The 288,358-nt window shown below is 43.0% G+C and overlaps 5 protein-coding genes and 1 long non-coding RNA gene across 7 annotated transcripts; 2 read left to right on the forward strand and 4 right to left on the reverse strand.

The window, feature by feature from the left end:
• Nucleotides 1-451: 451 nt before the first annotated feature.
• LOC110518696 (R-spondin-2) lies at nt 452-83,439 on the reverse strand. The gene is made up of 6 exons (XM_021596144.3): nt 82,802-83,439; nt 82,208-82,506; nt 44,496-44,684; nt 31,159-31,302; nt 30,582-30,770; nt 452-1,738 (listed from the first exon to the last, which is right to left on the reverse strand). Exons 2-6 carry the CDS (start codon nt 82,305-82,307, stop codon nt 1,620-1,622), a joined length of 741 nt encoding a protein of 246 aa, XP_021451819.2. The 5' UTR covers nt 82,308-82,506; nt 82,802-83,439; the 3' UTR covers nt 452-1,619.
• A 2,248-nt stretch (nt 83,440-85,687) lies between these two features.
• On the reverse strand, nt 85,688-127,207 carry if36 (Eukaryotic translation initiation factor 3 subunit 6). Of its 2 annotated transcripts, NM_001246326.1 has the most exon segments (14): nt 85,696-85,738; nt 85,740-85,890; nt 87,017-87,151; nt 87,684-87,786; nt 93,060-93,169; nt 104,090-104,191; nt 104,960-105,086; nt 107,464-107,588; nt 108,193-108,318; nt 113,986-114,090; nt 116,118-116,160; nt 121,402-121,519; nt 121,817-121,934; nt 127,102-127,207. In NM_001246326.1, coding segments are annotated over 14 exon segments (1,485 nt in total). In that variant the 5' UTR covers nt 127,192-127,207; the 3' UTR covers nt 85,696-85,706.
• Nucleotides 127,208-137,347: 10,140 nt separating this feature from the next.
• Nucleotides 137,348-200,624, forward strand: LOC110518706 (ER membrane protein complex subunit 2). The gene is made up of 11 exons (XM_036973882.2): nt 137,348-137,706; nt 141,697-141,810; nt 156,322-156,386; nt 162,769-162,854; nt 173,070-173,127; nt 182,254-182,339; nt 182,712-182,771; nt 185,720-185,801; nt 186,067-186,177; nt 189,159-189,263; nt 200,083-200,624. Exons 1-11 carry the CDS (start codon nt 137,541-137,543, stop codon nt 200,167-200,169), a joined length of 1,020 nt encoding a protein of 339 aa, XP_036829777.2. The 5' UTR covers nt 137,348-137,540; the 3' UTR covers nt 200,170-200,624.
• A 24,959-nt stretch (nt 200,625-225,583) lies between these two features.
• LOC149984556 (uncharacterized) lies at nt 225,584-227,130 on the reverse strand. The gene is made up of 2 exons (XR_016494905.1): nt 226,580-227,130; nt 225,584-226,170 (listed from the first exon to the last, which is right to left on the reverse strand). It is a non-coding gene; the product is annotated as an uncharacterized LOC149984556 (long non-coding RNA).
• A 19,605-nt stretch (nt 227,131-246,735) lies between these two features.
• Nucleotides 246,736-249,877, reverse strand: LOC110518723 (transmembrane protein 74). Its single transcript, XM_021596165.3, has 2 exons — nt 249,768-249,877; nt 246,736-249,110 (listed from the first exon to the last, which is right to left on the reverse strand). The coding sequence occupies exon 2, from the start codon at nt 249,046-249,048 to the stop codon at nt 248,200-248,202; it is 849 nt and encodes a 282-aa protein (XP_021451840.1). The 5' UTR covers nt 249,049-249,110; nt 249,768-249,877; the 3' UTR covers nt 246,736-248,199.
• A 10,207-nt stretch (nt 249,878-260,084) lies between these two features.
• On the forward strand, nt 260,085-269,771 carry LOC110518733 (thyrotropin-releasing hormone receptor-like). Its single transcript, XM_021596172.3, has 2 exons — nt 260,085-261,306; nt 264,683-269,771. Exons 1-2 carry the CDS (start codon nt 260,524-260,526, stop codon nt 265,118-265,120), a joined length of 1,221 nt encoding a protein of 406 aa, XP_021451847.1. The 5' UTR covers nt 260,085-260,523; the 3' UTR covers nt 265,121-269,771.
• Nucleotides 269,772-288,358: the final 18,587 nt, after the last annotated feature.

The raw sequence follows: 288,358 nt of genomic DNA on the forward strand, positions 1-288,358 counted from the left end.
TTGCACCCTCCGTGAGGTCACGTCAAGTCAAGATGACTTACAGGCCGTTCACAGTGACGTCATGGTCAATTGACCATATCGAATCTCCCTGGCTCGAAGGCAGCTTGTGTCATTGCAGCGCACAGTGCATGAGTGGTATCACAAATGTTTTACAAAATGACACTATCGTACACTAACGCGGGAGGGGCAAGCTAAAGCTAGCGCTCTTAGCTATTCATGAACAATAATACTGAAAAGCTACAACGACAGTCAGATGAAATGTATTTTAATAAAACAAATGCACACGTCGTCCTATGACCATATATTTGTTGAATCCTGAATATCAAACCTAAAAGAATGTCAAACGAAGTCCGCATTTTATTTTGCCGTTTTTGAAACATTGAAATCGGTAGATGAGACCAAATGAACGCGATGCAACACTCAAACTGTTTCGCATGACCAGACACAAACAAGATTTTAAAGATATCTGTATTGTGGGATTCAAATCATATTTCAGCACAGAGTAGTAACAGTATGAGACAAAATTGTCACCGAACACAAACGTACAAAATAGAATCAATAAATAAATCAAATATATACCATATAAATGTGATAGCTGTGTGTTGGCTATGTTTATTACTTTGTTTTCAATCTTTTTGAAACTGTGGCTTGATATTACAACCTTTTCACTAAAACATTTAGAACGCTGAAGGAGAGTCAATACCGAAAACACAGTAATAGGTTTTATAATTGGATAAACTCATCAACTATGTACACATGAGTTTTTTTTTTGCCATGCTAAGTCAAACAACTACATTTATTTATCCACACCATACAGTTAGAGAGCTGAAGCGGTTCTGGACGTAAACATTTTGTGCTGAGAATAAAATACATTGCAACTATGCACGGTATTTCTTAACATGACTCTCAAAAAATGTACATAGTGAACAAACAGGCAGTACATGGAACACACCGCCTCCAATGGGGGGAAAATAAGAGTTGGCTTTGAAATAAATACAGAAAAGTCTAAATGATTTAAAGATGTCACTTAGAGCCGTCACCCTCGTTGCTTCTGCCAAATCTCCCGATCATCCTCTCATTCCATCTCTTTGCACGCTCTTCCTCTCTCCGTCGGAATCGTCGTCTCGACGTCTTCCATTGCCCCCTTAGCTGGACCGTCATCACTATTATCAACATCCATCTCATTCCTCATTCTCCTTCTGCTCCTTCGCGTCCTCAGTCCGTCAGTCTGTGTGTGTCGGTCGCCCCTCGTTTGGTTTGTTCTAACCTGACGTACATGACGGGTGAGCAAAGGGAACAAATGTTTCTATGAGTTCTATGATGTCACAGTGGGCTCAAAGGGGGAAGCTGATTGGCTGATCTGCCAGCGGTACACTACGATGCGGTACTCTACGGTACGAGGGAAGCAGCAGAAGGCAGAGAGAGACAGGGACAGAGGGCATGTGTGTACTTTACTACAACCATAGACATGTGTAGGGTCATTAATAGGGTGTAGTGTGACTGTGTGCTGGGGTAGGGGGGTGGGTTGACGGGGGGGGGGGGGGGGGATTTGTGGAGCAGCAGCTAGCAGCTTTGTGTTGTTTAGGTTCCAAGGGGAGGGGGGGGGGGGTTCCAGTCCTCTACTGGCTGGAGCTCATGGAGGCCAGGTGGTCACTGTGCTGGTTCTGGGCCTGGAACCGGAGCCTCTGCTTGTTGGACTTCTTCTTTGGTTCTTTGGGTCGGTGCTTCCCTGATTCTCCTGAAACAGAAAGACAAGAAGGAAAAGAGAGCCTATTAGAAAAGCATTGCATCCATGTAAAAAGGGAACACGTCCCTTTGGTGTCTCTAAAACCTGCTAATGTATTTACACTACCGTTCAAAAGTTAGGGGTCCTTGTTTTTGAAAGAAAAGCATTTTTTTTTGTCCGTTAAAATAACATCAAATTGATCAGAAATACAGTGTAGACATTGTTAATGTTGTAAATTACTAATGTAGCTGGAAACAGCAGAATTTTATGGAATATCTACATAGGCGTACAGAGTCCCATTATCAGCAACCATCACTCCTGTGTTCCAATGGCACGTTGTGTAAGCTAATCCAGTTGATAATTTTAAAAAGCTAATTGATCATTACAAAACCCTTTTGCAATTATATTAGCACAGCTGAAAACTGTTGTCTGATTAAAGAAGCAATAAAACTGGCCTGCTTTAGACTAGTTGAGTGTCTGGAACATCAGCATTTGTGGGTTTGATTACAGGCTCAAAATGGCCAGAAACAAAGCCCTTTCTTCTGAAACTCGTCAGTCTATTCTTGTTCTGAGAAATGAAGACTATTCCATGCGAGAAATTGCCAAGAAACTGAAAATCTTGTACAATGCAAACTGGCTCTAACCAGAATAGAAAGAGGAGTGGGAGGCCCCGGTGCACAACTGAGCAAGAGGACAAGTTCATTAGAGTGTCTAGTTTGAGAAACAGACGCCTCACAAGTCCTCAACTGGCAGCTTCATTAAATAGTACCTGTAAAACACCAGTCTCAACGTCAACAGTGAAGAGGCGACTTCGGGATGCTGGCCTTCGAGGCAGAGGAGCAAAGAAAAAGCAATTTCTCAAACTGGCCAATAGAAAATATTGAGATGGGGAAAAGAACACAGACACTGGACAGAGGAACTCTGTTCATTTCTCAGAACAAGAATAGACTGACGAGTTTCAGAAGAAAGTACTTTGTTTCTGGCCATTTTGAGCCTGTAATCGAACACACAAATGCACAGATACTCAACTAGTCTAAATCAGGCCAGTTTTATTGCTTCTTTAATCAGACAACAGTTTTCAGCTGATAATCGGCCTCTGTACGCCTATGAAGATATTCCAATAAAAATCAGCCGTTTCCAGCTACAATAGTCATTTACAACATTAACAATGTCTACACTGTATTTCTAATCAATTTGATGTTATTTTAAATGGACAAAAAAAAAGTTGCTTTTCTTTCAAAAACAAGGACATTTCTAAGTGACCCCAAACTTTTGAATGGTAGTGTATATACCATATATCTTGGTTCCCTCCTTACCCACTCACAACCAGCAGAGCTATGCCACTGGGCAGAGGGACTGGCAGGAGGATTCTGCCTTTTTTCAGACCCATCGCTCTCTCTCTCTCTCTCTCTCTCTCTCTCTCTCTCTCTCTCTCCCCATCACTTCCACTCACTCTGCTAGGGTACACAGGGGGGAGAGAAACTGGGGAAATTGCATAACACTCTTTCCGAACTGGAAAGGTCCTCGTTCGCAAGCCCCGGGTTAATGTAACTTAATGTATCCCAGGTGTCATTGGTGTGGGGCAAAGCATGTTGGCAATCTGTGCTATTGGAACCGTGTGCGGTGATACCTCGGTACCCATGGTTTGCTATGACAGAGGCGACTGCACCAAAAGGCAACAGTTTGTCTGCCAAAGGACACAAATGATATAACGAGGTGTGTGTGTGTGTGAGTGAGTGTAAGTGTGTGAGAAAGACGGAGAGAGAGAAGTAAAGAGGGGGAGAAGTGATGGGGCTGGATAAAGGTTGGCTTTGGGTGGTGGTGGGGGGGGAACAATCCTCCTGCCAACCCCTCTGCCCAGTGGCATAGCTCTGCTGGTTTTGAGTGGGTAAGTGATCTGAGGAAAAATACAATCTGATAGGGGAGGGGGGGGGGGGGGGTAAACTAGAGTCAGGCTTGGATGATGAGATGCTATCTGGATCCTGATTTGGCACAGCACAAAACAAGGCATGCTATGGTTCGCCGAGGAAGGAAAATACTGAAAAATGCTACATAAATGGATGTCTCAATGGTAGATTTGCAAAACTTGGCTCCGTGTCCTATTATTGCACTTGCTCATGCCATTTCACTCAGGGAAATAAGGCTAAAGTGTGTCATATGTGGCAGAATTACCTCTAATTACCTTCTCATATGGCCTGGCCAAACGCCGGCCATTTCAAGCCGCCCCAAAAAAGTCTGGTTCAATTGAACATCTCAATATACACTGTAAAATATATTTGAAAATATTATTTCCAAGAAATGGGGACGTATAAAATTTGAAAAAAATATCTGTTTTCGCTCTGTTAACGAGAGTAATTTTACAGTTGCACAAATGTCAAACAATGTCACGTCCACATTTCACAGCCATTTCCTGCAATTAATTCAATCTAGCTAGCTATTGTTGGTCACATCGGCCATTGGTTTCTCAAATGATTGCCTCGCCTGGTTCACCAACTACTTCTCTGATAGAGTTCAGTGTGTCAAATCGGAGGGTCTGTTGTCCGGACCTCTGGCAGTCTCTATGGGGGTGCCACAGGGTTCAATTCTTGGACTGACTCTCTTCTCTGTATACATCAATGAGGTCGCTCTTGCTGCTGGTGAGTCTCTGATCCACCTCTACGCAGACGACACCATTCTGTATACTTCCGGCCCTTCTTTGGACACTGTGTTAACAACCCTCCAGGCAAGCTTCAATGCCATACAACTCTCCTTCCGTGGCCTCCAATTGCTCTTAAATACAAGTAAAACTAAATGCATGCTCTTCAACCGATCGCTACCTGCACCTACCCGCCTGTCCAACATCACTACTCTGGACGGCTCTGACTTAGAATATGTGGACAACTACAAATACTTAGGTGTCTGGTTAGATTGTAAACTCTCCTTCCAGACCCATATCAAACATCTCCAATCCAAAGTTAAATCTAGAATTGGCTTCCTATTTCGCAACAAAGCATCCTTCACTCATGCTGCCAAACATACCCTTGTAAAACTGACCATCCTACCAATCCTCGACTTTGGCAATGTCATTTACAAAATAGCCTCCAATACCCTACTCAACAAATTGGATGCAGTCTATCACAGTGCAATCCGTTTTGTCACCAAAGCCCCATATACTACCCACCATTGCGACCTGTACGCTCTCGTTGGCTGGCCCTCGCTTCATACTCGTCGCCAAACCCACTGGCTCCATGTCATCTACAAGACCCTGCTAGGTAAAGTCCCCCCTTATCTTAGCTCGCTGGTCACCATAGCATCTCCCACCTGTAGCACACTCTCCAGCAGGTATATCTCTCTAGTCACCCCCAAAACCATTTATTTCTTTGGCCGCCTCTCTTTCCAGTTCTCTGCTGCCAATGACTGGAACGAACTACAAAAATCTCTGAAACTGGAAACACTTATCTCCCTCACTAGCTTTAAGCACCAACTGTCAGAGCAGCTCACAGATTACTGCACCTGTACATAGCCCACCTATAATTTAGCCCAAACAACTACCTCTTTCCCAACTGTATTTAATTAATTAATTTATTTTGCTCCTTTGCACCCCATTATTTTTATTTCTACTTTGCACATTCTTCCATTGCAAAACTACCATTCCAGTGTTTTACTTGCTATATTGTATTTACCTTGCCACCATGGCCTTTTTTGCCTTTACCTCCCTTCTCATCTCATTTGCTCACATTGTATATAGACTTGTTTATATTGTATTATTGACTGTATGTTTGTTTTACTCCATGTGTAACTCTGTGTCGTTGTATCTGTCGAACTGCTTTGCTTTATCTTGGCCAGGTCACAATTGTAAATGAGAACTTGTTCTCAACTTGCCTACCTGGTTAAATAAAGGTGAAATAAAAAATAAAATAAAAATAAATTCCGAGGGCAAACAATAATGTTGCCTGTACGCAATATCTTAAAAAAATCCCCTCTACAGAGCATAAAGGCTTTAAAATAACATCTTGTGAGGAAAACAAACATCTTGCTCTGAACTTTCCGTGACCTCCAACTGAAAAACATTAACAGCAAAGTTGCTATGCTCGTTTAGTAAATGTCGCTTTCGATTCTTTGGGTAAGCTACTGTATGGTTATGACTGCTAGTGCAGGCATAACGCTCAAGTCAATTCCGGACCACAGCCTTCAATTACGATCAACTCAAGACGAATTACATTTTGGTGGCTATAAAGCACACCTTGCTGTATTAAAAATACAGCAGGCCCACGTGGGGCATTTCTTGGAGCCATTAGGCTGTTTGTGTGTAGCGCAAATAAATGCGTGAGAGCTCACGCTTAACAGTATAGATTTCCTGGATAGTCGGGAACACAGAAAGGATATAATCCACACGGCTTTAAGATGTTTGTGAACTGCATAACACGTGTCTTACACCACACACAAACAGGACTACAGCATGTTCATGGAAAAACAAGGCGTTTTACACATCTCCATGGCATTGCATAGACCGTGATCCCATGTCACAGTACTGCTCATCTCATAAGATGTAAGTAAGTAAGTTGTGTAAGTAAGTCAACGCTGCCTCCAGACCTGGGTCAAAATATACACACTTTGTCAAACCCTTTCAAAAGGTTGAGCCGTGCTTCATTTGGTTTTCCCCCCAGTCCAACGTAACCAATGGATACATTTAAAAAAAAAAAAATACATATTACCTTGACATGTTAAGTATTTGTCCCAGGTCCGAGGTCTGTTTGCCTCGCGTCATTATTACGTTTCTCATATCTCAAAATATCTCATTTATTCCAGGACAATGTGAAGTGTAAAAACCAAACGTCCGGGAATGTCATCAGAGCTGTCCAAGTGAGCTGATGAACTCTTCTGTGTCTGTTTGACCACCGTGTCCATGAAAGCATGGACCACGCTGGGTTATATTTCATAACCAGACAAGAGTTCTCTAGGCTGACAGCTAGAGGGCAACCAATACCAAGAGAACTTAGATCTTCCGCCCTCCTGTGCATCTGATATAAGGCTCGTGAGATGGCACATCATCTCAGGGTCTGTCTCTTTCACTTTTAGCATTTACCAGGGCGTATCACAGAGTGAATACACAACGCTTTTATGATGTCATCTTTACAACCAATGTAATCACTTAAGATGATTATGCAAGCTAGAGTTTCCATCAGGAAAAAAAAGAAGTTTAATTTACCAGGAAATAAATGATTAAGAAGTCAACTCGATTACTTTCCAAACAAGGAACAAATTCATAAATCTTAGAGCGAGTACAGATAATTTGCCTTGGAAGGAAAATAAATCTTCAAATCATTTTTGCTATTTTTGTTTTACCCCACACTGACCCAGAATTTAAACTTGCTGCCAAAATTGAAGAATGGCTTTCGATTCATTAAATACTTGTACAATTTTTTCCCCCCATTTTCTTTCCAGTTTTGGCCACAATCGTTAATTGCATAATGTTTGTTTGTTTTTTGTAGATACAATCTGCCAACTAAAGCTTTGCATGTGGACAGGTTCGTAGTCAGAGTAAATTGAACAAACAAACAAAACATTTATAAGCAAATCTAAATGTTTTGTAGTTTTGAATGAAAAGCAGAAGCTGTTGTGGTAGCAGAGGATGACCCCACCATTATCACTGTGTGTGTGTATTATATACGTGGTGTGTGTGTGTACATTAGTATTTGTACCTGTGTGTGAGTAAGCTCAATCTTGGTCTCACTGCATGAGCCAGGTCTGGTTCTGGTAAAGTTCTCTCTCTCTCTGTGTGTGTGTGTGTGTGTGTGTGTGTGTGTGTGTGTGTGTGTGTGTGTGTGTGTGTGTGTGTGTGTGTGTGTAATTGAGACATAGCCAGATATCCCAACAGGAATGCTGTTCTGTAGGCTTGCTGTATAGTAATAACACTATGCTACCTCTCAGGAGATATGGCACTGAGTTGCGGTCCATTCAACTTATCTAATTTAATCACAATAACATTTTATACAGGGGAGAAAGACGGAGCCAAAACTCCCTTCATCTATCTCCAAATCCAATAACTTTGTTTTGGAGAACCAATTATGTATTTTGAATTATGTAAAAAAAAGTACGTATTTTTTGTTGTTGCATCATTAGGTCAATGTTGTGTTCTTCACGCTGCCAAAGAATGGGCTCAGTTCAATGAGGACATTGACAAAAACAGACCTCGATAGAGACAGAAAAGGAAAGGGATGATTACTTTGATACGGACCTGGTGGCTGCCACTGTGGGAGTGTGTACCTGCATGCAAATCTATAATCACTGAGGCCATGACCACCGTGTGTGTGTGTGTGTACTGACTGACGGCACGGCCAAGTGACTTCATCCACCCAGTGCTCGGGCTCCAGCAGGCAATGCACCAATCAAAGGCCTAACCTTATCTGCTCCGCTTGCGGTTGGAGGAAATCGATGGGACCAACCTTGAGAAGGCATTAAGACAAACGGTAAATGGGTTCCTCCTCTGAAGTAAACCCTCTCCTCTCCTGTTTGTTACCTCATCCCGCCAGTAAACGCCGCAATCATCCTGAGACCATCAATTAATATGTTTCTTAAGAGAAGGGGGGTTGAGTGTCAAAACAATTCCGAAGGAGATTCTGTTGGATTTAGTACGGTAAAAGCTAGAATTTTTGGGGCGGCTCATCTTCTTCATAAACATGCCAAAGCGAAAGCCATTATTTGTGAGGGAAGGAGGGGACTACTGGCGCCAGCGAGATTTGATTTCAGTGGCAGAAATTGGATTAGCAGCCATTAAAGGCCTCCTCACACATACATTTATAATGCCGTGAAGGGGAACGTATCGGTAGCCAGCTCCTCTCACTCACACCGATGAGCTCTACTGTCTGGAATAAGATACACTGCATGGACAGTGTGTGTGTGTGTGTGTGTGTGTGTGTGTGTGTGTGTGTGTGTGTGTGTGTGTGTGTGTGTGTGTAAAATGGTAAGGACATATGGTGAGCCAAGGTCTACAGATGTTCACATGAAAAGATATGATCTAAAAGTGACAGAGAGTTTAGAGAGTGAGTACTAGGGAAGAGGGGGGGAGGATGAGGATGAAGAAAAGGAAGAAATGTAGGGGGGGGGGGGGGGCTTTTGAGTGACAGTGTATGAGAGAGAGAAAGGTAGGAAAGAGGGCGAGAGAGGGGAGAGAGAGAGACAGAGATGGAGGGAAATTGGAAGGGGAAAAAAGGGGAAATAGTTGAGAACAGGGAAAGATACACAGAGATATGCCGGCAAAAAACCACACCCTCTTTGTCCAGAGAGGACAATATTTTATGAGAAAGTCCGTCTTGCCAACAGGATGACAAGAGCCTCTCTGCACAGCATCATTTAGCCTAACAAGATTACTCTGAATCGTACTTTCTCTTCTCTCTCTCTCTCTTCTCTTTTCTCATTCTCTTTCCCCCAGTGCTCTGCTTACAATCACCCATCCTGCTTAGCAGGAATGATTTAAAACATCTGCATTCCGATTTAAAAAGCTAATGTTGGGATTAGGTGGGTCATTATTTTCTCATCTATGCGACGGAGGCTCTGTCGGGAGATTAAGCAGCAGGTTAGTCCACCGGTCCTGCCTTTGAAGCTCTTTTTTTGCTGAGAATAAGTCAAATCGAAAACCCAACTCGGAGATTAACGTCTTTAGCAGGGAGAAGCCCCGGCAAATAATGCATGACTGACACCGTGATTAATCTGCCCGGTGGGTAATATGGAGTTGGGGTTCTTCTCCTTGGAGCTGCTGAGTGACTGTGACAAAGACAATGGAACGTTCCCCTGGAACGGTATCCAGGACTGGTCCGGTATCCAGGACTGGTCCGTTATCGAGGACTGGTCCGGTTTCGAGGACTGGTCCGGTATCGAGGACTGGTCCGGTTTCGAGGACTGGTCCGTTATCGAGGACTGGTCCGGTATCGAGGACTGGTCCGGTATCGAGGACTGGTCCGTTATCGAGGACTGGTCCGGTATCGAGGACTGGTCCGGTATCGAGGAATGGTCCAGCATTGAGGGAAGGACACTGTCTGACGATGAAACCACATTCAACTTTCAGTCGACGCTCGGTCCGTTTCTGATCTGTCAACACTGAGTCTGTATGCTTAGACTTTGCTAATGAGAGAGCTACCTGTAAATATTTGGTCAATATTTGGCTAACCGCTAACATCACACCGCTAACAACCTTAACATAGGCAAGCCAGCAGACCAGGCCCCAATTGTGGAAAACAAAACTGAAACCTCTGCAGAGTCACTCACAACTCTGCTCCCCTGAACGGTACCCCTCTCCGGGTTAAAATCGGTGCTTTCTCACCGCCTCTGGCTCTACTTTACGGATGGTGTCACCACGGCAACGGCAGAGGGCCACGCAGAGTGCAGGCATGATGACTAGGCCACCGTGTCTGATACGCCTGAAACTCAAATTCATCTGCAGTCTGCTATCGCTCCCCCCGACTGACACACACACACATCTGGGCCTAAATACACGGAGCTGCTGACAAGGAGGAATAATTAGCTTTAGTTAACTATAATGAATGGATAAATGTTGCGTTTCATTTCTGACGGGCAAAATAGCTCTGTCGTTATGTGTGTGTGTGTCTGTGGACATGCTTGCTTGCATGCACGCGTGCGGATGTGTTCGCGTGCTTCAGTGTGTGTGTGGCTCAGCTAGTGTGTGTGCTGGTTGCGAGCGGGTGTGTGTAGGTATGTGTGTGTGTGAGTGTCAGCGAGCTGTGGATAGCTGTAGCAAACCAGGGGGTGGTGTAAAAGTGGGCCAGGGGTCCAATTAAAAGATCAAGGGGACTATGGGTAGAATATTACACATTTATCATCGTGGCTGGAATAATAGGGGAGATGTCAATTATGTTCCACTTCAGTCACATAGCAGAGGAGAGGGTGGGGCTCTCATTCTCATGCTGTCATTGTGGGGCGTCTTCCATTTCCAGGTCACAATAAATGATTTGATCTCACTCATTCATTTAATTGAATCTATTTTATGTAAATATTTACCGCATGCCGTAGAAACAGAATCATTGATCTTCGTTCCATCGCACCGTTACATGGCAATTGATAGACGCGGGGTAATTCCCTAACGAAACGAACCATTTTAAAACAGGGAAACATGGCGCTGACTTGGTCGCATTCTTGACTCTCCCTTTGTTTGGAGTAGAAGTACAATGATTGCCTCTGCGATTCATTATCTTACGCCATGCCATTAAACAGTAAAAGCTCATAAAAACAGGACTTGGCAGTGCACTTTTACACACTCTGCTGTTGCCTTTTAAAACCAACTAAAGAGAATGAGGAACTCACACTCCAGAGCACCCTGACCTACCCAGTCTTAACTGTATACTTTGAAAAGCATGCTCGCTAGCACCGAGATGGCAAAACGTGCGTAGTCCTGCCAAGGAGGTGACCTCCTCACACCAAGGATTAAACATTGGATGGAACATTTGTTTTTCATTTCAAGGTGGTGAAGATTCATTTCCTGTTGCCTGCTGGGGGTGTTGAGTGGGCCTGGGTCGGGGGTCAGGGGCCCAAAGTGGGCAGCAGAACAGGGAGAGAGGGCAGGCAATACGTGGTCTGGGTGGTGGGATGTTCTCTGAATCTCTGGACCCTTTTTGTGGGGCCACAAGGCGGAGGGTTCTTCTGCTAACGCTCACGGTGCCATCTGGAAGACCCTTCCTTACACGCACACGCAAATAAATGGTGTCAGATATACTGTACTTACACCATCATGAGCCCTGCTGAGTACGTATGTATTATAGTGCAGACACACACAAGCACGCACGCACGCACGCACCCACACACGATGGAGTGTGTTCTCTTCCAGACAGAGGGGCTCACATTCACTGAAATATCAAGGCTGTGTCAACAGTGCATCATACATCCATAAAGAACATCGTGTCTGCCTTGTGAGGACACCAAGGGGGCATAAGGGGCGACTCAGAGTCTGTCACACAGGCTGTCGGCTGTCTGGGGCATGTGTGTGTGCTCTCCTCTCCCTGGCCTGCAACAGCCCCTCTGGTCTACTCCCCCCACCTACCATACACACACACACACAACAACATCCCCCCTTGGCCTGGGGGGCTTGGGGGGATCTAGGAGGAAATTGTCCAGCATGATTCACTGCTTTATACCTAATTTCTCCGAAGAGGAACTAGGCCCTAACGAAGAGGGAGCCATGCTAAATCAGACGGCTTAGACGCTGAACCTGTGGAAATGGTGGCACAATCCCCGTGCTCTAGCGGATGACAAAGGACTCAAGGATATAACCTTGTTTTTGTGTTTTTATCTTCTTGGATTGTTTGGGTAACTCTGGACGCTTTTCACCCCATCTCCTTGCACTCACAAAGTGAGTGAAAACACTACAAACCATTTTGTAAAAATAGTTAATTTCGACTAGACAAAGCCTAATTTGAGCCTTGAAGTCTCAGTCTGTTTGATGTCCTAGCAGAGCTCCTGTTGTGTGTGTGTGTGTGTTTTCGTTAGAGACCCAGAGCAGTCCGCTCTCAGTAGTCCCTGATCCTCACTAAGGCCTGAGCTCTATCAAAAGCCTGTCACGCGCCAGTCGAGCAGACAGCTGAGTGAAGCTGACAGATCTCACAGATCCCGTATGGTCCAGCTATAGGCCGCTGGTGTAGCCTCCTCTCCTCTCCTACCCAGGCACCAGCCGTCTCGCTGTCTGTCAATAATACTCCCAATTACCCCTCCACTCGGTCAAACACAAACAGGGGCTATCCTGACATCTTGACATGTGGAAAACATTTGATGGGTTTGTTCTTTAGCCTCCTTTGATTACAGCGCCATGTCCATTTCGACGTCCGTTTCAGGGTCTCACTGAGAATGAGAGAGAGGGTTGTGTATTTCAGGCAACAACATCCTCCCAGAGAGGTATGACGGTATGATGCTCATCGAGTGATTCCATTCAACGGCAATACCCAGCCTCGAGGCCTATTGGGGTGGGGTTATAATCCCAAAGCCTGCCACCAACGAAGCAAACTAGGTGCACTTTACAGGGGATTTAAAACATCAACGATAGGGCACCTGGGATTGGTCAAACTCCCTTTTGAGTAATTCACATAGAGGTCTGAGAGGTCGGATGAGCCATGGGAGGATCTATGGTTTCTCAGGTTTTCCCTTGTGTATATACACAATCACATTTCAAATCAAATCAAATGTTATTTGTCACATGCGCCGAATACAACAGGTACTACGGTGAAATGCTTACTTACAAGCCCTTAACCAGCGATCCAGTTTTAAGAAAACAAGAGTTAAGAAAATATTTACTAAATAAACTAAAGTTGAAAAAAGTAACTAAATGACATAACAATAACGAGGCTGAAACATTTTGTACAAAATGACACACAAAATAGCACAATTGGTTAGGAGCCTGTAAACGACAGCCATCCCCTCACCTCAGCCGTGTAATAAAACACGTAGTACAGTTACAGACAGCCCAAACGGTTGCCGTCTCCTCAGAGCCCATGGAGCATTGCCTTCGTGTGCTGAGCTGAGTACAACCTTTATGAGCGGGCCTCGACTTAAGTGCTCTGCTTCTCCTTCCCTGTATTTGTCTGTGTTCACAAACACCGACGCACACACGCACGTATGCTCGCTCGCTCGCACGCGCGCGCGCACACACACACACACACACACACACACACACACACACACACACACACACACACAGCAGCAGCTGGTAGGCCTGTACTTGTTGCTTTGTTGTGTCTGTGTGTCTGTTCCCTGGGTCCAAGCTCCTGGACATGAGTGGGTCAAAAGCCGCAGCCTCTCTCTGTGAATCATCAGGCTCTAATTAAAAGCTGTGATGTCTCTATGAAGACCAGGCCCGCCAGAGGTGGATGGAGAGGGAGAGGGGGGAAGAGAGAGATAGAGGGGGAGTGAGAGAGTGAGAGAGAGAGAAAGAGGGGAGGGGGGAAGAGAGAGATAGAGGGGGGGAGTGAGAGAGAGAGAGAGAGAGAGAGAGAGAGAGAGAGAGAGGGGAGAGAGTGGGAGGGGGAGAGAGAGCTAGAGAGGGGAGTAAGAGAGAGAGAGAGAAAGAGGGGAGAGAGTGGGAGGGGGAGGTAGAGGGGCTTCTGGTGGCTGAGCCGGTGCAACTGTGCACCAGATGTTCCCAGCCGGCCCCCTTCCCTTCTCCTTACAGCCAGCACACTCAAGGGGGCGGACGCGGGCATGCCAATGTTCCCCTAGAAAATGTGCACAACTACCACCACACTAAAATGTTCTCCTGTGTTGTGTGCACTGTACATTATCTGTCATTCCGACTGTCTTTGTCATATACTGCTTGCATGTCTGAAATGTGTGTATGTTTGAGTGTAAGAGAGAGAGAGAAAGAGAAGACAAGAGTAGAGTAGAGTAGATAAACATAAGCTACACTATGTCCTTTTCTGCTTGAGGTCTGTTTGTCTGATTGTGTCTGTGTACGTCGGCAAGTGTGTGTGTTTGTGTGTGTGTGTTTGCACGTGTGTGTGTACGTGTGTGTGCTAATACGTGTGTGTGTGTTGGTATGCTATGTGTGGTCTGTATGTGGTGATGGAAGCGTGTGCGGGCCACAGTCAGAGAGCTGGAGGTCTGGCAGATAGAGATGCATCCCGAGCAGGGGCCACACTGGGGGCTTTAGATCCCTCACAGGGGCCATGGAGAAGGTTACTTACATTTGAACACATCCCCTCAATGCGAGTCTGTTGAAGCACCGAAGACTGCCTCCGACCTCATCTCTAGATGCAGAAACCACTGACAAAACATCAACGCCCTAAAACTTCCAATGAACCCTCAGCAGAGAACCTGGCTTTTACAGCCCTAACGATGTCATGGACAACATCACACTGTGACAGTACGTGTCTCCCACTTGTGAAACATGCTGATGGGGACTTGAAACGTTTTCCTTCTGCTCTGCTCCCCCTTCCAGTGTGCTGCCACTTTGTTTGTTTGTGTACGTTCTGTTTTTGATGGGGCTGTCGCTGTTTAGGCATGTGCCGCCTCATTTCCTCCCAGCCAGAACCTCAGACAGGGAGGCTTTCCTGATCCGTGCTATTTCGCTCTACGCACACTGCCATGGACAGACACGCATACTCGCTTACATACACACGGTCCAAAACAGACAAGCAGTCAGGCACCTGGACGGGCTACTCCGTGACACACAAATCATCTGGCTTAAACCCATTCATAGTGCGTTGTTCTGTGGATGTTTCATCATTCAACGTGTCAGATTTCGTCGTAACGCGCCCCCTAAACGTCCTCGCCTCACGTCAGAAAACCAAAGCAATAATTCATATGGTCATCGCCGTTAAAATGAACGAGAGAAATGCCTGGGATTTCCATGCTGTAATGTGACTACATGCGCCTAGCGAGTCCGTTCGGTAAAACGACTAGTTTGTTGGGCCAATGAGTGGGAGAAAAAAAGCCCCCCCCCCCCCCCCGTTCTTCCTGCTTGGAACCGACCAGATGACAATAACGTGGAGTATGGAGCCCCAGTGAGCACTAATGCACCCCCTCCTCCTCCACCCCCCTGGTCTTTGAAAGGCCTCCACATGTTTATGGCTCATGCCTGTGGTATGACGATGGATTCTCCATATAAAAGCCAGCAAGGATCATGGGGTGTTTCAAATATTGCTCTCCGAAGACAGTTGCTGACAAAATGACAGCGGCCATATTTATTTTGGTCAGGGAGCAGGGCACTTTGTGGGGAGTTAATCAGAGACTCCCTCCTCCGAAGCCTCCTTTGAGGAATGCAACCACGGCAGAGAAGGACCGGAGACTACTGGTAATGACTTTCTCCTCCTGTGGAAGATTTAACACCGCGAAAAACGCTCGAGAGGCAGAAAAATAAACCCAAAGTTTGGTCAGGGAACCGTCAGTATAAATCAAGTGTTGATTGGCTGTGCGCTTGGATAATCAATTCCCATCCGGTTAGGAGACGCAAAAAATAATATAATAAGTGCTTATAGGAAAAGGAATGATCTACGGCAGCGACTGGTGGGGACTGAGGATGACTGAAAGCAGAACTTGTGTGTTAATTTGTGAGTGCGACCTCAGCGTTTGGCTATAACTGCCATTGGCCCAGGGCTGCAGGCCAATCCAATGGCAGGTTGATGTCTTTCCTTCTGACCCGTGATCCTCTATCTGAGTCTCAGAAACACGGCAGTAAACACTCTCTAACCTCTCTACCTCGCCATTCCAATATATCTCAAATCTCAAGCTCAGAGGTGAAATGAATATCACACAGCGCTCAACGACGGCCTCATTATCACCGAGAGCTACCTGTTCCCTGAATATCCTGACTCGTCACATCTTAATGAATAACCTTAATGAATCATTTCAGATACATTACATAGTTAATGCATGTCACCGTGTCACCAGCTCTGGAGAACAACGGCGAATGGTAGATGTCAGAGGGGGACAGAGCTGCCCCTGTGGCCGCGAGGAGAGGGCGAGGCATGGAAGCGTCAGGGTGCGGCACTTCTGAAGGCCCCACTTAGTGGCTACCGTGTCGGCCGTGCCGTGCGGGCTAATTAAATGAAGATTAGGCCATGGCTCTCGCAGTCGCAACAGGCTGCCGCGTGGGGCGAGCATAATCACTCTGACAGGCCAGCAGCCAATTAGTGCTCTCCATCTGCCCTGGGAAAGCACTTGGCGGCTCACATTTATCTGGCTTTTCCGTGATATTGCCCGGGCCGGAGTTTGCCTGTTAATCATCGGCCCCATTCCGGATTTGCCACGGAATCATCAGGACTCAGGAATCATCATCTACAAATCATCTCCTTTTTGTTTCGCGAGAGCATTCAAGAGGTTTGGTCGAGTGTGGTGGCAGAGGCAAATCACTTGCTGTTCGGTTTGGACGAGGCCTGTCCCGTGAACTTCTCTGGGGAGGAGAAGGAGCGCGCTCCATAAGAGAGGAGTTAGCTCTTCTGTAAAAGTCTGTCAGCCTGTGTTCCGCAAACTGGCGTGATGATGGCAGCAGGAGAGGGAGCAGGGTATGTCTGACAGGCACACAAACATCCAGAAATTTGTTGGGGGATATTGGTTTTCCAAACCAACAAACACGGGCCAGAGTCAGATGTGATCAGCGGATAGCCTTTGCCAGCACCTAAATCTCTTGGCTTTCTGACCGTAAACAGGCAAATTCTGTCTGACACAGTACACATACAAGCTCTAGTGTGTGTGTGTGTGTGTGTGTGTGTGTGTGTGTGTGTGTGTGTGTGTGTGTGTGTGTGTGTAAGTAAGAACTTGAATATAAGCATTTCACTGTATGGCTTACACCCGTTGTATTCTGTCATGTGAATCAACTTTGATTTGACACACACACACACACATCAAGCGAATCCTAGCTTGAGCTTGTTGGTGTCACGGACGGTGTGTGTTACAGACAGGCGGCCGCGCTTCCTCCCAAACGGATTTGGGGCAGTCACACTTCTCAGTGCATCGTTTTACAGGAGGACCAAACCGACCGCCACACATGGTTCCCAGACGGAGACGGCCAGGAGGTCCACAGAGCTGTGTGTTCCCTACAGAACCACACTGCAGAACCACACTGGGGTAGACAAAATCTACAGACCCACACTTAAGGGTTAGACAGAACCTGGTCCACAGCCCTGTGTGTTCACTTCACAACCACACTGGGTTAGACAGAACCTGTGGACACACACTGAGGTGGCTGCTGAGCACAAAGCTGCTGCCTATCATAGCTCTTTAATGGCTGACGAAGACCTCACAGGCCTTGTAGCTTTCATCTAGCCATGTTACTTTATATGGACACTGAAATACTGAAATACTACTAATACTGAAATACTAATACTGTATAACAAGTCGGAACTTTTTTCATAGGCTGAAAAAAGGTACCGTATGCATTGCACAATTGTACAGACACGGAAACAGACACACACACAAGTGGTTTTCCAATGAGAAGCATTTGCAGCCTGGCTAAGGCAAGGCAAGTGCTCGGGGCCTGTTCTGAGACGTTTAGCTAAGTGTATGATTGATGATAGTGCGATGGAGGGCTTGGCCTCAGATGAGCTCTACAGCAGAGAAGGTTTCTCCTCTTTCACACAGGGGAGATCATTAGCCCCCACCACACTGGCCTACTACTTCTGCTCCTCTCCGCTTCCAGCACAGGTACCTAACCCAATGACCATAGACAATCATTATGGGGTCCCTCTTTCACAGGTACCTAACCCAATGACCGTAGACAATCATTATGGGGTCTCTCTTTCACAGGTACCTAACCCAATGACCGTAGACAATCATTATGGGGTCTCTCTTTCTCTAACAGTCTACCTTACACTCTCCAAATCCACGCTGTCGCCATGGTGCCTGGGAGTCTTGGCTCATCTCATGTCTCCGTCTTTCTGTGGCTAGAAATGATCCCACTCTGGGCTGGCTAGTCATTTTTTTTTTGTTGCATATTTACACAGAAAACGCAAACAAGAGTTACCCAAATGTCACGCTTTTCAATGACAACTGGTGACTTCGGAGCCGTCTGTGAATCTGAGAGCGGATTTGCAGAGCAGTAGAAAATTAGCCAATGAGGTTCAATGGTGTGTTTGTGTAAGACCTGACTACTCAGCCTAAATCCAAAAACCAGGGATCACAGAAAGATTAAGTAGGCGTTTTTAGAGCTTAAACATTTTAAGTTGTTACACAGCATCTAATACTATTAAAATGGAATAACCCATCACTTGGAGGTTAGGAGAAGGGTGTGGGGGGGGCTGTCTGCAATGAATTTAAGCAGAAAGAGGAAGTTACAGTGTAAAAGAGAGAGAGACAGACAGAGAGACAGAGAGAGAGACAGAGGGAGAGAGACAGAGGGAGAGACAGAGAGAGAGAGAGAGAGAGAGAGAGAGAGAGACAGAGACAGAGAGACAGAGGTAGAGACAGAGAGGTAGAGAGAGAGAGCGAGAGAGAGAGACAGAGAGGTAGAGAGAGATAGAGGGAGAGAGTGGGAGAGAGAGAGGGATATGGAGAGATGTACATGTTATATCTCTGTTTGTAAACCAGAGTCTGATGACAGGATTCATGTTTCTATATTTTTAGGATTGCGGTGAAATCTCCTGAGGGAGAATCCTAATTGCGTCAACACTGAGCAGCTTAAGACTCCAGAGAGAGAGAGAGAGAGGCCCCAAGAGCAGAATTGAGACAGCTGGAGGTGAATAATAAGAACACATACATTGACTATTGCAGTCCCCCCCCCCCCCCCCCCCCCCGACATCATTGCAAGAGCACAATATGTACTGCAGTTGTTTTGACTATGCTGCACGACGTCTCTTCAGCTTGGCAACAAAAACAATAACAACGGTGGTGGGGTGGACGCTGCGCTGTTTCCACCTAATGCAGATTTAATCTTTAACTAAATACATAATTAGTAATCGTAGCCTGGCAATTGAAACAGGACGCCACAACAAAAACATGGCTGGCCAGAGCGACTATGCCATTACAGTGGGTCGGGAGAAATAGAAATTGAAGTACACTTTCTAATCTTTTGGCCCATACATATTGGTTCGAGATTCCTTCTTCCCCAAATGAAAAATGTAAATGTTCCCATTCACAGAACGATCAAACAAAGAGACACTTATACTCTATACTTTTGGGGGAAAGGTCTGATGTGTATTAGTGTGCAGCACAATATGTCACAGCTTGCCACAAGCTAAGGGAAGAAAGTACTTCAAACAAAACAAATTATCCATGTACTGAATTAGATTTCTGAACGTTCACCATTATTACATTTTTTGTATTGGATATACAGTGCCTTGAGAAAGTATTCGGCCCCCTTGAACTTTGCGACCTTTTGCCACATTTCAGGCTTCAAACATAAAGATATAAAACTGTATTTTTTTTGTGAAGAATCAACAACAAGTGGGACACAATCATGAAGTGGAACGACATTTATTGGATATTTCAAACTTTTTTAACAAATCAAAAACTGAAAAATTGGGCGTGCAAAATTATTCAGCCCCTTTACTTTCAGTGCAGCAAACTTTCTCCAGAAGTTCAGTGAGGATCTCTGAATGATCCAATGTTGACCTAAATGACTAATGATGATAAATACAATCCACCTGTGTGTAATCAAGTCTCCGTATAAATGCACCTGCACTGTGATAGTCTCAGAGGTCCGTTAAAAGCGCAGAGAGCATCATGAAGAACAAGGAACACACCAGGCAGGTCCGAGATACTGTTGTGAAGAAGTTTAAAGCCGGATTTGGATACAAAAAGATTTCCCAAGCTTTAAACATCCCAAGGAGCACTGTGCAAGCGATAATATTGAAATGGAAGGAGTATCAGACCACTGCAAATCTACCAAGACCTGGCCGTCCCTCTAAACTTTCAGCTCATACAAGGAGAAGACTGATCAGAGATGCAGCCAAGAGGCCCATGATCACTCTGGATGAACTGCAGAGATCTACAGCTGAGGTGGGAGACTCTGTCCATAGGACAAAAATCAGTCCGTATATTGCACAAATCTGGCCTTTATGGAAGAGTGGCAAGAAGAAAGCCATTTCTTAAAGATATCCATAAAAAGTGTTGTTTAAAGTTTGCCACAAGCCACCTGGGAGACACACCAAACATGTGGAAGAAGGTGCTCTGGTCAGATGAAACCAAAATTGAACTTTTTGGCAACAATGCAAAACGTTATGTTTGGCGTAAAAGCAACACAGCTGAACACACCATCCCCACTGTCAAACATGGTGGTGGCAGCATCATGGTTTGGGCCTGCTTTTCTTCAGCAGGGACAGGGAAGATGGTTCAAATTGATGGGAAGATGGATGGAGCCAAATACAGGACCATTCTGGAAGAAAACCTGATGGAGTCTGCAAAAGACCTGAGACTGGGACGGAGATTTGTCTTCCAACAAGACAATGATCCAAAACATAAAACAAAATCTACAATGGAATGGTTCAAAAATAAACATATCCAGGTGTTAGAAAGGGCAAGTCAAAGTCCAGACCTGAATCCAATCGAGAATCTGTGGAAAGAACTGAAAACTGCTGTTCACAAATGCTCTCCATCCAACCTCACTGAGCTCGAGCTGTTTTGCAAGGAGGAATGGGAAAAAATTTCAGTCTCTCGATGTGCAAAACTGATAGAGACATACCCCAAGCGACTTACAGCTGTAATCGCAGCAAAAGGTGGCGCTACAAAGTATTAACTTAAGGGGGCTGAATAATTTTGCACGCCCAATTTTTCAGTTTTTGATTTATTCAAAAAGTTTGAAATATCCAATAAATGTCGTTCCACTTCATGATTGTGTCCCACTTGTTGTTGATTCTTCACAAAAAAATACAGTTTTATATCTTTATGTTTGAAGCCTGAAATGTGGCAAAAGGTTGCAAAGTTCAAGGGGGCCGAATAATTTCGCAAGGCACTGTATATATATATAATTTTTTTTTCAATTCTTATTGAATTGTTGCTGTTACTTTCCTAATTGTTATGTATCACTTTGCTTTGTCAACATTGACCTTGTTATCATGCAATTAAATGCATATTGAAGTTGGAGAGAGAGAGAGAGAGAGAGAGTCACCGTGTCATTGCAGAGGCCAATGGAACAGCTACTGATAAGGCATGTTTATGGCCCTTTCAGCAGACCACCCTGGGGAGAGAGGAGAGGATGGAAGCAACAGAACAGCAGTCTGAGGGAGGGAAGCGGTAAGGAGAAGAAGACTGGCACCAAACAGCAGTCTGAGGGAGGGAAGCGGTAAGGAGAAGGAGACTGGCACCAAACAGCAGTCTGAGGGAGGGAAGCGGTGAGGAGAAGAAGACTGGCACCAAACAGCAGTCTGAGGGAGGGAAGCGGTGAGGAGAAGAAGACTGGCACCAAACTGCAGTCTGAGGGAGGGAAGCGGTAAGGAGAAGAAGACTGGCACCAAACAGCAGTCTGAGGGAGGGAAGCGGTGAGGAGAAGAAGACTGGCACCAAACAGCAGTCTGAGGGAGGGAAGCGGTGAGGAGAAGAAGACTGGCACCAAACAGCAGTCTGAGGGAGGGAAGCGGTAAGGAGAAGAAGACTGGCACCAAACAGCAGTCTGAGGGAGGGAAGCGGTAAGGAGAAGAAGACTGGCACCAAACAGCAGTCTGAGGGAGGGAAGCGGTGAGGAGAAGAAGACTGGCACCAAACAGCAGTCTGAGGGAGGGAAGCGGTAAGGAGAAGAAGACTGGCACCAAACAGCAGTCTGAGGGAGGGAAGCGGTAAGGAGAAGAAGACTGGCACCAAACAGCAGTCTGAGGGAGGGAAGCGGTAAGGAGAAGAAGACTGGCACCAAACAGCAGTCTGAGGGAGGGAAGCGGTAAGGAGAAGAAGACTGGCACCCAACAGCAGTCTGAGGGAGGGAAGCGGTAAGGAGAAGAAGACTGGCACCAAACAGCAGTCTGAGGGAGGGAAGCGGTAAGGAGAAGAAGACTGGCACCCAACAGCAGTCTGAGGGAGGGAAGCGGTGAGGAGAAGAAGACTGGCACCAAACAGCAGTCTGAGGGAGGGAAGCGGTGAGGAGAAGAAGACTGGCACCAAACAGCAGTCTGAGGGAGGGAAGCGGTGAGGAGAAGAAGACTGGCACCAAACAGCAGTCTGAGGGAGGGAAGCGGTGAGGAGAAGAAGACTGGCACCAAACAGCAGTCTGAGGGAGGGAAGCGGTGAGGAGAAGAAGACTGGCACCAAACAGCAGTCTGAGGGAGGGAAGCGGTGAGGAGAAGAAGACTGGCACCCAACAGCAGTCTGAGGGAGGGAATCGGTAAGGAGAAGAAGACTGGCACCCAACAGCAGTCTGAGGGAGGGAAGCGGTGAGGAGAAGAAGACTGGCACCCAACAGCAGTCTGAGGGAGGGAAGCGGTGAGGAGAAGAAGACTGGCACCAAACAGCAGTCTGAGGGAGGGAAGCGGTGAGGAGAAGAAGACTGGCACCCAACAGCAGTGGTGGAAAAGGTAAAGTTAGTCAAAATAAAGGTACCTTAATAGAAAATGACTCAAGTAAAAGTCACCCAGTGAAATACTACTCGAGTAAGTCTAAAAGTATTTGGTTTTAAATATACTTAAGTATCAACAGTAAACGGAATTGCTAAAATATCCTTAAAATATCAAAAGTATAAATAATTTAAAAACTCTTTATAATAAGCAAACCAGACGCCACAATTTTTGTGATTTTTTTTGTGTGAATCCAGGACACTCAAATGAGTATGATATGTTATGTTTGGTATGGTTCCATAAGACACAATGTTACAGGAGGTTGTTACATCTACCCCTGAGTCCAGGTTACAGAGACGCCATGCGAGCGGAGTCAGAATATACCCACTCATATCAACGTGGATAATTGGCTAATATCTGTTTGACATTGATCAATGAGATTACAACCTGTTAACCCACTCAAAGACAGCCAAAAGTTAGTTGAATTTCCAATATCATATTACTATGATTTCAACCATCTAAAAGCACAACCAAATTCCAATAATAAGAATAATTCACCCAATGTTTATCACAGTGCTTTCAATCATTTTAAAAGCATGGCAAGGTTCAAATAGGAATACAATGTCAGATATTATGTTTATTTATACCACATATTAATGTGTAATCACTGTGCTTCATCTAATAGCACAACCAAATGACCTGGATTGCAGATTCTGCACAGATTATTACAGTGATTGTGAAGATCTCACAAACCTGCGACAACCGATTTATGCCATCTTGAACATGCACACTTGATGATTACATGTGACGACAAGTGTGGTTACAGTAACCTCAAAATGTGGCCATGGATGTGTAACTACTTTTGAGGTTGAACGTTACATTAGTTTGTAAGATAGCCTTAACTTTAGGCTATTTACTGTAAAAGTAATATTGAATTGTGTTTGGTTGACAATGCAACAAAATATCTACGTTTAAAAGAGCAGTATCTACAGTACTACTGGAAAAGTTCCATTTGAGCCTTTGGCTTAAACCCATTTTTCAACTTTCATTTTTGGTTGAGTTGGAGACGTGAATCCAACATGTCATTTGTTAACTGTCGTCAAGTTAACAGGCTATTTATTTGACTTCAAAAGTGATATTGAATTGTTTGGTTGTCAACGCAACCAAATATCAACATTTGAAGGAGATGTATCTTCTGTTTGGATAGTTCCATCTGTGCACTGACTTGGTCTGGCTTTAATTCCAGTTGGTCTACAAATGAATAATTGTCATGTTGGATTCACGTCTCTATCTCAAAACAAAACAAAAATCTAAGTTAAAGAATAAGTTATAGGACTAAATCAAATCCAACTTTAAATGTACTTTAATCAAATTAAGTTTGATTTGATTCACTCCTATTCTTTTGGTAAACAAACATACATACTGTACTCAACCAGACACGACACTACAGGTTTCTTCATGGTTCCCAAACCAAAAACAGATTTAATGCGTTGATCAGTTATGTATAGAGCCGTGTCATCGTGGGATGCTCTGCCACCAGAGGTTACTCGTGCAAAATGTAAGTTTAGCTTGAAAAAACAGATTAAAAATAATATTGTATCACAGCACCTCCTCTTTCTAAAAATCTCATTTAACTGTGCTGGATATAAGAATATGAATATGTGAATAGTGCGTAAATAGTATTTTTTTTGTCTCTTGGTGTCGTGAATATATCAGACACCCTTCAGACGCATCTTCGCATTTCGTTGAGAAATGCTTTGTTTCTTGACGTCTTTGACATTATCTGGGCTTTGACTATCTCTCTCCATGTACATTTTCTTGATGAGGGATTATGTCTCTCAGAAGACACTGAGGAAGAAAGATCCTTGACTTGAGCTGGGCCATGTGCGTCAGAGTTAAGATGGGTGACATGAATCTGTAAATGACTTCCAGTGTTATTTAAGTGCATGGAAATGCAAGCTGGAGGCGATCAGATAAACATTAGCATAAATAATGTATACCTACATACACGTAATATATACATATATATATATATATATATATATATATATATATATACATATATATATATACACACATATATATATATATATATATATACACATACATACATATACATACATACATACATACATACATACATACATACATACATACATACATACATACATATATATATATATTAGGTCAGTTAGGATCACCACTTTATTTCAAGAATGTGAAATATCAGAATAATAGCAGAGAGAATGATTTCAGCTTTTATTTCTTTCATCATATACCCGGTGGGTCAGAAGTTTGCATACACTCAATTAGTATTTGCTGGCGTTGCCTTTAAATTGCTTAACTTGGGTCAAACGCTTCGGGTAGCCTTCCACAAGCTTCCCACAATAAGTTGGGTTAATTTTGGCCCATTCCTCCTGACAGAGCTGGATAACTGAGTCAGGTTTGTAGGCCTCTTTGCTCGCACACACTTTTTCAGTTCTGCCCACAAATGTTCTATAGGATTGAGGTCAGGGCTTTGTGATGGCCACTCCAATACCTTGACTTTGTTGTCCTTAAGCCATTTTGCCACAACTTTGGAAGTATGCTTGGGGTCATTGTCCATTTTGAAGACCAAGCTTTAACTTCCTGACTGATGTCTTGAGATGTTGCTTCAATATATCCACGCAATTTTCCTACCTCATGATGCCATCTATTTTGTGAAGTGCACCAGTCCCTCCTGCCGCAAAGCACCCCCACAACAATGTGCTGCCACCCCCGTGCTTCACAGTTGGGATGGTGTTCTTTGGCTTGCAAGACCCCCCCCCTTTACCCTCCAAACATAACGATGGTCATTATGGTCAAACGGTTCTATTTTTTTCTCATCAGACCAGAGGACATTTCTCCAAAAAGTACCATCTTTGTCCCGATGTGCAGTTTCAAACCGTAGTCTGGCTTTTTTTATGGCGGTTTTGGAACAGTGGCTTCTTCCTTGCTGAGCGGCCTTTCAGGTTATGTCGATATAGGACTCGTTTTACTGTGGCTATAGATACTTTTGTACCCGTTTCTTCCAGCATCTTCACAAGGTCCTTTGCTGTTGTTCTGGGATTGATTTGCACGTTTCACACCAAAGAACGTTCATCTCTAGGAGACAGAACACATCTCCCTCCTGAGCGGTATGATGGCTGCGTGGTCCCATGGTGTTTATACTTGCGTACTATTGTTTGTACAGATGGACGTGATACATTCAGACGTTTGGAAATTGCTCCCAAGGATGAACCAGACTTGTGGAGGTCTACAATGTTTTTTCCGAGGTCTTGGCTGATTTCTTTTGATTTTCCCATGACGTCAAGCAAAGAGGCACTGAGTTTGAAAGTAGGCCTTGAAATATATCCACAGGTACACCTCCTATTGACTCAAATTATGTCAATTAGCCTATCAGAAGCTTCTAAAGTCATGACATCATTTTCTGGAATTTTCCAAGCTGTTTAAAGGCTTAGTGTATGTAAACCTCTGACCCACTGGAATTGTGATACAGTGAATAATAAGTGAAATAATCTGTCTGTAAACAATGTTTGTAAAAATGACATGTGTCATGCACGTAGTAAATGTCCTAACCAACTTGCAAAAACTAGAGTTTGTTGATAAGAAAAAATAGTTTTAATGACTCCAACATAAGTGTATGTAAACTTCTGACTTCAACTGTCGTTGCCAAAAGTTGAGAATGACACAAATATACATTTTCACAAAGTCTGCTGCCTCAATTTGTATGATGGCAATTTGCATATATTCCAGAATGTTATGAAGAGTGATCAGATGAATTGCAATTAATTGCAAAGTCCCCCTTTGCCATGCAAATGAACTGAATCCCCCAAAAACATTTCCACTGCATTTCAGCCCTGCCACAAAAGGACCAGCTGACATCATGTCAGTGATTCTCTCGTTAACACAGGTGTGAGTGTTGACGAGGACAAGGCTGGAGATCACTCAGTAATACTGATTGAGTTTGAATAACAGATTGGAATCTTCAAAAGGAGGGTGGTGCTTCGAATCATTGTTCTTCCTCTGTCAACCATGGTTAACTGCAAGGAAACACGTGCCGTCATCATTGCTTTGCACAAAAAGAGCTTCACAGGCAAGGATATTGCTGCCAGTAAGATTGCACCTAAATCAACCATTTATCGGATCATCAAGAACTTCAAGGAGAGCGGTTCAATTGTTGTGAAGAAGGTTTCAGGGCACCCAAGAAAGTCCAGCAAGCTCCAGGACCGTCTCCTAAAGTTGATTCAGTTGCGGGATCGGGGCACCACCAGTACAGAGCTTGCTCAGGAATGGCAGCAGGCAGGTGCGAGTGCATCTGCACGCACAGTGAGGCATAGACTTTTGGAGGATGGCCTGGTGTCAAGAAGGGCAGCGAAGAAGCCACTTCTCTCCAGGAAAAACATCAGGGACAGACTGATATTCTGCAAAAGGTACAGGGATTGGACTGCTGAGGACTGGGGTAAAGTAATTTTCTCTGATGTATCCCCTTTCCGATTGTTTGGGGCATCTGGAAAAAAAGCTTGTCTGGAGAAGACAAGGTGAGCGCTACCATCAGTCCTGTGTCATCCCAACAGTAAAGCATCTTGAGACCATTCATTTATGGGGTTGCTTGTCAGCCAAGGGAGTGGGCTCACTCACAATTTTGCCTAAGAACACAGCCATGAATAAAGAATGGTACCAGCACATCCTCTGAGAGCAACTTCTCCCAACCATCCAGGAACAGTTTGGTGATGAACAATGCCTTTTCCAGCATGATGGAGCACCTTGCCATAAGGCAAAAATGATAACTAAGTGGCTTGGGTAACAAAACATCTATATTTTGGGTCCATGGCCAGGAAACTCCCCAGACCCTAATCCCATTGAGAACTTGTGGTCAATGCTTAAGAAGTGGGTGGACAAACAAAAACCTACACATTCTGACAAACTCCAAGCATTGATTATGCAAGAATGGCCTGCCATCAGTCAGGATGTGGTCCAGAAGTTAATTGACAGCATGCCAGGGTGGATTGCAGAGGTCTTGAAAAAGAAGCGTCAACATCGCAAATATTGACTCTTTGCATCAACTTCATGTAATTGTCAATAAAAGCCTTTGACACTTATGAAATGCTTGTAAATATACTTCAGTATTCCATAGTAACATGTGACAAAAATATCTAAAGACACTGAAGCAGCAAACGTTGTGGAAATTAATATTTGTGTCATTCTCAAAACTTTTGGCCACGACTATATACTGTATATATTTCCTGTCTCATTTGAATCCATAGCAATCTAACCCAATACGTATCCCAAATACTGGTGTTCAGTGGGAAGAAATTATATTTTCTTAACCCAGCCTTTCCTCCGTGTCACTCGGGATTCTACTCTAGTTCACACTCTAACTGATTTTCTTGTTGGTTTGTATTGTTGTAAAGGTATATTTAGAAGAAAAAAAACATACATTGTGGTTATAGCTTGGGAAAAATCCTATTTACATCTTGAGACGTAATTTGTTATATTGCGGAGCAAAGCCATGGTGTATTAGATTGCATTGGAGGGACTTACTGACCAAAGTCCCTTGAATATGTTGCAATTTAAAAGGTCAACTGGGAGGTATTTAATAATGAACCCGGGCGTAATGAGGCCTTTCCATGAACCTCTTGATCTTCATCCACCGGCTTGGACCACTTCCTGGTCACCTGCACACCAAAGGGAAAAACAGACATTCCTCCCATTGGATTACTCTTCACTATCACTTATGTGAAGTGATTATTTTACAATGTCAGTCGGTCTGGAACTGGGACTGGGTCCATGCTGCCTGCCTGAAATGAATCTCTGTGCTGTGTGGAACCCTGAGGATTTCTTGTTCTTTTCTTTCTTGGCATTCCCTTATCCCGCTCGACTTAAATGGCTTCCATTTTACATAGTATTTATTTAAACAGCTTGACATGGACGAGTCTTTCGTTTCACAGGCTTAGTTTTGGGGGATAGGATTTTTCACTACCACTTGAGCGGCTTGAGGGTCGGGGAGTTAACAGTTTTGTTTAAGTACAAAACTCAACTTTATGATACGAGCCACCTCTGCCATTCTTGTAACCAAAAAGAGCACACAGCAACGACTACAGACAACTTTAACTACACAACTCAATTGAAGACATGGACCATTCCCAGAAACATTGAATGGGGTGAAGACACTAATAGGTGACCGTATCAACCATGAGACAGGAGTGATAAGCAAGGTTGACGTTAGAGGCCCCCATCACTTGGTTTCTACAGGCTAGCAGAAAAATAGCTTTGCTATGCATTCAATTGAGACTTTTCACAATAACTCCCCATCACTGACCTCATACTAGATAATTGATGCCAGTAACACAGGCCCAACAATGGCAGGTTTTAATTAAAGACGACCATAAAATACTTTGGAAAAGGTCAAGCAAGCAGTGCTAAATTAGGGGGAGAGAAATTCCTAAAGAAAAAAACAGAACAGGGGATAGGAACACATAATCACCCCAATGGGCACACATTATTTGAATCAATGTTGTTTATGCATCATTTCAATGTTTCCACGCCAGTTTCACTGGGCACAGTTAATTCAACGTAATTTCAACGTTGGTTCCATGCACATGGCCCAGCTAGAGTCAAAAAACTGCCAAGTGGGACAGTTTCCAAGCCAGAAAGCACTGCCTGCTTCAATATTGCTCAATCATGATTTATTTCAAGTTTATTTACTCTCTCACCACCTCACTAAATGGTACTCGGATTTAACATGCAATACCAAAAATGGAGGAAGATCCTGGAGAGAGTAGGATATTTTCCTGCTTTTTTTGAACAATGTTCTCTTTCATCATTTTCCGGGAGGCTTGAACCCAATCTGCCGTTCTGTCCCTATAACTCCTTTATCTCCTTGTTTTGCCTAAGGAAGCGTATACACAGCACATCCTAATCCGAAATCACATTGACTGGAGTTAGGGACATATTTGAGTGAGGGGCAACTTTTCTGTCATCACCTCGTCAATAAGCACACTTGAACGAGGCCACCGCTCTAAATGGTGTGTTTGGATCATCTGTGAAGAACTGAATACCTTCAGAAAAAATATTTTCCTAGCTGTATTTACACAAAAAATATTTCCAGATCTGACTTCTCATTTAATGGTCAACGTACATGCTGTGCGTACCCGCAAATAACTTTCAAATGGACGGGAGAAAACAGAGAGTGCCATTGAGGAAACCTGCAGTTCATACTTTGAAGAATTCCACTGAAAAGAGAGAGAGAAATATACCCAGAAAAACCTGGTGAGCTGGCTTGAATGGGGCGGCCATGGAAAAATACTGATATTTCGTGCATGAAAACGCCACTGTGCACCTAAAAACCAAAAGGTTAAAAAAAAGGCAGAACGTGGTGGGTTTGTGTTTGAGGGACACACAGGGTTAATGTGGGCTAGAGCAGCAGACATACCTGGTGGGACTCTGAGACCAGAGAGGGGAAATGGTTTCTCCCAAGAGGGAGTTCTGGCCCCTTACCCTAGATACAAGTCTCTAAAACACAGGTGTCAAACTCATTCCACGGAGGGTCGAGTGTCTGCAGGTTTTCGCTCCTCCCGTGTACTTGATTGATGAATTAAGGTCACTAATTAGTAAAGAACTCCCCATACCTGGTTATCTAGGCCTTAAATGAAAGGGAAAAAAGAAAATCCCTGCAGACACTAGGCCCTCCACGGAATGAGTTTGACACCGCTGCTCTAAAGCACTATGATCCTTGAGGAGAGGCTAGACTTGCACATGACAGACACACCACAGACCAAAAACACCCTAAAGATAGAGATGGATGACACAGACGCGAACACACACACACGCACGCACGCACGCACACACACACACACACACACACACACACACACACACACACACACACACACATTATCCATCTACCCACCCAAACAGCTGTCTGCCCATATGGCGTTATGTCTTACCTCTCCTGCAGTGCCTAATGGCCATTTTGCATCTCTTGGACTCGGCGATAGTGGGGCAGGGTATAGTGTCCTTGGGCGGCTTCTTCACGATGTGCCGCGTCCGGGTTTCCAGACCCCACTTGAAGCCGCAGGTTTTGTTTCTCCTGGTGCAGGACCCCCACTCGCTCCACTGGCCCACCTCGCAGCCTTCTGCGTGGGGAGAGACATGAGTCACTAAAGGGTAGCGCCAGGGAGACTCGATGGAGGGTCCAAATCAAGGTTCCCTACAGTACATAGTGAAAAGACTAGGAAGGCCATTACCTCCTGGTGTGTGGTCCTTTCCATCCTTCTACTGTTTCATTCAAAAACATATACTAGAGGTTACAAGGTAAAAGACTGTTGGGTAAAACCATAAGTTCTAGGAGATCCTGCCTCAATGTGATCCACATTGTCGACTTTCCACATTTCAACAGAGTATGAATTACTCCAAAAAGACACCCTATTCCCTATATAGTGCACTACTTTGGACCCGAGCCCAGTAGTGCACTACATAGGGAATACGGAGACACACACATGTCTTTGCTGTTTCCCGTCTTACCTCCACACTCCATGGTGTCCTCCAGGGGCGCAAAGCCCTCGGGGCACTTCTCGGAGCAGCGCCCTTTGTGCAGGTAAAACTCTGCCTTGCACTTGGTGCAGAAGTCTTTACTGAAGCAGGACTCACAGTTATCTATCCTGCACCCTGTGGGGAGGGAAGAGGAGAAGAGATGAGGCGACGCGGGGAGAGGAGGGGAAGTGAAGAGAGGAGAGAAGAGGTCTCGGCAAGGCCAGGACTAGGCAGCGGTACAGTACAGTATACACTCATACCATCTGGAGTTGATAGAAGACTAAGGGGGTTTGGGGAAGGAGATGGAGTTCTTGAAAGGATTACTGCCCCCCTCCAAAAGAAAGCCTCTGTGTTGATGTCCTGTGAATCATATAATCATATATCTCCAGGGCTGTGCTGTATTTCAGCACACTCGGTTTTCAGTGTGAGCGGGTGAAGAGTGCGAACTGTGAAATAACAACAGCAAAGTTAGTGAAACATTACCTCACTGTGACCCCTTTCAACACAGGCAGGAAAACAGATCACTAGCCTGACATCCGACAGTCTGGAGACAACACAGAGGTCTGGGCCTGGTTCTCTTGTCCTAGCCATGAATGGGTTTGAGGGAATCCATTTTGTTTTGGTGGGTGGATTCTATTTCGTTTTGGTTTTAAATATGTTTTTAAAGCAAGTTAGTGTTACCCATGCTTCCAATGTATGTTTGATATGGCTTATTCTAAGCTTAGTGTTATCAGACATTGCGTCATTGGTGGGGGTAAGAATGAACTTTTGGTGATTAGGAAGATGGCATACAGCTGCGATAGAATCCTCGGTTTTGTGTTAGTTTGGGTTGGGGAACAAAAAGATTGCCAGCCCCTGCCAAACGAACTAACCAACACTGATGTCTTTGGTGAGAAACACAACGCCACACTTATCGTCCCACGCCCCACCCTGCCGGGCTGAAACGCAGCACTGTGCGGTGAGTCATCAAGCCTTTTACTCTGCAATTAGCACGTTCAGGCAGGGGCCCAAATTACACGAGCCGCACCGATGGGGCGACGCACTGGGCTGCATGATTAAAAGGAAGCCCTCACCCGAGCTGTCTAATTTATGACACTCCTCAGAATCCCTAAGTCGTCTGATTGGTTGGCTAACCCCAATCTATATCAGAGGAGGCCGGTGGGAGGACCTATAGGAGGATGGGCTTATTGTCATGGCTGGAATGGAATAAATGGAATGTATCAAGCATATCAAACTTATAGAAACCACATGTTTGACTCTGTTCCACTAATTCCATTTCAGCCATGACAATGAGCCCATCCTCCTCCTCCCACCAGCCTCCACTGACCTATAGGCTAGCGAACTAGCAGCAGTCATCTCTATCACTCGCTCTACTAGACTTTCTCAGGTATGGTGGTGACATCTGGTCTTCTCTGTGTCTCCCGGAGAGTCACCATGTGTGCATGTGAGTGTGTGATTGTGTGTCGAAGTAATTATCCACATGTAACAGATATAGAGTACAAGGCCCAAAACTCTTATCTAGGACCCTATTGCGGGCCCGGAGAAGGTTCTCACAATCACGCCCCTTAATTACACCATCTCCAGCTAACCATCGGGCCTCCTCTGCATTCCTCCGCAACGACAGAGGTCCCTCCCCTTTTCACTTTGAACCCCTAAGTATGGCCTCTACCCACTCACTCTGACTCTCACGCTTTTCCAACCCTGACCAGCCTAAACAAACCCGCCGCAAACACACACATAAGTACACAAGTACGCACATATACACACGTCACGTCATGTACACACACAAACATACACACGTATACACACACATAATTGAAACACACAACCATACACACACACGCACATAATTATATACACACACACACACACACACACACATCAGAGTTGGTTGGGGACACACCCATCGCGCTGTCGCCCCTGTTGCCTACCTTCTGAAAAGATGACAGGAGGACAAGATGTTCGAATACCAGCCTCCACACCGTTCTTGATTCTTTACCTAGATACAGCTGGTTCTCTGGCTGGTCATTGGCATAATGCTTGATTATCACCCTCATCAAAGTTTAATGGATGATGTTCCTGACGCGATATGTATAGGCCTGCTGTAGGCCTATCTTGAGTTTCAATGTTTTTTTATATATATACACACACAGTTGAAGTTGGAAGTTTACATACACCTTTATCAAATACATTTAAAGTCAATTTTTTACAATTCCCAACATTTAATCAGAGTAAAAATTCCCTTTATTTTTAAGAATTTGAAATGTCAGAATAATCGTAGAGAAAATTATTTATTTCAGCTTTTATTTCTTTCATCACATTCCCAGTGGGTCAGAGGTTTACATACACTCAATTAGTACTTGGTAGCATTGCCATTCAATTGTTTAACTTGGGTCAAACATTTAGGGTGGCCTTCCACAAGCTTCCCAGAAAAAGTTGGGTGAAATTTTGGTTTGTAGGCCTCCTTACTCGCACACGTTTTTTCAGTTCTGCCCACAAATTTTCTATAGGATTGAGGTCAGGGCTTTGTGATGGCCACTCCAATACCGACTTTGTTGTCCTTAAGCCATTTTGCCACAACTTTGGAAGTATGCTTGGGGTCATTGTCCATTTGGAAGACCCATTTGCGAGCAAGCTTCAACTTCCTGACTGATGTCTTAAGATGTTGCTTCAATATATCCACATAATTTTCCTCACTCATAATGCCATCTATTTTGTGAAGTGCACCAGTCCCTCCTGCAGCAAAGCACCCCCACAACATGATGCTGCCACCCCCATGCTTCATGGTTGGGATGGTGTTCTTCGGCTTGCAAGCCTCCCCCTTTATCCTCCAAACATAACAATGATCATTATGGCCAAACAGTTCTATTTTTGTTTCATCAAACCAGAGGACATTTCTTCAAAAAGTACCATCTTTGTCCCCATGTGCAGTTGCAAACCATAGTCTGGCTTTCTTATGGCAGTTTTGGAGCAGTGGCGTCTTCCTTGCTGAGCAGCTTTTCAGGTTATGTCGATATAGGACTCGTTTTACTGTGGATATAGATACCTTTGTGCCTGTTTCCTCCAGCATCTTCACAAGGTCCTTTGCTGTTGTTCTGGGATTGATTGCACTTTTCGCACCAAAGTACATTCATCTCTAGGAGACAGAATGCGTCTCCTTCCTGAGCGGTATGAGGGCTCGTGGTCCAATGGTGTTAATACTTGCGTACTATTGTTTGTACAGATGGTCGTGGTACCGTCAGGCGTTTGGAAATTGCTCCCAAGGATGAACCAGACTTGTGGAGGTCTACAATTTTTTTTCTGAGGTCTTGGCTGACTTCTTTGGATTTCCCCATGATGTCAAGCAATGAGGTACTGAGTTTGAAGGTAGGCCTTGAAATATAGCCATAGGTACACCTCCAATTGTCAATTAGCCTATCAGAAGCTTCTAAAGCTAATTTTCTGGAATTTTCCAAGCTGTTTAAAGGCACAGTCAACTTAGTGTATGTAAACTGCTGACCCACTGGAATTGTGATACAGTGAATTATAAGTGAAATAATCGGTCTGTAAACAATAGTTGGGAAAAATTACTTGTGTTATGCACAAAGGAGATGTCCTAACCAACTTGCCAAAACTATAGTTTGTTAGCAAGAAATTTGTGGAGTGGTTGAAAAAAAGAGTTTTAATGACTCCAACCTAAGTGTATGTAAACTTCAACTGACTTCAACTGTATATATACACATACATATGTGTGTGTGTATGTATCCATGCATGTATGTATATATTTTTTTTACCTTTTATTTAACTAGGAACAGTGGGTTAACTGCCTGTTCAGGGGCAGAACGACAGATTTGTATCTTGTCAGCTCGGGGATTTGAACTTGCAACCTTTCAGTTACTAGTCCAACGCTCTAACCACTAGGCTACCCTGCCGCCACATATATGTACTGTATGTATACATACATACGTATACATATACATATACGTACCATGTCTGTAGTATGTAATATGTCAAATGTATGTACGTGAAGAGAAAAAAATGGGGGAAAAAGTTACAAAAAAAATGTTTCATATTTGGGACATGAATAAAATCAGCTACAGCCTAAATTATCTAATGGTAAAAGCACCCTAGGGCAATATAATGGCATTTAATATAAGCTTTTATCCAAAGGAAAAGAGAGAAACTCTCCGGAGGTGACAACCATATGTGACAACCAGCTGGGATTTGCAGAAACGGGATGTTGGGGTAGGAACCGTGTAAATCCAGTGCTACTGGAACGGATGTGGCATATGGAGGCATACAACAGTCACTCTCCAATTCAAGAGGTGGTCTGAGGCAGCCTGTAAGACCTCACTGCACCCCTGGATCTTGTTCATTAGGGCACACTGTAAGGCAATTCCGCAGTAACAGAGTGATAGTGAGACTCTGTTTTTTTTTACTTTAAAAATGCATATCCAACAAAAACCAATGAATGAAAAGTTATACAGACAATAGAACTCTATGCCTAAGGGACAACGATTAGAACCTTCCACTGAACATTTTGCAAAAACACATTTACTTGAAGAACAGCGCTGATGCAAAGTTTGGTAACAGAACGGAGCCACAAACAGCACAAACCGTCATTCTGTGTGTTTAACTTGGCAATCATTGTTTTTTTGTTGGATATACTGTACATCATAAAGTGAAAAATCTGAGTCTCGGCATCACTCTGTTACAGTGGAATTGCCCTACACTGGACAAGTACAAATAGTTTTATTCCGTTTGGTACCAATTGAAGACAACCTAGACAGAACAAAACAAACGACACATCGAAGGCAGCCAACATTTACAATATAGACATTTCTGCCTTCTCACCATCTCATCCATGGTCCAACATATCACACACACACTTGCTTATCCCTTGCTTGATAAACACACTGAGCCAACAGAGTTCCGCAGTGCTGTAGAGATTTTGGCATGGAATGAGTGAAACAGAGGAGGTAAAGCAGAGGCCCACACAAATGCAGGATGCACTCGCTCTCCTTTCCCTCCTCCCTACTTTTTAAACATTTTTTTATAGCTCTCATCCCTCTCTCCTCTCCTCTTCGTTCCCGCTGAAATTAGATATTGGTGGGGCTCGGTGTCAATACACGTCAGGCCCAAGACAGGGACCCAACAGCCAATAAATCAAAGGAGCAAATTGGAAAGCAGCGCTCCTCTTTACCCCTCAAACACAAGCCTTCCCAGGCCTGTCATCACCGAAGTCTTTTTCTTTCTGAAGAAGAAGAAGTAAAAGAAAAAAATAACATCTGGCACTACTACACTCTCAAGCACCGGCATGTTGCGCAACCTGCTGTTACTGACAACAAACAGGAATGGAGACGCTGGTACACCGAAACACACACGACTAACGAGTGCCACAACATTGAAGTTCATCTTACAATATAGAAGTCAAAAAACAAGCTTATAGTGAAATTTATTAGCAAACACCGGTGGTAGCGATTCCTGTCCTACTCCTTATCAGATATAATCAAATAAGATACAGCATTCCTTTACAGATATATGACATATGCATAATACAGTGGAAATCGGAAGTTTACATACACTTAGGCTGGAGTCATTAAAACTTGTTTTTCAACCACTCCACAAATTTCTTGCTAACAAACAATAGTTTTGGCAAGTCGGTTAGGACATCTATTTTGTGCATTACACAAGTCATTTTTCCAACAATTGTTTACAGACAGATGATTTCACTTATAACTCACTGTATCACAATTGCAGTGGGTCAGAAGTTAACATACACTAAGTTGACTATGCCTTTAAATGGCTTGGAAAATTCCAGAAAATGATGTCATGGCTTTAGAAGCTTCTGATAGGCTAATTGACATCATGAGTCAATTGGAGGTGTACCTGTGGATGTATTTCAAGGCCTACCTTCAAGCTCAGTGCCTCTTTGCTTGACATCATGGGAAAATCAAAAGAAATCAAACAAGTCTGGTTCATCCTTGGGAGCAATTTCCAAACGCCTGGAGGTACCACATTCATCTGTACAAACAATAGTACACAAGTATAAAAACCATGGGACCACGCAGCCGTCATACCACTCAGGAAGGAGACGCGTTCTGTCTCCTAGAGATGAGCGTACTTTAGTGCAAAAAGTGCAAATCGATCCCAGAACAACAGCAAAGGACCTTGTGAAGATGCAGGGGGAAAATAGGTACAAAAGTATCTATATCCACAGTAAAACGAGTCCTATATCGACATAACCTGAAAGGCCGCTCAGCAAGGAAGAAGCCACTGCTCAAAAAACGTTTACAACTCCACATTGGGACAAAGATGTTACTTTTTGGAGAAATGTCCTCTGGTCTGATGAAACAAAAATAGAACGGTTTGGCTATAATGACCATCGTTATGTTTGGAGGTAAAAGGGGGAGGCTTGCAAGCCAAAGAACACCATCCCAACCGTGAAGCACGGGGGTGGCAGCATCATGTTGTGGGGGTGCTTTGCTGCAGGAGCGACTGGTGCACTTCCCAAAATAGATGGCATCATGAGGCAGGAAAATTATGTGGATATATTGAAGCAACATCTCAAGACATCAGTCAGGAAGTTAAAGCTTGCTCAAAAATGGGTCTTCCAAATGGACAATGACCCCAAGCATACTTCCAAAGTTGTGGCAAAATGGCTTAAGAACAACAAAGTCAAGGTATTGTAGTGGCCATCACAAAGCCCTGACCTCAATTCCATAGAAAATATGTGGGCAGAACTGAAAAAGCATGTGCGAGCAAGGAGGCCTACAAACCCGACTCAGTTACACCAGCTCTGTCAGGAGGAATGGGACAAAATTAACCCAACTTATTGTGGGAAGCTTGTGGACGGCTACCCGAAACATTTGACCCAAGTTAAACAATTTTAAAGGCAATGCTACCAAATACTAATTGAGTGTATGTAAACGTCTGACCCACTGGGATGTGATGAAAGAAATAAAAGCTTAAATAAATCATTCTCTACTATTATTCTGACATTTCACATTCTTAAAATAAGTATGTATGTATGTATGTATGTATGTATGTATGTCTGGGGTCAGAGTTGGGTGGATATGAGGGACGTTCCCACAGTGAGCTGCATCTGCCCGGCTGCTTGTCTGCCTCTGCGGTGGCCAGGGGCCCAAAGGAGAGCGCCAGACAAGGCCCCCAGGGGCCTATGGCCCTCAGATGCATAGGAGCAGGTTATAGTCCTCTTTGGGATTAACCTCTGTGCCACCTCCAATGTCTCGTCTAGGTGCCTCTGGGAGACTAATAAGAAATAATGAGGTGATCAGATCTGGCAGGAATCTGATGAAAGGAAGGCTCAATGTTCTTATTGAGGCTTAAAACACATGATCTCCTCTTAGCCTTGTTTCTCAGTTTTTAACTCAATATCAAATCATTTCTGGGTAACAATTAAGTACTGTACTGTGATTGTTTTCAATTAAAAATGGTCAAAAGGAAAAATAAATAGCTTCTTAGTAATGCAATTTCTCAAGCAAGAATTGCAGTAGGGCTGTCTGGGAGTGGGGAAGGGAAACTGAAAAGTAGTTGTTATTGGCAGAGAGGTTTGGAACTCTCTTTCTTATTGTTCTATTATGCCAAAACGCCAACCTGCCAAAACAGGCTGAAATTTCAGGTGGTCAACATCTTTTAAGGGAAAGTCATGGTTGCACTTGTATGAATGTGACTGTTTCCATTTTTTTTGTTTTTTCAGTTTGTGGTTTTCATGTCAACTACATTTGGAGTTGAATCATGGAGCTTTAAAAGCGTGATCTAACCCTGTGAGTCTAGCTGGCAGCGACTCTCCCCTCTCTCTCTCTGCTGTGGTCTGGATTGAAAATCAGCAAATTTGATCAGGGACACTCAAAGCAATTGTCAATTTCAGAGGTGTTCTGCCTGAGATTGGGTTGACATGGGACATATGCCATCACTTGATTTATTTCTAAGAATATTCATGTTAAAAACTGTAAATCATTTTTCATAAGATGGAGAATCTGTTGGGAGCCCAGAGAGGGCCTTTCTTGTAAGCTATGGGGGTTAGGTTGTCAAGCCAATCATCAGTCTAATGAAAAGTCACAAAGTCTTCCAGGATGCTAACCAGGACTGCTGTTGAACAAGCAGGCAGCGGCAGTGTCCATGTCCATGATCAGACAGAAAGAAGCTCTGGCACTCAAGCGGGGGAAAACAAACCCCATTTTTCCAGCCTTCCTCTCCAAGCGAGTCTGAGTGAAGCAGCTAGCCTTGTGCTAGCCTAATAGTGCTTTGACCTACTCTCTAAATCAGACGGTTTGGCTGGCATTTAACCCTGGGCTTGCTAGCTGCCACCCGGCCATGTCATGGTGGATTGATGGATGGCAGGAGTTCATGTCACAGGGAAAGGCTGCATGTTCTCCCCTCTGACATCCTCTTGTCTTTCCACGTGGATGCTCTCCAACACACTGGCGTGGGGCCGCTGGGCGAGACAGAGCCGGTGTTCCTGTCAGTCAGAATGGGCCAGTGGAGAGGAGACACGACAGGCATGTCAGTTGGTTGTGTCCATTGTGTTGTCTGGCAGTGTGTCTAAACTGTGGTTTGTAAAAGCTGTGATGATTAACTGTCCCTTGGTAAGGCGCAAAGGCCAAAAGCAACTGGTATTTTTCTGGTTAAAATGTGCAATGGAAATACCCACAGGAAGACAGAGATGCAGAGTAGCCCGTTTCTGCCTGTGCTGCCAACGTAGCTCATGGTATTATGAGTTAGTTCCTTTACAGAGCTTCATACTTCGGTACTCATTTGGCCCGGAGAACTGACGTGTGGCTACTGTCCACCTCATAATCCACCAAACTCCCACGATGCACTTTAAAAATGAACTATCTTACAAAGGTGTAACCAGTCATCCAAAACGGCACAAACCAGAAACAAAATGCAACAATGATATTCAGTTACCAATTTGTAGTACAAGAGAGGCAATAAAAATAAAATCAGAAATGGAGTTTTAAAAATCACCTCGGACAAGGGGAGTCTCGAGTGGCATATATATTGGCACGGGACGAGCTGTGATATTTGAACCACACTTCCAGAATATTGGCCATATCTATGAGCTCAGCTCGACATGGTTTCCATCCTGGCAGAGGGGTGATCGTTGCTGGGGTTTCTGTGAGCATTACAGCTGTGTGTGTGTGTGTGTTTGTTAAATGGGGTGCATATAGGAACAATCTATCCCAGACTTAAAGCCTTGTCCACCAGGACTCCCCCCCCCCCCCCCCCCCCACCCCCCACCCCCACCTCAGCAGTGTTTAAAACCATTATTACAGCCCCTGGGAGGAAGTTTTGCTCAGAGTATTACTCTCATGCTGTCCCTGTCAACACTTTCCCTACCGTTAAACTTCGCACACTGTTATCCACCATCCACCCCCTCTTCCTAATATTTTAAACCCATATGAAAATACAGTTGATGCCTGATACAGTCTATGCCATAGCTTGGAAATTAAATAATGTCATAAAGCCTGCGTTAAACCTAAATCATGCAGATAGATGTCCCAGACAAGTGGAATGATTCGTTTGCATTAGCACTGGTGCAAATGCAACAACCTTACACATAGTTTGCTAACTTACACATCACTTACTGTACATATGTGCACTTATCAGGACTGGGCTGTATATAAAGCATATGTGAATCTCTATCCTTAGAAATGTCCCTGGTAGAGGAGGTTGACATAGAGACAGATGAGCATAGAGCAGTATTAGCCTGTTGAGCTGATAAGTGCCTCCATGACTGCAACTGGACTTACAGATCACATCAAACTCTTCACCATTAGCTGCTGAAAGGCGTGTGTGTGTGTGTGTGTGTGAGTGCGAGTGAGAGAGAGAGATGCGCAAAACGCGAACGGAATCGCGTATGCCAGACATTAAAACTGAATTCAGCAATATTCAATCATTTATTGAACTTAGTAGGAAATTAACTAGATATTGAAAATCCATGAACGGCCTCCCGGGTGGCGCAGTGGTTAAGGGCGCTGTACTGCAGTGCCAGCTGTGCCATCAGAGTCCCTGGGTTCACGCTCTGTCGTAACCGGCCGCGACCGGGAGGTCCGTGGGGCGACGCACAATTGGCCTAGCGTCGTCCGGGTTAGGGAGGGATTGGTCGGTAGGGATGTCCTTGTCTCATCGCGCACCAGCGGCTCCTGTGGCGGGCCGGGCGCAGTGCGCGCTAGCCAAGGTTGCCGGGTGCACAGTGTAGCCTCCGACACATTGGTGCGGCTGGCTTCCGGGTTGGATGCGCGCTGTGTTAAGAAGCAGTGCGGCTGGTTGGGTTGTGTATCGGAGGACGCATGACATTCAACCTTCGTCTCTCCCGAGCCCGTACGGGAGTTGTAGCGATAAGACAAGATAGTAGCTACTACAACAATTGGATACCACGAAATTGGGGAGAAAAAGGGGTAAAAAAAAAATAAATAAAAAATCCATGAACAAAATGCATCAGTGATTTGTATTTTCCTGCAACTTTCTCAAAAGGCACAGGAATGCCCTTGTCTGTGCTGTGTACAGTGCGCTTTTATCTAGTCTACACTTTGTGTAGCCATTAGCATGAATGCTAATGATAATCATCTGCTGGTACTGCAGATGGAAAGGCTTTCACCAAAACCTTCTTAACTAAATGTTAACTACAAAGTACCTACCTGGCAGAATGATATCATGATGATTTGCATCAATCCAGTAGCCATTTGTTTAGCTAACTCTGCAATCCCATGAGTGCTACAGAAACACTGCTAACCAAACAAACGTCTCTGGCTGGTGCACACTTGCATTAAAGGGTAACTACACCAATATTTCTTAGATTTTTCCCAGACCTTAAAAGTGTTCTCCTGGTGGGGTAAAACACTGTTGTGGACTTAGAACATACAGTTGAGTGTGTTTTCTATTTTTTTTTTTTTAAGTGTGATTAAGAGACCGAAAACGTAAATAAATAAATGAAACCTGGAAAAACTACACGGAGAAAAATGAATTTGAGAAAAAACTACGCTGAATCAGGCATCTTCCTCCCCTCACATTTCCCAACCTTTAACTTTCCCCCTCTCTCTTCTAAATTCAGCCACTGGCTGGTTCAGTTGCCTGGTTAGCTTCAGTCACCTAGTCTTACTGCACATTGGCACACAGGTTAAAGTGTGTGGCTACACTCTTTCTTCTCCTAATGCCAAGCTGTCAAGTGGCGGCTGAAAGAGAGTGAGGAACTTAGCCATGGGGTTCCAGCCTCATCACGGCTGGGCCTGGGAGTGAGTGTGTAAACCTCTCTCTCTATCGTGTGGCTTTGGTTTTCCTTTACCCAGGCAGTCCACAAAACATTCTTGAATGAGATAAGATCACACAGGCAAACTCTGGTGTAATAATAAGCAGCTGCTCCTTAAGTGATTTCAGAGGCTGTTTTGAAAGACCATGATAACAGAGACGTAATGCCACGTTCCCGGGCCTCTTAGAGAACAGGGGCAGGCACTGGCTCTGGGTCTGGGGCAATGGTGGCGGGGAGGAACCCCGGTGTCTTTGAGCTCAGAGGAGAATCCAGCTGCCTTGTCAGCCCACAAATCGTTCCCAGTGACCCGACAATTAGCTTCGTAGAGCCGAGCTGATAGAATGTCCCGTTATGGCCGACAGACCCAAACTGTTTAGTGGAAATTACATGAAGAGTGCAACTTAAGGAGGAAGGTCAAATGCGAAGAGGGATTACAAAGTTACGGCTCCAATTGCGATCACATCAAAGAAGACCTGGCCGCCGAGAATTGATGCTACTTGACAATGGTAAGATTTTGGTTCTGGGAGCAGTTTGCTCTGAAAAGGACTCAGATTAATTTGCCACACATTGGTGCCGCACGTCAGTACCGCTTAAAATCAAACTTCGCGCAGGACAGAGAGACGGTGTGGGGAGGGATGGGGAAGAATTACTATCCGCTGAAGAACAAAATGTCTTTCTCCTCTGATTTTCCCTGACTTGTAAAGAGAGGGTGAAATGACTGCAGGCCCTTCCTTCTCCTCTTTTATTGTGGGGAATGGAGAGATGAGCATGTGTGTGCAGGGGGAGACCGGGTGTCTCGGGGAGGGGGGAAATCCAATTGATACCAGCAGTTTACGACAAGCCAGGCATTTCAGTCGTCAATCTGCTCTATTTTTCTGACTGACAAAACCAGCGGACGTATTTGCATGGAGGTTTGGAGAGAGCGAGCGAGCGAGCGAGCGAGCGAGTAAGCAGCAAAATGGTTTCTCCTCCGGTGTCTGCTGCGCGTCTGGATTATTGGGCCTAGAGGTCCTGACACGCTCCTCTGGGGCCTCATTTCAGCATGTCTGTCAGGAGTTTGGCTAACAGAACCCAATGGGTTCAAGTTCTTTCCCAGTTTTCACATGAAACACTCAGCCAACGCCTCGGGCTCTCTATAAACCTATAAAGCCTGCCTCTCTCAAGCCAGACTCCATGTTAAAATAAGGTTATGAGATGGGGGCGCAGCCTGGTCCAATAGGAGTGGAGAGGGATACATTTAATTAATTTGATATTGTATTATTATTATTTATTTATTTTTTAGCCCATTGTTGGGTTTTAGTTTTTCCCCTTTCGGTTTTTAATATAGACAACATAATTAACAAGATCTGCGTCTAAAGGTGTCTGTTTAAGTTTGTCATGAGACCAAAACAATCCTGATATCAAAAACAGCTGACTACACACAGAAAACACGTTGAACACACGAGTACATAAATCCCACAAAAAAAATGACATACATTTATACTATTGACATGGATGAATAGAAATATCTAATATGCTTGATGTTTTTTCATCATCATCATCGGGATAGTTTTCCCTCAGAATGACATCCCCCGGCCCTCTGCGAGTGCCTTAACCTATTCCGCTCGCTTTAATCTGCACATGGCAGCGTTCCGTTTGTGCAAAGTCTACAAACTATTGGTAAGCGTTACTAATCTTCCATTAAATCGAAACACCGAGATATGCCTGGAACTTGAATAACAGCCCGTTTAAGTACGTCTGAATAGCCTTCGTTCTGAAGCCCATCCACAACACCCTCTAACGAGCCTCTAAAATGTTCACCAAGTGGGACTGTTGGTTGAGAAGCCTGGATTAACCAGACATCTCCAGCCTCAGATCCCACATCCGGGCCTATACTGGTCGCCCCTGGAGGAAAGGCCCTTCTTAATAAAGTCTCTGCACTAACATCCACCTGTGTTAAAAGTTCAGCCGTTCAAAACGTGAAGCATGTGTGTCTCCCTCTTCCCTGCGTAAGGAGCGTGTGAACGTGACAATAGATCATGTGACGAGAGAGGAGATAGATGGAGGGGACGGAGGGGATGAAGGAGGGAGGCCTTACGGGAGCACGTGTTGATCTCCGGAGCTCGAATGCCATAGTATCCCGTCGGACATGCGTGGAGACACTCGCCGTACTGCCTCATCCTCTCCCTCCGCAGGAACAAGAAGAGCTTGGGCTGGCAGTTCACGCAGCCATTGTCCTTGGAGCACACCGAGCAGCCCTTGCAGATGGGGTACACGCCATAGCTAGCTGCAGGAGAGAGACGAGAGACAGAGGGCACAAACAGAAAGTGTGATTAGTTTCGACTACATGTAAGGCAATTCAATCAAGCAATCAGTCGATCAAATGTACTTACAAAGTGCCGTACAGTAACTCAGTTTAGACCCCAAAAAGCACAGTGGCAAGGGAAAAAAAAACCTGGAACAATGCTTGAGTTTGAGAGTGTGGAATACAGGCACCGTCAGTATGAATGATAACTGCCTTTTATAGTATATTCCGCTGTAACTACTGTAACTAACATGTGATAGTGCAGCTGAGTTCACTGGGCCTAACAACAACATTGTCCTGTCACGGTGGTAAGACAAAACTGCGGATGGCCTCAGAGCTGAGGACAACAGTTGAGGAAACAGACTACACCAGAGGAAAAAGTCAGCCGTTGAAAAGTCCATCACACAGTATAAAGCCAAACAATAGTAACAGATATGTAACAAAGACATTTTCAAATTTGTAGGAAATCCGTCTAATTCAGCAATTTGTCATTCATGCAAACTTTGGTTGCCCCCTGCAACTTTGAATACTGATTGGTTTTGAATGTGAACATTGCCTTCATTCTGGTCAGAACTGGCCCTCCCGAGCGCTGTGTTGACGCTGTGTTGAGACAGCCGATGAACGCCCCAAACCACATTGACTCTGGGCCCGGATCGAGTTGCCGGCGGAGGACAAAGGAGCCAGTAACAGCCAGTCCATTCCACAATAAGCGTATCTTAATGTAAACTCCGTAGCGATCCCGTTTACAAGAAAATGTCCTTGGGCGAACACAATAGCTGCAAACGAGAGACACTGCTATCGATCGGAGCCAAGTTTTAAATATCACAGGCAGATATAGGGTAACAGCTTCCACCAAATAGGCTATTTACCACAGTGCTTAATAAAAAAATCATAGAGGAGAAGTCAACTGACTGAACAGAGCATGTTTCTCCATTGGCCATGAATTTGCCTATTACATATCTCAAACCCGTTTAAAGATGACAATAAATTGCTAAGTGGAACTATAAACAGCAGTGTGTAATCATGTGAGAAGCAGCACGAAGGAGATGTCAGTGTTTGACATGGGGTTCACTCTTCCCCCGCAGTGTTGAAGACTGAAGCAGAGTACTGAGGATTTACAGAGAAGACCCGCCTGGCAGACTACACACCAAATCTGTGTTGGGGAGAGATGAGATGGAGAGAGAGCAGAGACACTGAGCTTCAGTGTTAATCAGAGTGTGTCTGTGATCGTCTCCAGGGATTAAGTTCACCCCGACACCTCGTCGATCACGTTCAGATTAGCACTCACTGTACTCCGTGGCCTATTCATCACTGATTGCTCATCTCCACACTGCACGACTACTCACTCAGCAACGAGCAGAGACCTCAATACGTCAGACAGATAACACATTTCAAGATATTCCCGAACTGTAGTCAAAAATGTAGTATTTGGTCCCATATTCCTAGCAAGCAATGATTACATCAAGCTCGTGTCTCCACAAGCTTGTTGGATGCATTTTCTGTTAGTTTTTTTGGTTGTGCTTCAGATTATTTTGTATCCAATAGAAATGAATGATAAATCATGTAGTGTCATTTTGGAGACACTTTTATTGTAAATAAGAATATAGTATGTTTTTAAACACTTCTACATTAATGTGGATGCTACCATGATTACGGATAGTCCTGAATGAATCGTGAATAATGATGAGTGAGGTGCTGTAGATACAGAAGCACAACCTCTCGCCAACACACGCTAACCTCTCGCCAAAACACGCTAACCTCTCGCCAACACACGCTAACCTCTCGCCAACACACGCTAACCTCTCGCCAACACACGCTAACCTCTCGCCACCATTAGGTTAGCATTAGGTTAGCATTTTTGGGAGGTAGGATATTTATGCCTCTGTAACCTTCATAATTATTCACAATCCACAATCATGGCAGCATCCATGTAAAAGTGTTTAGAAACATATTCTATTCACGATAAAAGTTACCCCAAAATGACACAATATATTACTTGCCATTATTTTTTTATTTTATTTTTTTACCCCTTTTTCTCCCCAATTTCATAGTATCCAATTGTTGTAGTAGCTACTATCTTGTCTCATCGCTACAACTCCCGTACGGGCTCGGGAGAGACGAAGGTTGAAAGTCATGCGTCCTCCGATACACAACCAACCAAGCCGCTGCTTCTTTAACACAGCGCACATCCAACCCGGAAGCCAGCCGCACCAATGCGCCGGAGGAAACACCGTGCACCTGGCCACCTTGGCTAGCATACACTGCGCCCAGCCCGCCACAGGAGTCGCTGGTGCGCGATGAGACAAGGACACCCCTACCGACCAAGCCCTCCCTAACCCTGGCGCTAGGCCAATTGTGCGTCGCCCCACGGACCTCCCGGTCGCGGCCGGTTACGACAGAGCCTGGGCGCGAACCCAGGACTCTGATGGCACAGACTGCGCCACCCGGGAGGCCCTTTGCCACCCGGGAGGCCCTTTGCCATTATTTTCTATTAGGCACAAAATAATCTGAAACACACACAACAACAAAAAAAATGCATCCAACAAGTTTGTAGAGTCACAAGCTTGATGTAATCTTTGCGTGCTAGAAATATGGAACCAAATACAAAACTTTTGACCTACTTTAATACACATATAAGTGAATTTGTCCCAATACTTTTGGTCACCTAAAATGGGGGGGGGGGGGGGGGTACTACGTGCTAAAAGTGCTGTCATTTCTAAACGGTTCACCCGATATGGATGAAAAATACCGTTAAATTAAAGTTGACAGGCTGCACTTTGACCTCATAGTCATTGTATAATTTCAAATCCAATGTGCTGAAGTACAGAGACAAAAAAATATATACAGTCGAAGTCAGACGTTTACGTACACTTAGGTTGGAGTCATTAAAACTTGTTTTTCAACCACTCCACAAATTTCTTGATAACAAACTATAGTTTTGGCAAGTTGGTTAGGACATCTACTTTTTGCAGGACACAAGTAATTTTTCCAAGTGTTTACAGAGATTATTTCACTTGTAATTCACTGTATCACATATCCAGTGGGTCAGAAGTTAACAATACACTAAGTTGACTGTGCCTTTAAACAGCTTGGAAAATTCCAGAAAATTATGTGATAGCTTTAGAAGCTTCTGATAGGCTAATTGATATAATTTGACATAATTTGACTCACTTGGAGGTGTACCTGTGGATATATTTCAAGGCCTACCTTCAAACTCAGTGCCTCTTTGCTTGACATCATGTGGAAATCAAAAGAAGTCAGCCAAGACCTCAGAAAAACCATTGTGGACCTCCACAAGTCTGGTTCATCCTTGGGAGCAATTTCCAAACGCCTGAAGGTACCACGTTCATCTGTACAAACAATAGTACGTAAGTATAAACACCATGGGACCACGCAGCCGTCATAACGCTCAGGAAGGAGACTCGTTCTGTCTCCTAGAGATTAATGTACTTTAGTGCGAAACGTGCAAATCAATCCCAGAACAACAGCAAAGGACCTTGTGAAGATGCTGGAGGAAACAGGTACAAAAGTATCCACAGTAAAACGAGTCCTATATCGAAAGGCCCATCAGCAAGGAAGAAGCAACTGCTCCAAAACCGCCATAAAAAACAAAGATTGTAAATGGGTCTTCCAAATGGACAATGACCCCAACCATCCTTTGAAGGTTGTGGCAAAATGGCTTAAGGACCACAAAGTCAAGGTATTGGAGTGGCCATCACAAAGCCCTGACCTCAATCCTATAGAAATTTGTGGGCAGAACTGAAAAAGAGTGTGCGAGCAAGGAGGCCTACAAACCTGACTCAGTTACACCAGCTGTCAGGAGGAATGGGCCAAAATTCACCCAACTTATTGTGGGAAGCATGTTGAAGGCTACCCAAAATGTTTGACCCAAGTTAAACAATTTAAAGGCAATGCTACCAAATACTATTTGAGTGTATGTAAACCTCTGACCCACTGGGAATGTGATGAAGGAAATAAAAGCTGAAATAAATCATTCTCTCTACTATTATTCTGACATTTCACATTCTTAAAATAAAGCGGTGATCCTAACTGACCTAAGACAAGGAATTTTTACAAGGATTCAAATGTCAGGAATTGTGAAAACACTGAGTTTAAATGTATTTGGCTAAGGTGTATGTAAACGTCCGACTTCCAACTGTATGTGTCACTGTCCCAATACCTTTGAAGCTCACTGTATATCTGGCTTCATGGTGTCAATCTCTATATGGAGAGAAAATAAACGGGAGTATTTTTCTTCCTCATCGCCTCACACAGCCATACATTAACGTAGAATATACACTCTGGGCATGTTTACATTGACCTGACATCCACTGTAAATTGGCCAAATGTACTCCCCTTTCCCAAACCCCATCCACAAATGATTGCTAACACACAACGTTGAGAGCAGGGGAAACCGGGCATGGAATGAAAATGGAAACTGTGAGAAGTTAGCGAGTTCATTTCCCACCCGTTGGGAGAGAAGGGGTTCTGGGTTCTAACAGCTCCGAAGGCGGGTCACTACTATCCCAAAGCATGTCCCTTTCTTTCGTCATCTGGGCGGGTTAGTTACTCATTTGATCTGACCAGCGGCGCCTCTGGCTCACCTCTTTTTAGTGGTTGAAGGCCTACCGCCTTCTATTAGCAGCCATTTAACTGTGTGTTCATTATGCCTGATCACCTCAGCCCACTGGTCAATCAATCAGCGAGAAAGTTGGGCTCACACTCCATGCCTTTCCTCTTTGATCCTGTTGAAAAAAAAATGTTTTGCTCGTTGCTAATCTTGCAACACATGCTGATTAAGGATAACAACAACCATGCATGCACTGTTTGGATCCGATGCCGATCCCACATCCTACAGTTAGAAATGGAAAGAAGGAAGGAAACACTCTGCAGGCGAGCGAGATTTTTTTGTTGTTGGTAACTGTTCTTTGGAGACTTCTTTGGATCAGGTCGAAGTCTGGAGTGCATTCGAAGCACAGCCCGCAGGTATGTCAGAGGGGAGTCAAGGATTAAGTCTATCCGTCTGTCTGTCTGTCCGTCTGCCTGTTTGGAGTGGCCCTGTCCAACTCAACTCGACCTACTGGAACGGTGTCAAGCGCATTCAAACATCAACATTGCCAGCTGGTTTCAGTCATTCATCAGTTCTCAGACACGTCGATGTCAACCAAACATGAAACAAGCTCAAAAAAGGACGACAAGGTGTCCAAACGAGTTCTCTCCAATTTCATGCCTTCATAAGACATGGATATTTAGCAGGAACATATGTTCAAGATACAAACCTCTCACAATATTCGTGCAGAAAACCAACAATATCCTTGAAAAATCCCAATAAACAAAGTTTAGAAAATCAACAATTTGGGGTTTTTCTAGAGGAATATGGCATCCACCACCGGCAGCCCAGTGCATTGTAGAGAGAGACATCGTGCCAATGGGGAGATAGATCCATGGCGAAGCGATCAGATAGATATCAAAAGAGAAGCTTCTACTCCCTTAGCTCGCATAATACAGGGCCTCCAACCCGAAACAGTGAATGCCATTGGGCTCTGATGTGTAAACAGCATCTATAGCCATGTTTTCAAGTCACACTAGAGAGGAGACGATCAAAGTGTGTCGGTCTGGAGGAATTTCGGGCTCGCTGAAAATGACAGCATCGTAACCTAATTTGGCGCCCATGTGAGCTTTAAAATGCACAGCGATGGTATGTTGTGTGAACATGCAACGCACATCGTACATAAATAGTTTTCCGAACAGCAGATAGATTTGAAACCAGCCAATCAACTATGCAAAACATATTTTGACATGTTCACATTCTAGACTTTTTCAAGGCGTCTGTAGTAGCTTTCATGTCATCTTTCATCACCAGAACATAGACCTAGCCGAAATGGTCATCGTGAGATTATGGATGCCATGGAACAGCCTGTTTTTTGTAACTGTGGAGAGAGAGAATGTAAGCAGTGAACACACCATTACAAATGCCACTCCCTCTCCATGATCAACCAACATAGTTTGCAGTTTCAACCACAGAATAAATAGGACTTAAAACAAAACATCTCTGCAGTCCCCACTTCTGATGGTTATCTAACGATCCCTCTGTGCCTCAAGTATTGCATTTACAAAAACTAGGGCCTCTTTGAACATCGCTGGAGAAGACACTACCACGATGGTTCCTTAGCACAGCAAGCCAACCGAGCAGACAAGACAAATATTACAAATCATTTGGAGTGTGACGGTTCTACAGTGAAATGGGACTGACATATAGCTGCTAGTTAATACTGGTCTTCTACTGGCACCACATACAGTAGATAATGTGAGAAACCCCTCCCCTGCCACAGACATCTAACTGTTTGCTGTGGTGGGTTTGAGGGTTCTCCTTGTATGTGCCTGTGTGAGAAATGCAGGGAGCAATTGTACATATACCTGAAGTCCTCCACTCTATTGGCAGCCTCAATTCTACTACACTACAGTTTCTCAACTGAACCAACGTGTGTTGTGTTTTTGTGTTGCTGGGAAGTCCTGATAAGTTTCTACGATTCAACTGCCTGGGTTGAGTAATAATCATTCTTCATCTGACTCGCTCTTTGGGCTTCAATGAGACTCCATTTAACAAGCAGTTCTGGTAGATCAAACTGTGCAATTTGATCTATGAATGAGAGCAATATCTACGACATTCAACAATGATTTCAGGCTCCAGACTATGAAATCAAATCTAATTTAAACTGAGAGGCACCATGTTCCTCCAACAGAGTTCCAGATGCACTGCCCAGTTTGGAGAGAGACATTCTAGTTCATTCAGGTGAACAAAGTTTTGGTCCTCCATTCATGCAAAACACAGGCCCATAATGTGAGTTATGATGACAACATGTTTGGAGGGTAGTGGTTTCATTCAGCAGGGCAGCGGTGCTGTTGCTGGGAGGTTTGTTTTGAACGCAGCTCAGGAGCAATTAGGCCCACTGTGAGATCCAGAAGGAACACAGTCTGTCTCAGGTACGTTTAACGACTCTGAAACAAGCGTAATGGGCATCACCGGCAGTTGCCAAAGCCCCACATGCAGGCAGGGGAGTTAGCCGGGCCTGGTCTGAGCCAACCACCTCCTGCCTCTCACGCACCTACCGCTCTCCATGACATCATCAACCACACTGACTCATTATAACGTTCTGCAACTTATGAACCATAAAAAGGCAAATTGCAGATCCGTTTTTGGTGTTTCTTTTATGTGAGAACTTTGATTGTTCCCTGTAGGAATCACACACTGACTCACCCCTCGATCCATCCACCGCCCGGAATGGAAATGTAAAAGGGAGCATCCCACCCACATTAATAAGGCTAATTTACTGTTGATCCCATTTGTTGAAGTTGTGTGAGGCAGGGATAGATGGGAGAGGGCAGAGGAAGAGGGGTGCCGGGGCCAGGGATCCATTCTCTCTCATCATTGGGCTTTCCCTAAGTGAGTAACTAAAGCTGCTATGCATCAAAACCCACTCAGGGTCTGATTAATGACTAATGTTCATCTGTAGAGGGGGAAAACTCTTACTCAAACTGTTGTGACTGGGAAACTTGTGCTAATGATACAGTACAGGGGATTCAGGGTCAAACGCACCAAACACAACAGGTCACATCAGCTGTCCTTATATGTCTCCTTAGCTACTCAGGAGGGCACTGGTATGTCAGTCTAATATCACTAGGATAGCTATATCCCTAGTAGCTAACCAGGGTTTTGGAAGAGTTCTACTCTAGATTAATGTATGGATCCAATCATATTGGATGCAAACGGCGAGGGAGGACACGGTGCAGGGAAACCTCAGGCCTCATATGTCACAAAGCCGCAGCCTGGTTAGGAGGTTCACTCTTCTTATGTGGTGAGAAGAACATTTCGCCAACAGAACTAAATATGTGGACTTTTCTTCATAGCATCTAGGCGATTATTGTATTTTTTTATATATTTTTTTACCCGCCATGATGGTATAAGCCTACTGTTATTCAGTCAAAAAGAGAGAAGCCGTATCCCTCTCATTTCAGTGGGTCTGGATGTGCTACCCCTGGGCGAGAGACGTGCGGGACACCATCACAACCACCAACAGGCTGGCCTCGTATCGAACTTGGAGACGCGACCGCTCGCTGTATCCCTCTTCAAACCACGTAACCCTCGAGGCTTACACGCTGAGGCAGCGAGAGGCTGAACAGCCAATTCTACAGGGTAAAACTCACAGACCATCCACCCAACGTTAACCAGCCCCCGGAACGGCTACACATTGTTCTAGCTTGTTAAAGTCGGTACATGGAAAAGGACATCAAACCACCCACATTTTAAGCATATGACTTTATTTGTCACGGTTCTGGAAATCACACTTCGCTCAAAATTAGGGGGAACATCTGAAAGGTGGGGGGGGAACACCAGCCCTATGCGCTGAAGGCACTTTTCTGTTCCAATTTAGCAGAAAATATGTTGGACTCAGCTCCGACTCCTTTCCAGCTGGAAACAGTCAGGATTTAGGATCTATGTTTTTTTTTCAGAGTTTACTTTAACAGATCGTACAGTATGCACATGTTTATAATTTAGGACAATTCTGCTGCTTATAATGATTTTGCAGCATGTGTCTGAGCAAACACATTTGTTTTCAGACGTATTATTATAGCCAAAGTGTTCCTGTGACACAGACCCACCAGGCAAGGCAGGCAAGGAGAGATTTGATCACATCACTTGAAAGGAGCTAGAGATCTCCAAAGCAATGGGGAAAACACCTGCAGCTTATAATAGGGAATAGGGTGGGCATAAAGAGTTGTGGCACAGCCTGTACCTAGCATGTGTTCTCATTTCCATGCAGAGAAAAATGACCCTGATAGAATCACTGACTCAATGTCAGGTGGATACACATCCTTGGCAGGCCACATTAAATTGACTTGTGGGGCAGATTTGGCCTGCAGGCCACAAGATGAAGACTCCTGGCCTACAGTAGGCCTCAGCATAGCTTATTTCTGGCTTTGGCCTCCCTCAATCAATCAATCAATTACTCAAACAAACCATGACTGATTCATATACTCTCCTCTCCCTTAACCAAGTCCAATCAGTCCTTATAAGCCCTTTCCCTTTTAGAATTCAAACTGTGTCACAACACAACTGTCAAGATTTTATTCACATACTCTTTATAAAAGAGGCCCTTGGTATTCCTTAACGAAAAGCATATTTTACTCAAGGCCTGACTTATTTTTATTTCATTATTTAAACTTTCGTATACAGGTAAGTCATTGAACAACAGATTGTTATTTGCAATGACGACCTGTCAAGAGTCGAGCATAGCAGAGATATGGTAAAAACGGACTGCTCAGTTACACGTGCAGTTGGTTTCTCCGATTGAAGACGCGTTCCGAGGCCTCTCCACGAAGGGTTGACACTTTTATGTTTGAACCTTTTACCTATCAAAACGAGAACACACTTTGCACACCTACTGGCTCTAGCAACATTTGGGTGGCATTATTGGATATGTCTGCAACCCGGGAAAACGATACGAAACGGTAAACAAGAAGACATGATGAAAACTAGCAACACGACGTTATGGAGACGCTTGTCACCATCCGCGCAGAAATGGCTAGACCACGCTCTGATTTCATGACCGAGCTTTGTTCCTCTGTGTCAAGTCTATGAGCTGAGATTATGACATACAACTATCGCGACACAAACCCCCAAAAATAAAGGATATGGAAACGTTGTTGACCGACATCAATAAGCGGTTTACCGAATTGGAGACCAAAAACGACGAGCTTACCTCCGAGAACGTGACGCTAAAGGTTAGTCTGGGTGAACAGGAAAACCATTCTCAGAGAAAGAACATACGTGTGGTAGGAATCCCAGAAGGGATGGAAGGGCATAATCTTACTGAGTTCATGGCCTCTTTCCTGCAAGGCGTCCTCGGCAGAGAGACGTTTGACAGAAAAACCACAGCCCGGTCGCCCTCCCAGAGCAATGCTAGTCCGCCTATATTACCTCCAAATCTTTGGATCTCTCGCGAAAGAGGGCAGCTGAACTACAATGGCAAGCGGATCCATATCTCAACAGATTACTCCGCAGATCTGGCAAGACGCCAAACTGCATACAAAGATGCGAAAGCCCACCTTCACAAGGCAGGAGTCAGATTTGGCCTGATACACTCGGCTAAATTGAGGATTATTTTCCAGGGGGCTAGCCACACATTTGACGACCCCCAGTCTGCGCTCACCTTCTACCGGGACAATATCCACTCAACAGCAGCACAGAACCCAGATCTGTGAAGGCTGCTAGTTATGTTATTAAGGGTGCCCTATTTGGTCTAGCTCAGGATGGAACAGTCTACCATGGTATACAGCTAATAAGCGTTATGGTGTAATGTAACTAAGCTTTTCATTTATAGAACTGAGGTTCTTTTTCATTTTTTCATGAATGAATAAGGCAAAGCCCTATGACGTAACTGTTAATTTGCTACTATAGTTGGGCCTCACGGTAGGGAAAGGGGTGTAATTACTAGGCTATGTTCATTTACTTCAGGCTTGCAATTTGTATTTTTTTAAAAATTTAATATATAGGCTAGGCTACATGTGATATGGTGTGTGTGTTCGTGCATGTGAATACAATAGCGTTAATGCTTAGGACAATTTAAACAACTAGGCTATTCATTTTTCATCCACATGTCCATAGAACAATGTTAATTACCCTTTATTCAACATAGGACAGGGTGAAACATGTCATTTTTTTTTTGCAATGTGACAGAAAACATTTTCGGGGTCTGTCGTTTCATTTGGGGACTCGGCATCTGGGTTTTTCTAAATTGTATTTTTATGTTTAAATTTAGTTTAGGGTTACACAAATGTTCTATTAATTGTTTTGTTTTTGTGATACACTATTTAGTCTGGTTTAAGTTATTATTTAATACTACTGAAAACATAAACGGTTCACTTAAACCAGTCTCCTGGAATGTTCAGGGCAGTGAGCATGTGGTCAAGAGGAAGAAAATTCTTACATTCTTGAAAAAGGAAAGGGTTTCAATTGCTATGCTACAGGAGACCCATTTTTCTTCAACATAACATGCTGAAGTGGGACTGGGTGGGCCAGGTGCACTTTTCTTCTTTAGTTCAAACAAAAATATCCCATTTATATTTGAGCACCAAGATACAGACCCTGAAGGACGGTTTGTTTTGATTACAGGTAATATACTTGGTCAACATATTACTATACTAAACGTATATGGCCCGAAACACAGACTCCCCCAAATGTAAACTCAGCAAAAAAAGAAGCGTCCTCTCACTGTCAACTGCGTTGATTTTCAGCAAACTTAAACATGTGTAAATATTTGTATGAACATAAGATTCAACAACTGAGACATAAACTGAACAAGTTCCACAGACATGTGACTAACAGAAATAGAATAATGTGTCCCTGAACAAACCCTCCGATCCAACAGGTCCCAGACGTACTCAATGGCATTGAGATCTGGGCTCTTCGCTGGCCATGGCAGAACACCGACATTCCTGTCTTGCAGGAAATCACGCACAGAATGAGCAGTATGGCTGGTGGCATTGTCATGCTGGAGGGCCATGTCAGGATAAGCTTGCAGGAAGGGTACCACATGAGGGAGGAGGATGTCTTCCCTGTAACGCACAGCATTGAGATTGCCTGCAATGACAACACGCTCAGTCCGATGATGCTGTGACACACCGCCCCAGATCATGACGGACCCTCCACTTCCAAATTGATCCCGCTCCAGAGTACGGGCCTTGGTGTAATGCTCATTCCTTTGACAATAAACGTGAATCCGACCATCACCCCTGGTGGGACAAAACCGCGACTCGTCAATCAAGAGCACTTTTTGCCAGTCCTGTCTAGTCAAGCGACGGTGGGTTTGTGTCCATAGGCAACGTTGTTGCCGGTGATGTCTGGTGAGGACCTGCCTTACAACAGGCCTACAAGCCCTCAGTCCAGGCTCTCTCAGACTATTGAGGACAGTCTGAGTACTGATGGAGGGATTGTACGTTCCTGGTCCCGCAGGTGTGATGTTCGGATATACCGATCCTGTGCAGGTGTTGTTACACGTGGTCTGTAACTGCGAGGACGATCAGCTGTCTGTCCTGTAGCGCTGTCTTAGGCATCTCACAGTACGGACATTGCCATGTATTGCCCTGGCCACATCTGCAGTCCTCATGCCTCCTTGCAGCATGCCTAAGGGCACGTTCACGCAGATGAGCAGGGACCCTGGGCATCTTTCTTTTTGGTATTTTTCAGAGTCAGTTAATTGCCTACTGTCTGTAAACTGTTAGTGTCAGGTGCATGTTCATTAATTGTTTATGGTTCATTGAACAAGCATGGGAAACAGTGTTTAAACCTTTTTACAATGAAGATCTGTGAAGTTATTTGGATTTTGCCGAATTATCTTTGAAAGACAGGGTCCTGAAAAAGGGCCTTCTTTTTTTGCTGACTTTATGTTTGACATCATTTTGTTATTTAATCAACACTGCAAGGGACTTGGGTTTATTTCAGGAGATTTTAATTGTACTTTGGGTAAATTTGATAAATCATCAACTGTTCCAGTCTGAAATCATAGAGCCTCAAATGCTCTCAGAAGCGTTTGTGATTAATCTGGTTTAGTAGATGTATGGAGAGAGCTAAATTCTAATGTCAGAGACTATACTTTTACTCAAGACCCCATTATTCATATTCTAGATTGGACTATTTTTTGGTTTAATTGGTTCTATAGTAAGTTCTGACTATGTCCCAGTGTATATAGATATTCAAATTGGCAACAAACAAAAAAAATCCCAAAACGAGATATTGGAAAGCAACCATAAGGGTTATATCATTTCCCAAGCCTCTCTGATCAAGAAGCTTAGAATTGGTTGGAAAATAGGGAAAAATTGGAGGCTGAAGCAAAGCATTTAGAATTTTTTCATAAACAACAACCAACCCAGGCGAACTGGAATTCACTAACTTGTGCTAAGGCCAAACTCAATTTAGATCATACAAAGCACGTAAGCATTTTCACCAAGCAAACATACTATGAGTTCAGTAACAATCCAAGTCGTCTACTTGCACACCAACTTAACAAATAACAGAATGAAATATCGATTAAGTCTATAAGGATGGCAGATGGCTCCACTTCTTATGATCCATTGCTTGTCTATAATATGTTTTGCGGCTTCTATAAATCTCTTTATACTTATACAATGTACAAGATCGAACGACAAAATGACTAAATATCCGAATAATATCATCTTGCCCATTTATATCAGATGAGCAAAGACATAGACTAAATGCTCCCCCCTCCCTCTACTCCTAAAGAGGTTTGAGAAACTATGAAAAAAAAATGTTCACCTTTATTTAACTAGGCAAGTCAGTTAAGAACAAATAATTTTTTACAATCACGGCCTACCGGGGAACAGTGGGTTAACTGCCTTGCCACACCCTGATCTGTTTCACCTGTCTTGTGTTCGTCTCTACACCCCTCCATGTGTCTCCCATTTCTCCCCATTATCTCCTGCGTTTTCTGTTTGCCTGTTGCCAGTTCGTCTTGTCAAGTCCTACCAGCGTGTTTTCCCGTTTTTGAGTTTCTATAGTTGCTGTTTTCTATTCCTCCTGGTTTTGACCATTCTGCCCTGAGCCTACCTGCCGTTCTGTACCTTTCTGACACTGCCCTGGATTACTGACCTCTGCCTGCCCTGACCCTGAGCCTGCCTGCCGTTCTGTACCTTACTGACACTGCCCTGGATTACTGACCTCTGCCTGCCCTGACCCTGAGCCTGCCTGCCGTTCTGTACCTTACTGACACTGCCCTGGATTACTGACCTCTGCTTGCCCTGACCCTGAGTCTGCCTGCCGTTCTGTACCTTACTGACACTGCCCTGGATTACTGACCTCTGCCTGCCCTGACCCTGAGCCTGCCTGCCGTTCTGTACCTTACTGACACTGCCCTGGATTACTGACCTCTGCTTGCCCTGACCCTGAGTCTGCCTGCCGTTCTGTACCTTACTGACACTGCCCTGGATTACTGACCTCTGCCTGCCCTGACCCTGAGCCTGCCTGCCGTTCTGTACCTTACTGACACTGCCCTGGATTACTGACCTCTGCCTGCCCTGACCCTGAGTCTGCCTGCCGTTCTGTACCTTACTGACACTGCCCTGGATTACTGACCTCTGCCTGCCCTGACCCTGAGTCTGCCTGCCGTTCTGTACCTTACTGACACTGCCCTGGATTACTGACCTCTGCCGGCCCTGACCCTGAGTCTGCCTGCCGTTCTGTACCTTACTGACACTGCCCTGGATTACTGACCTCTGCCTGCCCTGACCCTGAGTCTGCCTGCCGTTCTGTACCTTACTGACACTGCCCTGGATTACTGACCTCTGCCTGCCCTGACCCTGAGTCTGCCTGCCGTTCTGTACCTGTTCCAGTCTGAAATCATAGAGCCTCAAATGCTCTCAGAAGCGTTTGTGATTAATCTGGTTTAGTAGATGTATGGAGAGAGCTAAATTCTAATGTCAGAGACTATACTTTTACTCAAGACCCCATTATTCATATTCTAGATTGGACTATTTTTTGGTTTAATTGGTTCTATAGTAAGTTCTGACTATGTCCCAGTGTATATAGATATTCAAATTGGCAACAAACAAAAAAAATCCCAAAACGAGATATTGGAAAGCAACCATAAGGGTTATATCATTTCCCAAGCCTCTCTGATCAAGAAGCTTAGAATTGGTTGGAAAATAGGGAAAAATTGGAGGCTGAAGCAAAGCATTTAGAATTTTTTCATAAACAACAACCAACCCAGGCGAACTGGAATTCACTAACTTGTGCTAAGGCCAAACTCAATTTAGATCATACAAAGCACGTAAGCATTTTCACCAAGCAAACATACTATGAGTTCAGTAACAATCCAAGTCGTCTACTTGCACACCAACTTAACAAATAACAGAATGAAATATCGATTAAGTCTATAAGGATGGCAGATGGCTCCACTTCTTATGATCCATTGCTTGTCTATAATATGTTTTGCGGCTTCTATAAATCTCTTTATACTTATACAATGTACAAGATCGAACGACAAAATGACTAAATATCCGAATAATATCATCTTGCCCATTTATATCAGATGAGCAAAGACATAGACTAAATGCTCCCCCCTCCCTCTACTCCTAAAGAGGTTTGAGAAACTATGAAAAAAAAATGTTCACCTTTATTTAACTAGGCAAGTCAGTTAAGAACAAATAATTTTTTACAATCACGGCCTACCGGGGAACAGTGGGTTAACTGCCTTGCCACACCCTGATCTGTTTCACCTGTCTTGTGTTCGTCTCTACACCCCTCCATGTGTCTCCCATTTCTCCCCATTATCTCCTGCGTTTTCTGTTTGCCTGTTGCCAGTTCGTCTTGTCAAGTCCTACCAGCGTGTTTTCCCGTTTTTGAGTTTCTATAGTTGCTGTTTTCTATTCCTCCTGGTTTTGACCATTCTGCCCTGAGCCTACCTGCCGTTCTGTACCTTTCTGACACTGCCCTGGATTACTGACCTCTGCCTGCCCTGACCCTGAGCCTGCCTGCCGTTCTGTACCTTACTGACACTGCCCTGGATTACTGACCTCTGCCTGCCCTGACCCTGAGCCTGCCTGCCGTTCTGTACCTTACTGACACTGCCCTGGATTACTGACCTCTGCTTGCCCTGACCCTGAGTCTGCCTGCCGTTCTGTACCTTACTGACACTGCCCTGGATTACTGACCTCTGCCTGCCCTGACCCTGAGCCTGCCTGCCGTTCTGTACCTTACTGACACTGCCCTGGATTACTGACCTCTGCTTGCCCTGACCCTGAGTCTGCCTGCCGTTCTGTACCTTACTGACACTGCCCTGGATTACTGACCTCTGCCTGCCCTGACCCTGAGCCTGCCTGCCGTTCTGTACCTTACTGACACTGCCCTGGATTACTGACCTCTGCTTGCCCTGACCCTGAGTCTGCCTGCCGTTCTGTACCTTACTGACACTGCCCTGGATTACTGACCTCTGCCTGCCCTGACCCTGAGTCTGCCTGCCGTTCTGTACCTTACTGACACTGCCCTGGATTACTGACCTCTGCCGGCCCTGACCCTGAGTCTGCCTGCCGTTCTGTACCTTACTGACACTGCCCTGGATTACTGACCTCTGCCTGCCCTGCCCCTGAGTCTGCCTGCCGTTCTGTACCTTACTGACACTGCCCTGGATTACTGACCTCTGCCTGCCCTGACCCTGAGTCTGCCTGCCGTTCTGTACCTTACTGACACTGCCCTGGATTACTGACCTCTGCCTGCCCTGACCCTGAGTCTGCCTGCCGTTCTGTACCTTACTGACAATGCCCTGGATTACTGACCTCTGCCTGCCCTGACCCTGCCTGCCGTTCTGTATCTTACTGACACTTCCCTGGATTACTGACCTCTGCCTGCCCTGACCCTGAGTCTGCCTGCCGTTCTGTACCTTACTGACAATGCCCTGGATTACTGACCTCTGCCTCCCCTGACCCTGTCTGCCGTTCGGTACCTTTCTGACACTTCCTAGGATTACTGATCTCTGCCTGCCCTGACCCTGAGTCTGCCGTTCTGTACCTTACTGACCTCTGCCTGCCCTGACCCTGCCTGCCGTTCGGTACCTTTCTGACACTTCCCTGGATTACTGACCTCTGCCTGCCCTGACCCTGAGTCTGCCGTTCTGTACCTTACTGACACTGCCCTGGATTACTGACCTCTGCCTGCCCTGACCCTGCCTGCCGTTCTGTACCTTTCTGACACTTCCCTGGATTACTGACCTCTGCCTGCCCTGACCCTGCCTGCCGTTCTGTACCTTACTGACACTGCCCTGGACTACTGACCTCTGCCTGCCCTGACCCTGCCTGCCGTTCGGTACCTTTCTGACACTTCCCTGGATTACTGACCTCTGCCTGCCCTGACCCTGAGTCTGCCGTTCTGTACCTTACTGACACTGCCCTGGATTACTGACCTCTGCCTGCCCTGACCCTGCCTGCCGTTCTGTACCTTACTGACACTGCCCTGGATTACTGACTGACCTCTTGTAAATAAACATGTGATTTGAACTGTCTGCATATTATTCTACAATGTAGAAAATAGTGAAAATCAAGAAAAACCCTTGAATGAGTAGGTGTGTCCACACTTTTGACTGGCACTGTATATCTGGAACAATAAGAAACCTGGAACCAAATTTACCAAACAAATTAGGCCTAAGGATTTAGGAGTCTCTTTGACAAATCTGCAATTATAATACTGGTATGCTCAGATCAAGCACATGATTAGTTGGTGCCTCGACAGACGCCACTCACTTTCGGTTGAGATGGAATCAATAGCATGTCATCCAAGCGCATTGGCTTCCTTACCATTTATTAATAGCCTTGAAAAGATCCTGGCCTTATCTGACAATTTTGCACAACATAATACACTCTTAGCTTGGAAAGATGCAAGGAGGTATTTGCAGATTCCAGACCATATATCACTCTGGTCACGGATTGCCCTTAATCCACATTTTCCCCCCAAAATAAGGAGTATTGGACTTCTGGACTGGAAGACGAAGGGTATTGCTGACCTTAACGCCTTTATTTACTCAGGACACTCAATCGTTTCAACAGATAAAAATGGAGTTTGACTTACCCAACAAAGATTTTTTTTTAAGTACCTACAACTTAGACACTTCATAGAGGGTCAGAAGAAAGTCGATAAACTATGTTTTCAAATGACTGAAGTTGAAAAACTATTTAGAAATACTACTGTTTGGTGAGTTTTAATCTCAAACATAGATTCTATTTTATTGAACAGAAGTGCCTCAGCCTATGATGTGTTGAGACATGTTTGGGAGAGAGACATTGGACATGCATTTGTGAGGAAGAATGGGCTTCTATCTGCGAAAGGGTCTACCCCAAATTAACCTCCATAAGCATACAATAACTACATTTCAAATGTTTTCATAGAACCTACTTTACACCTCTCCGCCTTCCCTAAATGTTTCCCAATGCATCACATGTATGTTTCAAATGTAAACAGGACACTGGCACCTTCATACGCGTTTGTTGGTACTGTAGCAGAATCCAGTCTTATTGGAATGATATTCATTTACACATCCAGAAGATCTTAGGTAGATTATTTGGTAGACAACTTATATTTGCTCTGCTTTGACTGTAAAGTTGTGTTAGACCCTGCCTGACTGAATGTCTGTTCAATACCCTTGTTTTGCTTAGCCCCCCCCCCCAAAAAAAAATGCATATCATTATTATGGTCCACACCTGAAGTACCATCTGCAAGAATGCGGCTTTCTTAAGCTTCTGCTATTCTACCCCTAGAGAAACTTACCATTCATCAGACGTCTGATACATTTTGAAAAATCTGGTCTCCATTGTGGTCCTATGTTGAAAACCTCCCATAAATGACCCACATTATAATTGTGATGTTTGTATATGATTTTTTTTTTCTCTGATTTAGGACTGCCTTTTTTGGTGTAATATTTTTTGCTGTCTCCTTATTCCTTTTATTGTACTTAGTCTGTATGGAGCACTTTGTTTTGTTGTCTATGGAAACCTTGTTAAAATAAAATTACATTCTAATAAAAATATCCTAGATTCAATACAAAAAAAATAACTCCTCACCTGGAAATTAGAACCCAGTCAGTCTACGACCATAATACCAAGTCTCTCTCTCTCTCTCTCTCTGTCTTTCTCTCTCTGTCTCTCTCTCTCAGTCTCTCTATCTCTGTCTCTCTCTCTATGTCTCTCTCTCTCTATGTCTCTCTCTCTCTATCTATCTATCTATCTATCTAATCCGGATCCATGTTATTGCATCAGGTCGTAGTGAAACGTAGTGCGTTTCAGACACAATCTGGAAACACTCTGAGAACCTTTCACCCATCTGTCTAACTCAGTGAGGGGCTCCTCTTAGCTCTCACCCTATGCATTCTTTCCACATCTTATATGAAGAATCCAGGTTGGTTCACATTCTTATTCATTTCTTTATGATGGATTCTGCCTAAAGTCCCATGTACCAGGGTGAGATCCGACATCTGGGTTTTCTCACGTGAAAGAAACCTCATTATTTTTGCTTTTATGAACATTGAAAAGGTGACTGACCCAATGGTATGGTAGTATGTGTTGCGGTCTGTTCCCACGTTTCATCCAAGTTGTGGAAAACCAAATGAGAATAACCTTGGCCATTAAAATATATATATATATATATATATATATATATATATATACACACACACGCACTAAATATATTTTCTATTGTGCACATTTGCAGCTAAAAAAGCCTACGAAATGGTAATGTCGGCGATGTGTGTTTCCCATTTTAGGTTGGCTTGGAATGTCACACCGAGCACTTTGGCACTGGACACCACCTCAAGTGTGTGGTCGGAGATGGATAACGGCAGAGGTGGGTCAGGATTATGGCTGGAACAGGTACACATGACTGTATTTTGTTGGGTTGAGCATCTTGTTTTGTTCTGAGCAGTCGGCTAGTTGGTTGAGATCCTGCTGTATGGTGGAAATGTCACATTAAAGGTACAATTTGCAATATCCTACAGCTGTGGTCATTTCAATTAATTAATAATATATACCTATTGATTCTATAAGAATCTTACTTATAAAGCCCCATGAACTTAGTGCAATTGTCTTACCCCAACATGTACTTGTTTTTTACTCAATAGTTAACAGTAGTCGTTGTAAACGCAACACGTATTGCCTCAAAATACCTCTAGCATAATACCTCTGGCATAATAAAGAAAATGAATGAAGGATTGTGCCTTTAAAGAACTGAAAAGAACTGGAAAGACTCATAGCCCCATTTGAACTGAATTGCACAGGAAAAGCAGTGAGAACTGCCTTGATGTGCAGCTGACAAGTCAGTGTCATCTCTACATGAGGTCCCATCAAATACTTTATCGTGCAATCAGGAGAGGAAAGTAGAAACAACAGCAATACTATTTAACGTCATTAATCACATTACTTAAACATCCCATTAAAAAGCATGACTATTTTGATAGCATCACTTACTAACGCGACTAAACTAATTTCATTACATGATGCATTTTTAACCGTGTATAGTTGTCCCTCTGTGGCACATCTCTATAGAATTCTCTGTGATCTACTCCTACTGTCACTCTGAATGATCTTCCAGCTACTGACTGGCACGGTGCTCTTGTCTATACAGCATCTGCCTCTGGTTTTCATGTTGCTATGCTGTTTAGATGCCCGTATGGCCAATAGGTCTGTGCAGGTGCTACAGGGTTTACTAATCTCCAGAGGAGAATAACAGAAAGAGTTAATGGGTGACTCAACACAATGGATCTTATCACTCTCTGGCCATGCTCGAAGACACAAACATGTGGTTTATGTTTCTGCCCTGTGGTTTATGTTTCTCTCTCTTTTCACCCTTCTTTTTTGGGGGGAATTTTTTTATATTTGGTATTTTCCACTCCCCGAATTCCTCTCAAGCTGCGAGAGTGAAATGTGTTTTCCTCTCTCTGAAAAGGGTTTGAAATAGAGAAGGGGTGGGTGGAGGTGAAGTGGCTTAAATTAGCACACCTGTTGGTAATTTATCACACATAAACCTCGCACCTAATTTTCACACCTGTACCGCAATGTGCTGCGAGTCCCAGTAATTCACTCCCACGTGGTGTTTGAGTCCTGGGTTTCCCCGCAACGCCTGGCTCGGAATGAGAGGAGAGTGGACATGACAGCCTATGAAGAGTGGACATGCATGCTTGGCATTTTTGCACCACATGTAGCATGGAACAGTCTGGCCTCTTCTATCCTATCCCCTCCCCACCCCTTCCTTTGCTCATACTGCTTTTACTCTACCAGCCATTGATACTTCAGGTTCTTCACATCTGAAGGAAAAGGTGGATGGATACCAAGCTTCTCCCTGCTGTGTAGCACGAAAACAAACAACCCTGAGGGCTCGGTTCTATTTGAGACATCCCAAACAAACAAAAACATCCACACAAATTAACACACACCACACACACACACACACAGGGCTCTAAATTTAAAAGTTGACTTGGTAGCACTGATGCTTCCAACCTAAAAAAAATGTAGGATCACAACATAGAATTTAGGAGCACCAGAAAAGCAGACATTTTTTATTGATTGAGATAAAGCCTATATTGGGTCTATATGAATTATAGCTACTTCTGAGGCACAATGATGTGCCCTAGACACTAATAAAGACTGTTTATTATAAAAAGCTAAAACATTTATACAAATAGCTGTAAACCGAGATTTACTGCAGATTATTTTTTTAACAGAACAGCTTCAATGCACCTCAACATAGACTCTACAAGTGTCTGGAACTCTATTTGAGGGATGCCACATCATTCCTCCATGACAAATTCCATAATTTGGTGTTTTGTTGATGGTGCTAGAAAACGCTCCAGAATCTCCCAGAAGTTTTCAATTGGGTTGAGATCTGGTGACACACAAACTTGCGCACGCTCCTTTCAGACCCCTCCTTCAAAGTAACTGAGATCTCTTCTTCTAGCCATGGTAGCCAAAATAATCTCCAACTGTGCATTTTTATACATGACGTTAAGCAGGATGGGATGTTAATTGCTTAATTAACTCAGGAACCACACCTGTGTGGAAGAACCTGATTTCAATATTACATTGTATCCCTCAATTGGGCAGTTACCGTATAGGATCACACTGGCAATAGAGCAGGTGTTGTATTACTTGTGAGGCACAGCTGAGTGAGTCTACATTTAAATCATTTGTTTTTTAAATATTACTGGACTGATGTTGTCTGCATCTGATGGTCAGTTTCAGCAGAGGGAGGGAGGGAGCAGAGGGTCTGCCTCTCACCATCCCTCCGTCAGGACTGACCGTGACCAAAAAGGGGACGCCCACTGGGCACAAACTGATTGAATCAACGTTGTTTTTTTTTATGCCGGTTTTGGAGCAGTGGCTTCTTCCTTGCTGAGCGGCCTTTCAGGTTATGTCGATATAGGACTCGTTTTACTGTGGATATAGATACTTTTGTACCCGTTTCCTCCAGCATCTTCACAAGGTATTTTTTGCTGTTGTTCTGGGATTGATTTGCACTTTTCGCACCAAAGTATGTTCATCTCTAGGAGACAGAACGCTTCTCCTTCCTGAGCGGTATGACGGCTGCGTGGTCCCATGGTGTTTGTACAGATGAACGTGGTACCTTCAGGCGTTTGGAAATTGCTCCCAATGAAGAATCAGACTTGAGGAGTTCTACAACTTTTTTTTTCTGAGGTCTTAGCTGATTTCTTTTGATTTTCCCATGATGTCAAGCAAAGAGGCACTGAGTTTGAAGGTAGGCCTTGAAATACATTCACAGGTACACCTCCAATTGACTCAATTAGCCTATTCGAACTATAGTTTGTTAACAAGAAATTTGTGGAGTGGTTGAAAAACAAGTTTTAATGGCGAAATATTCACTTCCGTTTTACCGGTCAGGAAAAGTATGGCTTCGTTCCCAGAACCAATGGTAAACCAAAAACTTCAAAGGAACCTAATGTGCTAGCTGGGTCTCTAGTCATGGGTTTTAAAACTTTTGAAATGTCATAGTATCAGCGCTCGAGGAAGCTGCAGACATGGTAATCTCAGCAAATCGATTAGCCAACCGTAGGCCTATAGGTGCACTTGATTTGCTCTCCAGGCACGAGGGGTATGGCACTTGGAGGCAGTGGTACAGCAAAGCCTAATCATTACAACAATTATTCTGGTAGATTTTTTTGGTGCAAAACATTTAGGAGCATGAGACCAAAATGGTTGCACGTTAGAGCCCTGCACACACACTGTATACATAGTCACACTGACTACCACTACGGCCCTCCCTCTCTCCACTGGGTGAACATGAAACGTGCCACACTGTTCTACCTCATTAACCCTTTAACAAGATACAACCTCACACCCCTGCTCGGCCCTGCGGCCCGGAGGGAGATCTAAGGTGATCCACAGGGTCAAAAGTGGAGCGCTCCACAGGAGGGGCCGATGGCCGAGACACGGACTTACTTTCACACATGGTCCACGCCACAAAAAGACAACTTCAAAGCATCGTTCCCTGGCTCCAATATCTCCAATCCCACCACCTTTCACTTGAGAGTGAGAATTGAACTGCCATGGGTTTTCAAACTTCAGTAATTAAGGACTGTTTCTTACCTTTTACAGATAGACTTCATGGTATGTCGCCGGAAAAAAAAAATATCTACCCATTTTTTTTAGCCCAATTCATACAGTCCCATTTTAGCATATTCTTGTTGCAATAAGCCTTTTATATCTCCGTGCACATGAATTTGAGTAGCCTAGGCTACTAAGTGACTGCAAGTGAAGATCAACATTATCCACTTGTTAAGCTACAAAACATGCTGACAAATGTTCTGTTCACCAGTGCTTATACATGAGCCAACGAGACAAGATGATCGTGAGCAGCATTCAACTCGACTTAGCTAACGTTTTTCTACAGCCTAATTGTCACCAATATTCAAATGTGGATTCAGTGAAGAAGAAAAAAAATCTGACATTGATTGATTTATCAAGACGAGTCCCCACCCTTGTCTCAATGAAGCGTGAAACGGTGCTGAAATAGTTGACCACACGCGGGTAGGCTATTGCTTCAAATGTATCATAACTATTGGATGACTTTCATCCTGCGTGGGCTATGAGAAAGAAAAAAAGAGATGGGTGAAGTGACATGCCTCGCAAAGTTTAGAACTGGCAGGAGAATGGTAGTAACGGGCGCTGCCTAGCAACCATCAAGAGCTTAAGAGAGTAGTCCTTGTCAATGCCGCCTCAGCATTACGGCTACACTTCATACCATCGTCGGAAATTTACTGCAATCATGATTAGGACGGTTGGCTTTTAGCAAAAAGCTGGCGGGATGCTAAAGTTGGTGGAAAAAAACTTACTGGTTTGAAAGGTGTGTAAGTGTCACGCCTGCCCCCGCTCCCCCTCCCGGCGCTCGAAGGTGCCAGGCTTCCCAGCACTACGCACTCCTGCCACCATTATTACGCACACCTGTCTTACCCCCGTCACGCGCACCAGCGTATTATTGGACTCACATAGACTCAATCACCTGTTTATTACCTCCCCTATATGTCAGTTCCCCATCTCTGTTCCCTGCTGCTGCAGTGATTGTCGAATGCCGGTGTTTTGCCCGTGTGCTGACGCTGTGCCTGTCTTGATTCATGTCTGTTCCTTATTAAATGTTGACTCCCCGTACCTGCTTCTCATCTCCGGCGTCGGGCCGTATAGAATGCAGCAGCCATCTAACGAAGCATCGGGGAGTGCTGGTGTTCTGGTTGGTGGTGACGACGTGTCCGGGGGCCGCCGCTGATGGAACCGGGTGTGCCTAGGCCAGCTCGTCGGGCTTCCACGCACTAGCTAGCTCGAGAAGTTCTCGTCCCGGTTGGCTCGGTAGGCACCCATCCCACGTCAGGCCTCAGCCGGATCGCCAGGGTTTTACGCCTCAGCCGGCTTGCCAGGCATCAACGCTTCAGCCGGCTCATCAGGCTCCCACGTGCCAGCAGGATCGTCAGGGTCCCACGTCTCAACCCGGGTCGTCAGGCTCCCACGCTTCAGCAGGTTTGTCGGGATTTTACGCCTAGCCGGTTTGTCCAGTGCCCGTGCCTCGGCCAGCCCGTCAGGCTTGCCCAGGTGGGACACCGGGTGGTGCCCCTAGAGGGGGGGGGGGGGGTACAGTCACGACTGCTCCGCTCCCCCTCCCGGTGCTCGAAGGTGCCAGACCCCCCAGCATTACACTCTCCTGCCACCATCATTACGCACACCTGTCTTACCCCCGTCACGCGCATCAGCATATTATTGGACTCACATAGACTCAATCACCTGTTTATTACCTCCCCTATATGTCAGTTCCCCATCTCTGTTCCCTGCTGCTGCAGTGATTGTCAAATGTCATTGTTTTGCCCGTGTGCTGACGCTGTGCCTGTCTTGATTCATGTCTGTTCCTTATTAAATGTTGACTCCCCGTACCTGCTTCTCATCTCTGGCATCGGTCCATACAAAAAGAGTCCTATTAGAGAGCATTTCCCATAGAAGTAATGAAATCGGATGGCAAAGTACAGAAACATTTTTAAGCACTCCACACCTCTAGGGGCAGTATGGTATGTGCAATAGGTGTTCACATTAGGATGGTGAACTGTATGTCTAATTCACAGGGATGGTTGACATATTAGAGCTGTGATGGGCAACTTTGATGGGGGTAGGGGTCACAAAAAATCTGAAATCATCATGAGGGGCCGCAGTGGTTTGCGGTTCTGCGTTCCCACACATGCAGTCATGCCTTTTGAGGGCCCTAAGTGAAAAAATGTTCAAATGAAACATTTGAAGTTTTACAGCTAATTTCCTAAAATGTTTCACATTTTGCCATAGTTTGGATAAAAATATTTGCAGCTTTGAACATGACATCTGAGTGAGAGTGACTAACAAAACCAATGGGGGCCACTCGGTCAGTAATTCGACCATGATTAGTACAAGTTTAGATAAGTTAGTCTAGCCAACTATCAATCAATTTTTGTTGTTGCTGTCAGGCTAATTGAGTGACTGTCAGTGACTGACATAACAAGAATAAAACTGCTGATGCACAACCAAATTTCGAAATTGCACCTGGTGTATTCTACTATTCTAACTCAACAGTAAGTTGAGACTCCAACCGAGTTCCTAAAAATATATATTTTTTTTAAATTAAAAAATCAAGACGTGTTCGATAGGATAGATAACGCGATATGCGTGAATTAGGTGGTGGCTTCCATCCAAAGACATGGGTGGTAATGTCAGCCCTGAGTGTCTCATCACAAAGAGGTCATCAGCATAGAGTAGGCGAAGTCCCTACCTTGCAGGTGTCAACATACCACACTACTTACTGTTAAAAATGAGCAGCAAATTGTTTTTTTTATGCAAGAACCGCTGCTATTACTCAAGCCCCCCGAGGCACTGGTCGTGCTAAGGAGTTATGATAACTCAAACCACAGGAGTCTCTTCTCTTGTCTAAACAATCCTGCCTGATGGAATTCCTAGCCCTGCTGTGGTAGGGTTACCATACAGCATCAGAAAACTACACTCTTAAAAAGAAGGGTTCCAAAAGGGTTCTTCTGCTGGCCCCATAGGAGAACCCTTTATGGTTCCAGTTAGAACCCTGTATGGTTCCATATTTTCCTTGAGTTTCAAGTAGAAAGACCATGTGAACCCTCTGTATGGGGTCTACTTGGAACCCAACAGGGGTTCTACCTGGAACCAAAATGATTCTACATGGAATAGAGTTGCAAAGGTGGTTGCAAAGTTTACCAGTAAACTACTAGAATTTTGGTATCTTTCAAGGATTTTATGTACTTCAGATTATCACAGGTGTCTGTAATTATCTCTGTCCCACCGTGTGGCCTTATCACATGTAAAACGTATGAAATAATGAAATAAGAATTTTACAATAAAACACATGACAAAAATGAAAAAATATGATCCTAAATACAAACCATCAATTTAGTGAATACCATTGATGTTTAATATGAGGGTTTCAGCATGAAATACCCTTTACATTTTATTACATGTCTTTATTAACTATGTCAATATGTATTTGTTGTCAATGTTTTGGCATCAAACTGGTGGATTTTATATTTCGAAGTTAATTGAAAGTCATGTCATTTGATTAGATGCTTTTTTCATTCATTGGACTATTTTCTCTTGAACCATATGGCTCTATCTACTAGAAACTCATGGAAAATATGGGCACAGATATAATAAATGAATATGGTATGTGAAGACATTTTTATAAATTACCAAAGTTAATCAAGATTGCCATAGATTTTCTGTTAATTACCAAAATTACTCAAGATACCATTAACTTACTGGTAGGTTTGCAACCCTAACCTGGAACCAAAAAGGGATCTTCAAAGGGTTCTCCTTTGGGGACAGCCGAAGAACCCTTTTAGGTTCCGGATACACTCTTGCTATCCTCCTCTTCATCCTTTCTCTGCATCCTAAAAAAAGCTGATGGGTTTTTAGGTATAATCCTTCCTCTGGCTCTTACATTTAAATTGTGTTGTTTTCAACCAAACACTGCTTGCTAAAACCACACTGTACAGTGTGCGCGTGTGCGCGTGTACAAGCGACTGTGCTTAAATGATGATATCCAGCCCTAAATGTCCATTACGCTTCGCTACTGTCCATTACGGCATCATGGCCGTGTCATCTCGAAACCCATTAGTGCGTAAACATGTACACTACATGTGACCCCTGCCTACTTACACCTATTAGTTAGGGCTCCTGTCTGTGAAAGTTGTTTATACAGTGTGCTCATGAGACCTGGCTGCCGTTCAAAGAAATCATATTGAGTTCAGGAGAAGTCGGCCAAGATGTAATACAAATAGCTGTAAGAAAAAGAAAGAAAGGAATTTGAAAAATGTTAATGGGTTTTTTCTTTTTTCCCCCTCCTTTCACTTTTTCTTCACCAATCTTCCCTGCCGCAGTTTTGTTCCATTGTCTGGTCCCTAAACCAAGTTAGCAAAAAACATTTTTTTTCAATGAATTGAGTTCAGTACCGCAACAAAGAGTATTCAGTAACCAAACAAGCTGGAAATGTGGGGTAGCCACACGGGACATTAAAATCATAATGCAGCTTGTAAATTTCCCTACACTCTTTCTCATCTCTCTGTCTGTCTGTTCTGTGTGTCCTGGCTGTGTGGCATGCAGCCAGAGCAAAGCGCACAAACAAGCATGGCTTTGAGTCAACACAGACAACAACGAGACAAACAACAACAATGACCACAACCACGCACTGACCAAAACCCAACCAGCTATATTACAGACACTCTTATGTCTGGGCCCTTGTGGAATGACTTGGGATGCATTCCATCTCTGACAAGGTCTGACGAAGAGGAGAATGCTTGTTCTGATGAGCAGAAGCCCCAAGTACACAAGACTAGGAACCATGGTTTTAACGAGCTCTGCCTTCACTGTATTTGGGTCTTGCCGGGACAATCATCCAGAGAAAGTAACTTGGTGCAACTAAATGGGACATTTCATTTTCAGCACTTGGTGAGAATATCTCACTGTTCACTGTTCTCTATCTACAACTCTGTAACTACATACTGTATGTAATGCCAGTGCCACCCATATGGTTTGGTGCATGGCATGACTAGAGGGCTCTGTTCACTTCTGTTAGAGCAGAGTGACGGTGCTGTGTTGACAGTCCTTTCCAGTGTGGGACTATCAACTGTCCACATTGTTAATAGCAGCAACATAGTGAGCCTAATTAGATGATTGACGAGGCATCTCATTTGTTCGTCTTGACAATCTCTCTCGCTCTCTCTTTCTCTCTCTAAGCTCAGCATCAGGGCCCTGTAATGACTACCAGCACTTGGCCCCAGCCCGAGACCTAATCCTAGATCCAACCTTGTGCCCAGATCCTTAAAAAATACAAATACTGCCCCGGTTCCAGCCTCAGCCCCAGCTGAGTAGGCCCAGCCTAGTTCCAGACCCATACAGCACATGCCCAATATCCCATCCTAAGCTTCAGCCCAAGTCAAGCCCCTGTCCAATTCCAAGTCCTATAGCTCTAGCCTCAGATCGAACCCATGCCCTACCCCCAGCCCAGCACCAATCAGGCCGCAAGTCCAGCCCCAGCCCTACCCCCAGCCCAGCCTCAGTCAAGCCGCAAGTCCAGCCCCAGCCCTACCCCCAGGCCAGCCTCAGTCAAGCTGCAGGTCCAGCCCCAGCCCTACCCCCAGGCCAGCCTCAGTCATGCCGCAGGTCCAGCCCCAGCCCTACCCCCAGCCCAGCCTCAGTCAAGCCGCAAGTCCAGCCCCAGCCCAGCCTCAGTCAAGCCGCAAGTCCAGCCCCAGCCCCAGCCCTACCCCCAGCCCAGCCTCAGTCAAGCCGCAAGTCCAGCCACAGCCCTACCTCCAGCCCCAGTCAAGCCGCAAGTCCAGCCCCAGCCCTACCCCCAGCTGCACTCATAAATCCAGAAGCCTCACTCAGTGGGTAAGGTGGGTTCGGGAGCACCACCACCACCACCACCACCACCACCACCTCCTCCTCCAGTACAGTACATCCATGTCCGGCGGATTCCTAAATTACAGGCAAGTTCCACACAGTGAGACGGTTTATTGCATCTGACCAGCTCACTTCCTCCCCATACCGAAGGCATTGCATGCTGGGCCTTATTTTGATGTGGCATGTAAGCATAATTAGAGGTCCAATAAAAGCAGAGAGGGGGGAAAAAGGAGGCATGTCCATCTGTCGAGTGTTAAAGGGTGGGGAGGGGGTAGAGAGAGCCCTGCTCTGCACTCCGGATCACACAGCTCCACCACGCCTCCCTGTCTGTTGTTGTAGCAGCCATTAGAGCAGGCGTGGATGTAAATACTCTGCAGAGCCAAAGACCAACCCCACACACTTGTCTGTCTGTGTGTGTGTGTGTGTGTGTGTGTGTGTGTGTGTGTGTGTGTGTGTGTGTGTGTGTGTGTGTGTGTGTGTGTGTGTGTGTGTGTGTGTGTGTGTGTGTCTCTCTCTCAGAGGGAGGGGGGCTCCTGATCTCCAGTTACCAGGGCCTTGCAGAGATCGATCCAAAGTAGGTACTAGTCAGCACGCACACGGAGAAGAACACACACAGACATGGCAAACAAGAGTCAGATTTGGCTCACTGCAGTAGTACAACACTGGACCATCCCTATTCCCTCCCTGCCCTTGTGTCTCTAGCTATGTCCCTAGGAGCGGTGATGTTAATGCAGCCCAACGACTGCGACCCTGCTGGTCATCGAGTTCCAGCTTCCAACATATGCCCTCCTTTTTTATACTGCTCCCCATACTTACAGTATTCCTTAAGAATCACACCAGTTGTGACCATGTTATTGTCAATACACTGTTCTGAGTAAATGCTGAGTAAATGCTTGAGTGTTGTTCTTCACATGAGTATAGTGAGAGGTTAGTTGACGAGGGCCTCCCTCTCTCTGTCTCTGGTCCGCTCTCCTACCTCTGAAGCCCTCGCACAACTCGCTTCTGTGTTTAAATGCTTCTTTTGTGTTGTTGTTTTATGCCCGCCACTTAGAAACGATCCCCACATTATGACTTTTATGGCCTAATAAACTCAAGAGTATCGAACCAAACTGGCTGGCCATATTTAGTAGCTTTATGCAAAAACGTATTAAGGTGTAATTGCTGTAGGCAGGCGCGCTATTGAGGGAATAACATAGGTGAGGGCTACAAAATTTCCCCTCGCACTCGAAAGGGACACTGGACCTTTTGTCTCCAGCTCTGGAGTTTCCAATCACCACTGGGAAATATGGAGTGTATTATAAGATTTATATAATAAGTCCATTTTATTTCACATTTCCGAAAATGAACTTTTACAGTGTGGTAAAATGTAGCCGGAAAGAAAAACATCTGTTTGGCATTTAGCGTTGCCAACATAATGGAATCCTCTGATGACAATGATTGAGGGTGGAAGAGAAGATCCCCCTTGTGCATTGCCCTGAGAAAAAGAAAAAACAGGGGCCGAATCTACACACAGCGACTGTTTCTCTGCAGTGACGTGATAAATGGAAACGTGTAGAAGCGTTACAAAGCCAGCCTTCTCCTCTGTGTGAAATGGATCCTCCTCAGTCTTTGCTCAAGACACGAAACAGCGCACAGGGGGAAAAAAAGAGAGAAAGCGGGAAAAAAAAACGAAACCCTCTAGTTTGCGAACCTACTGCAAACGCCATCGAATCAGAAAGCTACGTGTTGGTGCCAATTTAAATGAATTAGGGCGAATTGAGTTTATCGGGTGAAGGGGGCTAGGCAGAGGGTGAATAGGCAGAGGGTGAATAGGCAGAGGGTGAACAGATTTGTTTATTTTTTTCTGGTGAGAGATAATGAAGACAGAACAGAAACAGATAACCCTCAGCTTGTCACGTGGGTCCTGAAGAATCTCTCCGAGCCTGACTACAAGTTCATGACACCTGTGTTGTATTTTTTATTTTTTTTTTTTACCTCAGGGGGAATTTCCACCAGTGTAGCATGGCATCGGTGCACTGAGGACTGAGAACCCTTTCACTGGCTTCATTTGATACGACTGTGACTGAGACCTAGTAGGTCTGCTACACTACAGACAGACAGGGTGGACATGCTTGGGTTAGTGGGTCCCACCAGACTGACCTCGCCGCAACAGGTACTGTCGTTCACAGATTTAGTTTTTGTGACTGAATTTATTTGTCAATGCAGCCGAAAACTTGAATTATCTGCCATGATTTTCCACAAAACTGTCCAGACGCAAAAACACACCTGCATAAAGACTTGCACGCACACACACACGCACGCACAAACATATCCACACACACACTCACATTAACGGCTTGGCTGATGGGGCCTGGAAAGAGAAAGGGAACACGGTTCCTCTTAGACGCTGCAGCCGGGGCTCAGGTCAGGACTTGGCGAGCAGTAAATCCCTCTCAGGTGATGCAGCTCACATTCAGCCACATCCAGCTGATCTGCTTAAATATGTTCGTCCCCGTCCCTCCACTCCCTCTCATCTTTAAAAAAGCCTCCTCGGCAAGGAGCAGAACTTGGGAGGATGGACGACACTGCTATTCCACACCACGAACCACGGATCGCTTTTCAGCGTTTCCGTAAAGTGATCGTTCCATGTGCTGCTTGGCGTGCTGACTCAATGCACAGGACTCCTTCATAACCAGCCAGGAGAAACGCACTGCTGCTGTGGAATAAAAAAAAAATCACACAGTCCTCCTGGCTTAGGAGAGAAACGCAGGATACAGGGCACCCATCCCATGGATTAGAGTGGCATTATGTGAAAAAGCCTTGTTAAAAGACATGCCATCTGCGGGCCCCTTTTCACTTTTTCCAAAGGCAGAGTGGCAAAGCTGGTTTAAGAGAGGCCCCGTGGAGCATTCCCTCGGGGGGGGGGGGGGGGGGGTAATCACTCAAACACACATTAATTCTCTCCAAATCATCTCCAACTTCAATTACAAACCTTCTGACTCACTCCTTCACATCTTTCTAACTCACTCACTCACTCACTCACTCACTCACTTACAGTCAGTTTAAAATGGCTTCATGTCCACCAAACAATAAGAGGGACAATAAGCTATTTAATAGACAGTCATAAACTATTAATATATAATAATATATGCCTTTTTGGCAGACGCTTTTACCCAAATTGACTTACAGTCATGCTATTTGTATCCATTTCTCTTACAGAAAATTCAGAGTATTAGCAAGTGCGGTCTCAGTGCGTTCAGGACGGCAGGTAGTCTAGCGATTAAGAGCGTTGGGCCAATACCCGGCTAGGTGGAAAATCTGCTGATGTGCCGTTGAGCAAGGCACTTAACCCTAATTGCTCCTGTAAGTAGCTCTGAATGAGTGTCTGTTAAATGACTAAAACGTAAATGTAAGGCATATCCTTCTAAGTATTACCCACACTGTACTGCCACGTCAAAGAGGTGCTCATGACTGTCCTCCCCCTTTGAATGTGTGTGTTCATACTACAAGCAACAGGAAACAGGGAAACAAAAATGAGTGTCTCTTATTGGTAGTCCCTCGCTGTTTCAGTTTGTTTCCTTCTGCTTGGTGACTAATGAATACAACTTCAGCAGGTACCGTACTAACACATCTGATGCTTGGTGACTAGTGAATACAACTTCAGCAGGTACCGTACTGACACATCTGATGCTTGGTGACTAATGAATACAACTTCAGCAGGTACCGTACTAACACATCTGATGCTTGGTGACTAATGAATACAACTTCAGCAGGTACCGTACTGACACATCTGATGCTTGGTGACTAATGAATACAACTTCAGCAGGTACCGTACTGACACATCTGATGCTTGGTGACTAATGAATACAACTTCAGCAGGTACCGTACTGACACATCTGATGCTTGGTGACTAATGAATACAACTTCAGCAGGTACCGTACTGACACATCTGATGCTTGGTGACTAATGAATACAACTTCAGCAGGTACCGTACTGACACATCTGATGCTTGGTGACTAATGAATACAACTTCAGCAGGTACCGTACTGACACATCTGATGCTTGGTGACTAATGAATACAACTTCAGCAGGTACCGTACTGACACATCTGATGCTTGGTGACTAATGAATACAACTTCAGCAGGTACCGTACTGACACATCTGATGCTTGGTGACTAATGAATACAACTTCAGCAGGTACCGTACTAACACATCTGATGCTTGGTGACTAATGAATACAACTTCAGCAGGTACCGTACTGACACATCTGATGCTTGGTGACTAATGAATACAACTTCAGCAGGTACCGTACTAACACATCTGATGCTTGGTGACTAGTGAATACAACTTCAGCAGGTACCGTACTGACACATCTGATGCTTGGTGACTAATGAATACAACTTCAGCAGGTACCGTACTAACACATCTGATGCTTGGTGACTAATGAATACAACTTCAGCAGGTACCGTACTAACACATCTGATGCTTGGTGACTAATGAATACAACTTCAGCAGGTACCGTACTGACACATCTGATGCTTGGTGACTAATGAATACAACTTCAGCAGGTACCGTACTGACACATCTGATGCTTGGTGACTAATGAATACAACTTCAGCAGGTACCGTACTGACACATCTGATGCTTGGTGACTAGTGAATACAACTTCAGCAGGTACCGTACTGACACATCTGATTCTTGGATGTTCTACATAACTTTTTCCATCAGATGTATCATCACTGTGTTTCATCTTCTCACATCAATTGAGTCCGTTTCCTCAAATAAGCCCAATCTCCATATTCAAGTAGACTTTGACACAATCGAGATAATTTATTATCACTTAGTGGTTACAAAGTTACTTAGAGATGCAATCTCGAAGTTTTGTATAATTTCAGCCAGTAGTTTTGAAAGTAGTGCCTGTTTTCTGTGTACTATGTCATCAAATGATGTACATTTTACATTCTCATTTTAGTCATTTAGCAGATGCTAAATCCAGAGCGATTTACAGGAGCAATTAGTGTTAAGTGCCTTGCTTAAGGGCACATCAACAGATTTTCACCTAGTCGACTTGGGGATTCGAACCAGTTACGCCCTGCAAATATTATTATAATGTTTTTTTTTTGTTGCATGAATGATACATTACGAATTTGTTCTGCTTAAGATCCTGGAGCACATCTGAGTATCTTCATCTCAAAATCTGTTTCATATCATTTTGAGAAAGAAGAAGAGTAGGCGGCCAGTACGTTGCAAATAACTTTAGTAAACTATTAACAGAATGTACTTGCAAAATACTACAGAGCAGTCAGCATTGTACATCACAACTGGACGCACAACTGGGAAACGCACTTTGACTACTAGACTTTTCCTCAGGCAACGTTGCAAAAATAGCTGAAGATTATTATTTGAACGAATCTGATTCGGATTCTTTTATTACTGTAAAAAAAAAAATCAGATTGTGGGGACATTCAAAACCGTATCATTTCTATGATCTTTTGAAACAGCTAACCTACAAAATTTAAATTCACCTTGGAGTGATTACAGAACACTAAGGGTAAATTTTTTCTTCAGTGCTGTACAGTCTTTCACTACTATAGCCATGTCCTAGGAGTGGATTTACAAACTCCCCTGACCCATGGTGCATCTCTTCCTCCAGGCAACATTGGTACTTGAGTCTGTTTTTATGTAGTCAGCAGGTGGCATCATTAGCCAGAGAATAAAAATGAAAACCAATATCCTTGAGTCTAGCAATGATATCATAGCAGGCTTCATTGGCATGATTTCCTCTTTTTTTAGTGGGCGGAGTGTGGGAGTAAGGAGGTGTAAATCATTGGTTTTATATGAAGAGAAAAAACAACTACTACAGTGTAACAGGGGATTGAGTCATGTAGTAGATTATGGGAGCTGCTTGCAAGACATGATCAAACCATGTACACCACAGATTCCCTTCATTTAGCCTTAGCCTGACTCACAGTTTGCCTTTGAACACAGACGGTTGCTGACTAGAACAGCCCTGCATCCTCTTACTATACACCCATCTCCTTCCCATACACTTCCCAAGCTAATCCAATTACATACTGTATGTCAACGGCAAAGGCTCTACTACTTATTTCAGCCAATTAATTTGAATTTATTTCAGCCTGAAAGGTAAAGGCATTTGTTCCTCCACACACGGGATATTTTTCTTTACGCATAAAATATATATGCCTGGGGAGCTTAACGTGACCAATTCCATATTCAGTTTTTAAAATGTGTCTGGGACTCAACACTCCAGACTGATTTGGAAACCTCACTACGTTACTGCTGCGTTCCAGAGCTGTCATGGTGAACCTTGAGGGCAAGGCACAAATATTCAGCCCTCTCAAAGCATATTGAACAGTGATCTCTCTCTCACATTCTTCTCTCAATAACCATAAAAAAATAAATGAAGGAAGTGAAAACCTAAAGCCTGGCTGCCTGCCAGTGTCTGCTAAATGTCGCTTTTGGCCTCAGTTGGACCATTCCAATCCAAAACAACAGGAACCAATCCTCCACCTTCCCTCAAAAAACAATCTGTACAAAAGCCATACATTGCTGAGGGCTGGGGCATCCAGTTTGAGATGTTCATAGGGTCAAATGTAAGAGCTAACATTTTGGTCTCATCCCCACCTCCAGCCTCCACCCCTCCCTCTCCCTCTCTCTCTCTCAGACACACACACACACACACACACACATACACACACACATGTACGTGTTATACCTCTCTAGCCTGTTAGCCAAAAGCATTTCAACCACTTCTATCAACAGCAAACACAGAAACACAGACAAACACACACATCTATGCCATTATCAATGTGCCTCTCTCCCTATAACATCTCAAACTTAACCACTTCCACTCTGTGCCAAAAAGTTTGATCCCATTTAAGAACATTATATTACGGCGCATCTGAGATCACCCCAATCCTAAGAGAAAAATAGAGGAGCAGAGAAAAGTGTGTCTGTGCAAGTACCCCACAGTGATTGCTTGATTATTTGCAGATGGGCAGTGGAAGGCTTGCAGCCAGGAGTGGAGGTTCCCCCTGGCATGCCTTGCATATGATTCAATCAGTGATTGCCTTACATTGACTTTACATTGACTTGCATTGAGAAGAGGACCATCCCACTGTACTCCACACCACACTGTATAGACCTAACATGTTCTGTTTAGGGTATTGGTGCTATAACCAGGCTACCATGGGATCAATAAGGAATAGCACATGCACTTCAGATTAAGCAGTGTTCCCTCTCTCCCTTGCCACCAACAGAGTAAGGACTTGCTTATGTCACAGATCGAGAGGGGTGCTGCTAACAGCAGACACACTGATGGTCACAGTCTGCTCATTCATTCCACATTGCTGTTTTTACCAATGGGCTAAATCCCCAGAGGCGATTGTTATGCATGTACCAACTGTTCAAAGATAACTCTGCGGTTATGAGATCAATTAAAACCAGCTTAGGAGGTTGGAGAGGTCGAATTCATATGACAAGGGAAGGGGGTTCCGCATCTATTCATTAAAACTCCCACAATACGCCCCCCTAAGCCGCTGCGCTCCACAATAGATAGAGCCGCACTACCAGCGTTTTACCGTCTCGTCGCTGTAGCCTACTAAGCAGTACCACATTTAATTAAAGACACAGACCTCTCTTTGTTGGCACGGACAGTCGGACAGGTAAGAGCACAGAGAGCCCGAAGCAATTTGGGGTAAACTAGGCTATTTGACCAAACGACTCACCAGCAGCAACTATGTAAGAAATATGAAGCAGATAATATCACAAATCTTATCAGGCATTTTATGGTTGGCAAACCATCACGATTATGTGTCCAAGACGCACATTTTGCGCATTTGCCAAAATGTCCCCAAAACTGAGCTTCATGAATGACCTGTAATCTAGTAATACAACTAACAATTTGTTCCAATTTAGAAAAATAGTTTCCACGTTGAACTCATGAAGTTCCGAACAGTTGCCTCGTAAAACATACCCACAGTCTGGACAGACTCGGCTACTGCTTTACATCGCTGTGGGACTTTTCGTTTTTGGCGGGATGGATATATTAGGTGGATCGAATAATGTTTTTCACTGCGCTTTTAATCTTAAACCGGCAGTCGGGTGATAATAGCAGAGTCCAGGAACTCACGAGCGCATTTACCAGATATGCATCACCTCAAATAGCCTTAGTCTACAGGATGCTGAACGGTCACTGATCAATATACCGTGCTCAGGGCGATGATAGTGTCAGTGTGTAGGAGACGTGCCAACGAGTTTTGTTTGAAAACATTGGCACGGTAATTATCTAATCATGGTTATGATGACATCATCATAAGCAGAACCGGATATACAATGGCAACAAATGTTGATTAAACTCTTGGTCTCTGAATGTTCAATATTATCTTTCCGACCATGTCGATTTTTCTTTTTCTAATGTTGCTGTCTCAGAAACTATCCAAAACTTCTCGCTTTCAACTGTCACATTGTCATTGATGCTATATGCAGAGGTGGACGATTTTTTCACGTACCTCTTTTGTTCCTCCTCCAGCGATTTGACTGCGTTTGACAGTTGCTGTACTCCATACAGTTCAACACGATTAAAGTCAATGAGAAAAGTCGAAACTGCATCTGGACGGCTGGTGTTCCGACTCGAATAAGAAGTGCCAATGGTGTTTGGGATGAATTATCTGGTTCGCTTCCTCCAGTTTCTTGAATGATTCCAATTTGTCACACATTAAACGAGCAGCGACAACATAGTATCTCACCGCGGGATAATATCATTTTATGAAGATCACCGTTCCTTCATTCACAAGTGTACCTTTGCGTGCTGTAAAAAAAAAAAAGGGTTATTGTGATAACACACGTGACGATATCCACATCTATCCAAACATGGGAAAAATACTTGATCTAAAGAGTTTAGGAGGCTAAGCCTACTGTATTTAAATACACTGCAAACATGAAACATTTTTTTATGCCACACGTGTTAATTTACTCTCCATTTTCGACAAAAAAAAAGAGCTTGGCATGAAATGAATTCTAACGCCTCTAAAAACAAGCAATAACCTTCCAATATAATGAGCGCAAGAAGCTGTGTTTAACAGTGAACACAGTATGAAACATACCTGCATATGTGACAGTCTAAATCCACTTCAGAAAGCCACAGCGGGTCTGGAGCATACAGCATCACCTCTTGTATGAAAAGTTATTCTGAAGAGAACAGAAGTCCGAGTGATCTCCCTTCTCCTTGAGACGCACGCGAGTTTTATTCCGGTAATACCTATTTCCCCGCGGAGAGCGTGTCCTTTTTCACTCCAACTTGTCTACACCATTCGGACGTCCCGTTTACGTTGGGTTTTTTAAAAGCAAAGGATGTGAAGCCAGTAGATTCTCCTCTAGATTGTCTGCATTTGCGCTTCGAGCAGATGGTGAAGTGGTAGGTTACTACTGGTCCTGATGCTTGGGCTGCTTTCTCATATAGCTGCTCCTGTCACGTGGAGATGTCTAGATCTTTGGGGCTGCTCAGAATTAGAAGCCCCTTGACCAGAGTGAAGTGTTTTTTTCTTATTATTTTAGATAATGAAGATGACACATGCTATTTAGCAGCCTAGGTCATCACGCTACACCGAGGCTCCCTCAAGGTCCTAGTGCATGAATCAACTCAATCGCAGCCGTTTTGATTCTCGCGTGAAATTACGTACAACCCGTGACGTTAGAGTGGGGTATTGTTGAAGGCTATCAACCCCTAGTTTGGACGTTGAATGACCGAAAGACTCTCTCAAATTTCAAATGATAAAAACAAATATTAGGGTACTTTACGTTTAAAAAAAAAAGAAAAGGGTTTCTATGGGGTTTGGAAACGGAGATTGTTTGGTCGTCCAAATTATTCACATTTGACCAATGAGAAGTGGTCTTGCTTGTACCTGCATGGTTAAACTGTTATTTCCACTACATGACAAATAGGCCTATTCATGTCTCGAAAAGCTAGTGAATTGCAGTGCAAGTTATTCTCATTTTAGGATTTCAAAGAAAACATAGTTGTATGGCTTTGGTCGATTTTTAATGGATAAATTGTTAAGACAATGATCATAACCATCAACATCAACGTTTTACCTTCATCGTTGCCATCATTCTTGTAATTTGCTCTCAAGGAACAAGAATGCATGCAACTTCAAACTTACTCTAGGAGAATGTAATGTGATTGTACAACTATTTACTCCCACGAATGGATGTGATATAAAGTTAGTAACTTTAACAGTTAAACAATCTACCTAATCAACTGACACAAAACTACGCATACTTGCATGACCTCAAAACTGAAAGGTAAGTCAAGTGATTACCAGAGAATAGGCCTACCGGTCCTGAAAAAAATACCAGAAAAACCCCAGGTTAGGCCCTACCTGAGATTTCCTGATACCCACCTAGGTCCATCATAGCATTCACCTCCAGTTCTGATAGAAATAGGCTGTAAATGCTGTACCCCCTTTGACCACTAGGTGTGGCACTTAATCTTTTATTTATTTTAGGAAATTAGTGTGTGTCAGGCACTTATCAGAACACAACTGTGTGCCCCCAATTGGGAAGCAATATTCTACTCAAAATAAACAGGAGGTAGAGTTTTAGGAAATGACTGAGGCCCAGTCGTTACAGATTGGTGTAATGCATATGGTACGCTCCAAACGTAGTCCTTGTATATAAAGCACACATCTAAACCTTGGATGTTTTCTTTTTGAAAAGCCAGAGGTCAATTCAGTCCGACCTGTCAAAAATAAAAACGGGGAGGGGGGGGGGGCTTTGTAGTGAAAACATTCAAATATAGCCATGGAACAGAGCATGATTAAACATGTTTGTAGATAATGGAAAGAGGAGCAGCATCATATAGGAATACCATTCCAGAGAAAACCAGAGACCTTCCATGACATTTTGTCACACTGGTTTTATACAAGACAAGCGTTCTAACCTCAAGCAATAAAAAGACAATGTAAGTCTTCCATTTCATCACTGGGACCGCTTGCAAACCTTTTGTGGGGGGGAAAACCTTGGGACAATATGTAAAAACAGAACCATGGAAGTTTCCCAGCCAAAACCGATAGTGACCTTTTGCCTGACTGTTTATTTCTTTATTCGAGTGCAGTGACAGACATTGTGGTCAAAGGGCTGTTTGCTGCAAGTCTGGTATTGGTCTGGACATCCTACTAAAACAATACAGGAGAGTGCACTGGTAAGGTGAATGATAATTAAGGGCTAGGATAACTTTTATTTTCATGATGCGTCATGGCAAAGGACCGGCAAACTAATCACTTTATCCTCCCTGCTGGCCTGGTCCAAGGTGACGTCAGTGTTTGAATCGTCTGGCTCCGAGCCCTGAGTGCCAATGGAAGCTGAAAGCACCTCTTCTTTGCTCCCCGGAGACGTAGCAGACGTTGCTCCCCGGAGACGTAGCAGCCCATGAAAGTTTGTCTACCAAAGCACCACTAGTCACTCACAAGAGTAGTCACCTACCTGAAACCATCTCCCCTTTTAGAACAAGGTCAAGTTGAGAGGTTAAGGGGAAAGAAAGTTAGGTGAGAAAGACAGAAGCTGAAGTAAGAGTTGGTGAGATAAAAGAGGGGGGGGGGTGAGGCGCAAGAGGCACATTAAACTGATTAGTCTGGCTAATGGAGGTTTACGAGTCCCTCATGTCCTCAGAGGGAAAGATGACTGGCAGAGAATATGACCACTATTAACTGTACATCACCTCTGTCTGCCCCCCCTCCTCCCACTTCCTCTGCTGTGTGACTGCCATGGTGAACCGGGCCACTAAAACACCATGAAACCCAATAGCCTAAACACTCATTCATCATTACAGTGCATACATGAGCCGCATCACCCAAAACAGTATTAACTGTCCCACTCAGTGACTTAATTCACACATTAAAACTTCCAAGTATTACCAATGCAAAAAAACTCTAACCACTTAAGCCTCAACCACCATCTGTAATGTCCAGAAATAAAGCGATCATTGGTGAAAATGGTTTTTGCACGTCTGTTTTATTGAATCACTGATGACTTGAACCAAGAGCAAAAAAATAAATAAATCCTCTGCTCCTTGAGAGACAAGCAGAAAAAAACAGGATGTTGTTGCTGGATGGGAATGCTGTGTAGGAACAGGAATAAAAATATTCTCAGTGGTGTCTTGCTAAAAGCCAGTCTCTTGACCTGCCCAGTTGGGTGTCTGGGGGGGAAAAAAGGAGGAGAGGTTAGACTACCAGTTGACTGACAGACATACAGTATTTTATTTCTGGGCTTTAATGAATTCTGTGATGAATTAGAAACAGAAATCCCCATGAGTGTATGTAGTCGAACACTAGAAGTTGACATCAAATGTGAGCAAGTGTGTGTCCGCCCGTGTGTATAGGCATGCGTAACAGACCCCCAACAACCCACCCAGATGGCAGGCAGTAAATGTATTAGAAGTGATTTGTAGCCCTGAGGATGTAATGACACTTGTTTGCAGCCTCTTATCTAATTAGAGAAATTCCTTAACGAGGGTCTCTGCTTTTACTAAACAGAGTTATAGCAGCTCTCTTCCTGCAGATATTCAAACAAGAGAGGTGGTAACTGAAAACATCAAAAGATACCTACTCAGAACTGGACAGTTAAAAGGGGACATTTAAAAGCACATTTGGCCCCGTTGTGATTAGACATACGTTTATAATAACTAATCTGAGGGGGTCCTGGAGGCGGTGGGCTGACTCTTTTGAAAGTTTAAGAATCCGTTTGATTTTGTTTTTTACAGACATGTCCTTCTCTCCCTAACTTCAAGGAGTACTGCTGGCATGGGGAGAGGGTGGGGCTCAGGGATGTGTGTGATCATTGAGGATTACCTTCGTGGATTAGTCTTACATACCACTCATACACGGTCAAGATCAAAACAGACCAACATTTGGACCCCAAGCCAAACATCTGTGGGGACCTGTACTAAGTGCAGGGAACTCCGTAGTTTGAGGCTAGTGTGAGAATCAACCTTATTTGCGCAGTGGTAGCTGAGTCACAGGGCACAGGCCCTGTTTTACGGCGGCATTGACATCTACCTTGTCATTAGGCCTATAAAGATCAATGGGATGATGAAAGTGCCTGCTAGCTCCGTTAAAACCTGCTCTTACTGGCTGATTCCATGTCAAGTGGAGCATTTTGTTGAAGCTGGTTCGTCGACATTCTTCTAGCCCTGTTCTCTGAGCTGATCATTTTGAGAGGTTTTTGAACTGTGTCCACCCACATAAGAGACAGTCAGTTGGAAAAGGGAATAGGTAGTCTTTGAAAATGGATGGGAGGGTGGGTAGTGGTGACAACTCGCTTACCTCGTTCCTGCTGGCGTGGGCCATCTTCTTCTCGATGTTCATGGCCAACATCTGGCTCCTGAAGGACAGGCTCTTTGTCTTCTCAATCACCTGCTGGTACGGCGACACAGCGTTGTTCCCCATCACCACGTGACCCTGGATAAGAACAGGACAGGGCGAGGGGCGCACAGTTAGGCCTAATCACACAGCGGGGAGAGCCAATCACATCTGGTCTCACAGACACGCCAACCGCCAGCCTCTCAGGACACATTTATGTAAATTTCAGTGCACATCTAGGTAATTCTATGTCATTCCAGGCAGAGTGGCTAGGGTATGATTTGCTGATTACAGAGAACTCTGTGCCGTGATGGGTACGCCAAAACATGCAAGACCCAATGTGGAGCTGTACAGAGGAGAACAAGGACTTAAAAAAGGGTAAGGTATTGTGGTTGCTTACTTCGTACTGTGTTATATACCCTCCTATTATGATAATGGCCCATCCCATGCCTTGTTATTCTCGTCAGTCATTCTACAGTTATGCACTTATATTGCATCTAGAGGTACACCGGAGAATAAGCTCCCCGATTACGAAGGAGAAAAAAAAAGAAAAAAAAACTACTGACTAATCAATTGCGTGGGAGCAGAGGTCATTGATTGTCGAGGCAGACAGACAGGGCGTCAGTCTTACCAGTTTGGAGTCTATCTTGGCATCCAGCCTGGCGTTGCGGATAAGGTTGACAATCCATCTCTCCGCCTCCTCGGGGGTCATGTTCAGCTTGTCTGCCAGCATGCTGAGGAGGAGCAGAGGAGAAACAGGATTTTTAGAAGGCGAGTGGAACAATACACATGTGTTCTCCGATTAAATAGGCGATACAGATGTGAAGTTGCTAATTGTTTAAAGAAATATGTGGCCTGAGTGTTGTCTATATAGTTCATACACACACACACACCACATTAATCAACTGGGGTGTGGGAAGGTGTACCCCTCTGTCAAATGAGGTCATTTCTGGACAATATTTGACCCTTCGGGGGGGACCCTTTTGGGGCCCATTTTTGCCCATGGGCCAAAGTTGGGTATAGCCTCTAACAAACTGAAGCAGACAGCAGAAAAGACCACACATCAAAAAAGCCAAGACCACACAGTGTACATAACATGCTCTTTCATTGTCAGGCTATGATCTCTTATTGAAGACACTTGTTAAATCCACTTCAACTCAGTGTAGATCGAGACGTGTTAAATATTATTCTATATTAAAATAAATATTTAAAAAATGGTAGCAGGCGTACCGGTTTGAGTACGTCACGTACTGCAACGCTGCTGGGTTTCACGCTCAACAGTTTCCCGTGAACATCAAGACATGTCCACCATCCAAAAGGAAATCCAGCCAACTGTGGGAAACATCGGAGTCAACATGGGCCAGCATCCCTGTGGAACACTTGACACCTAGTGGACTCCATGCCCTGATGAATTGAGGCTGTTCTGAAGGGCAAAGGGGAGTGCAAGCATATATTAGGAAGGTGTTCCTAATGTTTGGTACACTTCGCGTATATGACAATCCTTTTCAGTGGAGGTCTGATGCCGTACCTCTACATTTGCTACACTACTAAATATGATGAATGGGCTGCATTGACTGTAACAAAGTTAACAGGACAATGCTAATACATTACCAAGTCATACACATTCTTAGGCTAAAAAGGCCAATAAAGTAATATACAAGTGACATGTCAAAGAAACCAGATCAGGGGAACACGCGCAAATGATCTAACATGAACTAGAACAGAAGATTTCATGACTCCCCTGGCTAACGCAATTAGAGGAGTAAGTGGGAATCCCGTTTTCTCTCCCTAGCCAGTCACTCTACTCTTTGATGTCCTCTCCTGGACACACTTAGGTTCACCCCACCGGGCCCAGATCCTGCCGTGACAGAGCGGGACCTGCTACTGTCCCCAAATGAAAGCCAGGTTGCTGCCGTGGAGCTCTTTGATAGAGCAGTGGGACATGGATGTGTCACAGAGGGAGAGAGGGAGGTGGTGGGCGCCTGGCCACCTTTGATCCAAAGCCTTTTCCAGTGCAGCAGGCCTCCATTGCGGCTTTGAAAATAACTAAACCCCCTTGGTACTACTACCACTATCTAGACCCACTCCGTCCCGCCCGCCCCACATTTCCTGCTGGTCCTCAATTTCATAGTAGGGGCCTATAAATATACCCAATATACCCATCTCTTCCAGAAGTAGTATAGCTAGTTCCTTCTCATCCCACAGCCCAGGCAGGGTAGCCTAGTGGTTAGAGCATTGGGCTAGTAACCGGAAGGTTGCAAGTTCAAATCCCCGAGCTGACAAGGTACAAATCTGTCGTTCTGCCCCTGAACAGGCAGTTAACCCACTGTTCCTAGGCCGTCATTGAAAATAAGAATTTGTTCTTAATATCACACACCTTTGAACGAACCTCATTAATACACTCGTTCAACAACAGATACTAGTGTGCGTGTGGACCGTGGGGTTATGACGACTGTATGAAAAGTGCACCCCACTCATTACAATTTCCTTCTCCATTAATCAAGTTTCTTCTCCCCCACGGAGATCGGAGAGACAGACCTGCGAGTATGCCAGACCCTGGCCACCCCAAACCACCTCTCGCCATTGGATCAGACCCAGTCCACAATAGTTGCCAATACCAGCAGGACCGTTTCAGTCACTTCCCAAACGCTGACTTCTTTAAGACTTTCTCTCTCGTAAATTCCCATTTGGAAATAACCTCATTTGGGATAATGTTTGCCTTACCTCAAGGCCCGACAGCAAAAACACATTCTCGCTGCTCTGACCCAGCTTGGCATCTTTTTTGAAAGTAGCAGCAAAACTACGTACGGAGGGGGTTGAAATTACAGTGTCTGGAAGGGGCTCAACCCCCCCCCCAAAAAACAAATAATAAACAGCATTACCTCAGCATAAAGAGGCAGTGCCTCAGGGGATTCCAAGTAACAAGAGCATGATGATCCATCACCACTTTAACCACAGCACAGTGTTGTAGGTGGATACCAGAAGAGAAAAACACCAGTTAAGAATTGATTAACGTTGAATCCCCACAGGCTGGAGGAGTGGAAAGGGGCACGACCAACTTGTCACTCACACCCAAATGACTAAATTACGGCAAAATGCTGCCGAAAATAAAATTGCACTTACGGCTCATTATGAATTACCTGACAAGCATGGGGGGGGGGGGGGGGGGTCAGTTGTCCATTCACGTGAGTTCAGGTCATGATGGCTAACATGTGTCTGCCATCCATGAGTGACACAATCAACACTAAAAGGAGACACAGGTCACACCAGTTTGGGCAAAATGACTGGTGTAGGTCTATAAACACGGTTCAGTTTCAAAATGTAACCCAAGAGATGTGTGACTGCCGCAGAGGGGTACGCAGAGTGTGCTTGTTTGGTGATTCCATCAAGTGGAGGGCACATGTCAGTCAAACCAGACTCAGATCAGAGATCAAAACAAACATGACCCAGTTTCCTCATGGCGAGTTCACCTCAGCCCTAACCCCCTGCAGAATGTGATCTCCCCAGCATACCACAGTAACACGCAGTGCCCCAAAAGTATAAATGCATAAACCCAGGGCGACTTCGGTGATAACAACCTACTCTAATTAATTACGGGAAATCTGGCAATGCTTTCCTGTGGAAGCGCATTCATGTATCATATTTTACAAAGGACTCTGGTTTATCTTCCTTATAGACCAGGTCTCAACTTTTAACCTAGAACTTCAGAAAATGGGGAGGGGGGGGCTAGACCTAAAAACTAAACCATTGGCCCTTAAGCCAACTAGAACACCTTCACCTCCACTCAGGGAGGGAGGTCAGGATGACTGTTAGAGGGAAAACTCCCATAAGACACTTCTAAAAGTGGCTGGGCTCAGACGAAAGCATTGTTAAACACTACCATATGATAGCATTAAGAGATTCCAAGCCATTTGGAACGACTCCCGCTTTCGGCTTCTTGGTGTAAAATAGATTGTTCGGGAAAACGGAAAATGACCGCTTGGTCTTTCTAATGACTATTGTGAAGTGGAAAGATATTCCATTTTACATGCAAGTACACAACAATACTATTCCAACTATCAGAGAACTTAAGCGTTAGGAAAACATTTTGAGTGATGGGAAAAGATGTCCACTACATTTCCATGTGCCACATTTCAGTGTCGGCTGACCGGCTCGGTCTTATGTACGTACTGACAAAGTCACTGGACCGTGTACCATCGGAGGTCAATGTTAGAAATATGACTGGCTATCAACATTCAAAGAAAGTCAAATATGGTAATATTTAAGTTTGTGAATCCAGAAAATGAAATCAAAATTGTAAAAACATACCCAAGTCTAGACAAGAGGATATGTGGACGCAATTATGGAGCAAAACCTCAAGTCGCGGGGTCACATTTTCACAGCTTCCTTTTTTACATGAGCCTTTCTGCATAAAGTAACTCAATTACCCGCACTTCTAGTCTACTTTCGTCCCAAGTTGTGGGCAAAAAAAAGCAAGCTAAATATCTGTGAAACGTTCATAGCCAACAGCTGTAAAAATGTCCTCATTAAAAACAGGGATCAGATTCATTTGAGTCCATGCTTGGATGCAGAGGGCTTCTGGGTAGCAGACTAATGACATGGAATTTGAGCGTTTGTCAAAAAATAAACTACATGTTCTGTCCATCGTCATCGCAACAGCTTTAAATAAACACGGAAATCCCTGACACTCCCGAGGATCGCTCTGTTTAACCTTTCCTTTACAATCTCAGCTCACAAAAGACGTACAAACACAGGACAAAAATTTAGAAACATCACAATTCTACTTCCTACTGTTACCACTAACCTTTGTGGTCTTTAACAAGTAAATGTATCCAATTGCAGCAAGTCTGCCAAAAAAAAGAGCCGGGACTCCTAATCAATTCCAGACAATCTGCAACTGGAGATTTCGACAGAGCCCTATCGTGTTCCATGGTTCAACCTTGACTACAGACCTCCCCAGCTCTGTATAACAGGCAGTGCAATAATTTCTCTGTCAAAAGTTATAATTCATTCACCCTTTCCATTCAATGTCCATGACAGCATATTCTAAATATTCCATTCAAAGTTGTAGTATAACCATTTTTGCCTTAGTACAGTAACTATGTCTTGCTAAATGCATTCCCACAAGTACAAATGTTCAGTGTACACTAAAAGCTGTGAGGTAAAACTAAAGTAGTATATCAGTCTAGAGTAAAGAGTGAGCAAAGTCCACAGTAAGATGAGAACTAAATGGTATACTGGGTCCTAGATGCACCTAATCTGTATAACTATACATTTGTTATTTTCTAGAATTGATGCACAAGGGGCAGCAAATCCTTAATTGTGGACCATTACCCTCCCCTAATGCTCACCATAATTAGCACTGACTAAATGTATTGTTTTGGTGACTGTCTAAGGTACATTTATTGTAGTGGATGTAACTAGGCTTGGGAAAGAAAGCGAGAACTTCAGAACCCTCTGAACACTAGCCAGCCTGACCCAGGACGACTCAGAAGTGGAGCTACGCTGTTCCTCTCTCCCTCGCATCAGCAGCTGGCAAAATCTAAAGCCGTCAAAGCCCATCTAAACCCTGACCTCTTCCCGAGAGAAACCTGTCCCTGGTTTGGTCTCTCACGGAGGTGGTCTTTAAAAGTTTAGTGAGCAGAACAACCAGGAAGCAGTTAAAGCTCTCATTGCCTAATCCCTAAAATGTGTATGTGGAGATGTGAGTGTATTTGACTGGGGAAAGGGGCAATAAACGCTTATCTATGGGGGGGCATTCCTGTATTCACTGCACATATCCACCCTCTTCCTGCAGCTGGTCTGCTTAGCAAGCTCATTGGCTGGTGACAGACTTTCATGACCTTCCTGTGTACTTTAGCTAGTCTGAGCTGGCCACTGTAGTGCATGAAGCACATCTTAGCATTTGGACAGCGATGGCGAACAACGGTCTAGCAGAGACAGATCTCTTGCAAAGTCCTTCCTGTCAGTTCCCAAACTGGTGCTTTGCATCACTCCCTGGTCTCACCTGATGCTGATGCACTGGTGGATCCTGCAGAAAGTCTCAAAGATGAACAGACGGGCATTCTCAATGAAGTCCTCCAGGCAAGCCACCAGGAAGAAGTCATTCACAAGCACCTGGAAGAGATGGAGGGAAATAAAAGTTAGCAGTAATACAAATATTGCAGTGAGTATTTGCCTCGGTGTATGCATTTCTATAGAAGACCACTGCAGGGTTAAAGGAATGTAAAACAGTTAAATGAATGTTAAGCTTTTTAGTAAACTCATTAGGGCAATCAAGACTGGATTCTGACTGAGTGGCCCTGGAGAGCCATAAAAGTGCAGCAGTAACAGGTTTCCCTTGCAGTCCTTATTTGGGATTGAGGCCCGGATTAAATTGTGGGAAAACCCAATTCACTGTCAAATTAAAATAGAACAGAAGGATTATTTATATTTTTCTTCATACATGCAGAGTAAAGGGGGATGGGGGTCTTGCTCTAACCACATTTAAGTTACCAAGCGATTTACTTTGGCAAAAGCCTCAAAAGGAGAAAACCCCCCCATCTGCAAAAAAAGCACTCCCAGGCCACTCGGGGTGCTCCAAAATCGACCACAAATCTTTTAATTCAGCTGCCTCCACATGAAACGGGAGACAAGAATGGAGCCAGTCACTGACCACAGTGGCTGTGACTTATCCCTGTTCATCTGTGCAGGGCCAATTGTGCAGTGCGGGAGAAACCAATTTACACGCCACCACTCTCAGGGGTTCTACAGCCACCATAGGGGCAAGAACACCCTCTGCCCAGCATTAGAACACATGGGCTAGCTACACTGACAGATGGGCTACAGCAAAATTGAAATGTTTACGCCGCCATAAAAGAGCAGTAAGACAGCTCTACTTTAAGTGTTCACGACCCCAATGTGCACGCAAACGTTGGGTCAAAAGGCTTACATTCCTTTGTGGTTATTACTGCGTTCCTACTCTCGAGTACTAGGTTCACGTCACAGACCTCAGTTTTCAAAAGTTCGAAGAACTCACAACCCTTTGCATGCTTAGAGCTGTTTTCACCCTCCATTTCTGCTTGAAGAAAACCCAATTACATGGCGCTATCAGGCAACACCACATTTCAGCTGTGACAACGCTTATCTAGGCATGATAAACTTTGAACATCTAAGTGTCCTAATCAGTGTCATCTGGGATTCAGCCCAAGATCCTCAAACACATTTTGAAAGGGCTAGAAGTGGCCTTTCATGCACAATCTGATGAGCTAAACTTGGAGGTAGGCTTTCCCCCAACATGCAAAAGTTGCCAACATCTGACAGCGATTCCGGCTGGGGTGAAGAAAAAAAACTGCAAGGAGAAAAACACAGGCACTTTCTTACATGACAGGGGGTGCATTCAAAGCAGACTGGATTTCCCACTTCCTTTTAAATCAATTTCTACTCACTGTTGAAGGTTGCAGTGAAGACATGGAAGTTGGAAAACACCGATATCTGACATTTACAGCAATCAGTAAATAGTTGGGTATCACCCAGAGTAAATGTAACCCTTTTGTTCTCTCCTCAATGACTCCAAACTGATGTATTACACATGCTGATCAAGGCAAAGGCCCATCCCCAATGGAATATCTTTCTACCTCTCAACCATCACTACACAAAATTGAATGAGGTTATTTTTCGTGGAGTGTGTGTCTGCAAAATCCCCTTGCCTTTATTGCTTTCAAATGAGGCCATTTCGTGAAAATGTTTGCAGACCCATCACACTTAATGCACTTAAGGTGCAGCAGCTTAACTGTTGCACAACCACCCACCTCAACAGAGCACGCTCCGATTAACCCTTTGGCGTGTAAGATCATATATGTGATAATTGTTGAGGTCCCTGCAGCGAACCACGGCAAGAACGTGATTGGGACAGTAGCAACTGAACATATGATGCAACAAACACCTAAAGAGCATAGTCTGAAAAGCATCTAAACATTGTTTTTGCACTCATTGGAAATAAAGGTCTTCAACCTTATTCCTCAATTTCACCTTCATTGTAAAATATATATTTTTATTTAACCAGGCAAGTTAAAGATAAATTCTTATAAGAAAAACGCAAACTTCATCATCCAAACATCACATCCATAGCCAAACTCATTCCAAAATGTTTTTTTTAGCATTATTTAACTAGGCAAGTCAGTTAAGAATAAATTCTTATTTACAATGACGACCTAGGAACAATGGGTTAACTGCCTTGTTCAGGGGCAGAAGGACACATTTTTACATTGTCAGCTCAGGGATTCAAGCCAGCAACCTTTTGATTACTAGCCCAACGCTCTTACCACAAGGCTACCTGCCGCCCTATAAACCAGTCTAAATAACAGATTTCACTGACAAAAAAAACTAAAAGTTCGCAACCTAACAGTTACACTTCTTTAAAAATGTACCATATCTCTGGTGAGCACAAGGGAGAAATGTAATATGGCTTGGAAATGAGATGCGTGTCAGCTAGCTAAACAGCAGCTAAATACTTTGATGTCAAATATAAAACAGTCTCTCCGACTGGGAAACTGCATTCCGTTTCTTGCAGAACACATGATTTGTCACCAGTACATGAAAATGTGAACAAAACAGGAAACACATTAGACTCCATACAAAACAGTATGCTAGAAGAAACGACAACACGATATACAGAAAATAAGGCACTATGATAAGAATGCACATTTCCAAATTATTATTATTTGTAAGGAAAACAATGAAGGCAATTCATGGGCCAGCCAGAAAGCGTACCAGGGGGAAAGTTTGGCCTGTTTTTTTTTTTTACCCCTTCTCCCCAACTGATAGTCTTGTAACTGCAACTGCAACTCCCCTACAGACGAAGGTCGAGAGCCACGCGTCCTCCAAAACACGACCCTGCCAAGCCACACTGCTTCTTGACAAACTTCTCGCTTGACCCAGCCGCACCAATGTGTAGGGGGAAACGCTGTCAAGCTGGCAACCGTGTCATCTTGCAGGCGGCCTGTCCGCCACAAGAATGGGCCAGGGCGCGATTGGACAAGGAAAATCCGGCCGGGCCAAACCCTAGCCAAACGACGCTGGGCCAATTGTGCACCACCTCATGGGTCTCCCAGTCACGGCCCGGCTGAGACTGCCTGGAATTGAACCTGGGTCTGTAGTGATGCCTCAAGCACTGCGCTACTCGGGAGGCCATGCAAGGCTTGTTCTAACTAGAGATACGCAGTTTCTTCATCTGGGGAAAATACTGGGGAAGTGCTTGGACTCTAAGAGAAGTTGTCTGGCTCAGTAAAGCCTCAAACAAATTGTAACAGGGAAATGGGCTACTTATGTGAATTCATTAACACACTTCAACTCAAACTGTTAGAAAATAATTTGAAATTGACAAGTTGAAACACAGCCTATAGATAATTAGTAGGCAGCGCAGGTTAACTGTCCTGTTGCATAAGAAATCACACTTTGGTACAGTGAGTGCATTGACATGCGATGCGCATAACAAATAAAAAATATATATAAAAAAAATAAAAAAAACAGGGCGACCATTGGAGATATTTGGAACTCATGTGCGAAAAGAGTACGTGTATGCTGGGCCTGCTCTGAGAAGACTAACAGGACACGACTCCCAAGACAATGCTGCTAAAGCACAGAGGAGAACTGGTCTCCAACCTGAGTAGGAACACTGAGCAGCATCTGCTCCAACCACATGGAGTCTCTCTAAACAAGACCCCAAGCAGGGAAGTCGAAACCAACCTACAGGGCTCTTCAAAAGTGCACGCGTGTTCAACAAGCTTGGTGATTGAGAGCGCATAAGGTCTTTTCTGAAATGGGATTGTGTTACAATATTGTTGGTAGCATGTCATTTAGCGATTGCTGCCGCCCCCTGCTGAGGCATGTGCACAGGAAAGATTGCAAAAGATTGCAAAAAAATAAAAATGAATCTGTAAAATGAGTTTAGTTATAGGTTCCTCATTCGTTAAGAAAGACTGGGGGAGCTAGAGGCTCTTTATATTAGCTTAAAAATAGATTAGGATGAAATGGGAGCTTCAGTAAACCGCTGACATGATTTACTTCTGTGAGAGCCATTTGATCAGGCCAGATGTTTTTCATTCAGAGCATTTATTGTCAAGAAGCAAAGATGAAGGGGGCCAAATAGCCCAAAGTTCAGCCTTTTATTTCTCAGCAGGTCCAAATTATCAAATCATTTGGGAAATCTCAATTATACTCATGTATGCAAAGAATGAAGCTGGGAGATTGGGTTTCAGAGAATATACCCAGGGCACTGCACCAATTAGGACACCTGGTTAGTCTCTAAACCCGATTCCTGTCCAGTGATTGGGTCTCCAGAAACTGTCCAGCCCCTCTTCAGTAAATTAAAGAACCACATAAGTTACCCTAAATGACTGATGACAAATGTAGGTACAATTACAAACATCTGACCAATATTAGAAGTAGATGAAACAAACCACAAGTTTTAAATATGTTCACAGGGACATTGTCAACACTCAAACCTAGGAAATCTTAATACCAACGTTGTATTACTAGTTCATACTAGTGTTATTTTACAGCATTTCAAGCTGAGTGGATTAGTCTTCCACCTAAACTCTTGATGACTCTGAACTGAGTGATATTTTTGACAGAACTACTCCCAGATATTCCATGAAAGGGCAGCTAGCTTCTGATTCAAATAACCATGGATGCTTTTTCCTTATTTGGCCAGTTGTCCAACTCCGTCTCGTCTAGCTAAGAACAATCATATCTTAAGGATCAGCACCTTTAAAAAAAACAATTTGCCCAAAATATCATACCCAAATCTAACTGCCTGTAGCTCAGGCCCTGAAGCAAGGATATGCATTTTCTTGGTACCATTTGAAAGGAAACACTGAAGTTTGTGGAAATGTGAAAGTAATGTAGGAAAATATAACACATTAGATCTGGTAAAAGACAAGAGAAAAAAAACTATTTTTTGTACCATCTTTGAAATGAAAAGAAAAATACCATAATGTATTATTCCAGCCCAGGTGCAATTTAAATGTTGGCCACTAGATGGCAGTAGTGCATGTGCAAAGTTTCAGACTGATCCAATGAACCATTGCATTTTTGTTCAAAATGTATCAATATTGCCCAAATGTGCCTAATTTGTTTATTAAATAACTTTGCTCAAAACTGTGCACCCTTTTCAAACAATAGCATGGTATTCCTTCACTGTAATAGCTACTGTAAATTGGACAGTTCAGTAAGATTAACAAGAATTTAAGCTTTCTGCCAATATCAGATATATCTACATTCTGGAAAATTCTCTTGTTACTTACAACCTCATGCTAAATCGCATTTGCCTATGTTAGCTCAACCGTCCCACAGGGGACCCACCAATCCTGAAGTTAACTAACTTCTTATGGATCAAATCCCTTTAGCAGGATCGATTTTGACAACATCCGGTGAAATGCCAGAGCGCCAAATTCTAACTAAATTACTATAAATATTAAACTTTCATGAAATCACACATGCAACACACCAAATTAAAGCGGCACTTGTTGATAATCCAGCCGCTGTGTCAAATTTCAAAACCATGCTATTAATGGGGACAGCACCCCATCAAAGACGGACAATCGTAATGCAACCCGCCAGGCGTGACACAACTCAGAAATAAAGATATATTTCATGCCGTTCCTTTGACGAGCTATTTCTGTTGGCACTCATATGTCCCATAAACATCACAAATGGTCCTTTTTGTTTGATTAATTCCGTCATTATATAGCCAAAACGTCATTTTTATTTGGCGCGTTTGATCCAGAAAAACACCGGTTCCAACTTGCGCTACAAGACTACAAAATCTCATAAGTTGCCTGTAATCTTTGTCCAAACATTTCAAACAACTTTAGTTTTTTCGTTACGTAAATAATCGATCACATTTAAGACTGGATAAACTCCATTCAATTCCAGATGAAAACAAAGTGAAGCACGTTTCAGGTCGTGTGCACCTGGAGTGACACAGGAAAATGACAGGGCTGCTTCTTCATTTCTCAAAAGAAAAACCAACCAATTTCTAAAGGATATTGACATCAAGTGAAAGAGAAAGGAACTGCAAGCATATTTCTATTATGAATGGGTTGCCATAGAAAACCAATGGAAACAGATTGACCTCAAAAAAAAAAAAAACTTCCCTGGATGGATTGTGCTCGGGGTTTTGCCTGCCAAATCAGTTCTGTAATACTCAGACTTTAGTTTTAGAAACTTCAGAGTTTTCTATCCAAATCTACTAATAATATGCATATCCTAGCTTCTGTGCCTGAGTAGCAGGCAGTTTACTTTGGGAACGCTTTTCATCCGGATGTGAAAATACCGCCCCCTATCCCAGAGAGCTTAAACAATTTAATGGCAATACACTCAATTAGTATTTGGTAGCATGTAAACTTCTGACCCACTGGGAATGTGATGAAATAAATAAATGCTGAAATAAATCATTATCTCTCCTGACATTTCACATTCTTAAAACGGTGTTGATCCCAACTGACCTAAAACAGGGATTTTATTTTTTACATTAAATGTCAGGAATTAAATGGATTAAATGTCAGGAATTGTGAAACTAGAGTTTAAATGTCTTTGGCTAATGTGTATGTAAACTTCCGACTTCACTGTAGATACCAGGTGGTGTCAGAGGAAGGCCATAAAAATTCAATAAAAATTCAGACTCCAGCCACCCTAGTCATACACTATTCCCTCAGTGAACGCACGGAAAGCGGTACCAGAGCGCCAAGTCTAGGTCCAAGAGTCTCATAAAATAGCTTCTACCCCCAAGCCATGAGAATCCTGAGCAGCTAATCAAATGGCTACCCAGAATATTTTCTTTGCCCCCCCCCTTATCTATACATAGCCACTGAAATAACTCTACCTACATGTACATATTACCTCTCCACTGTTGCCCCCGCACATTGACATTGACTGTACCGGCACCCCCTGGTATATAGCCCCACTATTATTTACTGCTGCTCTTTAATTAGTTATTCTTCTTTTTTGGTGATATTTTCTTAACTGCTTTGTTGGTTAAGGGCTTGTAAGTATGCATTTCACTTTAAGGTCAACACCTGTTCAGCACGTGTCACAAATAAAATTGTATTTGACGCCAGCTGTTCGTCAGAGGTATTGGCTCGTGGTGGACTGCGAAGATGAAGCTTTCAAAACGTACAAAAAATGTTTTTCTGGCATATTCCAACCCACCACTTTGTGATAGGTCAAATTAAATGGTGGGCGGGTTACTGGTGGTTGCTGCCTTGGCTGCTTTTAGCAGAACTCTTCACTAGTGCAGACTAGTAGGTGGTGGGCTTATTTCATCTCTGCATACCAATCTCTGGTTTATGATCACACACACACAGTTTCCGGATTGATTGCGTTCTTTCATGTTACTGTAGCTGGTTATTTGCCACTAGGTATAGCTAGCTAGAAATGAACTGGATATAAGTTAGCTGCTGACCAGACCGCATGTGCCATCACGCACATGTTGATAAAAGGGGTAAACGGAGTTTGTTTCTAGTCATCTCTTCTTTGGACGTTATATGGCGGTTGGCAACCGACGTTGAGTAACATGTATGTGTACATTTATTTTGCAGCGCATGCGATTTGAGCGGTGTGGTCAGCATGTTAGCTTAACCAAACAAGTCTGGTCGCTTAAGTTGATTTGTTTATTTCAAGAAATTATTAAATACCATGTAGGTGAAAAGTTGGCTGGCTAGTAGTACTGTCAACTTCTGTCTCACCAACAGAAACGAATGCATAACACCAATTGTTCACAACCCCATCTACTGTGTTGGAGTGTCCCAGACACAAACTTAACTTCGAAGCTCTGTGTGTGCATATACTGGAAATAATATAAAAGCAACAATTTTACTGAGTTACATTCCATACAAGGCAATTGAAATGCGTTCATTGGGCCTTTATCTATGCCTTTCACATGACTGGGAAGGGGCGCATCCATTGGTGGGCCTGGGAAGGCATAGGCCCACCCACTTGCCCAGCCAATCAGAATGTGTTTTTCCACACAAAGGGCTTTATTACAGACAGACCTACTCCAGTTTCATCAGCTGTCTGGGTGACCAGTCTCAGACAATCCCACAGGTGGAGAAACCAGAAGTGGAGGTCCTGGGCTTGCGTGGTCTGCGGTTGTGAGGCTGGTTGGAGGGGCTTATGGTAGAGAAATGAACATTACATTCTCTGGCAACAGCTCTGGTGGACATTCCTGCAATCAGCATGCCAAGTGCGCACTTCCTCAACTTGAGACGTGCAGTTGTCTCAACACCACAGATATCTTAGTGGCTTTTTATTGTCCCCAGGACAAAGTGCATCTGTGTAATGATCATGCTGTTTAGTCATCTTCTTGAAATGCCACACCTGTCAGTTGAATGGATTATCTTGGCAAAAGTGAAATGTTCACTAACAGGGATGTAAACAAATATGTGCACATAATTTGAGAAGCTTTTGTTGTGTGGAGCATTTCTGGAAACTTTTTTCAGCTTATGAAACAGGACATTTTACACATTGGATTTTATTTCTGTTAAGTATAATTTGATTTGCAGTAAGGCTGTTTAATTTGTGCTAACTAGCCACAGACTTGAATGGAATTGAAGCCCACATTAAGAGTAGATTAGTTCTGCAAAATACTGTGATGTACAAGGGCAGGCTCTTTGGCAAGAGTAATTACTTCTCTAGTACATGTGGATGGCAAGGTTGAAACGCTCTACTTAATCTGTTCCCACCATGGCTGATTTTTAAGACCTTTGGCTCAAAATATTTCACTTTTATTTGATGTACGTTGTAGAACGCCAACAGAAAGATGGATCCTTGCATCTACAGACGGCTTCAGTTGTAGTGAAAGCAATTTTAGAAAGGATGCAGTTTGTAGACAAAAAGCTGTATGCAATGGAGTCTCTCCATTTGTAGCAAAACTCGACTACTATAAGTGTCCATGCTAACGCTTGAAGATATTACATTTAACTTGGGTCAAACATTTTGGGTATTCTTCCACAAGCTTCCCACAACAAGTTGGTGCATTTTGGCCCATTCCTCCTGACAGAGCTGGTGTAACTGAGTCAGGTTTGTAGGCCTCACACATGCTTTTTCAGTTCTGCCAACAAATCTTCTATAGGATTGAGGTCAAGGCTTTGTGATGGCCACTCCAATACCTTGACTTTGTTCACCTTAAGCCATTTTGCCACAACTTTGGAAGTATGCTTGGGGTCATTGTCCATTTGGATTACCCATTTGCGACCAAGCTGTAACTTCCTGACTGATGTCTTGAGATGTTGCTTCAATATAGCCACGCAATTTTCCTACCTCATGATGCCAGGGAGTACAGGAGGGGACTGAGCACACACCCCTGATGGGCCCGTGTTGAGGTTCAGCATGGCTGATGTGTTATCATATACCCTTACCACCTGGGGGTGGCCCATAAGGAAGTCCAGGATCCAGTTCAAGAGGGAGGGGTTTAGTCCCAGGGTCCTTAGTTTAGTGATGAGCTTTGAGGGCACTATGGTGTTGAATGCTGAGCTGTAGTCAATGAATAGCACTTACACATAGGTGTTCCTTTTGTGCAGGTGTGAAAGGGCAGTGTGGAGTGCAATAGAGATGGAGTCATCTGTGGATCTGTTTGGGCGGTATGCAAATTGGAGTGGGTCTAGGGTTTCTGGGATAATGGTTTTGATTTGAGCCATGACCAGCCTTTCAAAGCACTTCAGGGCTATAGATGGTCTGCTTGAAACATGTTGGTATTACAGACTGACAGGGAGAGGTTGAAAATGTCAGCGAAGACACTTGCCAATTGGTCAGCGTATGCTCGTAGTACACATCCTGATAATCCGTCTAGCCCTGCGACCTTGTGAATGTTTACCTGTTTAAAGCTCTTACATCGGCTGAGGAGAGCATGATCACAGTTGTAGGGAACAGCTGATGATCTCATGCAAGTTATTTAGCTCGTCTGGTCGGCTTGCGTCACTGGGCAGCTCTCGGCTGTGCTTCCCTTTGTAGTCAGTAATAGTTTTCAAGCCCTTCCACATTCGACAAGCGTTGGCGCCGGTGTAGTACCATTCGATCTTAGTCTTGTATTGATGCTTTGTCTGTTTGATGGTTTGACAGAGGGTAAAGCTTCTGGGATATAGTCCCTCTCCTTGAAAGCGGCCGCGCTACCCCTCATTGAGCCCAGTTTAGTGCCAGCATCGGTCTGTGGTGGTATGTAGACAGCTACGAAAAAGGCAGACATACTCTAGGTAGATAGAAAATCTCATAAGCTGCAGACCACACTACCTCAGGCGAGCAAAATCTCGAGACTTCCTTAGATATCGTGCATCAGCTGTTCACATATATGCATCAGGCTCCGCCCCGTGTCTTACCAGAGGCTGCTGTTCTGTCCTGCGAATGGAGTGTATAACCCGCCTGTTATTACCTCGTTTTGTCACTGAGAACTTGGCCGCGATGGACGAAGGCATTGCTGGAAGTGCAGCTTCTATTTTTAGCTGATGCACTACAGTTACTTCAATAGCAGTACACATCAAGCCATTACAAACCAAAATGGAAATAAATTATCCCAGCGGCTGTCTATGACACACATCTCTTAAATGAGTGTCTGAACGCCCCTGCAAAGACCTTTGCTTATAGAAGCTTTTACTGTTAACTACCAGGCTGATGGACAATTACAGGCCATCGTAAAAATCTGGCCAGACCAATGAGTCATAGGGTTTCCCAGAGAACTTCTGTATCACCCAAGTGACCTAATGCAATTCTACCATCGGCCATTATGTATGGACCCATGTATTTAAAAAAATAAAATAAAAATAGAAGTCCAGTCCAATGCTGTGAGAAAGGTTGGCCAATCTGGCATGATCCCTATTGGTGTTTACTTCTGTGCTAGCTACAAGGGAACGTTGGGAGGGCTGGTTGGCTAATCCAAATCCCTCTGTAAAGCAAGGAATACAGAGTTCAGTTAAACTTTTAAAACCGAGGTCTGAAAAGGAGAAATTATTCACAATCTATTGCAAATTGATGGGTGGGTGCAGGGGAGAGTCTGCTGGGACTTACCGACTCACACTCCCTCAGTTTCTTCTGAGCGCTGTCAAAGTCAAAGTTCACATACAGGCACTCCACAAACTCTGTGATGGGATCTTTGTAGGTGTAGGACTCCTGGAAACGGAAAAAAAACATGTAACAATTTGCACATGCCTGTGTGTGCTAGCTCTATTTTTCAGCAGTGGAAATAGCACAGGTTATCTCGACAGGCAAGGCGGCATGCCTCCAACCCATTACTAAAAATAAAATAGTCAAATGTGGAGAAACATGGCTAACCAAATACTAGAATTTACAAGGCAGTGAATAAAAGCAGATTCAAAAAGTCCCCTAAACAGTTTCAAACCATGGTAGCGGGGAGAGACCCAAGAAGACCCAAAAGACAGAACAAGCATCGAGCACATGTTTTAGTGATCACATAGAGCCCACCGAGACAGCGCTTATTTAGCTTTCAGAGCCATTGATCTCTGAAGAAGCTTCCGATGTTGGGCTGGGGAAGAAATCGGTACTCTACAATCAGACAGTCTGCTGCCATTTATCAAATGTAATGGGTTCAAGACCTCTCTAGACAGGACCAGATCTGATAGAGTATACTCTATCAGCCAACGCCTTGCATTGCTCATAGATGTGTGGTTTCTCTGGACTTTAATAGGGTTGGGTTAAATGCAGAAGACATTTCAGTTGAAGGAATTCAGCTGTACACCTGACTAGGTATCTCCACCACTTTTCCTAATTGTTGGTGACATCTTGTGTCAAAATGCCAAAACCTACACTGACAACCAAGGTTGGCTAACACGTTACTGTCCAGAAAGTGAGAGAAAATTAGTAGGAAATGTGTTCAGAGAAACTGGGGAAAGGAATGTGATCAGATACATTTTTTTTTACCTGCTGTATGACCTTGACCAGATCTTTCAGGACCTGCCGCCGCTTGCGAACGTCTTTGTTTGTGATGACAGCTGTGGTCAGGTAACGCAGAATGTGTGGGCACATGGTCTGAATGGCGTTGAGGTACCTGAAATGACAAAACAAGGGTCACGACAAGAACAAATAATCAGGGGTCTTAAAGGGACTGGAGGAACTACATGGCAAAAAAGCAATGGCCCATGATGTGAGTTGATATTTATGGCGGTGAAGGCTATACAAAGTCGATAAACCTATGCATATACCAACACAGTTTAAGGGCAGAAAGGTCTATTTATATACGCAAGTAACTTAGCAATTAGGCTCATGGCATTTAGGACGTCTGACCTTATCGACCAAACAGATATGTCCCTAACAGTGCATTCTCCGCATGACATAGGTTTAAGCACTCCCTTTCATTACCCCTGTATAAGCGGAGTGAAGGAAAGGAAACCCTGGCCTCTGCAGTAGACACAGATCACTGAGCAGGGGATCTGCCCAGTAGCTGAAACCCTATCCTTCAGGGCCTTGTTTTTCAGCCACAGGTCAACTTGCTAAGGGCTGAGCACGAGAGAGGGCCTTGTTAGAAGTCGATTAGAACCCTAGACAACATTATTTTTCTGCAGACAGTGTTTCAAGTCCTTTCCCAACAAGCTTCCGTGAAAAAAAAAACACCCCATTCCTTGTCAAAAGGAGTGGTCGACTTGAGTTAACTGTATAACTTCTTCATCCTTATCTGAACAGCTATCATTGACCCCCCCCCACAATCGTCCTCCACCGACCAAATTACATTTCAAAAGAGGAAGTGGGGTTTCCCTGCCACTTCCGACCCCTTCAGCTCTCAGATGAGGACGGAGGAACACATGTTGTTCAGAGCGAGGAGGGCATGCCACAGACAACAGTTTAATTAGTTGTAACAATTAAAGGGACAAGGGGGCCTTTGGCACTTGTGATGTTGCTGTCTAAAATCAGCAGCGAGCAGGCGGGCTCGTCAGTAAGCGATCATCAACCTGGTTAGAGAAGCCCTCTTTCCTCTCCCTTTGCAGTTGTCAGACTCAGTGGCAGACCACAACAAGCCATGCTCTGTTCCTGATTAACTTACACCTACTCTCTCTCCAGGGGGTCTCCAATAGCAAGCAACCCTGCATGAGTCATATCTGGGAATAGCTGTGAGGAGAAAAATAAATGTAACATTCGCACTACCCCACTTACGGGACCTAATAATTTTGGCATTTGAGGGAGCAACAACATCGCTTTACCGGTTGCAGAGGACGCTTCACAAGAATTGAACCAAGAATGAGTGTTAAAATCAAAACGATTTAGACCCAGGCACAAGCGAGTGTGTGAGTGAGAAGAGGATGGAGATGAAGGGTAGAGAGAGAGGTTACAATTTCATTGCCCATTTGAGAATGATTGAATAATGTAAAGCAAGTGAAACACTGAACCAACTGCAAGGGCTTGGATAGCATTACTAAAGTATTAATTTTCCCCCTTTGCACCTACATCATAGATCATTGCATGACAATATGCTCCCCATGAGTGCCCTTGAACTCAGTAGATGTTTTCAATAACACTAAATAGGAAGGCCTGGTGCAACTTGTGCTGACTGTGGGGTTAACAGAGGTTAAACATTAAACAAAGGCCTAGCCACTGGTCACCAACTTCGGCCAAAGGAAGTAATGGTCAAGGGGTGAGGGAATGAGGCCAAGCCTCACTGTGGAATAAGTGGTTTCTTGACTGGGTAATTGCAACGCACATAAAACTCCCTCAAGTTTGTCCAAAACAGATGCTTGTGAGAGCTTGACATGACTAATTATTGGGCAGCCTTTCCTTCATTATCTGAATTAGTTTTTAATTTAAGTAAAACTCAAGAGAACCAGACATCCCTATCTGCTATGGTGGCATGTCATACTTTCAGATGACTACAAAAATGTGTTCAATTACACCAACCAGCAATCATAACGGGGGGTGCATTGTGTACATTTTATGCAGTGTATAGTTTGCGATCTGCAATACATGTGGACTAACTTGCAGAGTAACTAGACCACACAAAAACAAATGGACTGAAAACACTTTAAAAAAAGTAACTAGAGTAGGTTTTTGAATCTGCCCCCTTCCCAAAGTTAAGAGTCTACTTTCTACACATCAAGCAGGACCTGACCTAGGCGGCTGCCAGCTGAACCACTTTTGGTCCCTCCTGGGCCAGCAGCAAACCCTGGGGCACAAGGTTCAGCCCTCTACTGTGCCTCTTCTTTAGGGATAATTTCCTTCCACCCCCCCAAGGATGCCAGCAGGCCACATTTTAACAATCACCTCTTGGGTCACTCAAGGGTTTAGTGTGGATCAGTGAGGATCAGTGAAGACACTGTGCCTTGGACTGTAGAGATGGCAGCTTCTACAGGCCAATATGTTCAGGGTTAGTCATCAGGTCTAAATAGGCCAACAGTGTTTTAATAAAGAACTCCAGTGTGTCAGAAGAAAATACTTACTGGGGTTGATACAGGAAGAGCTCAATGATGTTGTCTCTGCCTTTGGGGTGGTTAAAGAAGACGAATAGGGACCAGTGGATCAGCCAGGTCCTCTGCTGAAGAGACTGGAGGGGGGAGCTCACCGACTGGACAGGAGAGAGATGTCATTATTTACTAGTTCTGAGGTGACAGTATACTGTAAGACAATTAAAAAGTTCAGAGTACCCTAAGGGGCAGCAGGTAGCCTAGTGGTTAGAGCGTTGTGCCAGTAACTGAAAGGTTGCTTGATCGAATCCCCGAGTTGACAAGGTAAAAATCTGTCATTCTGCCCCTGAACAAGGCAGTCAGTTAAGAACAAATTCTTATTTACAATGACGGCCTAGGAACAGTGGAAGAATTTGTTCTTAACCTTTCATTTAACTAGGCAAGTCAGTAAAGTTTTTAATTTTTATATATTTTTTTTTTTTTTACTTAAGGTCTCTGTTCCCTTCCAAACGTTTTCCTTCCAAGCCAGAGCCCGCACCCCTGCACCCTTCCCAGCTATCTATCCAATAAATTAAAATAAAAAAAATCTAACTAGATCCACATAACCGCGCCATTTGCAGTTCCTCTGGAGTCAAGACTGAAGGGTGGGGGGGTGCATTAAGCCGCAACAGCGCTTTGCTGAAACCCAAAGCGGTCAATAAGGGAGTCGAATCTATGTAAGGGAATCCAAGTGCAGTGTCAAATTCTGAGAAGTGGGGCATTTACGTTGTTATCGATAGTCTCCCTAAGGCGGGTGAGGTCTTCCATCGCAGCCTCCCAGTTCTGCATCAGGATCTCAGAGGCCAGCTTCCCCCACAGGGAGTTCAGGGCGTTCCTGTCTGTGGCCGGGACCTGGGAAAAGACGTGTCATACTTGTTAGAACATGAAGCACACAGCATCACCTCACACTGCAGCATAACTCAACCCACCTGCAAAAATGACCAGGCACTGGCAGATCTAATCCTGATAAATGCCTCCGCCTACAAACAGTGTGCTCGCAAACAGGCACAGTCAGTGAAGGAGAGGCTGGTGCCACCGCCGCTTGGCTTTGGCAGGCAAAACTGTTCAGTGGAGTTACTTTTATTTATACTGGATAAACTGATTAAATTATGTCATCTTGAGGGAATGGGGCTTGACAGAAAGAGAAATGGATCATGAAAGAATGTTTAGCTTTTTATAAAAACCTAATTTGCTGCACTTCGTGATACGGCAACCGCTGCATTGCAGATGTTCTGCGATCCTTTCAGACTACCACCGTAATTAGGAGCACATTTGAAGCACATGTGAGCTTCTCTGTACAATGTGCTAGAGCTAAAACGTTTTGTTACTGTCATTTACTTAATGCTGCAACTCTTTAAAAAAAAATATAATTGCAGGGTGGCACACGGCCTTGGGAAGACAAAACACACATTACTAAGGATGCATTTCAGCTTCGGTCCTCCTCTCTAGAGTTAAGAATGGAATGTGTCACTTAATTTAGCTAAGCTGAGTTCAAGCTACCACCTTGATGTTGTTATGTTTCTGGGGCAGGGACAGCAGGTCAAAGGTCAGCTTGTCTGTGACATCACCATACCACAATTCTATCTAAAAAATAAATTGTTGAAGGTACCTTGAGTTCACAACTCCGGGTCCAGATATCACTCCTTTGAAATAACTTTGTCCTCGTTTGGATAATTAACTTAGCAGTAAAATAGTTGCAATTGGAAAGAACACTGAAGATATACCCGCATATGAGAGTAGATGAAGGGAAGGGCACATCTAGCATTGTTGAGGGAAACCCCCCCCCCCCATCGTTGTTCCTGACTCTGCATCGACCTTCGGTCAATCCCCTCTTACTGAAAAGTGTCTGGTCTTCTGCCCCTCTCTGAAGGGACTTTAACGAAGTGTGCATGCAGCTACTACTTCTGGTGGTGATTTTGCACAACGTCAGAGCATTGATCAACAAGGCTACAAGGAGAAGCATGCAGTAGTGTTCTCAAAATGTCTGTCAGAGTTCGCCAACAACTGATGTCCTGCTCCAGCCACAGAAACCTAGATGCACTGTGACCAGCAACAGCCTGGGTTTACTCAACACCATTTGGGAGGTGTTTATTTTCTCAGAGCCAGGGTAATCCGTCTAGTCTAGATGAATGCCTGTTTGGATGCTTTGATTGAAAAGGGGCATCAAAGACAAAATCTGTTAATGCCTTTAGGAAATGTCCCCGATTGGCTATCAAGCTTCTCAAAACCAGGTAAAAATGCTTTTTTGAAGTCTATGCCTGGTACATTGTCAGTAGGACACTTAATGTCAGTTTTGCAGTACAAACTGCATGTCTTTGAGAGGAATGTTTCAATAACTTCTACAGCTTATCAAGCCTGTTAAAATATAATTGTGATAATCTACCATTAACACAGAAGGAAAACATCCTGTAGAATCATGCGGGCTATAAAGTTTTAGTACAACTCTTCCATTACCACAAGCTAAATGCATTGGTATGATATGCAATTGATGGGATAGACATCAAAAGGTCAGGAGACACCATTTTTTTGATGTAATTAGGCAAGCCAGTTAAGGACAATGACTGCATATACCGGCCAAACCTGAACCAATTGCGCGCCGCCCTATGGCTGCTTAATCAAAGCTTGACCTCCACCCTACGGCTCATGGGAACCTCTGGCCCACAGTAGCTTATGAAAACACCAAACGCAGTCAGTGACAAGAGTCAACCTGGAAGTGAGGGCGGGTGTCTGCTGTAAGGCCAAGGAAACCTAGACGCAATCCACCACACCCCTTCTTTCGGACAGCCAGAGGAGTGGACTGAGATACAAATGATACATGGGTGGAGAAGGAAACCACATTTGTATTTCTATCAAATTTCAGCTGGGATCTCTTAGCAATTCAGAGCAGCAGATTCTACCTATAGATCTATCTCATATACAATGGAAAGGCGCAGTGAGTGTTGTTTTACAGGGTCAGCCATAGCAGTACAGCACCCCAGGAGCAAATTATGGTGCCTTGCTCAAGGGCACAGATTTTTCACCTTGTCAGCTCGCGTATTCGAACAAGCGACCTTCCGGTTACTGGCCCATCGCTCTAACCGCTAGGTTCCCTGCTAGGCTACATGAAGACTATTAGGCTACACATTAACTTTTAAATGAACTGCTACATAAAAGATGATAAATGGTGGAAAATTATTCTGGTAGGAAAAAAATAAGTGGGGAATGTCAGCAGCAAGATAGTCTTCTAGAGTAAAACACAAAGAGGAGCAGAAGGCCATCCATCCACTCACAACAGTAGAGTTCTTTGATCATAAAACTTGGGATTGCTTTAAACGTTAAAAATAAATAGACCTCATAAGATTAGCGTTATAACTTAAAGCCAACCATGCTGCCAATTTAAAGGTCGTAGTTTCATCTCTAAAGAGGTTTGTTGATTTTTCTGCATTGGAGGTCCCTTTCTGCTAGGTTTAGCAGACCTCCATGTCATTGTGGCAGCTTTCTACACACTGCCAGGCATTCACTAGTAGCCACGCAACAATAGTTTCACCTCATGGGTTTTTCCAGCAGTTACCTAGTTTCCGTTGGTTGGCGAAACGGGGCACATTCACTGACTGACCAGCAACAATAAATTTACTGTGCTGGAGAGCAGTCGGGACACTCAATCTTTATTCGCAACATCCAATACCTGCATTAACTGATGATATGAATAAGTTGCTCTTTTCGCGCTACGCCACACTGTAACAGAACCCGAGGACTGGATTTTACAAGCCTGGCTTCCTCTGTTTAATTGACTGGCTTTCCCACGTTCGATGACTTATGGAGCCTCACCTCTACCTTACGGGGGCAGTCTGAGAAAATGGGAGGTCCACAACAATAGGGGGGAGAAATAAGGGGGCTGGTATTAAGTATAAAGACAGACATTTAGGCATTTGTAAAGAGAAAAAGGAATGTGAGCCTTTGGATTGTCAAGAGTAGACAGCAGCTATCTGGTAAAAGTGCCTACCCTGGCTGGGGGGGACACAAAAAAACATAAGAGCAATTTGGGTTTATTGAGACTGAGCTAAAAACCATAAACAACTATGCGGAGAGGGAGCGCATCAATTGCATGCTTTTGATGTGGGTTTTGCTCATGTCCGATCAAGAGCCACCATCATCTGGTCTTCAATGTCTCTCGCTAGCATACTTAAATGTGAGTGCATCACATAGAATCAATCAAATGAAGAGCCCAACTGCTTTGGTTTAAGAGGCTGTTTACAGAGAATAGGGCTCGTTGCTAAGTCCCCGCAAAGCCTGTTTTTCAGGAGGCCACCAGCATCACCAACGAGCATGACTAGTCACAGACATCTTCACGACAGAGGGAGAGTATCAAATGTCAATTAAAATGGGATTCAATTGGTTGTAATGGGTGTCATTCTGATGAACATGTAAATGTAGATTTTATTCTTTCGAGACTGGCTTTGGCACAAGTCTTTGCTATACCGCAGAGCTCAAAAGAGGACATATGCTAACAAAACTAAAACAATTGAATAAGACTTGGGAAACACTGGTTGTGCTTGTTTGGTGGGAGGAATTACAGGAGACTGATAGTAGAGATGAAATAGTAAACAGTGGCTTTTGAGTAACAATGGCGAAATCTACCACCAAAAACATAGGCGCGTTTGTTAATCACATTTGCAAACAACTTTCCCAAAAAGAAACACAGGCTTCTGAAAGGAGGCACACAATAGTAGATGTGGTGCATGGTCAGACCATAGAAAAATAAACACACACCTCAAACCAAAAGCACTTACACTGCTACTACAGTACAAATTAAGCTCATTGGCCAACAGATGATTTTTGTTTGGAAATTAGGTTTGACGCCGAGGCTTTCTGAAGACTGAACTCGTTAAAGTCAACGATAGCACCAAAGGTCAGCCAAGCATTCAGACCCACCTTACAAGCCACTGGTCCTGGAGAGTGACTAACAACAAAAAAAAGGCAGCACTGAAGATCTGGTGGCACCTTCCGCTGAGGTCACAGGCTGTCCATTCCCAGGACTTATCTAGTGTTACACCACTATTGTGGCACAAAACACTTTTCTAGCCTTCCCTCTCAGTCAGGTTACCACCCCTCTAGGCCTAAGAGGCTTCCAACTCTATATACAGCAGTGCACACAGTCCAACTGCACCTTGGCCATTCTCTGTGTAGTTCATCTTTCACTGATTTCTGAGGGCAGCGGGAGAGAAGCCACAAACACAAGAGCAATGATCCCTTTGTTTATAGAGGAAATAAGAAGTACGCATGTGTAACGAGAATACTGCCAGTACTTTCAGTGAACTGTAATTACCCCCCGCCCCAACCCTCTTTGCTATTATCTGATTTCCAAAGTATTTCACTGCTGCTGAAAATGATTTAATCCAAGCCCTCCTCCATGACTCTCAAATGTTAGCCGTACAGGCCGAGAAACGCAATGGAATAATGTGCAACATTCAAAACTAGGGATGTTAATGGTAAACCGAAAATATATTTGAACGGTCAAGCTCAGTCTGTTAAATTGCATAATTTAGTGGAACTAAATTGGCAACAAAACTTATAACGTACATCCCTAATTTGATTAATTCAAACAAGATAGGAGTAAATGAGCGGACTTTGCAAATGTATAGCCTAAGTGGTTGGCTAGTTCTTTGTTTAGTAAACCTGTTCGCTCAGTGACAGTCGATTCTTTATTTGAGTGCATATGACTTTCTCTAAGACCACCAGAACATGTTACGTAACTCATTAGCACTGATGCCTGACGAGATATCTAGCTTCAAATCAATACGTCGTCCACCGCAGCAGCCCCCCCCCCCCCCCGAGATGACTAAAGACAGATTATAAAGTCTGCTGCTGAACACTTGGCACAGTAAAACATGTATTTATTTAATCCTACCCTTGTCCTTCAATATCAGCTCATCCTAATACTGAAGATGTGTGGAGAATTGAATGGAGCGAATGACGGAAGCTTTTCGCATGCAATTACTGAGGGTGTTCCTTCCTCTTGTGCTATCCCCTTGAAAAATTAAAGAACCCTGGCCAAACAACCAAGCAGTGAAGTAGGAAAATCCATTTTTCATAACAAAATGCATTGAGCCAAAAAAGTATACATCAACGAAGTGTCTAATTCTAAAAAATGCAATGTTAAGTGGATGTACACTGCTCATAATAGATGGGGTTTGGCACTGTGCAGTGCTGGAAAAATCACATAACGACAGTGATTAATGCACAAAATGGGAGTCGTTCGTCGTTCCTGAGAAACTAATACTTCTTAATGAAGCTTCAATCATCGTCTAACTGTTTGTCCTTAAAGAGCTTGCTAATATAAAGCACTGCCCAATAGTGTCAACTTTTGAGTGGTCAAGTTTTCATTCAGAAAACTACTGATGAAGTTGCAAGGGTACAAATCCATAATAATCAAAATAAAATAGTCTCTGGATCTATTAACTTGCTGTGAACATCTTGTATCCAAGGTTGCCAGTTTGATATTTGATAAGAGTACACTGAAATGAGGGCAACTTGACTTACCAGGACACGGAAGAAGTAGAGGTACTCGGCAGCCCCAGAGTAGTTTCCACACTCGTACTGGAACTTGGCATATCTGTACAGAGTGTCCAGGTACTCCTGACGGAACTGGAAGAGAAAAAGGCTGATCAATGGTTTCGCTCGATAACTATTCAGCGCATAGACACAAGCAATTGTTTATTTGATGACAATATTATCAGCTTTCTCGCACGCCTCGTGAGATTATGGTCCTCGATGAGAGCCATGATGTTATATCCAGTGAATGCCAGACCACGCCAGAATGGCTGGAGTAAGGAGGGCAATTCTAGAATAATCTATGATTTCAGAGCCCATTCTGTTTGATTACCATCACTGATCAATGGGGTCAGCAGGTAGCCTAGCAGTTTGTATCTGTATTTATTATGGATGCCCATTAGCTTCTGCCTAGACCAGTTACAGAAGTGGGAGGGTTGCCGGTTCGAATCCCTGCTCAGATGGGAAAATACGGTGAGGAGTGCACGGTCAACCAGAGGTTTACTGGTATCATCTTAGATACCGTTAACCTGCTGTTGTGCCCTTGAGCAATTTAAGTGTGGAATTGTATGTACAAGTAGCTCCATGTCAACATCCCATACAGAATGCTGCATTACCACATGTAGGCTTATTTACTTTGAAATGTAAGTTGTCACCTGTGGCTATTCGGGAAAAGCCTTCAACAGACCTGAGCCCTATACTACGAATAAGATGAGTCAACTTTGGTCTGACTTCCACTTGGGATAACTGGTACCACAAAAGTGGCTCACCTTTTAGCCAAGTAAATTTCTGAGTACAACACCTTCAGAACTAAACTGCTCCGTGGGGGAGGCTAACGCGAAGCCAACTCCATTTATCCTCAATCTAGTGTCTGAGCCACTAATTGAGGAACAATGAAATCAGATACACTCCCTCACAAAGAGTCATCAGCCCCATCATTTGAGGGACAAAACTGATTAAATGTGTTATTAAAAAATGCTTTGTGTCAAAAAAGTTACTACCTATCAATTTACACATTTAGTAATGGACAGCATTTGCTTTCCAAACTAAGTTTTTCGCATGATCGTATTTTGACAATTGCAAAATGCTGACTGACAACCACAATAGAAGGAAATTCCCATTCATGTCAAGACTGTGAGCCATTGCTAGTGTAACCATGACGTAAGTAAGCTTTTAACTAAGGTCTGCACCTGATGTATTCAGCGCATGTGACAAATTGATTTGATTCGTCAGGTCGTCCAACTGGCCTCAACCACAGACCACATGCATGGCGTAATGTGGGCGAGCGGTTTGCTGATGTCAACATTGTGCCCTATGTTTGCGGTGGGGTTATGGTATGGGCAGGGATAAGCTACGGACAACAATGGCATTCGATCAATTTATTTCAATGTACTTATTTCCTTATATGAACTAACTCAGTAAAATATTTTAAATTGTTGCATATTGTGTTTCTTTATGTTCAGTACACACAACTGTAGTAATGATAAATGACTTAGGTGGCAGGGGCAGGGGAACAGCATGTTGGGAAATGTCCATAGGGGGCACAGAAGGGGGGAGATTAGTGAATGAAACCATAAAAACAATAACTGTCCATTTTGGGGGTGGAATCTCTCTGAATGGAGCCCTAAACGGTACACTCCTGCTAACTCCTGACATATCACAACGCGCTGACGTCAGTTTGGGAACCGAGTTCAGTCTCACAGATGCAGTGTGGCTTTGACAGGCAGTGGTTGCTAGCCGCTGAGATGCGGAGGGAGACCGCCCTTTCCCACAGCCGAGTGGCCTACGGGCTGTGGAGGTGCACTGAGGACAGGGTGCAGGTCAGAGGGATGCCAGGGGAGGGGGGTGTATAAAGTGTCACACCAATTATAGACTCCCAGGCATTCTTGCGGCCAGACCCATGTGTCCCGAGCAGTTCCATCTATTCTTAACAATTCACCGCAGACTGTAAAATGTCCACAGAATTTTCTGCAAGCCGTAAAACCCCCAAAAATGAGTTACGGTTTTGGGAAGTCATTACGTCTCCCTGTTTGGGCCCCCCATTCCCGAAACAGCGGGTTCACACAGGAGTCATGGGAAATGCAGCTTAGAATTGAGACATAAGCAAAGTGGTCCAAACTTACGCTGTGTTTCTCCGCCAGATAGTTAAAAAGGGCCTGTCCATCCCTGAAAGAGAAAGAGAGTCACAGTTAGTGGCCTTGTTTCGTTAAAGTAACCAGTTGGCGGATGCAGGTTAAGTGTTGAGCCCCATTCAGGTATAATTAATCCATTTCTGGACTGTAGCAGTCCAGGCAAATCAAGGGACTTTCATTTTAAAAACAGTTTGAGCTGATCCCTGACAGGTAGCAAAAGTACTTTTATTGTGTGTGAATATTTACAGGCTGTTTACAACATTCATCTTCAACACTGATGCCATTAAACTGTCAAGGTCCAAAATTTAGGTGGTGGGAGGGGGATCAATCTCACTTAACAAAACTAGAATTGCAGCCTTAGATTAGTCGCTTGCCAAATAAATATATTTTTTTTACATTAAAATGAAAACGCCATTCATGTCGAAATAGAGGCATAAAAAAAAACACTACATGACCATAAGTAAGTGGACGCCTGATCGACGAACATCTCATTCCAAAGTCACAAGCATATATGGAGTTTGTCGCCCCTTTGCTGCTATAACAGCCACCACTCTTCTGGGCAGGCTTTCCACTAGATGTTGGAACATTGCTGCGGGGACTTGCTTCCATTCAGCCACGAGCATTAGTGAGGTCGGACACTGATGTTGGGCGAATAGGCCAGGTTCACAGTTGGCTTTCCAATTCATCCGAAAGGTTTGATGGGGTTAAGGTCCGTGCCCTGTGCAGGCCAGTCAAATTCTTCACACCAATCGACAAACCATTTCTGTGTGGGCCTAGCTTTGTTGTGCTCACAACAGGAAAGGGCCTTGCCCAAAGTTGGAAACACAGAATCTTCTAGAAAGCCATTATTTACTGTAGTGTTAAGATTTCCCTTCACTGGAACTAAGGGGCCTAAACCATGGGAGTATCAAATAAAATAAAACTACCTCCACTTAACTTTAGTTGGCACCAGTAGTAGTGTTCTGCTGGCTTCCGCCAAACGCAGATTCGTCCGTCAAACTGCCTAATGGTGAAGCGTGATTCATCACTCCAGAGAACACATTTCCACTGCTCCAGTCAGGATGATCAGCCATTGAAACCCCTCAAGAAGCTACCGACGAACAGTTATTGTATTGAATTCCAGAGGACGTTTGGAACTCGGTAGTGAGCGTTGCAACCGAGGACCAACGATATTTACATGCTTCAGCAATTGGCAGTCCTGTTCTGTGAGTTTCTGCAGCCTACCACTTTGCCACTGAGCAGTTGTTGCTCCTAGACATTCCCACTTCACAATAAAAGCACTTAGTTGACCAGGGCAGGTCCAGCAGGGCAGGAGTTTGACGAACTGACTTGTTGGAAAGGTGGCATCCTATGATGGTGCCACGTTGAAAGTCACGGAGCTCTTTTGTAAGGCCATTCTACTGCCAATGTTTGGCTATGGAGATTGCATGGGTGTGTGCTCGATATTATACACCTGTAAGCAACAGGTGTGGCTGAACTAACCAAATCCACTCAATTGAAGGGGTGCCCACATAGGTTTAGACATTTTTGCAAATATGTAAACAAGGCATTTGTTGCAATTTGAATACATTTGCAAACATGTCTAAACCGGTTTTCGCTGCGTCATTATGGGGCATGTTAGAATTAGGTTTAATGAAACAAAATGTGGAAAAAGTCAAGGGGTCTGAATACTTACGTAAATAAGATATTTTTGTTTTAATTTGAACACAAGTATTCAGAAACTTTACTATGAAACTAGGAATTGAGCTCAGGTGTATCCTGTTTCCACTGATCATCCTTGAGCTGTTTAAAAGACATGACAGCCCGCTTAGAGTTTGCCAAAAGGGACAAAAATGACTCTCAGACCATGAGAAACAAGATTCTCTGGTCTGATGAAACCAAGATTGAACACTGAGCATCATGTCTGGAGGAAACTTGGCACCATCCCAATCGGTCAGTCCAATCTGAATTTGTGATAAATCTGTTGTGATTTTGGCAGGCAATATAGCTTGCCTACAAACGTTTTACTTATATATCTTTTTTTTAATGAGACTGTCATTTCAGTAATCAAGAGCTTGTGTGCAAGGCATGCACACGTGTGTAGAGAGCCAGAATGGAAATGAGTGAGACGATATAACGATGGGAGAAGTTGAGAATTCTGTGATTACTGCAGATCTAATCACTTAGTTAATTTCTTGATGTGAGTTGCTAAGTTAAGATAAACACCTGAACTAGAGTCAATGTGAATGAATGGTGGACTCCGGGATAACATTTCACTTGCCTTTCTTTTCAGTTCATCAGGAAACAGTTAAATGTCTCCCTGTACGCTATATATGTAGTTTTGTCAGTTCTCACCATCTCCTGCCCAGAAACTAATGAAGGATAGTGACTTCGGTAGCTCCTGGGTGACCAGCTTCCCTGTAGAGGGGAATGTATCTCCGCTGAGCACTGCAGGATCACAGTCCTGACCTGTCCCCAGTGATTAATCCAAGTTCTATATCTCTCCATGTGGATTACATAGTCTTTAGTAGGGCTGCGGCGGTCACGAAATTGTCAGTCGGTAATTGTCAAGCAAGTAACTGCTGGTCTCACAGTAATTGACTGTTAATTAACATACACATTTAGCATCCTACAAGCCACTAATGCAGACCTTTGGAAGATCTACAATTTAAAAAGTAGAATAATTACATGTAATATAGCCTCCACTTTCACAATAAATATATTATTTAATTTATACAGGTCTAAAAAAAAAAAAAAAAAAATTAAAATGAGGTCTAATTCAGAAGAACAGAATAGCATACTCTGAGTTGTCCTTATGTTAGGTACAGATATGGCTATGCCATATGGTTGTGAATTCCACGGCATTATTTTATAGTATGAGGAATACAATTGAAAAAAAAATGGAAAATATATTTTCTGCAAACGATTTGAGGGAGTGCGCACATGCGGCTAGTCGGTGTTGAGCGGTTAACAAAGAAACAGAATCCTACATGCTTAAGAGTTATTTATGTAACTTTAGTTGTGATGCACACAGGGATTTTTAATACATTCTAAGGCTGCATGACGCGACTATTGATGACTTGAAAAAGTTGCATGACCGGTATGAGCTCCGTTTAGCGATAACCGCTAATGTTCCATTAACAACATTACCAAGTGACTAACTGCGATTACGCATGTAATGCTTTTATTTATTTTTTAAGTTAATTTTTAATGGTGAAAATGATCTCTCCCACCTTGAAACTCACTCGCTGCATAGTTAGGCTCTACATCTACATCTGTTGTAAAGCATATTAATGTGCTTAATTTTAAGTTATTTGGCCACTTTAGTTATGATAAAAACTTATCAAAACATAAGCCTACGGGCTAAGCTACATGAGGTGTGCGACCAGGATTTGAAAAAAGTCCAAAAGAAAGCATGCATTGTTTCATGCCTTATACTATTCTTGATTTAATTGTGTATTTACATGTAAATTACTTGCCTAGTTAAATAAAAAAATAAGGTGAAATTTGTTTTTACTTAGGTGGGTGATAATCATCCATTTTCTGGAAACGGGCAGGATAAAACAAAAAAAACACATCTCATCTATGTATTTCCCAGTCCCATCAGCTATAGAAAGCTGATGGGAATATTTTTATTTTAATTGAGCCCATCACTGTCCTCACGCAATTGCATAGCCTAAAGAAATGTTGCCAAACATGAGCTCTCATTAAGTGTTTGATTAGATTTGCATTGATGTAAGAGTGATTAGAAGGGCAATAGATTGCTGAGTACCGGGCAATTAGCAAGTTTGGTAGGCTACTAATGACCAATAGCAGAATCAGCACTTAGAGAAGCGTAACTACCGTGACTAAGCAGTCAGGTGGAATTTGACTGCCTTCACGACCACCGGTGTGGTGGTAATATGGTCACCTTAACAGCCATAGTCTTCACCAAGACCTGCCCCAGGTTCTCACATCCACAACTGCCTTTCAAGCAACAGTCCCCGCAGGAATAACGGCAAGAAAATCCACATATCCAAATGTAAAGGTCTACATTGCGCCTTGAATACCCCTTCAAAAAAGGTAGACAGGATTGCATTACTACCACCACCACCACCACCACCGTCTGCACCAAAAAGAGCAAAGAAGCTATGGAAGTTGAGAAACTCAAGATCAATAGAATTGTTTAATTTCCGCAACCTATGAACATGGATCAGAAACATTGCAAAAATAATCCAGAGAGTGAACGACAGTTTTAAGCATTTATTGGCTAGGCCTAAGCTATATTGGATTTGCTTCTTAGAGATATTAAGTTGAGGGCAGGCCTAAGGCATGATGGCATAAAATGCATCTAAATAGACAGTCTCTCTCCAACACAAAACATTATCACACAGTATTATCCCAAAAAGATAGGACTAGGGGATCTAAATATTGAACCTCTTTGCCAATTCCGGTCAGGCATGATCCACTATATAAATCCAAAATTACATCAAAAACACACTACCGCATCCAGAGTAACTTTAGCAGATATTTGCTCAGTACACTAAAAATGGTGTGGCTTGCCCTTTTGGTTTTGTGAAGAGTTTTTTGGTGATCCAGGACATGTCTTGTACTGTTTTACAAATCCAATGGTATCAAAACAAAACTCCGCATAACAAGAGAGAAACATGATCCTGCCCACGAAGAGAGATTACTCAAACGGAAATCTGAATAGAAAATACCAGTAAAACAGACTGCACTCCAAAAAGTTACGTCACATTCACAAGGCTTCAAAACTACCATTACAATGGCATAATGGTCAGTATAAAATGCCTGATTTGATAAAGGTTTGGGTTTAAAACATGTTTAACAAATAATTCTAGATTGGCAAGTGGATGAGAAGTGTCCTTTGATGAACTGAACTTACTCCTGCCAAGAAGCCAAGTAAAGAATGAGGACATGAGTTTAACCAAACTATTTTAATCACGGCAAAGTCAGCAGAGACCAAATGTTCTTAACATTCACCGCAGCATTGTGCATCGGTCTCCTCGTCTGCCGAGTGAGTTTAAGATGTAACCCTAAAGTCACTAGGGAAATACTTGTATGCAAACTGTAGGCATACCATTTTTGTTTTTTTATTACCATCATCTCAATTAAATGCCACTTGAACTTCATCCCTTAAGCCTGCAAAGTTAGAGAATCTTACGACAGAGAACACTACTCTGGGACCTCAAGAATTGCAACAACAAAAAATGGCAAAGATGGACCATCTATAAAAATGCAAATGACACCTAAACCATCCATCAGTCACATGGTGGGACAGGACGTTCTAACTCACCTGGTTGACTGCATCTGTTTAGTGGTCTCTGGGTCCTCAAACATCTTCACAATGGGCTCGGTCTCACCCTGCAGTTGCTTCAGCTGAGCCACCACAGTGATCCTCTTCTCTTTTAGGGCTTCACATGGACATAGAGCAACCATTAGAGGCTTTGACCAAGGCAATACCCAGGAAAATACCATTAAATGAAACATTAAAGATGACTGTTTATACTAGTTTTTGGGACAGTGAGGATTGTATTAGACATGACTGTAAAATGCGAGGGGGGGGAATGTGCAATCAGTTCTGCCACCATCTTGTGATTGTTCCATCAATAAGTGTAAACAATACTGAACCATGCATAACCCATATCACTGTACAGGTTTCTTTAACAAAAATTTTAGGCGGTAGACCAAGCAGTGTGCAGTCTACTTACTGGCGGGGATCTCTTTCTCAGGGAAGAGGTTTTTGTGTACATCCATGGCAAAGTCCACCATGTTGGTCTCGCTAAGGAGATCCAATTTTCCATGAAGCAATTCTTTCTCATTGTAGATCTGAAAGAGGAAATGGTTAAACAGGTGGGAAATAGGGTTATTTTGGAATATACAGTTTCAAATCCTTAACTTTGACGACCCAGTTTAAGAGAATTACTGACAATGACAGATGTAAGGAGTTAATCTTCTAACCTGACTAACGAAGTTAGAAAACATGTTTAGCTGTAATGGACGCCTGGTTGTTAACGTCGCCCAGCAGAGGGCAATGCCACCCTAATTTTGACAGAATTCCTGCCCTTAGAGCGTAAATGCTTGTTTTGGTTACACCGCCGAAGAATGATGCAAGCTACGTGTACATATTCACGAATTGGAGCTGGAAAAGAACATTGTGGTGATTTCCACGTGGAGTGGAGAAACATTAACTAATACAGAACTGACAACTGCTCTTGTAGCTAGCTAGCATGCTAACCTTAGCTAGACATCTTGCTAATCTTATCTAGCTAGCTAATGTTCTGTTGCTCATTTATTTAATATATCGTATTCAAAAGACTAGCCAGCTGGCTAGGCTGAAAACCTCATCACAGATGGAAACCAGTATCTTTGACTTCACCATCAATTGTTATTCTCTTCGCATCTTTCACAAGACACTTATTTATTTACATTATACTGCACATGGTGAGACTTTGGTTGGTTACGGTACAGCAAAGCAAAGTCTTCACATGGTTTCTCACAGGGGAAGTGAAATGATAGGCGACAATGACTTTTTTATTTTACCCCCTTTTTTCTCCCCAATTTCGTGGTATCCAATTGTTGTAGTAGCTTGTCTCATTGCTACAACTCCCGTACGGGCTCGGGAGAGACGAAGGCTGAATGTCATGCGTCCTCCAATACACAACCCAACCAGCCGTACTGCTTCTTAACACAGCGCGCATCCAACCCGGAAGCCAGCCGCACCAATGTGTCGGAGGCTACACCGTGCACCTGGCAACCTTGGCTAGCGCGCACTGCGCCCGGCCCGCCACAGGAGTCGCTGGTGCGCGATGAGACAAGGAGATCCCTACCGACCCATCCCTCCCTAACCCGGACGACGCTAGGCCAATTGCGCGTTGCCCCACGGACCTCCCGGTCGCGGCCGGTTACGACAGAGCCTGGGCGCGAACCCAAGGACTCTGATGGCACAGCTGGCGCTGCAGTACAGCGCCCTTAACCACTGCACCACCCGGGAGGCCCGACGACAATGACTTCTGATGCACGTCACAAATTACATCTAACACCTTGAGCGCATTGGACACGAAACACTGATACAAATGTAACAGCACAACAAAACAGATACACGTTCCTTGAATTTTATTTTCTGTTCATTAGAGAATAGACACTTGTGGTTAAGCTGCACCAATCAACGTGGTGAAGCATGCCATGAAGCAATACTTTAGCGGTAAAAAACATTAATCTTGGAAGCAGGGCTGTAAAATTCAATCATATCACATTTATAAAATGGTCATACATTTTTGGGGAATACAGACCAGCATAAATTACCCAACAAGTTTGCAAACCTTTTTAATTTGCTCCATCTCTTAGGCAGCCAAGTGTATGCTACTTCAAAATGCATTTTTGCTCAGTTGCAACTTGCGAAGAGTAAGAACTTTGTTTTTATTAATCAGAAACGCCTGCAATGTCATGCCGGTGGGTGGTAACATTCAAATAAATCCAAGGACGCGAAAAGAAAAAAAAGGACTGAAATTATAGCACGTCATATAGGGGAAACACAGAAAAAAAAAATCATAAAATAACCCGAGTTCGGATTTCCGACTTCCAAGTCCAAATACATCATACTTTGACTAAAAACGATAACTTAAGAGCCGTCCACACCAAGGACCATAATTATATAATTTTTTGTTATAATTCAAATTCACAGAAGAGTTTAACACAATAACAACAAAAAGAGCGGAGAATGATAAGAGCTATTGTTTGGATCACTTTCACAGCGATTTCCCCCAACGATAAAACAATGACAACAAATCAACAAAAAAAGTTCTATTGAAGTGTTCTTGGTTCTAGCTGCGCGAGGCTGCCCGGAGAATAGATAATGTACCTTTATTTAAGGCAAAGCACAGGATAAGCTTTCCTGAATATCTGAGCATGTGAGCATATTTGTGGCCACATTAATTGTAGTAAAACTTGGGAGAACGATGAGCCGCGACAAACAGAAGGCCATATTTTCCAAAGGCAATCCCATTTTTACTCCGATACATCCTGAAAAGCTAGACAACAAGCTATTGCAGTATACTTAATTTGAGCATTATATTTACTACAAGCCTATCTAGGAGTGATTCCAGCTTGCTCTTGCTTGCTGAATGTAGAATAGGGGAGTTTGAAAGGAGAAAGAGGGTGTGAGTGATGGCCTGCTGATGTACATTTCTGGACCTTTAAGTTCCAACTATGGGATTTTGGCTGGTGAAAACCATTGTCTGTGTCCAGTATGAAGGAACCATGCTAGCAGATACCCATAGACTTCATTCAATCCAAAAATGATATCCATGAGTTCATCTGACTCTATGGAAGTAGGTAAAGGACATCACTGCCAAAATCCTGAAGTATTCCTTTAAACTGTGGAGAACAAACCCATAACTGATCCAAATGGTTGCATAATCAGGCCTCGGCTGTAGGCAGTTATTGTGTAATTAACTATTCAAAACAGTATGTTTGAGCGGTTATTCATATTGGCCTACATCATTGCAGTTTACAGCCCTAGACAATTGTGCATTCACTTGATAATACATTCCACTGTGTTGTTGTAGCCTAAGTAGAATAATTGTATTTTCTAAAAAAGTAGGCCTAATCAATAGTGGAGCTTTGAGTGTCCGGGAATGAATGGTGGAGAGGCTTGAATAGCCTACTGCGCACGGAAACAGCTGGGAGAGAGGCTAGAGATGTGTGCCGAAGTAAGCTAGATATTAGCCCATTCGTTAGCTAAGTAAATAGGTTTAAAATATTTTCCCGTCAAAGTGCAAGGGAAATAAAGTTAACCGACTAGGAAATGGCAGATCTGTGCATTTAACCAGGCTGCGCCCGGGACTGGTTAAATGCACAGATCTGCCATTTCCTAGTCGGTCAACTTTATTTCCCTTGAGCTCTCTCTCTTCCTTGAGTGAAGGAGGCTTGCTCTTGCTAAATGTAAAACAGTCCTAGGCCAATTGAACTGTCGCACAGGTCAGACATGAGCACAGCGAAAATGAGCCAAACAAATTGACAACCATTAGAAAAATGGAATTCACTTGCAAACCACAAGTGGCTAAACAGCATTTATTTTTGAATTACTAAATTTAAAATATGAGTTTCTATATTGCATGTACATTGAAGTATTATGTGCAGTATTATGTGCAGAATGATAAACAATCTGCTGGTAGGCTGGATGAAATATTTTAACAATGCTTTTTTCTGATAAAAACTAGTTCATTGCATCCTCCGTGAAGCCCAGTTTCATAATATTAACAAATGTCATAGTTTTGAAGTAAACACAAAAAAAACAGGCCTTATTTTAGGGCATTTTTCACCCTGCCAATATTGAGCACCGTGGCACCGACTCGCCTTCCGAACGTTCTATTCCTAGCCTATTGTTCTACGTCACAAGGCCTGCTTTGCTATTGTTGGCAATGAGATCTGCCCACGTAGGTGTAGTGTAAATGTAAACAAAAAAGGACCCCTGGAACTCTGAGGTCATCCCATTGTTTCCTGAATGGAAATATAGGTATGTCTGTTTATTTAGCCAAATATCCCACAAAGTGTATATTTTGATTTTACAAATTGTACACCATTTTAAACATGAGAATCTCTCCTTTCTAATTATGTAAGGCTTGGCACCGTACTCTGCCGTCATTGATCGCTAGAACAGAAATAGCCATTTCGTTCTTACTTCCTCGTTATGTGTTGTGATCTCTACCTTCTTGCCCTTTGTGCTGTTGCCTGTGCCCAATAATGTTTGTACCGTATTTTGTGCCGCTACCATGTTGTGTTGTCATGTGTTGCTGCCTTGCCATGTTGTCATCTCAGGTCTCTCTATGGTGGTGTTGTCTCTTGTTGTGATGTGTTATATATATATATATATATTTATTTATTTGAATCCCAGACCCCGCAGGAGGCCTTTCGTCTTTGGTAGGCCATCATTTTAAATAAGATTATTTAATTAGGCAAGTCCAAAAAAAGGTTAAATAAAATAAACAATGCAGACATAATCACACTTGGCACCATCGAGGTGCTGATGTTCACTTTCTACACAAGTTCTTTTTCAGTTTAGTCCTAAGAACAGACTGGTGGTAAAATAAAAAGGGATACATTTTTTGGTGACATTTAGGCATAGGCTAAATGGAATTCTAAGCGTTACTCGAGTCAAAAACGTTCGATTCCATTTATTTGCTATGGACTCACGCTGGTGTTCCAGCTTAGCCAAAGTTATTTTGCCATTTTTCAGCCTTGGGTGAATTTTGACCTGCCTACCGCTGGTGTGGATGCTCGCCAAGGTTTCGAGTTCGAGTCATTTTTAGTTATGGACCTTGGTGTGGACGGCCCTTTATTAACTTCAATCGTTGTGCAACGTCACGGGTAAGCTCTGGGCATCGTGAATTTGTGTTATTGCCTTGTGGTAACGTTATTTTAAAATGCATACCTAGTGTTTATAGTTAACTAGTCATCAACCTTTCTAGCTAACTAACAACAATAACAGTTAACGCGTTACCTAGTTGACAAGGACACACTAGTATAGTTAAATACATCGAGACGAGGATCTCGCTAGCATCTAGGAGTCATGTTACCAAGATCTGCAGATAGTAATGTTGAAAAACAAAAGCTCGTAGCAAATGTTTGTTCACTCGGCTAGCCAGATAACTAACGTTAGCTTAATTAAATTAGCAGCAGCCGCCAGTGCCGGTTAACGTTAGTTAGCTAACTATCGTTAGCCTAGGTTTTAAAAAGTTAGCTAACGTTAGCAAGTGTGCTAAAGTTAAGGTTATACAATACGTTAATATACAGCAAACTGACACCAACATAGCGTTTACTAAATAACCAATATAGCTTGCGAACAGACGAAGCATGTGCTAGCTAGCAAGCGAGGCCCAAAATTCATGGGTGACTCTTTCACGCACGTGCCTTTACATTATTTACATGGGTTATTTACACACTTCTACCGAAAACTTAGATTGTGGGTACAACTTAACATAACACACGCATTTACCTCTTTGACAGAAAGGAATTCCAGCAAAGGAAAGACGAGATGTCGGTCCAAAAAATGGGCAATTTTGGTGGTGAGGTCGTACTCCGCCATTTTCACCGCGAGAGAGGAGGAAGTAGACGCGCGAACGTGTTACGTCATTTGACCAATCAGCGTCACTTTCAGCATCAGTACCTGCATGGATTGGCCATATTGATGATGAACTATTATTAACTACTATTTTAATGAGCATAACGACGATAATGACCATGTCTAATTATACTGTATATTATTTTAACTGGCTGTTCCAACAAAGCGAATTGGAGGCACATTGTAGCATTCAAGATTAATTATAGCGTTCAAGATTCATATTCAAAATGTTTTTTTTTCTTTGACAGTTTTGTTGACAAGATACAACAAATGAGTGGATTGAGTATCCTTCAACTAATAAACCAAATGTACAACACTGATAAAGTACCTTGCGTGTAAGTGCAAAAACTGTCTAACAATTTTCCAGTCCTAATTTAGTTTATTATTTGTAATTGTTCCTGATAATGGCATGTGCATGAAGACATTTTCTTCTAATTAGACTTTGCAATTAGAGTATTATTAAGTTATCCCTTTGGCAACCAATTAGTTAATATGGTTGAACTTGTGTTGTGAGTGTACAATTCCTTCTCTTGTGACTTGAAGGGCTGTCTCATGAAGATATTTTATAATGTGGTCTGTTCATATGGAAATGTGTATTCAGCTTTTCTCCTGCATAGGCCCACTCAAAAGGAAGCATGGCTATGTGGTAAACCTTTCAAGACTACCATCATTTCACTGTAGTGTTGATACAATGAAACATGTCATTTATGAAGAGGGAGTTCTTTGCCAAGTGAACTTGTTGAAATTGAAAACATTGGACCTCCCCAATATTTCTCCAACAAGAGAAGTGTCTAATAGAGTTCACCAAGCTCAAAGACTGACTCTTCACAATGAAATAAAGTACATGGGAAAACACAGAGATGTAAATAAACATAGACATGATTAAATAATAATAATAAGGCTGATTAAATAATAATAATAAGGCTAATTAAACATTTTGGTTTTCTGCCTGCCTACGCGGTTATTAGGGTCTTGACTACCCAGCAAAAGCAAACTCTTTTTTCCTCACTTCAGCAGATGCCTCATAAAAATGCCCATGTGTTGGCCATACCCAGCAGTGAAGAGCCAATATCAGATACTAAATGGTCCATCTCTAATAGGTTCCACTACTACCTTGTTTGCTTGACAACCACATGGCACTGTCCTATAGCACCAAACAATTGCCCCCTTGTTACAAGGAAGCTCTCTCTCTCTCTCTGCCCTCCGACTGCAGCTAGAAATTAGTCATAAACAGACACCACTCACCATGGCCGATGCTGTTTTACTGGGTGCTTCAGACACAGACAGCCCTGACTTAAAGTCAGTGATCTTTAAAACTTGAAGAAGAAGAAAAAGGTAAGTATAACACCAGCACTGCTCCTTTGTGTCCTCTGCCCAAGAGTTCTGAGTAAGGTTTTTTTGAGTAAAATATATTTCAGATCTTTTCATTGTCTTGTTAATGTTATTGTTTTTGCACAAATTTAACAAATGTCCCTGTAATTTGATCTCTAGATGCTCGCTAGTTTGTTATTTTTTTCAGGGAGTGATTGAAACCTTTCATTTCCCTCAACATTGCATGTTGAGTTCTCACAATCATCAATAACTGACACACTGATCATTTTGCATTATTTTGGCCAATGGTAAACTATATTTACCCAGCCAGTTCTGAGGTGGATAAAATATTTGCCAAAGAATAGACCCATCTTTCAGACATGCCTCCATTTGGCAGCCATACTTCCATTTGGCTCACACACTTGTAGGCCAAGCAGTGACTTCACTCTAAAAATAGCTTTTTTTGTTTTATGATATAGCCTAATGTTTTTTATCATTTGGATCACCACTGACTGAACAGCATTCCTTTTGTGAAAATGGTGCTTTGACAAATTCTGCATATTCACTTATTTGTCAGTTTTACTACTTGGGAGTCCAAGCAGTAAAAACTGGCAAATTATTCATGGTTTATTATGAAGAAATTACCAGCTATAACTAAGTGGTTTGGTTTTACTCAGAAGAAGTGCACTGTTTAGTCTTTTATATTTTTTATGTTAAGATTTGTCTTCCTCAGTTTTTTAAATCGTAAGATATAGGGATATATTTTTGCAAAGTGAAAGTGTAAATATTATGACAACCAACCCTGATACGATTGGTTCTTCTCTTCCAACTTTGATTGCAGCTTTTGTATTTGACCTATTTTATTAAACATACCCAACAAAACACACCATGGTACATACATTTACAAATTAATCTGGAGAAGGCAAAACCTAACATTTGCAAACAACAGCCAATAAATATGTTTCAACCATATGTTAAATAGCACAAGCTAAATTATAATTGACAACGAATATTGTGTTTGAAAGAGTGATTCAAACACTAAATTGTTTTGTTTTCTCTTATTTCAACCAGCCAGTGATTTTAATGAAGGTGCCCTGGGGAGTATGTTGGAAAAATTCAAGCAAGGGAATACTCTCTCTTAAGATGGAATCAGTTTTCTGTTGAAGGGAGCATTTTTTATTTCAGAAGCTATTCACATTTCCCCCTAGTAGGACACTAAGAGGATACTGTGCTGGATTTGAATTATGCGGCATGCAAATTTCATTTGATTGAAGTCATCACACAAACTACACAATTTACACCAAATAAACATCTATCAGGTTTAAAAAAAAAAAAGCTGTGATCACCTTCCCTTGCTGGATTTTTTCAGCGGGTTATTTCCTTACTCTGAAAAGCAGAATTAGGCCTATGTGTTTTACAGTGAATCATACCCAATTGTGGCTTGGTGGAAGTTTTAGGAAACTGTGAGAGCTAAGGTGATTAACACATCGAGGTTCCAACAAGAGGGAAACACTTACACAGCAAAAGGGGACCTGCCCGCGTTAGTCATTTGAGGTTACTGAACCTGAGCTTTTCTTGGACCTGAACACTGCTCTGAGGTCTATCGACTTCAGGGCAGACCACATTTTGAATGTTATTATTTTATAGGGCTACTGTACTTTACTGATGCGCTGAGTGAGCTCATAGCTCACAGCCCATGCTCGTGTGTGCACAGTTGACATCCAAAGATATATACCCTCACTGGCGGGCCGGCTGCGACAAAGGTTAAAAGTGCTGTACTACCCAAAACTAAGGTGGTCTAGCCTATCATATTGGAATCTTCTTAAATGTTGTGTTTACTCACTGTGTATGGAAATGGGCGGTAACGTGACTGCGGAAGGCAGAACTATTCTCAATAGTAGCCCTAGTAGTACCGAATGTTGCTACTTTTTTTACTACTTCTGTGTGGAATCTTTGTGATGCAGACTCCTCAGAATGTACTTGTGAATGCAGAATGCACGCCTACGCACTCTGCCCCCTTTTCACACTGAGAGGTGTTGGCATGCATTCTTTTTATTTTATTATACATTTTTTGCACCTTTATTTAACCAGGTAGGCCAGTTGAGAACAAGTTCTCATTTACAACTGCGACCTGGCCAAGATAAAGCAAAGCAGTGCGACAACAACAACAACACAGTGTTACACATAAACAAACGTGGTAAATAACACAAAGTAAAAGGAAAATAGACAAATCTATGTACAGTGTGTGCAAATGTAGAAGTGTAGGGAGGTTGGCAATAAATAGGCCCTAGAGGCAAAAATAATGACAATTTAGCATTAATACTGGAGTGATAGATGTGTAGATGATGATGTGCAAGTAGAGATACTGGGGTGCAAAAGAGCAAGAGGGTGAGTAATAATATGGGGATGAGGTAGTCGGGTGTGCTATTTACAGATTGGCTGTGTACTTGTACAGTGATTGGTAAGCTGCTCAGACAGCTGATGCTTAAAGTTAGAGAGGGAGATAAAAGACTCCAGTTTCAGTGATTTTTGCAATTTGTTCCAGTCATTGGCAGCAGCGAAGTGAAAGGAAAGGCGGCCAAAGGAAGTGTTGGCTTTGGGGATGACCAGTGCAATATACCTGCTGGAGCGCGTGCTACGGGTGGGTGTTGCTATGGTGACCAGTGAGCTGAGATAAAAGCTTTACCTAGCAAAGACTTATAGATGACCTGGAGCCAGTGGGTTTGGCAACAGATATGTAGTTAGGCCTGATACAGGTAAATTACATCGCCGAAGTCAAAGACTGGTAGGATAGTCAGTTTTACAAGGGTAAATTTGGCGGCATGAGTGAAGGAGGCTTTGATGCGAAATTGGAAGCCGATTCTAGATTTCATTTTGAATTGGAGATCCTTAATGTGAGTCTGGAAGGAGAGTTTATAGTCTAACCAGACACCTAGATATTTGTAATTCTCCACATATTCTAGGTCAGAACCATCCAGAGTAGGTATGCTCGTCGGGCGGCAGCAATCGGTTAAAGAGCATGCACTTAGTTTTACTAGCATTTAAAATAAACGTGCACACACAAGTATTTACCCCTCATTTATTTTGTTCTCTCATTAGATGGGTTCCAGTCTGGACCGTCCAGAACTGGAGGGCCTAGTCCAAGATCTTGACAGACTAGGATAGAAACTGGAACCTTGGAGCCAGACTCTGGAGACAGCACCAGGACGTTGGGGTCAACCCAAAGCAGACCTTTCCAGCTGGAGGGCCTGAGACCACACTCCCTCTCTGTGTTTTGCAAGGCTCCCCCTTGTTCTGCATCACACTCAATCTCTGTGAGGGAGGCAGGGTGGTCTCCAAATCAGCGATATAAGCTGGGCTATATTTCTGACTGTATCTTAGTCTAGTTGACCACTGCCAAGGTGCTTCTCGGTCAACCAAACCATGTAGGAAAGGCAAAAACACATAACTAATGAGGAGATCCCAGCAAGACACAGCAATATCACACAGCCATTCTAATGAAGAAAGTGATCCAGAGTGGAGCCTTGTAAAACACTACACAGATAACTGCCGTAAATACACAGATCCACATGCTCATTTCTGTTTCCTTGAATGAAAATGAAAATGTTGTGAACGCTATAGGCGGAGGCCTTTGGAGACTGTGTGGGTTTGTGGCCACACAAGATCCATCAGTCAGTATATCCCAGTCCAATAAAAGGATGCTGTCAGAAACAACAACATATTTCAGCATGCAGAAAAATTATCCAGCTCTTGATGTGTGTGTCTTTCAGAGGATAAATACTTTTCAGCTTTTCCTAACTGGATCAACTTAAAGGGCCAATAGTGATAAGCCAGGGATTCCATGAAAAACCTCAGCTCTGTAGTTCTCTGAAAACCCCTCAGTCAACGATTCCAAGAGAGGGATGAAGGCAGACAGTGCCAAAGACCCCCACCACCAGCCTCTCTTCTCTCTAATATCTGTCAAAAAATAAATCAAAACGATCTGAAGACAAATGTCTCTGTGCTGGATGTTGCAAAGCCAAGCATCTCCTCTCAATCTGAATGCCAGTGTCTCATATGAATTTCAATTATTCTTTTAGATATGCATCACCTCGCGCGCGGTCTGTGTCAGGTTATAAATCAGCAGCCCACACTCCTGATCCAGAGCCCAATGCTGACATCGGCAGCGTCCGATTCGATGGCAGTGGGATCGGGGTTATCGACCGAGCCAGGGGGCTAGAAAACAATACAAACTCTCAGGCAAAAGGCACCCGGTTGCACCAAGCATGGCAGAGCATCTGCACAGCACATGTCCACTTTTTACACCAAGAGTAACATGTAAATACTTTTCTAACCCCGGAGAATCTTCACGTGGCCACGTGTCATATTATGTCTTAGGAAAGACAGAGGAGAAGCTGTGTGTGTGTGTGTGTGTGTGTGTGTGTGTTGTAAGGATGTATGTTAATGTGATGCTGGAATCCTGTAGTTGGTACACCTCAGTAATAATATCCACTCAGAAAAAGAGAGAGAATATTTGACTTGCTCGGCCCCAACTCTACAGTACCTCACTAAACTCTGTTCCCATGTTAACTCCTCATGATATGCATAGCTTGATTTCCCCTCTGCAATTTTCTCTGAAAACATGACATTACAGGGAATGCCGTGTTATCTCCAAATATGTGGTCATGGACATTCTTACTGGAAAAGAAATGTGAAATCCAATAACTCCACGAACATACTATTTAGCAATGGCTTCTGCCGAAGTTGGGATGGGATTCATTTATACTTCTTCATCTGGATTCTGAATTTCTGGAATGATTGCAGTTGCATGTATTTATGTAACTTAGTTGAAGGCTCAGAAGAAAACCAGTCTCAAAACAATTGGAGGAAAGTAATTATGAGACTGAAAAGGGCCATAACTCCTCTAAATGGTAAACCTCAACTCTGACCCCCGGGAGGATGTAGAAGTGTTCCATGTTTCAAGCTGTAGCAATAGCTTTGGGCTAAAGGTCAGACCACTACTGCTCAGGATACCGTTACTGAGAATGGCCACCATCTGTGAGGGTAGCTCTTAAAGGATACTCAAATGTAGGCTCTACTCAAGAGTAAACTTTTTTTCCTGATCTTAATCAGTGCCAGTATAAAGTTATACGAGGAAATCAACATCCAAACATTAAAGAGGCTCTCTACAGTAGATGACAGATTGGTCACTGTGTGGCGTATCATATGTGCGCGAGAAGTCAAAATTCAAAGACTGAATCTGTATCCTTTCATAAAGATTACAGTAACTGATACAGAAGAAATAATGTTCCATGTTGCAGCATCATATCAAGCACCTTTAAAAAAAAAAAAAATCAAATAAAGGTTGGCATTGAAAGATCAAACATTTCTCTCACACTATTGTTGAATAGACTGCTCAACTACTAGGATGAAGTCAAGGAAATCTGAATTCAGCATCAAGGCTCATACTTAATTAGGGATTTAATTGATCTTGTACCTCTAAAATCAACCCATATCTTGATGGGACATTTCATGCATGCCTAAATTGCAGTGGGTTACTTGTGGGTGAACACCTCTGAACACACATGGAGAATGAGTCTTTTAAGATTCTTCTCTTGCCTGGTGATGTTAAACTTGTTTAAAATGAATTTAATGAGAAAGAACGGTGGACATTAATCCAATCCAGCAACACATCGTGTACTGCATGTGGTAATACACTACTCCACTATGAGCGATCACGCTACTACACTAGGTGTCAGGGGAGCCATACATCCTGAGCTTCTAACTGTGTGAGTAATGTCAATTACTTGTGCGGGGGCTGACATTGAGCTGAATATTGTTCTTGGCATTGAAACCTAGGGAGAGTGAGTGAGAGAGTGAGGTAGCTAAATTGTGATGGGCCACAGTGTTCCCGCTCTGGGCCTCTCACGCAGGCTAAGGGTAAGGTGAAAGGGTGCTACGGAGAGGAGATCATCAGAGGCAACGTGTGCTGAAGTCATCTGTAGAGAGTGATTCGCGGTGAGCTGAAAGCAACTTGGTCAGACAGGGGTTGTAGTCAGCTTTCAAAGCAGACACAGCACAGCTGGCTCCAGAGGGTTCAGCCCAAACATTGTTGCTAATTGCATCTGTCTTCATTTTCCGCAACTGTATAACACCGGTGAAAAAGAAAGAAAAGGCTGGAAACTAACAGGAACTGTTTCAAAACCGCAGAGCACTGTTCATTCGTAACTGTTCATTTTAGTGATTGCCAACTCTGATTGCTTCTGTCAGAAATCAAAATATAATGCCTGTGCAGTGTTTCTACTGTAAGCCTGTCTTTTTGAAGACAAGGAAAAGAGACTGAAAGGAAAGAAATATATACAGTGGACAAAACATTAAGAACATGCTCTTTCCATGATATAGACTGACCAGGTGAATCCAGGTGAAAGCTATGATCCCTTATTAATGTCACTTGTTACATCCACTTCAATCAGTGTAGACTAAGGGGAGGAGACAGGTTAAAGAAGGATTTTTAGCCTTGAGACAATTGAGACATGGATTGTGTATGTGTGCCATTCAGTGGGTGAGTGGGCAAGACAGAATATGTAAGTGCCTTTGAACAGGGTATGGTAATAGGTGCCAGGCACACCGGTTTCAGTCAAGAACTGCAACGCTGCTGGGTTTTTCACACTCAACAGTTTCCCGTGTTTATTAGTCACACGCGCCGAATACATTTCTTACTTAAGTCCCAAACAAAAATGCGGTTAAAAAAAAAATACAGTTAAGAATAAGAAATAAAAGTAACAAGTATTTAAAGACCAGCAGTAAAATAACAATAGCGAGACTATATACAGGGGGGGGGGGGTACAGAACTGCTACGCTGCTGGGTTTTTCACACTCAATAGTTTCCTGTGTGTATCAAGAATGGTCCACCACCCAAAGGACATCCAGATAACTTGACACAACTGTGTTAAGCATTGGAGTCAACATGGGCCAGCATCCCCGTAGAACACTTTCAACACAGCGTAGTTGTCCATGCCCCGACGAATTGAGACTGTTCTGAGGGCAAAATTGGATGGGGTGAGGTGCAACTCAATATTAAGAAGTTGTTCTTATGTTTTGTACACTCAGTGTATTGCCTATCTCATGTGCCATATGTGGGGCTCTCGCAGCATGAAAACCTACGTAAGCAGCAGTCAAGGAGCACAAATTGGGTTTTCAGGACGGTTGCTATTGATCTCTCCTCATCGTGACATTCTAGCTTGACCCTCTCCAAGGTAAACAGCAGCCGTATGTTGAGATGTTTTTTTTTTTCTTTCACTACTTTCTTTCACTCCAGATACAGCTGCATCTCATGCTGACAATGTTAAAGACAGCTTGTTAAATCTGTACATGGTACAGAGGGCCTTTACCACCATGGCCTCGTCCTCTGAGTCTGGCCCCACCGTCTTTTCTGGTCGTTGGTGCAGGTCGGGAAGAGAGCAGGGCCCTGGCCTTTAACAGCACCCTGGCAGAGAAGGGAAAGCCCTTTACCCTGAAGGACAGTGTTTGCTTGTTTTAATGTGGTCACCTCAGTATTTTGGTTTCCAGCAAAAACCCGACCACATATCAACTGACTGCCATGTGCAGACTTGAAAATTACAAGTCCACGGATCGTTTGAGCTGAACGTAAGTTCAACCGCACATAATGTTATTTTTTGTATCCCTGACAGAGATGATGACATTTTATAGTCCTCTTGTACACTTGTACTTGCCCAATAATGACCATGCTCTGCCTTTTTACAATGGCAGTGTCCTGTAAAAAAAACATAGTCCTGTTGACCTCAGACAATAGAACATTAACAAAGTATCTACAGTGCAGTGAGCGGTACTAGGGATGACATCAGGATTCTGAAATGTTTCTGTAAGTGAGTTTGTGCTTTGTCCACCTCAACAAGTGTGTAATGTGGTAGTGGAGTGTGGCGTGTAACTTACAAAGTCAGAGACATGGGACAGTCAGAGGCCCCTTGAGAGGGAAATCAAGACAAGAAAGGGACAACACAGCATCTCAAATGTGCTTTCAACACACAAGTCTTCTACTGCTGACATTCTGCTTAACCTACCTCAGAAGAAAATGAATTACAAAACTAAGCGTGAGACTATACAGCATCTCTGACCCCTTTCCAGCCCTCCCTGGTAACAACCACAAATCTAACCAGGCCTCGTGAAAGCTAGGTGTAAGATTAATATACATTTAGTGTGAGCAGCATTGCAGAGCTCGGAGACCTAAACCTCTGGAGAGGGCTAGCGTTGCGGTTCACGCCCTGTTTTGTGGTGGGTTGAAACAGGGTAATTTTAGGCCCAGTTACATGAATAATAACTGGAAGCAGTGTGTAAATCAGCGTTGTCAGATTTAATACCTGGGTGTGATGGGGGAAAGGGTGCATGCATTGCTTTTGTTTACATCTAGTCCCACATCTAGCGCTGTCATAACTCTTATGCTAACCAGTCTGTTATGATCCTCTTAAAGTGAGATTTTGCAGGCGTTGAAACTGTGGTCTGCTCTGAGTGTCAATTGTTACATTTAAGCAATCTATGCATCAGATAGTAGGATTCAATTACCCCAATGATTGAACAACTGCCTCAAAGTGAACATCCATGATAGCTTTGCCTGCTCAATTAAAACACAGCCTTTGAGCAAGCCATGCTAAAAGTACAATTTTATCCTTACCTCTCTTACCATTCCCGTTAATCATAAATTATTTGACTTCAATGATTCTTCTCATGTCAATAAAAATCGACATTTTACGCCCCACCACTCAATCATAATCATAATTTAATGAAAATAGTCTGGGTAGCCATTTGATTAGGTGTTCAGGAGTCTTATGGCTTGGGGGTAGAAGCTGTTTAGCCTCTTGGACCTTGACTTGATGCTCCCGGTACCGCTGGAGTCTTTGACCATTTGTATTACACTCATATTAATAGCAGGGGGGAAAACTACGGAAGCAGCAGAAATATTTAAGTCCATAGAAATGAACAAAAGACATTGAACATGTCTCAAAAACATGTTTGACTATTGTCGAGCTTGTCGACTGATGGTCACTTGTGGTGACACTACTCGGTGCTCAAAAGGGTCAGCAGAGACAAACCACACCCAGTTCAATGACGTTAAACCTGTGCTGCCAAGAGCGATGGCGTCGGTGTCAGAAATGTACGACGTAACCTGGGAAGGTAAACACAGACGATTAAACGTTTTAATGTACTGTACTGTATGACCGACGGTGGGTTGCTAAATCCTTGTCTAATTCGACGTAGTGCATTTTAGCCGTCGTTCGGCGGATGTAGCTGCGTATGTGCCATCTCATCACGCCAGCTGCTGACTTGTTCGCTAGCTAATTCGGCTGGCTAACACGAGATAGCCACTTAGCTAGCACATTATTTCTGCCTGGATTTCTTATTTTGAAGTTAGCTAGCTAACGTTAAGAATTGATGAATCTGTTTTTGTTGTCGTAGCTAACAGTCCACAGCATGTGTGAGTTTAAGGATACACAGCATGCTAAACTAGCTAGCCAGTTTAAGTACCTTACGCCTGTCATCTGATTATAACTAAGTTAGCTAGCAGTCTGTTTTCGCTCTGCCTCTAGCTGGCTTGCTAAAATACACGGTCCTGCAATGGATACTACTAATAGGCAGGGAAAACCCGTTTAGGTGATTTGTCTAATATCAAAATAAATCACAGCACGTTTTGGGTCTCAACAGTTAACTGATTAGTTTTGTACAATACCATTGGCCGTTAATGTTGTAAATGTAATTGAATTACTAAAACTGACATTTTAAAAGGATGCTGTTTCCTGTTGACAAGACATTGATAAATAGCATAATGCCAAAATACCGTTTTAAAGTGTCCAAATTGGAAAGTATTCAGACCCCTCAGCAAATTCCCCAGCAATCTACACTCAATACCCCATAATGACAAAGTGAAAACACGTTTAGAAATGTTAGTAAATATACAAATAACAGAAATACCTTATTTACATAAGTATTCAGACCCTTTGCTATGAGACTTGAAATTGAGCTCAGGTGCATCCTGTGTCCATTGATCAGCCTTGATGTTAATACAACTTGGAGTCCACCTGTGGTAAATTCAATTGATTGGACATGATTTGGAAAGGCACACACCTGTCAATATAAGGTTCACAGTTGACAGTGCATGTCAGAGCAAAAACCATGCCAATTGTCCATAGAGCTCTGAGACAGGATTGTATCGAGGTACAGATCTGGGTAAGGGTACCAAAAAATGCCAGGGAGGTGATCCAGAACCCAATGGTCACTCTGACAGAGCTCTAGAGTTCCTCTGTGGAGATGGGAGAATCTTCCAGAAGGACAACCATCTCTGCAGCACTCCACCAATCAGGCCTTTATAGTAGAGTGCCTAGATAGATGGAAGCCACTCCTCAGTAAAAGGCACATGACAGCCCGCTTGGAGTTTGCCAGAAGGCTCCTAAAGGACTCTCAGACCATGAGAAACAAGATTCTCTGGTCTGATGAAACTAATATTGAACTCTTTGGCCTGAATGCCAAGTGTCATGTCTGGAGGAAAGCTGGCACCATCTCTATGGTGAAGCATGGTGGTGGAAGCATCATGCTTTGGGGATGTTTTGCAGCGGCAGAAACTGGGAGACTAGTCAGGATCTAGGCAAAGATGAACGTAGCAAAGTACAGAGAGATCCTTGATGAAAATCTGCTCCAAAGCGGTAAGGACCTCAGAATAGGGAGAGACGGTTCACCTTCCAACAAGACAACGACCCTAAGCACACAGCCATGCAACACTTTTTGTTTATCACATCCATTGATAACGGGGTAAACGTTTGGGGTAACTGCATTCTAAGACCTGCGACCCCCTGCGCATATGACAAAATCAATAGTACAAACCCAAATCTTTTTTAAGCAATTGATCTTGTGTCATCGTGTAGGCTATAGACATTCTGAGGTAAAAATGGATGACATCCTGATGACTGCCTCATCTCTGTACCCCACATATATAATTATCTTACAGATTCAACCACAAAGTCCAGGGAGGTTTCCCAATGCCTCGCAAAGAACGGGACCTATTGATTGATGGGTGAAAAGAGAAAAAAGCAGACATTGAATATCTTTTGAGCATGGTGAATTTATCACACTTCTGAATCGTGTATCAGTACACCCAGTCACTACAAAGACACAGGCATCCTTCCTAACTCAGTTCCTGGAGAGAAAGGAAACCGCTCACCGTGAGGCAAGTGGTGACTTTTTAAAACAGAGTTTAATGGCTGTGAAAGAACACTGAGGATGGATCAACAACATTGTAATTACTCCACAATACTAAGCTCATTGACAGAGTGAAAAGGAAGTCTGTACAGAATAAAATTATTCCAAAACATGCATCCTGTTTTCAACAAGGCACTAAAGTTATACTGCAAAACTTTTGGCAAAGCAATTAACCTCTTGTCCCGAATATGAAGTGTTATGTTTGAGGCAAATCCAATACAACAGTACCACTCTCCATACTTTCAAGCATAGTGGTGGCTGCATCATGTTATGGGTGTTAAAGAAACAGAATGGAGCTTAACCACAGGCAAAATCTAAGGCCAAATATGTGACCGATCGCCTCGATTCGGTCTTATGTAGCAACATTTGAAATTGTGTTTTTTACATTGACTAAAGTAGACTCAGAGCTAGAAAATGGTATATCATACACTGCAGTTGAGGAACAATGGGAAAGTTCTTCTGCTTTGAAAGTTGATAAACTTGTAAACCCACTTTTGAGAAAATGGTCCTTGAATGTTTTGGTACACCTTCTGGCGAGGTCTTTACACCCATTCAGCATCGTTCACACCCTCTTAAGCCTTAGCCCCACCCATCTCTTTAAGGATTCACTTGTGAGGCCATGTGGTAAACACGCAATATCAAATAATATCAGAGTTTATTTGTCACATGCATAGGATACATAAGGCGTAAATGGTACAGTGAAGTGGGTTAACTGTATACATGGATGAACGCTTCACGGCAGACTGGAACCATTTAACTAAGTTTTGTTTGTAGCTACATCTTGGGTGTGTTCGTAAATTCAATATGGAGTGCCAGAGTGACCTCTGGGCGTTCGTAAATTCAGAGCGTTGTCAGATTGTCCGTTCTTAAATTCAGAGGGTTTGTTCAGTAGGGTTGGTCCGAGCGTTCTGTCCTTACAACGGCAGTCAAGCACCCAAGCTAACATTGACTACTTCCGGACACAAATGAGAGAGAATCTCACTCTGACAATTTTACTCGCCCTAGCAGACCTGGTTAGGCTGTTTTGTTGGTTAGGCTGAGTGTTGGTGACTAACTGTGCTGCTGGCAACAATTCAATTGTTTTTTTTAGGATGGTTTACTTATTCCGGCAATATTCAACGAGTGTTGAGCGTTTGTAAATTCATCAGTTATTCTGTCGGAGTACATAGCCAGAGTGAGTTTACGAGCACACCTCTTGTCTGGCCAGCGTTGTGTCAAGTCACTCCGGTTCACAATGACCGTGGCGTGTGCAGGAAGTAACCCATTACTTTATCCAACTGATCTGTCGATAGCGCCTGCTAAATTGGGGTCATCAATGATGTTGAGAAAAGTAGCAAAACTTTTGTAGTTCTCGATGGCTAATGTTATATCTTTCAAAAAGGTTGCGGTAGAAAGGACTGTCATCACATACTGAAAGCTGTTCAGTACGTTTTAGACGTTTTAGACAGACGCATGCTACATGGCAGACCAATCCAAACTCCTCTCCTGGCATGTCCAGCCCATCCATTATCTCAGCCAAACTAATTGTACAATCCAGGTGTGCAAAGCTCTAGAGACTTACCCAGAAAGACTCACAGCTGTAATTGCTGCCAAATGTAATTCTAATATGTATTGACTCAAGGGGTTGAATACTTATGTAATCAAGATATATTAGTGTTAGACAAATGACAAATCCATTTTAATTCCACACAACAAAATGTGGAGAAAGGGGTGTGAACACTTTCTGAAGGCACTGTATGTCAGGAACCAGTAGGTAGCCCAGATTTTAGAGAGTTGGACCAGTAACCAGAAAAAGTGTGCACTGAACTGCCTACTCGAGTAGAGGGCTGCTGGTTCAGGATCATTACCATCCACTACTGTTGTGCTATTTAGCAAGTTTTGATAATTGGAATGTTTTGATCATTGTGTTCACAGAAATGAGAGACAAGCTGCGGAAGTGGAGGGAGGATAACCACAGAAACAGTGAGCAAATCGTGGATGTTGGTGAAGAATTGATAAATGAGCATGCATCCAAACTTGGAGATGACAGTAAGTACATGTATTAAATCAAGATTCACATCAGACCAATTTCTAGTGCTGCTGTAGTAGGCAGAATCTGTTTGTACACAATGATCCACAACACTAGCCATCCATCACAAGATGTTTTGGAGCCAAGGACTTTATTTGTCAATTTGGTTTCATTCTTGATTTAAGAAAAAGTAGCATTATAATATGAAGGATGTCAACTTTGAGGCTAGACATTTTGGTGATGGAGGTGTATAGTGTTTTCAGGCATCAAATATATACACAAAGCCAACATTTACAGTTGGGCAGCATGTTCCATTTTGACTACATTTAGTGGCAGAAGGGGACAGTAATTAATATACTGTATTCTCAGTCTGGCAGAAAACATGCAAATACTCCAATCTAGATTTTATATGGGCTGCTATGGTTTGTAGTTTCTCTGCAACATGATTGCTAGAACAGGTTGTACAGTAGGCCTATGACTGATTTGGTCTTGTCACAGTTCTCTGCTCATGAAAGCAAGGAAGGGCATCAATCTCTTAGAAAATGACTGGTTCTCCCAATGGTGAATTAATTCAGTATGGAATCAAGGAGTACCGACTTCCTTTGTACAGGCATAGAATAACAGGGAACCAACCTGCGCTCATAAGGATACCGCTGGAGATATGATTAGGCCTGTGTTATGCTGCGAAGACATTGAATACATGTTACTTAGAAGGAGAGCGACCATACACTTGTTAACACCTTCCTGTTCAGTTTACACCCTTTTCACTGGTAGTCCAATGGGAGACTGTCCACTCAATCGGTCATATAATGTATGCATCGTTTTTGATTGGTCAAAAAAAGAGTCCCAACATTTAACAAGGCACACCATTTAATTGAATAGCATTCCGGGTGAAGCTGGTTGAGAGAATGCCAAGAGTGTGCAAAGCTGTCATCAAGGCAAAGGGTGGTTACTTTGAAGAATCTAAAATATATAATATATGTTTTGGTTTCTACATGATTCCATATGTGTTATTTCATAGTTTTGATGTCTTCACTATTATTCTACAATGTAGAAAATACAAAAAATAAAGAAAAACCTTGAATGAGTAGGTGTGTCCAAACTTTTGACTGGTACTATACATACATACATACATACATACAAACATACATACATACATACATACAGTGTCTTTGGAAAGTATTCAGTATCCCTTGACTATTTCCACATTTTTTTTTTTTACCTCATCAATCTACATACAATACCACATAATGACAAAGGAAAAACAGTTTTTTCACATTTTTGGCTGATTTATTAAAAACTGAAATACCACATTTACATACGTATTCAGACCCTTCACTCAGTACTTTGTTGAAGCACCTTTGGCAGCGATTACAGCATCAAGTATTTTTGGTTATGACGCTACAAGCTTGCCACACCTGTTTTGTGGAGTTTCTCCTAATCTTCTCTGCAGATCCTCTCAAGCTCTGTCAGGTCTTTCCAGAGATGTTTAATCAGGGTTCAAGTCTGGGCTCTGGTTGGGCCACTCAAGGACATTCAGAGACTTGTCCCGAAGCCACTCCTGCATTGTTTTGGATGTGTTCTTGGGGTTGTTGTCCTGTTGGAAAGTGAACCTTCGCCCCAGTCTGAGGTCCTGAGCGCTCTGGAGCAGGTTTTCATCAAGGATCTCTCTGTACTTTGCTCCGTTCATCTTTCCCTCGATCCTGACTAGTCCCTGCCAGGTTTCCTCCAGACGTGATGCTTAGCATTCAGGCCAAAGACTTCGATCTTGGTTTCATCAGATCAGAGAATCTTGTTTTTAGGTGCCTTTTGGCAAACTCCAAGCGAGCTGTCATGTGCCTTTTACTGAGGACTGGCTTCCTCCTGGCCACTCTACCATAAAGGTCTGATTGGTGGAATGCTGCAGAGATGGTTGACTTTTTGCAAAGTTCTCCCATCTCCACAGAGGGACTCTGGAGCTCTGTCAGAGAGACCAGCCATGGGTGGGCCAGGCCAAGCCAATCGGCCTGAGTTTTTCCCCACAAAAGGGCTTTATTACAGACAGAAATACTCCTCAGCAACCCCACCCCCCCTCAGACGATCCTGCAGGTAAATGCGTCCGATGTTGAGGTCATGGGCTGGCGTGGTTACACGCGGTTGTGAGGCCGGTAGGACGAACTCCCTCAACTTGAGACATCTGTGGCATTGTGTGACAAAAGTGCACATTTTAGAGTGACCTTTTATTTTCCCCAAGCACAAGGTGCACCTGTGTAATGATCTTGCTGTTCAATCTGCTTCTCGATATGCCACACCTGTCAGGTGGATGAATTATCTTGGCAAAGGAGAAATGTTTACTAACAGGGACATAAACACATTTGAAGAAATAAGCTTTTGTGTGTATGGAACATTTATGGGAGCTTTTATTTCAGCTCATGAAACTTTTACATGTTTTGTGTATTTATATGTTCAGTATATTTATATTTGTCTTATGGCTTAGGGGTAGAAGCTGTTCAGGGTCCTGTTGGTTCCAGACTTGGTGCATCAGTACTGCTTGCTGTGCGGTAATATAGAATCTTGGAAAATGTTTAGGGCCTTCCACTTACACCATCTGGTATAGAGGTCCTGGATGGCAGTGAGCTCAGTCCCAGTGATGTACTGGGTCATACCCACTACCCTCTGTACTGCTTTGCGATCGGATGACAAGCAGTTGCCATACCAAGCTGTGATGCAGCCAGTCAAGATGCTCTCAATGGTGCAGCTGTAGAACTTTATGAATATCTTTTCAGCCTCCTGAGGGGGAAGAGGCGTAGTCCTGCCCTGTTCACGACTGTGTTGGTTTGTGTGGACCATGATAGACCCTTAGTGATGTGGACACAGAGGAACTTTAAGCTCTCGACCTGCTCCGCTACAACACCATCGATGTGAATGGTGGTGTGGTCAGCCCACCATTTCCTGTAGTCCATGATCAGCTCCTTCGTCTTGCGGCTGTTGAGGGAGAGGTTTTTGTCTGACCTCCCTATAGGCTGTCTTGTCATCGGTGATCAGGCCTGCCACTGTTTTCATCGACGGTGTTGCAGTCGTGCACTTCTTCTTGTAACTCTTTTTGGAGCAGGGGTAACGTGTCTTGCTCTGGCACTTTGGGTTCCTAGTACTCGCCTCGGAAACCTGACACTGCCACCCCCCCCCCACCCCCACCCCCCCGTATATTTTTAACCTCAGTTTCAACATACTCTCCTGCAACATGCCTTACCCATTGTTTTCACCTCAGATTCAACATACTCTCCTGCAACATGCCTTACCCATTGTGTTATGGATCTGCTATTTTCTATACTTTATAACCAGAAACCCCAACAGCAGCTAGCCAGCTAACTAGCTAGTAGTCAGTAAGCCACTGCTAGCGGTCATCAGCTAACCTTAGCCCGGTCAACTCCTGCCAGTCTGCACAGCGCGATTCAACCCAGAGCATACCAGACTGCCTTTTTTTTCTTCACATCTCCGGTTTCCTACCGCAAGCACTGAACCTTTTCACCTGGATCATCGCAGCTAGCTAGCTGCTATCTGAGTGGCTATCCCCTGGCTCTAACATCTCTGTCCCGAAGCAAGCACCAGTGAGCCTGGAACTAGCCCTGTGCTAGGCCAATCTCCTGGTTAGCTGATGAGGTCCGTCAGCCACTCCTTGGGCTACAATACATATTTTGCCAATTTGCCTGGACCCCTTTTCCTTCGTTTCAACAGGCTCCTCCGTTGCGACGTCCCCTGAAGACCCATCCGTTAGCTGCGGCCCGCTAGCTGTCTAGAGCATATCGGACTGTTAGCTGAAGCCATTTTCTTGGGCTACAATACCTATTTTGCCAATTGACCTGGACCCTTTTACTGCCTACACGGAGCCCTGCCGATCCAACAATTCTGGTGTGCCGACGTAACCGTCCGAAGGGGCTTACAACAGACTTCTTCCATCGCGACATCCCCCTAAGGCCTTTCTGCTAGCCCCAGCCTGCTAACTGTCTGAATCGCCATGTCTCCAACTCGCCAAGCTTCCCACTGGTCCCTATGATCACTCGGCTACGCATGCCTGTCTCGTCCATTGCTGTTTTGGTTAGTGATTGTCTTATTTCACTGTAGAGCCTCCAGCCCTGCTCAATATGCCTTTTGTTTCACCTCCCACACGTGGTGACCTCACCTGGTCTAAATAGCCTGGTCTCATAGCCTTTAGCCGTACCCTTAACCTACTTCTCCTCTGTTCCTCTGGTGATGTAGAGGTTAATCAAGGACCCGCAGTGCCTAGCTCCACTCCTACTCCCACTCCCCAGGCGCTCTCATTTGTTGACTTCTGTAACTGTAAAAGCCTTGGTTTCATGCATGTTAACATTAGAAGCCTCCTCCCTAAATTGGTTTTACTCACTGCTTTGCTTAGGAAGGCCACCGAAAATCCTGAAATTTCCATCCCTAACTATAACACTTTCCGACAAGATAGAACTGCCAAAGGGGGCGGAGTTGCAATCTACTGCAGATATAACCTGCAGAGTTCTGTCATACTATCCAGGTCTGTGCCCAAACAATTCGAGCTTCTGCTTCTAAAAATTCACCTTTCCAGAAACAAGTCTCTCACTGTTGCCGCTTGTTATAGACTGTGCCCTGGACACCATATGCTGTGCCCTGGACACCATATGTGAATTTATTGCCCCCCCATCTATTTTCAGAGCTCATACTGTTAGGTGACCTAAACTGGGACATGCTTAACACTCCGGCCGTTATACTATCCAAGCTAGATGCCCTCAATCTCATACAAATTATCAATGAACCTTCCAAGTACAACCTCAAATCTGTAAACACGGGCACCCTTAAATAAGCATTTAAAAAAATATAGAACCAGGAACAAATATAGCCCTTGGTTCACTCCAGACCTGACTGCCCTTGACCAGCACAAAAACATCCTGTGGCGTACTGCATTAGCATTGAATAGCCCCCGCGATATGCAACTTTTCAGGGAAGTTAGGAACCAATATACACAGGCAGGAAAGCAAAGGCTAGCTTTTTCAAACAGAAATTTGCATCCTGTAGCACAATCTCCAAAAAGTTCTGGGACACTGTGAAGTCCATGGTGAATAAGAGAACCTCCTTCCAGCTTCCCACTGCACTGAGGCTAGTAAACACTGTCACCACCGATAAATCCACGATAATTGAGAATTTAAGTAAGCATTTTTCCACGGCTGGCCATGCTTTCCACCTGGCTACCCATACCCCGCTCAACAGCCCTGCACCCCCCACAGCAACTTGCCCAAACCTCCCCCATTTCTCCTTCACCCAAATCCAGATAGCTGATGTTCTAAAAGAGTTGCAAAATCTGGATCCCTACAAATCAGCTGGGCTAGACAATCTGGACCCTCTCTTTCTAAAGTTATCCACTGCAATTGTTGCAACCCCTATTACTAGCCTGTTTAACCTCTCTTTCGTATGGTCTGACATCCCCAAAGATTGGAAAGCTGCTGCGGTCATCCCCCTCCTTCAAATGGGGAGACACTCTAGACCAAACTGTTACAGACCAATATCTATTCTACTCTGCCTTTTCTAAGGTCTTCGAAAGCCGACTTAACAAACAGATCCCCAACCATTTCGAATCCCACCGTACCTTCTCCGCTATGCAATCTGGTTTCAGAGCTGGTCATGGGTGCACCTCAGCCACGCTCAAGGTCCTAAATTATATCATAACCGCCATCGATAAAAGACAATACTGTGCAGCCGTATTCATCGACCTGGCAAAGGCTTTCAACTCTGTCACTCACCACATTCTTATTGGCAGACTCAACAGCCTTGGTTTCTCAAATGACTGCCTCGCCTGGTTCACTAACTACTTATCAGACAGAGTTCAGTGTGTCAAATCGGAGGGCCTGTTGTCCGGACCTCTGGCAGTCTCTATGGGGGTGCCACAGGGTTCAATTCTCGGGCTGACTCTTTTCTCTGTATACAGTGCCTTGCGAAAGTATTCGGCCCCCTTGAACTTTGCGACCTTTTGCCATATTTCAGGCTTCAAACATAAAGATATAAAACTGTATTTTTTTGTGAAGAATCAACAACAAGTGGGACACAATCATGAAGTGGAACAACATTTATTGGATATTTCAAACTTTTTTAACATCAAAAACTGAAAAATTGGGCGTGCAAAATTATTCAGCCCCTTTACTTTCAGTGCAGCAAACTCTCTCCAGAAGTTCAGTGAGGATCTCTGAATGATCCAATGTTGACCTAAATGACTAATGATGATAAATACAATCCACCTGTGTGTAATCAAGTCTCCGTATAAATGCACCTGCACTGTGATAGTCTCAGAGGTCCGTTAAAAGCGCAGAGAGCATCATGAAGAACAAGGAACTCACCAGGCAGGTCCGAGATACTGTTGTGAAGAAGTTTAAAGCCGGATTTGGATACAAAAAGATTTCCCAAGCTTTAAACATCCCAAGGAGCACTGTGCAAGCAATAATATTGAAATGGAAGGAGTATCAGACCACTGCAAATCTACCAAGACCTGGCCGTCCCTCTAAACGTTCAGCTTATACAAGGAGAAGACTGATCAGAGATGCAGCCAAGAGGCCCATGATCACTCTGGATGAACTGCAGAGATCTACAGCTGAGGTGGGAGACTCTGTCCATAGGACAACAATCAGTCCGTATATTGCACAAATCTGGCCTTTATGGAAGAGTGGCAAGAAGAAAGCCATTTCTTAAAGATATCCATAAAAAGTGTTGTTTAAAGTTTTCCACAAGCCACCTGGGAGACACACCAAACATGTGGAAGAAGGTGCTCTGGTCAGATGAAACCAAAATTGAACTTTTTGGCAACAATGCAAAATGTTATGTTTGGCGTAAAAGCAACACAGCTCATCACCCTGAACACACCATACCCACTGTCAAACATGGTGGTGGCAGAATCATGGTTTGGGCCTGCTTTTCTTCAGCAGGGACAGGGAAGATGGTTAAAATTGATGGGAAGATGGATGGAGCCAAATACAGGACCATTCTGGAAGAGAACCTGATGGAGTCTGCAAAAGACCTGAGACTGGGACAGAGATTTGTCTTCCAACAAGACAATGATCCAAAACATAAAGCAAAATCTACAATGGAATGGTTCAAAAATAAACATATCCAGGTGTTAGAATGGCCAAGTCAAAGTCCAGACCTGAATCCAATCGAGAATCTGTGGAAAGAACTGAAAACTACTGTTCACAAATGCTCTCCATCCAACCTCACTGAGCTCGAGCTGTTTTGCAAGGAGGAATGGGAAAAAATTTCAGTCTCTCGATGTGCAAAACTGATAGAGACATACCCCAAGCGACTTACAGCTGTAATCGCAGCAAAAGGTGGCGCTACAAAGTATTAACTTAAGGGGGCTGAATAATTTTGCACGCCCAATTTTTCCGTTTTTGATTTGTTAAAAAAGTTTGAAATATCCAATAAATGTCGTTCCACTTCATGATTGTGTCCCACTTGTTGTTGATTCTTCACAAAAAAATACAATTTTATATCTTTATGTTTGAAGCCTGAAATGTGGCAAAAGGTCGCAAAGTTCAAGGGGGCCGAATACTTTCGCAAGGCACTGTACATCAATGATGTCGCTCTTGCTGCTGGAGATTCTCTGATCCACCTCTATGCAGACGACACCATTCTGTATACTTCTGGCCTTTGTTTGGACACTGTTAACTAACCTCCGGACGAGCTTCACTGCCATACAACTCTCCTTCCGTGGCCTCCAACTGCTCTTAAATGCAAGTAAAACTAAATGCATGCTCTTCAACCGATCGCTGCCTGCACCTGCCCTCCCGTCCAGCATCACTACTCTGGACGGTTCTGACTTATGTGGACAGCTACAAATACCTAGGTGTCTGGTTAGACTGTAAACTCTCCTTCCAGACTCACATTAAGCATCTCCAATCCAAAATTAAATCTAGAATCGGCTTCCTTTTTCGCAACAAAGCCTCCTTCACTCATGCTGCCAAACATACCCTCGTAAAACTGACCATCCTCCCGATCCTTGACTTCGGCGATATCATTTACAAAATAGCCTCCAACACTCTACTCAGAAAATTGGATGCAGTCTATCACCGTGCCATCAGTTTTGTCACCAAAGCCCCATATACTACCCACCACTGCGACCTGTACGCCCTCGTTGGCTGGCCCTCGCTTCATACTCATCGCCAAACCCACTGTCTCCAGGTCATCTACAAGTCTCTGCTGTGTAAAGCCCTGCCTTATCTCAGCTCACTGGTTACCATAGCAGCATCCACCCATAGCACGCCTATTCCTCCTTTGGCTGCCTTTCCTCCCAATTCTCTGCTGCCAATGACTGGAACGAATTGCAAAAATCACTGAAGCTGGAGACTCATATCTCCCTCACTAACTTTAAGCATCAGCTGTCAGAGCAGCTCACAGATCATTGCACTTGTACATAGGCCATCCAACTACCTCATCCCCATATTTTTTTTTCTTCTCCTTTGCACCCCAGTATCTACTTGCACATTCATCTTCTGTACATCTATCACTCCAGTGTTTAATTGCTAAATTGTAATTGCTTCGCAACTACAGCCTATTTATTGCCTTACCTCCCTAATCTTACCTCATTTGCGCACACTGTATATAGATTTTTTTTCTATTGTGTTATTGACTGTGCGTTTTGTTTATTTGATGTGCAATGCTGTTGTTGTTTGCGTCGCACTGCTAGGCTTTATCTTGGCCAGGATGCAGTTGTAAATGAGAACTTGTTCTCACCTGGCCTACCTGGTTAAATAAAGGTGAAATAATATAATAATACATAAAAAAAAGTCACATACAGTTGCAAGGAAAAGTATGTGAACCCTTTGGAATTACCTGAATTTCTGCATAAATTGGTCATACAATCTCATCTTATCTTCATTTAAGTCACCACAATAGACAAACACAGTCTGCTTAAACTAATAACACACAAACAGTTATATGTTGTCATGTCTTTATTGAACACACCGTGTAAACATTCACAGTGCAGGGTGGGAAAAGTATGTGAACCCTTAGATTTAATAACAGGTTGATCCTCCTTTGTCAGCAGTAACCTCAACCAAACATTTTCTGTAGTTGCAGATCAGACTTGCACAACGGTCTGGAGAAATTTTGGACCATTCCTCTTTACAAAATTGTTTCAGTTCAGCAATATTCTTGGGATGTCTGGTGTGAACCGCTCTCTTGAGGTCATGCCACAATATCTCAAACGGGTTGAGGTCAGGACTCTGACTGGGCCACTCTAGATGGCATATTTTCTTCTGTTGAAGCCATTCTGTTGTTTTACTTCTGTGTTTCGTGTTGTTGTACTGTTGCATCACCCAACTTCTGTTGAGCGTTAATTGGAGGACAGATAGCCTTTATTTTATTTTTTTGTCGATGATGGCTAGCTGTCCAGGCCCTGAGGCAGCAAATCAGCCCCAAACCATGATGCTCCCTCCACCATGATGTGCTGTGCCTTTTTTTTCTCCATACTTAGTGTTGTGTTCCCTCCAAACAATTCTACTTTAGTTTCATCTGTCCACAGAATATGTTGCCAGTAGCACTGTGGAACATCCATGTGCACTTTTGCGAACTTCAGATGTGCAGCAATGTTTTTTATTTTTGGACAGCAGTGGCTTCTTCTGTGGTGTCCTTCCATAAAACCATTCTTGTTTAGTGTTTTACGTATCGTAGACTCGTCAACAGAGATGTTAGCATGTTCCAGAGACTTCTGTAAGTCTGCTGAAACAAGGATTCTTCTTAACCTCATTGAGCATTCTGTGTTGTGCTCTTGCACTCATCTTTGCAGGACGGCCACTCCTAAGGAGAGTATCAACAGTGTTGAACATTCTCCATTTATAGACAATTTGCCTTACCATGGACTGATGAACATCAAGGCTTTTAGAGATACTTTTGTAACCCTTTCCAGCTTTATGCAAGTCAAAATTCTTAATCTTAGGTCTTCTGAGATCTCTTGTTCGAGGCATGGTTTACATCAGGTAATGCTTCTTGTGAATTGCAAACTCAAATTTTGTTAGTTTTTATAGGGCAGGACAGCTCTACCAACACCTCCAATCTCATCTCATTGATTGGACTCCAGGTTAGCTGACTCGTGACTCCAATTAGCTTTTGAAGAAGCCATTAGCCTAGGGGTTCACATTCTTTTTCCAACCTACAATCATTTGCGTGTTATTAGTTTAAACACACTGTGTTTGTCAATTGTTTTGTCTTAGATTAAGATCGGATCAAATTCAATGACCAATTTATGCATAAATCCGGGTAATTACGAAGGTTTCACATACTTTTTCTTGGCACTGTAAGTTGCATGGACTCACTGTGTGCAATAATAGTGTTTAACATGATATTTAAAATAAGATTAAGAAAAGGGATGGCTAGAATTTGTAAAAATTTGTAAAAATTTGGTGATGTGGTAAGAGGATGATAGCAGTGCCAGCTATGTTGTGTTGTGAGACAGTCACAAGACGGGATTTTAAATAGGCCTATGGCATGTCAAGAACTGCCCACTGTTTAGATGTGTTGAATGGAAACTGAAATCTGGACACTGACTGTAGGTCTATAACCTCTCACACAGCCTTATTTATAACTCTTGCAGAATTAACCATTTCTTGCAGTAAAATGATACACCAAATGTTGGCAAAATTTGAACTTGGGCACAGGAGTGAGAAATATGATTTCTACATCTTGAGAGAATGCAATGCTCAGTTAGCACCTCTACAGAAGGTATGTCTTCATCATAAAAGCTGATAGTATTTCAACCACCTAAAATATGCATCGAAGCTGACCTGAAATCTAATCAGAAACACCTTAGGTCGTTTTCACAGCTTTCTTTTTCCTTACCGGTCAAACTGATGTCATTTTTGAAATTTTTTGGGGTTATTATATTTTTTTAGCGTTATTGTATTATCTCCCCCGGCCGTAAACGTCTTTGCTCCGCGAATGACGAAGAGAACTTTGAATGCTTCAATCTAGTTGACAACAGTATTCTATCGCTCTATTACATTATTCTGTTGAGCCAAGGTTTATTTAGTCTTCTAAGGCAACATATAATGACAAAAGAGAAGCTACATGTATCTTATTATAGACAAGTTGACTAACAAATAGCCCACCAAAATGTCGGAAATTATAAGCAGAAACATATCTAAATCAGGCAAAACAAAATTCTGCAACCCCTGTCAAATGTGTTCTATTGTCTGACTGTAGCCTATTGCATTTTCTATATTTGCGGGATAGCGTTGGGTATGGGCCTCAGATTTTCTCTTTATCATATAGTCGGGCGGTTGTGGATGGGTTATTGAACAAACAGCACCACTACCCCACACACAATTATCTGTAAGGTCCCTCAGTCAAGCAGTGCATTTCAAACACAGATTCAATCACAAAGGCCATGGTTTTCTTTGCCTCCCCAAAGAAGGGCACCTATTGATAGAAGGGTAAAACATTTTTAAGTAGATATTGATTATCCCTTTGAGCATGTTGGAGTTATTAATTCAAATTTGGATATTGTATCAATACACCCAGTCACTACAAAAATACAGGCATCCTTCTTAACTCAGTCGCCGGAGAGGAATTAAACCGCTCAGGGATTTTTACCATGAGGCCAATGGTGACTTTAAAACCGTTACAGAGTTTAATGGCTGTGATAGAACACTGAGGATGGATCCACAACATTGTATTTACTCCACAATACTAACCTAATTGCCAAAGTGAAAAAAATGAAGCCTGTACAGAATAAAAAATATTCCAAAACATGCATCCTGTTTGCAACAGGGCACTAAAGTAACACTGCAAAAAATGTGGCAAAGAAATTAACTTTATATCCTGAATACAAAGTGTTATGTTGGGGGCAAATGCAATACAGCACATAACCGAGTAACACTCCATATTTTCAAGCATAGTGGTGGCTGCATCACGTTATGGGAATACTTTTTAAGGCCTGGGGAGTTTTTCAGGAGAAAAAAATAAACGGAATGGGGCTAAGCACAGGCAAAATCCTAGATCAAAACCTGGCACAGTCTGCTTTCCACCAAACACTGGGAGATGAATTCACCTTTTCAGCAGGATAATAACCTTAAACACTTGGCCAAATCTACACTGGCGTTGCTTACCACGAAGGCAGTGAATGTTCCTGAGTGACCGAGTTCCAGTTTTGACTTAAACCTACTTGGAAATCTATGGCAAGATCTGAAAAGTGTTGTCGAGCAATGATCAACAACCAATTTGACAGATCTTGAAGATTTTTGAAAATAATAATTAGCCAATTTTGAGAAATCCAGGTGTGGAAAGCTCTTAGAGACTTACCCAGACATACTCATAGCTGTAATCTCTGCCAAAGGTGATTCTACAAAGTATTGACTCAGGGGTGTGAATACTTATGTAAATATCTTTATAGGGTATTGTGTGTACAGTAGATGGGTAAGGGAAAAAAATATATTTAATCCATTTTGAATTCAGGCAGTAACACAAAAAAATGTGGAATAATTCAAAGGTTATGATTAATTTGTGAAGGCACTAGTGTAGCCTGAAGACTTTTTTTAATCCAAAATAATATATTCCCACCTCAAAAGGCAAACCGTATAGGCTAGTATCTTTTAAAGCTGGACTCCTTTTGGTGTTACTGCCACGTTCGTTTGGGTTATAATAACAAATAGTCACTTCAGACAATGTTAGAACAGAGCGGTATACTACAAAGCAGGATCAATAAGTTAGCCAGCTATCTTTGCTAGGCAACCAGAAATAGCTAATTTCTCGTTCATTAAAAAAAAGCTAAACTTGGATGTGTTTTTGTCCGTTGAATCAATTAGATCATGCCCATTTTAACTTTACATTTTTTGAAAGAAACGTATCAGAATATTTAGTCTCGTTAGCTGGCTAACTCCTGGATCCGACTTTGTAGTGTACCCCTCAGCAGAATATGTACTGCGACATTTTTTTATTTTTTTTGCAACGATGCTGGTTGTTCCTCTCCTCCGTTTCATCAACAAAACAATAACAAAGACGCTGGGTCAAACAGTGGTGTTTCACCTTCTTCCAATTCTAGCTTTAATGTGTCACAAGTTCTCAGAAGCCTAGGCCTAGTCAGTATTTTTAGTAGGCTCACCAATGTGACTCAACTTTTGAATTGAATGATGCAGAAGCTTGGTAAGCCTCTTCTTGATTAAAAAAAAGAACCCATATGTGATAGTTGGTAGCGGCACACTCGGTTTTTGCCTTTAGGCTATATAATAGTCTGCTCCTTTCTCACTAGGTAGTCTTGCTGAACGACTCTGTGGAAGTCTCTTTTCCTTGTAGTCGTTATGATTCATAGTCTTTAAAGAGCAGGGTAAACACTTAACACGCCCCGGTTTTATTGAAAACCACAGCCAGTTCTTAAATTGGCTGTGAAACAAGATGGCAATTATCAAAACAAGAGCTGGAATCATAAACAGGCAAGGAAAAACTCCAGGCGTTTGTTTGTTTTGGCAAATCAGTTTTCTTGTTGAGTTGGGTTTTATTGTTCTTTCTCAATTAACAGTTAGACAGCGTTTGGCAGAGGACGTCTGGCGTGCTTGTCAAAACAGACTTGTCTGACATTTAGCATTAATTCCATTAATTGGATCCATTGGGCAAGCCTATTATTAATCACTGTATTTTACTGTTACAGTTGAGTGATTGAATAAACACTTCAATAAACATTTAATCTTTATTTCTAAACCACTGGATGAAATGTATCTGGCTATATTGATAAGCCTTGTGAATAAGGCGTCACAGCGAAATGAGGGGAAATGACATAATATTCTGTTGCCCTGGATGACCGCTGTGTAAGCTTTCTTTCTTTGTGCTTTTGGAAAGGGCTGCGAAGCATTGTCTTTTGTATGGAGTTGTCCAATATCTTATGAGGTTTAGGACATTTTCCCGTGAAGAACAAAATCTTGGAATACCAGCAGAATTTGGTCAACGGTCATTCACCATGATTGATCCTCTAAATGAAGGCTAATCGAGCGGTTTGTTTTGTTGTTGTATTGAACTGTCCATCCAGTCCTTTAAATACATGGTTTTATTTCTATGCAGCATATATTGATGATTATTAATAATACAAGTGAGGATTGAGGAGAGAAATTATACTTGAAAGCAATTCCCCAGGATTGAAGTGCTAAGATAGCAGACATTATTGTAGGACTGAATGGTGTTAACGAGTTTCTGGGTTGGTAGGAAACCATGCCAAGATAGCAGGCAGACATTATTTTCCCTGTTCAAGATATTGTCATATGCAAATGCAGGTGAAAAAGTTTTGAAGTGAATGCCCCACAGTTGAAAAGAAGCATGCTAGGAGAGCAGATGGGGCCTAATCCCGATTCCTGTTGAGGCATCACTTAAGGGCCATCTCCTGTCCTTCCTATGATCCAGTAGAACAAGAAGAAAGCACCTTGTGTTAGTCAGAACTAATACTGTAATGACAGTCTGTGTCAATTGATCATGTTTTGATGTTCCACTTGACACTGTACTGGAATATTAAAACAGTGCTTTTTCTCTTTGTCTCCTGTGCCCAGTATGGATTATTTATGAGCAGGTGATGATAGCTGCGTTGGACTGCAGTCGGGATGATTTGGCTTGGGTAAGTGAACTACCGACAGCTGCCACACACGCCCAACGACCTCAAAATCCATCTCTCACAGTCATTGCTGCTTTGTCACCCCCGCTGCCAAATGTGAAAATATTTTTATTTGGCCAAAAATATTACCCCATCTGTCTGTACTTTGGAAAAACCATTTGCTGAGCAGTGTTGGAATAAGGGAGTGTAGAAAACTCACTATAGATGAACACCAGTGTTAGTGTTAGCTGTAAACCTTTATGGAGTTTAACTCCCCCTTTCCTTGTTGATTCATCTGCCATCCCAGAGTTAGCTAATAGATATGTTACAGATTGTGTTACTTAAAGTGCCTTCAGAAAGTATTCACACCCCTTGACTTATTACACATTATGTTGTTACAAGGTGGGATAAAAATGGATTTAATTGTCATGTTTTGTCAATGATCTACACAAAGTAATCTGTAAAGTCAGTGGAAGAAAAATTATACACTTTGTAAAAGAATTATGAAAAATCAAACATTAATATATCTTGATTATATCAATAGGCAGACATCATTTTCCTGTTCAAGATACTCTCATATGCAAATGCAGGTGAAAACTTTGAAGTGAATGCCCACAGTTGAAAATAAGCATGCTAGGCAAGCAGATAGGGCCGATTCCTGTTGAGGCATCACTTAGGGCCATCTCCTGTCCTTCCTATGATCCAGTAGAACAAGAAGAAAGCATCTTGTGTTAGTCAGAACTAATACTGTATTAACAGTCAATGTATCATGTTTTGATGTTCCGATACGTTTTGGATTGGAATTCAATCAAATTCGCATTGTGGAATATATAACATTGTTCCTGCTTATTTTGATATGAATCAAAAGATACCTTTTCACAGCAAAGAGCAGGAACCAATGGCATTACCCTGTGCGTTTGGATTGGAATTAAATCAAATTCGCATTGTGGATATACAGTGGGGCAAAAACGTATTTAGTCAGCCACCAATTGTGCAAGTTCTCCCACTTAAAAATATGAGGCCTGTAATTTTCATCATAGGTACACTTCAACTATGACAGACAAATGAGAAGAAAAAAATCCAGAAAATCACATTGTAGGATTTTTTATGAATTTATTTGCAAATTATGGTGCAAAATAAGTATTTGGTCAATAACAAAAGTTTATCTCAATACTTTGTTATATACCCTTTGTTGGTAATGACAGAGGTCAAACGTTTTCTGTAAGTCTTCACAAGGTTTTCACACACTGTTGCTGGTATTTTGGCCCATTCCTCCATGCAGATCTCCTCTAGAGCAGTGATGTTTTGGGGCTGTTGCTGGGCAACACGGACTTTCAACTCCCTCCAAAGATTTTCTATGGGGTTGAGATCTGGAGACTGGCTAGGCCACTCCAGGACCTTGAAATGCTTCTTACGAAGCCACTCCTTCGTTGCCTGTGCGGTGTGTTTGGGATCATTGTCATGCTGAAAGACCCAGCCACGTTTCATCTTCAATGCCCTTGCTGATGGAAGGAGGTTTTCACTCAAAATCTCACGATACTTGGCCCCATTCATTCTTTCCTTTACACGGATCAGTCGTCCTGGTCCCTTTGCAGAAAAACAGCCCCAAAGCATGATGTTTCCACCCCCATGCTTCACAGTAGGTATGGTGTTCTTTGGATGCAACTCAGCATTCTTTGTCTTCCAAACACGACAAGTTGAGTTTTTACCAAAAAGTTATATTTTGGTTTCATCTGACCCTATAACATTCTCCCAATCTTCTTCTGGATCATCTAAATGCTCTCTAGCAAACTTCAGACGGGCCTGGACATGTACTGGCTTAAGCAGGGGGACACGTCTGGCACTGCAGGATTTGAGTCCCTGGCGGCGTAGGTGTTACTGATGGTAGGCTTTGTTACTTTGGTCCCAGCTCTCTGCGGGTCATTCACTAGGTCCCCCCGTGTGGTTCTGGGATTTTTGCTCACCGTTCTTGTGATCATTTTGACCCCACGGGGTGAGATCTTGCGTGGAGCCCCAGATCGAGGGAGATTATCAGTGGTCTTGTATGTCTTCCATTTCCTAATAATTGCACCCACAGTTGATTTCTTCAAACCAAGCTGCTTACCTATTGCAGATTCAGCCTGTCTTCCCAGCCTGGTGCAGGTCTACAATTTTGTTTCTGGTGTCCTTTGACAGCTCTTTGGTCTTGGCCATAGTGGAGTTTGGAGTGTGACTGTTTGAGGTTGTGGACAGGTGTCTTTTATACTGATAAGTTCAAACAGGTGCCATTAATACAGGTAACGAGTGGAGGACAGAGGATCCCCTTAAAGAAGAAGTTACAGGTCTGTGAGAGCCATGAATCTTGCTTGTTTGTAGGTGACCAAATACTTATTTTCCACCATAATTTGCAAATAAATTCATAAAAAATCCTACAATGTGATTTTCTGGATTTTTTTCTTCTCATTTGTCTGTCATAGTTGAAGTGTACCTATGATGAAATTACAGGCCTCATATTTTTAAGTGGGAGAACTTGCACAATTGGTGGCTGACTAAATACTTTTTTGCCCCACTGGAGAAGTGTTCTTGCTTAGCTTGATTTAAATCAAAACGTGCATTTTCACTGCAAAGAACAGGAACCTATGGCATTTTCCCACTATTCTGGACTGATTTGAACTGGCTAAATGTACTATTGAAGTCTAGTTAATGTCCTGTCAGTTGTTTTGCTCCTACCTGCTTAAAATTGAGTGATACATTTAAAAAAATATATATTTTGGGTGATGGGGAACTAGTATATAAGGATGTTTTGCAAGGATTCCCTATGCATTGCAAAGAATATTGGCGAAGACTAAACGAGATTACGTGAAGTTGTCCAATGACCTGCTCCCAGTGAGAAAGACCATGACTGTAGTTGGATAGGTCAAATGATCCGGGCTGCAGAACAGATTTTCCATCTCATCCAGAATATCGTTGGATGTGACGATAACCATTCCTCACCTCTGTCATGAGAGTGTGGAAAAAAACAAACTCCAGTTCCCTCATAGAGACGGGAGGGGAAAAAAACTCACCGAAAAGCGCATCCTGCCTCTCCTTTTTATGGTAGCGAGTGGTGAATTGTGGGTAGCCACAAGGCAACATGGTCTTCAACCACGTCAACTGCTGATTTTCACATAATTTCTTCAGGACCGTGTTGTTGCTCTTTTATCATGGATCCCATGAATGGAAACCAGCTATCCTTCTCAATGGTCTGGGCGGACTGGATTGCGTCATTTAAAAAAAACACACACAAAAAAATACATTGCATATGACATCTCAAAACCATATATGCGTTACATGGATACAGTATATTTGTTTGTGTTTAAAGGGGCAGTGCGGTCAAAGTCAATTTTCTTTTTTTGTATGATATTTCCTCACTATGAGGTTGAAATAACACTCAAATTGTGAATTTATGATCATGCCCTTTAGTGTAAGAGCTTTTTGAAAACAACTCCTCGAGTGTCAGCCTTTTAGGATGGAGTTTTTCCCCACAGCATGACAAAATCTCATCTGATTATTTTGAACAATGACCAGTTGCTGGTGTTGAACTTTTGTGACATTGTTTGAACAATGTTGCAGTCCACTAAGCCAAAGAAATTAATTTTACCGACGTGGTCAAACCGGGCTCTCACCTGAACATTGATATTGTCCAGTACGTTATAGTTGATTGTCCCACTTTCTACTCTGATCAGCTGTTTACTTCGAGTTTCACTTTCTGCCAGGCCCAGTTCATCACATTTCAGCTCGAATTGCTCATAGGAACTATCAGTCTTGTCGCTGCCGTTCCAGTGCTTTTAATCGTGTCGATGATGTGGGTACTGCAGAAACTCCTATCCATCACTTTGTTCTGCAGAACATGGAAGAGCGACTCATAGGCCATGAGCAAAAACCAAACCAGGTGGCGGTCTCTAAACGGGGTTGCTAACATTTGTTTCAGCCAAGGCATGTAGTAGTTCAACATAGTTGCAATCACATGAGCGCTACAGAAACGCAGCTAACCAAACCACTGTCTCTGGGTGGTGCAAATCAAAGTTTATTTGTCACGTGCACCGAATACAGTGAAATGCTTACTTACAGGCTCTAACCAATGGTGTGTAAATTTTTTTTTTTTTAAAAAGGTGTGTGTGTAAATAAAGAAATAAAACATTAGTAAAAAGACGTGAAAAAAGAGCAGCAAGGCTATATACACCTGTTAGTCAGGCTGTGATTTAGCTCGTCTGGTAGGCTCGTGTCACTGGGCAGCTTCCCTTTGTAATCTGCAATAGTTTGCAAGCCCTGCCACATCCAACGAGTGGCAGAGCCGGTGTAGTATGATTCAATCTTAGCCCTATATTGACACTTTGCCTCTTTGATGGTTCGTCGCAGAGCATAGCGGGATTTCTTGTAAGCTTCCGGTTTAGAGTCCCGCAACTTGAAAGCAGCAGCTCTACCCTTTAGCTCAGTGTGAATGTTGCCTGTAATCCATGGCTTCTGGTTGGGGTATGTATGTACAGTCACTGTGGGGACGACGTCCTCAATGCACTTATTGATAAAGCCAGTAACTGATGTGGTGTATTCCTTCAATTTTTTCATAGACCGTGTCACTGGTGCTTCCTGCTTTAAATTTCGCTTATAAGCAGGAATCGGGAGGATAGAGTTGTGGTCGGATTTACCAAATGCACACTTGTAACAAAGGGTAACTACACCCAAAATACAACATTTCTTCTATTTTTTTATTTATTTCTCCTCTCCCAGTTCTGAAAAGTGGTGTTCTGATGTGGTTTAAGCATTGTTGTGGACTTGTTTTTTTTATTTTATTAAAAAAAACTGAAACCTGGAAAAACAAAAAGGAGAAAATTGAATTTTGAAAGAAATGTAATGGAATCAGGCAGAAAATATAACAGATTTTATAGGGCCCTACTAAGTCGTTCTGGATAAGAGTCTGCTAAATGACTCAAATGTAAAACATTTCTCACCTAACTATCTGAAACACGGAACCCAAACCTCGTACATAAATGTATTTTGTCCCCCCACGCTAAATGCGATCACCACACGCCGGTTGAAATCAAAACAAACTCTGAACCAATTATATTAATTTGGGGACAGGTCGAAAAGCATTAAACATTTATGGCAATTTAGCTAGCTAGCTTGCACTTGCTAGTTAATTTGTCCTATTTAGCTAGCTTGCTGTTGCTAGCTAATTTGTCCTGGGATATAAACATTGAGTTGTTATTTTACCTGAAATGCACAAGGTCCTCTACTCCACCAATTCATCCACACATAAAACGGTTAACCAAATCATTTCTAGTCATCTCTCCTCCTTCCAGGCCTTTTCTTCGCTTGACTTTATATTGCGATTGGCAACTTTTAATAAATTAGGTGCATTACCGCCACTGACCTCGTTTTGTCTTTCAGTCACTCATGTGGGTATAACCAATGATGAGATGGCACGTGGGTACCTGCTTCTATAAACCAATGAGGAGATGGGAGAGGCAGGACTTGCAGCACGATTTGCGTCAGAAGTAGAACTGACTTCTATTTTAGCCCTTGGCCCTCGACGCTCTTTGGCATGCGCACAATAATAATAATATGTATAATAATATTATTATGGATTAATATGGATTTCAACATTTATTTTGCAACGCTCGTGCATGCGACGCGAGCGGTGTAGTCAGCCAATAAGACATGCTACGCCACTTTGGCGTCTAAGGGCTGGATGTGTCAATGTGTAGTTCATACATGCATAATCGAAGGAGAATTACTGTTTTACCTCAATTAACCATGATATAATAATATATGCCATTTAGCAGATGTTTTTATCCAAAGTCATGTGCGCATACATTTTACTGGTGGTCATGAAATCCCTAGTTTAAAAGCGACCGTTTTCTTGAAGCTGTGCATTTTTCCCTACATTTCCCCCCATATGGGCCAGCCCCTTAGCAATTTGAGTTCTCGTCAATGAGCTTCAGCCCCTCTCATTTGAGTGACCGCTATCAAGTGGCCCGCCCAGCGTTATCTGCGGGGCGGACCCAACGGCACAGTGAAAACATCAGGGAGAGACCGATAGAGAGAGCAATGACGTGGTGCACATATGTGACGTAGTACGCAATTTTCAGGGGACCACTTTTGGCTCGTGAGTGCTAGTTTCAGAACTACTGGCAAGAAAGTTGACAAAAGTACCGGAGAATCTCTAAGTGCAGTAACTGTAAGTCGCTCTGGATAAGAGCATCTGCTAAATGACTAGAATGTAAATGTCAAATGTTATTTTCATAAAATATACAGATTTTAAAAATACAATTACAAAGACCGCATGGGGGCTTTAAGTAGTAGAAAGTGTATGTGTCCTGTACGTTTTGTAACATGTTGCAACCAGCCAACTCTAATTGCACCTCCCCTCTGCCCACTTCCCTTGCAGACTTGTCTACAGGAACTGAAGAGGCAGTTTCCAGGTAGCCAACGAGTGAAGCGATTAGCAGGCATGCGGCTGGAGGCTTTGGAAAAGTAAGCTTCAGTCTCTCACTGTAACATGGCCGAAAGACTAAAGGGTAAATCCATTTGAATTCAATCACTTTTTGACAGCATCCCTTTTGATTTGAACGAAACAGTTGAAGTCGGAAGTTTACATACACATAGGTTGGAGTCATTAAACTAGTTTTTCAACCACTCAACAAATGTCTTGTTAACAAACTATAGTTTTGGCAAGTCGGTTAGGACATCTACTTTGTGCATGACACAAGTAATTTTTCCAACAATTGTTTAGACTATTTCATTTATAACTCACTATCATAATTCCAGTGGGTCAGAAGTTTACATACACTAAGTTGACTGTGCCTTTTAAACAGCTTGGAAAATTCCAGAAAAAGATGTCATGGCTTTAGAAGCTTCTGATATGCTAATTGACATAATTTGAGTCAATTGGAGGTGTACCTGTGGATGTATTTCAAGGCCTACCTTAAAACGCAGTGCCTCTTTGCTTGACATCATGAGAAAATCAAAAGAAATTAGCCAAGACCTCAGCATTTTTTTTTTTAGACCTCCACAAGTCTGGTTCATCCTTGGGAGCTATTTCCAAATGCCTGAAGGTACCACGTTTATCTGTACAAACAAACAATGGTACACAAGTATAAACGCCATGGGACTACGCAGCCGCCATACAGCTCAGGAAGGAGACGTGTTCTGTCTCCTAGAGATGAACGTACTTTGGTGTGAAAAGTGCAAATCAATCCCAGAACAACAGCAAAGGACCTTGTGAAGATGCTGGAGGAAACGGGTACAAAAGTATCTATATCCACAGTAAAACAAGTCCTATATCGACATAACCTGAAAGGCTGCTCAGTAAGGAAGAAGCCACTGCTCCAAAACCGCCATAAAAAAGCCAGACTACAGTTTGCAACTGCACATGGGGACAAAGATCATAGATTTTGGAGAAATGTCCTCTGGTCTGATGAAACAAAAATAGAACTGTTTGGCCATGATGACCATCATTATGTTTGGAGGAAAAAGGGGGAGGCTTGCAAGCTGAAGAACACCATCCCAACCGTGAAGCACGGGGTGACAGCATCATGTTGTGGGGTGCTTTGCTGCAGGAGGGACTGGTGCACTTCACAAAATAGATGGCATCATGAGGTAGGAAATATTGAAGCAACATCTCAAGACATCAGTCAGGAAGTTAAAAGCTTGGTCGCAAGTGGGTCTTCCAAATGGACAATGACCCCAAGCATACTTCCAAAGTTGTGGCAAAATGGCTTAAGGACAACAAAGGTATTGGAGTGGCCATCACAAAGCTCTGACCTCAAACCTATAGAACAATTGTGGGCAGAACTGAAAAAGCGTGTGTGAGCAAGGAGGCCTACAAACCTGACTCAGTTACACCAGCTCTGTCAGGAGGAATGGGCCACACTTCCACAATTTAATGTGGGAAGCTTGTAGAAGGCTACCCTAAATGTTTGACCCAACTTATTGTGGGAAGCTTGTAGAAGGCTACCCAAAACGTTTGACCCAAGTTAAACAATTTAAAAGCAATACTACCAAATACTAATTGAGTGTAGGCAAACTTCTGACCCACTGGGAATGTGATCAAAGAAATAAAAGCTGAAATAAATAATTATCTTTACTATTATTCTGACATTTCACTTTCTTAAAATAGTGGTGATCCTAACTGACCTGAGACAGGGAATTTTTTAAAAGATTAAATGTCAGGAATTGTGAAATTCTGAGTTTAAATGTATTCAAATCTAATTTTATTTGTCACATACACATGGTTGGCAGATGTTAATGCGAGTGTAGCGAAATGCTTGTACTTTTAGTTCTGACAATTCAGTAATATCCAACGAGTAATCTAACCTAACAATTTCACAACAATTACCTTATACATACAAGTATAAAGGAATGAAATAAGAATATGTACATAGATTTTTTTATGAATGAGTGATAGTATAGAACGGCATAGGCAAGATGCAGTGGATGGTATATAGTACAGTATATATATAATAATATTCGGCCCCCTTGAACTTTGCGATCTTTTGCCACATTTCAGGCTTCAAACATAGATATGAAACTGTATTTTTTTGTGAAGAATCATCAACAAGTGGGACACAATCATGAAGTGGAACGACATTTATTGGATATTTCAAACTTTTTTAACAAATCAAAAACGGAACAATTGGGCGTGCAAAATTATTCAGCCCCCTTAAGTTAATACTTTGTAGCGCCACCTTTTGCTGCGATTACAGCTGTAAGTCGCTTGGGGTATGTCTCTCTCAGTTTTGCACATCGAGAGACTGACATTTTTTCCCATTCCTCCTTGCAAAACAGCTCGAGCTCAGTGAGGTTGGATGGAGAGCATTTGTGAACAGCAGTTTTCAGTTCTTTCCACAGATTCTCGATTGGATTCAGGTCTGGACTTTGACTTGGCCATTCTAACACCTGGATATGTTTATTTTTAAACCATTCCATTGTAGATTTTGCTTTATGTTTTGGATCATTGTCTTGTTGGAAGACAAATCTCCGTCCCAGTCTCAGGTCTTTTGCAGACTCCATCAGGTTTTCTTCCAGAATGGTCCTGTATTTGGCTCCATCCATCTTCCCATCAATTTGAACCATCTTCCCTGTCCCTGCTGAAGAAAAGCAGGCCCAAACCATGATGCTGCCACCACCGTGTTTGACAGTGGGGATGGTGTGTTCAGGGTGATGAGCTGTGTTGCTTTTACGCCAAACATAATGTTTTGCATTGTTGCCAAAAAGTTCAATTTTGGTTTCATCTGACCAGAGCACCTTCTTCCACATGTTTGGTGTGTCTCCCAGGTGGCTTGTGGCAAACTTTAAACAACACTTTTTATGGATATCTTTAAGAAATGGCTTTCTTCTTGCCACTCTTCCATAAAGGCCAGATTTGTGCAATATACGACTGATTGTTGTCCTATGGACAGAGTCTCCCACCTCAGCTGTAGATCTCTGCAGTTCATCCAGAGTGATCATGGGCCTCTTGGCTGCATCTCTGATCAGTCTTCTCCTTGTATGAGCTGAAAGTTTAGAGGGATGGCCAGGTCTTGGTAGATTTGCAGTGGTCTGATACTCCTTCCATTTCAATATTATCGCTTGCACAGTGCTCCTTGGGATGTTTAAAGCTTGGGAAATCTTTTTGTATCCAAATCCGGCTTTAAACTTCTTCACAACAGTATCTCGGACCTGCCTGGTGTGTTCCTTGTTCTTCATGATGCTCTCTGCGCTTTTGACGGACCTCTGAGACTATCACAGTGCAGGTGCATTTATACGGAGACTTGATTACACACAGGTGGATTGTATTTATCATCATTAGTCATTTAGGTCAACATTGGATCATTCAGAGATCCCCACTGAACTTCTGGAGAGAGTTTGCTGCACTGAAAGTAAAGGGGCTGAATAATTTTGCACGCCCAATTTTTCAGTTTTTGATTTGTTAAAGTTTGAAATATCCAATAAATGTCGTTCCACTTCATGATTGTGTCCCACTTGTTGTTGATTCTTCACAAAAAATACAGTTTTATATATTTATGTTTGAAGCCTGAAATGTGGCAAAAGGTTGCAAAGTTCAAGGGGGCCGAATACTTTCGCAAGGCACTGTACATATGAGATGGGTAATGTAGGGTATGTAAACATTTATATGAAGTGGCATTGTTTAAAGTCACTAGGGATTAATTTATTACATCAATTTTGCCAGTGGCTGGAGTTGAGTCAGTATGTTGGCAGCAGCCACTCAATGTTAATGATGGCTGTTTAACAGTCTGATGGCCTTGAGATAATAGCTGTTTCAGTCTCTCGGTCCCTGCTTTGATGCACCTGTACTGACCTCGCCTTCTGGATGATAGCGGGGGAACAGGCAGTGGCTCGGGTGGTTGTTGTCCTTGATCTTTTTGGCCTTCCTGTGACATCGGGTCGTGTAGGTGTCCTGGAGGGCAGGTAGTTTGCCCCCGGTGATGCATTGTGCAGACCTCACTACCCCCTGGAGAGCCTTACGGTTATGGGCGGAGCAGTTGCCGTACCAGGCAGTGATACAGCCCGACAGGATGCTCTCGATTGTGTATCTGTAGAAGTTTGAGTGTTTTTTGGTGACAAGCGTGAATTTCTTCAGCCTCCTTAGGTTGAAGAGGTGCTGTTGCGCCTTCTTCACCACGCTGTCTGTGTGGTTGGACCATTTCAGTTTGTCTGTGATGTGTACGCAGAGGAACTTCACTTTCTACCCTCTCCACTACTGTCCCGTCGATGTGGATAGGGGGCTGCTCCCTCTGCTGTTTCCTGAAGTCCACAATCATCTTCTTTGTTTTGTTGAGTGTGAGGTTATTTTCATGACACCACACTCCGAGGGCCCTCAACTCCTCCCTGTAGGCCGCCTCGTCATTGTTGGTAATCAAGCCTACCACTGTAGTATCTGCGAACTTGATGATTGAGTTGGAGGCGTGCATGGCCACGCAGTCGTGGGTGAACAAGGAGTACAGGAGAGGGTTGAGAACACACCCTTGTGGGGCCCCAGTGTTGAGGATCAGCGGGGTTGAGATGTGGTTACCTACCCTCACCACCTGGGGGCGGCCTGTCAGGAAGTCCAGGACCCAGTTGCACAGGGCGGGGTCGAGACCTAGGGTCTCGAGCTTGATGACGAATTTGAAGGGTAGTATGGTGTTAAATGCTGAGCTGTAGAACAGAATTCTCACATAGGTATTCCTCTTGTCCAGATGGGTTAGGGCAGTGTGATTGCGTCGTCTGTGGACCTATTGGTGCGTTATGCTAATTGGAGTGGCTCTAGGGTGTCGGGTAGGGTGGAGGTGATATGGTCCTTGACTAGTCTCAAAGCACTTCATGATGACGGAAGTGAGTGTTACAGGGCGATAGTCGTTTAGCTCCGTTACCTTAGCTTTCTTGAGAACAGGAACAATGGTGACCCTCTTGAAGCATGTGGGGACAGCAGACTGGGATAAGGATTGATTGAATATGTCCGTAAACACACCAGCCAGCTGGTCTGCGCATGCTCTGAGGACGCGGCTGGGGATGCCGTCTGGGCCTGCAGCCTTGCGAGGGTTGACACGTTTAAATGTTTTGCTCACGTCGGCTAAGATTGTGTGTGTGTGTGTACGACTTCAACTGTGTTTGCCCATTTCAGAAGTGCTCAGAAAGTGACTTTGGACATGAATGCCAAAACATTCAAGAGATAAAGGTTCTCGGTTGATTGCATTCCGTTGTGCAACTGACTAGGTATCCCCTTTCCCTTTCATTTCCCTTTCAAAGTTGACGCATTGAGACATCCATATCTTCACCACTGAAGATCACAATTTTCATCACTATTTTATAATGATATAATGATTTACAAAAAAAAAATATTTAAAAAATCTAGCATCTCAATGCCAGGCATTGAGGCATCACAACCGACCATGATTGGGAGTCCCATAGGGCGGCGCACAATTGGCCCAGAGTCGTCCGGGTTTGGCTGGTGTAGGCCGTCATTGTAAATAAGTATTTGTTCTGAAATGACTTGCCTAGTGAAATAAAGGTTCAATTAAAAACCATATTTTACATAATCTAAGGTTTTTGTGTTGTGCCCGCCATCAGTTGAGAGACAACATTCTCTTGAACACAGGATGGTTGTCATGTTTTGACTGATAAATGTACTAAAATCGGAACAACATTTAAACTTTCAAATGGTACCACAAAGATGGTTGGAGGTCCACACACAGAGAATGTTGACTTGGAATATGTTATTTTAAATTATACTGTCAATCCTCCATAAGAAACCTAATGAAATCATTGAAATGTAGATACTGTAATAGAAAAGGCATGAAATTCGCTGGTGGGTGGACCCGTGTCATATTTGTGGCCGTGTCATATTTGTGGCAGTAAAAATGTCCATTTTACATTTCGATGATGTACTGGCTAAATTTCAGTAGTCTGAAGGGATTTGTCCATTATATGAATTTATATTGCTATGCTTGAAATAACACTAGGGCTGTCCTTTTTAAATATATATATTTTTTTTATACACGTTTATTTTTCCATAGACACACCCTATGTATTTGAATAAAATCAACTCTATGTACTGAGCTTGTCTGATGCTTTAACCATTTACATTCATACGGGTTTAAAAAGGAAGATTTGGGCACTAATAAGTGCCTAAATTGGAACGTAGTGGCTGTACAATAACATGCTAGAACTCTGACTGACAGACGTTCTGAATTTGAGCACCGCGCACGACAAGAAGTTGCCCCTTCCCTCCCAGTAATTGGGCAACTTTTGACGTTTTTTTTTTGTTGTGTGAGGGAGAGAAATGCTGTAAATTAAGATGAGACATTGAAGATTATAATAAATACCTCATTGATGTCATACAAGCTAGCCAAACACCCGTCAGTCCAAATGTGCACTTCACATTTCCAAATCTTAAAACCCATGTCATGTACAATGTCAACATTTGTGATCACTATGTTTGATGTAGGGTTACAAGTTGACATGGCTTGTTCTGAACAGAATGAGCCTATGTTTGTTGTGAAGAGAATTTAACGGCACACGCTAGCGTTGCACGGTATACCGAAACCTCTGTACTTTTTCGATACTATAACATGAAAAACGGTTAGGTACTAGAAATGTTACTTTTGGTACTTCAGGCCTTCGCAGATTCTACCATTACGCTCTGGAAGTTGCCGGCAATGGGCTACACGATAAGTTTTGTTTGAACTATATTTGAGAAGGCCAAGTGAAAATGAAGAGTTATGTTGTTTAACATGCAAACCAGGATTGCGCCAATTCAACAGCTCACCGAAGAGTGTTTCAGAATGGCAGAGAGCGACCGCTGTCCAATGCGGGAGAAAACACTCAATGAAGATTCAGTTCATCACCTTGGAGAGCTCCACTGCAGCGGCTTCTGACAAGCAAACACAATCTGTCAACTAGAATCTTCAACTAGAAAAATAAAGTAGGCTAATTTACTGTTTTCAAGTGTTATGTCTTCTTCGTTGTCCAAATATGGTAAGCTGTTTGCAGGTTTTGCATTCCTCTTTTTTGGCGTCATCCTTTAACTACAATGAAATGCTGCCATACTGCAGACTTTTAAAATATTTTGTCTTAAGTAAGCCTAATAGAGCCCCACAATGGAGGTGTCATAACCTAGCAGTCAAATGGGGGAAATGGTTTCCACCATTCATTTTTCCCATAGGAATTTTTTTAAACACTTAAAATAAGGGCTGTGTTTAGTGTAGGCTTTACCCTGGCGTGACGTTTTGATAACCATGTAAATCTCTCTCGGACAAGTTGACTTTTATCAATATATTCGGCTCTATTTCTACAAATAAAATGTATTGAATGCTTGAATGAATGTGTTTTTTTAAAGTTTTTTTTTTTTTTACATATAGCCTACAGTAACATCAACTAATGAAAATTATTATAATTTAAAAAAATTCTGTTACCATTTAGGAGAGTGATGGAGTGCTGCGTCAGATGACCTGGCCTCCACAATCATCCGACCTCAAGGACCCTGGTCAGGGAAGTGACCAAGAACCCAATGACAGAGTTCTTTGGCTGAGCCTGTCAATAGGACAACAGTCTCGATAGCACTTCAGCAATCTGGGCTTTATGGGAGAGTGGCCAGACGTAAGCCACTCCAGAGGAAAAAGCCACTGTGGCAAAGATTTATATTCCAACAGGACAATGGCCCTAAGCATAGAGCCAAAGCAACGCTGGAATGGCTTCAGAACAAGAATGTGAAAGTCCTTAAGTGTCCCAGCCAATGCCCAGACTTGAATCCCATTTGAAAATATGTGGAAAGACTTGAAGATTGCTGTTCACTGCCACTCCCCATCTAACTTAACAGAACTTGAGAGAATCTGCAAGAAAGAATGGTAAAAAAGAATCCAGATGTGCAAAGCTGATAGACATACCCAAGACGACTTAAAGCTGTAATCCCCGCTCAAAGGTGCTTCTACAAAGCATTGACTGTAATAATTCTGTATTTCATTTTCAGTCAATTTGCAAAAATGTCTAAAAACACGTTTTCACCTTGCTATTGTGTGTAGATGGGTGAGAAATCGATTTAAACCATGTTGAATTCAGGCTGAAACACAACAAAATGTGGAATAAGTCATGGGGTATGACTACTTTCTGAAGGCACTATATGTCTTAGAGCAGTGGTTCCCAAGCTTTTTCACTTACTGAACCAACAATTGCATGTTTCTCTGCCCGCGGTACCCCTGAAGTACAAACAATCGACCTGTCGACTAAATGGGGTCAGCCCTAAATGGCGCTCACCCTGTATTCAAGAGCATGTTGTGTCTCAACCAATAGCGGGCACAACACAAAAACCTCAGATGTGAAATAGGCTTTAAGCTACAACATTTGTGTATATGAAAGGAAATCTGGAGTTTGTGTTTTTAGATAATTAACGTTTAAAGGTTTATTTTTTTATTACAAAACCTTTTTTTCAATAAATAATTAAAGTTTGACCACTTTTTGTAAGCTTTTAAATTCTCAAACTCAACTGTTGATCTTTTCCAGTGATGAAGACATGGATGTTGCATGGTATGGAAAATGGTTGCACTTTGAGCACCTTTTATCTCCTGAATGTTTTGGCATTCAGGTCCAAAAAGTCACTTTCTGACCACTTTTTCCATGGGCAAATGTATGGAAAGTTTAGTTTAAATCAAAAGGGATGCTGTCAAAAAGGGATTGAATTCAACAGAATTTACCCTATAGGCCTGTGGTAAAGGGGGGTAGGGTGTACTGTAGATCCTAAGTGGTACGATGGTGTGTGTGTGTGTGTGTGTGTGGTGGGCTCTCTGTTTGTGTTGGAAACAACCATTCCACTGGCAAAAAGGGGGAGAAAAAATAAGTGAATGTTTCAGTGCTCGGCCCTTTTTAGCCTGAGCGAGGGATTCCCCGGGAAGGAAGTGGTTTGCTCCCACTGCTATTCTGGGGGTCCCTCAATCTTCTGTTTAAAAAAATAATAATTCTCTTGTTGTGCTTTTCGTCTCCGAGCTGAGAGGCGAGGCCTTGCCTGCCTGTAAATATTGACATGCCACCACAGTTTCAGCTTTGTTTCTTCTAAGCACTGTTTATTTTTAAATCTGCAAATGTGATTCATAAAAACAGAAAGGGATTAAGATACACAGTATTTTTGACTGGAACTGGAGTAAGGGTAATTCAATCTGTTTACCACCCCTGATCACCATGACTTGTTTATTGGTTATGTCAGAGTTGATGTGATAATTGAGATTGATTGCTTCTGCACTGTCAGATTAAATAAATGGCACACTGGCCTCTAATTGGCTTCAGGCGGAGGTACACTGGACTGACACAGCTTCAAACAACTAATTTATCCCCCCCACCCCCGACACACAAACACACACTGTGTCTCATTGAGCCCCCCCCCCCAGTAAATAAAGCATATCAAAGTGGCTCAGGAGTGGTTGCCTGGTGCCATCTGAAATCTCCCAGAGTGCAGTTGAGTAATAAAGTGGATGTGAGTGAAGGAGTGGCACTGGAAGTGGGGCTGCTCACTACTAATGGGAAACAGAGTTGCTTCTGTTGTAGGTTGTGGTGGGCAGAACAGGTTTTGATCATGGAGCCCTGGCTTTTTGGCTGCTAAACCGTTAGCATTGCAGTTCGCCTCTAATAAAGAAACAAGTTCAAAATCATCCCTGCGGACGCATGATTTGACATGACAAGTGAAGTGAACACGCCTCCCCACCTCCCTGTTGCCAGGAAATTTCTGCATGGTTTGATATTTACAGTTCATAACTCACTCATTTTAAACAGAATCGTATGGATTCCCCCTTTGCCTCGTAACTTTAAAACACACATTGTGTTGAATATAATTCTGATCAGACTTGTATGTATTATTCTACACGGCTCAAAAGAAAGGCGAAACTGAACAGATTGATTTGATTCACCTTTAAAGAAATCAAAGGCAATAATTGTGTATACACTCTTCAAATCAGTGTGCTTCCCTACCATTATGTACTGGTTTCTTAACTCATTGTTAAGTGGCGTAAGCCTCTCACAACGCAAGCTATTTGAGCAGCAACAGTAATGACTGTTTATTTCCTCTTTTAGGTCACTGCTGATTTTGGCAAGGGTTCACAGTGTAACCATAGAGACCGGCTGCATTGTGTACAGAAACTTGATTGCCTTGAACTCTGTTTGATTTCCCCACCACCTAATTTGTCTTGACTGGTGAGTCCTTTTTTTTTTGTTGCCTTTTTGAAGGTACGAGGATGCCAGCAAGCAGTATGATTCAATACTGCAAGACGATCCCACCAATACGGTAAGTGAGGAAAAACACACACTTGTTCTTATTTAGTTACAGTTGTTGTCCAAACTTTTTGGACAGCTTTTGAATCTGCTGTAAAGTTTTGGTATTAGTGGTGTGAGTTTGCTTAGTTAAACTCCCCTTGGCCTTTTTGACCTCAACCACATTGCTGATCAGGCTCTCACCCACACAAATGACAAGTGTTTGAGGGGGGGTGGTTCATGGTCTTAAGCTAAGGCTAAGACTAAATGCCTGCTCTTTGAAGACGGTGATATATAGGTAGTTCTTCGACCCCTTCTGGGGTGAGCAGGACTGTGCTCCTGTATTACATCCTCCATTACTGTTGTGAAAATGCCCATCAGACCAAGTACGTTTTCATCATTTAGTGGTATTAAATTGGCGCTTGTGTATTTTTTTGTTAGTCATCATGTACATTATTTATCACATGCGCACAGCATACATTACCTTGTTTGAGGAGCGGAATAGCCAATCACCTGTAAAACGAGAGTAGCTCCTCAAAGAGCTGGTACTGGAGTGAAACCAGGGAGATCGTTCAAGTTTGACTTCGAAATTGGACGTCTATCCATGTCCTTGGGGCAACAGTGAGCGCTATTACCATGTTTTGGTTTTGCTAGGGTGTTGTGGATGGGGTTGGGGGGTGTGTCTAATCCCATGACTCTGGATCAGAAGGTTCTATCCCAGTGGTGGACACTTAATTATAATTTTTTTGGTTTCGTTTTAACCCATACCTGTATCATTTGGGAATGAGTGCCTAAACTTAATCCTTCTAAATTTGGCATTTGAAGAAATGGAACAATACAGAACAGCAGGATCAACCCAAGGTGTCAAAGGCACTTTGAAATGTAACGTTTGGGGCAACTTCAAAATTTGGTGTTTGGAGAAATGTGGATAAACGTTTAATTATGCACTGAGACTGCGGGAGCTTGAGTGAAACATGCTTTTGTAAGCCTTCGGCTACGATTTTATTTTGATGGCTATGATTAAAAAGAGCTAATATTTTTGTTTCTATCTCAACTCATAATTAAAACGCGCCTCCCTTTCGTAATTTGAGTGCATAGGCTCTAGTCAACGGTAGACAGGTTATCAGCCCTGTCACCCACCATTTTGCAATGTAAGCATGAGGCAGTATAATTGTTTGAAACCTGAACGGTTTACTTCAAATAATGAGGCATGTCTTACCTTGCTTCAAAGTAGCCTATTAGCCAAAATCCATCCATAGAAACATGGAAGCTATTATTGACTTCCTCATGCCATTAGCCAGCATTTCTCTCCTGTTCTATTGGTTTTCATAACTTTATTTTGTTGTCCAGAAGCTAGAGCATCCTAGTTGTTGCTATTAGAGTCCCCCTCGTTCTATGTTTCTAACTGAGATATTCATCTGTCACATGTGGAACCGCTCACATTAGGTGTGCTGTTCAGAACGGGGTTTTCCGCAAATTTAATTTTGAAAATGCCGTTTTATTAGCTGCTTCATTACTGGAGGACCATGTTCAATAATAGGCTATAGCCTTTTGACTAAAATACAATAGGCTTGCTATTGTTGCATGGTTCTCTTAATGAAAAATGGCAATTTCTTGTATTCATGCATAGTATTTTCTGTTAGTCACAATTTTACTCTCTGGATTTTTTAAACAATTTGTTGACCGGTTAATTAGGGTCGGTTAGTCGACAGCAAAATTGATCGAAATGTGCATCCCTTCTTCAGGTGTAAAGCCCAGCGTTCACTTCTGAACAGATACAGGAAGCCGTTTGACTTTTACTCAAGTTCTTTGTTATATTATATCTTAGGCCCATGCACAATGCACTGAGATTTGTAGAGCATTTTGGCTCTGACAAGGCTGCTACTTTCCCACTATCTTGATCGCCACTTGCTGTATCAGTTCTATCCATATGTTGTCTTTTGTGTGTCATATGTATAACTGTATCTGCCATTATCATCATGATGTAGCAAAACTGATTTTCCCACAAAACAATTCCAACAAATGCAACACTCTGGCTTACACAGCAGTTAACCATTTGAGTCCGTCAGATTATAAATGGGTATAGCCTTTAGAAATACACAATTGTTGCCTTAAGTTCCATACAGTCTTCTCTCAATTTATATTGAATTTCAGCTGAATGACTTGCAGGACCATGTCTATCCAGTGTTCTGCCAATCCCTGACCACCAACCCAAAACACATTGTACCTGCTGTTAATTGTTTCCATAGGGACATGTGGCCACGCAAGAAAATACATGTTTTAAAGGGTTTTCAAAAGAAACCATGACCTTCATTTGTTTTGGCAGTCCTCCTGTAGACGTTCAACAAGCTTCTGCGTTGCCCCGACACATGGACTTGCTTAGATATATTAAACATTTTCTCTTGGCTGGCAAAGTGTGAGAGACGAAGCATAAACATTTGTCCTTTGGACACCATGTGAGGATTCTGCACCTCACCGACTGTCTGTTTCAAACAAACGGAGGCCTTGCTGACAAAATCAATAAACTTGGGTATGCTCTGATGCAGTCGCCTCCCCATCTTTCTGGTGTGGAAGAATTGCCCCCCTCATCTCTATCGGTTCCCTGGCGTGTAACTGTCTGTTCCCCCCTCGTTCTGACCCCTTTACACCTTCTTCACTGTCATTTACCGTCATTCTTTATTTTACTCTCTGTTTCTGTTGGGACAAAACCAGTCACACTGTTCATTCTTCTATTAAAATGTTTTACACAGGTTAGATCCACCATGTCCTATTTCAATTATAAGCACATTGAATACTCTGTCATGGAAGACAAGACAGGTGGTGGGAAGGGGAGCGCAAGTTAGTTTGTATAGGCCATGATGCCTCCAGAGCAACTGCTTTTGGTCGTCAAGTTGCCAGTGTAGGCACTTCCACAACCTCAGCAATAAATATACTTAACAAAAATATAAACGCGACATGTAAATTGCTGGTTTCATGAGCTGAAATAAAAGGTCCCAGAAATGTTCCATACGCACAAAAAGCTTATTTCTTTCCAATGTGTTGACATCTCTGTTAGTGAGCATTTCTCCTTTGCCTAGATAATACATCAACCTGACAGGTGTGGCATATCAAAAAATCTGATTAAACAGCATGATCATTACAATAAAACGCCACTCTACAATGTGCAGTTTTGTCACACATATGCCACATATGTCTCAATGTGACACAGTGTGTAAATGATAACACATTTGTGTAGGAAATGAAGAAAATTATTAAAATTAGGTTTGGGATGTATCCAAATTGTCATACCTTTTTATACCGACCTTGTGCCTTACAATCCGATTGTTAGCCATGCTAATAACTACATGTAAAATCTCATAGAGAATAATAACTAAATGCTAACGAGCACATTGCAAACATTTTATACAGTCTCTGACCTAAAATATACAAGTAAAGTATAGAAGTAACAAAAAACTGCTACTCACAGTTTGCTGCACGCACAAAACAAATATTAGACAGCAAGGCTCATGATCCAGGAAGGGATTCTCTGCTGTTAACAGGCGAAGCTTGATTTTGGAAGAAGCTAACCACTTAGCTAGATACAGTGCCTTGCAAAAGTATTCATCCCCCTTGGAGTTTTTCCTATTTTGTTGCATTACAACCTTTTAAATTGATTTATTTGGATTTCATGTAATGGACATACACAAAATAGTCCAAATTGGTGAAGTAAAATGGAAAAAATAAAGTTTCAAAATATCCCCAAAAATTAAAAATAAACGGAAAAGTGGTGCGTGCATATGCATTCACCCCCTTTGCTATGAAGCCCCTAAATTAGATCTGGTGCAACCAATTACCTTCAAAAGTCACATAATTAGATTGCACACAGGTGGACTTTTATTTAAGTGTCACATGATCTCAGTATATATACACCTGTTCTGAAAGGCCCCAGAGTCGGCAACACAACTAAGCGGCACCATGAAGACCAAGGAACTCTCCAAACAGGTCAGGGACAAAGTTGTGGAGAAATACAGATCAGGGTTGGGTTCGAAAAAAATATATCAGGAACTTTGAATATCCCACGGAGCACCATTTAAATCCATAATTAAAAAATTGAAAGAATATGGCACCACAACAAACATGCCAAGAGAGGGCCGTCCACCAAAACTCACGGACCAGTCAAGGAGGGCATTTAATCAGAGGGGCAAAAAAGAGACCAAAGATAACCCCGAAGGAGCTACAAAGCTCCACAGCGGAAATGGGAGTATCTGTCCAAATGACCACTTTTAAACCACACACTCCACAGTGCTGGGCTTTACGGAAGAGTGGCCAGAAAAAAAACATTGCTTAAAGGAAAAAAATAAGCACACACGTTTGGTGTTCGCCAAAAGGCATGTGGGAGTCTCCCCAAATATATGGAAGAAGGTAATCTGGTAAAATTGAGCTTTTTGGCCATCAAGGAAAACGCTATGTCTGGCGCAAAGCCAACACCTCTCATTACCCCGAGAACACCATCCCCACAGTGAAGCATGGTGGTGGCAGCATCATGCTGTGGGGATGTTTTTCATCGGCAGGGACTGGGAAAATGGTCAGAATGGAAAGCATGATGGATGGCGCTAAATACAGGGAAATTCTTGAGAGAAACCTGTTTCAGTCTTCCAAAGATTTGAGACTGGGATGGAGGTTCACCTTCCAGCAGGACAATGACCCTAAGCATACTGCTAAAGCAACACTCGACTGGTTTAAGGGGAAACATTTAAATGTCTTGGACTGGTCTCGTCAAAGCCCAGACCTCAATCCAATTGAGAATCTGTGGAATGACTTATAGATTGCTGTACACCAGCGGAACCCATCCAACTTGAAGGAGCTGGAGCAGTTTTGCCTTTAAGAATGGGCAAAAATCCCAGTGGCTAGATGTGCCAAGCTTATAGAGACATACCCCAAGGGACTTGCAGCTGTAATTGCTGCAAAAGGTGGCTCTACAAAGTATTGACTTTTAGGGGGTGAATAGTTATGCACACTCAATTTTTTAAAAAATGGTGTCTTATTTCTTGTTTGTTTCACCCCAAAAATATTTTGCATCTTCAAAGTGGTAGTAGGCATGTTGTGTAAATCAAATGGTACACACCCCCCAAAAATACAGGTTGTAAGCAACAAAATAGGAAAAATGCCAAGGGGGTGAATGCTTTCGCAAGCCACTGTAGCTAGCTAGCTAGCTAGCTAGCTACGAAATTAGAAAACCACATGCACAACTTGCAGAGCATTTAGCACATTATAGGCAGTTAACTTAATAATTATAAGATATCTAGTAAGCAAACATTTAGTTGTGAATTCCTGTAACTAGATCACCTGGTGTGTGCTGCACAACGGTGAGTGACTCACAAGGCTCCGGTCTCTCGTCTGCTTGTAAACTCCACGTGACTGTGGACTACCGGTAAGCTCTATAATAAAAAAGGATGTTGCAGGTGAAATGAAGAACGCAATCTTTTTTTTCCCTAACATATTACACAAGTTGACTGCAGGTATTTACTTAAAAAGTACCTGCAAATATTCAAATGTATTAAAAAAAAAAGTCAAATAAATCCCGTGGCCATTTCCAAATACCCTGGTATACCGTCAAAAATGTTTCCCTAATCTGAACTTGGAAAGGCAGAGCGTAAAATCAGCCTTCGCAAAGGACAATGTTTTAGGTAGACTTCGCTGAAAGTCTACCGGGTTCTGAGTTATCAAAGGCTTTCTAGAAGCTTTACTTATGACACATAATAGTTTACTTAATGGGTAAACTAGTTCAAATATCCATTGCCCTAATCATTCTTTGGGTTGTGAGATCTTCTCCAATGGGAAATGGGAGGTGCCTTGGGAATAGTACCCTTGTGGGAATGGTGGGTACTAAGTACTCGCTAGCCAATCGGAGCACCACCCAGGTGATGTCCTGGGGAAGTGATCGGTCCGTTTCCTGATCTCAAGGCTGGGTGGTTGCCATCCGTAACACCAACGCCCTTTCAGTTAAGCCTGAGGGCGGGAATGGAAACAGGTCCTCACTGTGCCCTGGTGTCTTTCAGACCAGATTTTTTCCCACCAACCCTTCTTGGCTGGTGAGGGTGTGGTGTGGACGGGGGCTGACATCATTTAGGTCACCTGTCTTTGAATGAAGGATCTCCACTGCTCCCAGTCCAGCATGTTCTCTAACATGTTCTGTACAATGAGGGAGGGGATGGAGCTCAAAGAAATGGCGGAAAATTGGCGACCACAGCAAGGACTTGTGAGGCATCCCAGCATGCCGAGCTGGAGATTGGAAACTGAGCTGTTGTAATTACAGGCTGTGGAATAGATGTGGTACCCATTAACCAAAATTGTTGAATCAACAGAAATTGCTCAAGGTTTCTTTGCCATGGCGGTGTCCAAAGAATGTGTCGAACTCTTAGACCTTCCATAGTTTTATTGTGTTCCAATACCTACAGCAATGATCTGGAGAATTTCTCGTCTGCTTGCGTAAATGCATTTTTGTGCTTCTCATCTTTTTTTCTTTAAGAACTTTGGCTAAAAAGCTAGAGCCTAGCCTAGTGTCTGTCTACCACAATTTCATACAAAAGGTTGTTTCATTAATTATTCATTCAGAGTCCAAATGACACTGGATGATTCATCTGTTAAATGGAATTCCGACCCTCATCTTATCGTTATTGTTGTGTAGAAGTAATTGAGGTCACTAAGAATCCCTTACTGAGGTTGAATGGGAATTGTATGCAATTAGAGTGTAGGACAAGATAGTTTTTACAGCGGTAAAGATGCACTCAGATTTCTACGGAGCTGAAACCAGATCCTGTTGAAATTGAAAATATTGGCTCTTTGCAACCATATGATTTAGGCACTATTTAGACAATGCTTCTGTATTTGATTTCTGGATGCCTTAGTATACTTTTGATTCCAAGTAATACAAGTAAGACTCCCTAAGCTCTTAGGCATTTGAAACATCTGTGTAACAGTTTTTTATTTTTTTTTTACTGTAAACAAATGTTTTACTCTGAATGTTTTAGTGTTTCTTTTAATGCGTTAATACTTTCATCTACCTGCTATTTCACAACAGCGGCACATAACATCGTTCATGGCCCCCCCCTTATTTTTCTCTGTATTCTTCTCTCCATCTCTTTTCCCTCCAATCTCGATCCCTCCATCTCTCCCTCTGTATGTTATTTAACATTATTATAACGTGCTATCTAGGTGTCCAGCGTTGTCCTCACAGTCAGAGCCTGGGTTGTGGTGAGTCCTTCTCAGTTAGCGCCAGGGTTGATTTAAAAAATCCAGTGCTCTAAATGCTCCTCGAGAACCCTAATTAAAAAGGAATCATGACAACGGTGGGATTATCCCTGCTGCCAGGTTCTTCTGGATCATTAGTTTGGAGAGGGGGAGAGAGCAAGAGGAGGAGCGGTTTGGAAGAGCTCCGCATTTAATAAAGTTCTGTGTGACTCCTTCGGGGCTACCAACTTCCATGTGTTCTGAGTGAGCCCCAAGTGGTTCTTTATCAGGAATGAAGGACTGGGAGAGAAGAGAGGAAGGGGGAAAGAGAGGGGTGTGGGGTAGGCCTACAATTGCAAGAATCGCACTGAAAGTTGGTGTTCTGACAGATTTTTGGTATCGGACGGGGAAAGTACACATGTTAGCAATTTGGTTAGAAGTGAGTAAAAATTCCTTAATCTCACATAGCATCAATCCCCAGTAGAATATGGTCCATGTAGAATAGTTTGATATTTTGAGGACATATGTGTTTTATGGGTAGAGGGGGAAGGGGGGAGAGAAGAGGAAGTTGGTGCGACACCCCCCCCCCCCCCCCCCGCCTATAAATTCATCCTTTTGAATAATATTTTCTCGATGATGCTTGTGTTTAATTGTGTGAGGACCACTCTCAAACGGCAATTCACATGGTATGTGTTTATTTTTAGAACAAATGCAAGCAATAATACAGGTCAACGATAATCTAGATATTTATAAAAAATTGCTGACTTTAGATTAGTGTGTGGTTGTGTAAGTAAGCACCATAGCCAGGCTGTAGTGCAGGTCCCTGTTTCAGGGTGATGGATAAGTGGATTTATTGTGACGGCGGTGTCAGTGGATTCCCAGATTTATGGCGGCTCAGACATGACTCATGCACAGCCCTCAATGGCTTTGGTTATGAGTGTGGGAGAAAGGAAGCCCCACTTAATCAAATGCCAGTCCATAAATAAAATGGGCCGTGGCAGGCAGGGCAGCACTATTCTAATGGCAACAGCAGCCCGCTGTTAGGTACACACACACCCTCGCAAACGCTGCCTGGAAAAGTCAGAGGAGCGAGCGTAATACTTTCTGATTCAGATTGATGAGAATCTAATCCACTTTAAGGTCACTTCAACATCAAAATGAAAGAAAAGGCAATTGGAGGCTGATGTAAGTTAGCATGGCTTCAGAAGCTCGTTCTGAATGTGCTGGCCGTCGAGTTTGGGGTAAGGCCCTGTTTTCCCTACTTAGACGGGGATGACTCACCACTTTATCTCAGACACTAAGCTCACACACGCCGACTCAAACATCGACTCATGATTTGTGTTCTTCTTTCCACAGATATAGCCTAGCTAACCATTACCTCTTATGAGATGCTGGCACATCAATTTTAAAGTTGCCCCATAACAATATCAATAATAGTAGGGACATCAGCATTTTAAGTAGCGAGGCTTCTCACCGCTGTGTAAGAACTGTAACAGGGAAGTGCTCAGTAAGGCTGGTTCATGCGGTCAATATCTCTCCTAAATGAAGATATCTCTTAACTGAAATTATTTGGTACGAAAATCACCACTTCACATCAACGCTGTTGACTGATGATTCTGTAGAGAAAATGTCAAATCCCGATTCCCACCACTCCAGTCCTCCACTCTCCATCGACTTGGCGTTCTGTGAACTGATGGTCCCTATTCCCAAGGGGCTCGGGCCAGGAGCAGAGAGGGGGGTAGCATTGACCAACATCTCATACCCCCCCCCCAACTTCCACCTGAGCATAGTTCCAAGACTCCCAAACTCATTTAACACATACCCCCCCCCCCTCCTCCTTTCTCTCCTCTCCCTTTTATTTGTGTGAGCTCCTGAGGAGACCCCCTCTCCTCGGTCAAACACTTGAGGAGCTAAGACCTTACTAATCCTCTGTTGATGCCGATCTCCACAGGCGGCGAGGAAGAGGAAGATCTCAATTCTGAAGGCCCAGGGGAAGAGCGCCGAGGCCATCCGCGAGCTCAACGAGTATCTGGAGCAGTGAGTAGTGTTTTACAAGGGGATTTGGACGATCTCCTCACACGCACCCCCCCTGGCCTTTTTAATTAAAATGGGGTTTGCATTCGATTTGATCCGGGCTGGGCCACAACCTGTCCATGAGACCCCCTCATCTCGACTCCATCTTGGGAGCTCTGCCTCTCTGCCCTGTCCGTCTGTTAGCCTAGTTATATAATGCCACGGTTTTTGATTGATTTGAAACGTGGAGATTTCAGCTATTGTACTATATATTAGAGAAGTTATTGTTGATGATCCTCCTGCTAATCAGGGTTCTAAAAAGCATGGTGTGACGGTGCTGAACTGCATCCTCAACGGGAGACTCCCTACATTTCTCACTGTTTTTTTTTTTTACAGGTTCGTCGGGGACCAGGAAGCGTGGCACGAGTTGTCGGAACTCTACATCAACGAGCACGAGTAACCATCGCATTTCTTCATCACATTAGCTTACCTCATCATCTACATCACTTGTGACGTTTTGACTGACGTATTATTCCAGTGGTGAGGAATAACCGGTGACCGTTCCAGGTTTGAGTGGTGTGGGTCATTCTCGCTCTCGTCAAGACCTGGAGGCAGCACCTTATCATACCTGTCAGCTTCTATCAGACTCAGGAGGGGGGGGGGGGGGGGTGAGACGGACTGGGGAGTGTCTGTAAGCAGTAACTCCTCTCTCCCAGTCTCGGTGGCTGACCTGACGGCTTGATCCCAGAGGGGGGATGTATTAGGATGGGCACAATGGAGAGGGGCGTTGAAATGCCTAACTCAGCCAGGGGTCCGCATTGAGCCCCTGTCTATGTTTGTCACATGAAGAGGAGGGTAATAGGATTTTGACCCTAAGCCCCCCGCTCATACATATGGGGGTAAGACAACCCCCTACTGATATCTCTGTTGCCAGGGGTAATTGTCAGGCTCCCAAGACAAGAGCATTGTGAGAAATGTTTTTATTTGGTTTTGTCACTTTTTATTTTTTATCCCTCCTTAATTGTCTTGGGGGCTTAGGAGTCAGGGAAGCAGACGTCTTTCACGGAGGTGTGTTTGTGTGTGTAAGCGCTCTGGTGTGTGTGTGTGTGAGCAGCACACCGGCTCTGCGGTCACCCTGGCAAGAGGGCAGTGTCTGCAGGAATGTTTAGCGCAGTGAGAGGGCTGCTTATTGGATATTTCACGTTTTTGTCCCGAGGGGCTTTATTGCTGTAGTAGAGGGAGGACATCCAGGGGTGAGCGGATTATCTCCCAGCTTAGCCAAACTTTTGTAATATCACCCCATTCACTCCCCGAGCCCCTTATCTACAGGCGTGTCCATTTCTTTTCTCTCTTTTTCTTTATTTTGGGTTACAAACTCCCTTTCCCCCCCCCCTCCTCTCTTCCGGACAGCATGGCATTATCACCTCTCTTTTCCACAGAGCGAGAGGCAGGGAGAGTGGCTGCAGAGAGATTCCCAGGAGAAGTTGGTGGCACTTTGTTTCCAGAGCCAGAAAAAACAGAGGCTGATGGAGAAGAGAGGAAGAGCAATGAACTGCCCCGCCCTCAGTGTGTAGCGCCCCGCAAGCTAAAAATATTCAAATCACTCACGGCCTGCCATTGTTACATGTCTACAGGCATCAGTGTTCAAACATTATAACAGTAATTAATAGCCTAACAAGGTGGAAACTTTAAAAAAGAAAGACACAAAAAAAAAGAAATCCTCATACCGCTGAGTGATATTCGGACATTATTGAGATTGTGCCTTTTTATTATTGTTGGGTTGAACCGTTGAGATGCTTTGACTCATTGGGAATCATCTGAGCTTGTAGTGCTGTTGAATTAGGTGTTATTTAACTACTGTCTAACGGTTCAGATTGGCCTGGTCATCCAATGGAGCATGATGACTTTCTGTGGTCAGTTTGCACAGTCTAATGGAGGAATCTTGATCCGTTTGCCCAAGTCTGGTTGGGAAAAAGCTTTGGGGTGGAACTCAGTCAAACTGTGGTATTACAATTGGTAGCACCAAAAACCAACCATTGTCTGGTTTGGTGTTCAAAGAGAACAAAGCATATGTGTGAGTCATAGTAACAGTGCTACCACCAGGAGGTAGCAGCGTGGTCTCTGAACCCAGGTGTAGCGAGTTGGAGCTGAGTGGTGGTGATGATGATGGTTGGAGATTGGAGGGTGCGGTACTGCAGTCAGCCAGGCCTCTGCCTGCTGATGGAGGCTGCCTCTCCTCTCCGCTGCAGGCCCGGGGCCACTGCAGGAGCACATCTGAAAGTCTTTATAGGGAGGAAGTGGTAATTGTAAGCAGCCCCCCAACCTTCCGAATACCCCGATCTCTCGCTCGCTCTCTCTCGCTCTCCCCACCACTCTAATGCTGCTCTCTTTCTTTTGAAGTCCTTTTAAACAGAGTCTAAATGGGCCCGATCGTCTCTTCATGTCGTGCGAGGCATCATTTGGTCCTGTCTGTTCCCGCCAAAAACACCCAGCTTGCGTCAGAGCTTTTTTTTTCTTCCCCCGACCCTTTCTCCCTCTGTGGCAGTGAAATGGCTACAGATTAGCATCCTTATCTTGTGTCATTTATGATCCCCCCCCCAGCCACCACAAGCACCATTTTTGGTTTTTCTGCACATTGCCAAGCGCTGATACAGCATATGCTGGATCACGTACAGTCTCTCTACACTAGAGCTGAATGCTGGGTTTTGTGTTTTGTCCAATTTTAGTTTAATAGCCCTGTTTTGGTGTTCTGAGTTCATGTAGTCTTTCAAGGCGTGGGAATTGAGTGTGTGTGGACTGTAATTCTGACTGTGTGTGCTGGAGAGATAAACTTGCCTTCCCTTGGACGGGTCCCCTGAAGGGGAAACTGTGTGTTTTAAGATGTGGAATGGCTGCAGATTAGCGTGAGGTCAACAGCTCCAGCAGTCTGCTGAGAAGTGATCTCATCTGAAGTAGGGCACAGTGTGCCAGTTCCTACTGTAACGCTGACCTCCGGAAGGTATTTAACTACACATTACCAGAGTGAAAAACACATCGCCAGACAGACAGATTGATCCTGTGTGTCTGGAGACCCCCGCTCCTCTCCTTTTCAATGTTCCACTTTGCAAAACTGAAGAGTTTCGCCAATATAGACATAACCACATAGGCCACCAGATCCCCTTAGTGTGAATATAAACTTAGTTTGTTGGATGCATCTTCCTAGATCCAAACTTGCCAAAATGTACAGTAAACCAATCGGAAATAGCACTTTCTGCAGAACAAATGTACACTCGGATTGGAATGGGTAGACTACGTCACAGATGAAATGGAGCACATTTTCCCCCCCCGTACTATTTTAAAGCTGGAAGATGAACTGTCCATCGCTCTAAGTCATCAATCTATTCATTGTTCCCTTGTTCCCTCAGCTATGGAAAAGCAGCTTTCTGTCTGGAGGAGCTGATGATGACCAACCCTCACAATCACTTGTACTGTGAGCAGTACGCTGAGGTAGGTATAACTCTCTGCATGTCCGTCATCAAGCGGCCTAACTATGGAATAATGTTTCCCCCCAGCCCTCTACGTGAATGCTCTCTCTCACTGGAGGAGCGGGCCGCTGCACTTAACGTCAACGGGAATACACGCTCATGAATGTCGAAATGTTTACACGGCTTGTCATGTCGTGCTTATCCAGATGCCATGTAGGCATTGCGTAAGCACACCCCCCCCCCGGTTGACACGCCTCATGCCCATATTTTAATGCCTTGTCTCACAGGTGAAGTACACCCAGGGGGGGCTGGAAAACCTGGAGCTGTCCAGAAAGTATTTTGCCCAGGCTCTGAAGCTGAACAACAGGAACATGAGGGCCTTGTTCGGTCTGTATATGGTGAGTTCGCACATCTAACCGTCGCATGATGAGAGGAGCGAGGGAGGGGGTGAAAGAGCAACAACTCATCCCTTTTTCTACTGTGGTTTGTCAAAATGTGCAGGCCTGCTACTGCCTTTTGTGTAGCGACCACAGAGCCCAGCTTTCAGATAGGTCAGGTCAATGCTGACTCAGTGGGTAAACCCCCCTGGCTTGGAAAAGTCTGCCCCTTCAAGCGCTCTATTTTGGTAATTTTACCCCTCTAGGCTTTCGTACGGGACCTTTTTTCATGTTGAGGACCAAAATGACTCAAATAAATAAAGAGCAGTGGCAGTAAGAAAACGGGGAAGAGAGGACCACTGCCTCCTTCCCGCGTTCTGTCAGTCGCAGGCAGCCCCCCAGCCCCGGCCCAGGTTAACGTTTTGATTTCGTCTGCGCCAAATGCCCCCCTTTCATCTGCATATTTATTTAAACAGGCAGTTGTCCGTTAGCACCAATGCATCATATGTAAGTGAGTCCTGACATAAGAACACAAACGGAGAGTGCAGGAATAAGGATGGGTGGATGGCCAGAGCAGAGAGAAGCAGCGACACAGGCCTTCCAGTGTTTTCTCTCTATTGCAACAGGGGTTCAAGCAGTCAAAACATCTCATACCCGGAAAGGGGCACAACCACTGGATCCGTTCATGGTCTTTGAAGAGGTATCTTCACTTTTATAGACTAACTTTTATGTGTCTAAAAGTAGTCCATGGGGTTCAAATGAGCTAACGTTATTTAAACCAATTCAAACCGTCAATGACTGTCTCTCCCGGCTCTCTCCAGGTCCCTTAACCTCCAAAGTTATTGTTGTTAATTCCGTTCCGTTTAGGTGCTCTTATCTTTGTATGCACTTTTCTCTCTACACATTTGATAAGAGCGATTTGATAAGCACTAGGTAAATGAGTAAGCCATTTGGATAAGGGGATTGTAAATATAAATGACAATTGTTCTAGGTCTATTTCACCATGCCACTGTCAGTTATACCCACATACATTTACGGCGGTCATTTTAGTGTTCCTCTCCTTACATTTTGCATCATTCCATTACAGTCAGTTTACCTTTCTTCACTCTGTCACATTCGTGTGGTTGTTCCTGAGGATCGCTTGCAATAGTGGATCATATCGGGCTAACATATTACAAGTTGTGCAATCATTTGGGACATGTAGCCTATTGGAACCGTTACGAACTGTAGACCATACATACAGTACATGTAGCAGGTTAAACCTGGAGACTGGCACACTGTTCACGTCAACTGGACTGTTCTCATCACAGTTCCATGATTTAGTGTGGACTTATTGACTACTGTTCAGCCACTACTGTACACTTTTCTCACCTTCCAATATTTTGTGGCTTGAACAACTTGAATAGGTCAGCTTTCAGGATGAATTGAACAATTGATTCACCAATATCGTTTGTGCGTATAGGCTCTCCAAACCTGTTTTTATTTTTTTTTATTCATAAATACTTTCCTAACCGTAAATAATATAGATCAGAATATTTTTTTAAATCTAGCAATTGGTGTTCAAAATTAGAAATAGGTGTGTATTTAGATCTACAAGGCTTTCTTTCATTGATCCCTAATATTCTGAACCGTTCTTTCCATATATTTTAGTGAGTCTGTCGAGAAAATTCAGATTAAAGGTACGCCAAATTAAAGGGGATGGCTTTAGATAAATGCACTGAAAATCCTATTGAATGAAAACTCCATGAGAAAGTCTGTTGGCCAGCAAGTGGGAGGGTTTTCAGTGGTTTGAATTGAATGTATTCAGCGCGCGTAAGGGAACCACGCCTGCAAGGCCCGTTATGCACCTGCATAAGGTAAGTCTGAATATCAACTACTGAGAAGTGCATAGGAAAGGTATACATAGTTAAATAGAGGACTTTATGTTCCTCTGTCAAATCATCCACTGCCACTTGTATATTGGCCTAACGCGGGTTTCAGATTTAAATTTGATTGTAAAAAAGTTAGTGTGCATGAGGTCCAAAGTTGAAATCCTTGACAAGTGCAAGTTCGTTCCTGACATGGGATTGTGCCAAGGTGATGACTTTGACCATTTCATCTGATTCTGGGAGACTGTGAAGCTTCATGAACACCACTGTTGGGCAGCTCCTCACCGAAGAGCTATTTGATTGGTTCAGTTTAGTCGTTCAGAGCACCTGGTACAGCTGAGTAGTTGGTAGCCGTGATCACTGTAAGGTTCAATCAATCAAATGTATTTATAAAGCCTTTTTTTAACATTATTTTATTTTTTACATCAGCCGATGTCACAAAGTGCTGTACAATGCAGATGTAGAAGCACTAACACTAGTTAGTGTTAGTCAGTGCTGTGTCACTCCACTAGCGGGGATCCTCACGGAGGACGACATAATTCTGGGGTAGAGCTGACATCATACGCCGGAGGTTATGAAGAAGAAATCCAGAAGCAAAATCGTTTACATTTTTTTTAGAAATAGTGGGGGCAAAGTTGATTGGGGTGTAGTTAAAGTTTCAGCATGTCCACAGGGACGTCTTTGAAGTGCTGCCCGTTTAAGCCTAGTGGGGTTTGCACTTCGGAGACGATGGCAGTAGCATGGAAAATACATGGGTTTTGTGGTTCTGAGGGGAGCTGGGGCGGGCAGAGAGCATGATTCACATCGCGCTTCGCTCGCCACAGCACCGCGGGTTCTGAAGACACACTGAAGACATGCCGGGCCCTGTCATCACCGGCAATCTATGGTGTTGGAGAAATTAGGGCCCATTAAGTGACACTGCACTCGGGGAGCTGGGCATTAAATAAAGCACTCACTTTTTCCTCTCCTGTAAAAGTTTTCTTCGTGTCGTCGGGCCAATTTTTTTCTCGTCCGGCCCACGCCGGAGTTGGTTGCGCATTCATCTCATTTATGCTTTTATTGCTGTTTTGATATGACGACACCTTTCTTTCCTCTCTCCCTTGCTTTCCACTCCCTTCTTCTTCCCCTGTGTAGTCGGCAAGCCACATTGCTGCCTGCCCCAAAGTGAATGCCACAGTGAAAAAGGCAAATGTGAAGTATGCTGCTTGGGCCACCAATCAAATCAACCGAGCCTATCAGGTGAGTCACGCCATGTGTCTACTTTAATTATGAAAGCTACACTATTTACATTTTAGTCATTTAGCAGATGCTCTTATTCAGAGCAATTTACAGTAGAGTGCACACATTTTCCTACTTTCTTTCGTACTGGTCCCCCGTGGTAATCGAACCCACAACCCTGGTGTTGCAAGCGCCATGCTATAGCGACTGAGCCGAATTTTCCACTTGCCTTTTCCACTTAACTGTTCCTATACTGTTCCTATACAACAAGGCTAGTCAGCCCTGGTTTAACAACAGGCTGAAACTGAGTGAAAAACATGGTTGTTGTGGATGTTGTTTCAAAGCCGAACACAACGAAATGGACAGCGCTTTCTAAGGGGATTATTAATTCAAAGCATTAAGAGGTTGTGTGTAGAACACCCATACATATATTACAGCTTATGCATAAACATGTGCCGATGTATGAGCCCAAGCCTGAAAAGAACCCTGAATTAAAATAATGTGCCGTTAAACAATACATAGCCTACCGCATATTACGCAAGGCAGAATAAAAAAGCGTAGGATTTAATGTATTTTGTACAGAATTTTTCTTGCCGATATTCCCAAATTAAACAAATTCTAGTAATCACCTTTGAGTGTGGACTGTATTATTATTCATACTGGATGGACTGGTTACCTGTTTTTTTTTGTGTTTTTTAAAAATGTAATTTTAAGGGGTGCTACGCTCCGAGTCTGGGAGAGAATGTATAGGCCTAGGTGATGCTGTTGATTCATTGATTGTGCAGGGCAGCTTACAGAGTTAGCCTAAAATTATAGTGAATTTGTATTTGATTTTGAATAGCCTAGTAATAGAGATTTTTTTCCCCCATTATCAATAGGCTGGTACATTACCTTTAGCTACAGAATATACCACCACTGTGCATTTCCATTTCCTCCTATCTCCTTCATTCCTTTCTCGAGTGAGCAGAGTTGGGAGCTGTCAACAGTTTAATTAAATATGTTTCGTTGCGAAAACATGTTACTATCAATGTTCCCGAGCAGATTTCACTTGGTTTCCCAAATGAAACACTTGGTAGCTGCAGGAACAACGGGTTGGAGAGCCCATGGTATACAGGGTTTGGGCGGAGTATATCCTGTCGCGCAGCGAGTGGCTGTGTGCTCCTCAAACAGTGATGCGTGAAGTGAAATATGTTCTTTTAGTCCAGACATTTCTATATGCAATCCTGTGTGAAAGCAGAGTTTTGATGGTTGTCACTAAAATGAGGAGGATCCCAGCTGCTACTATATTTAGGCCTATTTCTCAGCTGCTCCACTATTGAACTGGAGTAGCCAACCCGGCAGGATTTAACTCCGGCTAAGCGGCCTCCATTCGCCATCCAAGTGCATTCTCCTCCCCCCCCTTTGCCTCTACCCTGTTGATAATGTGCCATTCTAGGTCAAAACCAATTTGACATATTAGTAAAGACCAGATTAAATTGAGAGTAGTAGTGATAGGTAAAATATGATTGCTTGATGAGAGAACGGGGTGTGCAGCCTGAGGGGGGGGGGGGGTCCAGACTGTCCACCTAAAGGTCCTAGACCCAGGGCTTCAATTCAGTGTCTTACTGTTTGGGTAGATTTCAGCTAATGTGTTGACTTAAGACCACAAGGCCTGCTCTGATTTTTTATTTTTTACTGTGCCTTTACGTGTGCTGCTGGGCTATCGACCCCCCCCCCCCCCCCCACACACACACAGATTACTCATGTATGATTTGAGTGGAACAAAGATGACTAGTGGTGGCACGGGAAGGTATGATGGGTCTACCTTTCTGAGAAAAGGGGCGGGAAAGAGCGAGGGGGATACGTGGGGAAAGAGCGGAAAAAGTGAAAAGCTGCTCAGATGGCATCACTAAACCGGTTTACGCTGTTGCCATGGCACCTTAAGCATAAATGTGTGTTTAATATAACTCTTTGCTGCCATAAGGGGTGATATGCATTGCTTATTTAGGCGTTGACAGTTAAACATGCAATAAGCAGTTCCTTGCTCTGAATGTGCGGGCTCTATCGGGAGAGTGGAACCACGCTGAGCCACTAAAGCCCACGTCTTGACACACTCAGCGCTGTCTTTCCCTCCTGGAGTGCTGGGAGGGTTTCCACCTCAGAGGCACGGAATGGCTCTGTTAGTAGTAGTAGGGGTGTTGGGTATCTAACGCTTTGGGTGTTGATTAATCAAGAACACTTAACTGTGTTAGTCAATCAATCAGGCACACTTTAGAATGTTAAGCTCAACAACGTGGCTGTGGAAAGTGTATTAACATTGTATTTCTATTTGGTGTTTGAGCAAATGCACAATGGAAAATATCATGTGTTTTTGGTCTCCACTCTGACAGAGCCAGAGCCACACCCTTATCCAGGGAACAGGAAGAGGCTCCCGGTGGGCCCGGCCAGCAACCTGTTGGGCTGTGTTTGTTTTAAGTTGCCTGGTAATGGCAGGGGCAGCAGAGCAGCGGGACCCCACCCTGCGTGTGAGAGGAAAAATGACAGGGTGCAAGGTTGACTTGACTCTTAATTCTGACTTTTTTTCCCTCCTTTTTAAATGGGTGCTGGGCTATTTGAAAGGGAGCCGCTGTGGAACATTGTGGGCCTCCGCAGGGCTGGCCTGGCTGCTGTGTGCTTGTGCTGACTGATTGATGGGGGCTTTAAAGGGCTACTCGTGTCAGTCGTCCTGCTTTAATGATCCGCTGTACCTGGTGATTGTCATACCTCAGTGCGAGAAAAGGCGACAGGTGAGTGGTGTTGTGGGAGCAGACGTCACAATGGGGTCAAAGCGACTGGGGCAAGGCCGTTAAAAATGTTATTACTGAAAGCAAGGTCCCGACTTTGACATGTTAATGGCCCAGAGAGAAGTCCTGATAGCGTCATAATGACTCAAAACAAAATAACTTTTTTAATTACTCTATCGTTGTTAGAATCTTAATATCGCAAACAGTATTTGTGTTATAAGCACTGCCCATCATTCACAGCCCGTCATTCACTGGTAGTCAGCCTGCACAGCTGATGGCCCATCAAAACTATACTGAACAAAAATATAAACGCAACGTAAATTGTTGGTTTCATAAGCTGAAATAAAAGATCCCTGAAAGCTTATTTCTCACAAATTTTGGGCACAAATGTGTTTACATCCCTGTTAATGAGCATTTTTCCTTTACCAAGATAATCTATCCACCTGACAGGTGTTGCATATCAAGAAGCTGATTAAACAGTACAATCATTACACAAGTGCACCGAAATGTGTATCGCGTATTTTGATTTTATTTCAGCTTTATTTAACCAGGTAGGCAAGTTGAGAACACGTTCTCATTTACAATTGCGACCTGGCCAAGATAAAGCAAAGCAGTTCGACACATACAACAGCACAGAGTTACACATACAGTCAATAATACAATAGAAAAATAAGTATATAAACAATGTGAGCAAATGAGGTGAGATAAGGGAGGTAAAGGCAAAAAAAAGGCCATGGTGGCGAGGTAAATACAATATAGCAAGTAAAACACTGGAATGGTAGATTTGCAGTGGAAGAATGTGCAAAGTAGAAATATAAATAATGGGGTGCAAAGGAGCTAAATAAATAAATACAGTAGGGGAAGAGGTAGTTGTTTGGGCTAAATTATAGATGGGCTATGTACAGGTGCAGTAATCTGAGCTGCTCTGGCAGCTGGTGCTTAAAGCTAGTGAGGGAGATAAGTGTTTCCAGTTTCAGAGATTTTTGTAGTTCTTTCCAGTGATTGGCAGCAGAGAACTGGAAGGAGAGGCGGCCAATAGAGGACTTGGTTTTGGGGGTGACCAGAGAGAGATACCTGCTGGAGAGTGTGCTACAGGTGGATGCTGCTATGGTGACCAGCGAGCTGAGATAAGGGGGGACTTTACCTAGGTCTTGTAGATGACCTGGAGCTGGTGAGCTTGGCGCCGAGTATGAAGCGAGGGCCAGCCAACGAGAGCTTACAGGTCGCAGTGGTGGGTAGTATATGGGGCTTTGGTGACAAAACAGATGGCACTGTGATAGACTGCATCCAATTTATTGAGTAGGGTATTGGAGGCTATTTTGTAAAGGACATCGCCGAAGTCGAGGATTGGTAGGATGGTCAGTTTTACGAGGGTATGTTTGGCAGCATGAGTGAAGGATGCTTTGTTGCGAAATAGGAAGCCGATTCTAGATTTAATTTTGGATTGGAGATCCTTAATGTGAGTCTGGAAGGAGAGTTTACAGTCTAACCAGACATCTAGGTATTTGTAGTTGTCCACATATTCTAAGTCGCAACCGTCCAGGGTAGTGATGCTGGACGGGCGGGCAGGTGCAGGCAGCGATCGGTTGAAGAGCATGCATTTTAGTTTTACTTGTATTTAAGAGCAGTTGGAGGCCACGGAAGGAGAGTTGTATGGCATTGAAGCTCGTCTGGAGGGTTGTTAACATAGTGTCCAAAGAAGGGCCAGAAGTAGAGGTCTGCGTAGAGGTGTATCAGAGACTCACCAGCAGCAAGAGTGACATCATTGATGTATACAGAGAAGAGAGTCGGCCCAAGAATTGAACCCTGTGGCACTGCCAGAGGCCATAGAGACTGCCAGAGGCCCGGACAACAGGCCCTCCGATTTGACACTGAACTTTATCAGAGAAGTAGTTGGTGAACCAGGCGAGGCAGTCATTTGAGAAACCAAGGCTATCGAGTCTGCCAATGAGGATGTGGTGATTGACAGAGTCGAAAGCCTTGGTCAGGTCAATGAATATGGTTGCACAGTGTTGTTTCTTATCGATGGTGGTTATGATATCGTTTAGGACCTTGAACGTGGCTGAGGTGCACCCATAACCAGCTCTGAAACCAGATTGCATAGTGGAGAAGGTGCGGTGGGATTTGAAATGGTCGGTTATCTGTTTGTTGACTTGGCTTTCGAAGACCTTAGAAAGGCAGGATAGGATAGATATAGGTCTGTAGCAGTTTGGGTCAAGAGTGCCCCCCCCCTTTGAAGAGGGGGATGACCTCAGCTGCTTTCCAATCGTTGGGACTCTGCTTTCCAATCGTTGGGACTCTGACAACACGAAAGAGCGGTTGAACAGGCTAGTAATAGGGGTGGCAACAATTTCAGCAGATAATTTTAGAAAGAAAGGTTCCAGATTGTCTTTTGTTGGTCCTTTGCCCAAAGCAAAGAGTGGTAACTAGTTTCTCTCAACCATCTATTTCTTGAACTGCATTGTTGGTTAAGGGCTTGTAAAGTAAGCATTTCACTGTTGTATTCGGAGCATGTGGCAAATCCAATTTGTTTCGATCATGTGTGCTGCCACTCTTTTCCACTAAGGAAAATCACGAGAGGACAGTTGGTATCTATATTACAGGAGTTTCCCCTTGAAATGTCTGTGGTAAGGACAACTTGGTTGCTGATTTTGTCTTTTCAAGGATTGGGCAGTCAACACGTTTTTGGCTTAGCCAGTGTGTAGCCCTGCCTCACAATTTATTTTGACTGCACAATTTGCCATTTTGGAGACAAGTTTTGTTTTTGTTGCGCTCGCTCGAAGGGGATGAGTTATAGAATCATATGTTTTTCGAAATCTTGTGAGTTTTCGGCAACTATAGAAAAAATATGAAGAAAAAAAATTGAGGTGGCTGTTTTGTCTTGTATTTAATTGTTGACAGCCAGTAGACGCCATGTTTATATTGGAGAAGGCAACTCATTTAAGTAGCGATGCATTTAAGTTGGTTATGTTGTGCAATGGAAGTTGTTTTCTGTTGGTGGTGAGCAACTATAGGATATATTTGTTGTCTGAAGGGGGAAGGTGATACAGGTTTTGGTTTTTCCATTTTATGTTATGAGGTTGGACGTATAGCTCGTTTGCACACAGGGCGTATCATTGGTGTCACCTCATTAGTCAATATGACAACCTCATAAAAAACTCACCTGTGCTGGTTGCCATCTCGTTAGTTGGAAGGTGTTTCACCTGTGCTGGCCCAGATGCTATTTAAGAGTGGCTGACCTAGTGCTCCAGTTGTCTTGATAGATACGGACGGTTAGCACCTTTTAGTTGGCTCTCCCTATTTTGATTTCTATGCAAACAATCCTTGATCTGATTTCCCTGTTATGCTCCACCTTTTTGGGTTGCTTCCTGTCTTTTAAGTTTGGTATAGGTTTTTCTTTTGTTTGCCTCTTAGTGGGGCAATTTAGTGGGGTGCTCATGGTGGGTGTCTTTTAGGTCCCAGTTGTTGCTGCTATGCAACTTAAAGTGGACACCCCCCATGAGTCTTTTAGACCCCCTCCTAAAACTCCACCTGTTTCGTTTAAGTTGTTGTCAGTGACTCTTTGTTAGTTCCCCCTTCTGTTTTAGCAACATTTTCGGTCTTCTTGCTGGGGAATGTAACAAATAGAGTCCCAGGATATTAACCAAGATATGGCCACTATGTCAGGGTTCTCCCCAAACGAGGGGCGCTACGCCACCTGGTTGGGTTGGCTTCGCCATTATGTAATGATAGAGTAACTATCTTTGATCGGCAATTACATTATTGTGAATTGCGAAACAGGCAGTTCGTAAATTCTGAGCGTTATCATGTTCCTCAATTAATTCAGCACATTTTAGCAGTAGGCGATCTCGACACAGAGCGAGCTCAGGATGCACAGAGGGCGCCCTGAGAATAGCTTTGTTGAATCATAGCTCTCGTATGAGCAGCAGGTACGAAACAGCGCACATTATTTTATAGCCTATACTGTAGGGATTTCCTGTAGGGTTTATTAACTGTGTTTGGGCTGCGTGTGCAGTCCAGCGTTGTCAATTATATGTGTGCTTTGAATTTGTGGCATCTTTGTGTGAAGGTAATATGCTAGGTTAAAAGCTTCCATGTGAGGACCTGTTTGGATAATGTGCAATCAATTTTTGGGTAATCTACTGCTGTGCATGTTGTGTATTTTGTAGTGTTAACATTGGGGAAAAATGTAATGTCCCAGGTCTTGTCGTTTGAGTTTTTTCGGGAAATGTGACGTGTTCCCGGGACGGTCCCAGTATCCCGCACCCCCCATGTTAATCCCTAAATTGCATTCTCAACAATCAACGCACAGTAATATATTTAAACTCAAAATATGCAATTCTGTCCTTTTGAAATGCCTTTTCTTACATTCATGGTCCTTATGATCTGTCCTTAACGAATGAATAATGAATGATCTTTGTGGTGGTGTTTATTTAATGGATTTTAACACTTTAATTGTGACGTTTTAGTGTTTTTTCGTTTGTACATTTACTCTACAGTTACATAAACTAATGGAATCTAGTCTATATTTTTTCCGCTCGTCGATTAGTCTTTCTCGAGTCGGATTGTTCGGTTTTTGGTCTGGAGTTCATACAGTCCCCTCACCTTAGGCAGGCGAGATAATTGGCTGCCTGGCTCTGTGGTTGGGGATAATAGGAAATTAGGGAAGCACACAGCGAAACGCGCTGACCATCAACTCCCCCTCAGCCACACCACACCGCCCCCACACCACTGCTTTAATACGTCTGCATGAGTCACGCTCGGAAAGGACTGCTTTGCCAAAGGTACATTTTCACCAAATGCCCTCTCTATGACACTCTGAAAACAGTTTCCCCCCCATATGGAAACATTATATTGGCTATGCATGTGTGTGTATACTGTATGTGAACAGGTTCATAAATGGTTGACAGCAAGCCCTGCGTCACTATTCCCGATAATAATGGAATATATTTATATAGCTTTTCCAGGTTCTCCAAGCAGCAGCGCTATACATTTGTATGTTGGGAAACTCACCTTGTATTGTTTGGATTTGTGTTGGAATATGCACATTTACTGTAAAACCTTCTGCTATTTAGCAAGCTGGTAGAAGCCAGATGAAGAGGGTTAGTATGGGATTGAATGTTGGTCTGTAATGTGGAGTCGGAGCATCTCCGGAGACCTATCGCTCATTCCCGAGGACAGGCCGAATATGCTCCTCTCTGTGTCCAGCCAGAAATGGCACATCAGCCATGTATGTGGGAGAAAGAAACGCAATCTCTGTTTTAGCACAGGGGGTTAGTTAAGCAATAAGGCCCGAGGGGGTGTGGTATATGGCCAATATATACCACGCCAATATACCGGAGTGCTAGGGCACAGCCCTTAGCAGTGGTATATTGGCTATACATCACAAACCCCAAGGTGCCTTATTGCTATTATAAACTGGTTACCAACATATTTAGAGCAGTAAAAATAAATGTTTTGTCATACCCATGTCATACCGTCTGATATACCACGGCTTTCAGCCAATCAGCATTCAGGGCTCGAACCACCTAGTTTATAGTGGGTTTATATAGTGGGTTTCATAATGATTTTATTGAGAAAAGGCCAAAGATGTCCTCCGCTGCGTTGCTCTGACTTGTCTGTGTGCTCTCCGCCCAGCAACAGATGTGGCCTTACACACACACACCAACCCTGCTCTCAAGTCTTAGGAAGCTTGCCCCGACGCGGCTGTCCCAGTGCCCAAATAGCAGTTATTATAATGAGAACGGAGGAGTAGTCTACCGTACAACTCACTAATGCCAAGTGCCTGTGGGTGTTGTTGCAGGGGGCACATGTCGTAGCTCTTAGCGTGGCTAAATTAGGTTATCTGTTAGTCTCTGTAGTTTGGGGACAGGGCCGAGAGGAGAGGACCCCCTCCTGAGTTCAGATAATAGCAGGGCTGATTGTGGTTTAATTGGGAGATAGAGAGGTCTGAGGGGCTGTGTGTGTGAGTCACAGAGGAAGTCCAGTCTTGCCCCTGTACACACATACACAGAGGGAGAGAGTGGGGCAGAGAGAGGGGGAGGGAGGCAGAGATTAGGAGCAGTGGTTTATGGTCGTGATGCACCGATATAACATTTTTGGTCGATACCAATATCCAATATTTTCCTTGCCAAAAAAGCCTGATACCGATAACCGATATTTAACATTTTAACAGCCTTTTAAGCATTCTAGTAGAGTTAAGTAGTTAAAACACACATGTACGCAGCGGTCAAAGGCACTGCATCTCATTGCAAGAGGCGTAACAACAGTCCCTGGTTCGAATCCAGGCTGTATCACATCCGGCCATGATTGGGAGTCTCATAGGGCGGTGCACAATTGGCCCAGCATCGTCCGGGCCGTCATTGTAAATACGAATTTGTTATTAACTGACTTGCCTAGTTAAATAAAGGTTACATACACACACCACACTGACCAAAACGTTTGTTGGCATTTACGTATGTCCCCATTACCAGTGAAACATAATCAAAACCTATTTCTTCATTCTCAACCAGGATTTCTATGGAACGCCGTTTGGGTCTTTGGGTGTCAAAAAAGATACATGTCAAATAACACCATTTGTTGACCAATCAGGACCTGAATATGACAGCATGTCACATAATAATTTAACGCGTTCATTCATTTTTTAAATGTAGTTATTACATGTTGTCACAACGATTCATCGATACATATGCTATGATGCTTCAAAAGTTGTCTCACACACATACAGTGCTGGTCATAATAAAAGCTAGATAGCTAGCTCATGGATGTAAACAATGTTCTTCCCCAAAAACATAGCAAAACGACAATATGTTTCAGTAGCTATAGTTAGCTAGCTAGGTGTCATCTAAAATAATCCTAATTTATAAAACAGTTCTCATTTGATTAATGGTGGTCGGACCCATCTATGTGAAGCTAGCCACAGTAAGGATTAGCTACAATAGTTGACTTTGCGGTTAGCCTTCAAAATAAAAGTATGGCATAATTCTACTATTTGTATTCGTTTGATCACTCTTAATGACATACTTTTATTTTGAAGGCAAACCACAATGCCAAATCCTTATTGTGGCTAGCTTCACAACACATAACCCGGTCCGGTCGAGCCTCACTATCCAGATGAAGCTAGCTGGCTGATCGACTTGTTGACTCCTCAATCCACACAGCAGACGTTATGTGGGCTAGGTTAGGAATGCTGTGTTGCACGTGTAGCGCCAAATTGTACGTGGCGTCATTACATCATGTACCTACGTTATAGAGGTATGCACGGTAGCTTAGACATCGGTTTTTAACATCAGCGTTAAACTAGACATCGGGATGATACCGATGTTGGCATTTTTAGCTAATATCGTCCGATTCTGGTATGTTCACCGATATATTGTTTATGGGTTAGTTTGGGGCTGTCCAGGTGAGGGGCCTTGAGACAATGAGTCATCAGGACATCCTGGCCCTCCCTCTCTCTCTCACCTCTCCCCCTCCTCACACAGACACACAGCTTTTTTTGCAACAGGCCAGGAACATCCCTGACTCCAGGTGGTGCTTCTCTTCTCTTGGCCCCGTTAGTCCACAGCATGTGGATGTGTGTCATTCAGAGGGTAAATGTGCAAGACAGGATTCAAGTGCCTATGAACGGGGTATGGTAGTAGGTGCCAGGCGCACCGGTCTGTGTCAGGAACTGCTACGCTGCTGGGTTTTTCACGCTCATCAGTTTCCCGTGTGTATCAAGAATGGTCCACCACCCAAAGGACATCCAGCCAATTTGACACAACTGTGGTAAACATTGGAGTCAACATGGGTCAGCATCCCTGTGGAACGCTTTCAACACCTTGTAGAGTCCACACCCGGGCGAATTAAGGCTGTTCTGAGGGCAACTCAATATTAGGAAGGTTTGGTATACTCTGTGAAGTTTAGTCTGTTTCGACTTGATGTGTTGGAGCGTGAGACGGGGCTATGCGGTTATCGTGACATTCTGAGTGTGCGATAGTGTTTTGGCTTGGCTGGCTCTCCCTCAGCCAGCCCTGTGCTTTGGCCTCTTTAAAGATGTTATGAGCTGATGTTTTCTCTCTCCTCTCTCTGTCATGCAGCTGGCCGGTCGCGGGACGAAGGAGAACAAATGCTCCGTGAAGGCCGTGGAGGAGATGCTGGAGTCCATGCAGATCACCATGTCCTAGGCCCCCAACCCCCCGTTCTACATGGCTCAACAAGGCAGCTCTGTTGGCTCAATGCTGTGCACCCCTCAGACTCGACCACCACCTCCCCTCCTTCTGTTTTTTGATGATTTAGAGCAGGTCTGTCCTTTATAGTGCAGTACTTTTAACCCAAGCCCTATCTAAGCAAATATAATGCACTATGTGAGATATAGGGTGACATTTGAGACGTAGGCCAGGTAGAGGATGCTCCCGCGTTGTCAGGGACTGAGATGTGAGTAGAGTAGAGAAGAGGCTGTAATAAATACTAATATAAGGAGAGGGCTTAGACAGGTCCGTCTGTATGCAGCTAGGCCCTCCCAACATTTCCTTATGTCTGTAAATGAAAAAAAAAAATGAAAAAAATAAGCCGTTTTTATCATAAGTATTGTTTTTTTCTCTCAGTCCATCCAGATGTCTTAATAAAGGCTTTAATTGTTTGCGGTCTGGAGCAAATTTTCTCATTTCAGTCGGTTTGGTGTTCTGTGTTTTTCCTGGGTTCTATTAGGTTTTTGTGTATAGGGCCAATCTTTCTTATCAGTACATTGACACAACTGTTAATGATAACGGCGGATTCATTACTTTTATGATAATGATAAAATCTTCTATGAATTTATGGTAATTGACTCCCAGCCACTCTCACCACTCTACCGCACCAGTAGCAACAGCAGAGCAATCAGCAACACTAGAGCAGTCTGCTTAAACCATTTCCCAGCGAGCGGGAGAGAAGCGACCTCATTAAACGGGCAGCAGCGAGGCTAAAGGCTTTTGCTTCTCACACTGGATCCAGCTGATACTCCCGCCCTTCAATTACCCAGACACCGTAAGGACTCTAACTGCAATGTGTGGCGGCCGAGAGAACACCTCTGTCAGTTCAGTTTAGGGAGACCCAGAGTACACGGACTGGCTGCCAGTAATTAAAACACAGACAAAAATCGAATTCATGAAACTGGGAACGTTCATTGGTGGCAATTTTCTTACTTGAGTAAAAGTAAAGATACCTTTAAAAGAAAATGACTCCAGTAAAAGTGACCCAGTAAAATATTACTTGAGTAAAAGTCTAAAAGTAATTGGTTTTAAATGTACAAAAAGTAAAAAATATAAATAATTTAAAATGTCTTATATTAAGCAAACCATATGACATGATTCAATTTTTTTTTAACGGATAGCCAGGGTCACAGATCAACACTCAGACATAATTTACAAACGAGGCATTTGTGTTTAGTGAGTCTGCCAGATCAGAGGCAGTAGGGATGACCAGGGATGTTCTCTTGATAAGTGTGAATTAGACAATTTTCCTGTCCTGCTAATAAGCATGTAATGAGTACTTTTGGGTGTCAGGGGAAATGTAAGGAGTAAAAAGTACATTGTTTTCTTTAGGAATGTAGTGGAGTAAATGTAAATAGTCAAGTACAGATACCTAAAAAAAACTACATAAGTGGTACTTAAAAGTATTTTTTACTTTTAAGTACTTTACACCACTGGGAACGTTTATAACAGAGGGGGTAAAAATAGATATTAATGCCGTGAAAAGGAGGTCTGGTTTCCTATACCACACTCATTTGTGATTGTCGGATGCGGGCTGGTCCAAATTAATGTCTTGATTCTCACTCACCCGTGCAGGGTCAGCTGGTACTTCCATCGTTTTTGTTTATTAAGTCGCAGCAATTGTCTCATCATTTCACTCGCAGACTGATGGAAAAGTTGAGCGTTGAGTTTATGGCCTTTTTTGGACAGCTTTGGGATTTAAAGAGGTCGCGGAGCTCTAAGCCGATGTGGAGAAAGCCATTTCCCCCCCCCCCCAGTTTTTAATAACCTGGTCAGTGTATGATGTGCCTGCTTTTGCACACCAATCTGTCAGAACCAATGAAAGCCAAGGGACTTTTTCTGAGCATGAACTGATAGTGGTCACTTTTACAGGATTCGCTGAAGGTAAATGACACCTTTTGAAGAGCTATAAAGGGATGTTTAATTTGAGAGAGGATGTCATTTACTTGCCGACCCAGGCAACTAGTCCTGTTCTTGTGGTGAGGGTAATTAAATGCCTGTAAATGGTCTATAAAGGCTCATTGTCAATCATAGTGATGTGTGAATGATCAGTTCAAGGCACTGACATATAGACACTGTCCAATAGTGACTGATGCAATAGTGCCATCTGTAGTCTGAAGGTAGAACTTAGAGAACCTCTGGGAGTTCAAGGAAGAAGTTTAGAGAATATGAAGTTATGAGAATGCAAGGTTACACTCTTTCATCAGAAGTTCTTTCCTACACGTTATAATACAAGTGATAGCCTATCTTGGTAACCAATTTATATGTAAGGATCGTGATCAATTACAGACCTATGGATATGGAAAGGGTCTAATTAATGTCTGTCAAAAGATCAAAATAACATGAAGCAAAAAGAAAACACCTAATCACGTATAAATGCACCTCCACCAGGTCTGTTGCCACGTTCACGTGCTAGTCGGGAACTAGGAAACTGACATTTCCGACTTGAACGTGTATAACTACAACCAGGTAGCAAGTCGGAAATGTACGAGTTTCCCAGTTCCTACTAGCACGTGCACGTGGCAAGTATTTTATATGCAACTGTCTTAGGCTGAATTTCCACTGGCAGCCCAATTCTGATCTTTTGCCCAATTATGGGAAAAATACCAATTACTAGAAAAAGATCGGAATTGGTCTGCCTGTGTAAACTCAGCCTTATAGTCCTGTTCTGTTTTTGCTTTTTTTGTACTCTACATGTAGTCAGCTTCAGTCCACTGCTGTGCACCACACACACACAGCAGTGTGAAGATTCCCAGACAGACCAGCAGCAGGAAGGGAAACCCAGTCTGCCCTAAACTGTTGGCTCGGCTCAGTGGGTTACAAAGTGCAGTGGATTAGCCATTAGTGTTGCCTGTAATCCCTTATTCCCAAAGAGATTAGCCTGAAGAGGGCTTGCTAGTGTCTAGAGGCTGTATTGGATCCAGGCTCCACGGTGGTCAGGTCAGCTGAAGTGGATAAGGCTCTGTGATGAGCTTACACTGTGACTTAGCCGTCCTCGCCAGAACATCAGTCAAGATCGGGATGATATGTGAATTCCGCTAGCCACGGATTGGACATCTTGATTGGGAGCTAGAGACACGATTGGAAGACCTCCGGAAAAAAAATCCTAAACCATGCTATGCATGTTTTTTTTGTTTTTTTTAACCAAAGAAATCCATACAGTAAATTATATTTCTGCCAGGCTTGGAGAGAAGAAAACAATGAATATGTCATCATTAATGTGAACTATGAGTATGAGTGGATGTTCTCGAGTAGCTTTGCGTGAACCATCTGTCATGCGACTCAGTGGAAGGTATTGACACTAGGGCGAGGGCCGGGCGAGGGCCGGGCGAGGGCCGGGCGAGGGCCGGGCGAGGGTGTGGAAGCCCCATCCATTGTGCGGACTGGAGAGAAGTTTCACAAGGTGAGGGAGTGGAGTGGGGGAACGGGGAGCCCATCCGTCTCTTTCTGTTTTGGGGGGTGGGGGTGATGGAAGTGTTTGGTTAGGAACGGAGACCCCCGGGACCAACGATTACGAATTGCTCAAATAACACCTGACACAAAGTAGAGAGATGTCAGGGGCTCGTCTGCCAGAAACACACATGCCCACAGATGCAGATGGTGTCGAAATAAGAAGTGTCATTGGTGTTACTCTATTTAAATGTGAGCAAAATGATTCATCATATCACTTTAGGATTATTTTTTTTAAGTTTCTAATGATCTTAGATTTGAGCATCTGTGGGCTACGAAAATCCTCAATTACCTCAAATTTGTCATTGGTGTTACCGTTTTTAGTGTTACTACTCCTATTGGTGGCACAGTGTTATCATTCTGGTACATGTTATGTAAAGTCATTAAGGTAATAGTTTAGAATGAGACGGAAGATGTATCCAAATACATTTAAATAAATACAAAACATGCCCAAATGCCACTGCAATTCAAGAATAACTTTTTCCCTGTAAAGCTATTCAAGGATTTATCAGTACGGACCAAGATTCCACAGGCTTGCGTGTCTAAATCAAGCCCATCACGAGGATCAAAAACAGTATGTGATCTTGAGGTCCTGGTCTACTGATGTGTTCAGCTTCCTGTTACCTGCACAAAAGGGTTTAAACCCCCTTTGAAAAGAGCATAGAAGATCAGCATGTTGCTCCAGAGAAAACTCGACAAAAATAACCTCTTTCAATCTGTTTTCTGAGCCATGAATCTATGAATATTAACTCCACCGCAATAAATTCACCCCCATTTATGCACATCTGTTTACACACAGATATACTTGAAAAGTCACCAGTAAACTTATTGTGATTTCAAGTAACTTTGTTTTTCAGGGTGAAATTTATTTGACGGAAAACCAGTGACCCTCCAGTTTCATGCCATGAAAAACAGAGTTGGGTTTAGAATTGAGTAAATTTCTCATTCAACTAGTTGAGACGGAATCTCTGCCACACCGCAGCGTTTTGACATTAGTAACGAATATGGTTATTTTCGGTATTAAAGATAGGTATCACATAACTTTCCACATTGGAAAAGAAGAGATCGCTATTGCATAAGAAAATGGCAACATTGCAAAAATGAAACTGAGGTCAATTGGCAAATTCCAAAATGCTAACCTTTCTCTGTTGCTGCACAATGTCTCCTTTCAGAACCCAGCCAATTCACAGATCCTGAACAAACTGAGTTTACTCTCAAAGGGCAATGATGCTGGGAAATAGTTTTCTCTCAAAGCAAAAGGACAACTCACTGCCAGAGTGTGTGTGTGCGTGCGCGTGTATATCTCTGTGTGCGTGGGTGTGGTCATTTCTGAGATACTGTGAGCTTTGCATTGGGAAATGAGACTGGCTCTGAATGCAGCTCATCTCCCAGGCCACTTGACCATGAGGCTCCAGACTGCTGCCATCTCCTTCCAGCCAGGAGATCTTCTGTGGCCTCTAAAGGCCTGTCTCTGCTCTGCTCTGGTCTGGTCGCTGGGCCCTGCGTCGGGCTCCACATGGCCGTGGTGATGGGTTGGCAATCCACATGCCGTCCCCGAGCAGCATCCTGTCTGCACACTCCGTCACAGCACATGGCATGTGTCGAATTAGAGATAGAGAGAGAGAGAGGGGCAGGCTGCTGGCTTCAGTAGACAGTTGCTCTTTCCAGCCCAGGCTTCGCAGACCACAAATCCCCTCTCAGAGCGTCTTCTCGGCCAGAAGGCATGCGGCTTACCCCGCAAAAGGCCAAAGACCTAATTACAAAAAAAAAAGGAAAAAGCAGGATCGGCTACTGATTGTGCTTCCTGGGTGGATGTTGCTGGCAACCACAGGGATATTTTGTACCCGGAGCTGGATATGAGAGAAAGACTGGGGGATGGCAAAGTCAAGAGAGTTGGGGATGGAGAGAGAGGTTTCTGAAACCTACAACCCTTTTATGAGTGGCGCCCTCAAGCCGTTACGTTTGCTCGCCAACATGGCGGGTGTTTGTTGTTTCAGACACCTTGTCAGTGTTTAAACTCACAACAGAACACAACACAACATAGCCAGGTAGGTAGGTATGGGTAACATATCTTTAACTGCTTCACCAATGCTTAAGTCAAAGGAGTTCCAAGGGCCGTGTGCCAGACCTCATTCCTTACGGCAACAATGGGACATGACAGGTATTCTTCTCCATATTTCCCCAATTTCTCCTTTGATGTGAACACTTCCTCCCCGAGGCTGTGATTTCACTGTGACAGATGTAATCAGGGCCCACACGTCGCAGGCCTCTCTTGCCTGCATCCCATCATGACTCAGTCTTTTCCTGCTTTTCTTTATCATCTTTATAACCTCTTTTGTTTTTGGCACCAATAGCACACCGAAGTAACCTCCAACCCCCATCCCTGGAAATGTGAGTATTGTTATATCCATTACAATAACATGTTTCTTCTTTTTTCCTAATCTCTAAAACCAACAACAGCGTTATTGATGGCGTCCACATGGGCCCCGTGAGGATCTGTGGACACGCATGGTTTGACTTATCAGTAGTCTGGTTAGGCCTCGCCTCACGGAAAAGATTCAAACTCCTCCACAGTCTGTAGGGGTAATTGGCCACAGCTTATTCCCAACAATGATAATTGGGAAACATGGAAGGGTTTAAGACAAACCCCAAAGATCTCGTCTGAGCAGACGGACTCGCTCCTCTTCTGTGTGATTTGTTTATCGGTTGAAATTGAAGATCCAGACTGACGATCCGCTGCGCTAACTGTACAAACTGTGGAGAGCTTGGGATGACAGAGCGGTTGGTCGCTTCGACTGTGATGAATTCCCCCACTCAGTCAGTGATAGTGTGCAATTGATTCACTCTGTTACTGTTTGGCATGCTGAGGTTGCCAGACATTTTCTGTTGGATACATATTTGGCAGGGAATATATATAAAGTAGCAACTAACATTCCTTTCTCGCTCTCTGCTCTCTGCTTCAGAGAGAGGATGAGCTACTCTGATTGAGGTGACATACAATCATATTTATTTTTTGGGCTGACAAGATGAATAGTCGAGCGGCGAGTGTTGAGATGGGAGATTATTTTAAAAGTGTTGTTAGTGCTGTGTGTGTACGCATGGGTGTGCATACACATGCGTACCCGCACACATCCAAACGCACCCGCACATCCTCCTCCAAGGAAACTTGGCAGGCGGCAAATGCTACCATCTGTTTGTGAGGAAAGTCAAGGTGATAGTGATGGGTTCCACTCAGTCTCCATCTCCGAGACAGTAGCAGGGACTCTTCTCTTCATGCTGCTATTACTAATGAAAGCAAAGGGCCCTAATTATTAGGCTGCACATGGAAACTTCACAGCTTGTTGTTGTCTAGTGTCTTATGACTGGAAATAAGATTTATTTGAGTTTAAGATGTGCTAGTTGTCACATTGGCTCTTAACTTACGATATCTTGACTGATGGTATATTATTTAAGAAGTTTGTTCTTATCATAAACACACTCATACTACTCTAAAACTTCAATCATACTATTTTTGCCCAGCTGCCCAAATACACGAGCCTACCAGATGGGCTAAATTCCTTTTATGCTCACTTCGAGGCAAGCAACACTGAAGCATGCATGAGAGAAGCAGTTGTTCCGGACGACTGTGTGATCTCGCTCACCGTAGCCAATGTGAGCAAGACCTTTAAACAGGTCAACATTCACAAGGCCGCGGGGACAGACGGATTACCAGAACGTGTACTCAGAGAATGCTCGGATAAACTGGCAAGTGTCTTCACTGACATTTTCAACCTTTCCCTGACCGAGTCTGTAAAACCTACATGTTTCAAGCAGACCACCATAGTCCCTGTGCCCAAGAAAGTGAAGGTAATCTGCCTAAATCAGTACCGCCCCGTAGCACTCATGTCGGTAGCCATGAAGTGCTCTGAAAGGCTGGTCAGGGCTCACACCTTCCTCCTTAACACCTTCTACCCCTGCATATGGCCTCGTTATTGTTTTGTATTTTCTTGTGTTACTTTTTGATGAATTTAATTTTAATATTACTTTTAATTTTACTTTAATTTATTTAGTAAATATTTTCTTAACTCTTTTTCTTGAACTGCATTGTTGGTTAAGAGCTTGTAAGTAATTATTTCACGGTAGGTCCTGTTGTATTCTAAGCATGTGACAAAGACAATTTTATTTGATTTAGTCTCATTGTATTTTATTGTGTAACTTTAAAAAAAATGTTTACTTTAGTTTATTTAGTAAATATTTTCTTAACTCTATTTTCTTAAAACGGCATTGTTGGTTAAGGGCTTGTAAGTAAGCATTTCATGGTAAGGTTGTACACCTGTTACACCTGTTGTTTTCGTCGCATGTGAAAAATACGATTTGATTTGATTGGTTGTCTCTGGGTGTGCCGACTGGGTGTGCAAAATCTTTTATGCATATGTTGTCTTCACAAAATATTTTTCCCTTTTCCCTCCTATTTCCAATTACTTTTTATGAACTGCTGATCGAGAATGTTCTGTCTGGAAAGGATATTTTGGTCATGGGAAATATAAGGGGAGAAAAATAACATATTTATAGAGAGAAAAATTATATAGCCGGTCCAAAAAGAAAGGTTAGCCATATGCTGAGCCAATAATAGAAAGGCATTAGAAAAATTAAATGAAAGAACTTATTTTATGAGTTGGGTCCTCAACCAAATGAACACTTTAAATCATTGGCCAGAAAATGAATATAAAAAGCATTCAAAGTCATTATCAATGGCACCCTTTTATAGACACAATTGTGTTCAACCAGACTCTGTAGACTCACATTACGAATACTAATCATACACAGACACTACAAAATATCTATCCAGGGATATTCTTAGTGGCACTAATGATACTTGTTAAATGGAGTTGAAATGAACAGAAATAACATTTTAAAAAACAAGTGGATGCTATGCAAGTATGCAGCTGAGTTATTAGAATATAATTCTTGAGTTGGCCTTCAATACTTGTTTGTGAGACGTTTGAGGGGACTATGTATTTTAGAATATGTTATATTAGAGGATTCTCATCAGCTTGAATTGATGTGTGTATTATTTTCACAAGGGGTATGGGTGAAACATATGGGTGAAACATGGAACATTGAAATACAATTAGAAACATCGAAGCATTGATGTATAATGCCTCACATTTACTGTGGGGGCAATTCCATCCCTTCAAGCAATCATTAACTATGATTCAAAGCATAAGTGGCAATGAGTCATAGAACATTTTTATTCAATGTCATATTTTTAAGCGATATCATCACGCGGCCTTGAGATAATATTACACGACTGAAACCTCTCTGGTTGGGGAAGCTGCGCATTCAGCACATCCAGTGGAGCTTCAATGTCACCACAATGAATCTGACAGGGAGATTGAGTTCTCCTTAAAGGTATCAAATTCTGCATGGTCCAGTAATTTTCCCTCTCGCCCCAGGCTATTGAGCTCATTTCGGAGGGGGTGGGGCACATTTTGCTACTGGTATTCAATGCTAATTTCTAGTGACTTTTGAGAAAAGGATACAGACAAAAATCTGCAAATTTACAAGGCTAAGTGGGACATGGCAGAGGGGCACTTTCTCTGGTACAGTCCAATCAGTCTTAGGGCCATTCATACTGTACTGAATACCAGTGTGACTGTTAATGTCCTTTCTCTGCTACTGATAGTATTTTTTTAAACTTCCGCTATGTCAGGTTGTTATTACTGCTGATGTACATACTGCATGGCTTGACTTAACTTAACTTAATATTAACTTAACTTAATATTTCCAACAAGTTATTACACATTAAAAAAAAATGCATGAAAGGTCAAACTGAAATGAATCAATCTCCACTACACATCAATCAAAAATAAAATATACTGGCTGCCTTTCTCCTGTATGGAGTTTACACGTGCAATACACCCTCTAGACATGTGCTGCTAACATTTCATCAGAGATCATATATTATGACAGATCGTCAGTCTATGAACTCTATGAGCTTTTGGAGAGAGGCACTTCTCACACCTTTTGCTTTGTGGTCTCTCTCTCTCTCCCTCGCTCCCTGTCTGTCTGTTCATGGCTGTCACTCTCTTGCCATGATCATGGTAGCACCAAACAAAGTCTTAACACATGGAACACACCGTCATGACCCATAATCACTGTGATGAAATTAAAGACATCTAAGCTGAAAGCACAAACATTTGCCATCTAGTTTGGCAGGGGTGGTGTGCGGGCAATTGCAAAGTACAGTTCTTTGCACTCATTTGAAAAAACTATTATGAGCTCTTTTTGTTCTCTTCTTGACTGCTGGTACGTTCACTATCAGTTTTCACACAGCCAGAACTACCCACCCAGCATGAGCCAGAGATAAAAACCTGGCACAGCTAAAAACGACTCAACTGTAAACGTAAAGCTAACTAGCTACTAGCCAGGATAAAGCATAGAGTTGCTCACGTACTTTCTAGCATATCAAAGTTTATTCACATTCATACACTTTGTACTTAAACTTACTTCATTGTTGCCAACAACAATTACTTTCCCCAGTGCAGTGAGTACTGGTGGTGGTGCTGTACAGTGCATTTTCTCTCACTCACACACTGCCACAATGCTTGTAACAACCGAGAGTTCGATTGAAACAGTCCTCAGGGAAAAGTACCTCAGGGAATCTGGCAACTTGTTTTTCAAAATAAAAGTCAAACAAATTATTATTATTTGGGAGGGACATGTCCCCCTGTCTCCTAAGCCCTTGCACACGAGGAAACACTGTAGTGTCACTCTTAAAGAGAGACTGTGAGATTCTGGAATTTAAAAGGATCGGACCCTTTATTTCAATTTCTGCCTAAAATGACATACCCAATCGAACTGCCTGTAGCTCAGGACCTAAAGCAAGGATATGCATATTCTTGATACGATTTGAAAGGAAACACATGTTTGTATAAATGTGAAATTAATGTAGGAGAATATAACACATTAGATCTGGTAAAAGATAATACACATATTTTTTTGTTCCATCATCTTTTAAATGGAAGCGAAAGGCCATACATTCAGATAGGAGTCTAGGTGTAATTTAGATTTTGTCTACTAGATGACAAACTGTAGAATCCAGTTCCTACCATATAAAAATAGATTTTATCAAACAAAAATATGCTACATTTTAATCTCTGGGACCCTCATGATGACAAATCAGAGCAAGGTTACTGAATGTAAGTACATTATTTACCTTCAGAGATGAATGTGTCAAACCAGTTGCCGTGCTAAAAGTGTTTTGTTGTTGTGCACTTTCCTCAAACAATAGCATGCTATTTTTTTCACTGTAATAGCTACTGTAAATTGGACACTACAGTTACATTAACAAGAATATAAGCTTTCTGCCCATATAAGATATGTTTATGTCCCATAAAGTTGGCTGTTGTTTGCAACATCATTCTAGTCACATTTGCGCACGCTAGCAACAACCATCCCAGTTTAGGGACACCGATCCCGTAGAGGTTATGGAATGTCTCTGCGTGCAGTATGAAGGAAGTTAGCAATAGCATTGTTACTCTACCTGTAGACTTCCAGTCATTACGCTTTGTCACGCCCTGACCATAGAGAGCTGTTTATTCTCTATGTTGGTTGGGGCGTGATAGTGACTAGGGTGGGTCATCTAGGTGATTAATGGTTTATGTCAGCCTGGTATGGTTCCCAATCAGAGACAGCTGTTTATCGTTGTCTCTGATTGGGGATCATATTTAGGTAGCCATTTCCCCATTGTGATTTGTGGGATCTTGTCTACAGTAAGTTGCATTTGTGCACACCAGTATCTTCACATTTCGTTTGGTATTTTGTTGTTTTTGTTCGGTGTCCATTTATTAAAGGAAAATGTACGCCTATCACGCTGCACCTTGGTCCACTCATTACGAAGATCGTGACACGCTTGTAACGGTTCCATAACTACAGACGCTGGGAGAAGGTGAGGTGAGGTGAGGATTTAATAATAAATAGACATGAAACTAAACAATAACAGCTTCTGGACCAGAGAAACAAAATAACATCAATGTAGACACGTGAATTAAACTGAGGAAGTGACAGATATAGGGGAGGCAATTAATGACGTGAGTCCAGGTGAGTCCGATGAAGTGCTGGTGTGCGTAACGATGGTGACAGGTGTGCGTAATGATGAGCAGACTGACGACCTTGAGTGCCAGAGAGGGGGAGCGGGAGCAGACGTGACAACGCTAATGCTAGGTAGAAATGGCTCGCGAAACTACCGCTAACTTACTTCATACTGCAAGCAGAAAACCCTTTTTTAATGCCAGAACCTTGCAGTATGCCTTTAACTGTTAAAGTCAAATGGGGAAACGTGGCCGACTTTTCTCACACAAGAGTTTGGCACTTTATTGCAGCTTTATTTATTTGTCCATTTGGTGTGTACATTTTGGAGTTTTTTCCTTTGACAAGTGATCCTGAATGCTAATTCAAAATGTTGTGGATGGACCCAGTTTCCTCAAACCCCAATTTTGAGCTATTTTTCTGGGTGCGGATGAGGGGCAGAGGAGGGAGATTAAAACCAAAACGATGAAGTACTCTGAGACCATTACTGCTTGCTTTTCCGTTGTGCGTCACCACAGGTACTTAGTATTTAGTTTTGCTCCTCTCATGGAGTATTATCAAGGTCTTATCACGTTGAACCCAGGAGTTTATATGTTACCTTTACGTATAATCCACATAGTTTTGACCCAAAGAAGTCAAAATGCTTTGACCTCTCACATTCGAATCACAGTACAAACTTGAGAAAACAGAAAGTTGGAGAACTAGTGTGTTCAAATTTGCATCTCAAGTGAGCTCCATATGGGCCCTTCTTTTTTTATTTCAAGGGAGTATGTGGATGCCAAAGTATTTTTGGTGGGGGTTAGTTGGTGAGAGAGGTAGAGAGGCAGAAATGGAGAGTGGGAGCACAGTAAAGGCAAGCCTCAACTTCCCCTTCTCCCCTATCCTTTCTCCCCTTCCCCTTCTCCCCTTTCTCCTTCTCATTTCTCCTTCTCCCCTCTCCCCTGGAAGAGCCCAGCCCTGGTACATGTGGGTTGGGTTTGGGTATAAGAGCGGTGCACAGCCTGATCTCTGACGGCTGACTGCCTGGGAATCCGTCACAGGAGATTAATGAGACAGCCTCCATAAACCACACCGTCCCGCAGACAGGTCGGCCATTTTTCACACTGACAGATCAAGGCTTGGCATTTTTGGCATATTTTATGTTAACACTTAACTCTCCCCGGTGACGCATCCCCTCCAGCGTCTAAGAGACCAAGGCTATTCGGTGTAGTCCAGAACAGACATTAACGTCATAGCCACCCCCAACTCCCCTGCCCATGTCAACGACCCTGTGACCTGACTTTAGAGCTACAATGGAAGCCCTGCGTGTTCATGCAGCAGGACACTACAGGGTTAGAATTACTGGGCCTCTTGAAGGTTCTCTCTGTTTTCCCTCTCTCTCTCTCTTTCTCTCTCTCTCTATCGACAGTGTGAACAACAGAACAAGGTGAGGATGAGGAGAGATAGTGTACTCGATAAGCGGTGGAGGAGAGGAGATATGTCCCTGCCAGTTTCCAACTTCAAACTATCATTCATGGCATGCTCCCAACAGCTCTTCCTGGCGTCTTAGCCCGCTCTCTCTGCATCCTTGCCTGCTTTGAAGTCCTGGGGGCAGGGGGCGCTGTCACTCACATGTCAGCCAGTGAAGTGGAGAGCCAAGGCTTTCTGATGGATGAATGCTTGGTGGGTATATATTTAGATATCTGTGGAGCGGGGCCCAGTGGAGCGCCTACTAGAGGAGCTCATCTGTGGAGCCCAGTCAGGTCGAAAACGTGCTAGAGTCACGTCCTGAACCACATCGTGAAATCGTGATTAACACAAGTCCTCTGTCTCCAAATAAGCCCCTCTCATGGTTTTCCAATAAATGTGATGGCTCAATAACGTCCAAAACAGAGCATGATTGACAGGATTCCACTTTTGGGTTGAGTTGTTCACACATTTCGACAAACCCATGCTCGTAGAACCATATACTTTTAAACATTATTATGTTTTTTGGTATGTTCTATCTGGCCTTTAGATTCTATGGGGTTTTCTCTTGCTTATGGAAACATGTTGTGACTGTTCCCATGCAGTGGTCAGTTCCCATACGGATCCCAGCAGGTTATAAATCCCACTGTACATCCATCTCAAAATTAGCACATTTCTGAAATCTCCTTATGACTGTCAATATTTCTGGGCGTGGGGAAAGGAGGTTTTCAGCAATGGGGGTGGTGCCTATTAACTGCCCTCTGGTTGAGGAATCTGTGGGAATGTGTATATGGTTTCTGTGTCCGATTTATCTCCTGGAGAGCGCTTGGCTGACGTGAAAGGTGCCGGGTTGCTAAAGAGGCTCATTAGGGCCGAGAGGACCAGCGGACAGGTCTCAGGACAGCAGTGAGCGATGGGGGTCCAGGGGGGGTTGGAAGGGGGTCATTAGGGGTTGGCGGGAGTCTGGGAGAGCGTGAAACTCAGGACACATGGCCGCCCGCACTCCGCACGATAACATGCAGGAGAAAGAATGGGAAGGCTGGGAAAACATGTGCTTGTTCTAGATACATCACATACTGTACCTGTGTTTCTGTCTCGGTCTTGAATATCTCTGACCTTTTCCACTGAATTTGTCTAGGCCGACTCTTTCTCTCATTCTCTCTCGCCCTCACTTTTTTCCCCTCACGGTCTCTCTCCCCCTGCACTGTAACAGCTATACAACTGAGACAACGTCTTATGAGAGCAATAAATATATATGTGTGTTTCCAGATGTATAGGAGAGAAATGGAGAAAGAGAACGTAGGTATGCATTGCACGGTTTTGTCTTTCGACAGGAAATTAGCAAAGCAAATCGTCCCATCAGTCCATAGGATCGGGTGAATTTCATGTGTTTTGATCCAGTCACTGGGTCTAATCATTACAGTGGAGGAAACACAGAGGACAACATACAGTAGATCGTCAGTCTACCGCACATGGCATTGTTATTACACGGACTTGAACAGTGGACATGATTTGGATTTCATTGGAAAAACAACACCTACATAGAAAAGCTAGTAGGGCTACTGTGGTTGATGTCTGAGTTGCTTGGGACTACCTCAGATAAGTACTGTATAACTAAGTATTGCGGGCGGCACTTCATTTTACAGACAAAAATAAATACCTCTTTAAATGATTTCTCCTGTGAACTCCTGGACTAACAGATTCCAGGCACTCTGCAGGTATTTGTTTCTAAACCCAGCGCCGTATTGGTCTAATGGATATCACTTCAAACACATACCACATGCCCTTTATATCCAGGACGGTTATGCTTCCAAAAAAACCAAAATGCATGCAAACCTCCGCGTTAAAAAAAAAAAAAAGCCAATGGTTAATTTGTTTACTTTCAACAGCTCCACTTCTCTTTCATGTGATCTCTGTTGGGGAGCTACTGGCACCTGCCAGGGACTTCTGGGAGGCATGGGGTCAGCACCACTCACAGGTCTGGAACTGAACAGAGCTTCAGGTCCAGCAGTCCAGCCCATGAAGGGCTGGAGTCAGTCGGGTATTGTGATTCTGAATATCCACAGGGATAAGTGCTATCTCTGAAACCCATTCTATTGGGGGCAGTGACCTGTCCACTTCACATGAATCAACAACACGTACAGTATACGACCTCTGTTAGCATCGATCCCTGCACGTCAACAGACATTACTCCTCAAGTAATACAGTACATGCTTTGTGTACGATATGTGTATCTGACTCATGACACACCCAACCATGTATAGGAAAAACACACTCAAATGGATGCATTCTTTCGGCTCCACTTGGCTCTGCAGTCAACACAGTGCATTTTGGGTATGCTGTCTCCTTAGTCGTTCCCCTGTGTGTATTTGACTTACGACACCCTCAACCATATAAACTGAACAAAAATATAATTGCAACATGTAAAGTGTTGGTCCCATGAGCCGAAATAAAAGATCCCAGAAATGTTCCAGATGAACAAAAAGCTTATTTCTCTCAAATGTTGTGCACAAATTTGTTTACATCCCTGTTAATGAGCATTTCTCATTTGCCAAGATAATCCATCCACCTGACAGGTGTGGTATATATTTTTTACCTGCGGGATAATCTGAGACCAGCCACCCGGACAGTTGATGAAACTGTGGGTTTGCAAGACCGAAGAATTTCTGCACAAACTGTCAGAAACCATCTTAGGGAAGCTCATCAGCGTGCTCGTCATCCTCACCATGGACTTAACCTGACTGCAATTTGGCGGTGTAACTGACTACAATGGCTGCTGGCACGCTGGAGAAGTGTGCTCTTCACGGATGAATCCCGGTTTCAACAGTACTGGGCAGATGGCAGACATCGTGCATTGCAATGTGTGAGTGAGCGGTTTGCTGATGTCAACGTTGTAACAGAGTGCCTCATGGTGGCGGTGGGGTTATGGTATGGGCAGTCATAAGCTACAGGCAACAAACCCAATTGCATTTTATCGATGGCAATTTGAATGCACAGAGATACCGTGACGAGATCCTGAGGCCCATTGTCGTGCCATTCATCCGCCACCATCACCTCATGTTTCAGCATGATAATGCACGGCCCAATGTCACAAGGATTTGTACACAATTACAGGAAGCTGGAAATGTCTAAGTTCTTCCATGGCCTGCATACTCACCAGAGATGTCACCCATTGAGCATTTTTAGGATGCTCTTGATCGACGTGTACGACAACATGTTCCAGTTCCTGCCAAAATCCAACAACTTCACACAGTCATTGAAGAGGAGTGGGACAACATTCCACAGGCCACAATCAACAGCCTGATCAACTCTATGTGAAGGAGACGTGTTGCACTGCATGAAAATGAATATAATCTTTTGTCTTTCTGTGTTTCTTAAATGCCCTTTGATTTGCAAGGCTGAATGTTTCACACCGGACAGAGTCATAGACCGTTTTGGCAACATGAAAGAGAGGAAGATGGCATTTGCGTTTCTCTCTCACACACACACAGAAATCATTACCATGGACAGCCACATCATATGTAGCTTACGTTGATTGGACTAAATCGTTTTTGGTATATTTTAGTTGTCACTGTATTAGTCTAAGCATAGGTGATTCGTTGATGTTGAAGTTGAAATGGTGCTGGAATAGTGTAGGCGGCTCATGTTTTCAATTTTTTATTATCATAATTTTTTTTAGACCTCGTTTTCTCCCCAATTGGTAGTTACAGTCTTGTCTCATCATTGCAACTCCCATATGGACTCGGGAGAGGCGAAGGTCGAGAGCCGTGCGTCCTCTGAAACACAACCCAACCTGCTTCTTGACACAATGCCCGCTTAACCCAGAAGCCAGCCGCAGTCCAGGGAAACACTGTACACCTGGCAACCGCGTCAGCGTGCACTGCACCTGGCCAGCCACAGAAGTCGCTAGTGTGCGATGGGACAAGGACATCCCTTCCGGCCAAACCCTTCCCTAACCCGTACAACACTGGGCCAATTGTGTGCCGCCCCATGGGTCTCCCGGCTGCGACAGAGCCTGAACTCAAACCTAGAATCTCTAGTGGCATAGCTATTACTGCGATGCAGTGCCTTAGACCACTGCGCCACTCGGGAGGCCTGGCAGCTCATGTTTTATTTGTGCCTTGCAGTAACTATGTGGTTCTAAATCAATAGTTACATAATAGTCTGAAAATGTCGGAGACATTACCTTGCTTGTTACATGCAATATGTTTTGTGGACTTGCAGACAGATGTTGCTCTTCGGTTTTGTAATGAAACAAATGCGTGATTGAATTTATTCTGCCACTGCGTCTTCTTATTTTCTCGGCCTTGGGCCTATATATCACAGTGTCAAGGCATATGAACTAGCAGGTTGCAGAAAAAACAACATAATTATCACAACACATAGGTTTTAATAATGATTTTCTTCTGGATTGGCTTCCCAGGTGGTTTTACCCACGCAACGCTACTGCATGAGGCAAATTGTGGTCACACCAGATACTGACTGGTTTTCTGATCCACGCCCCTACCGTTTTTTTAGGGTATCTGTAACCAACAGATGCATATCTGTATTCCCAGTCTATTAGGGTCTAAGGAATGTATTTCAATTGACTGATTTCTTTATATGAACTCAGTAAAAAATGCTGCATGTTGCGTTTATTTTTGTTCAGTATTCATAAAAACACACTCATATACAGATGCATGTACACACATACACGAACCATTCATACAAGATGATTCGTTGTGGTATTGTATTCATTGTATTGTTTTGCCAGTGTCTTCCAGCAAACCCAAACAGATCCGAGAGGGCCAGTAGTTCAGAAGAACATGAAACTGGGACATCCGGGTTGGTGATTGATGCTCCTTGTCTCCCCATCCCTGGCGAGTGGAACATCTGAACTCGATCAGAGAGGGTGTACGATTGCGCCTCGCACGGAGGCCGTCTGAACCAGCCGCACAAAGGGGACACCAGATCCTCCGGGTCCAGAGCAGGATGACTCATGCTGGGTTATATATTGGTCCCGGCGGGGCCTCCCATTTTGGCCCACAACTCCCGAGAGGATGGCCTCCAACAACCACTATGAGGCTAGATTCCACATGTGCGTGTTAACTTCTGTTACTTCCACCTAGAGGGAAGGAGGGAGGAAGAGAGATTAGCAGGTGTTACATAAAAAAAAGAGGACGGAGAGCCCCCTCACAACATGAGACAGTGACAATGAACTAGGTCAAACCGAATGACCTGTTTTCTTTAAAGGGAATAAAAGGGAAAAAAAGTGGAAATGGCTGTATATCCATCCAGAATACTGCACTGAGTCATATTTCATACATATGACCCCAAAGAAAAAGATCTCTGAACATCTACTTTGAACTGTAACTTAGACGGTTCATTTAGAGGGTATTGGGTTTTCCATAATATTGTCCTTCATGAGAGACCACTGGCCCAAATCAAATCAAGTGATGCATGGAAAGGTGGATCCATTCCAACAGCCAGTATAACGACACTGTGATACTTTATCCACACTAATACTTCCAGTTAGCCTGGTTAACAGTGTTGATGTAACATCAAATGAGTCATTACCATGCAATGCAACACCAATCAAACAATCATATTCACACCGGCCCGGGCATACTTGTAAACTGACACTGGCTGTCTCCATAGACACATTTGTTCTAAGTGATGATCGCTTAGCACTCATGGTTCCACCATCATAATATCACATAGCATACTGTCAACTGTTCTGGCTGAGAGTGGAGAGTGGAGTTCAGCTTCTACGTTCTCCTTTTTCCTTTAGCTTCGGCTTTACTGCCTCGCCTTTAACACTTTGGGGTTTATGGAGGGGCCGTTCTTACATCCACCAGAGGTTTATGAACCCAGTAAAATGTTATTGTACGCAGTTTTCTAAACGGTCAGGCCACACAAAATATCCAATCATGGGCTTTTAACAGTCGGTATTGACCTGTTTTTCTGCCTAGGCCTTCTCTCGTGGCCTCCAGTCCCAAAAAACTGAAGAGAGAGGCCCAAACCCTTGATTTGGACGTACCGAGCAGAGCGAGCAGAAACAATTCTATTCAGTGCTTCTCCAGAAATCTCGGATGTCTACCGTGGTTCTTTAAGTGATTCAAGTCTGCTTGGACCGGTGCGGTGATCAAAGCATCCAATCCTCAGTTGCTGGGATGTTTTCACATATCCCGACATGAACCGAAGAACACCTAGGGTCAAATAGTTTTCATGTGGTATTCAGCAAGAAACACAGTCATTTCTGATTTCACAGTGTATGATGGAGATGTATTATAAAGGCAACATAAATATTGATATACTGTACAGCTAGCAATATTATATTGATATACTGTACAGCTAGCAATATTATATTGATATACTGTATAGCTAGCAATATTATATTGATATACTGTATAGCTAGCAATATTATATTGATATACTGTACAGCTAGCAATATTATATTGATATACTGTATAGCTAGCAATATTATATTGATATACTGTATAGCTAGCAATATTATATTGATATACTGTACAGCTAGCAATATTATATTGATATACTGTATAGCTAGCAATATTATATTGATATACTGTACAGCTAGCAATATTATATTGATATACTGTATAGCTAGCAATATTATATTGATATACTGTACAGCTAGCAATATTATATTGATATACTGTACAGCTAGCAATATTATATTGATATACTGTACAGCTAGCAATATTATATTGATATACTGTATAGCTAGCAATATTATATTGATATACTGTACAGCTAGCAATATTATATTGATATACTGTACAGCTAGCAATATTATATTGATATACTGCATAGCTAGCAATATGACATTGATAAACAGGCTTGAGTTATTTCGCCACTGAATTGATTGACTGCCATAAATCCAATTATCTGTATATCTACTGTCTACAGAATAATAGCAGTATAATAACAATGTAATAACAATAACCATGTAGGTATTATCTCAATTATGTTGCTGAGTCAGGATTTCCGTATTAAAAACCCAGGTTACATAAGTGTAAGAGGAGACGTAAAAAGAGATGGAGCGTAGAAATGTGTATTTATTCAGGGTAAAATTCTAACATTAGAAAGGAACTTATTTTTGTGTGCAAATCTCCCATTGATATAAATGCATGACTTATGCTACAGTGCGCGTTAACGTGCATGTCTCTGTACTTGCTTGAACTCGACTGGCCTGCTTCCTGTTTATGTTCATTGTCGTCAAAGAGAATTGTCGGCAAATCCACTTTGAGTGATGATTCAGACCAACGACTCTAACTTTGAGGCTATTCCTCATAAATGACGTAGAACTGATGTGAGACGAGACACAATATTGGTTAGTTACTTGGTTTGATGACAGAAACATTTAGCTTCTGAACATTGACACAGCTATGCGTCGGTTCACCATAATCCATCTGTGAAAATCCATGCCTTTCAGTGAAAACAAATGACAACATGAAGTCAACCTTGAATATTGTCTTCTTAGGGGAAATCTCTGGGTTATTTCCATCACTTGGAATAGCATCTTGTGCGTCATCTGATTACTGGGTGCCCTTCCCCATTTAGCTGTGTATCCTGTCGGCCATCTATGTTGGTCATCGGGCTGATGGTCATCCTTCCGCCCGTTAAACAATTCCACTCTGAGGGTTCAATGCCCGCTACACACCACTCCACGCCATCTCCATTGCAGCAGAGCCTCTATCTCTCTTTCGCTCGCATGGAGGTATGAATGGACTGAGCGCACAGAGACTCCATGCTTACTGGAGGGGCAGTCTGAGTTTTCATCTAATCAGAAGGATATTGACCAAGTCACTCATCAGATAAGGCTCTCCAGGCCCAGGATAGAAAAAAGAAAAAGTATGTCTGGCTGGGGTGGTTAAGAATAGATTTTGTAAGGGTTTCTTCGTCATATTGGCTGTTGTTAGTGGTGAGGATTTATTATGTGTTGGCTTCGTGTTTAAATCCAAACACTTGGCCTTTCATTGAGCCGTGCCCTCATATCCATAAAGTCACGTGAAGTTGCCAAAGACAGGTTGGGGATGAGCTGATCGCTGAGTGATTATTTTGAGACCCTCTCTGATCCTGGGCTTTGTCCATCTTTAGCCTCAGTCGTTTAGCAGGGTCAATATTCTTTTGGCAAATAGTCATGGAAATGGTCATGTGGGCCTAATTTGGTTCTTATATGATGGGTTTAATAGACATTAAAGACGGAGAAAGACTATTGTTCAAAATAATGTCAAACGCTCTAATTGACTAATATAAGAGAGACAGGATTTTAGTTCAAGTGAAAAAAATATTGTGTCTTCCTAAAGTCCATATTGTGTTACTTTTAACGTAACCTCGGCTCCAGGTTTACTCACATCTCAGTTTGGTACATTTGGAGAACCAAATTCTCAAAAAAGGGGAGAAAAGTTGACACTTACAACCTATCAAATATTTTGTATAGGTGGCGCTCCCAAGAAGAGTTGGAATTTTTAAACTACTGCAATACACTAAACACCTAGGAAGACCTGCTCTTTCCATTACCCAGACTGACCAGGTGAATCCAGGTGAAAGATATGATCCCATATAGATGTCACTTATTAAATCCACTTCAACCCTTGTAGATCAAGGGGAGGCGACAGGTTAAAGAAGGATTTTTATGGATTGTGCATGTGTGTCATTCAGAGAGTGAATGGACAAGGCAAAATATTTAAGTTCCTTAGAAGGGTTATGGTAGTAAGTGCCAGGCGCACTGGTTCGAAAGTGTCAAGAACTGCAGCGCTACTGGATTTTTCATGCTCCACAGTTTCCTGTGTGTATCAAGAAATGTTCACCACCCAAAGTACATCCAACCAACTTGACACAACTGTGGGAAGCATTGGAGTCAACATGGGACAGCATCCCTGTGGAATGCTTTCGACACCTTGTAGAGTCCATGCCCCCAACGAATTGAGTCTGTACTAAGGGGAAAAGGGGGTGCAACTCAATATTAGGAAGGTGTTAATAATGTTTTGTACAATCAATGTATATTTGTTGGTGACAATAAAGTATTTATAAAACCTTTCTAACAATCCAGTTACATTGCTAGCTAGCTATAGCTACCATATGGTTGGACCTAGTTTCAGTGGATTCAGAAAGTATTCATACCCCTTGACTTATTCCACATTTTGTTGTGTTACATCCTGAATTTAATGTAAAAAAAATTGTCACTGGCCTACCCACAATACCCCATAAAGTCAAAGTGAAATCATTTTTTTTTTTTTTTTTTCAAATGAATTCGAAATTAAAGGCTGAAATGTCTTGAGTCAATAAACCGTAAACCGTTGCATGGGCTAACTTTGTGTTCAATAATAGAGTTTAACATGATTTTTTAATGACTGCCTCTTCTCTACTCTACACATACAATTATCTGTAAGGTCCCTCAGTCGAGCTGTGAATTTCAAACACAGATTCTCAAAGAAGGGCACCTATTGGTAGAAAAAAAAGCAGACATTTAATATCTATTGGAGTATGGTGAAGTTACTAATTACACCTTGGATGGTGTATCAGCGCACCCAGTCACTACAAAGATACAGGCGTCCTTCCTAACTCAGTTGCCGGAAAGGAAGGAAACCGCTCAGGGATTTCACCATGAGGCCAATGGTGACTTTAAAAATAAATACTAAATACTATAGGACTGCTTGGTGTTCTGAAGAGTAGACCCCTTCATCCGTAATATGGCTAACTGTCTCACATCCTATGGTTCTCATCCCAGATACATGGACACAGACAGACATTGCATGGCGGTTCACGGTCCCTGGAAACAGTGCTGCCAGGGTCACGAAACACTCTGACAAATATATTCCCATGTGCTCCTTCCAAGGCAATGAATCAATCAAGCTTACATGCAATAAAAGCAAAAAGGGGGCATGATTATTATTGCAATAAATACCACGTTGTAACAGAGCCAAGTTTTTTTTTTTTTTTTTCTCTGCTGCTGTTTTTATTGCTGGTTACAGATGAGCGTTTTTATGGTCCCACGGGCCCCTAGCGCACGGGACGGAGCAGTAATGGGGCCCCAGCATTCCCGTAAGGCTGTGTTTTGAAACAGGCGGACATTGTAATTACGGCTGTCAGAGTGCGATGACACATCGTTGGCGATGGGTATGTCTTCACGTGGCCTAAGAGTTAGAGCCTCTCCAGGACGCCGGAGGCCTGCCAGACAGATGACCGTAAGAGGGTGGTGTGGATGCCTCTGGAGACAAGCTCACACGACCCTTGCCCAGTGGCCAGAGAAAACCGTTCTTCGTGGGTTTTTAAATTCTAAAATAACAAAGAGGGAACAATGCAGGCGCCGGCGGCCGCGGCATAAACTAATCTGGACACACCTAGAACAGCATTTTTTGGACAACTGAGCTCCCTGTACTGAAAATATTGCAACTGTAACTATGTGCTGTTTGTATTGTAAAAGTGTGGGGCAGAAAAATGAACAGAACATTGTTTGAGAGTTATGGGGTGAATTTTTGGGCCCCGACCGAGAAGAACCCTTGTGTACCCTGTAAGGTGTGAGGTCATTCAGTCAGTCAGAGGCTGGGAGCTGTAAGGCTGCTCATGGCCGTCTCTCTGTGGGTGGCGCAGGCAGAGTGAAGGGGAGTGCGGGGGCCAAGTTATTAACTGTCATAGTCGTGCCCACATATTGGATTTCACTGCGATAATATTTTACTTTCCTGGTGACTCCTCCTGCCCGACCCAAGATTCTGTACAGACGGTTCATTGGGCCCAGAAGCCCAGAGAAGCAGCGTGTGAAAATGGAGAATAGGACGCAAACGTCTCAACAGTGTTTAAGAAAATATGACAATCCCCTTGGGCATTACTCCTGCTTCCCCTCTACGTCTACCATCTCTCTTTAGGCTAAGAGGTCTGACGAACAGCACAGCTAACAGAGTGTGCCAGTTGGAACACATCCTTACGTAACCCGTGCTGTGAGTTCACAAAGACTCGTATTTGGATACAGCCTAGGACACCTACTTTAGTTGATATTGAGGGAAGTTACTGAAGAATAATTTAAATACGGTGTCTTCATAATGTCTCATTTATTCAATTGAATATGGTTTCAAGGAAATAGGGATATGTAGGCCAACTCTCAATGTCGGGTACAGTCTCTCAAGTAAACTTTTGCTGAAGTGAATGTCCTCCTTTTCTGCTTGTCTAAAAGACGTTGATGCGGAGAATCCAGTGGAGGTAGGCAGGAGGACATCAAAGTGTTATCGATGGATCCACTTATACAGTAGCAAAGTCGGGAACATAGCGGAAGGGGGGGTTTTACCATAAGCCTCTTATACAGTAGATGTGATCAGCCAGTCTTAGGTATTCACGTCTCGTCCTACAGCTTTTTAACACTGATTGAATTGGACGTGGCATCTGGGGGCGAGCGTGCTCAACTGCCTGTCGATCAGACTCATACAGGAAACTGCACAGCCGATCCCAGACTCACCCTTCCTGTGTCATTTCTCAGCAGGTCAGTGTTAAGGGCTTTTCCCGCTACCGAGCAAGAACCAAGTCAAGCCAAACCAAGCTGTACCGAGCAGTTCTGGTTATTCATCCACCATATTTGCTGGAACTGTGCTTTAAACGACAACGTAAAAAATAAATAATCCAATACTAATTGGCATGGTGTGGTGTGAAAAAGGCTATTGTACACTAGCGAAAGGCTCTGCAGCGTAAAAAAACCACTGAAGGAGTGTTTTTCGCACAGATATACAATATATACAGTATGCCAGTCTGGTGTCTGACACGGTGCCAGAGTACAGGAGAAAGAACACAGCAAGCACCCACCCAGACAGAATATAGAAGGGGAATAACCATGACTGACCGTGACTATAGCCATAGTTAGCAGTCATAGCATAGCGTTAGCGAGACCCCACAGTAATATTCTCGCAGAGGAGCTGTCCATTTAAACTGAGCCCAGAAGCCAAATAAAAACAAAACACCATCAACGCCAGGGTGCCACAATCCACTTAAGCACATTGCTGTTTGGGAAGTGGGAGATGTTGAAACAGATGTTTTTCACATTTCCGTTTGCGGCCGTCGAACTGATGAGCGTTCTGTTACGTTAGCACAGCGAGCTCTGCTGCTGAATTGATTTCTCCCTGATTTACACACAACCTCTCCCCCAGCGTCCATTTACACGGACGTCTCAGAGGATCCACTCCAGAGCGTGGGCGATCAACTCGTCTCCGTCCTTTTCAAAGGTAATATTAGTATGTTTCAATGCCCTCGAAAGTTCCATTAAAAAAAAAACACGGCATAACATCATTCAGACAATTTGCATTCAAGTGTTAAGCCGAAAGCAGTTTGTGTTTTTCCAGAGTAAACCTTTCCCACGAGAAACAGAAACGTAATCCAAACACAGAAACCAAAAAATAAATAGCCTTTTATGATGAACTTTATTGACCTGAATGAGGTGGGAATATTTTGGAGTTTCCAACCTGCACATCGTCAAAACCCTCAGCGGATTTATTACCAGGTTACTTAATATTATTGTACTGGTACGCCCATACACACCCTACCACCTGGCTCTGTAAATAATAATACATCATTTTGGAATTGTTTATGAAGTCATAAGACGGGATATTGTAATGAAAACATAATAGTTAAGTACCCAATGTTGATTTCGGGCCGATGCTGTATATGCAGTCTAGCAGGAGACATGAAACTGACGTTGCTTTACTCTGAGAAATGGCAGCCAAATGTGTCTTCTCCTGTCCTCTCCTCTGTCTCTCCTCCTCCTCCTTTCCCTCCTCCCTGCCCTCCTCCCTGCCTGGGATGGAAATGGACAAGCAGTTAACGATGTTAAAGATAGTCCGACGTCGACCGCTTGCATTAGCCCTGGCTGCCTCCATCTCTCTCCATCACGTCCTTGTCGTTAGGGAAAGAGGTAGGGTATGTGGTTGATAAGGTCTGTCATTACTGTCTCACCAGACGGGCCAGAGAGCAACGTGGAGCAGCCTACGTCTGAAACACAAGGTTCAAATATTACTATCACTCGCCTCAATCAACTTTGAAGGGCAGAGGGTCCCAGTGAAAACACACATATACAGACACGCACGCACCCACACACGTGCTGAATTGTAGAAAGAGTGCCTTTATGTCATTCTCAATATTTCTGTACTGACAATTTTACTACCGATGCACATGAAACCAATGGAGGAAAAAAAACGGACTCGACCAAGGCTCCCAAATATTACACTACTGTTAAAATAAACCAGACTATTGCTGCAACCGATCACCCTATCAGCAATCTGGTATTCGATGTTGTTAGACATTGTTTTTGTCGTGTACGTTCAAGTCTAAGTGACTCGAAATTTTCGTGAAGAGCATCCTTAGCATATGGCAGAACTCCTCTCCCTTCCCTCCCACTCACCCTTCCACCTCCAGAAAAGGGTTAACATTCCAGCGAAACGCCAACAGCCTCTAAGCACACAAACGCTTCTCATTTCCACTGCAACCTCTGTATGTCTCTTTCATGAGGCTTTTGCCAGAGCAGGCCGACTCCTCGGGTTTAGGAATAGAAAAGGGCCGGTGGCTGCCAAAAACTCTCTGTGGTTGGGAAACAATGGCACGCCCTGTGAGATTCTCACTGCTCCTCAAACCCCAGACGTCCTCCGAGCAGTAATCCTCTGTTCCTTTTGTTTGTCAAATCACAGTTGCCTCCGCAAACGGTTTGTGTCAGCCTTGGCCCAGGAACACCGAGACGACTTGACCAACATGGTTGCCTCTGATGCCAAAGGGACAGAGAAGAAAGAAGTGGGGAATGGGAGAAATGCTTTAATTGCAGCGGGAATCTAGACAATCTAGTTTGGGGAAAATCTGTTTGAGAAATGTGCGGGTAATACAGAGGCCAGCGGTGCGATCCAGCGGGTTCAGCCCTCGCTGCACTTCCAACGGCAACTTGTGTGGCAGCCCCAACTTACGCCTGGCCATGTAGAGACAGTACTGGAGAATTGTGACCAATTTTATAAGCGTGCGTGTATGCGTTTGTGTGTATCGGGGAGTGGAGGAAGTTGTTGTGTGGAGGCAGGGTTAATCCCGGGGTAATTGACGTTGACAGATGTGGAACGGGCATGCTCGTCCAAGATGCTAAGAGAAACTATTAAAGAGTGGAGCAGGCAGTTCCCATAGACATGAACCCAGTGCACTTTTCCTTAATTAAAATGGGAAGTTTTTTTTGTTCTATAGAGTGAATATATAGGAACGAGTGAGATCACACTCTGAGATGACGCAAGTCTGCAAGAACTGGAGTATTGGGTCAATCTTGAAATATTATTTGACAGAATATCAAGGATTCACTTTTTCAATAGCACCGATTCTGGATGAATTATGTATAAATTAGAGCTAGAGCACTAGTCTAGGCTGAGTAGGGCTGTTATACAGCTTGGGGTTACATTGCAAACTGTAAAGTGATTACTGTCATGGTTTTGTCCACATTTCAAATGTCTGCTAGAGTTTTATTCACTGCTCAGTATTGGCAGTATACATTTGAATAAAACACAAACTTCTGTCATCAAAAAAAATACCTTTTATTCCCTCCTCAGAAATGCACAGCACAGAGACATTTATGCCCATTTCATGGAGTTTCTTTGAAGGGATGAGTGAGGAGTGGGAGAAAGAAAATGAATTGCTCAAGCTTTATCTTGGCAAATCAAATTCCAATAAAGCTTAGAGAGAAATTAAAATCTGGCCGGTGTGAGAACGAAGCTTTGCACTTGATTGATATAAGGAGGGAGAGGAGTTCCAAAAGGCTACAGGTGATTCTTTTACAGCCTGATATCTGATGCGAGGTGGAGTTTCTATGAACATTAGAATGTTGACACAGGACGGCTCATTTCCTAAACGAGAGGCTGGCTTATCTGGAGACATCTGACAGAGAGTATGATTTATAATGCTCTGTTCATATAAGGTTTCAGTGTATATAAACTACAGGACATTTAACGTGAACACTTCATCCAAGAATATATTAGAAAAATAGATGTGTTCCAACTAACATCGGGGAGGCTAGTTGCTCGGTTGCACTCTGCTGCCACATTTAGTCATTATTAGCTATTTGGTGTCAAACTTGATATAATGCCTATTGCAGAAAGAGGGACATGACATGCTTCCAGAGGTGACTGATGGAGAGTACTGAGGTGGAGCGTGAAATTAGAAACCAACATGGAGAACAAGTGCTTCTTGGGAAATGAAACACTTAGAACAGTGTCTGTGGTATAAAACAATTGTTTTACCATGACTCAAATAAGGGGGTTCCTAGATGCCCCACCCTACCTGGACAACAGACAACAGACAGCGGTCCCACCTTTTGATAGACAGATTACAATTTTATTTCGCTGTAAGATTTGACCATTCTTTCTTTGGGTAAGCTGACCACAGTGTTGAAAAGTGCCCTCTCATTGGATAGGACTTCTCAGTAAGTATAAGCACATTTTTATTATGTTCCCGATGGCCAGGACCTGATATTGTGCATAAATAAAAAATGGCCTTGTTTTTCATTCCTTTTAGCACAATTGATAACCCTACAAGTGAGAGCCCTCACCAAATACAGATATAGTTTTCCCTTCTGTTGCACAACAGACATGGGGGGGGTGTAACCTCCCTCATCCTACCAGACCACGAGCATGTGAACTGAAACCCCCACGTCAATGGTAATACAAGTCAACCTGCTCACAGACACACACTCACAATTCTGTATAGGACACAAACTGACACCACATGCCTCACACAAGTACAATGCCGACCCCCCCCCCCCCCCCGTGTAAGGGTAGGAGACCATAGGGAATGGGGGGAAGGAGTGGGTTTGGGTATGGTCTGTAGTCGGCAGTGCCAGTCAGGCCATCAGGCAGAAGAAGCCGATCCCTGAGAGGGAAGATATCACCATAGCCTGGTCGGCTGACAGCTCCATGGCTCCTTATTGAAAAATCAATGTCCATTTGTGCGTCCAGCTCACCTGGCCGCCTGCCAGCTCGCTTGAAGTCACCTAATGTAGCCTGATCCTGTTACCTGATTCCTGATTCGCTGAGCCAAAGTGACTTTGCAGCTGAAGTCATTGTTTTTCCTGGGAGTGACAGACACTAGCTGTGGCTAGCCACACTTTGTGTTGTTGTGCACAGTCTACACTATAGAAACGTCCCTCCTGACATGTAGATCTGGTGATTAGGATTACCTTGTTGTTGTTGTTGTATCATCCTTCAGTAGAGCCCTCATTCCTACTGTAGCAGTCCTGTTTTATTTCCAATACTTTAGGCACACTTGATTTAACTCACCCCGTGCGGGTAGGCAGGACTTGCACTTTTGGGACTATTCTATTGATCCCATTATGCCAGGAAAGCTACTGAAAATCAAGCACACCTAAAGCATTTAAAAGAAAACCCATGTTTGAGGTATAGTCATTACTGGTAAATATTCCAAGGTGAATTTTGCCTTAGGCAATGGGATAGTAAACTCAGCATTCGTCATTGGATTACATTTGATGAAGTAGGCCATTATTATCTCATTATAATAATATAATGTGGATGAACTGGTATAAACTATGAGCTACAGGAGCACTGCTTGATGCAAGGTGGATGACACATCCAACAATAAAACCTATATCCAAATTAAAATCCAAATAACTCAGGATGGGTGATGCTATTCCAAGTAGCATTTACAATATCCAGAAATACAATCCTCTCTGGTTTACAGTACATTGTGTTCCTTTCCACTTAAATAAAATAGATTTTAATGAAGAGTTTGGAAGAACTTTGCTGATTTACCTTTAATGCATGGTGAACTCATCGGGTTAAGGGGTGGGGGAGGGGGGGGTGAAGGAGACGGGGGAGGACGGGTTGTGATGGACTCATTGAGCAATGGCAGGGGGGAGGGGGGAGGAGTAGGGGCTGATTGATGATAGGGTAGCATTATGAGGGACAGAGCTGGGACAGGGTAGGGGGATAGAACTGGTTGGAATGGCACACCTTAGACCAGCTCTAAGCCCCCCTCCATCCCCTTCCCTGTACACTGTGCATTGCTAACAATAAGAGCCACGAGCAGCTGCAGGAGGGTGTGTGTGTGTGTGTGTGTGTGTGCCCATGTGTGTGTGTAAATGCGCTCTGCACTGATCCTCTTGGAGTTTACTTATCATTCGTGATCAAGATGACGTAGCCGCTGGTCTGTATGGTATAAGACTCGGAAATGACATACGTTCAACATGTCACAGTCACACAATAAAATAAAAAAAACGGCCTCCGTCAGAGAGTCCGTTTGGTCCGGTTGGTGCCCTCTGCCCGGCACAGTCAGACTCTCCCTTGCTGCTTTCCTGCCAGGGTGCCTCGCAGCGGGAGGCAGCACTGGGTGTATAATGCAATTTGATTGATTAAAAGAAAACATTAAAGCACTACCTTATTGAATTTGACGGCACGTACGGCTCCGGATCTCACTGGCCACTCTCTTTTATTGGCTGGGATAAAGGAGATCACGTCACCCCCCCCCCCCCCCTCCCCAGACAAACCTTGGCTGGAGGACGTCCTGCAGGACACAGATTTATTTAGACCCCTCCCCCCACCGAATGTCTCCCCCGCGCCACTCTAACCTTGGGCACTGGAGAAAGAGAGAGCGAGAGAGAGAGAGAGAGATCCATTGTTTTAAAAGACTCCAGCGCTAGGTAGGAGAGAAGAGGCGGGAAAATGGAAGGAGGGGACAGAGAGAAGGGGAGTGACTCCCCACTGGGTGAAAACTAGGTGTGCCGCAAAACTAGGTGTGCCGCAGAATTTTAGATCCCATCAAGGTGTACCATGGTTTAAGGCTAAAATGTCCCTATTAATGTATTTATTTCAACCTTTTTTTATTATTCAATAGGGTTTATTGAAGTATTTTCTTTGTTTCTATAGTTCCTTACTCATGATGGTTCATTTGTGTGTACCCCTTTAAGAGCATCCCGCGAATCTAGCCACTGTTGTCGGCTAAAGATGCAACAAAGAACTTCTTAATCATCAGCAATGGACAGCTCAATGGTTAAATGAAAAGAGAAACTCTAAACAGAGAGGAAGAGGAAGAGAGGCACAACTCGGCTCAAAATCCAGCTCCCTCCAGCAGGTGGCGATTTTTCATTGATTTGCCCAACAAGCAAGGAGTTTGTATGGAGGTCAATGTATGGCATATTTGCTACGGGAAGTTTATTTGATCTAATAGAATTTTCTAAACGCTTAAGTTCTTACGAGTGTACTGACATAAGCCCCGGCAACTTTGATAAAAAAGACTTTATATCGGAGTCATCTCGAGATGGCTCTGCATATTCCTGGCATGAGGCTAGTAGCATAGCATCTCTCTCCATTGAATACAGGCAGTTGACGTCAACAACCCTCATCGAAAATTTAAAAAAAGATTACAATAATGAGAGGTATCCACCAATCAAAATAAATGATAGGTGGGAGCTAGACAGCCCGCCATGCCACTTTGTGGACAACAACTCCCATTGTTAGGGTGGAGAGAGGTGTCTGTCTTGTCAATATATCCATAACATTGCTCTAAAGAAGAAGAGTGTGGTATTATGTATTCACAGTGAACCAGCAAAGATCCACACTGATCTGAAGTTTCATAAATCAATGTGCTGAGTCAGAATCTTAGTGATAACTATCGGTTATGAATTTCAACAAGAGAAGATAGTTTGATGGATAATTACTTCAAGTGGGACAAGTTGTGATAAGTTCTGGGTTGGATGTAAACATTTGTTAAACAGTGATGACGTACAGTGACATTTATTGTTGAGTTTCGAACATTTATAGTCACTTTATAGGGATCATATTTGGCTGCTTCCCCAGAATCAGATTAACTCATGGATACCATTTGTATGTCTCTATGTCCAGTATGAAGGAAGTTAGAGGTAGTGTTGTGAGCTAATGCTAACTTGCATTAATGCAATGATTGGAGGTCGACAAATCATAGCAAATCAAGTTTTATTAGTCACATGCGCAGAATACAACAGGTGTAGTAGACCTTACAGTGAAATGCTTACTTACGAGTCCCTAACCAACGATGCAGTTTTAAAAAATACAGATAAGAATAAGAAATAAAAGTAACAAGTAATTAAAGAGCAGCAGTAAAATAACAATAGCGAGGCTATATACAGGGGGGGTACCCGTACAGAGTCAATGTGTGGGGGCACCGGTTAGTTGAGATTATATGTACATGTAGGTAGCGTTATTAAAGTGACTATGCATAGAAGATAACAACACAGAGTGGCAGCGGTGTAAAAGAGGGGGAGGTGATGCAAATAGTCTGGGGAGCCATTTGATTAGATGTTCAGGAGTCTTATGGCTTGGGGGTAGAAGCTGTTAAGAAGCCTCTTGGACCTAGACTTGCCGTGTGGTAGCAGAAATAACAGTCCAGGACTAGGGTGGCTGGAGTCTTTGAAGATGTTTAGGGCCTTCCTCTGACACCCCCTGGTATAGAGGTTCTGGATGGCAGGAAGTTTGGCCCCAGTGATGTACTGGGCCGTCTGCACTACCCTCTGTAGTGCCTTGCGGCAGGAGGCCGAGCAGTTGCCATACCATGCAGTGATGCTCTCGATGGTGTAGCTGTAGAACCTTTTGAGGATCTGAGGACCCATGCCAAATCTTTTCAGTCTCCTGCTTGGACCATGTTAGTTTTTTAGTGATGTGGACGCCAAGGAACTTGAAGCTCTCAATCAGCTCCACTACAGCCCCGTCAATGAGAATGGGGACGTGCTCGGTTCTCTTTTTCCTGTAGTCCACAATCATCTCCTTTGTCTTGATCACGTTGAGGGAGAGGTTGTTGTCCTGGCACCACACTGCTTGGCACCTCTGACCTCCTCCCTATAGGCTGTCTCGTCATTGTCGGTGATCAGGCCTACCACTGTTGTGTCATCGTCAAACTTAATGATGGCGCCTGGCTGTCAGGAGTGAGCAGGGAGTACCCGAGGGGACTGAGCACACACCCCTGAGAGGTCCCTGTGTTGAGGATCAGCTTGGCAGATGTGTTGGGGGGGGGGGGGTCAGGAAATCCGGGATCCAGTTGCAGAGGGAGGTGTTTAGTCCCTAGGTCCTTAGCTTATTGATGAGATTTGAAGGCACTATGGTGTTAAATGGTGAGCTGTAGTCAATGAATATCATTCTCTGATAGGTGTTCCTTTTGTCTAGGTGGGAAAGGGCAGTGTGTGTTGCAGTAGAGATTGCATCATCTGTGGATCTGTTGGGGCGGTATTCAAATTGGAGTGGGGCTATGGTTTCTGGGATAATGGTGTTGATGTGAGCCATAACCAGCCTTTCAAAGCACTTCATGGCTACAGATGTCATTTAGGCAGGTTACCTTGGTGTTCTAGGGCACAGGGACTATGGTGGTCTGCTTAAAACATGTTGGTATTACCGGCTTCGGACAGGGAGAGGTTGAAAATGTCAGTGAAGACACTTATTTATTAAATTTTTTTACCTTTATTTAACTAGACAAGTCAGTAAAGAACAGATTCTTATTTTCAATGACGACCTAGGAACAATGGGTTAACTGCCTAAATGACTACCGACCCGTAGCACTCACATCTGTAGCCATGAAGTGCTTTAACTGCAGAACAACAGATTTTTACCTTGTCAGCACTGGGATTTGATCTTGCAACCTTTCGGTGACTAGTCCAATTCTCTAACCACTTGGCTACCTGCCGCACTACTTGCCAGTTGGTCAGTGCATGCTCACAGTACACGCCCTGGTAATCCGTCTGGCCCAGCGGCCTTGTGAATGTTGACCTGTTTAATGCTCTTACTCAACATGGGGACAGTGCCAGGTTTTCTACAGACATGGCACTTGGCATTCAGGCCTAAGAGTTCAATCTTGGTTTCATCAGACCAGAGAATGTTGTTTCTCATGGTGTGAGAGTCATTTAGGTGCATTTTGGCAAACTCCAAGCGGGCTGTCATGTGCATTTTACTGAGGAGTGGCCACACTACCAAAAATACCTGATTGGGGAGGCAGCGTAGCCTAGTGGTTAGAGCGTTGGACTAGTAACTGAAAGGTTTCAAGTTCATATGAACTTGAAACCTTTCAGTTACTAGTCCCTGACCTGACAAAGTACAAATCTGTTGTTCTGCCCCTAACCCACTGTTCCTAGGCTGTCACTGAAAATAAGAATTTGTTCTTAACTGACTTGCCTAGTTAAATAAAGGTTAAAAAAAAATAAGTGGAGCGTTACAGAGATGGTTGTCCTTCTGGAAGGTTTTCCCATCTCCACAGAGGAACTCTGAGCTCTGTCAGTGACCATCGGGATCTTGGTCACCTCCCTGACCAAGATCCGATGATCTTCATCAGAATGCACTCCCAGGAATCCCAGTTCCACAATAAATGTTTGTTTTGTTCGATAATGTCCGTCATTTATGTCCAAATACCTCCTTTTTGTTTGCGCATTTAGCCCAGTATTCCAAATTCATGACGCGCGATCACTAGGAGCAGACAAAAAGTCAAACAGTTATGTTACAGTCCGTATGAAACATGTCAAATGATGTATAGAATCAATCTTTAGGATGTTTTTAACACAAATCTTCAATAATGTTCCAACCGGAGAATTCCTTTGTCTTCAGAATTGCAATGGAACGCAAGCTAACTCTCACGTGAACGAGCGTGGCCAGCTCGTGCCTCTCGGGCAGACCTCTGACTCATTCCCCTCTCATTCGCCCCCACTTCACAGTAGAAGCATCTAACAAGGTTCTAAAGACTGTTGACATCTAGTGAAAGCCTTAGGAAGTGCAATATAACCCCATAGACACTGTGTATTTGATAGGCCAAGAGTTGAAAAACTACAAACCTCAGATTTCACACTTCCTGGTTGTATTTTTTCTCAATTATTTGCCTGACGTATGAGTTCTATTATACTCACAGACATCATTCAAACAGTTTTTCTATCCAAATCTAATAATTATATGCATATTCTAGCTTTTATGGCTGAGTAGCAGGCAGTTTAATTTCGGCACGCTTTTCATCCAAAATTCCCAATGCTGCTCCCTACCCTAGAGAAGTTAAGCCATTTTGCCACAACTTTGGAAGTATGCTTGGGGTCATTGTCCATTTGGAAGACCCATTTGTGACCAAGCTTTACCTTCCTGATTGATATCTTGAGATGTGGCTTCAATATATTCACATAGTTTTCCTCTCTCATGATGCCATCTATTTTGTGAAGTGCACCAGTCCCTCCTGCAGCAAAGCACCCCCACAACATGATGCTGCCATCCCCGTGCTTCATGGTTTTCCCATGATGTCAAGCAAAGAGGCACTGAGTTTGAAGGTAGGCCTTGAAATGCATCCACAGGTACACCTCCAATTGACTCATATTATGTACATCAGCCTACCAGAAGCTTCTAAAGCCATGACATCATTTTCTAGAATTTCCCAAGCTGTTTAAAGACACCGTCAATTTAGTGTATGTAAACGTCTGACCCACTGGAATTGTGATACAGCAAATTATAAGTAAAATAATCTGTCTGTAAACAATTGTTGGACAAATTACATGTGTCATGCACAAAGAATGTCCTAACCGACTTGCCAAAACTATAGTTTGTTAACAAGAAATTTGTGGAGTGGTTAAAAAAATAGTTTTTATAACTCCAACCTAAGTGTATGTAAACTTACGACTTCAACTGTATATATACGGAGGATACAACCATCCCAGCTCTGCAGCTTTTGCTGCGAAGAGACAGAATCATTAGATCATCAGACAGTGACATTCAATACCGCCTCACACACTCTTGCCTGCATCTACCTGATATAGGGTATAATCATTGGTCCAACAGTTGCAAACAAGAGTTTCTATTGGACAAATTCAAGTATGTTTATTCCCGTTTTGCTCCGCTTGCTTCCGTTTAAGAAACGTTTTTCAACGAAATTGGTGTAATCACGCATAAACACAGTTGACTTCCATAGCAGGCACGTTGTATTCCTTCTCGCATTTCTCCTCCTCTCACCTCTTCCCTTCACTTGTGGACTTCAATACACAACACATCAGCTGATACACACAGCCTACATCGTTGTCACCATCATGCATTCATGTAGTAATGTTACAGTCAGTAAGCAGTTACACCGGCGGGCCCCTGTGGCAATATATTAGTAATATCAAAAAAGCTTAACTTGGAAGAGTTCCAGTGATGTGTTGGAAAGTCATAGCCAGCTAGCTAACATAGCATCCATCTGTTACGTTGAGCAGGGTATTTCAGTAGGCTAAACTAGCTAGCTGCATTTGCTAGCTAAGTAAGTGAAACTGAAAGTGGATTTTTTTTTGAAATTCTCTCTCTGTATTTCTCTCTTTTTTCTCCTTCCTTTTGGAATAAATTTAATTGTTCAAAACTGTTTAACTATTGTCTTTCTCTCTCTTTGAGTCAACTACTCACCACTTTTTTTCCCACTGCAGTGTTAGCTAGCTGTAGCTTATGCTTTCAATACTAGATTCATTCTGATCCTTTGATTGGGTGGACAACAAGTAATTCCATGCTGCAAGAGCTCTGAAAGGCTGGAGGACATCCTCCGGAAGTTGTCATAGTGAGAACTATGAGCCTAGGTTTTGTATTGAAGTCAATGTACCCAGAGGAGGATGGAAGCTACCTGTCCTCTGGCTACATATTGGTGTTATCCTACAGAGTGCTGTTGAGGCTACTGTAGACCTTCTTTGCAAAATAGTGTGTTTTAATCAAATATTTGGTGATGTAATTATATTTAGTATATTTTTATCTAAAAAGGATACCTTTTTAAATGTTTTGCCATTTACATTTTTATGAAGTTCACTGAGGAGGATGGTCCTCCTCTTCCTCCTCTGAGGAGCCTCCACTAATCATTTGTTTTGGTACTGCCCATTTGTAGCTTGTTTTTGGTCGCAGGTTCAGGAATGTCTGATGAATTGCAACGTTTACCTGGAGGTAACTCTGCAAACAGAACTGCTGGGTGATCTGAAAAGTCATAGTCCAATCGATCCAATAATATAATAATACTCTTAGCAAAAATGTTTATCTTTAATTTTCAATCTGTATAGATAGAAAGGTTCAGAATGTTTGTGAAACACAGCACAGTTGAAAAATAAATGGGGGATTGGAAATTATGCAGACAATTACATTGATAGAAGCCACAATCTATTTGCAATATTCAAACTGATGCACCCCCTATTTTAACAAAAAAATCAAATAAAAGTTGACAGAACAGGCAAAATATTTACTTCTGCTCTCACAACGTTTAAAAAACGTTCCGTTTTATCGGTTAGGAAACGTATTGCTTCGTTTCTCAGAACCAATGGAAAACCAAAAATATACATTCCCACAACTTCCAAGCAACCAAATGTGATAGTTGGGGCCCTCTCTAAAACCGTTCTAATAGCCAGCCCCTTCACTTAACATGAATCTATTTTGGGCAGTATTAACGTTAGAAGCTAGTCACAGTACACACCAACACTCTACTCATGAAACCTTGGCAGGGAAAAGTCTGGAAGAGCAGCTCCAGACTTTTTCCGTCCTAGCTCGCTCATTAACGTCTTAATTGAAATTACGGATGGCCTCTCATCCACTTGTCATCCCCTTATGCCATAGTTTGTACATCTCAATTGTCAGTAGAAACCACATTTGTTTAAGCAAGTCAGCCATATCAGCTATGTTTTTTAAAAAGGAATTAAATGACGCTGAATGAACTGTTTCGCTGCCAGACAAGGCTCCGCTGATAGCCAGGTGTAGCAGTGGTGTAGTGCAATGAATGTATTGTTTAGTGTTGTGTAGTGTAGTGGCTTTGCTGGCATGCATCCCACCAAGATGTACATGCTAAAATCACCACTGCTTGTACATATTCCTTTCCACCCCTCACATCATCTCTCTCTCTATCACTCCCCCCCCCCCCTCTCTCCTTCCCCCTCTCCCTCCCTCTCTATCTGTGCTATTGTGAAGTGCGGGCCGGAGATCTGGCTGAAGGTTAGAGTGATGAGTATGCATCACATCTCTGACTGTGCCACTAGAAACCTGAGATGGTAGCAGATACGATTGTATGATACTGTTTCCCGCAAAGAGGCTCTTTCCTCCAGTAGACCTCAGAGGAGGGCAGGGTGGAGGTTTTATTACGTTAAAGACATCAGATCACCGGTCTCATCTATATCAGTGCAAAACACTCCATGCCACAGCAGAAAGATAATAAGAAACTGTTAGAGAGAGAGAGACAGAGAGAAAGAGAGAGAATGAGAGAGAATGAGAGCGAGAGAGGAAGAGAGAAGAGTGAGAAAGAAAGACAGAAAGAAAAAAAGATGAAGAAAGTGAGCTCCATGGAAAGGAGGTGCTTTCATTTCTATGGTCAGCCTAGAATGCTGGTGCTCTGAGGGCCATTGACCAGACCTGGATGAATAATTCAGCTCCTGGTGAGTTGGTCTCTGGAGGGATCCTGGGTCGGCGAGGAGAGCTCAGCTCCACTTGATGGTAAATGTGCAGTAGTGGGACAATCAAGAGGTCTTTAAAAAGGCCTTGTGCACTTAACTCACAGGAGCCTCTCCATGTTGACCCCAGCCAAGATCAATACAGAGCCTGGGCCAGATGTTGTCCAATACCACACTAGGGTCTAGGCGGAAGGCAAGGAGGGGGCTGTTATTTAGGAGGAGGACTCTAGAGAGCGTGGTCTGTGGGATTGCATTTATGCATGTACTCAAGGGTGAGTGGATCCATTGTGGAAGAAATACTGTAGAGCACGTGTCAAACTCATTGAACGTAAGGCCAAGTGTCTGTGGGTTTTCCCTCCTCCCATGTACTTGATGATGAAGTAAGGTAACTAATTAGTAAAGAACTCCCCTCACCTGGTTGTCTAGGTCTTAATTGAATGGGGAAAAAAACTACATGGAATGAGTATGACACCCCAGTTGTTGTTGCTGTTTGACCCGCTCAGAATCACATTGGATTAAACATTTTACTGAAAGTGTGACTCATGAAAGCGTACACTCATCCTGAGTGAGAAAGATAGAGAACAAAACAATAATTTAAACAATTGCAATTTATTGCTTTCAACTCGAGACATCTTGAGTGTTTGAGCAAGTTCCGAGTGTGGTTGAGTTTTTTGTTTTTTTTTAGGTCTAAGGCTGCCATCTTCTGGTTATATTTGGAACAATCACCATGCCGAGATAATGCATGATAGTACTTTACTGTATGTGTGATTATAGTTTGATCTGGTGAGTTGAGAAACATGACTAAATGGGAGATTATATGTAAGTAATCTATCCTGGGAAACAAGTCAACACAAAGGTTTATATCGTGTTTAGAGTGCGAGTGAGTGCCGGACCGTACTGTGCTGGCTCAGATATTTTATTTAGAAATGGTCCTTTCCAGCACCATTCCAACTATAGTGGATGTGAAACCAGGCCATCACAGTACAGATCAGTTCTGCTCGGCTCAGTAGTTAAAAAGGGTAATAGTGTGTTAGAGTTCGGCCCATTGGTATCTCTCTCTCCACATCACATACTGTTAATTGGCACTCTCCCACCAGACCAGTGTGTATCATCTTTCATCATCAGTCCACTTCTCTCCAGAAACAAAACACAGGGAGCAAATGAAGTGCAGCGCAAACAATCAGCCCTGGACTGGACTGGATGTTTCTCCCAATCTGGCCCTGGCTCTCAGGCCGACCTCTAACTCTATGCAGGCATCCAGGGCCTATTGTCTAACAGCAGCAAGGCGTCTCCCAGTCTAAACAGAGCTGATTTGATCTCTGTCTCCTCTTCGTCAGCGAGCCATATTGTAGAGCCTTGAACAATGCATCAGAGGTGCTGCTAACCGCAAACATGGAGCTCAGTTGGGGCTTTCAGAGAGGGCTTCCAACTACAAACGCCAACTAAGTTATACTAATTATCTCCCTCTCTCTCGTGCTCGCTCGCACACACGCGCACTCGCACAGACACACAGACACAAACACACAGACACACCCACACACACACACACTTCGACATGCCAAATTGCTCAGGATGCTAGTTCATTTGTGTTGTATTGTTCTTCAGATGTTGCTCCAGGCACTGTGAGTTAAGATGAGACACACCGCTCCTCTGGCACACTGATAGCTTTTCACTCCACTAATTAAGTACCCAAACTTGGGAGCAATCATTCTCAGCCCGTAATTAAAGGCAAATGTAACAACCTACTGGACACCAGTGGTGGCTGGTGGGAGGAGCTATAGGAGAATGTTCTCATTGTAATGGCTGGAACAGTATCAGACACATCAAACATATGGAAACCACATGTTTGACTCTGTTCCTTTTATTCCACTCCAGCCATTACAATGAGCCCATCCTCCTATAGATCCTCCCCACCAGCTTCCACAGACATCAGTTCAATGTCTAGTTTTGATTTACATTTCTTTGAGTTGTCAACTAATGTGAATTCAATGTGAAATCCACAAAAAAATGTCACCGTGTCATTGGATTTATGATAAAATATGGGTGAAAACAACCAAACATAATGTACATTGTTATTATGACAAACTCTCTTGCAAGATGACGGCAAAAATAATTTAACAGCAACATATGCAATACGCTTCTGAATATGCCTCTGATGGTGCAGTAAGAACTTTGATTTATTTATTTTTTTCACTGCGATGGAGTACAAGTTAACATTTTAATGCCTAGATTACAATACTAGCTGTATAAAAATAAAATCAGAAATTGTGTTAGGGTGATGATCCAATCAGGTTCCCATGTTGATTCAACGTCATCACATTACATTTTTTGTTGAAATTATGTGGAAACAACGTTGATTCAACCAGTTTTAGCCCCGTGGGGAAGTGGTACAACGTAGAGGCTGATACACTCATATGAGAGGCCACAACTCACAATCGCATTGGCAATTTAACACAAACAGAGATCGAAGAGAAAAATGGAAAGAAGTTCATCTCTGATTTGTGCAAATACAGGAGGGACAGCAAGGTGATTATTTCTGATGTGGAGACAAATGCTGTTCATCTCATATGCTACATACAGTGCCTTCGGAAAGTATTCAGACCCCTTTTTTTCCCCACATTTTGTTACGTTACAACTTTATTCTAAAACTAATGACAAAGCAAAAACTGTTTTTTAGAAATGTTTGTTAATTTATAAAAAAATAAAACGCCGACATATTATATTTATATACAGTACCAGTCAAATGTTTGGACACGCCTACTCATTCAAGGGTTTTTCTTTATTTTCACAATTTTCTGCATTGTAGAATAATAGTGAAGACATCAGAAGTATGAAATAACACGTATGGAATCATGTCGTAACCAAAAAAGTGTTTAAACAAATCTAAATATATTTGATATTCTTCAAAGTACCCACCCTTTGCCTTGTTGACAGCATTGCACACACTTGGCATTCTCTCCACCAGCTTCACCTGGAATGCTTTTCCAACAGTCTTGAAGAAGTTCCCACATATGCTGAGCATTTGTTAGCTGCTTTTCCTTCACTCTGCGATCCAACTCATCCCAAACCATCTCAATTGGTTGAGATCGGGTGATTGTGGAGGGCTGGTCATCTGATGCAGCGATCCATCCTTCTCCTTCTTGGTCAAATAGCCCTTACACAGCCTGGAGGTTAATGGGTCATTGTCCTGTTGAAAAACAAATCATAGTCCCACTAAGCGCAAACCAGATGAGATGGCGTATCGCTGCAGAATGTTGTGGTAGCCATGCGGGTTAAGTGTGCCTTGAATTCTAAATAAATCACAGTGTCACCAGCAAAGCACCCCCACACCATCCACCTCCTCCTCCATGCTTCACGGTGGGAACCACATATGCGGAGATCATCTGTTCACCGACTCTGCGTCTCACAAAGACACGGTGGTTGGAAACAAAAATCTCAAATTTGGACTCATCAGACCAAAGGACAGATTTCCACCGGTGTAATGTCCATTGCTCGTGTTTCTTGCCCCAAGCAAGTCTCTTCTTCTTATTGGTGTCCTTTAGTAGTGGTTTCTTTGCAGCAATTTGACCATGAAGGCCTGATTCACACAGTCTCCTCTGAAAAGTTTATATTGAGATGTGTCTGTTACTTGAACACCGTGAAACATTTATTTGGGCTGCAATTTCTGAGGCTGGTAACTCTAATGAACTTATCATCTGCAGCAGAGGTAACTCTGGGTTGTCCTTTCTTGTGGCGGTCCTCTTGAGAGCCAGTTTCGTCATAGCGCTTGATCGTTTTTGCGACTACACTTGAAGAAACTTTAAAAGTTATTGAAATTTTCCATATTGACTGACCTCCATGTCTTAAAGTACTGATGGGTTGTCATTTCTCTTTGCTTATTTGAGCTGTTCTTGCCATAATATGGATTTGATATTTTACCAGATAGGGCTATCTTCTGTATACCACCCCTACCTTGTCAAAACACAACTGACACATTAAGATGGAAAGAAATTCCACAAATGAACTTTTAAAAGGGCACACCTGTGAATTGAAATGCATTCCACATGACTACCTCATGAAGCTGGTTAAGAGAATGCCAAGAGTGTGCAAAGTTGTCATCAAAGCAAAGGGTGACTACTTTGAAGAATCTTAAATAAAACACCAATCTGCAGAGATCCTGTAGAGATACAAATGTTTTACTGTAAGTAAACTCAGTACTTTGTTGAAGCACTTTTGGCAGCAATTACAGCATTGATTCTTCTTGGGTATGAAGCAACAAGCTTGGCACACCTGTATTTGGGGAGTTTCTCCCATTCCTCTCTGCAGAGGAAGCTCTGTCAGGTTGGATGGGGAGCGTTGCTGAACAGCTATTTTCAGGTCTCTCCAGAGATGTTCGATCGGGTTCAAGTCCAGGTTTTGGCTGGTCCACTCAAGAAAATTCAGAGACTTGTCTTGAAGCGACTCCTGCATTGTCTTGGTTGTGTGCTTAGGGTTGTTGTCTTGTTGGAAGGTGAACTGTCACCCCAGTCTGAGGACCTGAGCGCTCTGGAGCAGGTTTTCATCAGGGACCTCTCTGTACTTTGCTCCGTTCATCTTTCCTTCGACCCTGACTTGACTCCCAGTCCCTGCCGCTGAAAAACGTCCCCACAGCATGATACTGCCACCACCATGTTTCATCGTAGGGATGGTGCCAGGTTTCCTCCAGACGTGATGCTTGGCCTTCAGGACAAAGAGTTCAATCTTGGTTTCATCAGACCAGAGAATCTTGTTTCTCATGGTCTGAGAGTAATTTAGGTTCCTTTTTGGCAAACTCCAAGTGGGCTGTCATGTGACTTTTACTGAGGAGTGGCTTCCGTCTGGCCACTCTACCATAAAGGGCTGATTGGTGGAGTGCTATAGAGATGGTTGTCCTTCTGGAAGATTCTCCCATCTCCACAGAGGAACTCTGGAGCTCTGTCAGAATGACCACCGGGTTCTTGGTCACCTCATGACCAAGGCCCTTCTCCCCCGATTGCTCAGTTTAGCTGGGCGGCCAGCTCTAGGAAGAGTCTTGGTGGTTCCAAACTTCTTCAATTTAAGAATTATGGAGGCCTCTGTGTCCTTGGGGACCTTCAATGCTGCAGACATTTGTTGGTACCCTTCCTCAGATCTGTATCTCTGAGTTCTACGGACAATTACTACGACCTCATATGGCTTGGTTTTTGCTCTGACATGCACTGTCAACTTTGGGACCTTATATAGACAGGTGTGTGCCTTTCCAAATCATCAATTGAATTTACCACAGATGGACTCAGGAAACAGGATTCACCTGAGCTCAATTTCGAATATCATAGCAAAGGGTCTGAATATTTATCTAAGGTATTTCTTTAAAAAAAAAATGTTTAAGAAATTTGCAAACATTTCAAAAATCTGTTTTTGCTTTGTCATTATGGGTTATTATGTTGCTAAGTAGATTGCAGATAAAAAATAAAAAAATGTAGAATAAGTCTGTAATTTAACAAAACGTGGGGAAAAAATCATGGGGTCTGAATACTTTCCGAAGTCACTGTATGTGAAGTGACAAAAATGGTACCAATATTGCATTTAGGCCTTTACCAGCAGGCCTTTTATATCCACATGAATTCCTACGGTACTCTTTAACCACCACACTGGTACGACTATTATGGCCAGTGTCGTAGCAAACAGCCTATATTACACTACTGCTCATCCAATATTCAATTTGCCCACTTTGCAATTATACTCTCCTTCAGCATTTGAAATAAACACACGTGTGCACCATGGCATTTCATTCTTGCTTACATTGGTTAAGTGGTTAAGATTGACCAAAACTAATAACCTCATTTCCTGTTGGACTAGATGCCACAGCACAGAGTAGGCAGAAGGAGGCAGGCAGACTAATAGTTTGAGCTGTAGAAGAAAGTGATTGCAAGTGCCAAGGACAACACAGGAAATGACTGTGCAGGCTTGATTGTGGGGCTGAGGGATGATGCAGCTCAAAGAGTTCAGTGCATTTGGCTATGGAGCGAGTGACAGAGTGCCGCTACCCTCGACCGCCTCAATGTCAATGATGCAGAACACGGACAACCAGAGGTCGTAGAAGTGTAAATCGTTTTGACATGGAGCTGCATGTGTTGCCTTTTGCTCTTAAGAATGTCTCTATAAAACACTGTATAAGACATTGCTGAAGCACTGAGTATTCCGAAATAGAAGGGCACAGAGGAGGGGGTATGTTTCAAAATGAGGTGTGCTTTAAGAGGTCATGTCAACATAAACCTGGATTTCCGAAGAGCATTAGAACTAATGCAAACATGAAACATATGCAAGAGGGCCTACATGGGCTGAACAATGTAAATCGATGCATTCTAAATGAAAAACTCTATATTCTTAGCAAGAAGCTTTACTGGACTAAATTCACAATACAATAAGGTACTCCAACGAATGTAAATAACAGCTTGTAAGCGTTCCAGAAAATGCATTATGCACTCTTGTTAAAAATAACCCCTCTGAGTAAGGCTGGTGAGAGTGGCCAAGAGTGAAGTCACGTCCCTGGAGTGTTTGCCTTTAGCGTGCCCCCTTGTGAGCAATCAATAGAATTGGAAACTTTTCCTGAGTCGCTTACCATACGCCTGAGATGAAGGGATGAGCTCACCTCACAAAAGCCATAGAAATCAGTTGTATGGTAGAGGAAAGTAAGCTCTGCCTGTCTCTCTCTCTCTCTCTCACACACACACACACACACACACACACACACACACACACACACACACACACACACACACACACACACACACACACACACACACACACATGCACACACACACTGGCCAATTAACATAAATGACAGCACGTTAGCGTGTAGTACACTTGAGAAATGAATGCTAATGGCAGCTCAGCCTCGCTCTCTTGTCTCTGATCCTGTCTTACCTTGGTAGATCTTCTTACACGGGGATCTACAAATATCAATCAGTGTGTCTTAGCTGTGAAGCGCTCTCTCACAGCTAAAGAGCTTATGCATGAAACCTCTGGAAATACACTAGAGCTTGACTTGTAAAATGCTGTCGAACTGAGCAAATCCGTGATCAAATCCCTGAGAGACATTTGGATGGCAGAGAGATGGTGGGCATGGTGGGAGCTCTACAGCTCCACGTCAACAAGGAGGAAGGGATCTCTCACGTCCTCCACCTCGCCTCCTTTTGAAAATGTATCGGAGGTTAAAGTCAGACGGGAGGGACCTTAGACCTTCTCTTCCTTTATTGTCGGGAGGAAGGTCGAAGAGATAGAATGTGAGGAATCGAGAGGGTGAAGAGAAAGGATGTGAGGAATTGTGCAAATCGAAATCGAGATATTATTCTCTATTATGTTTCCTTGCATCTTTGTGGCCTCTCCCCTCTTCATCTCCTTGCCTCCAAACATATTATTCTTGGATGTACAGAAACATATGTATTTTTTTATATAACTTTCTGGAAAGCTCTCTGATTTGGCATTTTACTCTCCTTTAACTACCAAAACACCCCGTTTCTCTGGTGCAGATACCTTTTACCGTTACTCCTCTGTGACCAGAGAATAAGGAGTATGTCCCAATGATCTCTCCTTCTTCCTGAAGTGTGCTCCCGGTCACTACTCCCCACAAAATTTAAAAGCATTGGATTGGTGTAGGCATGGGCTGGAGGAGTTTCTTATGACTGTCATTTCCTGTCAAATCAATTAAGGGAAGTGCACACGTCAAAATAAAGGAGAGATTATTGGGATGCATCCTAGAAGTGAAAAGGGAAGAGGGAACAAAGAAAGTGCTTTTCCACTGAGACACCGTGCCACCCTGTGTAGCTCAGTAGGTAGTGCCTTGCACTTGCAATGCCAGGGTTCTGGATTCAATTCCCACTGGGGACCAGTACAAACAAATTTGAAAATGTATGCAGTCACTACTGTAAATTGCTATGGGATAAGACTGTCTGCTAAAAATCTAATCCAACTAGGCTCGGTTGTGTGATGTTAAAGGTACTTAGGACACGTGTCAAGTAATGCATTGAGTTGAAGAGTTTCTGTTTCACCTTCAGTCTGCTACTGTACAGTTACACGACCAGTCGTTGTACCATGCGTTAGCCATAACTGTGCCATTGTCACAAAAGAAGGTGCTCTCGAGACTGTAGGGTCTCCTTATAGTAACAAGAGTCTTACCATGTTGCTGTAATTCTTGGGGTGTATATTTTATTCCATTACCGTATATGCCTGATCGAACAGTAGAGTGGAAAACACATGACGAGTATAATTAATAGCCAACAACATGAATTTGCCCCACAAAATGACAACATGAATTTGCCCCACAAAATGACAACATGAATGAGCTGTTTCTAGTGATATCCAACATGCATATTTCCCCTCGAGGCAAGCACTTGTGATTGTGAATAAAGGCTTTGGAAGAATTGAAATCATGGAACCATTTTCAAGGTAACAAGTCCCCTTTGACGCCTCTTGACTCAAAGGCTACAGTAGTAGGCCGACAACACAGAGACGGTCGCAAATGACAGTGGTGATGTGTCTCACTTCACCATGGAGAAAGTCATTCTCAACCAACAGTTCTATGAACTGAATAGAACATTTCCTGTTTTTGTTGCACCCATCGTTTCTGGTTTGTTAAAAGAAACAGATCCCTTTTCCAGTAACATTTTAAAGGCATATCTGAGACTCCACGGGGGAATACAATACGGTTTAGAGTGTCGTAGGATGTACGTCCATTAGCAGCCTATAATAAAAACATTGGTGGCGTAGGCCTAGCCTATAAATAAAATACTATTTCTCTTAAAGATTCATTACATTGTTATATTGTGATCCAGTGTGTTCTCGTGTTGCGTGATCATTCAAGTATGATAATTGCATATACTGCAGGTACAGTACATTAGAAGTAGGTTATTTGACGTGTACAGTGCAACACAGTGCAGTACAATACAGTGCAGTACAATACAGTGCAGTACAATACAGGGCAGGACAGCTGTATAAACTGGGGCAAGTCTTTCATGTGTGATTATGTGGCCCCCCTCCGTACACACACAGTGAGAAACCACAGTGAGAATTAGGCTCACCTGCATTGAGGAAGTAAAAAAGGCCATTGGATGTTAGCATGTGCACCACTGAGCAGATTTTGACATATAGGTCTCGTCTATAGTGCACTAGACTAGGTTAATACATCTCACTTTCTAAACTCATGGGACAGACACTTTTCCCTCTAAAATGCGTGTGTGCATCACATTACTGACTGTCGGGCACTTTCACATAAAAAATGGATCACCTTAATAATAAATGAAACCTCTCAGAGATTGCATTTATGAAAAAATGTGAGCCAGCATTTTCCATTTCCAAAAACAAGTAAAAAAAAAATAATTATGTTTTTATTTTTTATTTTTGTTGTCATGCTTATTCATTCTGCTTAAATAGGCCTATACCTTGCACGTCCATTAAATGATATGGAGATGATACTGTAAGACAATGTATACTTCATAATCTTGGATATTAAAACAAATGAACATTTTAACAGTTATGCTAATGTAACTGTAGGTAGACCGACTGATGTGTTCCGGTTGCACGCTTTGGGTCTGGAGAACCTACATCATGCATTATTGTGTTGGCCTGGCTTAGTAACACCGGATATCATTTTAATTCAAGGTCTCGTCTATCTCTTCCTTCATAGACAGGTGTGCGGACGATCGACTAGGGCTAGACCTCGTTTTTAAAATGATGGAGCCATATAGTTTCGCTGAGTGCTTGGAATATGCAAAGGCCTTTCTCCTGTACATCTCTCCCTGCCACATAGATATCATTAGCAGAGTGGACAGCACTACCCCGCCCAGCGTCAGTAGACAAAGCCCTGCTATCACGCACCTATCCAGGTGTGCCCCTACCCTGGCACTTTCGATTTCCAGCCTCTCCATCTCCCTCGCGGACACGCTCTCCGGGTCCACTTTGACCTCGCGAGGGACTGCATAGGATATAATCACTAACGAGATCCCAGTGACTAGGAAAGTGACCGCGCTTATAAAACCGTAATCTACAGATGCCCCCGAACTTTCTGATGTGAGATCATCATCTGACATTAGGGAGAGCTCATGCAACCCCTCGGGCCGAATGTCGCTCGCACAGTCATTAGGCCTGCACCAGGATTTGTGGATACTTTCCCCACTTTTCCCAGGGCTTGGCAGGCGCAAATTCACATTCTCGTCGACATAGGTGAAAGATGTCTCTGATTCCTCGTCGCAGCACACTCTGACCTTCTCCACCGCAGGGTGACCGTGTTTAAAATGCGGACGTCCGTTAAGGGGAACCGTCCTTGGTGCTGAATTACACAGTCCTTTGCAGCCCGGAGCTGAGATAGAGAGCGCCCCTCCGGCTAAACTGCTCGCTTTACGAACATGAACCGGATTGGAAGCCCAGTCAAGGACGCGGGGAGGATCGGGTTGTCTGCCTCTTCCTTCCTTATCTATATAAAGCAGCTCTACAGAAGCCATTCGATTCTTTCCGCTGGTTCACTTCAGTTATTTCCCCACGGCGTTCTGAGTCCGCAGCATCCCTGATGAGAAATAATTGACAAAGCAGATGTCACATAGGGCCTGATTATTAAAAACTATCAAATTATTGCATTGGGGAAAACAGCAGCCACCTGTGCGTAATGTGTGGCGCTTCAAGCGCATTATGGGCAAGTATGCTCATGATGTTATCAGAAATACTTAGCCTAAAAATGTACAATTGTTTGGGTTTAAGTAATTTGCTCCATGTATACAAAGCGATTAAAGTGACAGATTAGCAGTATCCAATTAGTGTGCAATCCCCTTCAACCCGATTATCTGTAGTTATTTTTCAAACATAATGTATATCGTAGTATGGAAGAACACACATACCTAGTCATGAGAAGTGTACATAACTGTATCGTAGGGCACATACATTTTCCAATAATAGGCTGTTATGGAGATAAATCATTTCAGTAGGCTGCTCTGTGCGGGAAAGGGGATGGGTTTGAAGTAGATAAAAGGCTTTCCACGCCATGCAATATGCTCTTATTCACAACATCGCTGTGAAATGTTGAAGATGAATCAAATAACGTGATAGTTTTTGCGATGCGTATTTGGAGCATGCACAGTCTTCCCTATAGCCACAGTGCATCTGCTTAGTGTGCTCAGCTAATATAAACTACTGTATTTCAGGCAATAAATAATATAAAAGCACTTACTTCTTTAGAATTCATTCTTCATCATGCCAGAATACTTTGCATAGAGGAATCATAATAGATCGATGACTAAATGCCTTTAACGAAACTGAAAACGTAGCCTCGAGTCCTCGTCTGCTTGGGAGGAAAGATTTTCGCTGTAGTCCCTCCCTCCCACGCAAGGTTTAAGCTGCCTCGCTATGGTGCTGAAATGAGCTGGCTACCCCCGGTACTCTTGAGCAGATGCAGATTACTTCGGTGTGCATTCAAATGAACACACACCAGAGAGGATTTAATTCTCATGGACCTCTGCATTTGAAGTCCATATAGACTTAAACATTTTGCCTCCTAAAGTATCAACCTTATGGACATTCGATATCGTTTATTTGATCAAATGTCAATTAACGTTACCAGAGCTGTGCTAATAATCTTCTCGAGATGTATACTTCGTGTAGATGCTTGGTTGCATCAAGTGAAAACATGCATAGGCCTAAAACCAATAGCCCGTTTACAGTGGTCAACTGATCCACATGGGAGAAAGGGAAAGGGGGCACCTAGTCAATTGTACAACTGAATGCATTCAACTGAAATGTGTCTTCCACAATTAACCCAACCCCTCTGAATCAGAGAGGTGGGGGGGGCTGCCTTAATCGACATCCACGTCATCGGTGCCAGGGGAGCAGTAGTTGTTGGGGGTTAACTGCCTTGCTCAGGGGCAGAATTACAGATTTTTACATTGTCGGCTCTGGTATTCTCGATCCAATAACCTTTCGGTTATTGGCCCAACAATCTGTGTGCCCTGGCCCCATGGAAGATTAGTGGTCACTATGTCAAAGGCATAATTTAATCCATGTTTAATCTAGAGAGCTAGCCCTGAAAATATTAGTACATGTCATCCTCATCTTTGTAAAGCTTTAAAGCAATCCGAAAGATACAGTACAATGATCTTTCTGAATGGCAACACTTTGCATTTCAATTGATGCCATTGTCACCTCCACCTGCATATTTGTTAGTATAACCCTATCCCTTTATGCAGCTGTGTCCCATTCACCACAATTTAAAGCTATTGAGGCCATGCAAATATCGAGAGAGCAAACTATTACATTCCAGAGCACAAACAGACAACAGCATCAGACAGAATTGCCCAGTCACACGTTGCCAGCAGCAGACCAGAAGCAGTACAGGGTGAAGGACTTTGGCCCATGGCCCAATAAGCTACCATTTAACCGATGAGGCTGGAGGAGAGAGGAGAGAGAGGAGGGAAGTGATTAATCTAGCCAGTTGTTACAGCGGAGCTTGGGAAGCAATACTGCCCAGTCATGGCTTGATGTATCATGACCCTGCATTATGAGAATGGCCAAGCTGCTGTCTATTCCAAGTATGAACAGAGCTGATACCGTATGTGACTATGTACTTGTCTCAGACTTACAGACCACCGGTTGTTATCTGCTACAGCTAGGCTACACCACTCCGCCAAGGACAAAAACCCTGCATGCGGCAAAGACAGAAACCCAGAGGCCATTACATCTTCATAGAGTGTCTCATGCCACTGGCACATCCAAAGGTAGAATGGGCTGTAGATTATATACATGGATAGGCCACTCCTCGTGCATTATCTTTAGGGGATAACTCATTTTGATTCAGAAAACGTTCATGTCCTCAAAGAGGCAATTCCTTTGGCAGCAATCACAATGAAGACAAAGTAACGTATTAGCAAACAACATCAAAATAGGAAAGGATATTTACAAGTGTGCTGGATGTACAGAGAATATGTATGGGCTATGACAATCTTGACGCTTTTTTAGAAAATAGAACATGAATAGAACATGAACCCTTAAGTCTAAAACCTAAAGCACTAAACATTAACCAGCTAATGTAAACAGTAAACAGCCTCCCACCGTACATGCCCATGTCATGTGATGAAATATGATTAGATTAATCTATGTTACTTATTTCAATTACATTTATAAACAATTGCAAGTGTACAGAAGGGAATATGATCAAGCATCAGCCTCTGGGCATCTAAAGGCCAATGCTTGGTGGATTATTAATAAGCTGGTGGCGTATGCCTTAGAGATTGTTTTTGGAGAGTTGGCACGCAAACCCTAGCTGCATTTGAGATGTTTTGACACCATCTTCCAGGGGAGGCCAAGGCAGGGTGGCCAGAGCGTTACGAGAAATTAAAATGACCTCAGGGACTCTATTAGAGAAAGAAAAGTACAGAGTATAATAGAGAGATAGGGAGTAGTAGAGAAATCCGAGAGCGGTTGTAGAGGTTGATAACAGTTAGACAGGGTCATAAAATATTCAGTAGTTGGCACTGAAGGTTCATTGAATGGTTTTTCTAATTGGACCAAGGTCTTGCCCTGACATGGATACTATGGGTTATGTTTTAACTTCTCGCAATTTAAGCGCTGTTTTCTCTTATTTGAATATCAATCAGCTTTTTTGTTGTAATGCCTTTCAGAAGGAATACACCTCAAAAGATGGAAGCAAATACAGGAAGGCAAGGCTGTGTGTGTGTGTCCCAGATTGGCAGATTAAAGAAGAAATTCATCTTTTGATGAAAAGATGAAGAGATAAAAAAAAACTTTTTTTTGCAACAATCATTAACTCATGCTGCTCATTCGATTAAACTTCTAGGCAGGGATAATTGATTATTATTTTCTGTCTACCCGCACTCTCTGCATTATAATGAATGTAATGCTATCAACTAAGGCCTCTACCGTAGCGGGGCTTGCTTTGCATACTAATTTATCTGGAAGCTATTTTGTGTAACTCTACGACTTGCCCCTGAATGTCTATGCAACTGAAATATTAGTCCTATCTCTTTGTGACATTTAGATACTTTTACTGTATCTAATTATGAAATGATTACACCATGCAGTTGAAAATCTAGTTTTAGAGTGAGCAATATTTGCTATTATTGTGATCAAACCATGTCATGGGGATTTAGTGTTGGGTCATAAAAACAGCTATTTTTGTGTTTTTGTATGCAGAGCATACTTCTGCAGGAAAGCTGTTTACTATGGAAAACACACAGGTTTGAAGCAGGGATAGGTTTTGTTCACTAGTCAAATTAAATAAGCTTGACTTCAGGCCAAATGTCATTCATTTTTGGAGACGAAACGTGCCAAACCTTGAGAAGTCTGTTGGCAAGGTAACCACGGCAAATACAAAAAAATAAAAACAAACTTTTTTTGTTGGTTGTTGTGGAGTTTAGCTTGAAAGTTAAATTAGAACAGGAATGTATTCACAAAATGCTTTGTAATAAATAATTAATGGCATTAGCATAAAATATAATTACATCACAGTCAAAGCTTTTACGAAATAGATCTTCACAAATTAATGGACTGACAACCCTGCAATATCTTAGTCAGTTACACATTCATGTCTCAGTTTAAGATGAATGATAATCCATCACAGCCAGTCAACTATGACCCAACATTTTAATTATATTTCAGACTACTCGCTCAGCAAACACACCCAATAGATTATTTAGCCTAAAGGAATACACCCGCCTCCTGAGAGAATGCAGCAGTTCAGAAAATTGAAATATGTTTGGTGATAATAGAGAAAATTTGTCCACACGGTGAAAAACAAAAGCCGTTTTGACCTCTTCCTCTATAATATAACATAACCCATTTTGCAAGAGTGCAGTTGAGTTGATACCAAAACAGTTTGGGGATTCAATTGACAGTTTGACTGTTTTTAAAAATACACTGACTGTATAAAACATTAGAATATTGAGTTGCACCACCCTTTGCCCTCTAAACAGCCTAAATTCTCCGGGGCATGGACGACAAGGTGTCGAAAAAGCATTCTACAGGGCTTCTGGCCCATGTTGACTCCAAGACTCCAAGTTGGCTGTATTCCTTTCAGGTGGTGGACCATTCTTGTTACACGCGGGAAACTGTTGAGCGTGAAAAACCCGGCAGCGTTACAGTTCTTGCTTGACACAATCATACCGGTGTGCCTGGCACCTACTACCATACCCCGTTCAAAGGCAGTGAAACCTTTTGTCTTGCCCATTCAATTCACCCTCTGAATGGCACACATACACAACACAAACATACACATGTCTCGATTGTTCCCAAGGCTTAAAGGGGGGTGGTGGTGGTGGTGGTGGTGGTGGGGGGGAGGGGGGGGGGCAGTGATGAATGAATATGCATTAAGTAGTCACCGTTTTCATAATTATCCCCCTTGAGTATAATTGGGTCTGTTAAGAGTCCTAATTAAATGTTGTGTTTCATATTCCTTTAGGCATTCATTGACCTAAACAAAAGCACACAATGGTGGAGGATGTATTTCCCCAAGTCTCTCTATTTGCAATTTGTCCACAAGATGGCAGTGAAAGCCCATTCTAATTAATACTTGCGCAACCAGGGGAGGAAAGACCTTGGATCATTGTTACTCTAACTTCCGCGACGCATATAAGGCCCTGCCCCGCCCCCCTTTCGGAAAAGCTGACCACCACTCCATTTTGTTGATCCCTGCCTACAGACAGAAACTAAAACAAGAGGCTCCCACGCTGAGGTCTGTCCAACGCTGGTCCGACCAAGCTGACTCCACACTCCAAGACTGCTTCCATCACGTGGACTGGGAGATGTTTCGTATTGCGTCAGATAACAACATTGACGAATACGCTGATTCGGTGTGCGAGTTCATTAGAACTTGCGTTGAAGATGTCGTTCCCATAGCAACGATTAAAACATTCCCTAACCAGAAACCGTGGATTGATGGCAGCATTCGTGTGAAACTGAAAGCGTGAACCACTGCTTTTAATCAGGGCAAGGTGTCTGGTAACATGACCGAATACAAACAGTGCAGCTATTCCCTCCGCAAGGCTATCAAACAAGCTAAGCGCCAGTACAGAGACAAAGTAGAATCTCAATTCAACGGCTCAGACACAAGAGGCATGTGGCAGGGTCTACAGTCAATCACGGACTACAGGAAGAAATCCAGCCCAGTCACGGACCAGGATGTCTTGCTCCCAGGCAGACTAAATAACTTGTTTGCCCGCTTTGAGGACAATACAGTGCCACTGACACGGCCTGCAACGAAAACATGCGGTCTCTCCTTCACTGCAGCCGAGGTGAGTAAGACATTTAAACGTGTTAACCCTCGCAAGGCTGCAGGCCCAGACGGCATCCCCAGCCGCGCCCTCAGAGCATGCGCAGACCAGCTGGCCGGTGTGTTTACGGACATATTCAATCAATCCCTATACCAGTCTGCTGTTCCCACATGCTTCAAGAGGGCCACCATTGTTCCTGTTCCCAAGAAAGCTAAGGTAACTGAGCTAAACGACTACCGCCCCGTAGCACTCACATCCGTCATCATGAAGTGCTTTGAGAGACTAGTCAAGGACCATATCACCTCCACCCTACCTGACACCCTAGACCCACTCCAATTTGCTTACCGCCCAAATAGGTCCACAGACGATGCAATCTCAACCACACTGCACACTGCCCTAACCCATCTGGACAAGAGGAATACCTATGTGAGAATGCTGTTCATCGACTACAGCTCGGCATTCAACACCATAGTACCCTCCAAGCTCGTCATCAAGCTCGAGACCCTGGGTCTCGACCCCGCCCTGTGCAACTGGGTACTGGACTTCCTGACGGGCCGCCCCCAGGTGGTGAGGGTAGGCAACAACATCTCCTCCCCGCTGATCCTCAACACTGGGGCCCCACAAGGGTGCGTTCTGAGCCCTCTCCTGTACTCCCTGTTCACCCACGACTGCGTGGCCACGCACGCCTCCAACTCAATCATCAAGTTTGCGGACGACACAACAGTGGTAGGCTTGATTACCAACAACGATGAGACGGCCTACAGGGAGGAGGTGAGGGCCCTCGGAGTGTGGTGTCAGGAAAATAACCTCACACTCAACGTCAACAAAACTAAGGAGATGATTGTGGACTTCAGGAAACAGCAGAGGGAACACCCCCCTATCCACATCGATGGAACAGTAGTGGAGAGGGTAGCAAGTTTTAAGTTCCTCGGCATACACATCACAGACAAACTGAATTGGTCCACTCACACAGACAGCATCGTGAAGAAGGCGCAGCAGCGCCTCTTCAACCTCAGGAGGCTGAAGAAATTCGGCTTGTCACCAAAAGCACTCACAAACTTCTACAGATGCACAATCGAGAGCATCCTGGCGGGCTGTATCACCGCCTGGTATGGCAACTGCACCGCCCTCAACCGTAAGGCTCTCTAGAGGGTAGTGAGGTCTGCACAACGCATCACCGGGGGCAAACTACCTGCCCTCCAGGACACCTACACCACCCGATGTCACAGGAAGGCCATAAAGATCATCAAGGACATCAACCACCCGAGCCACTGCCTGTTCACCCCGCTATCATCCAGAAGGCGAGGTCAGTACAGGTGCATCAAAGCTGGGACCGAGAGACTGAAAAACAGCTTCTATCTCAAGGCCATCAGACTGTTAAACAGCCACCACTAACACTGAGTGGCTGCTGCCAACACACTGACACTGACTCAACTCCAGCCACTTTAATAATGGGAATTGATGGGAAATGACGTAAATATATCACTAGCCACTTTAAACAATGCTACCTTATATAAATGTTACTTACCCTACATTATTCATCTCATATGCATACGTATATACTGTACTCTATATCATCGACGGTATCCTTATGTAATACATGTATCACTAGCCACTTTATACTATACTATGCCACTTTGTTTACATACTCATCTCATTTGTACATACTGTACTCGATACCATCTACTGTATCTTGCCTATGCTGCTCTGTACCATCACTCATTCATATATCCTTATGTACATATTCTTTATCCCCTTACACTGTGTACAAGACAGTAGTTTTGGAATTGTTAGTTAGATTACTTGTTATTACTGCATTGTCGGAACTAGAAGCACAAGCATTTCGCTACACTCGCACTAACATCTGCTAACCATGTGTATGTGACAAATAAAAATTTGATTTGATTTGATTTTGATTTGATTTGATTTACTTGTGAGTACCTGCAGAGTCACGCCGATGTGACGATGAGAACACCACTGATCAAGTCACATTTGTTTTGTGAGCGGTGTCCATGACTATTATTTAGGAGGTGTGGTATGTTAATATATGAACAATAACTATGTTCTTTCTGAATTATGCTTAAATGTCCAATCACAGAGAGGTTTTACAATGGGATATTTTTATTGCCTGTTATTTTTGCTGTAACAGCACCCACGACAGACTGGAAACAAGAAGTACCTTGCTCCAGGTCACAACAGCAGTAAACTGACATATTGATTCCAGTAACCCTTTGATTGAGTTACATAAAGGTTAAATAAATAAATCAAATAAATTGACGTCAACCCAGAGATTTATCACATCAGCCTTGGGAGTCGAGGCCTCAAATCAACCCTTCAATATGTATCGATAACATATTAGACTGAGGTCATTTTGAACCCCTATAGTGAAGGTTTTGTGCTTAGGGTGTCCAATTGTAATTACATGTCTCTCTCCATCTGTACTTTGAAAAATGTGTGATCTTAACCTCCTGAACTCTGCCTGTGAGGACGGACACACTATATATATACCTACATGTACATACTACATGCTGTACATACTACCTCAATAAGCCTGACTAACAGGTGTCTGTACATAGCCTTGCTACTCTTTATTCAAATGTCTTTTTACTGTTGTTTTATTTATTTACTTACCTACACACACACATTCACACACACACACACACACACACACACACACACACACACACACACACACACACACACACACACACACATTATTAATTGATGCATTATCAGCGTTCACTGTTTCAGCCATTCAACACAGATGCCCTCTTGAACTTTATGTATAACTTCAGCCAGTAGTTTTGAAAGAGGTGCTCACAAGTCAAAACGGGTTACCCGTTTGTTTGTGTACTACTTCATCCAATTGTGTACTACCGCATCCATTTTGTGTCATATGTTACGAATTTGTATGATAGGCTATATTATAAATCCAATTCATGGAATATGTTACACATTTATTGTGCTTAAAACCCCCTAGAGTCGATTGATGAACTGGTGCGTCAATCTCGCGAACATAATCCAAAAATCCCCATCAAAATCTGTCAATTTAAACTAGCGCACTGGCACTTCCGCATCTGTGGTGAAAGGTGGCAGGGCTAGAGAAGTGTTTGTCAGACCATGACACAAAACTTCTGTAGCGCCTGAACGGTTTGACTTATAACTATTATGACCACTCTGTGGAAAGGGGAGACTCTCATGAACACAATGGTGGTAACCGGTACCGGTTTTTAAAAAATGAACGGAAGAATTACGGTAGTTTTGTACCTGCCCAAAAAAGGGGTTGAATATGTAAAAGTGTGTGCAAAGATGTCATCAAGGCAAAGGGTGGCTACTTTGGAGAATCTCAAATATAAAATATATTTCGAATTGTTTCACACTTTTTTGGTTACTAAATGATTCCATATGTGTTATTTCATAGTTCTGATAGCTTCTCTATTATTCTACAACGTAAAAATAAAGAAAAACGCTGGAATGATTAGGTGTGTCCAAACTTTTGACTGGTACTGTACATTTTAGTCATTTAGACACTGTGATTCAAAATTACACTTTGTTTCGTTCAACCTATTCAATTCAATTTGTCTGAAATCAAATACCGAATTTGACAGATCAATGTGATTTAAAAAAAATTGAATTGATGCTTCTCAATTGCTTACAACACTTCATGCACATTCACATTGCATAGCGATGGGTGCAATGCAGTGGTGGAAGTCTAGCATAAGAGTTGGAGGCGTGGCCTAATGGGGCGTGGTTTTCACTTTGTAATTTTGGGCCACTCGTGAGAGTGAATGTCATTTCAGGTATTGTGTTGTTTTTTAAAATGATTTTATGTTCACTGCCAGCACTGACTCTTAAATGATATCTGCTTAATTAAGTACAGTGATACTAAAAAGCCCGGAAAGGTTTCCGTTGATGTAATGGCCACCATTTAGTTACATTATTCTAATCAGTTAATGTGAGAGTATTATGTAAAGAAAGTGTTTGGAGTCATTTATTCATGCAATGGAACCAACTTAATATCTTCATTAAGACGAAATGTAATTAATTGCTTGTAACCCATTTGAAAATGTGGATAGGTTATTCCAAAGTTAAATATCCACTTGGTAAAACATGAAAAATGTTTTTTTTTATATATATATATATATATTAGTTTGTATTTGTTACATTTTTTCGGTGAAACCAGAAAGCCAAAGTAAGTTCGGTGCTGGCTGGCTTGCCACTGAACCTAAGCAGGCTTGCCCCCAGGGCAGTAATTGGGGACATTGCCCTGTGTAGGGTGCTGTCTTTCGGATGGGACGTTAAACGGGTGTCCTGATTCTCACTAATGATCCCATGGCACTTATCGTAAGACTAGGGGTGTTAACCCCAGTGTCCTGGCTAAATTCACAATCTGGCCGTCATACCATCGTGGCCACCTAATCATCCCCAGCTTCCAATTGGCACTTTCATCTCCCCTGTAACTATTCCCCAGGTCTTTGCTGTAAATGAGAATGTGTTCTCAGTCAATTTACCTGGTGAAATAAGGATGAAAGAAAAAAACATTATTTGAATGTTCTGTTAAACCTGACTTTACATAGAACCACAGGAAACCTGCAGGAAACATGTATTGTTAAAGTACTGAAATTCCCACTGAAGAACATTGTTTTTGAACTATTTGAGAACATTCCCAATGTCAAACCAGTTGGAGAACTTTGCTAGGACATTACCAACATTTTAATGAAATGTAACCATGTTTGAACTTTTATGAAAAGTTCTGTTAAAGTAATGAAACACCAATATATCATTTTTGGTCAAGCAACTATCCTGCACTGTTCCCAGAAAATGTCGGGAAGGTTTAATGCAAAATGACCATAGGACAACCACGCTCTCACCAAGCTCTATGAAATATATAGTTCTCAGAACGTTATGTGCTAGCTGGGAGGTCAATGCAAGCAAGAGAAAGACGCTGAACCCATGTGATGTCATGATATCCAAGCAAGACTTTCATATAACCAATACATCTGAAATATCCAATTTTGAGTAGGATTTTACAAATTTACAATTTGAAATATAGGTGTGGTAATAATCAAATATAACAGTTGGCATTGAATCATATATTTGGTTAATATATTTGGTTTCACACAAACGTAGCTTTCTAAAATTGAGAATACCTAACTCCTTTATTGTTTTAGGCTTTATCCAAATAGTACATTTTTACTGTGTACATGTTTTATGTCCATTGTTAAAATGCATGCATACAGGGCTTTTCTGTTGGCTACAACCACACTACTACCAGAACAGCTGGTAGAGAGTGGAGCCACAGTCAAAACGCTGTTTGGAGCTCTGTGCGTAATGAGAAGGCTGTCTTAGACTGGAGCAGCGCACGACATGTCACACCTCTTTACTTTACCTCTTTGCTTATACTGTCAGTTTGCCTAACTTCGTGTCTAAAGAGGACTAAAACATGGGTAAACAACACCAACATCCAAACCTGGTCTTCGTATTCATCGAATATATTTTGCTCGATTTTATATGATATATCGCTTTCATAACCTCATGAAATGATTTACATTTTATTTTGGATAAGTAATACAAAAAACTTTATTGAATAATGACTTCGTTTTGGAACTAATATTTTTTTTTAATGGAGCTCTCGAGGCTATTTTAAATGTAAAGTCTATGTCTGAAATGAATTACTCCTCCAAGTGAAGTGTACAGAACTAAACCATGGAAAATGTTACTTCATATCCAGATAACCAGACGCTTGGTCCATGGACTGATTATAGCATGGAATACAAAGTGGTCAGCATATTTTTTGTGATCCTCATCTGTGGGATAGGAATAGTTGGAAACGTTATGGTGATACTAGTTGTTCTTACAACCAAACACATGCGGACACCCACCAACTGTTACCTGGTGAGTTTGGCGGTGGCCGACCTGATGGTTCTGACTGCGGCGGGACTGCCGAATATTACAGAGAGTTTGTATGGAGGAGGCTGGGTGTACGGATACGTCGGGTGCCTTAGCATAACTTATTTCCAGTACTTGGGCATCAACGCGTCTTCATGCTCCATCTCCGCTTTCACCATTGAGCGGTACATAGCCATCTGCCACCCCATAAAAGCGCAGTTTATGTGCACTCTGTCAAGAGCAAAGAAAATCATAGTGGTCGTTTGGGCTTTTACCTCGCTCTACTGCGCCTTGTGGTTTTATCTGTCTGACACGAAAGAGTTGATTTACGACAATATTACCTTGGTCTCATGCGAATACAAAGTGTCAAGAAATCTTTACCTGCCAATCTACTTCACTGACTTTGCAGTGTTCTATGTGGTGCCTCTCATGCTAGCCACTGTTCTGTATGGATTTATCGCTAGAATTCTTTTCCTCAACCCATTGCCGGCAGACCCCAAGGAAAATACTAAAAAGTGGAAAAAAGAATCATGCCAAGGAAATAGGATGATGAGCACCAACAATTCATCCTGTAGCACAACTGCCCGATCTCGCAGGCAGGTAAGTTGCCACTATTGTTTTAAAGTTTATCTTATAACGGTGTATCTACAGTGCAATAACTACAGCGTGTTTGTGTGTGTGTGACTCCAGTATAATTAGATTATGAATTCAACAGTTTTATAATTGCACTGGTATGATATGTCGTGAAGTTGGGGTGTTCATTCAAAGAATATACTGTACACTCGTACAAAAATTGCTTCCAAAAGGGTTCTTCGGCTGTCCCCATAGGAGAACCCATTTTGGTTCAAGGTAGAAGCCTTTTGTGTTCCATGTAGAACACTGTGTGGAAAGGTTTCTACCTCAAACCAAAAAGGGTTCTTCAAAGGGTTATTTTATGGGGACAGCCGAATAACCCTTTTAGGTTATAGATAATTAAGACCTTTTTTTCTAAGAGTGAAGACATCCGAGAGAAGTGAACATTTGCCCCCTGGGCACAGATGTCAATTCAACGTCTATTCCTCATCTATTCCACGTTAGTTCAACGTAATTTCATTGTAACGACGTGGAAACAACGTTAATTCAACCAGTGGGTAATCATTGTAAGTAGATTACAGTGTGCAGCACGAGCAAGTCAACATGCAACAAACCACGTTAATATAGACTCATAAAGCCTCACCGCTATGCTGACAGCACACGTCACTGAATGATGTAGTTTGTAACGCATATAGAGCATACACAGCACCTGAGACTGAGCATGCGAATGGGAGGGGTGTAAGTCTATCTGAAGAAAGGGAGCGGTCCGCTATATGGAGTGGATTTTCAAGTATTGTGGTGCCAGCAGCATGTTATGGGAATGCTTGTCACCAGCAGGGACTGGAGACAGAGTACCGGCAAAATAAATACTGGGATACATGTACACCATACCGGTTGAACATGAGCCAACACAATATTTAAAACGAAGATGCCAAGAAACCTTTAGGCTATTACACTACTATTTATCATTAACGCATGTCACCCTCGTGAAAATTAGTGAATGGACTAGAAAACTTGTGGAATACGCCGCAAAATGTGATGTGGTTCGACGATAACGGTGACATTTTGTGAGGGCAGAGATGAGTGGCCGAGAACGAGATGCGACTGGACAGTTTACAAGTGTAGGCCTAATGAATGACAACAACATAATTAAATTCCTTACACTTTTGGGTGATTTGTAAGAGATGTCTCTTTCCATTCATCAAATGGCCGCTGCTCAGTGCACTGTATGGATGTGGGAATTATTTTAGAGTGGACTAGCATGCTGACCACATCGCTCGCGTCGCGTGCGCGATCAGTGTACACATACATGTTATTCAATCATTACACCCATACTGCTCGCTCGCGGTTCCTTTGTGATGCTCAATGGCAAGTCCTGCCTCTCAAATTTCCTCATTGGTTTTTAGAAACATGCCATCTCCTCATTGGTTTTTGGGAGTATATACCCACGTGGGTGATTGACAGATGAACTGACATCCACGCTCCAGTCGGTTGTAGTAATGCACCGTAAGGTTGGGTGCCAACCGCCACATAAAGTCCAAAGAAGAAAAAGAAGCCTGTAGGAAGGAGGAGAGATAACGAGAAACAAATTCAGTTTACCGTTTTATCTGTGGATTAATTGTCGGAGTAGAGGACCTTGTGCATTTCAGGTAAAATAACAACCCAATGTTTATATCCCAGGACAAATTAGCCAGCACAGCAAGCTAGCCAGCTAAATTGCCATAAATGTTTAATTATTTTCGAACTGTCCGCAAATTAATATTTCAACCTGCGTGTCCTAATCGCTTCTGGTGTGGGTGTACAAAATCTATGTGTGCACGATGGCACACTGCGGACGTACGCGCGCGCCCGGTTTGGTCAGTATGTAACATGCGCAGGTTGCCAGGCTTACAGGAGCCCTTTGTAGTAATTGAAGTAATCAAATACCCCCCCCCCAAATGGCTTAGACTTTCCAGGTTAATGTTGCATTAACATAACCAGTCATGATCTCGCCCACCTTCCACCGCAGATGCGGAGGCATCTACCACAGATGCGTAAGGCTGACATAGGCGGATGCGGTGGATTGAGATGCAGCCCATGCAAAAAAAAAAATTGGATATCTCTAGGTTAAACTGACAGATTTGTATTGGTTACTTAGATTGATGCACGGGTGCATCAATAGACTCTTTGTTAAAAGGTAATGCATTTGAAAAGTTAAAACGACAGATTTTTACTAATAGGTCCACAGAGTTCCTATTAATTGAATAGGGATTCTATATGTAATTCTACCCGTACGGAATTATATATATAGTACCTTCACCCCTGGTAAAAATGAAAGTAGCAAAGCCCAGGTAAAACGGTTAGAGGAAAACCGCCTCAGTCTTCTATTTTTCAGCGGGACAATTACACACATTTTAATGCCAAAGACACACCAGAATGGCTTTCCAAGAGATGTTAAGTATTCCTGAGTGGTCCAGTCTCAGTCCTGAATGAAATTTGCTTGAAAATCTGAGACCAGGTTTGAATATTGCTGTCCATCAATGACTCCCAACTAAATTGCGTAAGCAATTTTGACAAAAACCACAGATATACTGTACATGTATGTTGCTTGAAGAGTTGAGCAAAGTTGGTAGAATATTAGAAAAAATGATTCCCAGCTGTAAGGGCTGCTGAAGGTGCTTCCACCAAGAATTAACTCTGGGGTGTGAAGACATATGCACTAAAGACATCTTTAATGTTTTATTTGTAATGAATTAGGTTACCTCGGTTGCACATCTTCCAGCCTTGTCTGTACATGGACCAAGCCGGCCTTGGGCTCTTTCTGTCTCAGTGGCATAGACAAGAAAGACAGATGATGGATCTGTGCTCACTGCTAGGTCATTTAGCAAAACAAGTCAGGATAAGGCTCTGACATAACACACGCATCTCTAACTGGCCTAGCGATGAATGGAAACCAGTGCAATCCATGCCACTTACCAGGGCCTGATGAATTACCTCGAAAGATCAAAATTGAATAAGCATAGTGATCAGGAATCTTCCTCGAGTAATGATGATAGTCGCTCCCTGGCCCTATCCAATAAGAGACACATCACTGGTATGAGACCTCACACCATAAATAAGTATGATAGAGTTTAATATAAACATTATCACATCAGAATTATATTTGTAATTAAACTGCTCTCTAGGCTCTGTTGGTTTAGTCTTACAGATGCTGTTTTGTCCGTCCCTTCAGTCTGTGGTTGATATTAATTGTCAGAGGGTGCTCTCTGACCCATTTTAACCACTTTTCTTTGCACAGCAGGAACAGAACATTGTTCATGTTCGTGTCAAAATGTTTTTTTTACAGCGGTCAAGCTGAATTCTATTCTTTCCCCTGTCTTTTGATGAAAATGTCTGTTGATTTTCTTCCATGTGTTGTTGTCAGGTGACTAAGATGTTAGCTGTGGTGGTGGTGCTCTTTGCCCTCCTCTGGATGCCCTACCGGACGCTGGTGGTGGTAAACTCCTTCCTGGACAAGGCTTACCTGGACCTCTGGTTCCTACTCTTCTGCCGCATCTGCATCTACCTGAACAGTGCCGTCAACCCGGTCATCTACAACGCCATGTCTCAGAAGTTCCGCACCTCCTTCAAGAAGTTGTGTCACTGCGGTCCGCAGCGATTGGAGAAGCCGGCGTCTTACAGCGCGGCCCTGACCTACAGCGTCATCAAGGACACAACCAATGGAGAGAGCCCTGACCACTTTACTACCGAGATGGACGAGTTGGCCACGCCCACACCCAGTGACCAGTTCCTGCCCAGCACCAAGAGGATGTCATTCGAGGACCCCTCTCTGTCATGCAGGGTTGCCCTTAGCACTCCCTGACAGAAAAAGTAAATCCATTCAGGCTCTAGTTTGTGAATTCTATTCTATAATTCATTTTCTGCAGAGGAATTGCTCTAATATTTCAGCAGTACAACGGCAAACATTAAATACCAAAAATGTGTTGTTAATAGAGGAAGGAATGCTTAATTTCTTTATCTAGCATGGTGAAAATATATTCTCCCCTCTCTGTAGCCATCTTAGCACAAAGCACCCAATTATAGGCATTGTTTAAATCAGTCTTAAACATTGTGTGACACACAGATTTAATTTTCCAGGTAATACTGCTTTCACTGCTTTCACATACTGAGCGACAGTTTCCATCTCTGTAGAGTGGAAAAAAGGGAAAGATATTATCCCTCTTTTTTTATCTGGAGAAGTCTAGGCCAGGTACTCAGTGTGTGTGTGTGTGTGTGTGTGTCTGTCTGTGTCTGTGTGTGTGTGTGTGTGTGTGTGTGTGTGTGTGTGTGTGTGTGTGTGTGTGTGTGTGTGTGTGTGTGTTTGTGTTTAAAAGTTCACTCTACAGGAGGAGTCAAACTGTCTGGCCATAGTTGTTTGAACCATCCTGCTACTTTGCATGTTTGAAAACAGCATAGAGAGAATGTGATCACTGACCACATTTCAAAGGCAAAATTCAAAGGAGGCAGAGTATTAAAACCATCTCTGCTCGAGGAGTGTAAATATCACACATTGCTTTGAAACCCGCCTGTCAGGGAAATAGAGATGAGGTGCGATGAAATTTCTTTAAAGGTTACAGATGATGAAAAGGACTGAGAGCAAAGCAATGCCACTCCAGGTCTTTCATCCGTTTGATTGCTCAATGTCATTTGACTTTGTTGTAACCTTATTGGTTACTATAAATCAGGCTCACCTGATATGGAACGTTCTGCAGGGGCTAGTGTCAAAAATGTATAGTAACCTTATGGCTAAAAGGTTCACCTGATATAGAACTTTCCACAGGGGCTAGTGTCAAAAAAATGGAGCATGGTTAAACATCCTGCTGTCCCCATAATGGACTACTGTGGTGTGGATTCAATCAAAAAGAGTTGAAAGGCCCAGAGTTCATAATGAGAAAGTTATTTGATGACTCAGACACCTGGGTGGTTGATTGGTTGTCTCTAGGTCAGGGGCCTGACATGACCAGACCAAACATTAAGTTGACATCCGCAAAAGCAGAGACTGATGGTAGCATTTCCCCCCAAGCACATCCCACAGAGCAGCTATTCCCAAACTGGGGTACGCCCAATGCCGTCGGGGGTACGCCAAATAAAAAGGTGATTCACATTGAAGAAAAAAGAAAAAAAAATCTTCACATTTTCAAACAGTCCATTTATATTTTCCAACGGGCTATATATATATTTGGGTGAGGTTTTTTTCTCACCTTGTTTCACTGCCCAAAATTAAATTAAACCATCTAGTGTTCAGCGAAATAACAACACAATGTCAAATACAGGTAGCCTAGTCAAATAATGAACATCCAATCACATTAACCGTTACTCTCTCGCGGGAATTCCACTAACGGTCCGTATGTAGCCAAACATAGCTGCTGCTCATTCCGTTTGTTCGAAAATTGATAAATAGTTACAAAAAGTAAGGCCCACGTCCATAGAGACGCATACCAGCTCTACTGGTAGTACTGCTACTACCAGCAGTACTACACCTGCACCTGTCGACGACACAAGTTGTTTTGCTTCCACGAGCACATCCAATGCTAGCATCAGTAATTCTACAGTTGTTGTTAGCCCAGCTAGCATGGACACTGACAGTTGTGAATCTGATACAGCCGAAGAGCTACTGCCCCCTTTCCCGGGAAAGCACAGAACAACAGACAGGGACATTGGACCATAGAGACGCAAATATGATGAGAACTACACTTATATTGGGAGTAGTAGTGCCTTTCCTCAGCTGCAGTGTGTTATATGTGCAAAAGTACTATCTCACAACTCGATGAAACCTTCACTCTTGCGCAGACATTTAGAAACAAAACATGCCAATTTGAAAAATAAGCCACAGGAGTTTTTTGAGCGAGAATTAAGACGACTTTTGAGTAGTAAGACATGTATAAAAGCAACAGATACCATGAACAACAGATACCGTCTTATATGGTGAACTACCGAGTGGCTAGGACAGGCAAGCCACATACTATCGTGGAGGACTTAATTATACCTGCTGCCGTGGATATGGCTGGGACAATGCTGGGGGAAAGGCCAAAAAAACGACACCTTCATCAAACAACACTGTTTCACAACGCATCAATGGCATGGCAGGAGATGTTTTGAAACAATTACCGCTTCGCAAACAAGACAGTAAATTCTGTGTGTTACAGCTGGATGAGTCAACAGACGTGGCGGGCCTGGGACAGCTCCTGGAATATGTCCGTTATGGAATTTTTGGAAACCAGGACAACAGGAGAGGATATTTTTAAGGTACTGGACAGCTTTGTGACATCAAATGGACGTGGTCAAAATGTGTTGGTATCTGTACTGATGGCGCAAAAGCCATGACAGGGATACATAGTGGGGTGGTAACGCGCGTGCCAGCCGTTGCTCCCGATGCCACTTAGGTACACTGCAGCATCCACCGAGAGGCTCTTGCTGCCAAAGGAATGTCTGACAGATTGAAAGACACTATGGTTAACTTTGTTAAAGCAATGCTCCTGAACTCTCGTGTATTTTCTGCACTATGCAATGATATGGGCAGCACTATGTAACGTTTTGCCAACATGCAGAAGTGCGCTGGTTATGAAGGGGCAAAGTATTGACATGATTTTTTGAATTGCGAGAGGAGCTTAAAGTTTTATTTACTGACCGTAATTTTCACTTGTCTGACCGCTTTCATGATGACGAGTTTCTCACACGACTGGCCTATCTGGCTCATGTTTTTTTCTCGCCTGAATGTTCTGAATCTAGAATTACAGGGACCTTCCGCAAATATATTCAATGTGCGGGACAAAATTGAGGCTATGATTAAGAAGTTGGAGCTCTTCTCTGACTGCATTAACAAGGACAACACACAGATATTTCCATCATTGTATGATTTTGTGTGTGCAAATGAATTCAAGCTTACGGACAACATCAAATATGATATAGCGAAGCACCTGAGTGAGATGGGTGCGCAATTACGCAGGTACCTTCCCGAAACGGCTGACACAAACAACTGGATTCATTATCTCTTCCATGCCCTGCCTCCATTCCACTTACCAATATCTGAACAAGAGAGCCTTATCGAAATTGCAACAAGCGGTTTTGTGAAAATTGAATTTAATCAGAAGCCACTGCCATATTTCTGGATTGGGCTGCGCTCAGAGTATCCTGCCTTGGCAAATCGTGCTGTTAAGACACTGATGCTCTTTGCAACCGCGTACCCATGTGAGAGTGGATTCTCGGCCCTCACTAGCATGAAAATTAAACACAGGCATAGACTGTGTGAAAAATTATTTAAGACTGAGACTCTAATACAACCCAACATTGCAGAGTTATGTGCGTCATTTAAAGCACACCCTTCTCATTAACCTGTGGTGAGTTATTCATTTTTTTCGATGAACAAATAAAGTTTTATATGTAAGATGGCTAAATAAAGAGTAAAATGATTGATTATTATTATATTATTATTTGTGCCCTGATCCTGTAAGAGCTCTTTGTCACTTCCCACGAGCCGGGTTGTGACAAAACCTCACATTCATTCTTATGTTTAATAAATGTATTGTGTAGTATGTGTATGGCAGGCTTTAAATGATGGCAAAAAAAAAAACATTTGAGAGTGCGCTGACCCTGGTGCTAGAGGGGGTACACATCTGGAGGTTGAACGTTTGAAGGGGTACGGGAATATAACATGTTTGGGAACCACTGCCACAGAGCAAAGGCGAGATTAGAGGATTCATCAATGCCAAAGTGTCCTACTTTGGAGATTTGAGGGGGGCTGGTGTGTCATGGTACAGCCATAAAGCATGGGCACAGTGTCAAAAAACAGAAATATAAAGCATAAAAGGAATGAGCATTGATTGAATTTAGAATTCAAATCAAGAAAAAATATACAGTTCTTAGCTGTTTATTTTATGCTGATGAAACGCCCTCTCTGTCCCTTTTGGGATGCTGTAAAAATGCTTGCAAGTGATTGTTCGGTACCATGAGAAATGTATGTTTTTCAATGTATGTTTCAGACCTGTTTTCAATCCGTACCTTTGCCCAATTTAAATTGTCTGCCAGTAGAGCTATTGCGTAATAACGTTGTTTGTTTGGTTCAGTTTTATTGTTTTGTTCCAATCAATGTACAGTATTTTTGCTATGGAGCGATCAATGTGGAGCTACGCTGTTCTTCTTTGGTAACACTACAACTGCAGTATGTTTCAGAGAAGGTATGTGCACTTTCATCTACTGTCTCCGCTGCACAGTTTCCACCATAAAAGGGAGTGGTGCCTGGTAGCGAGTTTGCAGCATGGACACTGTAAAACAAATGATGTTGTGGTGTGATTTCAAAAAGAAAGAAATCTATGTACAGTATACAGTTTCTCTTCACTCAGCAATGTTGTGCAACCTGGTCTCTCCTGCTGGCAGTTCTCTGCCATTGTAAAAACTGCTCTTGTTGCTTGGATGGTTTGTGTTTTGTATTTTGCATTGTTATTTGTCTATAAGAAAATAAATGGATCACTGATCATGTAGCCTGTCAAATATTGATAATTACTCTCCGAATCCTGAGATTCATGTGCCATTATTTGCAGTTCATCTCTGTATACTTTGACACATCTTCATTGTATTTACACCAATTCAATTAGGATGCAATCAAAACACCTGGTTACTTTTGCAACTTCGTCAAAACACTATTAACATAGTGATTTTATCCAGATGACTACACAAATAAATACCCTGGATTTGAACACATATGGCAGCTAACAATATGGCAGTTTCCATCTGTCCTTATCACAGCACATTCATTTGGAGTAATACATGGGATATTGCTGTGGAAAGCAGCATTGAAAGCATCCGTTTATTTTTAAAGGTGCGCCCAGGCTGTATGCAGTGCTCAAGTGTATTCTTCACACACACTACATTAAATAATGGAGAGCTGTGATGACAACTGCATAGCGAATCATCAAAATGTCCTTCATAAAAACGTAAATTGAGATACAGTATATTGAAAAATGAAATGGGACGACAGCATTGGCCACATCAATCTTTAAACAGGTCCCCTGATTCGGCACTATTCGGAGGACCTGGAACAATCTGGCCCCTTGTGAGCAATGTACTCCATTTTTGGATAGTTGGATAGACCCACTAGACCTGTCAATGTTATGATATTTTAAAGTAAATAGCCTAGCTCAAGCAGACATGAGGTTTACCAGACACACATTTATTTTTTTATTACCGTAAAAAGTATTGTTATGGTAGCAAATTTGCATAAACATGTTGGCAAATTCTTTGTCTGCTAACTTAAAACTGCTTTGTTCTTTATAGAAGCTATAAAAGCAGCCTTCTCAGCAGTAACTAGATGAGAAAGACAATCATGAATGAAGGTTGAGGTGAAAGGAAGGCGAACAGAATACAGATAAATATAATAGCCAACCTCTATATCGTTCAATCATTCTCTATTTTTTTTTCTCTCTCTCACTCTTTATTTTTCTCTCTCTCAAACGCGAGCACTCATATACACGCGCGCACACACACAAAGACTTCTCCAAAGCTGGGGTAGGTTGTTAGGATTAATACAGTCAGATGTGACTCAAAGATGTTTGGGAATGAATGTGTGCATAGCCTGTTAACAGGATAAACTGGTCCTAATGACATTCCCATTGGAAAGGAGTTTGGGTATCCACATTTTCCCACATTATATTCCTCTCTGACTCCAAGGTTGCTCACCCACACACCTGTCACCCTCTGATAAAGCGCTCTGTAAATAACCAGCAAAATACCTGAATTACAATTTTCTCAATTAAATGATATTATTTCTACAGATATGCACAACACGGCCTTCTACAAACAGGTAGGATTTATAATTAGAAGGCCTTAGAAAAAATGAATACAACTTTTCTTACTAAATCATAAAAATTAACACAATCTTCCAAAGTCATACCAAGGAACAAGCAGTCAGTAATTTTTGTAAATAATTATTTTCAAAATTGCTTGTTAATTGACAATATAATGTTGCTCATACGTGCAGCAAGGAATAAACAGTACCAGCCATACGTTTGGACACACCTACTCCTTAAAGGGTTTTTCTTTATTTGTACAATTTTCTATATTGTATAATAATAGTAAAGACATCAAAATGATAAAATAACACATATGGAATAATGTACATGTGGTAACCAAAAAAAGTGTTTAAAAAAAATCTAAATGATTATTTTAGATTTAAAAATGTTCAAAGTAGCCACCCTTTGCCTTGATGAAAGCTTTGCACACTCACCTGGAAAGCTCTTTCAACAGTCAGTACTTGTTGGCTGCTTTTCCTTCACTCTGTGGTCCAACTCATCCCAAACCATCTCAATTGGGTGGAGGTTGGGTGACCGTGGAGGTCAGGTCATCTGATGCAGCACTCCATCACTCTTCTTCTTGGTCAAATAGCCCTTACACAGCCTGGAGGTGTGTTGGTATATTGTCCTGTTGAAAAACAAATCATAGTCCCACTAAGCGCAAACCAGATGGGATGTGTATCGCTGCAGAATGCTGTGGTAGCCATGCTGGTTAAGTGTGCCTTGAATTCTAAATTAATCACAGACAGTATCACCAGCAAAGCACCTCCACACCATCACACCTCCTCCTCCATGCTTCATGGTGGGAACCACACATGCGGAGATCATCCATTCACCTTCTCTGCGTCTCACAAAGACAAAGGCGGTTGGAACTAAAAATGTCAAATTTGGACTCATCAGACTAAAGGACAGATTTCCATTGGTATAATGTCCATCGCTCATGTTTCTTGCCCCAAGCAAGTCTCTTCTTATTATTGATGTCCTTTATTAGTGGTTTCTTAATTTGTGGTTTCTTTTCGGCAATGAAGCCCTGATTCACGCAGTCTCCTCTGAACAGTTGATGTTGAGATGTGTCTGTTACTTGAACTCTGTGAAGCATTTATTTGGGCTGCAATTTCTGAGGCTGGTAACTCTAATGAACTTATCCTCTGCAGCAAAGGTAACTCTGGGTCTTCCTTTCCTGTGGAGGTCCTCATGAGAGCCAGTTTCATCATAGCGCCGGATGGTTTTTGCAACTGCACTTTAAGAAACTATAAAAGTTATTGAGTGTGCAAAGCTGTCATCAAGGCAAAGGGTGGCTACTTTGAAGAATTTCAAATATAAAATATACATTTGTTTAACATTTTTTTGGTTACTACGTGATTCCATTTGTGTTGTAGATGTAGAAAATAGTAAAAATAAAGAAAACCCTAAGAAAGCTTTTGACCGCTACAGTATATGTATATAAAAAAGAAAAACAAACAAATATATAGCCAACCAACAGATTGTGTCCCTTCAGCTCCTCTCATCCCTATCTCACCCTCTCCTACCCTTTCGCCCAAGGAGGGTTGGACAAATGGAGCCAGTGAAGCTGTGGAGCGTAACACATTGACACTAACCTCAGCTAACATTTTATGTCCAGGGAGAGACACATTGATCGGGGCTAAAGCTCCGGGCCTCTGTGGGTTGAAAATGAGATGTTGAGCTGGACTGAAGGGGCTGAGAAGAGGAGGAAGAGAGGCTGAAGGAAGGAAGGAATAGTTGCAGCACTAGGCTGCTGGGCAGCATGGTTGATGAAATGGCCATGACCCTTTTTAGCCTCACTTCTAACTGGATCTGTCTTCTGGCTGTGGGGTTGGAAATGCTGTGCACTTATGTTTATTTTAGGATGAGGAGCTTCAGAGAGTGACGCATCTCTGTTTAGTTACAATATGGTCAGCATTCACACATACAACAACAAGATAAGCACAGGTAGCTGCCTAAATGGACACATTCAAATAGTCTATGCATACAGTGAATTTGGGAAGTATTCAGACACATTCTCTTTTTCCACATTTTGTTACATTACAGCCTTATTCTAAAATGTATTTAATCATTTCCCCCCCCCCTCATCAATCTACAGACCATACCCCGTAATGACGAAAACAGTTTTTTATTTTATTTTTTGCAAATGTATCGAGACAGGATTGTGTCGAGGCACAGATCTGGGGAAGGGTACCAAAACATTTCTGCAGCATTGAAGACCTCCATCATTCTTAAATGGAAGAAGTTTGGAACCACCAAGACTCTTTCTATAGCTGGGCGCCTGCCGAACAGCGCAATCGAGGGAGAAGGGCCTTGGTCAGGGAGGTGACCAAGAACGCAATGGTCACTCTGACAGAGCTTCAGAGTTCCTCTGTGGAGATGGGAGAACCTTCCAGAAGGACAACCATCTCTGTGGCACTCCACCAATCAGGCCTTTATGGCCTTTTCCCCATGTTTTATTTGCTATATTGTATTTACTTTGCCACCATTGCCTTTTTTTGCCTTTACCTCCCTTAACTCACCTCATTTGCTCACATCGTATATAGACGTATTTTTCTACTGTAATATTGAATGTATGTTTGTTTTACTCCATGTGTAACTCTGTGTTGTTGTATGTGTCGAAGAGACAAGAAGAGACAAGGCTGTATTCGCTGCCAAAGGTGTTTTAACTGGGTAAAGGGTCTGAATACTTATATAAATGTTTTTTTTTTTCTTCATTTTCAAAAGTACTAAAAACCTGTTTTTGCTTTCTCATTATGGGGTATTGTGTGTAGATTTATGAGGGGGGAAAAAATCAATTTAATCTCAAGGCTGTAACGAAACATAATTTAGAAAATTAAAGGGGTCTGCATACTTTCAGTATGCACTGTATGTAGTGCAAACTAATGGGGCGAACTCAGTGAAGTTGCCACGCACGCAGCTTTAGTTGTATCCTCCGTATATATAACATTCTATTGGCTGCAAGAAATTTGCATATTCATTTAAATTGAAAACCTACGTTTTGAATCCAGCGTAGTTTTGTATATCAGTTTCATAATTTATGTTCCATGCAATCGGTACATCGATATCTCATCCCAACTATTTTGCAATCCGTATGGCACAGCTGTAATTTTTTTGGTCCTTGTATACCTTTTGATTTATCACAATTGTCTTCAACCAATTTTGGTCTTTAATGCAGGGCGAACAGATAAGTTCCTTACTCTTCCCCTTCCACTTGCCTCTTTCATTTTTGCGGGAATGCTGCAATTAGTTGATTGTGATTTTGAATAGAGCAGACATTCCCATATATTTTTCTTAGCTGAGTGTGTGACATAACTCCACCAGTCCTATTTATGATATCGTTTTTCCATAAGTATTGTTTTTTTGATCAATTAGTATATTTGAGTTTAACCATAATATGTGTTGTAATATTTGTATTTTCTGGTGAATTTAATGGAAATTACAACCAACATTCTATGTCTTGCTTTAAAAATAACGATATTCTAGATGATTTCATTTTCAAATAACCCAAAGTGAGATGTTGTAATCTGAATAAAGGGGAAAAGGCCATTCTTACTCATCTGCTAGACAACCAGTTTGGATTTAAGTATACCTTTTGTAAAACTGAGGCCTTTAGTGAGAGGTCTAATGCTTTAATATTTAATCATTTCTGCCCTCCGAATTCATATTAATTATATTAATAGGCCCGTTTCATTTTGTCTGGTTTGCCGTTCCAAATCAAATTGAATATTTGTTTCTCATTTCATTTAAAAATCAAGCTGTTAGGCCATAATCAAACACAGAGGGTAAACTGGGATATGACTTATTCGGGGTGATTTTTCCACAAATAGACAGGTTTTTTTCCTTTCCATGGTTGCAAGATTTGATCTATTTTTGCTAACGTTCTATTAAAATGTGTTGTAGTGAGATCATTTCTTTCTTTCGGGACATGAATACCAGGTATGTCCACTACACCATCAGACCATTTTAATGGTAAATCATTCTTTATTAAAAACCTTTTCAAAGTCAGCTATAAATACCAGGCTTGGTTTTTGTTTCCAGTGCTTGTCTTATTCCAGTGCTTGTCTTCTATTGTTTCCAGTGCTTGTCTTATTCCAGTGCTTGTCTTCTATTGTTTCCAATGCTTGTCTTATATGTGACCGACCGGCTCGATTCTGTCTAATGTAGCAACATTTAAAATTGTGTTTTTTACATTGGATAAAAGTACAGACTCAGAGCTAGAAAATGCTATGTTATACACTACAGTTGAGGAACAATGGGACATTAATTCTGCTTTGAAAGCTGATAACCTCACTTTTGAAAAATGTCCTTTGAATGTTTTGGTACACCTACTGGAGAGCTCTTCTTTGTCTACACCCATTCAGCATCGTTCACACCATCTTAAGCTTTAGCCCCACCCATCTCTTTAAGGATTCACGTGAGGCCATGTACTAAACATCCCAAAATGTAGAAACTATCTGAATCTGCAGGTAGCTAACCAACCAGGTTCATTGTTAGCTAGCTAAAATTAGGCTATAACTAGCAAAGCAAATGCCCCTGAGATTCGAATAATATTACTACACAGATCATACACGTAACGTTAGCTAGCAAGACAGCCAGTTAACGTTAGCTAGCTAGCTAACAGTACACTTTAACTTGAAATGAAAACGACTTTCGGACAAAAATAGAAACCTATCTGAAAATGTAGCTAGCTAGACTATCTTACATGGATGGACGCTTCTCCCTCTCTGTCATGGATGCCATGGTTGCCCCTAGTTTGAAGGTGTAATCTGGAGACAGATATTTTATACAACAGCCTTCTCTGTGTGTTCTCTTTTCATCTCTGCCTTCATATGTGCAATCAAATGGCAGAAATTTCTCCTTAGCTATCATTCTCTAATTCCACTGATTTCAAAACTCAGTCCTCCAGTGATATCTTTAAAAAATAGCTGTGTTAGAAAAGATTACCTATCCATACTGACCAGCTCATGTTATAGACAGAAGCATGTTACATGGCAGACCAATCCAAACTCATCTCTCCAGCCCACTCATTATCTCAGCCAATCATGGTTGCTGTCTTTTTTCATTGCTAAACCAACTAGGCACATAATTTTAAAAATGTATTCGTATTTACAGATGGCATACAAGATTGTTATTAAGGCACATGATAGTTCACTTGTGCCAGAAGGTACTTCTGCAAAAAAACAAAGTTTTATTTAAAAAATGTTTACGTTCAAATGGCTTAAGTAGTGATGCGTGACATACGCCTAGTTTCCTGAAACAAGTCACATATTATTTCCAATGTATCCATTGTATCCATATCCAAAAACTGGCTGATTAGGATGAATAATGTCTGACAATACCTTTTTAATTCTATGCGCAATTTACTTTGCTAGAATTCTTGCATCACAAAACTGAGGTGTAAGAGGCCACCAATATTTTTAATGGACTGGATATTTATGTTCACCACCTGGGTCCTTTTTCAGTAATAGTGAAATCAGAACTTCTTGTTGAGTATCTGATAATTTTTATAGGTGTGGTTAAAACATTAAATAATGGTCCTCTGAGTAAATCAAAAAAGGTTTGATATACCTCAACTTGTATGCCATCCAGCCTGTCACACCCTGACCATAGAGATCCTTTTATTCTCTATGTTGGTTAGGTCGGGGTGTGACTAGGGTGGGTTATCTAGGTTATTATTGTCTATGTTGGCCTGGTATGGTTCCCAATCAGAGGCAGCTGTTTATCGTTGTTTATCGTGATCATATTTAGGCAGCCTTTTTCCACTGGGTTTTTGTGGGATCTTGTTTGTTTGTGTGTAGTTGCCAGTGTGCACTGCATTTGACTTCACGTTTAGTTTTGTCCTGTATTGTTTTGGTGAGTTTCTTTAATTAAACATGTGGAACTCTACGAACTCTGTGCCTTGGTCCGTTAATTCTACAAACGACCGTGACACAGCCGTGGAGTTTTCCCGGACTTAAAAAAAAAAATGTTTAAGGGGTGGATCAGCTTAATATTGTGGAAAGAATTTTGCTTCCATCAATGTAATTGTCTGCATCATTTCCAATCCTCCATATATTTATTTGGTTAATATATATATCCATATACACATATATACATACATACTTTAAAAAAATATATATATTATAATATTATTTTTTTTACCCCTTTTTTCTCCCCAATTTCGTGGTATCCAATTGTTTAGTAGCTACTATCTTGTCTCATCGCTACAACTCCCGTACGGGCTCGGGAGAGACGAAGGTTGAAAGTCATGCGTCCTCCGATACACAACCCAACCAAGCCGCACTGCTTCTTAACACAGCGCGCATCCAACCCGGAAGCCAGCCGCACCAATGTGTCAGAGGAAACACCGCGCACCTGGCAACCTTGGTTAGTGTGCACTGTGCCCGGCCCGCCACAGGAGTCGCTGGTGCGCGGATCATTACTATTTCGACCATACAGACTAATGATCCAAATCAGTTTATGGTCCAATCATTTTTTTGAAAGAATCCATCTACCTTGCGGATTTGCTTGGACAATTTTCACATTCGGATAAAAATTATTGTTAATTAATATCAGCACTTCCTTTGAGTTTCAATGGGAGAAGTACTGTATATTTTGCCCCCAGTCCTTTTTCCAGTATACTTAATTTAAAATTGTTTACTGAGTTTCCTGTGAACAATAGATATTATACTCCTTCTCTTTTAACCAGGTGAATACTGATTGTTTTTCTTATTATCTGCAACGCCATTACAATTGTAACTGCCTATAAATATTTCACCATTTACCATAATGAGATACTAGTTTAAATTCTATGTATCACAATATACTGTATGTTTGTAAACTTACCATTAAAAAGTACCATGATGATTGAGTGTGCATCTTCTGTACCTGTATCATGATGTTTGCACTTCTACTGAATAAAACTTCAATTGTTCTTCATTATTCCACCCGATATTAATGTTGTCATCCCCAGTGACTGGCAGAACACCCCTGTCCACCTGGATCTCAGAGCCTTTGAAAGATTGGGACCCGTCCTTTAAAAAGAGCACATAGTGCCCCCTACAGAACAGAAGCAGATTAACACCCAAAAGCATTTCCAACGCCCTCACCTCAATTGTATTGTATACAGCTATTTAAAAATATATATACAGTACCAGTCAAAAGTTTGGACACATCTACTGATTCAATATATACACTACCGGTCAAAGGTTTTAGAACACCTAATCATTCAAGGGGATTTCTTTATTTGTACTATTTTTGACATTGTAGAATAATAGTGAAGACATCAAAACTATGAAATAACACATATGGAACCATGTAGTAACCAAAAAAGATTTAAACACAAAATATATTTTATATTCATTAAAGTAGCCACCCTCTGCACTGATGACAGCTTTGCATACTCTTGGCAATCTCTCAACCAGCTTCACCTGGAATGCTTTTCCAACAGTCTTGAACGACTTCCCACATATGCTGAGCAGTTGTTGGCTGCTTTCCCTTCACTCTGTGGTCCAATTCATCCCAAATCATCTCAATTGGGTTGAGGTCGGGTGATTGTGGGGGATAGGTCATCTGATGCAGCACTCAATCACTCTCCTTCTTGGTCAAATAGCACTTACATAGCCTGGAGGTGTGTTGGTATATTGTCCTGTTGAAAAACAAATGATAGTACCACTAAGCTCAAACCAGAAGGGATGGTGTATCGCTGCAGAATGCTGTGGTAGCCATGCTGGTTAAGTGTGCCTTGAATTCTAAATACATCACAGACAGTGTCACCAGCAAAGCCCGCCCACACCATCACACCTCCTCATCCATGCTTCACGGTGGGAACTACACATGCAGAGATAATCCGTTCACCTACTCTGCATCTCACAAAGACACGGCGGTTGAATCCAAACATCTGAAATGTGGACTCATCAGAACAAAAGACAGATTTCCACCAGTCTAATGTCCATTGCTCATGTTTCTTGGCCCAAGAAAGTCTCTTCTTATTATTGGGGTCCTTTATTAGTGGGTTCTTTGCAGAAATATGACCATGAAGGACTGATTCACACAGTCTCCTCTGAACAGTTGATGTTGAGTTGTATCTGTTACTTGAACTCCGTGAAGCATTTATTTGGGCTGCAATCTCTGAGGCTGGTAACTCTAATGAACTCATCCTCTGCAGCAGAGGTAACTCTGGGTATTCCTTTCGTGTAGCTGTCCCCAAGAAAGACAGTTTCATCATAGTGTTTGATGGTTTTTGTGACTGCACTTGAAGAAACTATAAAAGTTCTTTAGATTTTCCGAATTAACTGACCTTCATGTCTTAAAGTAATGATGGACTAATCATTTCTCCTTGCTTTTTTGAGCTGTTCTTGCTATAATATATAGACTTGGTATTTTACCAAATAGGGCTATCTTCTGTTTTCCACCCCTACCTTGTCACAACACAACTGTTCGGCTCAAACGCATTAAGAAGGAAAGAAATTCTACAAATGAACTTTTAAAAAGGCACACCTGTTAATTGAATTGCATTCCAGGTGACTACCTCATGAAACTGGGCGAGACAATGCCAAGAGGGTGCAAATCTCTCATCAAGGAAAACTGTGGCTGCTTTTAAGAATCTCATATTTAAAATTTATTTTGATTTGTTTAACACTTTTTTTGGACAAACCTACTCATTCCAGGGTTTTTCTTTATTTTTACTATTTTATTCCATATGTATTATTTCATAGTTTTGATGTCTTCACTATTATTCTACAATGTAAAACATTGTGAAAATAAAGAAAAACCCTGGAATGAGTAGGTGTGTCCAAACTTTTGACTGGTACCGTATTTATAAAACAGTTTTGCATATCTTAATTTACCTACACAATTAACGATTAATATGTGTGGTAATGTATGCACTTATGAAGTGATTGCTACCCATAAACAGTAGTGACCCGTCATTCAGAGCAGGTGTTTTGAGCCCCACATTTTTAGAAAAATATAATTGGGGGCTTGCCTGTTTTACATGTCATTGTGGCATAAATACGAGTTACATATCAGTTTGCAATCAATGTAAAAAATATATATATTATTGAGTTACTAAAGTCACATACAAACGTGGTCTCTTTTTATTTTTACATTTTTACATTTTTAAAAATGATTTATTACAAAAACGTGAATATGAAGGACAAACAAGACAGCATCAAGACACTATCAAACATGTATCAGTGTCACGACTTCCGCCGAAGTTGGTCCCTGTCCTTGTTCGGGCGGTGTTCGGCGGTCGACGTCACCAACCTTCTAGCCATCGCTGATCCATTTTTCATTTTCCATTGGTTTTGTCTTTCACACAACTGGTTTCAATCCCATCAATTACATGTTGTGTATATAACCCTCTGTTTCCCCTCATGTCTTTGTCGGTAATTGTTTGTTGTATGTTTTGTGCAAGTCATGTTCTGGTGTGCGACGGGTTTTGTACCTTTTTATATTATTTTTGTATATATTGGTTTTCAGAGTTTTTTAGCATTTATTAAACTGCTCCGTTTATACCAAGTTCACTCTCCTGCGCCTAACTTCCCTGCCACCAGCACGCATCCATTACAATCAGTCTTTCTGCCACAGAGCCATCCTTATGTGTGAGGGTGCGTGTGCATGATAGTGATATATAAAATATATCCGCTGTGATTGGCCCAGTGTTCTGTCACTCATGGGGACACTACGTCATCGCCAAGTCTAAGGGTAGAGCTCGAAAATGTAAGCCCCTTAGGTGCTGCCATAGAGTTACATTAGAAGTGCTCATCCAAGGCTCAAGGTCATTGGCCACAGATAAAATTACGTCAAATCAAGTTATCACGTTAAACGAAATGCATGCTCTTCAACCGATCGCTACCAGCCCGCCCGACTAGCATCACTACTCTGGACGGTTCTGAATTAGAATATGTGGACAACTATAAATACCTAGGTGTCTGGCTAGACTGTAAACTCTCCTTCCAGACTCATATTAAGCATCTCCAATCCAAAATTAAATCTAGAATCGGCTTCCTATTCCGCAACAAAGCCTCCATGCTGCCAAAAATACCTCTCGTAAAACTGACTACGCTACCGATCCTTGACTTCGGCGATGTCATTTACAAAATAGCCTCCAACACTCTACTCAGCAAATTGGATGTAGTCTATCACAGTGCCATCCATTTTGTCACCAAAGCCCCATATACTACCCACCACTGTGACCTGTATGCTCTCGTTGGCTAGTTCTTGCTACATATTTGTCGCCAAACCCACTGGCTCCAGGTCATCTATAAGTCTTTGCTAGGTAAAGCTCCGCCTTATCTCAGCTCACTGGTCACCATAGCAACACCCACCCGTAGCACGTGCTCCAGCAGGTATATTTCACTGGTCATCCCCAAAGCCAACACCTCCTTTGGCCACAAAAATCACTGAAGTTGGAGACTTATATCTCCCTCACTAACTTTAAGCATCAGCTGTCAGAGCAGCATACTGATCTCTGCAGTTGTACACAGCCCATCTGTAAATAGCCCATCCAACCAACTACCTACCTCATCCTCATATTTGTTTTTGTTTTCCTGCTTTTTTGCACACCAACATTTCTACTTGCACATCGTCATCTGCACATCTATCACTCCAGTGTTAATTGCTAAATTGTAATTTCTTCGCCACTACGGCCTATTTATTGCCTTACATTTGCACACACTGCAAAATCTACAATGGAATGGTTCAAAAATAAACATATCCAGGTGTTAGAATGGCCAAGTCAAAGTCCAGACCTGAATCCAATCGAGAATCTGTGGAAAGAACTGAAAACTGCTGTTCACAAATGCTCTCCATCCAACCTCACTAAGCTCGAGCTGTTTTGCAAGGAGGAATGGGAAAAAATTTCAGTCTCTCGATGTGCAAAACTGATAGAGACATACCCCAAGCGACTTACAGCTGTAATCGCAGCAAAAGGTGGCGCTACAAAGTATTAACTTAAGGGGGCTGAATATTTTTGCACGCCCAATTAAGTTTGAAATATCCAATAAATGTCGTTCCACTTCATGATTGTGTCCCACTTGTTGTTGATTCTTCACAAAAAAATACAGTTTTATATCTTTATGTTTGAACCCTGAAATGTGGCAAAAGGTCGCAAAGTTCAAGGGGTCGAATACTTTCGCAAGGCACTGTATATATCTACAGTAGCTTTGATTGGACTGATCATGTCAACGTCATACTTTCAAAATCTTAGCTAGCAATCATCATCATGAATCAAGTCGACAATCTACTTGCAAATCCTTTTTAATTCTTGTCATATGAAGAGAAATAATGAAGAGAAATTATAGATGAAATGCATCGGTGCTCATCGGCCATTGGACATAAACATCTCACAACAAGTTGGAAATCGCAAATTCAACAATGAGTGGTTTGGAAGGAATCAGTGGCTAACTGCAAGCATTGCAAAGCAATCATTAGCCTGCTATTCAGTGGAGTGGCTGTGTGGTCCGAAGTCTAATATTAAGGGTCTCTTTTCCTAGTATAAAATTATAAACATTCATCATGGCCTTGTCAATGAAGCATGATTTGTGCTGAGCTCAAAACAACTGTTAACTCGGAACTGTAAAATCTGACTTTAGTGAGGTCAAGACAACTTGGATCTCGGGAAAAACGAGCCACGACTGGGAAAATAGTTTTGAACTTTCATCCAACTCGAAATTTTTAATCGGGAACTCGGGCCTCTTTCTAGAGCTACGACCTGAAGATCACTGATATCATCATGACTCAACTTTTTTTTGTATTGTTTTGAAAGCACCATAAATCTAGGCTCTGTTATTGTTTCTTCCCAAACCACAATATTTCAAGTTTTGTCCTTTAGCAGATGCTCTTATCCAGAGCGACTTAAAGGAGGGTTAAGTGCCTTCCTCAAGGGAACATGGACATATGTTTCACGTAGTTGGCTCAGGGATTCATACCAGCAACCTCTTGTTTACTGGATCAAACACTCCTAACCACTAGGCTACCTGCCGCTCTGGCATAAACAATAAGAGCTCTAGGCAGCTCTATTTGACAGCGTTAAATCAAGCCTGAGTGCTGCCACTATATGTACTTTATGAACAGGAGAGATCTTTTATTTATTGAATTTAGTACATTTAGACTGAACCTGCTGTACTGGGCTGTGATGTGCTGTAAAAGAGATGTGGGGAGATAAAAGCTACTGTATGCTACTATAAAACATGTTATATTGTTTACGGCAGGGAGCAGCCCTGTGGTACGGGTAGAAACGATAACGGCGCCATCTCATAAACACTCAGTGTTGTCTCTGCATGATAACAAGCTTGTTGTTCTGGGATCTGCTGGCGGTGAAGTGACATATCAATCTTGTAATTGTCAAAGAAGCCAAGTGGAGAATCTGTCTTGGAAAGCAGACAAATCAAGGCTAAGACTAGGATGGAGTCGATGGAAATAGCCACCCGCTGATAATGTACATGATGCAGACTGTGACTAAGGCGATAGAGAATCAGTGGAGGCTAATGTTACCGTCATCGTGCAAAACAAATGGTGAACAGAAAGAAAGAGAACATGGCGTGAAAGAGGGCATGTAATCCCAGCTTGTTGCTCTCGGGCCCACATAGGAATACAAAGAGAAGTAGTGTGTAAGCAATAGACGCCTGCCCAAGGAGAGTGAAAAGCCACAGGAGTAGAAAGCAATCCATGTCAAAATGACAATATTCATCATTGAGGAGCTTACTGTATAATTGCAGGAAGGGAAGTGCAGCTACTTCAGAGTGACATGTGCCTACAGGAAATGCTCCGTGTCAGATCTAACTCGAAGAGAAAGTGTTCTCAATGTACAGGAGCTATCGCTCAGCTGCTTGTTGCGTCATACACGTTTTGTGTGTATTTTTGCAGTCACTGTTCCAGATTCTGTCCCTGTCATGTGAAATGTGCCATATGGATGTTCAGGGCTTTGGGGTCATTTAGCCCCCTCCTGTCGGGGCACTCCCGGGTCACATAGACCACAGGAAACTTGAATCACTTCATGTACACACAGCACACCACAACCAAGCCTTAATTCGAAACCATCTACTTGGTGTTTAGTGGTAGGTATTCTTGTCACACTTTGCTGTTTCCCAACAAAGATAAGTAGAGAAAATATACATGTACTGTAAGTTGCCTACTCTCAATTTCGAAGTTAAGTATTTTACCAAGAACCAAAAAAAATATGAACCTATCACCTTTGAAACAAAACTATATTTTGTTCAGTATGAATGTACAGGCATGCATGAGTTAAGCTAAGTCAATCTCATTCTCAGTCATACTCATCTTTTTATTTTATTTGTATTTTTCTAACCTTTATTTAACTAGGCAAGTCAGTGAAGATCAAATTCTTATTTACAATGGCGGCCTACCCCGGGCCAAACCCAGACGACGCTGGGGCAATTGTGCACCACCCTACGGGACTCTCAATCACTGCCGGATGTGATGCAGCCTGGATTTGAACCACTGCGATGCAGTGCCTTAGACCGCTGCACCACTCAGGAGCCCCAAACACCGAACTGTATTTATATTTTCACAGCCCATTATCAGCCACATCTTGTAAAGTTTTTTCAAAAAGATAAGTAATCACAACGTGAAGTAATCACAACGTGTCAATACTATGCATTCAATGGGGAAAGATGAGTGTCAACCAACTGATGCTTATGTCAATACATTTAACTCAATGGGAAAAGATGAGTGTCACAAGGTTGAAGCTTATGTCAGGCAGACAGACAGACAGACCAACAGACAGACATGCAGGCAGGCAGATATGCAGGACAGACAGGAAGACACACAGGACAGACAGACGGGTAGGCAGATAGACAGGCACACAGACAGACAAACACAAACAGTTTCAAGTTTCACGTCAACACATTTTTTGACCAATATCCTCTTCAGAATTCGTATGCCGGGTCATGACGGTCTCCTGGTCACAAATATGTAACATTTGGAAAGATTCTACCTTTGTAATGCTTTGAAACCTCCCCTATGACCCCCAATTAAGTCACTTCCTGTAATTGCAGGAAGCTGGAATTCAATGTACTGCCTTTTGAGGACACTCTATAATAATTGCAAGTTTACGTTAAGAATTGCCCATTCTACAGAGAATGGAAGACAGTGTTTTGTGCAATTGCAGGGAGAGAATGAAGCACCATGTTGAGGATGAATTGGGATGTGGACACCTAGGAACTTGAAACTCTCAACCTGCTCCACTACAGCCCAGTCGATGAGAATGGGGGGGTGCTCGGTCAACCTTTTCATGTCATCCACAATCTTCTTCTTTGTTTTGATCATGTTGAGGGAGAGGTTGTTGTCCTGGCACCACACGGCCAGGTCTCTGACCTCCTCCCTAACATGCTGGCTCGTCATTGTCAGTGATCAGGCGATGACACTGTTGTGTGACACTGTTGTGTCATCGCCAAACTTAATAATGTTGTTGGAGTTGTGCCTGGTCATGCAGTCATGAGTGAACAGGGAGTACAGGAGTGGGCTGAGCACGTACCTCTGAGGGGCCTCCGTGTTGAGGATCAGATGTGTTGTTACCTACACTTACCACCTGGGGGAGGCCCGTCAGGAAGTCCAGTTGCAGAGGGAGGTGTTTAGTCCCAGTGTCCTTAGCATAGTGATGAGCTTTGAAGGCACTATGGTGTTGAACGGTGAGCTATAGTCAATGAATATCATTCTCAGATAGGTGTTCCTTTTGTCCAGGTGGGAAAGGGCAGTGTGTGTTGCAATAGAGATTGCATCATCTGTGGATCTGTTGGGGCAGTATGCAAATTGGAGTGGGTCTAGGGTTTCTGGGATAATGGTGTTGATGTGAGCCATGACCAACCTTTCAAAGCACTTCATGGCTACAGATGTGAGTGCTATGGGTCAGTAGTCATTTAGGCAGGTTACCTTGGTGTTCTTGGGCACAGGGAGAGACTTAAAACATGTTGGTTTGCTTGAAACATGTTGGTATTACAGACTCAGACAGGGAGAGATTTCTAACTTCCCGTTGGTCAACGCATGCTAGGAGTACACGTACTGGCAATCCGTCTGGCACTGCAGCCTTGTGAATGTTGACCTGTTTAAAGGTCTTATTCACATCAGCTACGGAGAGCGTGGTCACACAGTCGTCTGGAACAGCTGATGCTCTCATGCATGTTTCAGTGTTACTTGCCTCGAAGCGAGCATATAAGTAATTTAGCTTGTCTAGTAGGCTTGTGTCACTGGGCAGCTTGCGGCTGTGCTTCTCTTTGTAGTCTGTAATAGTTTGCAAGCACTGCCACATCCAACGAGCATCAGAGCCGGTGTAGTACTATTAGATTTTAGCCCTGTATTGACACTTTGCCTGTTTGATGGTTTGTCGGAGGGCATAGCGGGATTTCATGTAAGCTTCTGGGTTAGAGTCCCGCTCCTTGAAAGCGGCAGCTCTACCCTTTAACTCAGTGTGGATGTTGCCTGTAATCCATGGCTTCTGGTTGGGGTATGTATGTACAGTCACTGTGGAGATGAGGTCATCAATGTACTTATTGATGAAGCCAGTGACCAATGTGATGTACTCCTCAATGCCATCTAGAATTGCAATGCTCTACTTTCCGGCTACCCGGATAAAGCACTAAATAAACAAAAAAATGTATCATATTACTCCAGTGCTAGCCTCCCTACACTGGCTTCCTGTTAAGGCAAGGGCTAATTTCAAGGTTTTACTGCTAACCTACAAAGCATTACATGGGCTTGCTCCTACCTATCTTTCTGATTTGGTCCTGCCGTACATACCTACACGTACGCTACGGTCACAAGACTCCTAATTGTCCCTAGAATTTCTAAGCAAACAGCTGGAGGAAGGGCTTTCTCCTATAGAGCTCCATTTTTATGGAATTGTCTGCCTACCCATGTGACAGACGCAGACTCGATTTCAACATTTAAGTCTTTACTGAAGACTCATCTGGCCCAGGAGTGTTTTTTTATTTATTTTACCTTTATTTTACTAGGCAAGTCAGTTAAGAACAAATTCTTATTTTCAATGATGGCCTAGGAACAGTGGGTTAACTGTCTGTTCAGGGGCAGAACGACAGATTTGTACCTTGTCAGCTCAGGGATTCGAACTTGCAACCTTTCGGGTACTAGTCCACCCCCCGTCCCTAGGAGGGGTGCGTCACTTGAGTGGGTTGAGTCACTGACGTGATCATCCCATCTGGGTTGGCGCCCCCCCCCCCCCTTGGGTTGTGCCGTGGCAGAGATCTTTGTGGGCTATACTCGGCCTTGTCTCAGGATGGTAAGTTAGTGGTTGAAGATATCCCTCTAGTGGTGTGGGGGCTGTGATTTGGCAAAGAGGGTGGGGTTATATCCTTCCTGTTTGGCCCTGTCCGGGGGTATCATTGGATGGGGCCACAGTGTCTCCTGACCCCTCCTGTCTCAGCCTCCAGTATTTATGCTGCAGTAGTTTATGTGTCGGGGAGCTAGGGTCAGTTTGTTATATCTGGAGTACTTCTCCTGTCTTATCCGGTGTCCTGTGTGAATTCTCTCTTTCTCTTTCTTTCTCTCTCTCGGAGGACCTGAGCCCTAGGACCATGCCTCAGGACTACCTGGCATGACAACTCCTTGCTGTCCCCAGTCCACCTGGTCGTGCTGCTGCTCCAGTTTCAACTGTTCTGCCTGCGGCTATGGAATCCTGAACTGTTCACCGGATGTCCTACCTGTCCCAGACCTGCGGTTTTCAACTCTCTAGAGACAGCAGGAGTGGTAGAGATACTCTTAATGATCGGCTATGAAAAGCCAACTGACATTTACTCTTGAGGTGCTAACTTGCTACACCCTTGACAACTACTGTGATTATTATTATTTGACCATGCTGGTCATTTATGAACATTTGAACATCTTGGCCATGTTCTGTTATAATCTCCACCCGGCACAGCCAGAAGAGGACTGGCCACCCCTCATAGCCTGGTTCCTCTCTAGGTTTCTTCCTAGGTTTTGGCCTTTCCAGGGAGTTTTTCCTAGCCACCGTGCTTCTATACCTGCTGTCATGTCCTGACCTTAGTTCCTTTTTTTTATCTCTGTTTTAGTTTGGTCAGGGCGTGAATTGGGGTGGGCATTCTATGTTGTGTTTTCTAGGTTTTCTATTTCTATGTGTTTGGCCTGGTATGGTTCCCAATCAGAGGCAGCTTGCAATCGTTGTCTATGATTGAGAACCAGACTTAGGCAGCCTGTTTTCCCACTATGATTTGTGGGTAGTTGTTTTCTGTCTTTGCATGTAGTTTACCAAACGGAATAGTTTCGGTTGTCCTTTTTGTTACTTTGTATTTTTA

The sequence above is a fragment of the Oncorhynchus mykiss genome, chromosome 3 (assembly GCF_057628025.1).
Source record: "Oncorhynchus mykiss isolate SJ-2025 chromosome 3, ASM5762802v1, whole genome shotgun sequence".
Lineage (NCBI taxonomy): Eukaryota > Metazoa > Chordata > Actinopteri > Salmoniformes > Salmonidae > Oncorhynchus > Oncorhynchus mykiss.

Excerpts from the sequence above, each read along its gene's own strand:
- LOC110518706 (XM_036973882.2), top strand. The coding sequence starts at position 137,541 with ATGTTTGACTATTGTCGAGCTTGTCGACTGATGGTCACTTGTGGTGAC. Across the intron at positions 156,387-162,768 it reads GTCGGGATGATTTGGCTTGG|ACTTGTCTACAGGAACTGAA; the intron begins GTAAGTGAACTA and ends CTTCCCTTGCAG. Across the intron at positions 185,802-186,066 it reads ACTGTGAGCAGTACGCTGAG|GTGAAGTACACCCAGGGGGG; the intron begins GTAGGTATAACT and ends CTTGTCTCACAG.
- LOC110518696 (XM_021596144.3), bottom strand. The coding sequence starts at position 82,307 with ATGCAGTTTCGACTTTTCTCATTGACTTTAATCGTGTTGAACTGTATG. Across the intron at positions 30,771-31,158 it reads GGACACCATGGAGTGTGGAG|AAGGCTGCGAGGTGGGCCAG; the intron begins GTAAGACGGGAA and ends CTCCCCACGCAG. Across the intron at positions 1,739-30,581 it reads CATTAGGCACTGCAGGAGAG|GAGAATCAGGGAAGCACCGA; the intron begins GTAAGACATAAC and ends TTTCTGTTTCAG.
- if36 (XM_090219145.1), bottom strand. The coding sequence starts at position 127,191 with ATGGCGGAGTACGACCTCACCACCAAAATTGCCCATTTTTTGGACCGA. Across the intron at positions 121,935-127,101 it reads AATTCCTTTCTGTCAAAGAG|ATCTACAATGAGAAAGAATT; the intron begins GTAAATGCGTGT and ends TTCCTCTTTCAG. Across the intron at positions 87,152-87,683 it reads CCAAGATAGACTCCAAACTG|GGTCACGTGGTGATGGGGAA; the intron begins GTAAGACTGACG and ends GTTCTTATCCAG.
- LOC110518733 (XM_021596172.3), top strand. The coding sequence starts at position 260,524 with ATGGAAAATGTTACTTCATATCCAGATAACCAGACGCTTGGTCCATGG. Across the intron at positions 261,307-264,682 it reads CTGCCCGATCTCGCAGGCAG|GTGACTAAGATGTTAGCTGT; the intron begins GTAAGTTGCCAC and ends TGTTGTTGTCAG.
- LOC110518723 (XM_021596165.3), bottom strand. The coding sequence starts at position 249,048 with ATGGCTTCTGTAGAGCTGCTTTATATAGATAAGGAAGGAAGAGGCAGA.